This window comes from Oncorhynchus mykiss, chromosome 12 (genome assembly GCF_013265735.2).
Source record: "Oncorhynchus mykiss isolate Arlee chromosome 12, USDA_OmykA_1.1, whole genome shotgun sequence".
NCBI classification, from domain to species: domain Eukaryota; kingdom Metazoa; phylum Chordata; class Actinopteri; order Salmoniformes; family Salmonidae; genus Oncorhynchus; species Oncorhynchus mykiss.
Window position 1 is genome coordinate 81826810 of NC_048576.1, and position 288358 is coordinate 82115167.

At 42.8% G+C, this 288358-nt stretch overlaps 19 protein-coding genes and 2 long non-coding RNA genes across 80 annotated transcripts in view; 7 read left to right on the forward strand and 14 right to left on the reverse strand.

Annotated features, from left to right (window-relative positions):
* LOC110538995 (SH3 and multiple ankyrin repeat domains protein 1-like) overlaps positions 1-14261 on the reverse strand; it is a 108139-nt gene extending 93878 nt beyond the window's left edge. The window contains exon 1 of the mRNA XM_036939541.1: positions 13955-14261. The gene's annotated coding sequence lies outside the window, so the exon portion shown is untranslated. The remainder of the gene's footprint in view (positions 1-13954) is intronic.
* A 13445-nt stretch (positions 14262-27706) lies between these two features.
* Positions 27707-40213, reverse strand: LOC110538619. Of its 2 annotated transcripts, XM_021625556.2 has the most exons (10): positions 39884-40213; positions 39383-39515; positions 38972-39137; positions 38606-38715; positions 38325-38488; positions 37948-37967; positions 37580-37716; positions 35889-36055; positions 34347-35627; positions 27707-29981 (listed from the first exon to the last, which is right to left on the reverse strand). In XM_021625556.2, the coding sequence occupies exons 2-10, from the start codon at positions 39493-39495 to the stop codon at positions 29785-29787; spliced, it is 2355 nt and encodes a 784-aa protein (XP_021481231.1). In that variant the 5' UTR covers positions 39496-39515; positions 39884-40213; the 3' UTR covers positions 27707-29784. The 2 variants fall into 2 exon arrangements, with proteins under 2 accessions (XP_021481231.1, XP_021481229.2); XM_021625554.2 differs by having other exon boundaries at positions 27707-35627; positions 39884-40212.
* Positions 40214-43321: 3108 nt separating this feature from the next.
* ppp1caa (protein phosphatase 1, catalytic subunit, alpha isozyme a) lies at positions 43322-57943 on the reverse strand. 2 transcript variants are annotated; one of them, XM_021625557.2, is made up of 8 exons: positions 57785-57943; positions 57396-57506; positions 48353-48484; positions 47853-48083; positions 47647-47751; positions 47141-47364; positions 46404-46538; positions 43322-46217 (listed from the first exon to the last, which is right to left on the reverse strand). In XM_021625557.2, exons 2-8 carry the CDS (start codon positions 57448-57450, stop codon positions 46101-46103), a joined length of 999 nt encoding a protein of 332 aa, XP_021481232.1. In that variant the 5' UTR covers positions 57451-57506; positions 57785-57943; the 3' UTR covers positions 43322-46100. The 2 variants fall into 2 exon arrangements, with proteins under 2 accessions (XP_021481232.1, XP_021481233.1); XM_021625558.2 differs by having other exon boundaries at positions 57396-57503; positions 57785-57937.
* A 7363-nt stretch (positions 57944-65306) lies between these two features.
* Positions 65307-68570, forward strand: LOC110538622 (claudin-4). Its single transcript, XM_021625561.2, has 3 exons — positions 65307-65473; positions 66917-67049; positions 67246-68570. Exons 2-3 carry the CDS (start codon positions 66918-66920, stop codon positions 67747-67749), a joined length of 636 nt encoding a protein of 211 aa, XP_021481236.2. The 5' UTR covers positions 65307-65473; position 66917; the 3' UTR covers positions 67750-68570.
* An 87-nt stretch (positions 68571-68657) lies between these two features.
* LOC110538621 (coronin-1A) lies at positions 68658-77544 on the reverse strand. Its single transcript, XM_036938724.1, has 11 exons — positions 77397-77544; positions 74917-75120; positions 71380-71502; positions 71066-71195; positions 70761-70942; positions 70404-70523; positions 70212-70316; positions 69735-69880; positions 69569-69626; positions 69273-69488; positions 68658-69029 (listed from the first exon to the last, which is right to left on the reverse strand). The coding sequence occupies exons 2-11, from the start codon at positions 75112-75114 to the stop codon at positions 68937-68939; spliced, it is 1371 nt and encodes a 456-aa protein (XP_036794619.1). The 5' UTR covers positions 75115-75120; positions 77397-77544; the 3' UTR covers positions 68658-68936.
* A 1809-nt stretch (positions 77545-79353) lies between these two features.
* On the reverse strand, positions 79354-83259 carry LOC110486663. The gene is made up of 2 exons (XR_005035154.1): positions 81668-83259; positions 79354-80260 (listed from the first exon to the last, which is right to left on the reverse strand). It is a non-coding gene; the product is annotated as an uncharacterized LOC110486663 (long non-coding RNA).
* Positions 83260-83268: 9 nt separating this feature from the next.
* Positions 83269-93625, reverse strand: paqr4a (progestin and adipoQ receptor family member IVa). The gene is made up of 3 exons (XM_021625562.2): positions 92438-93625; positions 85285-85503; positions 83269-84550 (listed from the first exon to the last, which is right to left on the reverse strand). The coding sequence occupies exons 1-3, from the start codon at positions 92709-92711 to the stop codon at positions 84117-84119; spliced, it is 927 nt and encodes a 308-aa protein (XP_021481237.1). The 5' UTR covers positions 92712-93625; the 3' UTR covers positions 83269-84116.
* A 4435-nt stretch (positions 93626-98060) lies between these two features.
* Positions 98061-101269, forward strand: prf1 (perforin). The gene is given in 5 exon segments (NM_001134847.1): positions 98061-98205; positions 98822-99409; positions 99617-99755; positions 99914-100131; positions 100299-101269. Coding segments are annotated over 4 exon segments (1770 nt in total). The 5' UTR covers positions 98061-98205; positions 98822-98876; the 3' UTR covers positions 101179-101269.
* An 886-nt stretch (positions 101270-102155) lies between these two features.
* Positions 102156-132081, reverse strand: LOC110538997 (glycine-rich cell wall structural protein 1.8). 50 transcript variants are annotated; one of them, XM_036938728.1, is made up of 38 exons: positions 131890-132081; positions 130012-130056; positions 129386-129451; positions 129245-129283; positions 128564-128632; positions 128276-128362; positions 128150-128182; positions 127805-127846; positions 127119-127169; positions 126642-126692; positions 126099-126158; positions 124327-124377; positions 122097-122147; positions 119326-119376; positions 119142-119186; positions 118940-118990; positions 118213-118263; positions 117994-118038; positions 117696-117740; positions 117357-117407; positions 117081-117125; positions 116824-116868; positions 112158-112214; positions 110500-110556; positions 110243-110277; positions 109657-109944; positions 109366-109426; positions 109076-109138; positions 108716-108754; positions 108393-108443; positions 108205-108276; positions 104748-104807; positions 104477-104554; positions 104175-104261; positions 103950-103982; positions 103674-103724; positions 102752-102823; positions 102156-102575 (listed from the first exon to the last, which is right to left on the reverse strand). In XM_036938728.1, the coding sequence occupies exons 1-38, from the start codon at positions 131954-131956 to the stop codon at positions 102571-102573; spliced, it is 2250 nt and encodes a 749-aa protein (XP_036794623.1). In that variant the 5' UTR covers positions 131957-132081; the 3' UTR covers positions 102156-102570. The 50 variants fall into 50 exon arrangements, with proteins under 50 accessions (XP_036794623.1, XP_036794621.1, XP_036794620.1 ...); XM_036938726.1 differs by having other exon boundaries at positions 104477-104551; positions 109366-109443; positions 109632-109944; XM_036938725.1 differs by having other exon boundaries at positions 109366-109443; positions 109632-109944.
* An 18844-nt stretch (positions 132082-150925) lies between these two features.
* LOC100335037 (cytochrome c oxidase subunit VIa) lies at positions 150926-153479 on the forward strand. The gene is given in 4 exon segments (NM_001171897.1): positions 150926-150960; positions 152423-152500; positions 152908-153050; positions 153207-153479. Coding segments are annotated over 3 exon segments (309 nt in total). The 5' UTR covers positions 150926-150960; positions 152423-152424; the 3' UTR covers positions 153297-153479.
* Positions 153480-153809: 330 nt separating this feature from the next.
* LOC110538625 (armadillo repeat-containing protein 5) lies at positions 153810-163814 on the reverse strand. 4 transcript variants are annotated; one of them, XM_036938779.1, is made up of 8 exons: positions 163508-163814; positions 162783-163286; positions 162621-162651; positions 162423-162533; positions 157356-158250; positions 156279-157249; positions 156053-156185; positions 153810-155959 (listed from the first exon to the last, which is right to left on the reverse strand). In XM_036938779.1, the coding sequence occupies exons 2-8, from the start codon at positions 163188-163190 to the stop codon at positions 154468-154470; spliced, it is 4041 nt and encodes a 1346-aa protein (XP_036794674.1). In that variant the 5' UTR covers positions 163191-163286; positions 163508-163814; the 3' UTR covers positions 153810-154467. The 4 variants fall into 4 exon arrangements, with proteins under 4 accessions (XP_036794674.1, XP_036794672.1, XP_036794673.1 ...); XM_036938777.1 differs by having other exon boundaries at positions 163495-163814; XM_036938778.1 differs by having other exon boundaries at positions 163470-163814.
* A 255-nt stretch (positions 163815-164069) lies between these two features.
* On the forward strand, positions 164070-165586 carry LOC110538628. Its single transcript, XM_021625566.2, has 2 exons — positions 164070-164311; positions 164565-165586. Exons 1-2 carry the CDS (start codon positions 164221-164223, stop codon positions 165164-165166), a joined length of 693 nt encoding a protein of 230 aa, XP_021481241.1. The 5' UTR covers positions 164070-164220; the 3' UTR covers positions 165167-165586.
* LOC110538627 lies at positions 165319-167834 on the reverse strand. The gene is made up of 3 exons (XM_021625565.2): positions 167088-167834; positions 166706-166946; positions 165319-166292 (listed from the first exon to the last, which is right to left on the reverse strand). The coding sequence occupies exons 1-3, from the start codon at positions 167397-167399 to the stop codon at positions 165571-165573; spliced, it is 1275 nt and encodes a 424-aa protein (XP_021481240.2). The 5' UTR covers positions 167400-167834; the 3' UTR covers positions 165319-165570.
* A 1227-nt stretch (positions 167835-169061) lies between these two features.
* On the reverse strand, positions 169062-172950 carry elob (elongin B). Of its 2 annotated transcripts, none has more exons than XM_021625567.2 (4): positions 172794-172950; positions 171395-171529; positions 171013-171121; positions 169062-170764 (listed from the first exon to the last, which is right to left on the reverse strand). In XM_021625567.2, the coding sequence occupies exons 1-4, from the start codon at positions 172794-172796 to the stop codon at positions 170652-170654; spliced, it is 360 nt and encodes a 119-aa protein (XP_021481242.1). In that variant the 5' UTR covers positions 172797-172950; the 3' UTR covers positions 169062-170651. The 2 variants fall into 2 exon arrangements, with proteins under 2 accessions (XP_021481242.1, XP_036794676.1); XM_036938781.1 differs by lacking the exon at positions 172794-172950 and adding an exon at positions 172617-172727.
* Positions 172951-174089: 1139 nt separating this feature from the next.
* Positions 174090-180781, reverse strand: LOC110538626. Its single transcript, XM_021625564.2, has 12 exons — positions 180506-180781; positions 179908-180109; positions 179740-179772; positions 179403-179521; positions 179156-179264; positions 178998-179036; positions 178356-178409; positions 177951-178184; positions 176113-176219; positions 175867-176032; positions 175689-175767; positions 174090-175168 (listed from the first exon to the last, which is right to left on the reverse strand). The coding sequence occupies exons 1-12, from the start codon at positions 180571-180573 to the stop codon at positions 174819-174821; spliced, it is 1560 nt and encodes a 519-aa protein (XP_021481239.2). The 5' UTR covers positions 180574-180781; the 3' UTR covers positions 174090-174818.
* A 41905-nt stretch (positions 180782-222686) lies between these two features.
* On the forward strand, positions 222687-225669 carry LOC110538634. The gene is made up of 3 exons (XR_002475789.2): positions 222687-223069; positions 224242-224477; positions 224655-225669. It is a non-coding gene; the product is annotated as an uncharacterized LOC110538634 (long non-coding RNA).
* On the reverse strand, positions 225274-238290 carry LOC110538631. The gene is made up of 10 exons (XM_021625569.2): positions 238132-238290; positions 237255-237424; positions 236973-237108; positions 236805-236876; positions 234893-234936; positions 228076-231399; positions 227838-227985; positions 227581-227693; positions 227388-227456; positions 225274-227263 (listed from the first exon to the last, which is right to left on the reverse strand). The coding sequence occupies exons 2-10, from the start codon at positions 237350-237352 to the stop codon at positions 226939-226941; spliced, it is 4329 nt and encodes a 1442-aa protein (XP_021481244.2). The 5' UTR covers positions 237353-237424; positions 238132-238290; the 3' UTR covers positions 225274-226938.
* Positions 238291-238668: 378 nt separating this feature from the next.
* On the reverse strand, positions 238669-241635 carry LOC110538632 (CD2 antigen cytoplasmic tail-binding protein 2). Of its 2 annotated transcripts, none has more exons than XM_021625570.2 (7): positions 241506-241635; positions 240937-241012; positions 240615-240747; positions 240108-240265; positions 239443-240022; positions 239241-239326; positions 238669-238994 (listed from the first exon to the last, which is right to left on the reverse strand). In XM_021625570.2, exons 2-7 carry the CDS (start codon positions 241009-241011, stop codon positions 238884-238886), a joined length of 1143 nt encoding a protein of 380 aa, XP_021481245.1. In that variant the 5' UTR covers position 241012; positions 241506-241635; the 3' UTR covers positions 238669-238883. The 2 variants fall into 2 exon arrangements, with proteins under 2 accessions (XP_021481245.1, XP_021481246.1); XM_021625571.2 differs by having other exon boundaries at positions 241241-241552.
* An 83-nt stretch (positions 241636-241718) lies between these two features.
* On the forward strand, positions 241719-247033 carry zgc:153733 (PH_Ses domain-containing protein). Of its 3 annotated transcripts, XM_036938783.1 has the most exons (5): positions 241736-241838; positions 242437-242552; positions 242808-242916; positions 243370-243676; positions 243785-247028. In XM_036938783.1, the coding sequence occupies exons 3-5, from the start codon at positions 242836-242838 to the stop codon at positions 244222-244224; spliced, it is 828 nt and encodes a 275-aa protein (XP_036794678.1). In that variant the 5' UTR covers positions 241736-241838; positions 242437-242552; positions 242808-242835; the 3' UTR covers positions 244225-247028. The 3 variants fall into 3 exon arrangements, with proteins under 3 accessions (XP_036794679.1, XP_036794677.1, XP_036794678.1); XM_036938784.1 differs by lacking the exon at positions 242437-242552 and having other exon boundaries at positions 241719-241838; positions 243911-247033; XM_036938782.1 differs by lacking the exon at positions 242437-242552 and having other exon boundaries at positions 241719-241838; positions 243785-247029.
* Positions 247034-252072: 5039 nt separating this feature from the next.
* LOC118936245 (myosin regulatory light chain 2, skeletal muscle isoform type 2-like) lies at positions 252073-257094 on the forward strand. Its single transcript, XM_036938785.1, has 7 exons — positions 252073-252285; positions 252996-253094; positions 255221-255296; positions 255479-255583; positions 255800-255878; positions 255985-256033; positions 256130-257094. The coding sequence occupies exons 1-7, from the start codon at positions 252283-252285 to the stop codon at positions 256229-256231; spliced, it is 513 nt and encodes a 170-aa protein (XP_036794680.1). The 5' UTR covers positions 252073-252282; the 3' UTR covers positions 256232-257094.
* A 304-nt stretch (positions 257095-257398) lies between these two features.
* On the reverse strand, positions 257399-273030 carry LOC110538635 (TBC1 domain family member 10B). 2 transcript variants are annotated; one of them, XM_021625575.2, is made up of 10 exons: positions 272560-273030; positions 270142-271338; positions 263680-263779; positions 263477-263584; positions 262559-262665; positions 262312-262426; positions 262102-262167; positions 261842-262031; positions 261616-261770; positions 257399-261465 (listed from the first exon to the last, which is right to left on the reverse strand). In XM_021625575.2, exons 2-10 carry the CDS (start codon positions 271317-271319, stop codon positions 260569-260571), a joined length of 2916 nt encoding a protein of 971 aa, XP_021481250.2. In that variant the 5' UTR covers positions 271320-271338; positions 272560-273030; the 3' UTR covers positions 257399-260568. The 2 variants fall into 2 exon arrangements, with proteins under 2 accessions (XP_021481250.2, XP_021481249.2); XM_021625574.2 differs by having other exon boundaries at positions 270133-271338.
* Positions 273031-288358: the final 15328 nt, after the last annotated feature.

Here is a 288358-nt window from a genome sequence, read left to right on the forward strand (position 1 = left end):
CAACGCACAGCCCCTCCACTGTTACTATAAATACTGTCACCACACAGCCCCTCTACTGTTACTATAAATACTGCCACAGCACATCCCCTCCACTGTTACTATAAATACTGCCACAGCACAGCCCTTCCACTGCTACTATAAATACTGCCACAGCACATCCCCTCCACTGTTACTATAAATACTGCCACAGAACAGCCCATCCACTGTTACTATAAATACTGCCACAGCACATCCCCTCCACTGTTACTATAAATACTGCCACAGCACAGCCCTTCCACTGCTACTATAAATACTGCCACAGCACAGCCCCTACACTGTTACTATAAATACTGCCACAGAACAGCCCTTCCACTGCTACTATAAATACTGTCACAGCACAGCCCCTACACTGTTACTATAAATACTGCCACAGCACAGCCCCTCCACTGTTACTATAAATACTGCCACAGCACAGCCCCTCCACTGTTACTATAAATACTGCCACAGCACAGCCCCTCCACTGTTACTATAAATACTGCCGCAGCACAGCCCTTCCACTGTTATTATAAATACTGCCACAGCAAAGCCCCTACACTGTTACTATAAATACTGCCACAGAACAGCCCTTCCACTGCTACTATAAATACTGTCACTGCACAGCCCCTCCACTGTTACTATAAATACTGCCACAGCACATCCCCTCCACTGTTACTATAAATACTGCCACAGCACAGCCCTTCCACTGCTACTATAAATACTGCCACAGCACAGCTCTTCCACTGTTACTATAAATACTGCTACAGCACATCCCCTCCACTGTTAATATAAATACTGCCACAGCACAGCCCCTCCACTGTTACTATAACTACTGCTACAGCACATCCCCTCCACTGTTACTATAAATACTGCCACAGCACATCCCCTCCACTGTTACTATAAATACTGCCACAGCACAGCCCCTCCACTGTTACTATAAATACTGCCACAGAACAGCCCTTCCACTGTTACTATAAATAATGCCACAGCACAGCCCCTCCACTGTTACTATAAATACTGCCGCAGCACAGCCCTTCCACTGTTATTATAAATACTGCCACAGCACAGCCCCTCCACTGTTACTATAAATACTGCCACAGCACAGCCCTTCCACTGTTACTATAAATACTGCATCAGAACAGCCCTTCCACTGCTACTATAAATACTGCCACAGCACAGCTCTTCCACTGTTACTATAAATACTGCCACAGCACAGCCCTTCCACTGTTATTATAAATACTGCCACAGCACAGCCCCTCCACTGTTACTATAAATACTGCCACAGCACAGCCCCTCCACTGTTACTATAAATACTGCCACCACACAGCCCTTCCACTGTTACTATAAATACTGCCACCACACAGCCCTTCCACTGTTACTATAAATACTGCCACAGCACAGCCCTTCCACTGCTACTATAAATACTGCCACAGCACAGCTCTTCCACTGTTACTATAAATACTGCTACAGCACATCCCCTCCACTGTTAATATAAATACTGCCACAGCACAGCCCCTCCACTGTTACTATAACTACTGCTACAGCACATCCCCTCCACTGTTACTATAAATACTGCCACAGCACATCCCCTCCACTGTTACTATAAATACTGCCACAGCACAGCCCCTCCACTGTTACTATAAATACTGCCACAGAACAGCCCTTCCACTGTTATTATAAATTCTGCCACAGCACAGCCCCTCCACTGTTACTATAAATACTGCCACAGCACAGCCCTTCCACTGTTATTATAAATACTGTCACTGCACAGCCCCTCCACTGTTACTATAAATACTGCCACAGCACATCCCCTCCACTGTTACTATAAATACTGCCACAGCACAGCCCCTCCACTGTTACTATAAATACTGCCACAGCACAGCCCCTCCACTGTTACTATAAATACTGCCGCAGCACAGCCCTTCCACTGTTATTATAAATACTGCCACAGCAAAGCCCCTACACTGTTACTATAAATACTGCCACAGAACAGCCCTTCCACTGCTACTATAAATACTGTCACTGCACAGCCCCTCCACTGTTACTATAAATACTGCCACAGCACATCCCCTCCACTGTTACTATAAATACTGCCACAGCACAGCCCTTCCACTGCTACTATAAATACTGCCACAGCACAGCTCTTCCACTGTTACTATAAATACTGCTACAGCACATCCCCTCCACTGTTAATATAAATACTGCCACAGCACAGCCCCTCCACTGTTACTATAACTACTGCTACAGCACATCCCCTCCACTGTTACTATAAATACTGCCACAGCACATCCCCTCCACTGTTACTATAAATACTGCCACAGCACAGCCCCTCCACTGTTACTATAAATACTGCCACAGAACAGCCCTTCCACTGTTACTATAAATAATGCCACAGCACAGCCCCTCCACTGTTACTATAAATACTGCCGCAGCACAGCCCTTCCACTGTTATTATAAATACTGCCACAGCACAGCCCCTCCACTGTTACTATAAATACTGCCACAGCACAGCCCTTCCACTGCTACTATAAATACTGCATCAGAACAGCCCTTCCACTGCTACTATAAATACTGCCACAGCACAGCTCTTCCACTGTTACTATAAATACTGCCACAGCACAGCCCTTCCACTGTTATTATAAATACTGCCACAGCACAGCCCCTCCACTGTTACTATAAATACTGCCACAGCACAGCCCCTCCACTGTTACTATAAATACTGCCACCACACAGCCCTTCCACTGTTACTATAAATACTGCCACCACACAGCCCTTCCACTGTTACTATAAATACTGCCACAGCACAGCCCTTCCACTGCTACTATAAATACTGCCACAGCACAGCTCTTCCACTGTTACTATAAATACTGCTACAGCACATCCCCTCCACTGTTAATATAAATACTGCCACAGCACAGCCCCTCCACTGTTACTATAACTACTGCTACAGCACATCCCCTCCACTGTTACTATAAATACTGCCACAGCACATCCCCTCCACTGTTACTATAAATACTGCCACAGCACAGCCCCTCCACTGTTACTATAAATACTGCCACAGAACAGCCCTTCCACTGTTATTATAAATTCTGCCACAGCACAGCCCCTCCACTGTTACTATAAATACTGCCACAGCACAGCCCTTCCACTGTTATTATAAATACTGCCACAGCACAGCCCCTCCACTGTTACTATAAATACAGCCACAGCACAGCCCCTCCACTGTAACTATAAATACTGCCACAGCACAGCCCTTCCACTGTTACTATAAATACTGTCACCGCACAGCCCCTCCACTGTTATTATAAATACTGCCACAGAACAGCCCTTCCACTGTTACTATAAATACTGCCACAGAACAGCCCTTCCACTGTTACTATAAATACTGCCACAGCACAGCCCTTCCACTGTTACTATAAATACTGCCACAGAACAGCCCTTCCACTGTTACTATAAATACTGCCACAGTACAGCCCTTCCACTGTTATTATAAATACTGCCACAGCACAGCCCCTCCACTGTTACTATAAATACTGCCACCACACAGCCCTTCCACTGTTACTATAAATACTGCCACCACACAGCCCTTCCACTGTTACTATAAATACTGCTACAGCACAGCCCCTCCCTCCACTGTTACTATAAATACTGCCACCACACAGCCCTTCCACTGTTACTATAAATACTGCCACCACACAGCCCCTCCACTGTTACTATAAATACTGCCACCACACAGCCCCTCCACTGTTACTATAAATACTGCCACCACACAGCCCTTCCACTGTTACTATAAATACTGCCACAGCACAGCCCCTCCACTGTTACTATAAATACTGCTACAGCACAGCCCCTCCACTGTTACTATAAATACTGCTACAGCACAGCCCCTCCACTGTTACTATAAATACTGTCACCGCACAGCCCCTCGACTGTTACTATAAATACTACCTATAAATACTGCCACAGCACATCCCCTCCACTGTAACTATAAATACTGCCACAGCACAGCCCTTCCACTGTTACTATAAATACTGCCGCAGCACAGCCCCTCCACTGTTACTATAAATACTGCCACCGCACAGCCCCTCCACTGTTACTATAAATACTGCCACCACACAGCCCTTCCACTGTTACTATAAATACTGCTACAGCACAGCCCCTCCACTGTAACTATAAATACTGCCACAGCACAGCCCTTCCACTGTTACTATAACAACTGCCACCGCACAGCCCCTCCACTGTTACTATAAATACTGCCACCACACAGCCCCTCCACTGTTACTATAAATACTGCCACCACACAGCCCTTCCACTGTTACTATAAATACTGCCACCACACAGCCCCTACACTGTTACTATAAATACTGTCACCACACAGCCCCTCCACTGTTACTATAAATACTGCCACCACACAGCCCCTCCACTGTTACTATAAATACTGCCACCACACAGCCCTTCCACTATTACTATAAATACTGCCACCACACAGCCCTTCCACTGTTACTATAAATACTGCTACAGCACAGCCCCTCCACTGTTACTATAAATACTGCCACCACACAGCCCTTCCACTGTTACTATAAATACTGCCACCACACAGCCCCTCCACTGTTACTATAAATACTGCCACCGCACAGCCCCTCCACTGTTACTATAAATACTGCCACCACACAGCCCTTCCACTGTTACTATAAATACTGCTACAGCACAGCCCCTCCACTGTTACTATAAATACTGCAAAATAAATACTGCCACAGCACAGCCCTTCCACTGTTACTATAAATAGTGCCAAATAAATACTGCCACAGCACAGCCCCTCCACTGTTACTATAAATACTGCCACCACACAGCCCTTCCACTGTTACTATAAATACTGCTACAGCACAGCCCCTCCACTATTACTATAAATAGTGCCAAATAAATACTGCCACAGCACAGCCCCTCCACTGTTACTATAAATACTGCCACCACACAGCCCTTCCACTGTTACTATAAATACTGCTACAGCACAGCCCCTCCACTATTACTATAAATAGTGCCAAATAAATACTGCCACAGCACAGCCCCTCCACTGTTACTATAAATACTGCCACCACACAGCCCTTCCACTGTTACTATAAATACTGCTACAGCACAGCCCCTCCACTATTACTATAAATAGTGCCAAATAAATACTGCCACAGCACAGCCCCTCCACTGTTACTATAAATACTGCCACCACACAGCCCTTCCACTGTTACTATAAATACTGCTACAGCACAGCCCCTCCACTGTTACTATAAATACTGCCACAGCACAGCTCCACCACTGTTACTATAAATACTGCCACAGCACAGCTCCACCACTGTTACTATAAATACTGCTACAGCACAGCCCCTCCACTGTTACTATAAATACTGCCACAGCACAGCTCTACCACTGTTACTATAAATACTGCCACAGCACAGCTCCACCACTGTTACTATAAATACTGCCACAGCACAGCCCCTACACTGTTACTATAAATACTGCCACAGCACAGCTCCACCACTGTTACTATAAATACTGTCAGCTGCGCGTCTATTATTAATACACATTGCCGCCCCAACCAATCCGGCCCTCACACCACAAACTTTATAAGCCTCCGCCACAACTAGTTCTTAACCCACGGCCGCACAAACACACACACACACGGTCACGCACAGTCACGGTCACACACACACTGACACTAGCAGCTCCAAGGACAAGAGTTCCCTGATGATGAGGCGGTGGGAAAGCCAATAGATTTAATGACTAACTAAATGATGACGTCATTTCCTCAACTGAACATATGTCAGTCAGGAAGCTCCACTATAAGGTCTGACAGAAGTTCTAGCATGGTGTGACAATGGGGGCACCCCCTGTAGTCTGACAGAAGCTATGCTGACACGTCGGTTCATCGCTGTAAAGTGTAAGTGCTGACACACACAGAGTGTACTGACTGTATGGGAAGTAGCCTAGTAGCATCGCTAGCTCCACCACAGACCTCTATCAACTTACCTGGTCAAATAAGGGTACGCATTAAACAGGAAGAATCAAGCTGTCCTCATTGTAATGATCCATAGGGGCTGCTGATGCTGCTGTTACTGCTCTTTACGGCCCTCCGCCCCCCTGCCTTAGGCTGTGATCATTGTCCCGGGCTGGGCCAGCTTCTCCACCAAGCATCTGCTTCTATAAATAGCTCCACTTTGATGATGCAGTGGTGACTGCTGGGAAAACTCGCATCGCGCTCTTTCCCACCCTGCCTCCCAATGGCACAATTAGCACTAATAAACTCCCAGCCAATCCTGGCTGCATGGGAGACTCTGGCCAATGCCTCCCTCTAATTGCTATGAATGGGATCATTGCAATGCACCAGACGGGTGGCTGAGATAGGGTGGCTGGTATGAGTAGTTATAACTGCACCACGAGGGAGGGAGGGAGGGAGGGAGGGAGGGAGGGAGGGAGGGAGAGAGAGAGAGAGAGAGAGAGAGAGATGCAGGCGGGAGGTGAGGGGTTCCCCAGGGAGAAACAGGCTGGTTTAGCTTGGCCCTACACTGGAAGTGACACAGACACAGGTGTGAAGCAACTAAACCCATGTCCACTCTTCCATTAACAGAGTGGCAGAAGACAAACACCATGGTGTTATTTCTGAACATAACCACCCCAGTGCTAGACAGACAGTAGTACTCATGGGTCATTTATCTTTGTGTCCGTCCCCTCTCGCATTTCCCAGATAATACATTTTCTCTGTGAACAGGTGGCAAATTGTCTGCAGCTAAATCTGGCTTGAGTAAGGTATGCTGGTCTGTGTGCTCAGGGATGACAGCTTTTGGCCTGAAAACATCTAGTCTTTCAGGTATCTGACATTTCCACTCTCTCAATGACTTCTCAAGTTGAAGTGTCTTAAACACCCCAACAAGCAAAACCACAGATGGAAATGGGTAAAAGCACAGAGAGAGAGAGGAGGTATCAGGAATCATGAGGAGAGAGAGGAGGTATCAGGAGTCAGGAGAAGAGAGAGAGGAGGTATCAGGAATCAGGAGGAGAGAGAGGAGGTATCAGGAATCAGGAAGAGAGAGTGGTATCAGGAATTAGGAGGAGAGAGAGGAGGTATCAGGAATCAGGAGGAGAGAGAGAGTAGGTATCAGGAATCAGGAAGAGAGGAGGTATCATGAATCAGGAGGAGAGAGAGGAGGTATCATGAATCAGGAGGAGAGAGAGGAGGTATCAGGAATCAGGAAGAGAGAGTGGTATCAGGAATCAGGAGGAGACAGAGAGGAGGTATCAGGAATCAGGAGGAGAGAGAGGAGGTATCAGGAATCAGGAAGAGAGGAGGTATTAGAATTCAGGAGGAGAGAGAGGAGGTATCAGGAATCATGAGGAGAGAGAGGAGGTATCAGGAGTCAGGAGAAGAGAGAGAGGAGGTATCAGAAATCAGGAGGAGAGAGAGGAGGTATCAGGAATCAGGAGGAGAGAGAGGAGGTATCAGGAATCAGGAGGAGAGAGAGGAGGTATCAGGAATCAGGAGGAGAGAGAGAGGAGGTATCAGGAATCAGGAGGAGAGAGAGGAGGTATCGGAAATCAGGAGGAGAGAGATGAGGTATCAGGAATCAGGAAGAGAGAGAAGTATCAGGAATCAGGAAGAGAGAGAGGAAGAGAGGAAGAGAGAAAGGACGATACTGAAGTAGGACAGAGCACAAGGGAGGCCGTCTGTCCCAGATCAGTCGTTTACCGCGGGCAGGAGGAGAAGAGAGGAAGAGAGAGAGAGAGTAAACGAGTGGGCTAAATCTGGAGTTATGAACTATCCCCCCAGAGCAACATAGCAAATACTGAAGAGGAAGTCCTCCTGCATTCTCTGCACTTGAACAAACACACCAGGAGGAGAGAGAGGCAGGAGGGCAACACGGAACAATGTCTTATTGAGTGTGAGAGGCCATGAAAGGAGGGACAGACAGAACAGAGATGAAGGAAAGGAAGACCAGATGTAGTAAGCATCATGTTTCTCCTCGAAAAGACATCTGAAATAGCATTACCTGCATTGATCTGTCTAAACAACATGGACTACAGTAAAGTAACTCAAAACCTCCTTGTTCAAGGCAGGTAAGCAGATGCCTGTAGAGAGTGAACGTAAACATTACATAAGCAAAATTACATTCAAACTAATTTTTGAGAGATATTGAAACATCTGGCATCTTTAATCCATGTAAAGAGGTATAATCCTCAGTGGATGTGTTAACCATGTGTTGCCGCTGTGTCAAGTCTGACACATTTCAGAACAGAGTTCAATGATTGGTATTTCCCTGCCAACGCAGGCTGAATATTAAGTCAGTGACTCAGAAAAACAGTAGCTCATCAGAAGCCTTTACAGGATCTCCACTGCCTTCATGGGAAACAGAAATAGACATGAAAGCCATGTCCATTAGCTGCTTGGTTACTCAGTGAATTCATCAGTCTATTGATTGCCATCTCTACATCAGCTGTTGGTCCCACTGGAGTCACTTTGGCTACCATTCAGCTCCCAAGGTAAACCCTTACCTACCAGCCTGGTGCTGAGCCTGTCCTGCCCTGCCTCGAGTCCTGAGGTGCCTCTCCTACTCTGCCTCCCTGCCTCCAGTCCTGAGGTGCCTATCCTACTCTGCCTCCCTGCCTCGAGTCCTGAGGTGCCTCTCCTACTCTGCCTCCCTGCCTCCAGTCCTGAGGTGCCTCTTCTATCCTGTCTCCAGTCCTGAGGTGCCTATCCTACCCTGATTCCAGTCCTGAGGTGCCTATTCTAACCTGTCTCCTGTCCTGAGGTGCCTCTCCTACTCTGCCTCCCTGCCTCCAGTCCTGAGGTGTCTCTCCTACCCTGTTTCCAGTCCTGAGGTGCCTATCCTATCCTGTCTCCAGTCCTGAGGTGCCTATCCTACCCTGTCTCCTGTCCTGAGGTGCCTCTCCTACTCTGCCTCCCTGCCTCCAGTCCTGAGGTGCCTCCCCTACCCTGTCTCCTGTCCTGAGGTGCCTCTCCTACTCTGCCTCCAGTCCTGAGGTGCCTATCATACTCTGTCTCCTGTCCTGAGGTGCCTCTCCTACTCTGTCTCCAGTCCTGAGGTGCCTATCCTACCCTGTATCCTGTCCTGAGGTGCCTCTCCTACCCTGTCTCCTGTCCTGAGGTGCCTCTCCTACTCTGCCTCCAGTCCTGAGGTGCCTCTCCTATTCTGTCTCCTGTCCTGTATGCTGCCTCTGAACCAGCCTTGTCTTTCTCTACCCTTACCCTGGCCTTCCCAGTGATATTCCAGGCTCTGCCAGACTTTGATAGCCTTTTATGGTCATAATCTACTCAAAACCTCAACGCAGCCAACCAGAAGAGGGTGGACTCCCCTCTAGAGCCTCCATCCTCTCAAGGGTTCTTCCTAGATGTTTGACTTGGCTACTATCGACCTGGCTTTCTCAATTGCTTGATAATTAATGGTCAGTTTCTCAAACAATCAGGTTGCAGATGAGTGAAGTCCTGGTCTGTGTGTGACTTGATCAGTATAAGCATGATGTTTGACAGTCATTGAGTCACTGTTCGTCACAATATAAACGGCTCACTTTGTCTGCCAATCAATATGAGTGTGTGTAGCTGTGTGTATAATTAATCTAGTGCTGAGTAGTGGTGTGTAGGTGGTAAGTACAGCCACACTCCTACCTGATAAGAGTATTTCAGCTCAGCGTATTGACGTCATGGCATGAGAGGACCACTTGAGGAACAAAGACATTGTCAGGACGGTATTCCCACATACTGAAACACAGTCAACAGGGAGCAGCACCGACACTGGGCTCTACGTCAGCAACACTGACACACAGTCAGCAGGGAGCAGCACTAACACTGGGCTCTACATCAGGAACACTGACACACAGTCAGCAGGGAGCAGCACCAACACTGGGCTCTACGTCAGGAACACTGACACACAGTCAGCAGGGAGCAGCACCAACACTGGGCTCTACGTCAGGAACACTGACACACAGTCAGCAGGGAGCAGCACCAACACTGGGCTCTACGTCAGGAACACTGACACACAGTCAGCAGGGAGCAGCACCAACACTGGGCTCTACGTCAGCAACACTGACACACAGTCAGCAGGGAGCAGCACCAACACTGGGCTCTACGTCAGGAACACTGACACACAGTCAGCAGGGAGCAACACCGACACTGGGCTCTACGTCAGGAACACTGACACACAGTCAGCAGGGAGCAGCACCAACACTGGGCTCTACGTCAGGAACACTGACACACAGTCAGCAGGGAGCAGCACTAACACTGGGCTCTACGTCAGGAACACTGACACACAGTCAGCAGGGAGCAGCACCAACACTGGGCTCTACGTCAGCAACACTGACACACAGTCAGCAGGGAGCAGCACCAACACTGGGCTCTACGTCAGCAACACTGACACACAGTCAGCAGGGAGCAACACCGACACTGGGCTCTACGTCAGGAACACTGACACACAGTCAGCAGGGAGCAGCACCAACACTGGGCTCTACGTCAGGAACACTGACACACAGTCAGCAGGGAGCAGCACCAACACTGGGCTCTACGTCAGGAACACTGACACACAGTCAGCAGGGAGCAGCACCAACACTGGGCTCTACGTCAGGAACACTGACACACAGTCAGCAGGGAGCAGCACCAACACTGGGCTCTACGTCAGGAACACTGACACACAGTCAGCAGGGAGCAGCACCAACACTGGGCTCTACATCAGGAACACTGACACACAGTCAGCAGGGAGCAGCACCGACACTGGGCTCTACGTCAGCAACACTGACACACAGTCAGCAGGGAGCAGCACCAACACTGGGCTCTACGTCAGCAACACTGACACACAGTCAGCAGGGAGCAGCACCGGCACTGGGCTCTACGTCAGGAACACTGACACACAGTCAGCAGGGAGCAGCACCAACACTGGGCTCTACATCAGGAACACTGACACACAGTCAGCAGGGAGCAGCACCAACACTGGGCTCTACGTCAGGAACACTGACACACAGTCAGCAGGGAGCAGCACCAACACTGGGCTCTACGTCAGGAACACTGACACACAGTCAGCAGGGAGCAGCACTAACACTGGGCTCTACGTCAGGAACACTGACACACAGTCAGCAGGGAGCAGCACTAACACTGGGCTCTACGTCAGGAACACTGACACACAGTCAGCAGGGAGCAGCACCGACACTGGGCTCTACGTCAGGAACACTGACACACAGTCAGCAGGGAGCAGCACCAACACTGGGCTCTACGTCAGGAACACTGACACACAGTCAGCAGGGAGCAGCACCAACACTGGGCTCTACGTCAGGAACACTGACACACAGTCAGCAGGGAGCAGCACCAACACTGGGCTCTACGTCAGGAACACTGACACACAGTCAGCAGGGAGCAGCACCAACACTGGGCTCTACGTCAGGAACACTGACACACAGTCAGCAGGGAGCAGCACCAACACTGGGCTCTACGTCAGGAACACTGAAGAAATGCTCTGGAACTTTGGCGACTAAGTATTTTTAAACCTCCTGCTTTGGGCTGGATGTGTCATCACATGCATAATCTATGAGCATAATTACTGTACGAAATGCCTAGTTTGAAAGCAACAGTTTAACTGGAAACAGTGCTGTGCCATTTCCCCTACGTGGGCCGGCCCCCTAGCAATTCCAGTTCAACCAACGAGCTTCAGCCCCTCGCCATATGAGTGACAGCTAGCAAGATGCACATGATGCACCCACAGCAGAGAGAGAGAGAGCTATGACGTGGTGCACATATCTGCACATATGTGATGTAGTACGCAATTTTAGGGGACCACTTTTTGCTCGTGAGTGCTACTTTCAGAACTACTGGCTAAAAAGTTTACAAAAGTACAGGAGTACCCTTTAACATTTCCATGTTAGTCATTTAGCAGATGCCCGTATCCAGAGCGACTTACAGGAGTAATTCGGTTTAAGTGACTTGCTAAAGGGCACATTGACTGATTTTTCTCCTAGTCACCTCGGGGATTCGAACCAGTGACCTTTCGGTTACTGGCCCAACATTCTTCACTGCTAGGCTACCCAGCAATACATCCTTGTATCAAACACACACTCAGAAATACACACACATACTGTACAGTAGTGGGAGTTGAGAGAGAAAGGCAGAGGAGAAGTTTCTACATGTTGGGCAAAGGAATGTCAGTGTCATTCCAGTGTTGTAATTTGTCAATCGCTCTCACCATTGAGGCTAATTTTAGATCTCCCTTTGTGTGCCTCTATCTGATTATCCACTCTGTCATCCTCTCATCTCTCCCGCCACCCGCCCGCAGCTAATGTGCACATATAAAACACCAACAGAGTGTGTGTGTGTGTGCGTGTGTGCGTGTGTGTGTGCGTGCGTGCGTGCGTGTGTGTGCCTGCGCAATGTACTGTTTCCAAATATCCTCCCTAAATCTGGTCCCTATCAATAGTTGAATCAACAGTGTAACTTTCTCTTCTGCTTTATGAGGTACAGGCTCCCTCCCTCCCTCCCTTTCTCTCAGCCTCTTGCTGCATCATCAAGGCTTGTGTGTAATTAAATGTGCAATACAATGACCCATCAACACCCAGTGATCAGTGTTTCCTCCAATGGCTGATATGATGGAGGAAGAACATCAGAGACAAAGACATCTATAGAAAGACTCAGATAATGACAGGGACAGAGCAGACCAACCATGTGCTTCCATCTGAAGAAGGTCCTTATAATACAACCTCATAATAATCCTTATAACACAGCCTTATAATAATACAGCCTTATAATAACACCGCCTTATAATAATAATCCTTATAATAATACAGCCTTATAATAACACAGCCTTATAATAACACAGCCTTATAACATCTCACTACGTCACACTTCTTCCATATTCAGCTCTACAAACCCTTCCCACAAGGACCCAGGTAAACCACCTGTGTATGTGTGTGTGTGTGTGTGGGGGGGGGGGGGGGGGGGGGGGTATATATGGGTATATGCAGGTCCATTCAAATGAAAGTAGATGTGGATATATACAGTAAGTGTTTGAAGTCACAGGTGCAAACGCCTTTGGATGCACAGCAAAGTGCACAATCGTGTATGTGCATATAGATGTATGGATGTATTTAAATGTCTACATGCATGATGGAATACATGGACAGGTGTCTCTGTGTGGCAGATCATACGTGGTAGTTCTACCCATGCAGTGTTCCCCTGGCATCATGACATCATGACTGCCACTGTGTGATTGACTACGTGGTTTCAAATGGTTGTGTCTTCTGAAGTGAGTACCAATCACATTCACCAGCTGCCTTGACTGTGCAGCAGTCCATCCCTGCATGGGTACAACAGCCTTCAGTAGACTAATGCATGCCAATGGATGTGGGTGGGTGTGTAAATAACACCTCGCTGATGCCTTGTACTGAACACCACTTCCAGTGGGACTGCCTACACAAATTGCCATCTCAAGCCAATCCTACCTTCGAGTCCTTCACTGAACTACATCTAGAAAAGGTCCCACTTTCTCTTTCCGTCCCTTTTTCCATCTGAGAATGTGTGATATCTGTCCTGCTATCAGAGAGTATTCTGCTGCCAAAATGTCAATGTTGCCCAACTCTCCCTTATGTCTTCTGCCTTCTCACCACCTCCTTTATCTCTCTGTCATCTTGTTCTGTCATTTATCTTCTCTCTGCACGGTATTTGCCTGTGTATCTTCCTCTACAGTCACAGTATTGATGTGACTCTCTGTCAACCCACGTGACCAATGAATTAGACACATTTACATCAACGCTGTAACTTGAATAAACAACCCGCAACCGCAACTCCCTCTGACCCTCTCCATTCTTTCCTGAGACAATCCCTGCTCTCGTCTGCTGGCCTTGCAATATTCCCCCATGCACCTCTCTCTGTCTCCCTCGGATGCAGAAAAAGCGCTTCACTTACTGTTCTTCTTCAGTTGCACTTGATTCACAGATCCCTCCTTTGGAAATGGAGAGAGTGACAGAAGTGGTGGAGGGAGGGAGGGGGGATCCACACACAGAAATAAGGAGAGAGGAGGCAGCGCAAAATAAAAATTAAAAAAGGAATGGGAGAAGTGAAAAAATCACCGCTGATAGTGAGGCCTTTGAAAATCACATTTTACGTGGTGTTCGGTGTCTGGTGTCCGGTGTCTGTGTGTGCTGTGGGGCGATGCATATTCTCCATGTCGGTCTTCTAGCGCCAGACAGCACAACCCAGTAGTAACACTTCTATTTCCTCAGTCCCTCTCGCTCTCCCTCTCTCTCTCTCTCTTCCCCTCTGGCACGTTCAAACAGCCCAATCTCTCTCTCACTTTCATCTGGTTGGTTTATTTCCCTCTATCCCCCTCCCATACCTGTGTCTCTCTCGCTTTCTAGCGCTCTCGCCCCTCCCCCTCATCCTCTCCTCCCAGTCTCCCTCTCTCGCCTACACCAGCACCCAGATACAGGGCACACCCCTCCCTCTCTCTCTCTCTTCCCTCATCTCCCATTCTCGCTCTCTCTCCCTCTCTTTGATGTTTTGAAGAGTTCTTCACTCTTAGTTGGGAATACATTTTAAAAAATCGACAGAACTGAAGACACTACAGAACACAGACAGTGGGAACCACTCAACACCACAGACTTCACAGGGAAACAGACCCAAACTGTCAAATTAACACGTCACACAATATCGACAGCACAAATACAATGGATAATAAAATTATCCAATTATTTTCATCATCTCAATGATTGTTTTTCCTAATCAAATGATCCCAACAGACACAGTCTGAGCAGATGCAGCAGGACTGCCGAGCGACACACATAATGAAATATAAATTAAGAATGAAAAGGATGTGTATAAGAGGATAAGGGGGGCCACTGCAGCAATGCTGATTTCCATACACAGAGACAGTAGGGGAGAGACTGTATGTGTGTGTGGGGAGGGGTAACAGTGGGGAGAGACTGTATGTGTGTGTGGGGAGGGGTAACAGTGGGGAGAGACTGTATGTGTGTGTGGGGAGGGGTAACAGTGGGGAGAGACTGTATGTGTGTGTGTGGGGAGGGGTAACAGTGGGGAGAGACTGTATGTGTGTGTGGGGAGGGGTAACAGTGGGGAGAGACTGTATGTGTGTGTGGGGAGGGGTAACAGTGGGGAGAGACTGTATGTGTGTGTGGGGAGGGGTAACAGTGGGGAGAGACTGCATGTGTGTGTGTGGGGAGGGGTAACAGTGGGGAGAGACTGTATGTGTGTGTGGGGAGGGGTAACAGTGGGGAGAGACTGTATGTGTGTGTGGGGAGGGGTAACAGTGGGGAGAGACTGTATGTGTGTGTGGGGAGGAGTAACAGTGGGGAGAGACTGTATGTGTGTGTGGGGAGGGGTAACAGTGGGGAGAGACTGTATGTGTGTGTGGGGAGGGGTAACAGTGGGGAGAGACTGTATGTGTGTGTGGGGAGGAGTAACAGTGGGGAGAGACTGTATGTGTGTGTGGGGAGGAGTAACAGTGGGGAGAGACTGTATGTGTGTGGGGGGAGGGAGGGAGGGGTAACAGTGGGGAGAGATTGTATGTGTGTGTGGGGAGGGAGGGGTAACAGTGGGGGAGAGACTGTATGTGTGTGTGGGGAGGGAGGGGTAACAGTGGGGAGAGACTGTATGTGTGTGTGGGGAGGGGTAACAGTGGGGGAGAGACTGTATGTGTGTGTGGGGAGGGGTAACAGTGGGGAGAGACTGTATGTGTGTGTGTGGGGAGGGGTAACAGTGGGGAGAGACTGTATGTGTGTGTGGGGAGGGGTAACAGTGGGGAGAGACTGTATGTGTGTGTGGGGAGGAGTAACAGTGGGGAGAGACTGTATGTGTGTGTGGGGAGGGGTAACAGTGGGGAGAGACTGTATGTGTGTGTGGGGAGGGGTAACAGTGGGGAGAGACTGTATGTGTGTGTGGGGAGGAGTAACAGTGGGGAGAGACTGTATGTGTGTGTGGGGAGGGGTAACAGTGGGGAGAGACTGTATGTGTGTGTGTGGGGAGGGGTAACAGTGGGGAGAGACTGTATGTGTGTGTGTGGGGAGGGGTAACAGTGGGGAGAGACTGTATGTGTGTGTGGGGAGGGGTAACAGTGGGGAGAGACTGTATGTGTGTGTGGGGAGGAGTAACAGTGGGGAGAGACTGTATGTGTGTGTGGGGAGGGGTAACAGTGGGGAGAGACTGTATGTGTGTGTGGGGAGGGGTAACAGTGGGGAGAGACTGTATGTGTGTGTGGGGAGGAGTAACAGTGGGGAGAGACTGTATGTGTGTGTGGGGAGGAGTAACAGTGGGGAGAGACTGTATGTGTGTGGGGGGAGGGAGGGAGGGGTAACAGTGGGGAGAGATTGTATGTGTGTGTGGGGAGGGGTAACAGTGGGGAGAGACTGTATGTGTGTGTGGGGAGGGAGGGAGGGGTAACAGTGGGGAGAGGCTGTATGTGTGTGTGGGGAGGGGTAACAGTGGGGAGAGACTGTATGTGTGTGTGTGTGGGGAGGAGTAACAGTGGGGAGAGACTATATGTGTGTGTGGGGAGGGGTAACAGTGGGGAGAGACTGTATGTGTGTGTGGGGAGGGGTAACAGTGGGGAGAGACTGTATGTGTGTGTGGGGAGGGGTAACAGTGGGGAGAGACTGTATGTGTGTGTGGGGAGGGAGGGGTAACAGTGGGGAGAGACTGTATGTGTGTATGGGGAGTGGTAACAGTGGGGAGAGACTGTATGTGTGTGTGGGGAGGGAGGGGTAACAGTGGGGAGAGACTGTATGTGTGTGTGGGGAGGGGTAACAGTGGGGAGAGACTGTATGTGTGTGTGGGGAGGGAGGGGTAACAGTGGGGAGAGACTGTATGTGTGTGTGGGGAGGGAGGGACGAGTAACAGTGGGGAGAGACTGTATGTGTGTGTGGGGAGGGAGGAGTAACAGTGGGGAGAGACTGTATGTGTGTGTGGGGAGGGAGGGAGGGGTAACAGTGGGGAGAGACTGTATGTGTGTGTGGGGAGGGGTAACAGTGGGGAGAGGCTGTATGTGTGTGTGGGGAGGGGTAACAGTGGGGAGAGACTGTATGTGTGTGTGGGGAGGGGTAACAGTGGGGAGAGACTGTAAGTGTGTGTGGGGAGGGAGGGAGGGGTAACAGTGGGGAGAGGCTGTATGTGTGTGTGGGGAGGGGTAACAGTGGGGAGAGGCTGTATGTGTGTGTGGGGAGGGGTAACAGTGGGGAGAGACTGTATGTGTGTGTGGGAGGGGTAACAGTGGGGAGAGACTGTATGTGTGTGTGGGGAGGGGTAACAGTAGGGAGAGACTGTATGTGTGTGTGGGGAGGAGTAACAGTGGGGAGAGACTGTATGTGTGTGTGGGGAGGGAGGGAGGGGTAACAGTGGGGAGAGGCTGTATGTGTGTGTGGGGAGGAGTAACAGTGGGGAGAGACTGTATGTGTGTGGGGGGAGGGAGGGAGGGGTAACAGTGGGGAGAGACTGTATGTGTGTGTGGGGAGGGGTAACAGTGGGGAGAGACTGTATGTGTGTGTGGGGAGGGGTAACAGTGGGGAGAGACTTTATGTGTGTGTGGGGAGGGGTAACAGTGGGGAGAGACTGTATGTGTGTGTGGGGAGGGAGGGGTAACAGTGGGGAGAGACTGTATGTGTGTGTGGGGAGGGGTAACAGTGGGGAGAGGCTGTATGTGTGTGTGGGGAGGGGTAACAGTGGGGAGAGAATGTATGTGTGTATGGGGAGGGGTAACAGTGGGGAGAGACTGTATGTGTGTGTGGGGAGGGGTAACAGTGGGGAGAGACTGTATGTGTGTGTGGGGAGGGGTAACAGTGGGTGGAGAGACTGTATGTGTGTGTGGGGAGGGGTAACAGTGGGGAGATACTGTATCTGTGGGGAGGGGTAACAATGGGTGGAGATGGAGCCTTCCAACTGACTAACTGAAATGAATATCAAGTAGAAATCCCTTTGACATGAGTGAGGCATGTCAAAGCTGCTAGGGGGGCTCTGATAGCAGACACGCCCCTTTCATGGCTCAAACACACTACCCTCAGAGGGAATCAGTCAGCATGGATGCCTGTGGATGTGTTCAGAAATATACATGGAGATGAAGTCCTACCTCCTAACACTCTGATATTAATATGAGTTGTGTGTGTTGGCTTGGTTAGTATCTGGATGGACAAGCACAAGAAAGAGCTGTCAGTCATTCCTATGTATCCCAGGACTATCCCAGTGCCCCAGCGGTGTGCCCATCAAAGCCATCTATCAAAACCACTGGCTGAAATATAATAAATATAAAAGTGACATATCAAAGTGTGGATAAACTCTGTACTTAGTAAAAACACTGAGAGCCAAGTTCAATCAAATCTGCATCAAAATGTTTCTCCTGTGGGAAATGTCCACAGTTACCTCATATCAAGCACAATGTGCCTCTTGTTTTAGTTTCTGTCTGTAGGCAGGGATCAACAAAATGGAGTCGTGGTCAGCTTTTCCGAAAGGGGGGCGGGGCAGGGCCTTATATGCGTCGCGGAAGTTAGAGTAACAATGATCCAAGGTCTTTCCTCCCCTGGTTGCGCAATCAATATGCTGATAAAATTTTGGGAGTCTTGTTTTCAGATTAGCCTTGTTAAAATCCCCAGCTACAATGAATGCAGCCTCCGGATAAATCGTTTCCAGTTTGCAAAGAGTTAAATAAAGTTCGTTCAGAGCCATCGATGTGTCTGCTTGGGGGGGGATATATACGGCTGTGATTATAATCGAAGAGAATTCTCTTGGTAGATAATGCGGTCTACATTTGATTGTGAGGAATTCTAAATCAGGTGAACAGAAGGATTTGAGTTCCTGTATGTTTCTTTCATCACACCATGTCACGTTGGCCATGAGGCATACGCCCCCGCCCCTCTTCTTACCAGAAAGATGTTTGTTTCTGTCAGCGCGATGTGTGGAGAAACCCGTTGGCTGCACCGCTTCGGATAGAGTATCTCCAGTGAGCCATGTTTCAGTGAAGCAAAGGACGTTACAGTCTCTGATGTCCCTCTGGAATGCTACCCTTGCTCGGATTTCATCAACCTTGTTGTCAAGAGACTGGACATTGGCAAGAAGAATGCTAGGGAGTGGTGCGCGCTGTGCCCGTCTCCGGAGTCTGACCAGAAGACCGCCTCGTTTCCCTCTCTTTCGGAGTCGTTTTTTTTGGGTCGCTGCATAGGATCCACTCCGTTGTCCTGTTTGTAAGGCAGAACACAGGGTCCGCGTCGCGAAAAACATATTCTTGGTCGTACTGATGGTGAGTTGACGCTGATCTTATATTCAGTAGTTCTTCTCGACTGTATGTAATGAAACCTAAGATGACCTGGGGTACTAATGTAAGAAATAACACGTAAAAAAACAAAAAACTGCATAGTTTCCTAGGAACGCGAAGCGAGGCGGCCATCTCTGTCGGCGCCGGAAACAACACGGCCTGCAACGAAAACATGCGGTCTCTCCTTCACTGCAGCCGAGGTGAGTAAGACATTTAAACGTGTTAACCCTCGCAAGGCTGCAGGCCCAGACGGCATCCCCAGCCGCGCCCTCAGAGCATGCGCAGACCAGCTGGCCGGTGTGTTTACGGACATATTCAATCAATCCCTATACCAGTCTGCTGTTCCCACATGCTTCAAGAGGGCCACCATTGTTCCTGTTCCCAAGAAAGCTAAGGTAACTGAGCTAAACGACTACCGCCCCGTAGCACTCACTTCCGTCATCATGAAGTGCTTTGAGAGACTAGTCAAGGACCATATCACCTCCACCCTACCTGACACCCTAGACCCACTCCAATTTGCTTACCGCCCAAATAGGTCCACAGACGATGCAATCTCAACCACACTGCACACTGCCCTAACCCATCTGGACAAGAGGAATACCTATGTGAGAATGCTGTTCATTGACTACAGCTCGGCATTCAACACCATAGTACCCTCCAAGCTCGTCATCAAGCTCGAGACCCTGGGTCTCGACCCCGCCCTGTGCAACTGGGTACTGGACTTCCTGACGGGCCGCCCCCAGGTGGTGAGGGTAGGCAACAACATCTCCTCCCCGCTGATCCTCAACACTGGGGCCCCACAAGGGTGCGTTCTGAGCCCTCTCCTGTACTCCCTGTTCACCCACGACTGCGTGGCCACGCACGCCTCCAACTCAATCATCAAGTTTGCGGACGACACAACAGTGGTAGGCTTGATTACCAACAACGACGAGACGGCCTACAGGGAGGAGGTGAGGGCCCTCGGAGTGTGGTGTCAGGAAAATAACCTCACACTCAACGTCAACAAAACTAAGGAGATGATTGTGGACTTCAGGAAACAGCAGAGGGAACACCCCCCTATCCACATCGATGGAACAGTAGTGGAGAGGGTAGCAAGTTTTAAGTTCCTCGGCATACACATCACAGACAAACTGAATTGGTCCACTCACACAGACAGCATCGTGAAGAAGGCGCAGCAGCGCCTCTTCAACCTCAGGAGGCTGAAGAAATTCGGCTCGTCACCAAAAGCACTCACAAACTTCTACAGATGCACAATCGAGAGCATCCTGGCGGGCTGTATCACCGCCTGGTATGGCAACTGCACCGCCCTCAACCGTAAGGCTCTCCAGAGGGTGGTGAGGTCTGCACAACGCATCACCGGGGGCAAACTACCTGCCCTCCAGGACACCTACACCACCCGATGTCACAGGAAGGCCATAAAGATCATCAAGGACATCAACCACCCGAGCCACTGCCTGTTCACCCCGCTATCATCCAGAAGGCGAGGTCAGTACAGGTGCATCAAAGCTGGGACCGAGAGACTGAAAAACAGCTTCTATCTCAAGGCCATCAGACTGTTAAACAGCCACCACTAACACTGAGTGGCTGCTGCCAACACACACACTGACACTGACTCAACTCCAGCCACTTTAATAATGGGAATTGATGGGAAATGATGTAAATATATCACTAGCCACTTTAAACAATGCTACCTTATATAATATATTATATAACATTATTCATCTCATATGCATACGTATATACTGTACTCTATATCATCGACTGTATCCTTATGTAATACATGTATCACTAGCCACTTTAAACTATGCCACTTTGTTTACATACTCATCTCATTTATACATACTGTACCCGATACCATCTACTGTATCTTGCCTATGCTGCTCTGTACCATCACTCATTCATATATCCTTATGTACATATTCTTTATCCCCTTACACTGTGTACAAGACAGTAGTTTTGGATTGTTAATTGTTAGTTAGATTACTTGTTATTACTGCATTGTCGGAACTAGAAGCACAAGCATTTCGCTACACTCGCATTAACATCTGCTAACCATGTGTATGTGACAAATAAAAATTTGATTTTATTTGATTTGATGTAAATGTGATCCATCATCATTGTCACTAAATTGAGATTGCATTGATTTGTGTGTGTGCGCACTGCCGTTGAATAATTTTCTTTCCCCCTGCGTGATTGGGTGAGTCTGTGTGATTACACAGGCAGACCAATTCTGATCTTTTTTCCACTAATTGGTCAAACCCATCATATCTTTTCACATCAGATATTTTTCAGAGCTGATCAGATTGGTCAAAAGACCAATTCGTGGAAAAAATATCAGAATTAGGCTGCCTGTCCAAACGCAGCCCCTGTCTGTGTCTATCTGTGAGAGTCTGTGTGTGGTTAGCTGAATTTAGTATACAATGAGTAGCTTTGCAAAGGGTCGGAAACTTTCCGGGAAATTTCCATGGGAAGTCAAGCCTGGGAATTTAGCTTAAATTCATCAAAAAAGTTAGCTTATAACAGTGAACCTTTTTTGTGGGATACACATACGTCTAGGTCTTGTGGCATATTTTGGTTAAACTATCCCTAATTCAATGGAATCGCAACCCTCTGCATGCACAGTGCATTTTTCCATCACAGGTACAGCTGATTCTCAAGATCTTGCACACTAATGAGATGCTACTGAGCCCATACTACTACACTGTCTGAGCTCTGAGTTTTGATTATAATACTGGGTGGGGTGAATATATTCTATATGACATACATGATTTTTTGTAAACTAGTAAATAGTAGCCTACAGCAAAGTGTGTTTAAATCATTTCTAACTTGTTAACAATTTTTGCTAGTTAGTTTTTGCTACAGTGTGGGTTTTAGCTTGCTTAAGCCTGCTAACTGAGGAGTGTTAATTCACCTGTTTCCATACATGTTTCATTTTAAAACATTTATCTTTCAAATGAGTTGTTTAATCTAACTGCTTAACTATTTATCTGTACATGGAATTGTATTATAATTATTTTTTTACAATTTATTTTACAATCTTTAAAGAAAAATGCCACGGGGCATTATCTGATGTGTGGAGACATTTCACTGCAGGAAAAGCTGTGTACATTTGCAAATAATGTGCCAAATCATATGTGAAGAATCCAACAAAGACGCAGAATCATCTGGTCAAGTGCATAAAGTTCCCTCAGCGCTCACAACAAGCAACCTCTGACAAAAGTCCCTCTACTTCTATTCAAGGTGAAAATGATGAATCAGACACCTTATCGATAGCAACAGCTAATGGTCCTGGAATCAGAAGTTTTTTTGATTCAATGGAGGAACATAGTCAGAGAAATGCTGATGAATGTCTTGCTCGAGCTGTGTATGCAACTGGTTCACATCTGAAGCTCACAGGCAACGTGTATTGGAAGAGATTTCTGAATGTTCTTCGCCCAGCATACACCCCTCCAACCAGACATGCTTTATCTACTCATTTGCTGGATGCAGAGTTCAACAGAGTTCAAGTGAAGGTCAAGCAAATCATAGAGAAAGCAGACTTTATTGCAATCATCTCTGATGGTTGGTCTAATGTTCGTGGGCAAGGAATAATTAACGACATCATCTCCACCCCTCAACCAGTATTCTACAAGAGCACAGACACAAGGGACAACAGACCCACCGGTCTCTACATTGCAGATGAGCTGAAGGCAGTCATCAATGACCTTGGACCACAGAAGGTATTTGCACTGGTGACAGACAATTCTGCGAACATGAAGGCTGCTTGGTCTAAAGTGGATGAGTCCTAGCCTCACATCACACCCATTGGCTGTGCTGCTCATGCATTGAATCTGCTCCTCAAGGACATCATGGTACTGAAAACAATCTACAAGAGAGCCAAGGAAATGCTTAGGTATGTGAAGGGTCATCAACTTATAGCAAAAATCTACCTCACCAAGCAAAGTGAGAAGAATAAGAGCACCACATTGAAGCTGCCCAGCAACACCCGTTGGGATGGTGTTGTCATCATGTTTGTCTCCTGGAGGGGAAGGAATCTCTCCAAGAAATGGCCATATCACAGTCTGCCAATATGGACAACCCCATCAAGAGGATCCTCCTGGATGATGTATTTTGGGAGATAGTGGTAAGCAACCTGAAACTCCTGAAACCTATAGCAGTAGCCATTGCATAGATTGAGGGAGACAATGCCATCCTGTCTGATGTTCAGACTCTGCTTGCAGATGTAAGAGAAGAAATCCGTACTGCCCTTCCCACTTCACTGTTGCTCCAAGCAGAGGAAACTTCTGCCTGAAGCCCATACATGCCGCAGCGTACGTTGGACCCCAAATATGCTGTCAAGAGCACCCTGTCTGGTGCAGAGATCAACCAGGCCTATGGTGTCATCACTACTGTGTCTCGCCACCTTGGCCTGGATGAGGGCAAGGTTCAACGATGTCGCTCTTGCTGCGGGTGATTCCCTGATCCACCTTTCCACAGACGACACCATTCTGTATACATCTGGCCCTTCTTTGGACACTGTGTTAACTAACCTCCAAACGAGCTTCAATGCCATACAATACTCCTTCTGTGGCCTCCAACTGCTCTTAAACGCTAGCAAAACCAAATGCATGCTTTTCAACCGATCGTTGCCCGCACCCGCCCACCCGACTAGCATCACTACTCTGGACGGTTCTGACCTAGAATACGTGGACAACTACAAATACCTAGGTGTCTGGCTAGACTGTAAACTATCCTTCTAGACTCACATCAAACATCTCCAATCCAAAATCAAATCTAGAATCAGCTTTCTATTTCGCAACAAAACCTCCTTCACGCACACCGCCAAACTTACTCTAGTAAAACTGACTATCCTACCGATCCTCGACTTCGGCATTGTCATCTACAAAATAGCTTCCAATACTCTACTCAGCAAATTGGATGTAGTCTATCACAGTGCAATCCGTTTTGTTACCAAAGAGCCTTATACCACCCACCACTGCGACCTGTATGCTCTAGTCGGCTGGCCCTCGCTACATATTCATCGCCAGACCCACTGGCTCCAGGTCATCTATAAGTAAGTCTATGCAAGGTAAAGCTCCGCCTTATCTCAGCTCACTGGTCACGATAACAACACCCACCCGTAGCACGCGCTCCAGCAGGTATATCTCACTGGTCATCCCCAAAGCAAACACCTCCTTTGGCCATCTTTCCTTCTAGTTCTCTACTGCCAGTTACTGGAACGAATTGCAAAAATCGCTGAAGCTGGAGACTTACATTTCCTTCACTAACTTGAAACATCAGCTATCTGAGCAGCTAACCGCTCGCTGCAGCTGTACATAGTCCATCAGTAAATAGCCCACCCAATCTACCTACCTCATCCCCATATTGTTTTTATTAACTTCGCTGCTCTTTTGCACACCAATATCACTACTTACACAGCACCATCTGCTAAATTGTAATTACTTTGCTACTATGGCCTATTTATTGCCTTACCTCCTCATGCCATTTGCACACACTGTGTGTTATTGACTGTACGCTTGTTTATTCCATGTGTAACTCTGTGTTGTTGTTTCTGTTGCACTGCTTTGCTTTATCTTGGCCAGGTCGCAGTTGTAAATGAGAACTTAGTTCTCAACTAGCTTACCTGGTTAAATAAAGTAAAAAAATATATATATATATAACTAAATTGTTTTTTAAAATTTCTATTGGAAAGATTTAATAATTTGCAAATATGTCCCAATACTTTTGGTCCTCTAAAATGGGGGGACTATTTACAAAAAGTGTTGTAATTTCTTAACGGTTCACCCGATATGCATGAAAATAACCTAAAATTAAAGCTGACAGTCTGCACTTCAACATCATAGTCATTGCATCATTTCGAATCCAAAGTGCTGGAGTACAGAGTCAAAACAACAAAATGATTGTCACTGTCCAATATGTTTGGAGCTACCTTTATATCAATTAACTCAATCTAACAAAATAGTTGAAACCCCAAGCTCTAAAGAGCAAAGAGTCTGAAATTAAACTACTAACAGGAACTGTCAGAAAGAAAGATGTTCATAATAACGATAAAAGCCATATCCCTGGCCGTGGAGCTGACATATTTATTCAGTCCTCTCTCTCCTCCACAATTGTCCAAGCCATAATTTACACTAATGCCCTGACACCACCAGCACTGGACACTCATTTGGAGCTTCAGCCTCCTGTCACCTGGGAAATAATGTCCTGCTACACAACCTCCTTCTAAGCCCTCTCTAAGTCCTCTGCTTTCTCTCTCCTCTCCTCCATCTCTGCCCTGCTCTCAAAATCTAGCTCTTTTCTCTGTCTGCTCTTCTCTCCTCCATCTCTCTTTTCTCTCTCTCTCTCTCCTCTCCAGCTGAGCTCATTTTTCAGGGTTACAAATGGGGGTGTTCTCTCTGTCTCTCCGCTCCACTGGCAGAGTGACTGAGCTGTACTCCTACTGTACTGTCTACCGCTGGTCTCCTCTAGACTCCAACACCAAGTCCACTCAGTCCGTCTCAGCCATCTCTAAGACTACACCACTACACTACACATGGCTACAGCTACTCTCTGCCCCTCTGACAGCCTGTAATCACCAGAGGGTGTTAAACATGGGGGCAGAGGAGCTCATGCTGCTACATACACTATATATACAAAAGTATGTGGACCCCCCTTCAAATTACTGGATTTGGCAATTTCAGCCACACCAGTTGTTGAAAATAGAGCACACAGCCATGCAATCTCCATATACAAACATTGACAGAAGAATGGCCTTACTGAAGAGCTTAGTGACTTTCAATGTGGCACCGTCATAGGATGTCACCTTTCCAACAAGTCAGAGCTGCCCCGTAAGTGCTGTTATTGTGAAGTTTAGGAGCAAAACGGCTCAGCTGCAAAGTGGTAGGCCACACAAGCTCACAGATCGTGACTGGTGAGTTTTTAAGCGCAATGAGCTTAAAAATCATATGTTCTCAGTAACAACACTCACTACCAAGTTCCAAACTGCCTCTAGAAGCAACATCAGCACAATAACTGTTTGTCGGGAGCTTCATGAAATTGGTTTCCATAGCCAAGCAGCCACACACAAGCCTAAGATCACAATGCGCAATGCCAAGCGTTGGCTGGAGTGGTGTAAAGCTCACCGCCATTGGACTCTGGAGCAGTGGAAATGCATTCTCTGGAATGATGAATCACCAAGACATGTGGTGAAGTAGTCCTGTCCCCTTAGCAGAAAAACACCCCCAAAGCATAATGTTTCCACCTCCATGTTTGACGGTGGGGATGGTGTTCTTGGGGTCATAGGCAGCATTCCTCCTCCTCCAAACACGGCGAGTTGAGTTGATGCCAAAGAGCTCCATTTTGGTCTCATCTGACCACAACACTTCCACCCAGTTGTCCTCTGAATGACGGGCATGTATATGTGCTTTCTTGAGCAGCGGGACCTTGCGGGCGCTGCAGGATTTCAGTCATTCACGGCGTAGTGTTACCAATTGTATAAAAGACACCTGGGAGCCAGAAATCTTTCTGATTGAGAGGGGGTAAAATACTTATTTCCCTCATTAAAATGCAAATCAATTTATAACATTTTTGACATCCGTTTTTCTGGATTTTTTTGTTGTTATTCTGTCTCTCAGTGTTCAAATTAACCTACCATTAATATTATAGACTGATTATTCTTTGTCAGTGGGCAAACGTACAAAATCAGCAGGGGATCAAATACTTTTTTCCCTCATTGTACATGTGTCAGCAGGTACTAGCATTGATATCACTGATTTGATGTACATGTAGGTGTCAGCAGGTGTTAGCATTGATACTAAGGTCTGTAGGATCATTCAGTGGTTGGTGAAACACCTCAAAGGATCCAGTCTCTTAGCACACTCTCACACCTCTCTGCTGCCTGCTTCTCTGCTCTGCTTGTCCTCATTATGGAAAAGCTGTTCCACTTGGCATCACATTTAACCCCTCACTTTCCACTGAGATAAGCAAAGTGGGTCACAGGATCTGAAGTGCTAAACATGCCAATGGGAAGTACATGCTGCTAGAAACAAGACTGAAAACTGAGTGATGGAGAAGATGGGAAACAGACAGGAAGAGGCTTAGTGACAAGACGTAAATGACAGTCATATACTGTATGGATAGAGAGAAAGACATTACTGACTGGAGAGGGACACACATCCAGTCAAGAAAGGAATATGAAAGCTTGTATAAATATGTTGAGTAAATAAGGAAGTAGTTGCCTGATGGAAGCTTTCATTCAAACCTACAATCAAACCAGCATATTGTTTTTCCACCCTAAACATATACACTGTTAGAAGTTTGGTATTGTCATAAACTACAGTATAACAAAATGGCTGAATGAACAAATAAGTCAAAATAGAGTTTACAGCATTTTCTGTGGACTACAATGATGGTTGCAACCAAACAAATTCAGTCAAATAATATAATTACTGTATTTAATTAAGCAAAATGATTAACTAGCTAGGCACTGTAAGCTAACATTACAAGTTCAACATAGCATGCTTCAGACGATCCACAAATCTATAAATGAATCATGGTTCATAATACAGTTTCATGCCACACGACACAAGGGGGTTTGTTGAACCAATAAATACATGTCATACCACGAATAAATTGTGAAGACACATCCAAAGATTAATTCAAAAAAAGAATGCATTTTTCTTTAATGATTTACATTTTACAATTCTACAGCAGACCATTAGAATGTTTACCTCTTCAGAAGGCTGATTATATATCACCACCTGAATCAACTCTAAATCTTGGTCCAGGGGAAACGTTGGGGAACCATAAATGAAATGTTAGATTTAAAAAAAAGTAAATAAACAATATGTTCTATCATGTAATATAAACAAACCTTTCTTATCTGGAACAATCAATATTATATGTAAAATATTAAATTACAATAAAGCACCATTTTCAATAATAATAATAATAATAATAATAATAATAATACAGACAGACATGACTGCTTCATGGTTTTACATAAGATGATGTAGTACCTCTGTTGGATTGCTACTGGAACGATGTCTAGATGACGAAAGTGGAATGCTCAAATGACATTACAAATGTGTAAGAGCAACGTCCATTTCAAAAATGTGAATCTCATTCATGGATGTAAAAATAATACATGCAACCACGTGACTGACTACACATTTCTCAGATAACATTTCATTGTGATCACCATCTACACAACTAGCCTAACCAGTGTGATCCAATTAAGTAATGAGCGAGACAAGACTAAAAGCAAGATTATCAAGTAACAAGTCACTGTCCTTGTTCTAACTCACAACAGATTGCTTTGAAGTTGCTTCATAATAATGCCATAAGCACCAAGTATTCTCAGTGTGGATACAGAGGGGAAAGAAGGGAGGGAACACAAAATGTACCCACTTAGTCCAAGTTGCCACACTAATACAGTATCATCTACCCCTTGACCTACACCAGACCAAAGATAAAACCTCATTCTGCAGAAAACATTGCAGTCAGTCTCCCACCCACCCGGTCTCCCTCCCTCGTATACTGTGGGTGCTCTGGACAGCGTCTGCAGAGCTGCAGTTCATGTCATGCACGCCACCCCTCAGTGGAGTTGTCCTGGAATTTACAGGCCTGGAAGTCATTCTACAGTACACACACTGTTGATGCACTGTGCATTTCTTAATGCACCATTGACTGCTAATCTTCACTCAAATTGGCAAGGCAGTGCACAAACATACCATGTACAGAAAAGCATGGTACCTAAAATTCCTCCACACTCCCACACACACTTGCAAGTCTATGTACTTAGAGAAACAGAGAGCAGATCCAATAAAACTGTACATTTTAGAGCTCGTAGACAGTACTTAAACCGACTGGAATCAAAGCCCTACTGCCCAAAATCACAGAAACATGATAGAGACACACTTGTTTTAAAACTTAAAAACACATTTTTATGTCAAAGTAATCATGTTGTAGAATGTGCAAACGGTTTGTGTAGGCCTATCTTCCTGACATGTCAACTTCAGAGAACAACCCATTCAACTATGTTACAGTACAATAAGAAGGCCTCCACATACTACTAACTAGAGAGTTCAATGTGCCCACCTTGAGGCTAACCTCTGCTATGACAGACTATGAAAGGACGTCATGCCAGAAAAGCATTATGGAGATCTATTCACTACATATTTTCCTCTTGCAAATCACTGAACTGACACATAAGATGGTTGTATTCACAAAATAAATAGAAGTAAAACTGTTAAGCATAAGCATTACTCGATCCACACAGATGTCAATAAAACCTCCTCTGAGACATTCATATCATAACAGTATCCAAGAGAGGGATTAGAACAAACACCAGTAACCATTAAACAAACATAATGATAGGTAGACTGTGTAAATTTCTGTTTAAAAAAACATCAGGGCAGAGATATGCTCCTCATGAACAATTCTGTACAATAATGTTGATATATTACAAGCTGCATCAAAGTCAGATGAGAAGAACAGGTATAAATCAGTCTGTATACTGGAGGTCCAGATCCACTAGCCCATCAGTAACCACTAGCCTCAGTCTTTTGGGCTTACGGTCTGAGACCGGGGTACTCAAGGAGTGGGAGGATGTGGGAGCATGGTGGGATGTTGGTGGGTGGTCTATGGGCTGGCACTGCTGTTGCGTGTCCCTCTTGCAGTGGTCATCCTGGCCTTTAAGCCCTGAAAAGCCCCCCACAGAGAAAGATGGTGAGTGTGAGAGTTGGGGTCCACATGGCTCCAGAACCAGCCTCCCCTGGGTGCCCGAAGGCTCCATGAGGCAGCGGTACGTATAGTTGGTGGGTGGTGACCCTGGGTAATCTCCCAGGCCCATGGTGACTGAGTGGTCACCAGTAAAGTTGACCACATAAGGTGGACCTTGGTGACCATAAGAGTAGGAGAAGGAGGAGGAGGGGGGCTGCTGTTTGTTTGCTGGTGTCTGTGATCCAGAGGGAGAGCTGTGTGCTACTTGGGGGCTATTGTGCTGAGACATAGAGGGAGAGAGCGAGGTGGAAAAGGTCAAGTCTGAGGAATCGTAACACAGTTTGTCAGGTGACGCCGATGTGGCATAGGAAGAGTGAGGGTTCTGGGAGTGAACAGCACCACAGGGCTTGTCCTGATTCAAACGTTTGCCATGAGGAGACCCATAACTCTGAGGTGCTTGGCTGGGGAAAAAGAAAGGCCTTGGGAGAGTGGAGAAGTTTTTGCTGCCAAAGCTGGTTTCAGTGTATTGAGGTTTGTCAGAGGGCAGCTTCTCCAAAGCTGTCGTACTTTTACTGGATGTCTGGAAATAATCTGGATGGACTTTGTCATTGGGAAGATTTGACTTGATGGGGTAGTTTGATGCATTGAGACGAACTGGATCTTTTCCTGAAATTATGCTATAACTGGGCATGCTACCTTTATGGCCGCCAGTGCTAAAACCTGAACATTTGTTACTCTGGTGGACCTTGTCAGTGTCACTGTACCTAGATTTGGCAATATGAGGTTTGGCCGCAATTTTAGGGTTGCCAGCGACAATATTAACTTTAGAAGGGGCACTATTCAAATTCTGACTTGGTTTCCCTCCTTGAAACTTAAGCACACTCTGGATCACACTGGAGCTTTTGTCATACGTGTTGCGAAAAGCATCTCCTACATTAGGATTTAATTGTGAGCCAAACTTGCTAGAAACCACTTGAGGTGAATGGACGGACTTGACTGAGTAATTCTGGGGCCCAGTTTTGAAGGAACTTGGCACTGGCTGAGAGGTGGAAAAAGATTGAGATTTGTTGGAAGAGCTCATCAGGTGGAAGGGACCCGGAGTTTTGACTTGAGGCTGGACCTTAGAAAAATTGGAATGAGCAGAACTAGCCTTAGTACCATTGGTGCTCTGATGGTGAACATTGACTGGGGTATTGTGGGAATGGGAACCGATGGATGGAGTATTTGTATTAAACATGAATGATTCTTTCTGAGAGTAGTGGGTTTTGGCTGCTGAAGATAAGGCATGTGTCTTAGAATCTTCTTTTGACAATTTCATCCCAGGATTTTTCATCAAAAAACGATCCATGAAAGTCCCCTCAGCGCTGCTCAGGGGTGTAAAACCAAAATTTGCATTGAGCTGTCCTCTGTCTTTGGAAGTATCCTTAACTCCACAATCCAAAGGGAGAGACTCATTTTTGGAGCACACAAGACCATTAAGAAATTGCTGATCCTCTGCATTGAAGATACTTCCTGGGCTTGGAGGGCCAAGGTATGGGGTTTCTGGGTTCCAAGCATCCGAGGGGCTATGAGAGAGGGGACTACTAAAGGGCCCGCTGGGTGGATCCATTGGACAGAGGTCTATTGGAGAGGTTTGGAGGATGTTCTGTGGATGATAGAACCCTTCAAGATTGAGACACTGGAAGTCGAGGAGATCTTCACAGCAATTAGCAAAGCTGGATTCTGTGGAAAGCATCCTTTCTGGGAAACTGAACGGTGGAGACTGAGACTGGGATGGAATCTTTGAGGTGGAAGCAGTGTAATCAGAAGGTATGTTTTTTTCTAAGGATTGTGACTGACATAACCCTTCTGAGAGTTTAGAAAGACTGTTGTCTATCTGTAGCAGGTTATGACTAAGACAAGAAGCTCCCATCTCTCCAGTTGCAACCTTACGAGCAGTCTCTGTTTTCTGTCTTTCTTTCCGTCCCCTTCCCCTTCCCCTTCCTCCCCTATTAGTGATTTTTGGCATGGCCCTATCCTTCATTGTTTCAGGAGCATAGGCCATCACATCAGAACCCACAGGTTGGGGTGAGTTAAGGGTCAAGGGTGAGAGAGATAAAGTGAGGGGGGGAGGTTCTTTTTTCAGAAGAACAGCAGAGGAATCTTTTAAAGTGTTGCACTTCATTGCACTGTTGAGTTTCTGGCAGGTGGGAGGTTGAGAAGGGCACTCTTCTTTTGGCTTAACGCATGTCATTTCCTTCTTCTCTTTTACAGACTCTGCTTCAATCTGCTCCAACACCTGGCTGTCCACCTCCCATACACCCTGTATTTTTCTCCGCAGTTTGATCCGTGGTAAGGGTTGGTCTTCATCCTTTACTTTGTGTTCATGCAGTGCCCCACTGTTAACCAAAGTACTCTCTACTCCAATACAAGTATTGACTTGTTCTCCGTCTTCAGCCAAGGATGGAATATCTTTCTCTTTTTCACAGATTCTAACAGGACTTGGTGTGACTTGATAGTCACATTGCAGTCCCCCCACTCCGACAGACATACCCTCACTAGAAATTGTATGGCCCTTTTCTCCTGGCAGTTGCTTTACTCCATAAATAACCTCGTCTAGCACCTCATTTATCTCTACCTCGCTGAGCTCCCCCTGTTCCTTTTTTTTCTCTTTCGAGTCTACAGCGACAACCTCACTCTGCCTGTTCATCAAAATGGGACCTCTATCTTTCAAACTCCCCAATCTGTCTCGTCTAACTTTACGTCTCTTCCAAAATCGTACGTCATGAGTCTCCTTCCCATCTGCCTGGGCACCCTTCTCCATTTCTAAGTTTAAGATTGACACAGAATCTAAAATGGCCCTATAAGGCTCCAATTGTTGTGAATCAATAGACTTCTCTGCTTCAATAATCAAATCCTCTCCTCCTGCAGGTCTGTCCAACTCCCACACTTTGCCCCTCTTTCTCTTAAAACGAATTTTGAAGTTGAGGCTCTGCCCTTTCCCGTTCTCTTCCTTGCATGTTTGTGAGGTGAGTGAATTCAGTAACTCAGTATGTGATTCTGGCTTCTTCCCTACTTCATTTACATGTTCTTTTTTAGAATCCAGTGAGATTTCACCATGTCCTGCTTTGTGTTTGTCCTCATCAGATTCATTCTCCAGTACCTCTGAGTCTCGGGTCCCTCTTTTATACTTTCCTGCACTCCTCCGTGGCCGGTCTTGTTCCAGTTGATTGACTCTGGGACGCAGCATTCTGGGCGTTGCATTTTGTTTTGCTGTCCTCTTGAAGGTCTGTGTCCGAGATTGGACCCCAAACTCTGAAACGGTAGACTTAGGGTCCCTATTAGACCGCAACCCACCTCTACCGCTGTCCTCCAACATTTTGATAGCTTTAGTTTCTCTTCCTGAACACAGAGTAAGATTCTGCCTCAGCTCTGTGGAGGGTTTGAGGTCCTTGGAGGATGGCTCTGACACAGGAGAGTTGATGCTCTGCTCAGAGTCAGTCTCCACCGAATTACGGAACATCCGTTTCTTCAGAGGAATGTTGGCCTGGGTGTGTGTCTGAAGATATTCTGAAGAAGGAGGGGGAGACTTGGAAAGCCTATCTTTCGCTGGGATTAAATCATCATTACTTTGTGGCGAGTGAATATGAAAGTCTTGACCTGGACCCTCAAGTTTCATCTTATTAGCCCTTCCTTTCCCCCGTTTGGAAGTTATCCCACTTTGTGTTGTTGCATGAGGCAAACTATTTGTCTGTGCATCAGATATTTGTTCCCTAACCGCTTTCCCTCCATCATTATTTGCCTCTCTGCCATCTTCCATTTGTTTATGGTTGGAGGAAATTAGATCTTTCTTTCCTGTGTTCCCACTTCCTGAGCCCCCAACCTTCTGATCCCACTCTTTTCTTAGAATATCAGAAAGCAGAACCCTCACCTGTTTGATGACAACACCCTTCTTGTCCATAGTTATACTACTCCCCATTTCAGACACCCTCTCATTCTTACCTCCATCCTTTCTGACAATGCTGTCACAACTTTTGCTATTTTGTCCTCCTGCTTTTCCATTACTCTGTTCTTCTGCATCATTTCGCCCTCTAAGCACCCTCTTATCACAGCCAACAACTTGAGATTGTACACTTTTACTATTTAGCTTTGCCCCTCTATCAATGTCTTTTACACTCCCCCTATGCCCCTTCCCAGCCACACTAACCTTTCCCCCCCCACCAGCAGCTTCTATTTCAATGACCTTCTCACCTGCCACTTTCTCACCATGTAATAAATCGACCTTCACCACAGCAGTCTGTTCCCTTCCTACATCAACTTTGTTAATCTTAGCCTTGAAATACATTTCCCTCACCCCTTTCTTACCTTCAGCGTCTGACAACTCCCTGCCTGCTTCCTCCATGGACTTCTGCTGGGACCTGGACACTCTGGTGTCTGCCTCTCCTCCCTGTGTAGCTGATCTAGCCATCTGTTCTGCTTGCACTGGTACGCTGCTCTCTCTTCTCACAATGCCCTTTCCCTCCAATCCTGGACAGGCCCTTTCTTCTGCTACACTTCCCGGCACAGACACTCTTATCAAGCTAACTGTGACTTGCTTCAGTCCTGACATTACCGGAACATGGTCAAGTGAGGGGGAAGAGAGGGAAATGGTGCTAGGGGTGGTAGTGACAAGGGGAGTACTAATGGGTTTCTGGTGATTCCCAGGCTTCTTGGCTTTGTCCAAAGCACTTTGGCAAACTTCAACTCTTTTACCAGAGGGTTTGTTCGCCACAAGTGTCCCATCAGTCCCCGATTCTCCAATGGTTTTGATTTCCACTTTCAGACCCACTGGTTTCTGATCTGCATCCTGAGCCTTGCTGCCTTTGGGCCCGCCTCCACCAGTGTATGTTCTGTTGCTGATGTATGCCACATCATTGTTGTTGCTGCTGGTGTTATTTTCGATGGTTATGCAATTGGTTCCATGAATATCTTTGATAACATTGTGCGTGGCATCTTTTCCACTACAGCTATCCAAGTGTTTCTGAGGACTTGCGCTGTTGCTTTTTCTGCAAATGGGTTTGGTGAGTTCAATGCGCTTGCAAATTATTTTGTTGTTCTTCTTGGCTCTGGAAACAGACTGGCGTGTGTGACAGTTTCTGATCATGCTCCTTGTTCTGGAAGAGATCCTTGTCTGGACAGATACTTTTTCCACCACTCGAAGGGGCTTTCCACCCAGTATCTGTCCACAAACTGCTGGTCCAGCATTCTGTTGAGAAGACAAGGAAGGGTGCAGAGTGAAAGGCTTCAGGTTTAACTCACAAGTATTGCTGCTCTTCTCTATTTTGTCATTCTCTTTGGTTGTACAGCAGAGAGCAGCTTGTTCCTTCCTCCACTTGTCTTTTGTCTCCACATGTTCAAGCTGGTGCAGCAAGGCCCTCTCTTTGCTGGTGGGGTCCTTGCAGCTCAACAAGAAGTTGAACGTGTGGCGCCGTACTCGGACCCGAAGGTCCCTCAACACCACCTCTGATAGGGATGGCATTATCAGCCGTTGCTGCTTCATTCCCGATATCCTCCTTTGCCCCTCCTGTTTCAACCTTTTGGTCTTCCTGCTCATCATCAGAGCATTTCTCTTCATCTGCTGGGTAAATGAATTCCTTGAAGGGATAGCTAAGACAGGAATACAAAGAACTAAGAAATTCAGGCAAAACCAATAGCATAACAAATAAATGCATACTGCACCTAACATTACATTCTAGTTGCATACTGTCACTAACTGTCTTATCTGCAATACATTTAGCAATAGACAGTTTATTGCTCAATGACCAATACGTAGTACCACTTGTATCTTCCTAGAATGAGAATTTCGGGCATTGTTAAAAGACATGAACATCGTTAGCTTAATGTTTGAAACGAGAGACACAAACTTACCTGAATTTGAAAATGTAAATGTAGGCCGAAATGTAGGAGGACAGGGTGCTTTCCCTCTGTTAAGACGAAGGTCTGTGTCTCTGAGGCGGTACTTCTGGCCAGACAGGTCATTAGAGTCATCACAACCAGGCTGCCTCTCTCTGTGTCGGAAGTGACCCTCTCCTTTTCTAAATAATAAAGAAATGGTATAATGTTACACGTACCAGTCAAAAGTTTGGACACACATTCAAGGGTTTTCTTTATTTTTTACTATTTTCTACATTGTAAAATAATAGTGAAGACATCAAAACTATGAAATAACACATATGGAATCATATAGTCAGCCAAAAAAGTGTTAAACAAATCAAAATATATTTAATATTTGAGATTCTTCAAATAGCCACTCTTTGCCTTGATGACAGCTTTGCACACTCTTGGCATTCTCTCAACCAGCTTCATGAGGTATTCACCTGGAATGCATTTCAATTAACAGGTGTGCCTTGTTAAAATGTAATTTGTGGAATTTCTTTCCTTCTTAAGGCGTTTGAGCCAATCAGTTGTGTTGTGACAAGGTAGGGGTAGTATACAGAAGATATACTTATTTGGTAAAAGACCAAATCCATATTATGGCAAGAACAGCTCTAATAAGCAAAGAGAAACGACAGTCCATCATTACTTTAGGACATGAAGGTCAGTCAATGCGGAAAATGTCAAGATCTTTGAAAGTTTCTTCAAGTGCAGTCACAAAAACCATCAAGCGATATGATGAAACTGTCTCTCATGAGGACCGGCACAGGAATGGAAGACCCAGAGTTACCTCTGCTGCAGAGGATACGTTTATTAGTTACCAGCCTCAGAAATTGCAGCCCAAATAAATGCTTCACTAAGGGTTCAAGTAACAGACACATCTCAACATCAACTGTTCAGAGGAGACTGTGTGAATCAGGCCTTTGTGGTCAAATTGCTACAAAGAAACAACGACTAAAAGACACCAATAAGAAGAAGAGGGTTGCTTGGGCCAAGAAACACAAGCAATGAACATTTGACCAGTCAAAATTTGTCCTTTGGTCTGGAGTCCAAATTTGAGATTTTTGGTTCCAACAACTGTGGCTTTGTGAGACGCTGTGTGGGTGAACGGATGATCTCCGCATGTGTATTTCCCACCATAAAGCATGGAGGAGGTGGTGTTATGGTGCTTTGCTGGTGACACGGTCAGTGATTTATTTAGAATTCAAGGCACACTTAACCACCATGGCTACCACAGCATTCTGCAGTGATGCACCATCCCACCTGGTTTGGGCTTAGTGGGACTATCATTTGTTTTTCAACAGGACAATGACCCAACACACCTCCAGGCTGTGTAAGGGCTATTTGACCAATAAGGAAAGTGATGGAGTACTGCATCAGATGACCTGGCCTCCACAAACCCGACTTCAACCTAATTGAGATTGTGAAGGAAAAGCAGCTAACAAGTGCGCAGCATAAGTGGAAACTCCTTCAAGACGGTTGGAAAAGCATTGGTTGGAAAAGCTGGTTGAGAGAATGCCAAGAGTGTGCAAAGCTGTCATCAAGGCAAAGGGTGGCTACTTTGAAGAATCTGAAATATATATTTTTTTATCTGTTTAACAATGTACAATGTAGAAAATAGTATGTATGTATGTATGTTAAGCTAGTCATTGAGACAATGAGCAGATATGTCTCAATCCGCTCACCTCTCACAGGTGCAGCATTCACACATTTCATTGTCTTCTCCAAAAAAGCTGTCGCCATAGTAACAGGTGATCTCCTCCCCAGGTGCGATGGGCCTCACCACTTTTACACAGCCTCCATTCTTATCGCCAGGAACAAACTGGAGAGAAGGAAGAAACAAGGTGACATCGCTAGCCCTGGGGATGTAACACTTCAAACAATAAAACCATAATAGTACAAACAAAAGACACAGACGAGGAGGATAATAACAATAATCATGTATAACAACACTTCTATAAAAAGGGAACAATGCTTAACGTGAACAAACACACAGAGCGATTAAAAATATAGAAGAGTAACATGACTAATAATATATAACATTGTTGATTACCTTACAGTTTGGTCTGCAGTCTTCACCCAGGAAACAGAAACAAACGTATGGTTACAATACAGATATAACAACTTAAAAACACTGGAAATTATGCCATGCGTCTGTATAATAAAAGTATTGACCATTAGCAAATCCTGTGAAGCTCTGCTGTAGGGGAGCACATTAAATAACAGGATTAGATTAGTGCATTTGATTTGATCACTCTAGATCTAATGTATGACTTGTTAGGATTGCCTAATTAAGAGAAATCCCATAAGCAGATGCTCTGTCTGTGTGTTCTGTGATAGTGTATGGACAGTGGGTTTCTGTTTTAGTGTGTGTACAGTGCCTGTACAGTGTGGCAGACAGTAACTGGAGTTGATTCTTGAAAAACTCACCGTGGTTGATGAAAGCCGCAGGCCCAAGCCAGAGTTGTGCACAGCGCTTACGAGTAGAGTACATCACACTAAAGTCATTCACCCCTGCTCTCAGAACAGCACTGTCTGCTGGACTCAGCTCGGCTATACAACCCAACAGAACCTCCATCCGCTCACCTACAAACCTGCAGCATTCAGCATCACAGTTAAACATGATATATAAAAACACAGACTAGATTTATCTAATCTGCAGAGTTACACATGACTATTGAATGCAACTGTTAAAAGAAGTTGATCCTTACCAGTGCTTGGTAGAGGTTATCTTTGCTCCGTTGGTTTCTGAAGAGTATCGGTCACATGACTCAATCTGGACACCACTATCCAACAGGAAGGCACAGAGGTAGCGATAAACCTGAAGAAATAATAGCTGTCAAGACCATGCATATAGCCAAGCATGTTCATGCACACAATCATGAATACCCACAAGTGAAAATAGGTCATATTAGCTAACTACCCAAACTAATAAGAAAAAAATGACAGAGGCAATAAAAATAAATTAACAAATGAAATAAATTACACTGACTAAAGAAAGGAAGGGGCAATCAAAAACGTACTTCTAGTGCACACTGATATAACAGGGTTAATTAATCCTGCAAACACACACTTACATGCTGTTTCAGTAGTTCCAGACGGTGTGTTCCCAGTCCAGTGAAGTAGTCACAGGCCCAGTCTCCCACTGTGAGGGCCTCAAAGGTGGCCTGCAAGTCATGTGTGCGTTGGAAGCGTAGCAGAGTCTCTTTGAGGTAGCCCCAACGACGGACCTCTGGGGGGGGACTGCAGGGCGACAAGGATTAGGTGTGTGCTGTTCTTCGCATTTGTGAATTAACTTTTCCACTTCTCTTTGAAGAACGCTGAAGTTGTGCCTTAACTGCCTGATGAAGACTGATTACTAGACGCATAGAGGAACCATCAAGACCAAGCACAAGAAAAATGGTACAATGCATACGTCTATGGCAAAAGTTTGTCATTTCACACACTTTTGTCAAATATAATGTAATGGATAGGTGTAACGAGATTACCTGACGTTCATTTTATGGGTGCTGAACCCCAGCAAGGGGTCCAGCACCAAGCTGGTGGCCAGATCATCCGTCTCACACAGCTCCATCACACTCATTTTACTGCATCCGTCCATCGCCTCCCACCATCAGCATGCTGAAGGGACAGGGGTCGGGGTCAATGGACAGGGCGATGCGACTGACAACCACCCACAACTGAGTCAAGTTGCCCTCGTATCCCCATACAAGCTAACGTTAGCCTTTATGTACGGCTTCGATAAGCTAGTTCTAGCTCAAACATCAATAACGTTATGTTAGAAACTAGCAAACTGACCAGCTGACTAGCCTTCTGATTTTGATGTCTAACTTAGCATCATAGCTAGCAGCTAGCTACCGCAGTACATAGCGTTAAGCTGAAAGTCTAGCTAGTTAGCGTCTGACTCAGGCATAAGCAAACATGATAAATATAACTAGCTATATTGATTTATATAAGTTAGTCTGCAGATATATTTAGCATAACATTACCTGGGAGTATTTGATAACGAAAGCCGTTAGCTAGATTGTATCCGTAGTGGTTGCTAGCTAGCCGCTAGCTGGCTATGTCAGATGTCGAGTCAGCTAACGTTACGTAGCTAGCTGATCCGCCGAAACACAGCAGTTTCTTGGTGTTGCCTCGTTGATTCAACGCTGCAAATGTAATCAAATTAGCTAATCAGCTAGTTTCCACAGCAAAACGACTGACCCGAGGGAAGGAATATATATTTTTTTATGTTTGTTATTCTCGTATCAGAAGTTGGGCGAACAACCACTGAGGTATGCGAGTAACACTGCTGCAGTGAAACCGAACTAGGGCCATATCCGTTGTTTTTCATTGGCTAGTGCCAAGGTCAATTTTACGCCAGTTACGAAATCTCTCACAGGCCATTTGTCAATAGGGAGAGGATGTACTTCAGTTCTGGTAATACTGTTGGTTGTACCTGGTCATAGTAGGTTGGGTTTCAGTTGCTTGAATGGACAGTCGTTATTTATAAATCAGTTTAACATAACTTTCACGTTACACAAATTGATAACCCTCTCAAAAATAACACTGTTACATCGACTGAATCCATGGCTAAAGGTCTCAGCCATCTACTACATTGGTGTAAGCCGTGGGCTCATGTCAGTGGTCCTTCATGGTCTTTGAAGTGTGCCCTTACACACACACGCATGCTGGGGGTCTTGCACGGGACACGGAGGGGATAACGCATCAGTGGAAGCTGTAACTACCCAGGCTTGAGGTACAAATCATTGTAGATCGAGCCCATGCCAACTACACTGAAGTTTTGGGCCAGTTTTCCAGACCTTGATTAAGCCTATACGCTTACGACAGGGTTAAATACAAAGCCAATATTACGATGTTGGCCTAATAAAATATACACAGGCAGACCAATTCTGATTTTTCTTCCTAACAATGGGTCAGCTCTGAAATGTGATTGGGCAAACGACAATAGAACACTTAGCAAATGTCTAGGACTAGATTGAAGAAGCCAGAAAACTGAGGATTGATCAAGGACAGTGGATACACCCCCCCCCCTATGAACAATATTAAAATCTATGGCACCACTGAATAAGGAAGACATGCAAAGTCCCCCTATACCAGCAAGGGCCTAATTTTGGCCCCAGGTGGTACCCACTACAATCAGACAGATCACACATTTACTTAGCCAGACATTTAACTTGCCAAGGAAATGGTAATGTCACTGGAATTCACATTAGTGCTCACTAAAAAGCAAGGAGACGGTTTCACATGATTGAAGACAGCCAAAATTGGAGATTCAATTTATTACAATGCTCATGTTGTTCAACCGGGATAATGTCATGTGCACGGGTAGAGGACATGGAGTGTCATGTGTCAAGCCCTCACTGACAGCAGCTTGTGTCGCACGTCTTGCACACACAACCAGAGGCGCACTTGCTGCATCCAGTTGGGCAGCAGGAACAACAACCTGGAGGAATGATAGAAGAGATTAGTACTGATTAATGACCCTGACTGGTTTTCCAACTAGACCTGTGGCTGCTATATAACAGGCCTGAAGGCATTTTATCTGGGCTAAAAGTTCAGCTGAATGTTAGACATGCCACTAGTGGCAACATCCAGAGTTTGACAGTGAATATTCAATTTTTTTAATTATTTGGGCATGGCACTAAATGCTTACAATGTAAGGAAAGATATGCAACTAATTTCAGGTGAAGGATTCCTTTAAAGCAGGTTTTTCAAACTTGGATCTTGGGCCCCATGTTTAGATTATTCCCCAAGCACTACACAGCTGATTCAAATAATCAAAGTTGATTATTTGAATCCACTGTAGTGTTTGGGCGAAAAAAAAATATCAACGCGTGCACCCAGGACCGAGTCTGGGAACCCATGCTTTTAAGGGACACTAGGGTAGTCAATTTCGATCTTAAATCTCAATGGTGGGTTGCGCGTTGACACTGGGCGGATTTGATTATGCCGAGCAGCGGGGCACAGTTTATGGCTCTTGATGTGAATGGGCAAAGGTGGTGCGGGAGGACGCGGTTCGCAAATCGAACAGTCATTAATCTGCACCGCACCGAATTTGCAAACTAGTTGTGTTCATAGGGAAGGCAAAATATAGATATTACTATTGCACGTGAAGGCAATCCTACTCATTACTCCACGCGCATAATTACGTCACTTTGAGCCGACTTTGCCGTGCGCGTCTCCGGGCACCTGGCTAACGAACGCAAATCTCTTTTCGAATCCTTAGTTTGGGATGTCCAGTCTGTCGAAGACGTGGCTACCAATTGTTCACAACTAAACTGTAAAGTAAAAAAAATAAGCAATCTGCACTTGTTATAGCCATTGACAAATTCGACATGTACCCATTGATTCGTTAAGAATTTAACTTAAACTAAGGGCATTATGCATTTAACTGTCGTACGCATATTCCATCAGAAACCAACATAAAATGTTTAAAATATTGGAGTATAACTACATATTCATGGATAGTCAGTCATTTACAACCCATAGCGCAGTCAATGTGTACATTTCTCCAGCTCCATCAGTTAGCCTTGCTTTCCTTCGACGGATTGCACTTGATCAAGTTTTATAGATCACACATTTAGCAGAAGTTACTGTGGGTGAAACAATTCTTGTTCCGAGCTCAAACGGATCAACACATACTTACTTTTCGTGGCACATCCGCAATTTGTAGACTTGCAGAGTCCACCGCAACTGCAGCGTCCAGCTGTAAACAAAACACGTCAACTACTAAATTAATAAGGGTCACCTGCATTGCAAATCTATATAAAATCCATTGTACCCGTTCAGGTCAATTCAGAATTTAGAGATCAATTCCATTAGGCAAACTTACTTTTTGAGCAATCACAAGGATCCATTTTCAGTTTGAATTATATCTTAGCTCAAACAACTCAACAAGGCTGACCTGACTCCGTTCCAGTTGCGCTTTGTCTGCTATTGATTTGAGATTTGGTTCAGCTGTTTTATATGATCAGAATTGATAGGGCAATGTGCAAAATAGAAACGTGCATTCATGCTCCGCCTATTTCTCCCTATAATATAATTTTACTGTAAATGATTTCCTATAGATGAACTGCATACGTTGTTGTATACACTAGATGGCGCCCATTTAAATGTAATCTCAAACATACAATATGTAGTATGTATCACAATATGGGTAATTCAACATTAGTGGCCTATAGCGTCAATTTATTTTACATTATACACAAACCATGGCTCATTTAAAGTTCCATTATGGAATATTGGCCGTTTCTTGAGACAAAAATGTAATATTGTCCAGAAAGTACTTCTTCAGAAGGGGGTCCAACCTCCCCACACCCATGAGCAAAAGGTTATGTTGCACATCATGCATACAAACCTTACAGCCAACACTCGAGCAAAACTTCCATATTGTATCATCTTCAAGACAAAAACAGACAAAGTACAAATTCACTATTTTTTATTTTCTACCCGGTAACAGAGACAGGATTTGTGATTGGTTGGAAAACAAATTACATAAAAATAAAACATCATTTTATTTTTATTTAACGTTTTTGATTCATTTATATTTGAGCTTTTCTAGCCTGGGGCGCGTTCAGCAGGACTTAACGTTTTGATACGTTCGGATAGAAATAGGCTATGTAGAACAAACGCCTCTGACATATAGAATACGAACGCATCAGCTCTATTCATGGCATTTCTATCTGCAACGTTCGACAACGTTTGGCAACTGAACGTGGCCTTGTATTGCCTCCAGCGACAGTGCATTAAGGAAAAACGTCCCTGATTGGTTAAAATAAAATAAAAACGTTTTACATTATCACAATATCTATATTGCCCTAGTCCTTGAAATAAAAGTTCAAAAGAAATAAGATTGATATCGATAGTTACAGTAGATTGTTGGTGATGTCTTAATGATTTTAGCAAATTAATGATCTGACCAACATTACAAGCAGAACGTTTACCCTGCTATGAACAGAGTAGGGTCGGGTGAAATTGGAAGTATCATTCAGAACAGCAATACAAAGACCTGCAATGATCCCCAAAACAATTTATCTTCAAGTTGAGGCATTGCTCTACCCTACTGCCTAAAGCATGTAAGCAAAGCTTGTTTCCAAAATGCATATTTTCAAAAAATTGCAGATGATCTACATTACAGCTCTGAATCATTATCTTAAAGCCTTGCCAGAAAACAAGCCATTGACAGTTCCGACAACTTGAAACAAACTGTTATTTGATCAGCAAAAAAGTTTTCCAACCCAAAATGTTCTCTAATATTACAGCTCTTTTAAAAACAAGCGTATTACCTTTCCATGTAACATATTGTATATCAAGCATTCAATATCCTTATCTAACAGCAAATAACACTTCCTCTGGTCAATAGATCATAACATGTCATTAAAACCAACACTCCTTGGTCTCACAATATGATCACTTTTCTTTATAAACTACAAAGCCAAAAAACCTTGAGCCATGTGCTCTTTAAAAAACATACTGCCGCCTATGCACCATGAATGCACTCAGCACTGTTGGGGTCGCATTGAATGTACAGTACTCCTGATCCCGTCTTCAGTGAGATGACGCAATGGTGAGTGTTGTATGAAATGCACCACCTAGTGGAGAGGAGAGAGCACTAGAAGCCGATATGAGCTAGCTACTAAAATGTGAGAAAGAACCCAGCACAGGAAATGAGCATTAATGCTGTCTGGCAAGTTGTTACACACCTTTAAATATAAAAGAGAAGAGAAAAACATGAGCTGAGTAAGGGGTGGGGGCCAGATGCAAAGTGGGGTGAGAATTGAGGTATGACATTCTTTGACTACTCAGAACCCAGAGGGAAACTACTGAGCAAAATGGGAGACAGAATATGGAAGATGGGGGGGGTGAGAACCAGAGAGATGAACATTGACCGTGTTTAAAGGATAGGGGCAAGGAGAACACACTTTAAGGAAAGGGGATGATAGAAAATGGCTAAGCAAAAGCCCCCAAAATGCTGTGTATTTCTTAGAGCCAGCAACTTATGCCAACATCCCACTCTGAACAAAGCGTTCGATACCGTTCAGACAAGAGAAGAGCAAGTGGGAATGACAAAGGGGGTAGAGCAGAGGTGTCAAACTCATTGAATGGAGGGCCAAATGTAACTAGGCAAGTCAGTTAAGAACAAATTCTTTACAATGACGTCCTACCCCGGCCAAACACTAACCCAGACGACACTGGGCCAATTGTGCGCCGCCCTATGGGACTCCCACTCACGGCTGGTTGTGATACAGCCTGGAATCGGACCAGGGACTGTAGTGACTCCTCTAGCACCGAGATGCAGTGCCTTAGACTGCACCACTCGGGATCCCTGAAATTCATTACTATTTAGTGACCTTAATTCATCCACCAAGTACAAGGGTGGAGCAAAAACCCATGGAAATGCAACCCTTTGTGGAATGAGTTCGACATGTGGGTTAGAGGAATTTAATATATAAACAAATATCAAAGCAATGGTGAGGTGAGCATAATGAACAGTGTGATGGGATATTTTAAATAAATGGTTCTTTATTAATCATCGGCTTCCAAATAAACTAAAACTCAAGGATTCAAACCTTTTTTTATGCATCTACAAAAAAACAACAAAAAAAACAGAAAAGCCAAACTATTTCACATCCATGATTGCGTTTTCAAATCATTGGTTTTTGGGAGAGAAAAAAAATAAACGTGTCCGCTTCTTGATCTTTGTGAATCCATAAACTAAAAGGGTCCATCTGCACATATCCACCTGTGCTCTCAGTGTGTGGTGTGTGCCGTTGTTACCATTTGACCATGCAGATTGACCCCATTCCATACACACCTCTCTAACAGGATGTACAAAAGCTTGTGTTGAGCATCAAAACAGTGCAGGGCCCTAACAAACAGTAAAGGCTCCTTTCCCCTCCTCCCCCCCAGGTGTGCATTTACATCACTGAAAGGAAGGACCAATTTCATCTACAAAGTGACAGGAGAACAGAGCAGGGGAAAGGAAGGACATACAAACAGAATACAATAAACCTCTCTTTCAGACACACGGACATACATACACTCAAACAGTTAAAAACAGTATCAGAGAAAAAGAGGACCGAACCCTAGGTACTGTCTGCTTTGTTGCTGTTTGGTGATGAGGGGAAAAGTAGGGAGGTAGAGAAAGAGTATGGGGGGGGGGGGGGTGCTTGGTTCAGGGAGGGGGGTGTCCAGTGGGTGTTATTTCTTGGCCTTTCCGCCTTTGGCGGAATTCCGTGGTGGGGTGACGGGGCGTCCAGATCCCATTCCTCCACCTCCACCATAAGAGTAGAGCTTCTTATCCGCTGGCTTGAGAATCTGAGGAATAGAGAGGCTTTTTTTAGACAGCTATAAATATACATATACTCCTACAGACTGAACACTGCAGCACGTAACAGGTAAGACAGGGGACTGGCAGAGCTTAAAAATCTAGACTGACGGACAGGAACACCCAGACTGAAGGAGAGAGAAAAGGAGCAGAGAGAAAAGCAGAGGAGTACACACCTGAAAGGAACACATGAGGGTCTCATCCACACTCATCATGGCACCGGCATTATCAAACTCTCCACAGTAGTTAGGGGCAGAGAACAGAGTAACAAGCTGTCTCTTTGCAAAGAACTCGTAACCGTCTTCTACCACCTGAGGACAGGAATGAAAGAGGTAAGAACGCAATGAAAAATAAAACAGGAAAAATACCAGGAGTGGATAACCAACAACTGCAGGGCCATCAGTACATTTCAAACAGAGGAGTTACCATCTTAAATGAACACAACCGCCATCGCCAGTAAAAACACAAAATGACACGCTTTAAAGATGGAATCCGCATCAGGGGAAACAGAGCCACTGTTCACCCCAGCACCTTTGTTGTTGTTTGTGTTGTGAAACGGAGTCGTCGTCTTCGGCAGCATGGACCAAAAGAATTGCAGTACATATTCTTCTGTTCTATCCAGCGTGCAATGATGTCAGAGAGGAAAAGTAGGGTTTGTTGTTTACAACTTCTTTGTTGTTGTAATATCCCAAACAGACATGGCAGTGTTACCAATTAAAGATTCCAGCTTTAAAAAAGTGCTTCAATATTTTATGTAGGTGCAATGACCCTTGATCATCTGATTTCCCTGATTAATAACAAAATCCCTCTATTCTTCCAAACCTACCATTCGTCTGACAGTGTCCTGCAAAATACTCTCTTCCCAGCCCCCAACCCCCATCCAAAACTCTAAACCACTGAGCTAAGCCATTACCTGATGTGCCCTGCATATAAGGTCCATGTCGTGTTTGTGCAGAAATTTGGCCACCACGTCTGCCCCGAATGTGAAAGAGACCCCGCGGTCATTCTCGCCCCAGCCCAGGACATCTTTGTCTGGGTCGGCCCAAAGCAGGTCACACAGCAGGCCCTGGTCAGGCACATCTGTGGGTCGCATCACTCTGCGCACCTGCTCCATGGACTGGAGGTCTGGAGAGAGGCCTGGACAGAGCATAGCACACAGAAACATTACATCACCATACAAATGAATGCTGACTGCCATGATACTGTCTTCTACCACCAAGAACAGGAAGTTCTGAAATCACACCTTGATAACTACCACCTCTTATCAAATGTATAATGTATACACTTGAGTCATCTTCCACTACAAACACTTAAGGGGAGTGGTTAATCCAAACAATCATGGGGCCACCAAGTGCTTATTGATAAGGCCCACAGGGGAAAGACCCACACACACAGATCATGCAAGCATACACCACCCACCTCCATGGCAGCAGAAGATCTTCTCATCTACAATGGCAGCCACGGGTAAACAGTTGAAGCAGTCTGTGAACGTCTTCCACAGCTTGATGTTATACCGTCTCTTACCTAAAGAGGAGCAAGGGGCATTACTAAATGGTTAATACTCTGTGTGTGTTCCGGTCTCCTGTTGTTAAGCATGTGTTCCAGCTTCTCGTCTCGGCACTTACACTCGTCATAAAAGCCATAGATACGGTTAATGGAGGCACACTCGTGGTTGCCGCGCAGCAAGAAGAAGTTCTCTGGGTATTTGACCTTGTAGGCCAGAAGCAAGCAGATGGTCTCCAGGGACTGCTTCCCCCGGTCCACGTAGTCCCCTAGGAACAGGTAGTTGCTCTCCGGGGGGAAACCTCCGTACTCAAACAGCCGCAGCAGGTCGTAGTACTGACCATGGACGTCACCTGCAGGGGGCAGCACAGAGGTGGCCAGTCAGTCACTACCACACCCTCCCCGACTACATTAGATCTATGTGTGTATACAGGCCGTTGGACTGAGATAGCAAAGGCAATTAGAGATTAGAATTCTACAGTAAATCAGACAATCAGTCGTGTTATGAAACCTTGGAGCTTTCACTATCAGTTGTGTCAGGGAGGCGCAGCTGCTTTGCTACACTGACATTAATTACTATGAAACCAATTTCAGCCATCATAACTTATCCAATATGACTCACCGCAGATCTTGAGTGGTGCCTCAAGCTCGAGCAGGATTGGCTGGCTGAGGAAGATTTCGCGAGACTTGAGGCAAAGGCCACGGATCTCGTTCTCTGTCAGCTGAACGTTCTTGCCTGGCCGAGAGCCCTTAACTGGAAGGGAGAGAAAGACAGAGCAAACAGAGTGAGGACTGACGTTGCGCTTGTTGGAACAAACATGCTAGGCCAAGACCATGGAAACAACACATACACAAATAGCACAGCCACAGATCTAACACACAGCGCACCAGAGCAGAGAAACCAATCAATATCACGGGCCCCGCTGACAGCACAACCCTGAGCATACTGCAGAGCCAAGGTGAATCTGCTCACACAGCATAAGCCAGGAGGATGAACTATTTGATGTGAGAATCTCAAGGTTACAGAGCGTGAAACCTAAATGAAAAGGGTGTTGGGGTCTTTGTTTCTGAGCACTCAAGACTAGGGGATGATGATGGCAGTGTTGAACTGAGTACCAGCAGAAGGTACAGGCCTGGCTATGTGTCTGAACAAATGTGTGCAGTGTGCACCCAGCCCCAGAAGCACGTATGAACACACCACCTGCCTGTCTGCTGATGTAACCAGGACAGAGAGGCTGCAATGGAAAGGGGCATAAGCAGCGAATCTCACACTGTACGACTCAAACAAGGATCAAATACACAGCCCTTCAAATCAAAGTAGGCCTAAATCACAATTAAATAAACATATCATTTATGGCCAACTTCAGAGCTCTCTGGTTACAAGTACACCGCATGCAGTCTGGTAGCATAGAGCCTGTGAACTGACAGCAAACGTTGCTAGGCCGCCTCTGACCACACGGCAGAGCTAAGCAGGCTGGTCTGAGATGTGGTCATCTCACAAGGGACACATGCACAGTGCTGAGCTGAGCATCTTCCTGAGGCAGGCTGTCCCCTAACTCTGCTCTGGATCTCAAGAATCTTACGTGTTTGTTGAGTACAGTAGCTAGTTATGACATTCACACATATTCTACCAGGAAAAGGAAAACCCACCCTGTGGCTGTGTAAGTGTTACATGTGTGTTACATGTTCATCAAGCAGAGGTGCAAATCCACAGTGTAACTGATATGAGTGTTCAATGATCAACACAGACAGGTGATCAGCTCTACTGGAGCCACAAATTGGTAAAATGTTTAATGTTATCGCACCATTGTAGCCCTGGAGCAGCAAATACTCTTAAGTATGTTGGCATGATTTGCAGGGCAGCTTGAGGCTTTTGTGGCGCTGCAGGTCAAGTACAGGTTTAATATGATCAGCTGGATGAGGCTCCTACTTCAATCTCAATACTCCTTCCAAACTAGAACCTTCACTATAGCTGCAAGGGATCACTACAACAGCACATCTAGTCAAACAAATACAACAGTAGGACTGTATTATTCAGAAATCCTGTTTGCATGACAAGCTCCAGGCAAGGATATAACGGAGCATGTAGTAAGTGTATTCCAGTGACTCATGATGTATGGGGGACTTGTGCAAGAATGCGCATCAGGGTTGTTTGTGTCACATAATCAATTCCACCCCCTTTCCTGCACGTTCTGCTGTCTTCCCTAGGTGCAGGTGAAAAGTCCAATGCCAGCGCTCTATAAACCATCACAGGAGAACTAGGCAATGACAAACAAGCATCAACAGAAAACCTTCTAATATTCAACCATAGACACTTGTTGTGCTCTATCATGCACCTGGTACTGTATTTGCTGAAGATAAATGGGTTAGACACACTTAAGAGAGCAGAACAATAAAATTGCCTGAAACCCTTCAGTGACATTCTGCTTTACAAGCTGGGTGCAGACAGTGTTCTTTACAAAAACACACACCGGGGTTAATTGAACACTTGTCAAAACTCTAACAGCTCAAACTGAACGTTGCTGACCTTGCCAAATACCAAACTAGAGAACATGCAGTTATCACACAACACAATGCCACAGATGTCTCAAGTTGAGGGAGAGGGCAATCGACTGCAGGAATGTCCACCAGAGCTGTTGCCAGAGAATGTCATGTTCATTTCTCTACCATAAGCCGCCTCCAACATTGTTTTAGAAAATTTGAGGCCAGTTGGACGTACTGACAACTGCATACCACGTTGTATAAGCGAGCATTTTGTTGATGTCAATGTTACGGTATGGGCTGGCATTAGATACGAACAACAAACATTTGCATTGTAATCGATGGCAATTTGAATGCACAGAGAAACCGTGACGAGCTCGTAAGGCTCATTGTCGTGTCATTCATCCGCCGACATCACCTCATGTTTCATAATAATGGACGGCCCCTTGTCGCAAGGATCTGTGCACAATTCCTGGAAGCTGAAAATGTCCCAGTTCTTCCACGACCTGCATACTCAGACATGTCACCCAACAAGCATGGGATGCTCTAGATCGACGTGTACGACAGCGTGTTCCAGTTCCCGCTAAAATCCAGCAACTTCACACAGCCATTGAAGAGTTGTGGGACAACATTCGGCTTGGGGATTCGAACCAGCAACCTTTCAGTTACTGGCCCAACGCTCTAACCACTGAGCTACCTGCCGCCCAACTATGTGAAGGAGATGTCACAAGATACTGACTGGTTTTCTGATCCATGCCCCTACCTTTTTTGTAAGGTATTTGTGACCAACAGATGCATGTGTATTCCTAATCATTTGAAACCCATAGATTAGGGCATAATGAATTTCCTTATTTGAGCTGTAACTGTCAAATCTTAGAAATTGTTACATGTTGCATTAATATTTTTGTTCAGTGTAGTGCTCTCACAAAAATATATTCTGCCCTAATAAAATCACAGGCAGTGGGAGAGGGGCACACACATTTGTTCTGAAAACGGAGGATGGAAACGGACGAGGACTTCCAGGTAGGACCTCAGCAATAGATCTAAATGAGCAGTGTCATGCTAGGGCAGTAACACAGGCCTTGGCCCTAAAGAGTGAAATGTGGGTATAAATAGGGTAGTGCTGCTTGTCACTTTAAACCTGGATTAGGGTCGGCTAAGCCATGACAGAGCTTACTCTAAAGTTAGCCACATGGCCAATGGCAACAGTGAGCTTAGAGAAGGGGAGTGGGGGATGGGGAGGGGGTCAGACAAAGGGATTTCTGCTTTGCTGGTCACGGGATAGAAAAGAAAAAGTTGGACAAGCACAATAGGAAAGCCGTTGGGAATCAACAGTTGGCTGGCTTCAGATTCCCCTCCTGATATGTCCATGGATGATATGGACATCCTCATAGATGATGACAGGAGGTGGTAGTAGCGGCCTGGACTGACCGTTCAGATGTACAGGCCAGGAGGCTGATGGTTAATCCCATTGAAACTAGTCACACCGTCACCACATTTAACTGGTTTGCAAACATTGTCACCAGGCTGGCCCGTGTGTTACGGTGTACATGGTGCAGCTAAAGGTCGATGGTAGTCAGTCACCATTCTCTGTCAAAAGAGTGATTAAGCAACCAGAAGGCAGTTACCTTGGCCTGTCTCTACATCATAGAAATACAGCAGGATTGGATGGACAAAAAGACACAGGTGATGGTTTATGGACTGGCCAAGACTTCAAAACTAATTTAGAAAATGCCATACATGACGTGTTAGGCTAATTATGACAACTCTCACAACAGAGGCAAACACTCTGCCTTGTAATGAATGAGTTGCTACACCGCAAGAGAAAAAAAGGTCCTCTATATACTGCCATATACTACAGCTGTTTTTTTATTATTTTGCTGAACTTGTCAGACAACCTTATCATGGACAGAGTAGAACACGATTTCCACAACACTTCCAGCCATCAAGAGCCACAGTCAAAGTCAGAAGGGTGCTAGGGCTGAGCGATATATCTAATTCATTTGAATGTGCATTTTAAAGCGAAATTCCAAACACATGCATCTCAAGAATAACGTTCTCCCGTTTTTATGAGCTTTTATGTCTGCTTGTCTTTTTACTCCAGTGCTGTGTGCACCTTCCCATTCACACACACCAGGCCCCTCCCCCTAACAACAAAGTTGATAGATTACCTTTCTCCATGACAACAAGCAGTTTCAACTGGCTATTTGCATTTGAGGTTTGGTACAACAGAATCATTCATATGGACACCAATTTTTTTTATTCACCTTTATTTAACCAGGTAAGCTAGTTGAGAAAAAGTTCTCATTTACAACTGCGACCTGGCCAAGATAGAGCATTGACCTCCACGCAAAAACACCTCAGTCGACGAGCGAAAAATATAAAAACACCATCTGCTGGAGAAGACAGATTTTGGGCCCAGCTATCACTCTCGCTTCACCTCTTCCTCTCTGGTGTGACTCACAAATTTCAGTTAATTACTATAGCTCCTGCCTTGGGCCAATCAGTGTCATCATTCACCCAAGTTTCAACAAACTCAGGCCAGTGCTGTCTGAGATGGCGTTTTTACTAACGTACGAACAGAGACCGATCCACAGTCCCCATACCTGATTTCATTGTGGGAAACAAAGTGGACAGGCTAGTATGTTATTCAAACAGTTGGAGACAGACAACATGGTAGAGCCAAAGATTTTGTATAACTAACCCAAGATAGACCACAGCCTGGCGTTTCCATCGGGAACAAATGAGTCATAGTGGGCAGAACAAGCAAGGAGTGGGCAGAGCCAAGCAAGAGCTAGAGAGGTCCTATTGGCGCGTTCTAGCATGTATCTGCATATTTCCGTTAAGGAACACCTACTCTGAAGTGTGTGTGCAATAATTCAATTTGCCCTTGCACTCCTTCTAAACAAAATTTTAATTGTTTTACTATGACAACGGGTAAAATCTCCCAAACTTAGTCCACTCTTCATAACGGATTCTAGCTTTGAGAACAGAAAACTGTGTTGAGGTCATATGTTTCATCAAGGAGAAAATTATCACGATGTCTGCAAAAATCCATCTCGTTCCATCTTGTCTCACTGCCGGCCACTGGACGCTCTCTCATCACCATATTAGGTAGCTTCATCGGATGCTTCACACTTACACATCCGATGAAATGTCTGGATTATTGTTCCATCTGTGGTGGAGCCCTACAACATGATGCACCGCTATTACCATGATGTAGAGGAGCGATAACACTGAGAAAACAGACATGGGAAAATGTCTAGGTTAACTGCAGTACCATTAGAGTCAATAATTGTCAAAAAAGAAATAAGTGATAGCCTATAAATTGATAAAGTAATAATCTGTATACATCTAGATCAATAGATTTCAAAATGGGAAGAACAAAACAGCAGATCCAGGGGTTTGAACACCTGACGTGACTTTTAAACCAGTTAGACCAGACTTGGAGAGAGACATTTTTAAAATCTAACTAGACAAGTTCCAAAAGCAGCAGAATGCCCCACTTCCTGTTTTCTGAACTGTTCCCAGGCCAGCAGAAGCTCATGTCTGGCTCAGCCACTGTGCTCATTACAGCAGAAGGCCCTTGCAGATTTAGTAGCTGAGGGGTTTATGATGGTCTGACAGCCTCAGGTCTCCCAATACGCAACATTTATCATACAGATCATAAGATTGCTTCTGCCCCCCAAAGTCTCATATCTTACTATAGAAGCCATCATAAATCTAAGGAGTGGCCAGGACTGAGGGCAAACCTGTGTGAGGGCAAACCTGTGTGGTATAGACAGCTTCTCCCATGCACCAAACACTAACACCTACAGTGGGGCAAAAAAGTATTTTGTCAGCCACCAATTGTGCAAGCAATCCCACTTAAAAAGATGAGGCTTGTAATGTTCATCATAGGTACACTTCAACTATGACAGACAAAATGAGGGGAAAAAAATCCAGAAAATCACATTGTAGGATTTTTAATGAATTTATTTGCAAATTATGGTGGAAAATAAGTATTTGGTCAATAAAAAGTTTCTCAATACTTTGTTATATACCCTTTGTTGGCAATGACTGAGGTCAAACGTTTTCTGTAAGTCTTCACAAGGTTTTCACACACTGTTGCTGGTATTTTGGCCCATTCCTCCATGCAGATCTCCTCTAGAGCAGTGATGTTTTGGGGCTGTTGCTGGGCAACACAGACTTTCAACTCCCTCCAAAGATTTTCTATGGGGTTGAGATCTGGAGTCTGGCTAGGCCACTCCAGGACTTTGAAATGCTTCTTACGAAGCCACTCCTTCGTTGCCCGGGCAGTGTGTTTGGGATCATTGTCATGCTGAAAGACCCAGCCACGTTTCATCTTCAATGCCCTTGCTGATGGAAGGAGGTTTTCACTCAAAATCTCACGATACATGGCCCCATTCATTCTTTCCTTTACACGGATCAGTCATCCTGGTCCCTTTGCAGAAAAACAGCCCCAAAGCATGATGTTTCCACCCCTCATGCTTCACAGTAGGTATGGTGTTCTTTGGATGCAACTCTGCATTCTTTGTCCTCAACACGACGAGTTGAGTTTTTACCAAAAAGTTATATTTTGGTTTCATCTGACCATATGACTTTCTCCCAATCTTCTTCTGGATCATCCAAATGCTCTCTAGCAAACTTCAGACGGACCTGGACATGTACTGGCTTATGCAGGGGGACACGTTTGGCACTGCAGGATTTGAGTCCCTGGCGGCGTAGTGTGTTACTGATGGTAGGCTTTGTTACTTTGGTCCCAGCTCTCTGCAGGTCATTCACTAGGTCCCCCCATGTGGTTCTGGGATTTTTGCTCACCGTTCTTGTGATCATTTTGACCCCACGGGGTGAGATCTTGCGTGGAGCCCCAGATCGAGGGAGATTATCAGTGGTCTTGTATGTCTTCCATTTCCTAATAATCGCTCCCTCAGTTGATTTCTTCAAACCAAGCTGCTTACCTATTGCAGATTCAGTCTTCCCAGCCTGGTGCAGATCTACAATTTTGTTTCTGGTGTCCTTTCACAGCTCTTTGGTCTTGGCCATAGTGGAGTTTGGAGTGTGACTGTTTGAGGTTGTGGACAGGTGTCTTTTATACTGATACCAAGTTCAAACAGGAGCCATTAATACAGGTAACGAGTGGAGGACTGAGGAGCCTCTTAAAGAAGAAGTTACAGGTCTGTGAGAGCCAGAAATCTTGCTTGTTTGTAGGTGACCAAATACTTATTTTCCACCATAATTTGCAAATAAATTCATTAAAAATCCTACAATGTGATTTTCTGGAAAATGTTTTCTCATTTTGTCTGTCATAGTTGAAGTGTACCATGATGAAAATTACAGGCCTCTCATCTTTTTAAGTGGGAGAACTGGTGGCTGACTAAATACTTTTTTGCCCCAATGTCCATATATATTATTCAACAGTCATTAACCTCCACAATACTCCAAGAGTGGTGTGGTGGTCACAATCAGAAGCACGGTTAGCGGAATCGTTTTAATTCATCAATACATCCATAAACTCCCCACAACAAAAGACGTGCTCAGAGTAAAAACCCAAGAGAAAGCGAGACATTAGGCCTGCTACTTGCAAACAACACTGTCCCTCTCATTCCCCAAGACAGCCCATATTTCTACTATTCATGCTTCTGTAGCCGATATGAAATATCTAGCTAGTTAGCTAGTAGTGTTCAATTACTACTAGCCAGCACCGCTAACTAGTGCTGGCTCAGAGCTTGAAGTAGTTGTTTCCCTAGCACTTAAAGGGACACTGCTGTTGTGGAGCTATATGTAATGATGCTTCTTGGGTGACAGTTGGCTGTGTTCAGAGGGTCCTTGGGGCAAGGAGAGGGACGGAAGCAACACTTCATTACAAATCTACTAAGATCGCAGAGAATGTAATGTGCCATAATGTTTCCACCTCTAGTGTTCACAGTATGCACAACTTTCAGTCCTGCTATAAGCTACTTGGCCAATGAAAAACAAACCAAAATCTGGATATTCCCTTTAAAACCAGGGCACTGATGTTTCCTGTCCATGGAATTTGGAGTATCACAGTAGTACGTTATCATGGTGGAAACAATTGCACCGAATGAAAGCCAGTGTGACCCATTGGGGCCCTCCACTCTGTGTAACCAACCACTAATGATATGGCTAAACCCACTGTAGCTTGCATTTAAACAATAAAAGCAAGTTATTACTTCAGCCAGCACGCTTTCAGCACATGATAATTGCATTCGCAGCCCTGAAAAACATGCTTAAGTATGCTTCTCCCTCATCCTGGCATGAATTATAATGGGCCTACTCCTACATACAGCATCCTCCATTCAGGCTGCAAATGCATCAAACTGAAAATATGCATACTTTCTTCATGAAACTATTTGTCTTTTCGGACAATTTTGGATATTGCACATTCTTGGTTGAACATGGTGTGCAACATAGTAGATCGTCCAAACATATAAAAAATTGTGTTTCAAAAATAAAGTAAGCATATTTCCCTTGAATGGGGGATGTTTAATGTACAAGCCGATCCATAGGGGGACACCAGCGTAATACCGGGAATGCACATCCAACCTAGACGATAGTACATGGGCGCTAGATCTGTACCATCGTCTGCCTAGGCTACAGTATAGCCGATGTGTGCTAGACATAGCTAGCTAAATACTGGCAAACAAAAAAATGACATTATGGAAAGATTGGCTGCAGGAAACAGTAATAAATGGTACACAAAACCTACTAACCGACGTTACTGGCTAGCTTTGCATTCATTTTTATAACAGCATACACTAGACAGGACACGGAACATATTTAACGTTACAGTAGCTAGCTAGAGGGATCATCGTAAAATAGCGGTGTTTGTCATCTTAATAATGATTTGCCATTAATACTAATAATAGAACAAAATGGGCACTTCAGGACGAGTGATAACGATTGAAGCAGCAAACCAGCCATCTCTCATTTGCCCTACTAGTTCGTAGACCTAGTAGGTAACGTTATCTCGCGCTCTAACCCGGACAAGTCGTTTTCAAAGAGAACAGCTAACTTGACGTTAAGCCTGCTAACTACGCTAACATACACCAGACATCGTTAGAATTCCGACGCTTCTTTGAAAATACAAAAATCCAAATAGCAAATGATTCGTAATTAATCAAATTAAGTGGCTTGATTCCTAGTTAAGTGCAAATCCTCACCTTCCAGAAGACGCTGTATTATGGAGTCGATGTTTAATTTGTCCGGCTCCGCCATTTTACTTATTTTTTTGTCGTGGTTCAGGCAGTCAAGACCTTCGTTTCGTGTTGCTTCTTCGATGAGACAAAAACAAGTACCGATCAAGTTAAACAAACAACTAGGCAGCTTATTTCAGCTTATATTTTGTTATGTCAAATTGAGGGGAAAAAAATGTAATTTGGCTTTACTTTCTCTTCCGTGTTGTAGCTAGCTGGCTAAATGGGTTAGCTAGCTAGTTAGTTCAAGCTAGCTAGCCGATGTTAGTTCGCTAACAAACCAAGCTACTACCCGCTTTAGTTATAGCTAGCCAATAATGAATGATGCAAATACGAAATGTTAACATATAATCAACCTTTGATTTGACAATAGTCTTCCCGTGTAGAAGACAGGGCCCTTTCAGGTCTCTTTAGTGTCTTTTTGTCTTCGTATTTCAGATTCCCCCTTTCTCTTCCCCCACTGAACTTAAAAAGGGCCGTGTTGTTCAGGGGAAGCGAGAAGACAGGGGGTTGATACTAAGGCGAGTTTTAGATTTACTCAATGATGATTGGGTCACTGCTTGATTTTGAACCCATGTTGTCGTTTTCCATTGGATACATTGTACATCCGTCACACAGTGGTGCCCCACCCAGCTGTTTTACGGATGACATCAACGGTCGTCACTAGTTACCACTACTGAGGTATAAAGAACTACCACAGCTACAAAGTCAGAAACTCCGCCTATTTCTACAATGTATCTTCTTAAAATGTGATTTTAGACCTAGCCTTTACCATAACCACACTGCTAACCGTATACGCAACCCTAACCCCAAATTAAGACCAAAAAGCATGTTTTCAAGAATTTTTACGGTATAGTCCATTTCTACTTTGTGACTGTGCTACCTAGTGGAAACCGACGTCAACGGGGTTGGTACCGGCAAGGACTGCCACCGTGTGTTAGAAGTTAAAAGTGTAAGGCATATTTTGCATTAGGGTAGAGTCCAGGGTTTCCCAAACTCAGTCTTGGTTTTTGCCCTATCACTACACAGATTATTCAAATAATGTAGTAGTTTAGTGTGTCGTGTGTATAACTTTGTGGGAAGGTAATATGTGGATGTTGTGCAACCCTAATTCATCTCTTTCCCGACATTCCTAATTCCTTCCCATAATCTCCACAAATTCACGTTCCTCCATTACAGGTCACTATTACACAATCCTCCTCCTTACTTGTTCTTTACCGGTTTCCAAATCCATCCCTCACCTCACTGTGTTCCTATTCGTCAGACAGTTTCGACAGAGGTATGGGCAAAACTTTTCCTTGGGGGTGTGGGGCATGCGGTGGGACATTGTGAGTTCTGTGCCTTATGATATAGGTAGGGTTAGGGGAGGGGGTGACTTTGACTGAATTCACGGTGAATCATAGGCTACATGTTTACTATGAATCAGAGCCTAAACGTGTGAACTCCAAATGATTCATGGTTTCATGATGGTATTGAGAGACCTCTGCAGTTATTGTTGTTCATGTCTTCAGTCTATACAACCAAAAATAAACAATTTATCTTTCACTCACATATCCTTTGTTTTCATTTTTTCATGTAGTGGGTAGTGGGTAACACTTTATAGTCCATCTGTAGATGTTCTTCAGACTATCCGTAACATCTCAACTATCTACTAGGCCTAGCCCTAACCCCAAACTGAATCCTTATCCTAACCCTAAACTTAATAACCCTATCCCAAGCCCTAACCCTTACCCTAACTCTTATTCTAAACCTAACTCTAACCTTAGCAAGCAGTTTCTTATCAACAGATAGTTTGTTGTCAGTATGACTATCCAGACTATCCAAATAAAGTATGACAGGGTAGTGAACCTAATTTTGCAGTAGCTTGTAGGTAGTTGAACTCAATTTGATTCTAGGTAGTGTTTTCAGTATTGAATAACTTTTTTGAAATGTAGCGGTGTAGCTAATTACTGGAAGTACGCACTACTTTTTTACAAAAATATCATATGGATGAAGTGGGCAATCATTTCCTTTCTTTTTCAGCATAATTCTCACTTGAAACAGTTATGTTTTATTGTTTTTATTCATTTATTTGGATCCCATTAGCTCTTGCTGTAACGATCTTCTTCATCTGATGATGAAGTGTAAATCAGCTAGAAAGATGTGTCGGCATTGAGTAATTGTCTCTGGCCCCCTCCCAGTTAGAGGGAGTGATGAGCTCTACAGCAGAGTCTCACAACTCAATCGCTGGTTGAAAACTGTTTTCTGCCCCTCCCAAAATATAGAATTTGTAGATAATTGGCCCTCTTTCTGGGACTCACCCACAAACAGGACCAAGCCTGACCTGCTGAGGAGTGACGGACTCCATCCTAGCTGGAGGGGTGCTCTCATCTTATCTACCAACATAGACAGGGCTCTAACTCCTCTAGCACCACAATGAAATAGGGTGCAGGCCAGGCAGCAGGCTGTTAGCCAGCCTGCCAGCAAAGTGGAGTCTGTCACTAGCACAGTCAGTGTAGTCAGCTCAGCTATCACCATTGAGACCGTGTCTGTGCCTCGACCTAGGTTGGGCAAAACTAAACATGGCGGTGTTCGCCTTAGCAATCTCACCAGGATAAAGACCTCCTCCATTCCTGTCATTATTGAAAGAGATCATGATACCCCACATCTCAAAATAGGGCTACTTAATGTTAGATCCCTTACTTCAAAGGCAATTATAGTCAATGAACTAATCACTGATCATAATCTTGATGTGATTGGCCTGACTGAAGCATGGCTTAAGCCTGATGAATTTACTGTGTTAAATGAGGCCTCACCTCCTGGCTACACTAGTGACCATATCCCTCGTGCATCCCGCAAAGGCGGAGGTGTTGCTAACATTTACGATAGCAAATTTCAATTGACAAAAAAAAAAATGAAGTTTTCGTCTTTTGAGCTTCTAGTCATGAAATCTATGCAGCCTACTCAATCACTTTTTATAGCTACTGTTTACAGGCCTGCTGGGCCATATACAGCATTCCTCATTGAGTTCCCTGAATTCCTATCGGACCTTGCAGTCATAGCAGATAATATTCTAATCTTTGGTGACTTTAATATTCACATGGAAAAGTCCACAGACCCACTCCAAAAGGCTTTCGGAGCCATCATCGACTCAGTGGGTTTTGTCCAACATGTCTCTGGACCCACTCACTGTCACAGTCATACTCTGGACCTAGTTTTGTCCCATGGAATAAATGTTGTGGATCTTAATGTTTTTCCTCATAATCCTGGACTATCGGACCACCATTTTATTACGTTTGCAATTGCAACAAATAAACTGCTCAGACCCCAACCAAGGAACATCAAAAGTCGTGCTATAAATTCACAGACAACACAAAGATTCCTTGATGTCCTTCCAGATTCCCTCTGTCTACCCAAGGACGCCAGAGGACAAAAATCAGTTAACCACCTAACTGAGGAACTCAATTTAACCTTGTGCAATACCCTAGATGCAGTTGCACCCCTAAAAACTAAAAACATTTCTCATAAGAAACTAGCTCCCTGGTACACAGAAAATACCCGAGCTCTGAAGCAAGCTTCCAGAAAATTGGAACGGAAATGGCGCCACACCAAACTGGAAGTCTTCCGACTAGCTTGGAAAGACAGTACCGTGCAGTACCGAAGAGCCCTTACTGCTGCTCGATCATCCTATTTTTCTAACTTAATTGAGGAAAATAAGATCAATCCGAAATTCCTTTTTGATACTGTCGCAAAGTTAACTAAAAAGCAGCATTCCCCAAGAGAGGATGGCTTTCACTTTAGCAGTGATAAATTCATGAACTTCTTTGAGGAAAAGATCATGATTATTAGAAAGCAAATTACGCACTCCTCTTTAAATCTGCATATTCCTTCAAAGCTCAGTTGTCCTGAGTCTGCACAACTCTGCCAGGACCTAGGATCAAGAGAGACGCTCAAGTGTTTTAGTACTATATCTCTTGACACAATGATGAAAATAATCATGGCCTCTAAACCTTCAAGCTGCATACTGGACCCTATTCCAACTAAACTACTGAAAGAGCTGCTTCCTGTGCTTGGCCCTCCTATGTTGAACATAATAAACGGCTCTCTATCCACCGGATGTGTACCAAACTCACTAAAAGTGGCAGTAATAAAGCCTCTCTTGAAAAAGCCGAACCTTGACCCAGAAAATATAAAAAACTATCGGCCTATATCAAATCTTCCATTCCTCTCAACATTTTTAGAAAAGCTACTCGCTGCCTTCCTGAAGACAAACAATGCATACGAAATGCTTCAGTCTGGTTTTAGACCCCATCATAGCACTGAGACTGCACTTGTGAAGGTGGTAAATTACCTTTTAATGGCATCAGACCGAGGCTCTGCTTCTGTTCTCGTGCTCCTAGACCTTAGTGCTGCTTTTGATACCATCGATCACCACATTCTTTTGGAGAGATTGGAAACCCACATTGGTCTACACGGACAAGTTCTGGCCTGGTTTAGATCTTATCTGTCGGAAAGATATCAGTTTGTCTCTGTGAATGGTTTGTCCTCTGACAAATCAACTGCAAATTTCGGTGTTCCTCAAGGTTCCGTTTTAGGACCACCATTGTTTTCACTATATATTTTACCTCTTGGGGATGTCATTCGAAAACATAATGTTAACTTTCACTGCTATGCGGATGACACACAGCTGTACATTTCAATGAAACATGGTGAAGCCCCAAAATTGCCCTCGTTAGAAGCATGTGTTTCAGACATAAGGAAGTGGATGGCTGCAAACTTTCTACTTTTAAACTCGGACAAAACAGAGATGCTTGTTCTAGGTCCCAAGAAACAAAGAGATCTTCTGTTGAATCTGACAATTAATCTTAATGGTTGTACAGTCGTCTCAAATTAAACTGTGAAGGACCTCGGCGTTACTCTGGACCCTGATCTCTCTTTTGAAGAACATATCAAGACCATTTCATTTTTTTTAAAGGCATTAAATGAACTGTTTCACTGCCAGACGAGGCTCCGCTGATAGCAAGGTGTAGCAGTCGTATAGTGCAATTTATGTATTGTTTAGTGTTGTGGCTTTGCTGGCATACATACCACTTTTTTGGGTTTTTGCCACACCAAGATTTACATGCTAAAATCGCCACTGGCCATATTATAATTTCTGACATTTGGTAGGTCATCTGTTTATCAACTATAGTTTGATACATGCAGCTTCTCTTCTGTCATAAGTTGCTGCCCCAGAAAATTCAATAAAGTAGTGCTTACCAGAATAATGTCTTACATCCATAGAATGAATGCATTAGTAATGTTGTTAATACCAGTAAAGTTGTCTGTTTTGTTTAGGGACCGGGGACAAAACGCAATAACTCCAAAACAACAGAAAGATTGGTCCTGTGCAAAATGTTTGACCAGTTTTAAGGAAATGAAAGGCTGAGAAAACATGTTTCTGATAAGATTTCAGTTTGTCTTGGGTGCATATTTTATGTGGTTGAAACACTGTGCTTGCATAACAGTGTGAAAGATAACACATTACATGGGCATTTGCATTTTCTCAAGAGATCCTGAAAGAAAGAAATCCTAGTTCTCCACTCCTGTTCCCAAGACAAAATTAGAATTTGTTGTATGATTTCACTGCAAGAAATGCATAATTCTGCAGGAGTTAATATTATGTTATGCTACACGTGAGAGGTTGTAGGCCTACAGTCAGTGTCCATTTGGCTTATACCTATAAAGACCTTAAGCGGGATATGAGCTACTATCCGGATTACTGTGCGCATATTAATGTGGTCAATGTTATGGTCACTACAGCCAATGGGAACTGATATTGCTCTGGAGCAAAGCTCTGCAGTATTAGTGAAGAGATGATCAATACAAGTCGATGTAACAGATCCAACACTATTTGTATGCACTGTAGTTGGTTGAGTGATAACCTGGGTCGTATTACAGGCATTAGTCACAGTTAGAAGCTTCCTTTTGAGAGAAAATAGACTTCTCTGTTAATATCACACACAATATCGAGCATTGCACACATATGATCACATATGATCCAAATACTGAGTGTTAGCACTTCGTGGCGAAATGTAGCACCCCAAAGGGGCTGAATACTTATTGACTCAAGACATTTCAGATTTTCATTTTTAAATAATTTGTAAAAAAATATATATATATAGAAAAACATAATTTCACATTATGGGGTTCAGGCTGTAACAACAAAATGTGGAAAAAGTCAAGGGGTGTGAATACTTTCTGAAGGCACTGTATGGGCTGTTCTTAGCCTTTTCCTTGGTAGCTTATCAGAGATAGATATGTGGAGAAGAAAAAATTCAATAAAAACATTGTTTAGCTAATAGAGTCAGTCAATCAGGCACTTGTGTCAGTTGTTGTGTGTGTGGTGTTGGGCCGAAGCTACTGACCCAGAAGCTTGGCTCTCTCACTCCTCCCAGGCTTTTGGGAGGGAGGGTGGACAATGAGCTTGTAGTAGGCGATATAAGCAATGTTCCCATTGTCACGACTTCCGCCGAAGTCAGTCCCTCTCCTTGTTCGGCCTTCTAGCTATCGCCGATCCACTTTTCATCTTCCATTTGTTTTGTCTTTGTCTTACACACCTGGTTTCAATTCCCCAATTACTTGTTCATTATTTAACCCTCTGTTCCCCCATGTTTGTTTGTGAGTAATTGTTTATTGTATTGCGGTCCGTATTTGTGGCCTTATATTTATACAACATGTATTGTTGTATTATTTGAGTAAAATTGCTTTCATTACTTATATCTGCTGTCCTGCGCCTGACTCATCTCACCAGCTTCACACAGACGCATTACACCCATGCTCTCTGGCAGCTTTCATAGCTGGGATAAGTTCTTTCCACCTCTGGCACACAGGTTCAGAGAAGTCCCTCGTTGAGGAAGATGATTCCTCTCAAGTTTTTGTCTCTCTCCAAAACAGCCATCTTGTCCTTGAACCTTAGGAACTTGACCACTATCGGCCTGGGTCTGTCACCTGAGCTGGTTACAGGGTTTCCAGACCTATTGGCGCGCTCCACCGCAATCTTCCTATGATCCATCTGCTGCTTTTCAGTAAAAAAATTGCTAATTTTCTCCTCAGACTATATTCAGGTCAGATGTGGAGACTCTGGTATGCCATCTACGGCAATGTTATTCCTCCTGGATTGTCCTTCTAGTCTGTTTTCCCAGTCATTTGTAATCATGATTCACAGACATAGACTTAGAGTTTGTTGTCAACTTGCTGCAAGTCTCTTTCAGGGCATCCACCTCTCTCTGGGAGAACTGCAAACTGTTCTTAAGGTCCTGGACCTCTCTGGTCAGATCGTCCATTCTTTTGTTGGCTGAGTCTACCAATATTTGGACAAAGTTCTTGAAGCTATTTTCCTGTTGCTGTAACAATTGCTTGTAGACATATTTTTGTTGATTTAAAAGATCATGAACTTGCGATAGCAAAACACTGTCCTCTCCATTACTCCCACCTTCTTTAGCTTTGGGCAGCATGATGGTAGCGTTACACATTCTGGTAACAAAGTGTTATGTTGCAATTTTATAGTCTATGACATTTCAGATTTACATATGATAATTTTTCACAAAGTAGTTTGGATGTAGTGAACTCGTTTTTCAAAGTAACTTTAGTTCAGTAAACTATATTTTGTCTTAAGGGGAGCTTTAATGTAGCTTAACTTCTTCCAGTGTGAAGTAATTGGTAGGTTGGTAAACTATTTTCAGAGTAGCTTCCCCAACACTGTTAAAAAGTTGTGACTAAACCTGGAATGTCAACACTGGAAACAAATGAAAGCTGGAAAAAGAGTGGGAAAGAGAGGCATGAGACAAGTCCAGTCTGGTTGTGAGGTACATCCCTCTCTCTCCTGTTCTTCCCAGCCCCACCCTACACCTCACAGTTCACTACAAAACCCTTTACATCACACCAGCTACATAACAGACCACCGCTTTACACAAATCAACACCTGAATTAAGAGAGTAGAATTTCCTTTTTAAGGAGAAGGAAAACCCTTGACAAAGAACTTTACTTTTCAAATTTCCAATCAAGACAAGAGGACACATCATAAGGTATTAGTTCAACTTTTCAACTTGTATCTCTGATTTTGTGCTATTTCAAATTTGAAACATACCAGCTCCATAATGCATTATAACTGCATTTTAATTTGTTATAACTCTTAGTGGAGTAACCAATCCAATCAAGTTTAAATAAATGAATATTGATGGTATGTTTAGGGGGCAGACACATGCATGTGTCCTTATACCTTCATGAATGTCACTTAATTCAAACAGACTAAGGTATGTATGATTCAGGCCAAATGCAAAGTACAAACAAATAAACTTTTTTTTTGCTCTCTATCGATTAAAAAATAATACGTTCTGAGGAACATTTCCACCCAAACTTTTACTTTTGACATGAATCTATTGTGAAACACTCTATGGTTAATCCAAAATACGCTACTTTTTCAATATGGTATAAGAAATGTATTCATACTCTATTCCATTGATGAACCAAACATAACGCCTTCATGTTATGCTCAGGATTCAGTGATTCACCAGGATCTATAAGTAGCAACAATTACTATTAGTAATTTTGTTCTTACCACTCACCCCCATCCTCTCGACCTCCTCCTGTTCCTCTTACCCTCACCTCTATGGGTCCTTGTGAGAAGAGAAGACACATTTATGTCTTAGTTTTACTAGTCTGCCTGGTCTTGTCCAGTTGAATATAAGGAGAAGGGTCCAAGTAAGCACTATTGCATGTTTTCTTAATTCAATGAGAGTAGCATACCATCAAGGGGCGGCAGGTAACCTAGTGGTTAAAGTGTTGGGCCAGTCACCGAAAGGTTTCTAGATCGAACTACCCAGCGGACAAGATACAAATCTGTAGTTTTGCCCCTGAACAAGGCAGTTGTTCCTAGTCCGTCATTGTGACAAAAGCATTTGTTCTAAACTGACATGCCTAGTTAAATAAATAAAACAATTGCTTAGATGGAATAAATAATATGATCCAGTGGAGAAAATAAAGGGATGACATTTTACAAGGCTACTGACTGTTGGGGTGGAAGAAAACCTCTTTTGGCTTGATTTAGTAAAGTTGTACTCAGCTAAAGGGATGACATTTGCTGGACTTTTTCGCAGGGCTAGGTGAGATTGAGTGGATCCAGGTGAGGAGAGGTTGAAGTCTCAGTGTGACTAGGAGTGGCAGCATGCCTCTGAGCTGGCTGAGGTAGACCGGGCCTGTCACAACACGACTTAGTCCCAGGGCTGTGCTTTCTGAGACTTTGTTTTTAAATGCACCTCTGAGCTACACAATCCTGACTTGTACAGGCCTGTCATAGGGAATGAGTCTGTGTGTGTAAGTATGTGTGTGTAGGTGTTTGTGGGGTACTCTGCTGTGTGATGATCACAGAAATGACCATGTAATTCTATATCTACGTTTAAAGAAACCACATTCCTTTAATACCAGAATGGGAACTGTTTTGTATCCCCCCCCCCCCCTCTCTCTTCCAGGATGGGATCTGCTGGGGTACAGATTGTATGTGTGGCCCTTGGGGTCCTGGGCCTGATCGGGGGCATTGTGTGCTGTGCCATCCCTAGGTGGAAAGTGTCATCATTTACAGGACAGAACATCGTAACTGCACAGGTACTGAGCAGATCAAGTGTTTTATTAGCCCTATGTGGTTTTCATTTTGAACTTCTAAATACTTTCTAACATTGTATTGACTCTAATGACTCTAATAACTCGGAAAATGTAGAATGAATGCAATATGCTGAAGTCAAATAAGCTGTAATGAATGAATGGCGTGTGTATTACTGTAACTATTTGTCTCTGTGTGTAGGAAACTGAAGAGGGCCTGTGGATGACCTGTGTGGTGCAGAGTACTGGCCAGCAGCAGTGTAAGAGCTATGAGTCCCTGCTGGTCCTGCCATCTAACCTGCAGGCGGCCCGCGCCATGACCATCATCAGCTGCATGGTCACCTCCCTGGCCATCCTCATCTTGTTCGCCGGCGCCGACTTCACCACCTGCGTGGAGAATGAGGACATCAAGCCCAAGATCAGCATTGTGGCCGGGATCGCTCTGTTGGTGTCTGGCCTCCTCCTCATCATCCCTGTCAGCTGGTCCGCCCACAACGTCATCAGCAACTTCTACAACCCCCTTGTGGCCCAGAAGATGGAGCTGGGAACCTGTATCTTTGTTGGCTGGGCTGCTGGGGTGCTGCTGATTCTGGCCGGAGGCCTGCTCATGTGTTTCAGCAGAGCCAAATCTGGCAGCTCGGGAGGAACCGCCAAGTACTACGGCAACAGCGCTTCAGCCCCCGCTGCCAACAAGAACTACGTCTAGTGCATGTATTACACCTCTGTATGTTTGTATGTGTGTAGAGAGATAGTTTGATGTACTACACCTCTGTATGTTTGTATGTGTGTAGAGAGATAGTTTGATGGAAAGGAAATGGGTCAGACAGAATGAAAACAAGAAAGGGGAGGGGTTTAATCTTGAGGATAAAGAAGGGACATTATGAGCGGAAATAATGGTTGTAAATATTGAATACTTCAAAATGGTAAGACTGGTTTAGTTGTAGTTAATCCAAGGGTCCAATATGGTGGTTCAATTTAAAATACAAATATATGTTTCTTTTTTGGGGGGGGGACTAACTCAATATACTATAATATACTACAAATCAAAACTGTGTAGGGATGATGATGTACCTACATTCATACAGTTTCTTAACTGTGTCCAACTCACTAAGAATCACCTACATGAAGGTTAGACAGTCAAGGAGCACCGGAAATTGCAAAAACGATGGATAGAGGAAATTATTTTACAAATTGTGACGGCGAGGAAATATAACCAATTTTCAGTGTGGATCTCCGGACCTCGTTGAAGTCCAAATGCAGCCCCCGGGGCAGAAGGAGTTTGACACCCTTGTTGTAATGTGTTATCTCGGTGAGTTTTTTAATGCTGGGTGGCATGCTTCTATAATGCCATGAATGAACAACAGAGAGCAAAGTGAGGGACTCAGTGGTCATGCATCTCAAAATACAGGTATAGTTAAATGACTGTATATATCATTTACATCCATGAGATCACAACTTTTTAACTTATGTAAATCAGCTTGTCTTATACTTTTGTTTATCAAATAATAAATACATGTTTTTATTTTATTCTGTTGCAATACAAATGATTGTCATCTCCTTCAGGTGTGCCATCCTTTGGTTTGGAAATGTTAACAAAAGCAAAACAAGTTGAAATATTTTGGATAATATTAAGGACTTTTATTTCCAACTATGTAAGAGCATATATTAAAAACAAGTCTCTATAAATGGGAAAACTGACACCAACAAAACAAATTCAAGCTTCCAGACCCAAAAATATTTGGCTGCTGATATTGATGGATCCTGTCTCCAACTCTCCCTTTAAACATCCCCAACTATTTATAACTATTTTACTTTCATCTCCTCTTTATCTTCTCCTCTTTACACCTCCTTCTCTCTCTCCATCAGCTCCATCTCGAACCCAATGGCTCTGTTTCAATTCTTGCTCTCCAGTTTGCTCACGCGCTTGGTCAGCTCCTCTACTGTTTCCTTCAGAGCCTTCACCTCCTTCTGCAAGGCATGCACCTCCTGAGAGAGAGAGAGAGAGAGAGAGAGAGAGAGAGAGAGAGAGAGAGAGAGAAATAAATAAATAAAGAAAGAAAGATAGATAGATAGAGACAAAAAAGAGAAAGAAAACAGAGAGAGAGAGAGAGAGAGAGAAGGAGAGGGGAGATTCCTGGTGAAATGTGCAAAAGAGGAAGCCATATCTAAAATACAGTATCTATTCACAGATATATCAAAGCATGTAGGTAGATGCAGCCATGTCCTTACCCCAGTGTTATCGTGCTGATGCCCCATGGCTGCTGATGTGGTCTTCAGAAGACTTTTGTGAACTTTGAACTCTTTGGATTTGGTGGTTGTCGCAAAACCGTCCTTCAAGGAGATCAGGATAGGTTGGCCCTCTTTGCCTTCAAACCACTCATTGGCCTCCACAGACGGCTCTGGACCCATGGTGTCTGGGTACAAATCCTCCTGAAACAGGTCAGACTGAAGAGAGAGAGAGAGAAAGTGAGATATTTAAGAATCACATGCTTTGAGTTATAGTCATTTTTTAAAAGTGAATTTACCTTGCGGGGCACCGTCATGACAATGGGCTCGCACTTCCTCTCATGGAGCTTGTAAAACCTGGTGGAGGACGAATAAAACAATATACATTCCCATTTTACAAACAGCGCTTGTGTGTATGTGTGTGTATACTGGCGAGTGACAATGTCCATGACTCTGTGTGGTTACCTGGCGATTTCACACTTGTTGACCTCCAGGCCCCTCTTGGGCATGTAGCCCATGCCCTTCTGACTCTCCTTACTGCTGTACATGGACAGGTAGTGAACATAGGGAGCCTCATCCGTCACCTCAAAGTACCGGATACTGCTGTCACCCTGAGACACGAAAATTAATGGTTAGTAAACCATAGTGTGTGTGTGTCAAAGGAGGTTGGTGGCATCTTATTTGGGGAGAAAGGGCTCATGGTAATAGCTGGAGCGGAATAGGTGGAATGGTATCGAATATATAAAACACATGGTTTCAATGTGTTTGATGCCATTCCATTTGCTTCGTTCTGGCCATTATTTTGAGCTGTTCTCAAAAAACATTTGAGCCTCCTGTGTGTGTGTGTGTGTGTGTGTGTGTGTGTGTGTGTGTGTGTGTGTGTGTGTGTGTGTGTGTGTGTGTGTGTGTGTGTGTGTGTGTGTGTGTGTTTTTAAATCTAACCTTGCCACAGAGGTAGACGATGCCAGTGTCAGGGTCAAAGAAGGGCAATAGGACACCACTGCTGGTGTCCAACTCCTGCAGGGTGAGTGGCTCCCCAAAGCTCTTCTGTCAAACACATACAGGTCATGTCAGGTCTTAAGACACGATTCATAAGGCTTTATAAGAAGTTCATAATGGTCTCATAACACTCACCGGGTCCCAAAGTGCCACCTGCCTCTCACTCATGCGACTGAAGCCGGTGCTCAGGATCTTCCCTTCGGACACAAACACAGCCTTGACAGGCCTGGAGCCTTCGTGTGTCTTCTCCTTCTCCTGAGAGAGACAGAAAGGCAGAGAGAGAGAGATTGTAGATTCAGGGAAAGACAGACACTCAACAAAGGAGGTTCATCTATCAAAGACACGTGAAGGGAACTATATGAACTCATCCCTGACTGTGATTCTATTGAGATCTATGACATTAAACCTGGTAGCTAGGTGCATCTGACTGTCCAGGGTTAGAGTGGCTGGTTCTCCTGTGGTATTGATGGGGGCAGGGAGGGGGGCACTCACGGCAATGACTGTGCCCTTGCGGGGGTCCAGCACACGTATGGTCTTGTCCTTACAGGAGGTGAGGATCTGGGAGCCGTCCCTGTTCCAGCAGGCACTGTAGATGAGGTCAGGGTGGACCGAGTCGATCCTCACCATGGCCTCTCCACACGCCACGTTCCACAGGATCACCACGTTGTCACAGCCTGGAAGCCAGGGGAGAGAGAGACGGAGGAACAGGCATTTAGGCCATGCAGTGCTACTCCACTTATGTTAACAGTTGAAGAGGCACTTGTATTCTGAGGCGATGCATCACAGCAGTGCTATACCTGCGCTCATGAGCACATTGTGGGCAGTGGGGTGCCAACTGAGGATGCCCACGCGTTTGGAGTGCCCCTCCAGCTTCACCACGGGGTCATTCAAGGGCGTGACCAGGCCACCCTCCGGGATCTCCCAAATCTGAACGATGGAGAGGTAGAGGAAGAGGAGGGTATGCCATTACACTGAGTTAACACAGTACATAGATACAGAACACTGATCAACTGGATCACACAGGGACATATGTCCTAAAGTGCGTCCATTATATAATTCTACTTAACAAGCTCAACATTGTGGCCAGTGAAAAGTTGTGACCTCTACTTACCATGACACTGCAGTCCTCTGAACCACTGGCAATGATGTTGTCGTTGTGGGGACAGAACTCAATATCCAGCACTGGGCCTGTGTGTCCACAGACTGTGGGCTGGGACATGTCAATACGACCCGTCTACAGGGAGACACAAAGGAAAAAGATGGGTTACTATGACACAAATAAACACACACACACACAAGCTGATGGCTCAAACAGGAGATAAATACTACAGTATGCAGTAAGAACACATGGAGATGTAGAGTGTTGCTACCACTGTGGTCTTGGCAACAGAGAGACCTAGAGAGGGTTCAGAGGAGAGGAACTCAGTCAGCTGATGACAATTGTATAGCTATGCCTGAAATCAGCCTTAGAGAGCAGAGAACTCTACTGGGAGAGCACTAGCAGTCTGCAGGGTTCCCATGGCCCTGGTGGAACACACATAGGATCTGGACTGTTGGCCCTGGAGGAACACACACAGGATCTGGACTGTTGGCCCTGGTGGAACACACACAGGATCTGGACTGTTGGTCCTGGTGGAACACAAACAGGATCTGGACTGTTGGCCCTGGTGGAACACAAACAGGATCTGGACTGTTTGCCCTGGTGGAATACAAACAGGAACTGGACTGTTGGAACACACACAGGATCTGGACTATTGGCCCTGGTGGAACACACACAGGATCTGGACTGTTGGCCCTGGTGGAACACACATAGGATCTGGACTGTTGGTCCTGGTGGAACACACACAGGATCTGGACTGTTGGTCCTGGTGGAACACACACAGAATCTGGACTGTTGGCCCTGGTGGAACACACACAGTATCTGGACTGTTGGCCCTGGTGGAACACACACAGGATCTGGACTGTTGGCCCTGGTGGAACACACATAGGATCTGGACTGTTGGTCCTGGTGGAACACACACAGGATCTGGACTGTTGGTCCTGGTGGAACACACACAGGATCTGGACTGTTGGCCCTGGTGGAACACACACAGTATCTGGACTGTTGGCCCTGGTGGAACACACACAGAATCTGGACTGTTGGTCCTGGTGGAACACACACAGGATCTGGACTGTTGGCCCTGGTGGAACACACACAGGATCTGGACTGTTGGCCCTGGTGGAACACACACAGGATCTGGACTGTTGGTTCTGGTGGAACACACACAGGATCTGGACTGTTGGCCCTGGTGGAACACACACAGGATCTGGACTGTTGGCCCTGGTGGAACACACACAGGATCTGGACTGTTGGCCCTGGTGGAACACACACAGGATCTGGACTGTTGGCCCTGTTGGAACACACACAGGATCTGGACTGTTGGCCCTGTTGGAACACACACAGGATCTGGACTGTTGGCCCTGGTGGAACACACACAGGATCTGGACTGTTGGCCCTGGTGGAACACACACAGGATCTGGACTGTTGGCCCTGGTGGAACACACACAGGATCTGGACTGTTGGCCCTGGTGGAACACACACAGGATCTGGACTGTTGGCCCTGGTGGAACACACACAGTATCTGGACTGTTGGCCCTGGTGGAACACACACAGGATCTGGACTGTTGGCCCTGGTGGAACACACACAGGATCTGGACTGTTGGCCCTGGTGGAACACACACATGATCTGGACTGTTGGTCCTCTCTGTCACGTTGGCCCTCGCCCATCATTCACAGTACCAAAACAAAGCCATCTACATTCAATAATGTACTAAGGATGTACAGTACATGCCTTATTTTGAATATGAAGTGGCATAATGTTTTTTTTTCATACTTTATTCAAATGTTTCTCCTAAAGTTCCTGCCTTCATTGTAGATGAACAATCAGCTGCCATCCTAAAACCTCTTAGTCACCGTCTCAATAATAGTGATCACATATGGGTTATATGGCTGTAGTAATATCTACAGAGTAGTTAAGTGACAGAAAAATGTACTTCTCCAACATTTAAATCAAGGTAGAATCAGCGATATGACGTAGATGCAGAAAGTAAACAGCATAGTGGGTCAATTTCCACAACAACTAAGAACGTTGAAGCACGAGACTCAACTTCTCAGCGTTTTTGGTCCCGTGGCTCCCACACTGTAAGAGAGTGAAGCGAACCCGTGCACATGCGCAGATACTTTGTGTGACTGTGTGAAATCGTGCATTTCGCTCATCTCAATATCTGCAGTCATTTCGCTGTCTACCTTTAAATCAAATTATCGTTCACTTGGGAACAATGGCTTCCTTTGACCAAATCATTAGGCCTTAAATTCACTGTGAATTTTGGTTGAGAGGGCTACTATTCATCCCTGTTACAGGGAAGTCCAAACAGTGATGCAATGGTCTCTACCCATGACGTTGAGACAGTGTATATCTTTGGGTAAAAAAAAATCTGTTATATCTACATATCTGTTCTATATATGAATATGCATACACTTAATGTCAAAGTCTTTCAATTACACCTTTATGCTTCAATATCACATAACGCATTCAAAATCAATCTAGATATTGACTACTATAAGACCATTACATACACTATATATACAGTACAAAAGAATGTGGACACCCCTTCAAATGAATGCATTTGGCTATTTCAGCCCCACCCGTTGCTGACAGGTATATAAAATAGAGCACACAGCCATGCAACTCCATTAACTGGCAATAGAATGGCTTTACTGAAGAGCTCAGTGACTTTCAATGTGGCACTGTCATAGGATGCCACCTTTCCAACAAGTCAGTTTGTCAAATTTCTGCCCTGCAAGAGCTTCCCCGGTCAACTGTATGTGCTCTTATTGTGAAGTGGAAACGTCTAGGAGAAGAGATAGGCCACACAAGCTCACAGAACGGGACTGCCCAGTGCTGAAGCACTGATATTGTTGTTGCTGATATTGCAGCATATTCGTCCCATGCTGATACTGTACCTGCATCCCACATATGCTTCTGTTTTTCAATGTCAAACCCACCACTGGTATGCATGACCAAAGAGCTATATTTTCATGTTATCTGACCCTAGCCCCGGTTCCAATTCATGTGCCAATGCCATTGATCAAACTCCAGGCGGTGCTATAGTCAGATGGCACGAAAATATAACTCTAGCTCAGTAAATAGCTCAGTATATATATATTTTATACAGTCTTTTTTTCTCATCTTTATCAAGTGTGTTAAGAATTTTGGACCTGACTGTATATGCAGCTGCACTATACTGCGCCCTAGCCACATCCTGTCAAGACTGTGTTGCACTGAACCGCTCCAAATATGGTGAAAAACTAGCAACAACACAGAGAGAGCCAGTGACGTGTAGAACCGAAACACTGCCCCAAACTTCCTTATTCAGCACAATGTGTGATGCCGCCTTGCAATATTCAAAATTAAAATGAACACTGTACAAACGACACGCCAATGAGCATTTTCATCAAAATTGTAGCGTAGTTGGGAAAATCTGGGCATGAATGAAAGTGACATTTTGAAACTTCAAGATTTGAGACTGAGACCACTTCTGAGACCTGAAAACGTCTAACTTCACTTAAGGCATTCACTTTGACCTCTGTCTCTCTGCTCAGGCCCACCTTGTTCAGAGGCAGCACTAGGAAGGCCCCTCCTCCGCTGGCATCCACAATCATGGCCACGAACTTGGGGTTGACAGAGCAGAAGTTGCTGTCCCAGGTCATCTGGGAGATGCGGATGTCATCATAGCACTGGTCAGCCTTCACCCCCTGGCCGAAGACATGACGGAACTTACTGGCCCTGACTACCTTCCTGGACATGGTGACCTGATAGGGGAGAGAGATGAGGATGGGGAGAGGAAGGGGGGGTGGGTGGAGCGGTAGTAGGAGAGATGAGGATGGGGAGAGGAGAGGGGGGTGGGTGGTAGTAGGAGAGATGACGACGGGGAGAGGAGAGAGTGGGGGGATGGGGCGGTAGTAGGAGAGATGAGGACAGGGAGAGGAGAGAGTGGGGGGGGGGGGTCGGTAGTAGGAGAGATGAGGACGGGGAGAGGAGAGAGTGGGGGGATGGGGCGGTAGTAGGAGAGATGAGGACAAGGAGAGGAGAGAGTGGGGGGATGGGTCGGTAGTAGGAGAGATGAGGACAAGGAGAGGAGAGAGTGGGGGGATGGGGCGGTAGTAGGAGAGATGAGGACAAGGAGAGGAGAGAGTGGGGGGATGGGTCGGTAGTGGGAGAGATGAGGACAAGGAGAGGAGAGAGTGGGGGGATGGTAGTAGGAGAGATGAGGACAAGGAGAGGACAGAGTGGGGGGATGGTAGTAGGAGAGATGGGGGACAAGGAGAGGAGAGAGTGGGGGGATGGTAGTAGGAGAGATGAGGACAAGGAGAGGAGAGAGTGGGGGGATGGTAGTAGGAGAGATGGGGGACAAGGAGAGGAGAGAGTGGGGGGATGGTAGTAGGAGAGATGAGGACAAGGCGAGGAGAGAGTGGGGGGATGGTAGTAGGAGAGATGAGGACAAGGAGAGGAGAGAGGGGGGGATGGTAGTAGGAGAGATGAGGACAAGGAGAGGAGAGGGGGTTAGTGTGAGAATTAAGAGGAGATATAAGAAGAAAAGGGAAGAGGGGCAGAGTTGTTAATGCACAGCAGTAGACTAATCAAGTGGTTATTGTATTTAAGAATATGCAGACTGCTACTGTAGCCAGTGAGGTGTCACCAGGCACCTTTACAACATTTACATAGACAGACAGAGAGAGAGAGAGAGAGAGAGAGAGAGAGAGAGAGAGAGAGAGAGAGAGAGAGAGAGAGAGAGAGAGAGAGAGAGAGAAAAAGAGAGGGAGTGAGAGAGATGTATAGAAGAAAAGCAGTAATCTGTGAAATAAATGTAACTGTTTTCATTTGCATAAATAATACACAAATGCAAGTATAAACATTTTACAGGATATGAAGAGCAATTTTTGAATACTGTGACCTTAGATGCCACAAAATGTCTTAAGAACATGAGCATCACTGACTCACTCCCTAGTTAGACCACAAGACAAGCACATAGTGAGGACACAAACATACAGACACAAAGCTACAGGAAGGAAGGACAATACAGGAAAAGCAGAGAAAAGGGGAAGAAAGTACTTGCACAACTACTTCCTCCAGTCTGCAACTGTTTCTTTTTGTCTTTATTATTCGAGGTACACTTGTGGCTCTGTGCAATGCTTTAACTCACATCTAGTCGTAGGGATGAACCCGCACAGAGAGAGAAAACATGGAGAATTGAAGGAAATAGGAGCATATGGGACTACAGAGGCAAACTGAAAGGCATACTCCACTGCTGTTTGGAAATCATGTGAACCAGGAACCTACAGCAACAGTTAGACCACATCCTACAGAACAAACAACAGAACCACAAAACTATCGTTCTTTCCGTTTCATTCACACACATGCTCTCTTTGTCCCTCTCTAATGCTCCTTTTTCACACATTAAACAGTTGGCAGATATATATATGATATAATTTTTTTACGAGCTATAACCAAAGAGAATGCAACTGGTTGAAATATTGTCGTCCAATTTAGGGTTTGTAGGGTTTGTAATGCATTACTGTCAGTAGATAGTCCTCATGTTCAATGCATAGGCTACATTTCACAAGTTTCAGATTTATCAATAAGAATATTAGTGCACACAATGACTCAGTCCTGACCTACAGCCCATACATTTATGCTGTAAAACGACAACTCTAAAAGAGTGAGCAGAGAATTTACCTCCATTTGCAGACCTTACTTCCTCAAATCTGAAGCTGCGCTGACTCTGAATCCCTTGGCTAAAGACTTAGGCCTCACTGTTCTTGTAGCATTTGTGCATCACAAGACCTCTTTGGTAGACATTCATCTAATGCAATAATCCTTTGCAGAGTGTGCCTTAATGTTATAAAGGACCAGGACCGGAGTACATGTCAATAATGGTGTGTGTGTGTGTGTGTGTGTGTGTGTGTGTGTGTGTGTGTGTGTGTGTGTGTGTAGGCCTACAGCATAATCATATAGAGTGACAGCAATTATGGACTATCAGTCACATGGTTTGTGATTACTAGGAGAAGGATGCTGAAAGCAGGCCTACCTGTTTTAGTGATGGGGAAATGTTCTGCTCAGTCAGGCTCCCTGCTTGGTTCTGCTGTGTCGCCAGAGAGGAGTAGGAGACGGTTGTCTAGGGTAGGTCTCTTTATGTGATGGAGGAAGTGAGAGTTTTAGATGAAGGTGGAAATGGGAGGTGTCTCATTCTGTCTTCTTACTTGCTGGGGTTGAAACATTTAAATGACAGATCTCAAGAAGAGATTAGATGAAGTTGTTGATATGCAGACCAAAGTGAGCCTAATTAATTAGACTAATCAAATCATCAAGTCTGTATTACTTTGATTTGATTACATTTCATTTAAATTAATATATATATATATATATATATATATGAAGATAAACATTGTAATGTCACTGTAACAGAGTCTCCAGAGTGCTCTAAAGCTTTGGGCCTCCCGAGTGGCGCAGCGGTCTAAGGCACTGCATCGCAGTGCTAGAGGTGTCACTACAGACCAGGTTTGATCCCGGGCTGTATCACAACCGGCTGTGATTGGGAGGCCCATAGGGCGGCGCAAATTTGTCCAGTGTCGTCTGGGTTAGGGGAGGGTTTGGCCGAGGGGGCTCAAAAGTAGGCTGTCATTGTAAATAAGAATTTGTTCCGAACTGACTTGCCTAGTTAAATAATTAAAGAACAATGAATTATAGGGTTAGGTCATCCCAAGGATCCCACTTAGCATCTACCATACTGTAGTTGCCTACTTGCAGTGGGGACTGTTGACTGTGGGATATAAATATGTGCAAAGAGGGTGCTGCTGTGTACAGGACAACCGTCTACAAAAATCACAATTTAACCTCTGTGCACAATGTATGGATAACAGGATGAAGTCAAACAGAGAATGCCATGGTACAGCTAGGCTCTGTTTAAAGACACATGTATGGATAACAGGATGAAGTCAAACAGAGAATGCCATGGTACAGCTAGGCTCTGTTTAAAGACACATGTATGGATAACAGGATGAAGTCAAACAGAGAATGCCATGGTACAGCTAGGCTCTGTTTAAAGACACATGTATGGATAACAGGATGAAGTCAAACAGAGAATGCCATGGTACAGCTAGGCTCTGTTTAAAGACACATGTATGGATAACAGGATGAAGTCAAACAGAGAATGCCATGGCACAGCTAGGCTCTGTTTAAAGACACATGTATGGATAACAGGATGAAGTCAAACAGAGAATGCCATGGTACAGCTAGGCTCTGTTTAAAGACACATGTATGGATAACAGGATGAAGTCAAACAGAGAATGTCATGGTACAGCTAGGCTCTGTTTAAAGACACATGTATGGATAACAGGATGAAGTCAAACAGAGAATGCCATGGCACAGCTAGGCTCTGTTTAAAGACACATGTATGGATAACAGGATGAAGTCAAACAGAGAATGCCATGGCACAGCTAGGCTCTGTTTAAAGACACATGTATGGATAACAGGATGAAGTCAAACAGAGAATGCCATGGCACAGCTAGGCTCTGTTTAAAGACACATGTATGGATAACAGGATGAAGTCAAACAGAGAATGCCATGGTACAGCTAGGCTCTGTTTAAAGACACATGTATGGATAACAGGATGAAGTCAAACAGAGAATGCCATGGCACAGCTAGGCTCTGTTTAAAGACACATGTATGGATAACAGGATGAAGTCAAACAGAGAATGCCATGGTACAGCTAGGCTCTGTTTAAAGACACATGTATGGATAACAGGATGAAGTCAAACAGAGAATGCCATGGCACAGCTAGGCTCTGTTTAAAGACACATGTATGGATAACAGGATGAAGTCAAACAGAGAATGCCATGGTACAGCTAGGCTCTGTTTAAAGACACATGTATGCATCCTTTAACCAGACCCTGCTCCCTCAACCCCCCTGAAAACATCTCCATTAAAACAAGCAAGAGAACAGAACAGGAGAGACCAAAAAGACAGAATGGAAGGCCAGAGACAGGTTTAAAAATATAGACTTCAGTTTATTGCACAATCGTTGCTGGAGACTGAGGAGTGGGAGGGCCTGTCTGTATAATGCAAGACACTACAGATGGACACGTAGAGAAACTAGACACAGATACAAGATGGCCATAAATTAACAGAAGCGTTGGTGAGAAGAACACAGGCGGGTCGATGAGGCACAGTAGGATGCAACTTGCACCCAGACATGGAGCAGGACAGACAAAACACATTAAAACACAGATTTCACACATGAAGTGTGAGATCTTAAAACAGCTCATATATTCAAACATACAGGGTCCATAATATACATTCATAACTGGTTTGTGCAACTCTGAACATGCAGGGTTTGGTCACTCCTAGCATGTTAACACTGTTGAGTAGTAAGTATGTCAGTCCGTCACATTGCCTGTGTAAAAACAACCTGTCTAACTCTGGTATTTGTTTTCCACCAATGGTCCTTTGACTAATCACATCAGGTCTTTTCACATCAGATCTTTTTCAGAGTTGATTGGTCAAAAGATCAATTAGTGAAAATATCAGAACTGGGCTTCCTCACAGAACGGTTGGCGGTGAGCCTTTATACGATACAATATGATGCCTGCAATAGACTGCAACGTTACAGAGTAATGTCCACCAGATGGGGCCAAATAAACAGCCATTCAATTCATTTACAAAAACCAAGAGAGACCGAAGACAAGGACAAACAGAGAAACAGACAGACCCTCAAGAAAGCTCCCTTCGTCAAGAGGAAAAGGGCATTTCATTATCAGTACAGACAGTATCATAATTAGTACCAACCCTCCACAGAGTAATTGTATCAATAATAATAAGTATCATCATCATCATCGTATAACAATAGTGGACAGTTAATCCTTTATAAATAGTCAGAAACAGGCTAGCTGGCACCTGTGTACAAAAAAAACAAACATTACATTTTGTTAGTGTTTCATATATCATGTAATCATTATCATCATAGAATAGCAGAATATACAGACTAAAACAATGACCATTGGCTGGCCTGGTTCCATCTCTGAAAAATGGTACTGTTGGTGGGCCTGGTTCCATCTCTGAAAAATGGTTTTCAGTTCTTTCTCCCACCACTCTTCCCTCCCCTCCCATCTTCCCGTTTCCACAGTCTTACTCTTTTCTCAACCGCTCTTTAAATACATTTCACCTCGTTTTATCAGATCCCACCCCAAGAATCCCTACTTCTACTACTACTGCTGACTCTTACCTTCCCTCGGACCCCTACCCAGTTCAGGAGTCCCTCACAGTGGCCTCTGTGGTGTGTGGCTCTAAAAGCCATGTTTCAGAGAGGAACCCCCTGGCCTCAACGTAACAGCTACGGCTATAGCACCCTGAGAAGTGGAAAACCCAGGGTGGTGGAGTCCCTTTGAGTAGAGAACTGACCCTTTTTGTTTTTGTGACAGTTGAGAAACACCACTTGAACACACATCCACTTCAGACAGTGTAAATGTATTTGTATCTGATAATGCATAGATATCCAGTTGTAATCAGAGGTATTCATACATGCCCCCCACCCCCCCCCCCCCTGAATCTTCCCCATCTTTTATTTTTATGAGGTTATATTTAATCGAGCAAAAGCATTCTTAAACCCTGGGTCTCTCAAAAACCCACACGGTTACCCATCTCTACAACAGAACTGAAAAGAATCCGTTTTATCTGGGTTCACATATTTGAGTAAATAGGTTGGATGTGGTTGATATTAAATACACAGTAGTACCACCCCTCAGGTCCCTTTTCCCTCGGACACAGAGCATTGTCTGAGGTGACGTACAGATTGAATTCCAGGTTCTGCTTTCTTTCCTTTAATTACATGTATAAAAGTATCAGCGTTATATACTGTTTGCACTGTATGTATATATAATCTACATACATACATGTATTTACATGGACTTTAAATAAGTTTCATTACTGGTATTCACTTTGATCCAAAGCCCTTTTGAAAATAAATAAACAGTGCAGTTTATTTGATATAGTTGTATTGCCTCTGTTCTAGTCCCTCATATTCCTGTATTAGTATATACTGTATGTAGTATGTTCCTCTCTTAACACTCATGGTCCACTGCCCTGACAGCATGTAAAAGCTCTTAGCTGGAGTGACTGACACATGACGTGTCATATGTTACAATGCACAAGCATTTGGCTAATACTAAGTTAAAGTCCTCGTATGAGACAATGACTTTCCGTTTGAGAGCTACTAACATGCATTAATAATCAGTTTCATTCAGTGCGCTGTAATACAATTTCAGCTTATGACGTTACAAGGGGCCATGGCTGTAATGTACTCACCATGACAGGGGTGGTTTCATACGGGGGCTGAGAAACGGTTTAACACTAGTCAGGGTCGGGTTGCAGTCTGAGGCCTGTGTGGGAGAGGCTGGGACATTCTCCCTCACCCTTGACTCAATGTGAGCAAAGTATGTGCTACAACGGAGGCCCTCGACACATCATTTGGCAACTCGTGAGTGAAGTGGTTATTAGTGTGGGTATGTGTGAGTGTGTGCACTAGGTTACAAAAGTGCAATGTTACATAGAAACATGCAAACTTAACTAGTCCATGGGCCGACTAGGTTAAAGGTCCCTCAGAACAAAGCAGATTAATAAAACAAACCGCTTGGTCTCAACCTTCCACATACAGTCAATCGTTGAACAAAATCTATAAAACACAAAAGTAATCCAAAAAGTAAACATTGTACTGTTCCTCAGAGCATAAACACAAATGCCAGTGCAGAAACTAGTGGCAACAATTTGGACTTTAAAACTGAGTAACCAGAAATAGTTTGCTCAGGGTTACTGGTTGTGAAAATTGTGAGAGGGTTAGGGGTTCATTCATGCTTGGTTGCAGTTGTCTAATGAAATACTATACGGCACAGGTCAGCTTGGTACTACAGTACTGTACCTCTCTAAGGGTAACAAAGTGCAAAGAGTCAAACTGGGCTATGTTATGTAGTAATAATGTCCAGCTTTGGCATAGAATGCAGTGCCTCATACCAAATCATTATCTGGCCTCGGACAGTTAAAAGCCTAGAAAGTAGCCTAGCTGTCGGCCATTTCCACCCTCCCAGGGGAACCTACTGGTTTCTAGTAGTCAAATAATAATAGTGCATTCTAATTTAAAAAACCCTCATCACAAACTCTCTCTCTAATACTGTAGAGTAATAAACATTTGGTATCTGTTTGGTGGCAGAACTTCCCTTTTCAGTCAACAAGATCCATCTTGCAGTCTTGTAACTATTGTTCAGGTATTATAAAGAGAGACATCCAGTCTGTTTTAGGCATCTTCATTTAAGACGTTATGTGCCCTTTTCATTGACTACAGTATGTGCCAAACATGATTACAATAATCAACAACAAAATATATATTTTTAACTTAATAGTCATGAACTAATTCTAATAATCCGGATTCAAAACCAAATCAAATTCCTCAGTTAAATGTGAGGAATTGTCACTTTAAATATATATATTGATGAATAAATAAAAAGCACTGTCTCACAAGATTCATTGGTTAACCAATAATAAAGAGTAACTTCATGTAACTCAACAATAGCAATTGTAAACGTAAATAATCTGTCATGATTCCCTATTCAAAATGGTTGTATTTTCAATGGCACAAAGCATCCAAGTTCAGTCTAGCATTTAGGCTATGTGGACTGCACTAAAAGGGAGGTAAACTTCAAACAAAATGAGCACTCACAAGCCAAGGAATGAACCCTTTCACCCATACCCAGTTACCCATACCCTTCACCCAGTTACCCATACCCAGTTACCCTTCACCCAGTTACCCATACCCAGTTACCCATACCCTTCACCCAGTTACCCTTCACCCAGTTACCCATTCCCTTCACCCATACCCAGTTACCCTTCACCCATACCCTTCACCCAGTTACCCATACCCTTCACCCAGTTACCCATACCCTTCACCCATACCCAGTTAGCCATACCCAGTTACCCATACCCTTCACCCATACCTGACCACAGAGAGACAGACAAAGCCAGAGAGAAGGGAGAAAGACAAACAAACATGGAAGAAATAATGAGAGGGAGAATATCCTCTCTAATACACAGTAACTCAAGTAGTTCCATAGGACTCTGTGACGGGTCTGGGAGTGCTTTGTGCATTACTAGCATGTATGCATGCTACGCTGTGAGTGTGTACGGTGTGTGTGTTTGTTCTGAAGTTTATATGCTATGTGCTGCATAGGTTGCAATAGAATGACATCTGAAAAATACTTCAGAAAGAATGAATGCATCATTGAAGGATCCACTTTGATAAAAGACATAGGTTGAAATGGTAATTAACACATGAGGATAAGTCAACAGCAAATCAACTATTGCTCAAGTGTAACTTCACTTGCATATCATGATTTTTTTTGTAGACATTTCTATGTGTATTTCTGATATCAAATCCTTAATCTCCTTTGTGTGTAATCTTCACAGATCCTCTGCTGTGTGTGTGTGTGTGTGTGTGTGTGTGTGTGTTGACCAGTGAGCCAATATTCCCTAATATAAATAGCAACGCATGTATAATGGCAAGGTGGACACAGATACAGTATGAACATTCTTGCACATGTGTCAAAGCCTGCATCAATCCCTATTATGTAAAACACTTTATCTGGTCTTCCATGCACGTCTTCATGAACACCTCCCATCTTCCCTTCCCAAGCATTACCTATTGAAACAGCCCCCCAGAGGTCCTAAACCCTGTTCCCCGCTGGTCCCCCTCCAGGCAGGGTGGGGCTCAGTCTGAGGGACAGTGGTGGCTGTTGATCCAGAGCAGGTCGTCCAGCACACCCCAGTGCAGGTAGAGGATGGAGCCCACCACCAGCACGTGCATGATCTGGTGGCTGTTGCACCAGTAGTCAAAGAGGCCCGGGCGGAAGCGCTCTGGGATGCGCGAGATGTTGATGATCCCGCCCAGTACAGCCAGCGCGTCCATGGTGAGGAAGTGTTGCAGCGAGGTGGGGCTGCCGCCGCCCACGCCCACCCAGCGCAGCAGGAAGAAGGAGAAGCGGAACAGGGCCTGCCAGGCAAAGGAGCGCAGGCGCCGCACGCTACTCCGCGCCGTGATGGCCGAGTAGATAGCGTAGCTGGACAACAGGATGTAGACGAGCAGAGCCACTGTGCGGGTGAATGGGTAGCACAGCAGGGTGCTGTAGACGATGGGCAGCGCTCCTGAGGCAAACACAACACACAAAGTCAGAGGCAGTTAGTCATTGAACTACACCACAACAAATATTCCCATCCCAGAGAATCATGCACACAAAGCTGCCATCAAGGCAAAGGGTGGCTACTTTGAAGAATCTCAAATAGAAAATATATTTTGATTTGTTTAACACTTTTTTGGTTACTACATGATTCCATATGTGTTATTTCATAGTTTTGATGTCTTCACTATTATTCTACAATGTAGAAAATAGTAAAAATAAAAGCCCTGGAATGAGTACGTGTGTCCAAACTTTTGACTGGTACTGTATATATAGATGACTTGCCTGTCAAAATAAAGGTTTAATAATAATAATAATAATAATAATAATACTTTATTTGGCACTTAATAGGTACTTACTATAGTCATTATTTATGAGATGGGAAAATGTTTTTATTTTTATTAGGTTATACATGTGCTCTTTATGACAAAGTGTGAAATCAAACTTTTTCCCCCCTACCAAGTTACACATCTTGAAAGGCACCAAATTGCTAGAACGACCCACTGGTTATTGGATACTCAAGATGATTTGCATATATGTAAATTAAAAATGGATTGCACAAAAAGAGTGCGCCAAAGAGTGTACACAGAAAACAAAAGGCCGGAAGAGAAAGAAAGGAGAGAAGGAGATAAAAAGGTAGAGAGAATGAAAGAAAGAATGAGAGAGAGCTTTTAGTTGCTACCCAGAAGCCCCTCTGCTTACCCAGCGTGTTGATCATACAGATGCCACACATGTCGAGGGTGAGAAGAGTGTGGTAGACAGGCTCTCCTCCCTCGTGGTTCATGAAGAGGTGGTAGAGCACAGAGCCCAGCTGGGGGGACAGGCAGGCCAGGAAGTGGACCACACCCAGCCATGTCACACTGATCTGGGACCAGGGGAAGTTGAGCGGGATGAGGAACAGGAAGCAGAGCAGAGGGATACCTGTCAGGAAGGGGTGAAGGGGATGATCAGGGTTCGGTCAAATAGGCCTAAATCTTGCTGACAACTAGCACCAGGTTTACCAATACAAAACGCTTGCAATTTGCACTACTGTACTGGATAGTTTATTTTCACCTGTTAATCTATTCCAATGAAATGACAGAAAATGTCAAATGTGTTATGAATTTCCAATCACATTAGCAATACGGCATAGCGCTACTGCATAGACACCTTTTTTCACCTTCCACAAGCTCTTGTTTAGCTTCAGCAACAATTACTGCTGCACTACAGGGCAATCCCACGGTAACAGAATTACACAGAGACTGTACGGCAAGCAAAAAACAACTATGTACAATGACTACTTTGACCAACTTACACACCAGGGTTCTCCCCAGGATATTTTAACAAGGAGGTGCTGCAGAGTACAGCCAAGATTTATGAACACCTGTAACTGCAATTTCCTGCAATCTAGAGCAAACAATGGCCTTATATGATAACAAATTAAGTAATAAAAAATGTTTTTTTAAATGGTTTGGTCCTACAGACAGTGAGTCATATGGCAGGCAAACAGGCATCCAGTTACTGTTTGATTGAACGCTAGGATGACATAAGTGACTTTGAGCGTGGTACGATTGTCCAGTATCTCAGAAATGGCCGGCCTCCTGGGATTTTTACGCATGACAGTGTCTAGGGTTTACTGAGAATGGTGCGACAAACAAAAAGCATTCATCCAGCGTAGCCCTGTGGGCGAAAACAGCTTGTTGATGAGAGAGGTCAAAAGGAGAATGGCAAGAATCGTGCAAGCTAACAGACAGGCCACAAACAGGAAAATAACGGAGCAGTACAACGGCATCTCGGAACGCACACGGATGGGCTATTGCAGCAGACGACCACACCGGGTTCCACTCCTATCAGCTAAAAACAAGAAGAGGAGGTTCCAATGGGAACGTGATCACCAACACTGAACAACTGAGGAATGGAAAAACTTTTCCTGGTCCAACTAATCACGGTTGCTGTTATGTCATGCTGATGGCAGAGTCAGGACTTGGCCTAAGCTGCATGAGTCCATGGCTCCATCCTTCCTGCTGTCAATGGTACAGGCTGGTGGCAGTGGTGTAATGGTGTGGGGAATGTTTTCCTGGCACATGTTAAGTCCCTTGCTACCAATTGAGCCATGTTTGAACACCAACCACACCTTGTAGAATCCATGTACTGAAGAATTCAGGCTGTTCTGGAAGCAAGAGGGGGGACTGACCCGGTACTAGATGGATGTACCTAATAAACTGGCCACTGAGTGTAAGTGCCTTTAGAAAGTATCCATACCCCTTCACTTATTCCACATTTTGTTGTTACAGAGGGAATTCTAAATTGATTAAATAGATGTATTTTCTCACCCATCTGCACACAATACCCTATAACGACAAAGTAAAAATGTTGTATTTAAAATGAAATACAGAAATATCTCATTTACATAAGTATTCACACTCTTTTGCTTTGACACTCCAAATTGTCTTCCGGTTCATCCAATTTCCTTGGATCATCCTTCAGATGTCACTACAACTTCCTTGAAGTCCACCTGTTGCCAATTAAATTTTTGGGGCATTTTGAAAAGAACACACCTGTCTATATATGTCAGAGCTGCAACTATCCCATGAAGTCCAAGAAATTAGTACATCTCCAAGATTGTGATGAGACATATATCTGGGGAAGGGTATAAAACAACTTGTAGAGTGTTCAAAGTTTCCAAGAGCACAGTGATCTCCATCATTGGGAAATAAATAAAATATGGAACTATCCAGACTATGCCTAGAGTTAGCCTTCTGACCAAATGGAGCAACCGGGCAAGAAGGACCTTGGTCAGGGAGGTGACCAAGAACCCAATGAACACTGACAGAACTACAGAGTTCCTTGGCTGAGATGGGAAAACCTGCCAGAAGGACAACAGTCTCTACAGCACTTTAAGGGAAAGTGTCCAGACAGATGCCACTTCTGAGAAAAAGCCACGACAGCATGCCTGGAGTTAGCAAAAATGCAGGTGAAAGACTGATAGCATCAGGCAAAATATTCTGTCGTCTGATGAGACAAATTTGACTATTTGGCCTGAATGCAAAGCGCTATGTCTGGAGAAAACCAGGCACAGAACATCAACCGTCTAACACCATCCCTACTGTGCAGCATGGTGCTGGCAGCATGATACTATGGACATGCTTTTCAGCTGCAGGGATTGGGAGACTGATAGAGGGAACAATGAATGGAGTCAAATACAGGCAAATCCTTGATGAGAACCTGCTTCAGAGTGCAAACGACCTTAGACTGGGGAGAAGATTTATGTCCCAACAGGACAATGACCTCAAACATACAGCCAAAGCAACACTGGAATGCTTTCCAGCGTTGGAATGCTGTTCACCACCACTGCCCATCTAACTTCGCAGAACTTGAGAAAAAAAACAAATTCAGATGTGCAAAGCTCATACAGACATACCCCAGATGACTCTCAACTGTAATCACCGCCAAAGGTGCTTCTGCAAAGTATTGACTCATGGGTGTGAATACTTAAATGAGATATTTCTGCATTTAATTTTCAATACATTTGCAAAAAATTTAAAATGTGTTTTCACTTTGTCATTATGGGGTATTGTGTGTATGAGGATGTATGTGGATGAGATAAAACATTTTTAAATCAATTTTGAATTTAGGCTGTAACAAAAAAAAAGAGGTATGTCCGGGGGTACGAATACTTTCTGAAGGCACTGTTTTTTTTTTCTCTTACGTTCTTTGGGAGATCCCTGCACAGTAAATACAATTAAAACATTTACTGGAAAACAGTGCAGATGCAAAGATTACAGTTCTTTCCTGTGAAAAATCACAGCGTAATTCCGTTACCATGGAATTACCCTTAAACTACAGAGATGTGTTGTAGGTTGCTTCACTTAGGCTATTGGGATGTGCTTGGAGAGCAAAATCAGGTCCTTGAAATTTGATACACATATATCACTCTCCTCCACATCCTGCCTTCTTCCCGATCTTTCGCTCACTCTGCTTTTCCGACTGTAAAATCATTTGTCCTGGCCAGGTGATACAGCCAATGCAATCCAACATCAGAGGAGGCTGGTGGGAGTAGCTATAGGAGGACAGGCTCATTGTATTGGCTGGAATGGTATAAATGGAATGGAGTCAAACATGTGATTTCCATGTTTGATAATGTTCCATTTATTCCATTCAAGCCATTACAATAAGCCCGTCCTCCTATAGCTTCTCACACCAGCCTCCTGTCTAACATCTATTTTGAGTTTGATCTCTTCTGCACCCCTCCCTCCATACCCTCCCTCAGCACGACTGAACAGTACAACTGGACAGGCTCTCTAAGGCTGCATTTACACAGGCAACCCAATTCTGGGGGGTTTCCATTAATTGGTCTTTTGACCAATCACATCAGATATTTTTCAGAGCTGATCTGATTAGCCAAAAAAACAATTAGTGTAAAAAATATAATTGGATTGCCTGTGTAAACACAGCCTAAGCGGTCCAAAGTATGATTGCTACTCTTTAGACAGGAGTTGCGTGTTTCTATCCAAAAGTACTCCAAAAGCTGTTGAACCTATTGTGCAAATGTAGCATGTGGACTCCATTTGTGTGATCTTATTTGGATTTCAGGTGCCATATATTACCAAAAATGGGACCTGTGTGACTTCACCAACTATATATAAATATATACCATTTAGCAGAAGCTTTTACCCAATGAGTCATACATCCGTATTTATGTAGCCTATTTTCTGAATGCTATTATGCTGCAAGAATATTGCAATAACCTTTTTCTCTGAATGACAAACCTTTTTCTCTGAATGACAAACCTTTTTCTCTGAACATCCTTTTTCTTTTAATTACTTTCTCTGAATGACAAATTGCATAGTAAGGGAGAGGCTAAGCTGCCTGCCAATCAATCAATCATTCCTGGTCTTAATAAAGGATTCCTCTTCCTTTCAGGAATAAATTCCCCCCTGCCCTGGTGATCACTAATCCTGTCTGGTTCAATGACTGTTGGCAGGTGTGCTGTAAGTAAAATGGAAGGAGTTGGCTGACACTAAAACTCAACACTCCATTGGTACACAAGCATCCTTTATACCGTAGCAAGTTGACTTCACTTGAGGTCATCAAGAATCCTATGCTAGAGACAATGGTTTCATATGCAATCTTGGTCACTTCAATCTGAAAATTAAGAGGATTTTTAGAGACACAGAGAGCCTTCTCCTTCTCTACCCAACACATATACTGAAATTATAAGAGTATGTGGGCAAATTCATTGTGAAGATCTCAAACTTGTTACCATACTCTCTGACATAATTACCACGTTATTACCAGTTTATTCTGTGCTGTAATGTACTACCAAGTGCAACCAAAACTTTACATAAAGCTTATTATATTAGTCATCAGCTGGTGATGAGATGTGTCTTTGGTTTTGCCTTTGGCAACTTACTGTGATTCAACTAACTACAATAGCAAGCTGCTTGCTAGTTAGCTAGCCAGCTAACACTTCCCATGGCTGCTGTCACTGGTCACAGTATGGAGCGACTTCAGTGCCAACAGAAAATGTATTTGAATTCAACATTTTTTGAATTTGTAATGCACAAATTGAATAAATAACTTGTATTGATTGATTGAAAACTGAATTGAATTAATAGTTTTAATGTTTAATTTCAATTTAATTAAATATATTTTCAAATTCAGTTCTCTAAATTCAGATTCAAAACCAGAGGCAACATCCTGGTACTTTGTCAGCAAGGAATGGTAGAAGTTAACAGATTGAATCAAACGTTCTACAGGTTGAACAGGGTTCCGGAGGTTTCTGAAGCCAATGTGGCATGTTTAATGAATTTTTTTCCGATTAATTTGGCTCTAATATGTGTACCATTTTGGCTATAAGCTATTATGACCCCATTCCTGAATGGGACTCTCTAAGACTCTCTTGAATATTGTTGTTCCTTCTGTTCCCCGCTATGATGCACACAGGACACGCAATAGAGTGTGACAAAAATAAATGCAATTTGGCCCCCATAAGAATATAGTTGAATTGCCCTGTCATAGCCCTTCTGAGGATAGCTTTTCCACTCCCTATTTAATCTTGCACTTGTGACCTACTGGGTTCAAACCGGGTCTCCAGCATGTCATAGACTGTGTTAGCCCACTTAGCTAAATCGCATATGGATGAGTTCAGGAAGCTAACAAGTCTTCAAGTCTCCAGCAAGGGCTCCTGAGTGGCGCAGGGGCCTAAGGCACAGCATCTCAGTACAAGAGGCACCACTACAATCCCTGGTTCAAATCCAGGCTGAATCACCTCCGGCCGTGATTGGGAGTCCCATAGGGCGGTGCACAATTGGCCCAGTATTGTAAAAAATTGAATTTGTTCTTAACTGACTAAAGGTTCAATAAAAAAATAAAGGTTACTCATTAAAAGACTGTGGATCTTGGTTACATTTCACCCACCTTTGACCTCATACTCACGGCACCAATATAACTGACTGGGTTTGAACTCAGGCCTACTGGAGAACAACACTTTCTGTGGCAAACAAAAGCACAAGCAAGGTTGTTCATCACATGCATGGATCACCAAACCACCGCTGTTTACCACATTTAATGAGAGCACAACAGCGGTGGTTTGGTGATCCATGCATGTGATGAACAACCTTGCTTGAGACCGGAAGATATGATTAGGTTCTAACCCAGGTCTCCTGTGTGCCAGACAATGCAACTTTTCAGGTCTCAGAGTAGTCATCATGCAAGCATGGTCCATGAACCACCTGTTACACAACCCCTTTGACCTCCTCCTCGAAGAGACCCATCCAAGTCACAGAACCAATGCCTAGCCTTTAGCTCAGCAGGTTAACAAAGTCTTCACCCAGTCAGTCACATTATAATGAGTACCCTTGCCGGAGACTTGAAACTAATATGTCTAACATGTCAAACTAACACGTCTTCAAATTTCAGGCAAGGTTCTCATCACATAAACATGGTCACAGAAACCACATCCGTGTTCCAAGTTTTAGCTTTCAGCAAAGGGGTCATAATAGCTTGTAGCCCAAAGAGTTCAAACGCTAGAGCCAAATTCATTGGAAGAAGATAAATTCAACATGACACATTGGCGTTAGAAAACACCTGAAACCTGTATAACACAGAGCGCATGGTTCTCCCCAATGTAAGTGCGGTGCTGCGCCACCTTGTAGACTGGCTGCACCACTATGTAAAAAACATATTTTTTTGTTAGCATTTAATAGAGTATTTTTTGCTCTAGATTGGAGGAAATGGCACTTACACGTGTTAAAAATAAAACAAATCCAAAGGGGGTCACTGCCCTGCTCCAGGCCTCCCCTCAGCTGTATTCTGCTGCACCACCTTGTTAAAATATCCTGGAGTGAACCCTGGAGCGTGTGATTCTATCTGTTATTTTTTTACCATTCCTTGCTAGCAAAGTACCAGGATGATGTCTCTAGTTTTGAATCTGAATTTAAAGAACTGAATTTGAAAAGTGAATCTGAATCCATCTGAGAAGTTGAATATATGAAACTTTGCTAATCTTGAAATTATATTTTGTAAACTTAATACACAGACAATGAAAGCAATATATACCATATTTAAACTGAATATATACATATTGTATTTGAATATTTTATGCAATTGAAATTGAATTTGAAAACGGAATGAAATATTCATTCAATTCAGTTTCAAATCATGAACTACAAGTGCAATTCATGAATTCAATTACTCAATTTGTGCATTACAAATCGAAAAATATAGAATTCAAATTCAATATCTTAATACAAAAATATTGAATTCAAATCGTTTCTGTTTGCACTGAAATCGCTCCATAGCAAAGCCTGCACTGCTCTGTTGCTAGCTAGCAAACCCCAGCAAGTTATCTTCATCTCAAAATATTTAAACTCACCATGTGTGTATATGTTTCCCAGTTCGTTGTGCATGTAAAAAAGGCTTCTTATACAGTCTTGGACAGAAGATATTGGTCGGTATCCAGTCAGGACGTATTTGTTGAATTGAAGATGAGGAGGTGAATTCGCCCAGTCTAATAGTCTGGGTCCATTTAAAAATGCCATAGCAACCAAAATAGTTAAAACGACGCCGCCAAAAAAGTAAAATAATGACTGTACACCTATATACACATATAATAGAATTATTGCGAATAAAAATTTATTAGACACCATTGATAAAATCTGAGGGGGTTAGCTAGCTATAATGTGCTGCTAGCTATATAGCTAGCTAGCTCCCATAGCTACAGTACTGTAGCGAGCTAGCGACAGAAAATATGTTCTTTCTTTTCAGCACCACTACCCGGTGACAGCGTTTTTATCCCGCTGTTTGCTTTTAAAAACCGATACATGTGTCAACCACAGGGGTTGACAAGGACGAGGCCAACCACATACATGGTGTAAGCCCGTGGTATACATTACATATTACATTTGAATGCCGACATAACACCCAACATCTGTCGGAGGTTAGCTAACACAATATAATTCATGGTAGCTGCTAGCTAGTTACTCAATATTTCGCTAGCTAGCGTACGACATTCCACGGCACATAGCATTAGCCATAGTTAGTTTAACTACACCGGTTCACAAGTCCAGTGGCTTTAGCTTAGCTACTTCCATCCGTCACCTTGATACCACTGACTACAGAGGAATGGGTTTAGCGGTCAGATTTCCAATACAGGACTAACGTTAACAGGTCATAACGTAAAAGCAGCTAAACGCTCGAGCACAATCATCTCTATTGTCTTTACAAAAATATCCATATTCTGGTTACAGCTAACTAACGGTAGCTAGTTTGTCACCGACCAACAACTGCAGATGTAGTGCGATGGAACGCGTTAGCGTGCTACTGCTGTGATTTGCACCGGGAGATTTCAAACAAATATGGATAAGGAAGATGTTAACCCGACACCAAAAAATACAGATTTTCGTGTCCAAATCTTCTCTCGTATTGGTACCCCCATTTCCCATAAAGATTCCGTCCAAACTCTTGTTAAATGTGACTCGTTTATTCACCGGCGTCGAGTCCCTCGCATCGGATGATTGATGCCCTGTACCGGACAGTGACGCTCTAATCCAATGTGGGTATAGAGCGGTACTGAAGAGAATTATTGCGGGCGATTGACACTGGGTTTTTATGAGAAAACAGCACAAGGGAGACAGGGATACATACCTCACCAGTCACTGTTTGGTATTATTTTGGAATAATGTTTAATAATGGCTGCACCAATAATTAGGTGATCCTCTCTAGAATTTAGGAAATATGAAGAAGAAACAGTTATTTGTACTTTAATCTTACATCTTCTTCTATGCATTTTTCTAATTACTTTCACGTAGTTAACAAATATAGACCTACAACAGCAAAGTTTACTTTAAAATACACAAAAATGCACATTGGATAAGAAGGTGAAAGGTTGACTGTAGTGCCAGCCAGGGTGGCGGGAGCCATGTCAATCAACCAGCCCTTGCAGCTTGCGCTCCAAGTTCACTCTTCATTAGCCAATAGGAAAGCCTATAACATGAACACGCCATTACTAAACCAATTGGAGCGCAGAATTGTGTTCATGGGTGTGTTCATGTAACATATTAGTATATGGGTGCGTTTCTATCTGATATGACTCTGTGGTTGTGAGAGGGCAAAGCATAGAGAAAATATATTGTCCCTATATTGTTGGAGGTATGCTTAATCATTCTAATTGACTGTATAGATTGTGATTCAATAACAAAATCAATTGTTTACCAAAAAGTAATAACTTAGTTATTAGGAGCATATGAATGTTTCTCTAAATATGAATCTAAAATGTTGTTTCCACACTCACTCTCTTTCTCTCTCTCTCTCAATTCAATTCAAGGGTATTTATTGGCATGGGAAACATATGTTTACATTGCCAAAACAAGTGAAGTGGATAAAACAAAAGTGAAATAAACAATATAAAGTTAACAGTAAATATTACACTCAAGTTCCAAAAGAATAAATGTGATATTATGTGTATTGTAACAATGTGAAATAGTTCAAGTACAAAAGGGGAAATAAATAAATATGGGTTATATTTACAATAGTGTTTGTTCTTCACTGGTTGCCCTTTTCTTGTGGCAACAGGTCACACATCTAGCTGCTGTGACACACTGTGGTATTTCATCCAATAGATATGAGAGTTTATCAAAATTGGATTTGTTTTCAAATTCTTTGTGGGTCTGTGTAATCTGAGGGAAATATGTGTCTCTAATATGGTCATACATTTGGCAGGAGGTTAGGAAGTGCAGCTTAGTTTCCACCTTTTCTTGAGAGCCAGGTCTGCTTACGGCGACCTTTCTCAATAGGAAGGCTATGCTCACTGAATCTGTACATAGTCAAAGCTTTCCTTAAATTTGGGTGCGTCACAGTGGTCAGTTATTCTGTCACGGGTGTCGTTGGAAGTGGACCAAAGTGCAGCGTGGTGAGCGTACATTTTCCTTTTATTTAAAAATTTCGCAAACAAAAGAACAAACGAAAGAAACAACCGTGACGCTTACAGGGATAAGTGCCACAAACAAAGTTAACTACCCACACTGAATGAGGGTGAAAGGGCTACCTAAGTATGGTTCCCAATCAGAGACAACGATAGACAGCTGTCCCTGATTGAGAACCATACCCTGCCAAAACATAGAAATAAAGAAACATAGAAAACGAAACATAGAATTCCCACCCAAATCACACCCGACCAAACCGGAATAGATACATAAAAAGGCTCTCTCAGGTCAGGGTGGGACATATTCTGCCACTGTGTACTCTCTGTTTAGGGCCAAATAACGTTCTAATTTGCTCTGTTTTTTTGTTAATTCTTTCCAATGTGTCAAGTAATTATCTTTTTGTTTTCTCATGATTTGGTTGGGTCTAATTGTATTGCTGTCCTGGGGCTCTGTGGGGTCTGTTTGTGTTTGTGAACAGAGACCCAGAACCAGCATGCTTAGGGGACTCTTCTCCAGGTTCATCTCTCTGTAGGTGATTGCTTTGTCATAAAATGTTTGGGAATCGCTTCCTTTTAGGTGGTTGTAGAATTTAACGTCTCTTTTCTGGATTTTGATAATTACTGGGTATCGGCCTAATTCTGCTCTGCATGCATTATTTAGTGTTTTACATTGTACACAGAGGATATTTTTGCACTCTCTCTCTCTTTCTTTTTCTCCCTCCCGCTCTTTCACTCCCTCTCTCTCTCTAGATGAGTGTCATTTCATATCTATACTTGAATAACATTATGAGTCTCCCAGTCGGCCAGTCTCAACATTTCAATAGTTGTCCTACGAGGTGACCCTATGGGTGTTACATGCCATAAATATCAGTCTCTTTGTATGAGAGACTTGATGCCATTGTATCTATTTTGATAGTTCTGATTGACACATCAAAATTAAGCTTGGAGCACATTTGGAAATGATCAGCCTGCAGAATGCTGTGGTAGCCATGCTGGTTAAGTGTGCCTTCAATTCTAAATAAATCACTGACAGTGTCACCAGCAAAGCACCCCTACACCATTACACCTCCTCCTCTCATGCCTCACGGTGGGAATCAAAAATGTGGAGACCATCCGTTCACCTACCTACCACAGCAGTTGGAACCACAACTCTCAAACCTGGACTCAGACTAAAGGACAGATTTCCACTGGTCTAATGTCCATTACCTCTGTTTCTTGGTCCAAACAAGTCTCTTCTTATTATTGGTGTCCTTTAGCAGTGATTTCTTTGCAGCAATTCAACCATGAAGGCCTTATTCAAGCAGTCTCCTGTGAAGCATTTATTTAGGCTGCAATTTCTTAGGCTGGTAACTCTAATTAACTTATCCTCTATAGCAGAGATAACTCTGGGTCTTCCTTTCCTGTGTTGGTCCTCATGAGAGCCAGTTTCATCATTAGCTTGATGGTTTTGCGACTGCACTTGAAGAAACGCTCAAAATTCTTGATATTTTCCGTGTTGACTGACCTTCATGTCTTAAAGTAATGATGGACTGTCGTTTCTCTTTGCTTATTTGAGCTGTTCTTGCCATACTATGGATTTGGTCTTTTACAAAATAAGGCTATCTTCTGTATACCACCCCTACCTTGTCACAACACAACTGATTGGCTCAAATGCCTTAAGAAGGAAAGAAATTCCACAAATTAACTTTTAACAAGGCACACCTGATAATTGAAATGCATTCCAGGTGACTACCTCATGAAGCTGGTTGAGAGAATACCAAGAGTGTGCAAAGCTGTCATCAAGGCAAAGGGTGGCTGGCTACTTTGGATAATCTCAAATAGAAAATATATTTTGATTTGTTTAACACTTTTTTGGTTACTACATAATTCCATATATGTTATTTCATAGTTTTGATATCTTCACTATTATTCTACAATGTAGAAAATAGTACAAATTAGGAAAAACCCTTAAATGAGTAGGTGTGTACAAACTTTTGCCTGGTACTGTATGCTTGAAGGGTGCTTTCTTTCTTTCTTTTTCGGACCTGAGCCCTATGACCATGTCTCAGGACTACCTGGCCTGATGACTCCTTGCTGTCTCCAGTCCACCTGGTCATGCTGCTGCTCCAGTTTCAACTGTTCTGCCTGTGGCTATGGAACACTGACCTGTTCACTGGAAGTGCTATCTTGTCCCAGACTTGCTGTTTTCAACTCTCTAGAGACAGCAGGAGTGGTAGAGATACTCTGAATGATTGGCTATGAAAAGCGAACTGACATTTACCCCTGTGGTGCTGACCTGTTGCACCCTCTACAACCACTGTGATTATTATTATTTGACTCTGCTGGTCATCTATGAACATTTGAACATCTTGGCCATGTTCTGTTATAATCTTCACCCGGCACAGCCAGAAGGGACTGGCCATCCCCCCCATAGTCTGGTTCCTCTCTAGGTTTCTTCCTAGGTTCCGGCCTTTCTCGGGAGTTTTTCCTAGCCACCGTGCTTCTACACCTGCATTGCTTGTGGTTTTAGGCTGGGTTTCTGTACAGCACTTTGTGACTGATGAAAGAAGGGCTTTATACATCAATTTGATTGATTGATTGCTGTCTTGTTTTCTGTCTTGTTGTGTCTTATGTGTTTGTTGTTATTAGTGTAATGGTGTAATGTCATATTGAAAATTTAAAAAGCTTTATTGACAAAATAAAAACCATTCTTCCTTCAGTTATCTATGGCCAACTCATATTGCTCTGCCTCTTTAATCATAACAAACTGATTATATTTGATCATTTCAGAACATACATGTAGCTTGTTATATTGAATGAGAAGGTAAATTCCTGCCTATATCACATTACCCTAGACCTAGTAGGCTATCATTATCTTCTCAACAGTTTCATTTTATCAACCCACACCACCACTTCAGAGAAATGACAAAGTAAATGGTCTGTCAGATGAAGGCATTTAACTGAAAGACCACTGTCGTATTTTTCCACTGAGCAGCACACCAGACCACCACCCCAACCCCTCTTCCGCTCAATTCTCGCTCTCTGAAACCACAGAATGTTCTATTCTGTGGCAGACACTCTTTTGCGTCGTCTATACTGAGACCAACATCCCCTCAACCTTCCATTTGCTCGTCCCGTTTGAGTACGAACACACCTTTTCCTATATCAAAAAGGAACTTAATTACGGTACATTATTGCCCCAGCCTCTCACATCCATCACATAGTGGACAGACTGGTCAAAGGTGAGTTTTAATGCTGTGTATTTAGTTTTGCTTTGCACCAATTTTATAGAAAGGAAACATACACAAGTAGTTATGTGAATATGGACAAAAATATTATTTTTGAGTACTAATAATTGGATTTGACTTTGATAGTAGGCTGCGGTAACACATTTACTACCACATTAGATAACAAAAGTAAGAGAAATTGAACAAAAAATGAACCAAAAAAACTGTACCGTCAATAAGAGAGTGGCCTTTGAAATGGATAACTAACTAACAAGTGGGATGAAATCGAACAAGATTGAATTTATGCAAGTGTTATGCTTATACCCTATTATGTATTTCCTAGTTGAGGGTCAAGATTCATTTCCATTGAGGATTCAATTCAGGGAATGAATATGATGACGGAACTAGAATTCAACAATAACCATTATGTAAATTGGGAATATTTTTGTAGAAGTTCCATGTAGACCAGCACCAAGTTTTCATATGTTTGTGTAAAATATGGTAAACATTGTTAGCTTATGATCTAGCCTATAGGTTACTTTTGCATGCTGACTTGGTTATATCTTGGTTATCAATAATTGTTTACTTCATTATAATAATTACCCTCTGAAATAACGTTTATTTTTTTCAGCATGAAACAGTGACTTGTAGCTGCCCGTCGCAAACATCTTCTCACCTCATCCAGGATGTCCTTATTGATAGTGTGCCTCTGGGCAGGGCTTATGTTGTCCATTCCTCGTCCCAGTTGCCAATCATGCACCATCGGCTCAGCCAATGAGTGCAAAGAGGCAGAATTTGCTCCTGGAACCAACCTAGCAGGGGAAGGCTTTGACATCACCAAAATGAAACGCAAAGGAGCCTTTGTCATTGACATGAACGTGTGGAAACGCAAAGACAAGACCTGCACCCTCTGTAAGAATCCCTATCTGGAAGGGAAACAACAGAGGCTTCCTTTGGCAGTGGTGGATTGGAGACCAAACCACCAGTGTAGTATGAAAGTGTCCAGTAAACTCCATCGCTCCAGCGAGTCTCTCGTCAGCTCCAGTGGCTCTTCTGTGGAGAATAACTGGCAGGTCAATCTAGAGTTAGAGAAGGGATCAAAAAGTGGGAAGATTATGCTCGCTGGAACCAACTCCAAATTGGCTGAGTACTCCATGGAGAAAACCAAGAGTGACAAGTTCAGTTTCACAAGCCACAGTGTATCCTGCGGGTATTACAGGTAAACATCAGGTGGCCCACACAGCATGAGCTCATTTTACCCATGTGTCTCTGGGTAACCTCATCTCAGTTTCCTTTGGGGATTGTAAATACAAGTGTGTTTTTGCATGTTTATGTCTGGTATATTTCTGTGATCATTTCATTTTATGAGTGTTTGTCTGTATCCATACAATGTTAACCCCCCTCTCTCTTTTCTCTCCACAAATAGCTATCGAGTATCTGGCCAGCCCAAGTTACACCGAGAATTCAAGACAGCAGTGAAGAATCTCCCCAAAATATATCAACAAGAAAACAAACAACGTTATTACAAGCTTATTGATAACTTTGGCACGCATTACATTACCAAGGTGAGGGAGAGAGATGGTCAACATCAATGTTGTAAATCATCAAGGCAATAGGCACACAAACTAAATAGCAAAATTAGGGATGTTTGCCCCTAGATGTGCAGTTTACTGGCATCTCTCTGGGAACCTTCATTACTTTCTACCTCTCATCCTGTGTGTAGGTGAGCCTGGGTGGAACGGTGCAGTCTGTGACCAGTATCAAGCAGTGCCAGGCCAGCCTGCAGGGTCTCAGTGCGGAGGAGGTGAAGATGTGTCTGGATGTGGAGGCGTCTGCCAGTGTGGGTGACAGCAACAGCTTGAAGACTGAGTTCAAGCACTGTCAGGAGGATAAGTCTAAGACAGAGAGCAAGGCCAGCTTCTCCAGTGTCTTCAATGATAGGTGGGGAATTATAGTCTGCTGCTTTTTCACATATAGATTCTCCCTCACACAATTTCTTTATTTCTGTCTCTCTCTCTCTTCACACTTCCCTAATCAATACATACTCTCCCTTGCTGAAATGTGTATTGCCCCTCACAAAAACCTTTTCCCCCTCTGACACCCTACAGGTTCACAGAGGTGAAAGGTGGCCACACCACAGAACCAGAGCTCCTCTTCTCTGCTGAAAAAGATCCCGCCTCCTACAAGGCATGGCTGGACTCCCTACCACACTATCCGGACATTGTCTCCTATTCGTTGGAATCTCTCCATGAGTTGCTGCCCACCACCAACCCAGCTCGGAAGCACCTGCGCAAGGCCATCAGCGACTACATCCTGGAGAAGGCCTTGTGGAAGAACTGTTCTGAACCCTGTCAAACTGGCATCAAAAGTGACCACAGAGACTCCTGCGTCTGCAGCTGCCACAACAACCCCGGGGTGAGCGCCGACTGCTGCCCCACCCGCAAGGGCCTGGCGCGGGTGGTCATCACTGTTCAGAGAGGGGCCAACCTGTGGGGAGACCACACCACTGCCACTGACGGCTACGTGAAGGTGGCTTTCGCAGGCCAGACAATCGGACGCACTACAGTTATCTACAACAACAACAACCCCAGCTGGGCAATGAGCTATGACCTGGGAACCGTGGATCTGTCAACCAGTAAGAAGCTGAGATTTGAGGTGTGGGACGAGGACGACAAGTGGAACGACGACCTGTTAGGAGAATGTGAGAAGGAGCTGACAGCCGGGGTGAAGGAGGATCTCTGCAACCTCCAGCATGGCCAAATGTTCTACAAGTGGGAGGCGGTGTGTGCCCCCAGTCTAGGTGGCTCCGCCTGTATGGACTATGTGCCCTCCCCTATGAATCCCCACCTGGAGAAGGTTTATGTGTCTCGCCACTCCCGTCTCATTCCAAAGGACATGCTGGTGAGTATGGGAGTGTTGGTGGACAGACCCAATCTCCATGGCAACAAGAGCCTCAGTCCAGGGAACAGAGAGTGTGGTCGATTTTAGAGGTATGCATGGTGAACCATGTCAAAACCCCAGATCTTTTTTCAGGTAGATTTCTCCAACCTAAAATAATAAAATAAATGTTTTGGTAAAATGTGTTTTGCTTTCTATACTGTATCTTTGAATTCAAGAGTGGCACAGCGGTCTTAGGCACTGCATCTCTGTGCAAGAAGCGTCACTACAGTCCCTGGTTCAAATCCAGGCTGTATCACATCTGGCCATTATTGAGAGTCCCATAGGGTGGTGCACAATTGGCCCAGCATTGTCTGGGTTTGGCCGGGGTAGAGCGTCGTTGTAAATAAGAATTTGTTCTTAACTGACATGCCTAGTTAAATAAAGGTTACATTTAAAGTTGCTTGTTTTGTACTTGTTTGTGTTTATTTACAAGGTAGCTTGCATTCAGTTTCAGATTGTTGAATGATTGGGTTACTTTATGCATAATAAAATGCTTATAGCACACACAGGGAGATCTCGTTTATGTCTCAAATGCAAAGTTCTCTGAAGTTAACAATCAGGCAATATGTACATGTTGATGCAAGATGAGCACGTGCATAGCTGTCATTTCTTTTTCTGTCAGGTGTTGTATTGTTACGTTATGTTGCATTTGGTTTCATTTACTGTATGTGAGATATCAGTTGTTTGAAGGCACAGTTGCATTACTTGAGAGAGGAAGGGCTATGGTTTCCTGTGCACGGATAAAGTTTAGGGGACGCCATGCAAAAGACGAATGAAACGAACTGCCGTGTTGAGATAACGACAAAACTATTTCCATTGTGGAACATGATAAAGGTCTTTGGGGATACATTGTCAGTAATATCAATACAGTAACATAAGAAGTACTATGTCATGAACAAACACCACTGGCATACTGAGGTATTAAGGAATAGTTTTTCATACACATGACATCTTCTGTATTGAAAATCCATCACAATATCCCAGAGAATATCTCTCTTTATAATGACCTCAGAAGAACTCAGGTGTCAGGTTTTGGGAACAGGTCTTTGAATTTTATTTTATTTGGTGTTGATTTAAACTCATAGAGCTTCAGTCTTAAAACTCAACCCCCACATCACATATACAGTACATGTACAATACTGGTGCCAAGGTTAAAAGAATGAGGAGACTGACAGACATTATACGGTTGCTTTCTGCCCTTTAGTGTGAAATGGATATGAACACAAACACACTGGCAACACAATCTCCAAAACCAGTAGAGGAAGAGAGGGGACAGACACACAACAACACAAAAGACAAGGACCATGAACAAAAAACCAGACAAATACAGAACGAAAATGGAATAGCTAAATGTAACAACAGACCAAACAACAAACATCACCATGAACACATGACGGAACGGAACAAATATTCACTTCAAGAAGGCCTCAGCTGATTGACTTAACCTGGACAGAGAAGGAGAGAGAGAGATAAGAAATGTTGTTAAGTGAAGCAGCTGGTTAAAGAGGACAATAAAACAAGGTAGATCATGAAGCTCTGATCTAAATGACTAGTAAGGTGACTTCATGTGCTCAGTCACAGAGACAAGCATAAATGAGCAACAAACACTCATCCCACCCACCTTTGTACCCTCCATTTCCAAAGAATCCAGTCAGTCCACCACCACCATATTTGCTTTCCTTCCCTCCTGCTCCTGAAGGAGACACACAGTCAGAGGTTTAGGTTTTGTTAATTCAGCAGACAACAAAACAACCAAATGACAAAACAAACAAAAATGCAACAGTGTTAATGGACATCCCTGGTTAGATGTAGGAACCAGTGGAGGCTGGTGAGGGGAGGATGGTTTACAGTAATGGCTGGAATGGAGTCAATGAAATGGAATGCAACACATTTCATTCCATTCCATCCACTCCATTCCAATCAATAATCTCCCTCTCTATACGATAATTACTATAACAGCTGGAATGTATCTACTCCATTCCATCTACTCCATTCCAATCAATAATCTCCCTCTCTATACTATAATTACTATAATGATCTACTCCATTCTAATCAATAATCTCCCTCTCTATACTATAATTACTATAATGATCTACTCCATTCCAATCAATAATCTCCCTCTCTATACTATAATTACTATAATGATCTACTCCATTCTAATCAATAATCTCCCTCTCTATACTATAATTACTATAATGATCTACTCCATTCCAATCAATAATCTCCCTCTCTATACTATAATTACTATAATGATCTACTCCATTCTAATCAATAATCTCCCTCTCTATACTATAATTACTATAATGATCTACTCCATTCTAATCAATAATCTCCCTCTCTATACTATAATTACTATAATGATCTACTCCATTCTAACCAATAATCTCCCTCTCTATACTATAATTACTATAATGATCTACTCCATTCCAGCCATCACTATGGGCCGTTCTCCCCTTACCAGCCTCCACTGATAGTAACTAATATGGTTATTCTGACAGAAGAGAGCAGGACTTTCAGTCAGGGAATGTGACTTTATAACTCACCGTTACTGTAGGGGGCACTCTGACCTGCACCCAGCTGTCCTTGACCATAGCCTAAGCAGTGACAAGATGAGTCGTAACAATATTTACCACAAACAGGACACACAGAGACACAAGGGACATTTACAAGACACGCACAGAACACTCACAACAGACTAACACTGAAAAATGTGTGCTCTTCCTCACCCACATGCATTCACACCTTAAGCAGTTACCACACACATCATTTCCTGAGGCAAGCAGTGTAGGGGATGTGGTTGTGAGTGTGAGTTTAATCACCTGCTGGCTGTGCTCCAAAGCCCCCTCCGTTTCCTGAAACGACAAAAGACAAGTACCCACATGTAAATAGGAGGAACAACGACAAACACATTCAGACATACTACAGAAAACACACAACATCATATATAGCACATGAGCAGACGGACGTGCAGACACACAAACGCATACATATAGCGACAGACGACACGATATAGGACAAACGGACGTGTACATAAAGACATATACCATTTTTGCAAGGTGGTTTCCCACCACCAGTCGCAGGTCCATAAGGCTGTGCACCCTGTTGTGCACCCTGTGGCAATCCACCGTTGCCTTTAGAGAGAAAGTCAGAGACAGCAGAAGCAAGACAGGTTTAGAGAGAAATTACCACACAAACAAGCACATTGTACAAACACAATCTCCGTCTCTCTTTCCCTTTCTCTTTCTCTCTCTCTCACACACACACACACACACACACACACACACACACACACACACACACACACACACACACACACACACACACACACACACACTACCAGTCTCACCATATTTGCCAGAGGATTTGCCTCCATCACCACCAAGGCCCAGTTGCTGAGCACCATAAGGGAAGCTTCCATCACCTGCTGGGAGAGTTTATTACAACAAGTGTATTTAATTGTGTCTAATACTGTTACAACAAGACCTCACATAAACATTCACAACCACACACACAAACAGTTTTTTTTCTTCCTCACACATCCACACTGTATAAGCAGGGTCACAAGTCACAGCAAAGAATTGTAATACAAAAGATTCCTTGGGTCACAATGCTCTTACCATCCAGTCCAGCAGTATTGACTGGGGCTCCATTGTAAGGAAGCTGACTGACTCCTCCCCCTGTGGAACACCACAAGGGTCGGTTATAGAGTCTCATCATCTCTCCTCCCACCCCACAGACCACATCAATGCATGGAAAACATATGACTCAATTATGGCATCAACTGTATGCAAATGTGTAAAATGACAATGATTATTGGCTTTCCTGTGACAGCAGTGACCTTTGAGTTTTTGACAGTGACCTTTGAGTCCCTCTGTTGCTGCTTCAGTGTTCATCACTGACTTGCTTTTTTCTTTGTCTAATCCTTCTCTTCTCTCCATCTCTACTTTTCACCCTTTCTCTACCTCTTTATTTTTCCTGACCACTCAGTTTTTTCAGTCCTTTTTCTGCCTCTATTTTCTCTTGTTCTTCCTTTGTTCACCCTCCCCTCTCTTTAGAGTGTATTTACCCAGGCCAGTATCATGCCCCAGCCCCATAGGCTATGCAAACCCGTAGGGCTCTGGGCCGTACCCGCCCAACTTCCCACCATCAGGCCACAGCCCAGCAGGGACCACAGGCTGGCCCCCATAAGACAGAGCACCACCAGGACCAGAGCCAGCACTCCCTACAGACACACACAGGGTACTGCATGAAGGAGGAGGCATGTGAGTTAAACAGAGATGGATTACACAGATTACACAGTGTTGATCAGAGTGAGCATAGAGATTATGTCAGATGAGAAGTGAAACACAGAATGTGTGTATGATTGTGTGAAGGTAATCATAAAATGTAGGGACTTCAATTTGTTTCGCTATGTGTCCTTTAGAATGAAGATATGTGTAGATGTCATCATCCAGATGATGTCATGAATGATGTGCTGAACATGCATATTTTGATGAGCTGGCATTCCTGAAACAGATGTTTTTCAAACATAATTGTCTGGTTAAAGGGGTCATCCATATGGTGCACGTTTATGGATTATCACATGATTATGGATTATCACAGGATTATGGATGAATTGATCAGGTATGCTTCAGATGGTCATTCCTGATGGTAATTCGGAGTGTTTAGGATGAGTGATTAGGTATTACACCGTGACATGTCCAGGGAGCGTTTCATTGCTTTCGTTAGCATGCATGTTTTGGAGTGTGATGTTATTAGTGACATCAATTAGGGTGAAAGTTATTCTCCTTCCATGTGTACGTCCTGCTTGTTAGCAGAGGAATAAAACAAATGATGAAACCCTGGGCGGTAACTCTGTGGTTAGATAGAGGTCCCCTAAAGTGATGAAGAAAATCCCACATAAGACAACTAGGAGATATTGACAAGACATGGTTGGCAGAACATTGGCACGGTTCAGAGTTATTTCCATATGGGAGACAATTGCTACACCTAGCGTCCACACTGTTACATTACACTTAGTGTCCACAATGTTACATTACACCTAGCGTCCACACTGTTATGTTACATCTAGCGTCCACACCGTTACATTACACCTAGCGTCCACACTGTTACATTACACATAGCGTCCACAATGTTACATTACACCTGGTGTCCACACTGTTACATTACAACTAGCGTCCACACTGTTACATTACACCTGGCATCCACACTGTTATATTACACCTAGTGTCCACAATGTTACATTACACCTGGTGTCCATACTGTTACATTACACTTAGCGTCCACACTGTTACATTACACCTAGTGTCCACAATGTTACATTACACCTGGCATCCACACTGTTACATTACACCTGGCATCCACACTGTTACATTACACCTGGCATCCACACTGTTACATTACACCTGGCATCCACACTGTTACATTACACCTGGCGTCCACACTGTTACATTACACCTGGCGTCCACACCGTTACATTACACCTGGCATTCACACTGTTACATTACACCTAGCGTCCACACTGTTACATTACACCTAGCGTCCACACTGTTACATTACACCTAGTGTCAACACTGTTACATGACACATGGCATGTTATATGATTATGACATGACAAAATACTTTCCTCTTACCTCTCTCAATGCAGACTTTGAATGGTTGTTATTTGTTTTGAGTAGGCCTAAGTAAATTATGATGTTATAACTACTTATGAGTTGTTATGACAGCTTAGTTTTATAATGCACTATAATGCCTTATTTGAATATATGCCTCATAGAAAGTGTTACTGACCTTCCTCATCTTACTGAGAGCGAGTCAAGTTCCCATAGAATAGAGTAGTTACCAGATTGAGATATTATTGAGTTATTATTTATACTGCTGGTGATTCCCTGATCCACCTCTACGCAGACGACACCATTCTGTATACATCTGGCCCTTCTTTGGACACCATGCTAACAAACCTCCAGATGAGCTTCAATGCAATACAACACTCCTTCCGTGGTCTCCAACTGCTCTTAAATGCAAGCAAAACTAAATGCATGCTCTTCAACCGATCGCTGCCCGCACCAGCCCGCCTGTCCAGCATCACTACCCTGGATGGTTCTGACCTAGAATATGTGGACAACTACAAATACCTAGGTGTCTGGTTAGACTGTAAACTTTCCTTCTAGACTCACATTAAGCATCTCCAATCCAAAATTAAATCTCGAATCGGCTTCCTATTTCGCAATGGCATTCCTTCACTCATGCTGCCAAACATACCCTCGTAAAAAAGACTATCCTACCGATCCTTGACTTCGGCGATGTCATTTACAAAATAGCCTCTAACACTCTACTCAGCAAATTGGATGTAGTCTATCACAGTGTCATCCGTTTTGTCACCAAAGCCCCATATACTACCCACCACTGCGACCTGTATGCTCTCTTTGGCTGGCACTCGCTTCATATTCGTCGCCAAACCCACTGGCTCCAGGTCATCTATAAGTCTTTGCTAGATAAAGCCCGCCTTATCTCAGCTCACTGGTCACCATAGCAGCACCCACCCTTAGTACGCGCTCTAGCAGGTATATTTCACTGGTCACCCCCAAAGCCAACTCCTCTTTGGCCGTCTTTCCTTCCAGTTCTCTGCTGCCAATGACTGGAACGAATTGCAAAAATCACTGAAGCTGTACATAGCCCATCTGTAAATAGCCCACCCAACTACCTCTTTCCCATATTGTTCTTTTTTCTTCTGCTCCTTTGCACCCCAGTCTACTTGCACATTCATCTTCTGCACATCTATCACTCCAGTGTTCAATTGCTAAATTGTAATTATTATGCCACTATGGCCTATTTATTGCCTGACCTGCCTAATCTTACTACATTTGCACACACTGTATATAGACTTTTCTATTGTGTTATTGACTGTACGCTTGTTTATCCCATGTGTAACTCTGTGTTGCTTGTGTCGCACTGCTTTGCTTTATCTTGGCCAGGTCGCAGATGTAAATGAGAACTTGTTCTCAACTGGCCACCTGGTTATATAAAGGTGAAATAAAAAAAATAATGAGTTGTTACTGGTTTATGAATGGTTACCTCCTGCTCCCTTCCCTGCCTTGCCTCCCAGCCCAGCAGCACCATCCGCTAACACTGTTGGGTACCCAATCCCTGAAACATAATTATAATCATCAATCAATTATAATTATGTCTATATGTGAGTGGGTCAGTTAGTTGGTCAGCCACCCACAGATGTTAGTTGGTTGGCTATAGATGATGAGACCTACCGGCTCCATAACCATTGCCTCCAGTACTAGCACCGTAGCCATTGCCATAGCCTGTGGAGAAGAGGGGACATGTTAAAAACCTTGACAAGAAAGCAGACATTTAGTCTAAAACAAAGTCCCCAAACAACACTGCATGCAGCTTTCCAGCTCCTCTAGCTTTAGCGTGGGCTTGTTAAATGTTGTGGCAGAAGTTTTCCACAACAGTACTTCCTGTACAGGGGATAGAAAGGTTAACAGATAAGGACAGGTGCATGCCATGTACAGACAGACAGACAGACAGACAGACAGACAGACAGACAGAGACACATGCCGGCGCCAAATACCTGCAGGCACTGCATTTGTCCCCCCAGCTGGGCCTCCACCTGCATTAGAACAAAAGAAGTCAAGGTCCCTTCCTGGTGGTACAGACCCCAAGGATCTGTCTTCTCTCATTTAAGATCACTTCTCAGTGACAACTTTGGTGCAGTTGTCTTCCGTCTCTAGAGAGGCAGCTATGTTTCACACTGCTACTGTAATCCTCAGTCATTCCCAACATATCTATTGAATCTCGTATTTCATCGTCAATGCCTCAGCTCTTTACTTCAGTCTACAGTGTCCTCTAACTGTAGTTATATTTTAAGGCATTTGACCTTAATAAAGGAATTTGACCTCAGCATTTGACAAGAGGAAGCATGCTGACTCACCATTCCCATAGCCGTTGCCCGCTCCAGCCCCGGGGTATGCTCCTCCCATTTGATCACCATAACCTGTGAGGACAACCAAAAAACATTAGAGCACAGCACATCATTCATAGAGAGAGTACTATATGGGATATTTCAATAAAGAGAAAAGAGGAGATTGAAGAAGAGTGAAGATGGCAAATGGAAATGAGAGAGAAAATTAAAGGGAGAGATAATAAGAGAGCAAGAGAAACAGAGAAAGATAGAAAATTAGAACTAGAGAGTGCAAAAGTGTGATATTTAATAGGCCTTACCCGCTGATTTGCCTGCTCCACCCTGGGGGTATCCTCCTGCTCCACCCTGGGGATATCCTCCCTGTCCCAGATTGGCACCTGAGAGAAAGAGAGAGAGAGAGAGAGAGAGAGAGAGAGAGAGAGAGAGAGAGAGAGAGGGAGAAAGAGAGAGAGAGGAAGAGGGCAAATGAGAGTGAAAGAGAAAAAAGAGAATAGAAAGAGAGAGAGCGAGTAGAAAGAAAGAGAGAAATAAAGAGAAAAACATGGCGACAAAGTAAAAGACTCACCACCGCCAGCTTTGCCTGGTTTTCCTGCTCCACCCTGGGGGTATCCACCTGCTCCACCCTGGGGGTATCCACCTGCTCCACCCTGGGGGTATCCTCCTGCTCCACCCTGGGGGTATACACCTGCTCCACCCTGGGGATATACACCTGCTCCACCCTGGGGGTATACACCTGCTCCACCCTGTGGGTATCCACCTACTCCACCCTGGGGGTATCCACCTGCTCCACCCTGGGGGTATCCACCTGCTCCACCCTGGGGGTATCCACCTGCTCCACCCTGGGGGTATCCACCTGCTCCACCCTGGGGGTATCCTCCCTGTCCCAGACTGGCACCTGAGATAGAAAGCAAGAGCGAGAAAGAGTGAAAAATTGATTAAGATAGAAAAAAATAGAAATACAAAGATATATAAAGAGAGACAGAAATAGAAAGACAAAGATATATAAAGAGACAGAAATAGAAAGACAAAGATAAATAAAGAGAGACAGAAATAGAAAGACAAAGATAAATAAAGAGACAGAAATAGAAAGACAAAGATAAATAAAGAGACAGAAATAGAAAGACAAAGATATATAAAGAGAGACAGAAATAGAAAGACAAAGCGAAAAGCTTTGCCTGCTCCATTCTGGGGGTATCCTCCTTGTCCAAGACCTGTAGCATAGGTGCATTCATTACTCAAGCGATCATCTACTTTTAAAATAATTTCAATTACATCACCTAACATGCATTAGAATGTACTGTGAAGAGGTAACATGGAACCTGTGGCAGGTTTGGTTTCCAATGACTTTCTTTATGCCACAGAATAGTGAGCCATCCATTGAAAGGAGAGAAGATGTTGGTTAGGTTTCGGTCTGTCAGTGTCAGTTCCATTACCTGCTCCATAGCCGTTGTTTCCTGCCCCAGGGTAGCTGCCTGCTCCGGCACCGTAGCCTGTGGAATAAGTCAACAAAGCTCAGCACAAAACCCTGTGATTGACTTGAGATTGAGCGACACGATCCCTAAACTCATCGCATTGTGATTGACCCTGTTACCTGTGAAGGAAAACATACAGCGAGCACTCATCACATAATGCTGCCATTGGCTCCAAGCCTGCAGAGCACAACATCCATGCACATTACATATCACTGGGATTAGGCCGTAGCTTGTGACACTCAACATCCATGCACATTACATGTCACTGTGATTAGGCCGTAGCTTGTGACACTCAACATCCATGCTTACCACATAACTGTGACCAATCAGAAAGATATGTTTACACAAATTCAAGCCACAGTGAAAATAAGACAAACCTGCAACTCAGGTCAAATGTCAAGTCAACCATCCCTAAAGCAATTCATCAAAAGCTTCCAGTGTGCTTCTAGAACACAAACATAGAGCCAACAAGACCGGTGCATCATTCATAGAGGGTGTTATCATATACAGTGCCTTCGGAAAGTATTTAGACCCCTTGACTTTTCCCACATTTTGTTACCTCACAGACTTATTCTAAACTTAATTAAATAATGTTTTTCCCCTCCTCAATCTACACACAATACTGCACAATGACAAAGCAAAAACAGGTTTTTAGACATTTTTGCTAATTTATAAAAAATAAAAATGGAAATATCACATTTACATAAGTATTCAGAACCTTTACTCAGTACTTTGTTAAAGCAGCTTTGGCAGCGATTACAGCATTGCCTCTTCTTGGGTATGATGCTATAAGCTTGGCACACCTGTATTTGGAGAGATTCTCCCATTCTTCCCTGCAGATCTTCTCCAACTCTGTCAGGTTGGATGGGGAGCGTTGCTGCACACCTATTTTCAGGTCTCTCCAGAGATGTTCGATCGTGTTCACGTCCAGGCTCTGGCTGGGCCGCTCAAGGACATTCAGAGACTTGTCCCGAAGCCACTCCTATGTTGTCTTGGCTGTGTGCTTATGGCCGTTATCCTGTTGTAAGGTGAACATTTGCCCCAGTTTGAGGTCCTGAGCACTCTGGAGCAGGTTTTCATCAAGGATCTCTCTGACTTTGCTCTGTTCATCTTTACCTCAATCCTGACTAGTCTCCCAGTCACTGCACAGTCATGTGCCTTTTACTGAGGCGTGGCTTTAGTCTTGCCACTCTACTATAAAGGCCTGATTGGAGGAGTGCTGCAGAGATGGTTGTCCTTCTGGAAGGTTCTCCCAGGCAGCTCTAGGAAGAGTCAAGGTTGTTCCAAACTTCTTCCATTTAAGAATGATGGAGGCCATTGTGTTCTTGGGGACCTTCAATGCTGCAGACATTTTTTGGTACCTTTCCCCAGATCTGTGTCTAAAAACCTGTTCTCAGTTTGTCATTATTGGGTATTGTGTGTAGATTGATGAGGATTTTTTATTTATTTAATCCATTTTAGAACAAGGCTGTAATGTAACAAAATGTGGAAAAAGTCAAGGGGTCTGAATACTTTCCTAGGGCACTTTAGCCATTCACACAAAGTGATCGCTACAAATGACAGTTAATGGCACATGCAGGTGGATATAACACACAGACTGCTAGATTGTATGGGGTTACCAGTTTTGGTTGCTTTAGCACCCTGTCCATTGGGCTCTCCCACTCCTGGACCATATCCTAGAGACCACAACAAATGTTACTCGACACTGCTACCTTCACAATATTACAGACACAAAGGAAAATAGAAAAAAGGGACAGACACAGAGGTTTACCATTGCCTTTGGCTCCCTGATCCCTGGGAACTCCAGCTCCTGGACCATATCCTGGAGACCACTAAACAAGTTAGCTCTGTAGCTTATAATAACAGAAACAGCGTCCCTCTGTTATAGCGCTTGCAACACTAAGGGTTGTGGGTTCGATTCCCGCTGGGGCCAACCATTTATAAAATGTATGCATGCGTGACTTAAAGTCGCTTTGGTTAACAGTGTCTGCTAAATGGCATATATTATCATATATTATGTGTCCGGCTCGAAGGACCATGAAAAACACCACCACCCAGAGAGTGGTTTAAAATAAGAAACATATCGCCCTGTCTCCTTCTACTGTGTCATTGTCCAAACAGGGGACCCACTTTAAACAGTACCTCTCCCTGTGTCCAACCCTCACTGGATGGTGCTCAGACACAGTGACGTTACAGAGACTGAGAAAGAGGTTTACCATTGCTTTTAGCACCATTGAGAACTCCAGCTCCTGGACCATATCCTAGAGACCACAACAAGTGTTACAACTAGAGGTCAACCGATTAATCGGAATGGCCGATTAATTAGGGCCAATTTCAAGTTTTCATAACAATCGGGGTTTTTTGGACACCGATCACGGCTGATTACTTTGCACTCCACGAGGAGACCGCGTGGCAGGCTGACTACCTGTTATGCGAGTGCAGCAAGGAGCCAAGGTAAGGTGCTAGCTAGCATTAAACGTATCTTATGAAAAACAATCATTCTTAACATAATCACTAGTTAACTACACATGGTTGATGATATTACTAGTTTATCTAGCTTGTCCTGCGTTGCATATAATCGATGCGGTGCCTGTTAATTTATCATTGAATCATAGCCTACTTCACCAAATGGTTATTTAACAAGTGCATTCGCGAAAAAAGCACCTTCGTTGCACCAATGTGTACCTAACCATAAACATCAACGCCTTTCTTAAAATCAATACACAAGTATATATTTTTAAACCTGCATATTTAGATAATATTGCCTGCTAACATGAATTTCTTTTAACTAGGGAAATTGTGTCACTTCTCTTGCGTTCTGTGCAACAGAGTCAGGGTATATGCAGCAGTTTGGGCCGCCTGGCTCGTTGCGAACTGTGTGAAGACCAACTTCACCAAACAGGGGATGACTTAACAAAAGCGCATTTGCGAAAAAAGCACAATCGTTGCACAAATGTACCTAATCATAAACATCACTGCCTTTCTTAAAATCTGGTGGCGTAACTTGTTGTTCCCCTTGCTCTGCAAGGGCCGCGGCTTTTGTAGAGCGATGGGTAACGATGCCCTCAATGGTGGCTGTTGTTGATGTGTTCCTGGTTCGAGCACAGGTAGGGGCGAGGAGAGGGACGGAAGCTATACTGTTACACTGGCAATATTAAAGTGCCTATAAGAACATCCAATAGTCAAAGGTATATGAAATACAAATGGTATAGAGAGTAATAGTCTGATAATAACTACAACCTAAAACTTCTTACTTGGGAATATTGAAGACTCATGTTGAAAAGAACCACCACATATGTTCTCATATTCTGAGCAAGGAACTTAAACGTTAGCTTTTTTACATGGCACATATTGCACTTTTCCTTTCTTCTCCAACACTTGGTTTTTGCATTATTTAAACCAAATTGAATATGTTTCATTATTTATTTGAGGCTAAATTGATTTTATTGATGTATTATATTAAATTAAAATAAAAGTGTTCATTCAGTATTGTTGTAATTATCATTATTGCAAATACCTTTTAAAAAATTGTCCGATTAATCGGTATCGGCTTTTTTTGGTCCTCCAATAATCGGTATCGGCGTTGAAAAATCATGATCGGTCGACCTCTAGTTACAACCACTGATTATTCAAAACCATTTGCATTCCCACAACACACTGCTCTTTATCCTAGTAATTCAAAACATAGATTCTTAGCCATGCGCAAAAAAAAAACTAGCTGAGACTAGCTGACTAGCATTTGGGAGGCTATCAGCAAATTTCATGTCACCAAAAACATATTTTTTAAGATAGTTCTAAATATACAGCTCCACTTCAATACAGAAAGAGACAGAGACAGACTGTGACACAGATAGGGTATCAAAGGTTTACCATTGCTTTCAGCACCGCTGGGTTGCTGAACTCCTGGACCATATCCTAGACCACACTAGTGATTACTTTACACTATTTGCTCAACACTGTTTACAATTGACCATTGGAAAGCTCGGTTACATCCTTTCCAGAACAGTTATAGGCATTCAATAAGTCTGTCGGGTTAACTTTACTAGGGTAGGGGGCAGCATTCTGAATTTTGGATGAAAAGCGTGCCCAAATTAAACTGCCTGCTACTCAGTTCCAGAAGATAGGATATGCATATAATTAGTAGATTTGGATAGAAAACACTCTAAAGTTTCCAAAACTGTTAAAATAAGTCTGTGAGTATAACAGAACTGATACGGCAGGTGAAAACCCGAGGAAAATCCAACCAGGTAGTACTATTATTTTGAAATGCTGTTTTTCCATTGAAAGCCTATCCACCATACAAAGACTTAGGACCCAGTTCATGAACTCTGCTTTCCTCTACATGTGACCAGTCTTTAGGCATTGTTTCAGGCTTTTACTCTTAAAAATGAAGGAGATACAGCACTTTCAATTAGTGGCCAGTGGAAATGTCCATTCATCAGCCATGCGCCCTGATAGTGAATGTGCCTTTCTTGTTTCTCCTTTCCTATTGACAAAGCTTTTGTCCGGTTGAAATATTATTGATTATTTATGACAAAAACAACCGGAGGATTGATTTTAAATATTTTTTTTGTTCATAAAGAGGGACATTATCGAACAAAACAAACATTTATTGTCTAACATGGAGACCTGTGAGTGCCACCAGATGAAGATCATCATAGGTAAGTGATTAATTTGAATGCTTTTTCTGACTTTTGTGACACATCTTCTTGTTTGGAAAATGGCTGTATGGGTTTCTGTGGCTAGGAGCTACCCTAACATGATCGCAAAGCATTTTTTAAATCTGACTCAGCGGTTGCATTAAGGAGAAGTTTATCTATAATTCCATGCTTAACACTTGTATCGTTTATCAATATTTATGATGAGTATTTCTGTTATTTGATGTGGCTCTCAGCACTTTCACCGGATGTTTGTTTGAGACAATGCATTTCTGACCATAACGTGCCAATGTTTGGTTGGTTGATTTTTGGATATAAATATGAACTTTATCGAAGAAAACATACATTTATTGTGTAACATGAAGTCCTATGAGTGCCATCTGATGAAGATCATCAAAGGTTAGTGATTCATTTTATCTCTATTTCTGCTTTTTGTGACTCCTCTCTTTGGCTGGAAAAATGGCTGTGTTTTTCTGTGACTAGATACTGACTTAACATAATCGTTTGGTGTGCTTTCGCAGTAAAGCCTTTTTAAATCGGACACTGTGGTTGGATTTACAAGAAGTTTATCTTTAAAATGGTGGATAATACTTGTATGTTTGAGGAATTTTAATTATGAGATTTCTGTTGTTTTGAATTTGGCGCCGTGCAATTTCACTGGCTGTTGTCGAGGTGGGACGCTAGTGGTACCACTGGTACCAGAGAGGTTAAAGCGAGACTTATTCCAATATGGTCTTAACTGTAAAGCTGACAAAGATATAATTGTTGCAGTGGCAGTGCCATCCAGCATGCAGAACAATGTGCAGATCACCACTGATGAAGACCAGCCAGAGAAACAGAAACAACCCAGTAGCAGAAGTCTACAATTTTTAGCACTAAGCCCCGTAGACACTCCAGCTCCTGAACAATATCCTGGAGACCACAACTACTGATACTGATCACTGGTTACTCAACAAGCCAAGTAAGACTTATAGTCACAGGTTCTGTAGCTTATCATACGAGAGTGACAGAGAAGAGAGATTGAGAGACTGTAACACTCAGATTGAGCTTTACCATAGCTTTTACCACCGTTGAGGGCTCCAACTCCTGGACCATATCCTAGAGACCACAACAACTATTACTTAACACTGGGTCAAAGCAAGTTAGTGCTGTAGAATTTATTATCAAAAGTTTTGTAGGTTATGATAATGAGTGCCATCCAGTTATTTAAACTCAGAGATTTAAACTGGCATTACAATTGCTTTTAGCCCCACCATTGGGAACTTCAGCTCCTGGACCATATCCTGAAGACCACAACAACTGTTATTCAACACTGCTTATAGAAAATCAAAACCACTTGCATAAACACAACACATGTTGTCTTTGACACAGACAGACAAGATGCACAAAGACAGACAGAGACACACAGACAGGGTATCAAAGGTTTACCATTGCCTTTGGCTCCCTGATCACTGGGAACTCCAGCTCCTGGACCATATCCTGAAGACCACAACAACTATTGTAGAACACTTGTTACTCAACACAAGTTAGCTGTGTAGATCTGATCATCAGAGGTTCTGTAGCTAAACATAGGAGAGTGTCAGATGAATAGAGATTGAGAGACTGTAACACTCTGAAAGAGGTTTACCATTGATTTTACCACCATTGGGAACTCCAGCTCCTGGACCATATCCTGGAGACCACAACAACGGTTACTCAACACTGCTTATAGACAATTGATCAAAACCACTTGCACAACACATTTTGCCCTTGATCCTAGTATTTCATCACATAGCTTATAGCCGTGCACAAATATCTAGCAAACACCAGCTGGATGTGTTCAGGCGCTTATCGGCAATACTCTTCTAAAGATAGAGTACCATACAGCATGCATCAGAGGTTTACCATTGCTTTTAGCGCCGTAAGGTGCTCCAGCTCCTGGACCATATCCTGGAACCACAACAACTCTTACTCAACACTGTTCTACAATTGACCAGGCCAGCATCCATGGATCGGTCAAATTCTACAAAATGCTCAATGAACTGGCAACAGGCATGCACAAATATGGTACAAACTGTAACATTATCACACAGCATGCAGCATCCTGCTCGACCTCAACTTTGACATGGACGACAAACATTGAAGACAGACGTAGACACAGACAGGGCAGCAGATGTTTACCATTGGGTTTAGCACCCTGACCATTGGGAACTCCTGCTCCTGCACCATATCCTGAAGACCACAACAACTGTTACTCAATACATGTTACTCAACATAAGTCTCTGGAGAGCTTATCATCCGAGATTCTATACCTTATTTATAATAAGAGATGCTATAGCATTTCACTGTAATAACATGTCTATTTGGCCTGATGGAATGGTTCAGAGTACTTAAATGTCTGGCTCGAAGGACCAGGAAAAAGAGCGTCACCCAGTGATTGGTGGACTAAGAGAAAGGTGCCAGTTTACCTCTAAAGTGACAGAGAAATATAGACTGATGAAGACACAGAAAGAGGTTTACCATTTCCTTTACCACCGTTGGGTGCTCCAACTCCTGGGCCATATCCTGGAGACCACAACAACTGTTACGCAACACTGTCAACACTGACTTATTGTAAATAATCACTTGCATGAGCACAAAACATGCTGCCCTGGGACCTTTCCCCTCTGGCCATGCACAAATATATTAATCCTTCTCAACGTTCAGGAGTCACATCGCACCAACGTTTGTAGTACTTATCATGCAACATACAGTCAAAGAAGCTCCACTTTAATACAGAGAGACAGAGTGTGACACAGACATGTTATCAGAGGTTTACCATTGGCTTTGGCTCCCTGATCATTTGGAACTCCTGGGCCATATCCTAAAACCAACAGCTCTTATTCAAAACTGTTCTAAAAATGACCAGACCATGCAAGCATGCTACAAACGTTGGCATTACCACACAGCATGCACCGTTCAGCTCAACCTCAATTTTGAGATAGAAAGACACACATTGAATAGGGCCATAAACACAGACAAAGTAGCCATGGTTTACCATTGGGTTTAGCACCCTGACCATTGGGAATGCCAGCTCCTGGACCATATCCTGAAGACCACAACAACTGTTATTCAATACAAGTTAGCTCTGTAGATCTCGTCAATGACCATTGGGTTCTGTCTGAAGTCATGAAAGATACAGAAATAGAGATACAGACTCTGACATTTAGTGATGGTAACAGAGGTTTACCACCATTAGGTTTAGCACCACTGGGTATAGCACCACTGGGTTTAGCACCACTGGGTTTAGCACCACTGGGTATAGCACCACTGGGTATAGCACCACTGGATATATCACCACTGGGTATATCACCACTGGGTTTAGCACCACTGGGTATAGCACCACTGGGTTTATCACCACTGGGATTAGCACCTCTGGGATTAGCACCACTGGGTATAGCACCACTGGGTATAGCACCACTGGGATTAGCACCACTGGGATTAGCACCACTGGGTATAGCACCACTGGGTATAGCACCACTGGGATTAGCACCACTTAGTGCTGCAGCTCCTGGACCAAATCCTGGAACCAACTACAACTCTTACTCAACCCTGTTCTACAACAGACCAAACCAGCATCAACATTTAGTGTTATCACACTGGCTTGGGCATACTCAATCTGTCAAAGGCCTCAATATGCTAATTCTAACAAACAGTTGAGGTTACAGACATGCAGCAATGCATCACAAAGGCAGAGACAAACAGACAGGGTATCAGAGGTTTACCATTGCCTTTGGCTCCCTGATCACTGGGAACTCCAGCTCCTGGACCATATCCTGAAGACCACAACAACTATTATTGAACACTTGTTACTCAATTCATCTTGGCTCTGTACTTACTATAAGCAGAAGTGATGTATCTTATCATAAGAGAGCAACAAGGAAACAGAGATGGAGATAGACCTGTAACACTCAGAAAGAGGTTTACCATTGCTTTTAGCACTGTTGGTGGCTCCAGCTCCTGGACCATATCCTGGAACCAACAACAGTTATTACAAGAGCAAAACATAAATCAAAAGCATTTGCAAACACAATGCATGCTGCCCTTGACACAGACAGACAAGTTGCACAAAGACTGACAGAGACATACTGACAGGGTATCAGAGGTTTACCATTGCCTTTGGCTCCCTGATCACTTGGAACTCCAGCTCCTGGACCATATCCTAGGACCACTACAACTGTTACTTAGCGCTACCTTCTCAAATCTATTCAAATGGTCTTGACACATAAACTGACAAAGACCTACTCATATTGGTATCACCAAACATGCAATACAGTGAGAGTGTGCAGATCACCTCTGACACAGGGAAATAAACATAGAAACAGAAACAACTACAGGGTAGCAAAAGTTTAACATTTTTAGCACCAGATACAGTAGGAACTCCAGCTCCTGGACTATACCCTGGAGACCACAACAACTGTTACTCAACACTGCTTATAGACAATTGATAAATACCACCTGCACAGCACATTCTGCCCTTGATCATAGTATTTCATCGCATAGGTTAAAGCCATGCACAAATATCTAGCAAACACCGACCTTAAGGCACTACAGAGGGTAATGCGTACGGCCCAGTACATCACTGGGGCTGAGCTCCCTGCCATCCAGGACCTCTATACCAGGCTGTGTCAGAGGAAGGCCATAAAAATGGTCAAAGACTCCAGCCACCCTAGTCATAGACTGTTCTCTCTGCTACAGCATGGCAATCGGTACCGATGCAACAAGTCCGGAACCAACAGGAACCTGAACAGCTTCTACCCCCAAGCCCTAAGACTGATAAATAGTTAGTTAAATAGTCAGTCTGGGTAGCTTTGGGTTATCTGTATTCACCCTTTTTCCACCAACTCGTTTGACTCATCACATACAGTGGGGCAAAAAAGTATTTAGTCAGCCACAAATTGTGCAAGTACTCCCACTTAAAAAGATGAGAGAGGCCTGTAATTTTCATCATAGGTACACTTCAACTATGACAGACAAAATGAAAAAAAATCCAGAAAATCACATTGTATGATTTTTAATGAATTTATTTGCAAATTATGATGGAAAATAAGTATTTGGTCAATAACAAAAGTTTATCTCAATACTTTGTTATATACCCTTTGTTGGCAATGACAGAGATCAAATGTTTTCTTTAAGTCTTCACAAGGTTTTCACACACTGTTGCTGGTATTTTGGCCCATTCATCCATGCAGATCTCCTCTAGAGCAGTGATGTTTTGGGGCTGTTGCTGGGCAACACAGACTTTCAACTCCCTCTAAAGATTTTCTATGGGGTTGAGATCTGGAGACTGGCTAGGCCACTCCAGGACCTTGAAATGCTTCTTACGAAGCCACTCCTTCGTTGCCCGGGCGGTGTGTTTGGGATCATTGTCATTCTGAAAGACCCATCCACGTTTCATCTTCAATGCCCTTGCTGATGGAAGGAGGTTTTCACTCAAAATCTCACGATACATGGCCCCATTCATTTTTCCTTTACACGGATCAGTCGTCCTGGTCCCCTTGCAGAAAAACAGCCCAAAAGCATGATGTTTCCACCCCCATGCTTCACAGTAGGTATGGTGTTCTTTGGATGCAACTCAGCATTCTTTGTCCTCCAAACACGACGAGTTGAGTTTTTACCAAAAAGTTATATTTTGGTTTCATCTGACCATATGACATTCTCCCAATCTTCTTCTGGATCATCCAAATGCTCTCTAGCAAACTTCAGATGGGCCTGGACATGTACTGGCTTAATTAACAGGGGGACACGTCTGGCACTGCATGATTTGAGTCCCTGGCGGCGTAGTGTGTTACTGATAGTAGGCTTTGTTACTTTGGTCCCAGCTCTCTGCAGGTCATTCACTAGGTCCCCCAGTGTGGTTCTGGGATTTTTGCTCACCGTTCTTGTGATCATTTTGACCCCACGGGTGAGATCTTGCGTGGAGCCCCAGATCGAGGGAGATTATCAGTGGTCTTGTATGTCTTCCATTTCCTAATAATTGCTCCCACAGTTATTTTCTTCAAACCAAGCTGCTTACCTATTGCAGATTCAGTCTTCCCAGCCTGGTGCAGGTCTACAATTTTGTTTCTGGTGTCCTTTGACAGCTCTTTGGTCTTGGCCATAGTGGAGTTTGGAGTGTGACTGTTTGAGGTTGTGGACAGGTGTCTTTTATACTGATAACAAGTTCAAACAGGTGCCATTAATACAGGTAATGAGTGGAGGACAGAGGAGCCTCTTAAAGAAGAAGTTACAGGTCTGTGAGAGCCAGAAATCTTGCTTGTTTGTAGGTGACCAAATACTTATTTTCCACCATAATTTTCTAATTAAATCCTACAATGTGATTTTCAGGATTTTTTTTTCTCATTTTGTCTGTCATAGTTGAAGTGTACCTATGATGAAAATTACAGGCCTCACTCATCTTTTTAAGTGGGAGAACTTGCACAATTGGTGTCTGACTAAATACTTTTTTGCCCCACTGTATGCTTCCATTACCGTTTATTATCTGTTCTGTCGCCTAGTCACCCCGGACACCTGCACATCAACTCTGTACTGGTACCCTGTGTATATAGCCAAGTTATCGTTACTCGCAGTGTTTTTAATCCTTGTTTTATTATTTTTCTATTTTTCTCTCTCTGCATTGTTGGGAAGGGCCCGTAAGTAAGCATTTCATCCCTAGTCTACACCTCTAGTTTATGAAGCACGTGACAAATACAATTTTGATTTGAACACTAGCTGCTTGTGTTCTAAAGATAGAGTACCATACAACACAGACATGCATGCATAATATGCTACAAACTTTGGAATTACCACACAACATGCACCAGAAAGCTCAACCTCAACTTTGAGATAGAAAGACTAACAGTGAAGACGGACGTAGACACATACAAGGTATCAGAGGTTTACCATTGCCTTTGGCTCCCTGACCTTTGGGAACTCCAGCTCCTGGACCATATCCTGGAGACCACAACAACTGTTACTCAACACTGATTACGCAACAATGGTTATCTCTGTAGATATTATCAATGACCATTGAGTTCTGTCACAAGTAATGAAAGATACAGCAATAGAGAAATAGAGATACAGACTCTGACATTTAGTAATGGTATCAGAGGTTTACCACTAGGTTTAGCACCACTGGATTTAGCACCACTGGGTATAGCACCACTGGGTTTAGCACCACTGGGTATAGCACCACTGGGTTTAGCACCACTGGGTATAGCACCACTGGGATTAACACCACTGGGTAGAGCACCACTGGGTTTAGCACCACTGGGTATAGCACCACTGGGATTAACACCACTGGGTATAGCACCACTGGGTATAGCACCACTGGGTTTAGCACCACTGGGTTTAGCACCACTGGGTTTAGCACCACTGGGTATAGCACCACTGGGTATAGCACCACTGGGTTTAGCACCACTGGGTTTAGCACCACTGGGTTAACACCACTGGGTTTAGCACCACTGGGTATAGCACCACTGGGATTAACACCACTGGGTATAGCACCACTGGGTTTAGCACCACTGGGTTTAGCACCACTGGGTTTAGCACCACTGGGTATAGCACCACTGGGATCAACACCACTGGGTAGAGCACCACTGGGTTTAGCACCACTGGGTATAGCACCACTGGGATTAACACCACTGGGTATAGCACCACTGGGTATAGCACCACTGGGTTTAGCACCACTGGGTTTAGCACCACTGGGTTTAGCACCACTGGGTATAGCACCACTGGGTATAGCACCACTGGGTTTAGCACCACTGGGTTTAGCACCACTGGGTTAACACCACTGGGTTTAGCACCACTGGGTATAGCACCACAGGGTATAGCACCACTGGGTATAGCACCACTGGGATTAACACCACTGGGTATAGCACCACTGGGTTTAGCACCACTGGGTTTAGCACCACTGGGATTAACACCACTGGGTATAGCACCACTGGGTTTAGCACCACTGGGTTTAGCACCACTGGGTTAACACCACTGGGTTTAGCACCACTGGGTTTAGCACCACTGGGTATAGCACCACTGGGATTAACACCACTGGGTATAGCACCACTGGGTTTAGCACCACTGGGTTTACCACCACTGGGATTAGCACCACTGGGTATAGCACCACTGGGATTAACACCACTGGGTATAGCACCACTGGGATTAACACCACTGGGATTAACACCACTGGGTATAGCACCACTGGGATTAACACCACTGGGTTTAGCACCACTGGGATTAACACCACTGGGTATAGCACCACTGGGATTAACACCACTGGGTTTAGCACCACTGGGATTAACACCACTGGGTTTAGCACCACTGGGATTAACACCACTGGGTTTAGCACCACTGGGTTTAGCACCACTGGGTTTAGCACCACTGGGTTTAGCACCACTGGGTATAACACCACTGGGTTTAGCACCATTAGGAACACCAGCAACTGGACCATATCCTGAAAACCACAACACTGGTTAGTAACCACCACATACCGTTTAAAGAATGCATGTCTGAGCACTGCGTAAAACTGCATCAAATACCACAATAGCAACAATAGGGAAGTTAGGCATCCAGTCAAAATGTACAGCAACAGTGTACTTAAAAATCCCTAACAGATCATAGCAGGTCACCAGCTGATATTCACACACTAGACAGTGATATTTGTCAGAAGGGCAATATCATCCAGAAATACCAGCGTCATGCAATACTGTATGTAGCAGACAGACAGAGAAACAACAGACAGAGAAACAACAGACAGAGTAACAACAGACAGAGTAACAACAGACCGAAAAACAACAGACCGAGAAACAACAGACAGAGTAACAACAGACAGAGAAACAACAGACAGAGAAACAACAGACAGAGTAACAACAGACAGAGTAACAACAGACAGAGAAACAACAGACAGAGTAGCAGAGGTTTAACATGGGGTTTAGGTTTAGCACCCTGACCATTGGGCACTCCACATCCTGGACCACTTCCTAGAGACCATAATACTGGTTATTCAACACAACCTAAAACAGGGTATTCAGCAGCTCTCTGATTGTAATATATTTACTGTAACGTCATATCTTCCTGCTGTTAGAGTTCAAACTTTTGACAGAGACAGACACATAGAAATAGAGTAGCAGATGTTTACCATTGGGCTTAGCACCCTGTCCATTGGGCACTCCAGCTCCTGCACCATATCCTGAAGACCACAACAATGACTCATTAGGTACAAAAATATATAAAAACAGACCAAACACGTGACATAAAAGCTAACATATTGACAAGTTGTTGAATCGGTACGTTAGTCATGGGCATGCAGTCTTAGCGACACTTGTACTGCAACTAATATGAACCATACATATACTTCAGGAACCCAATATGACACAGCATATTGAACACCCCAGCACGCAACAAGCAGTGTTCACTATTAAACTGTGACACTCACTCTAAACGAAAGCTAAACTGAAGATGTAGCAGAGACTCTATATTTGGACCATCAGAGTCAGGGGGATGAATTCGGATTAGCATGTAAGTCAGAGTTTTGAATGAACCAAGCCGTCCTCTGTGGCGCAACACTGATACATAGAACAGACACCAGGGCACAGACACAGACAGGATCACACAGACGGGACGACAGGCAAACAAACGGTTGCCTTTAGCACCCTGTTCAATAGGTTGCTCTGCTCCACCATCACCAGTCCCTAAACAACCAGTACACATTTTATGCAACCGGTGGGTCTAATCCTGAATGCTGATTGGTTAAAAGTTCATTCCAGCCGGTGTCTGTTCCACAATTTCCACCTGCTAAATCTATACACATTTTACCACACACTCACATAGCTTCACTACACACATCAACATGTTCAGCTAAGAAGTCAAGTAAATGTTAATTGAAGGTCACTTCAAGTTTTTTGTCACAACTGAATGAAATGCTTTCCTAATCTGGATATATTAAATCAAGAACTACCGATAAATCAATGCTGTTAATGTAAATGAGAACTCAATTGAGGCAGGCGTAAGTGAAGACATTGGATGACAAAGACGCTGGAGAGACAACATAGATAACATGTTAAAATAACACTTGAAAAAAACACCATATCAAATTCATTAGCAACCTCAGACAGCTGATATGCACATACTAAAGAGAGGTTTCTATGAACACCTGGAGTTAGTCACTGATTGAGATACATTTTAAGATATAATGTATTGTAATTAGATGAAGAGCAACATTCACAAACACTTTTGGAAGGAAACCATAGACAAACAACAGGAAGATGATACGCATCCCAGTTGACAACTAACAATGAAAACAAACAATAGCAGGTGAAAAGTCTCTAGCGAGCCTCAGTCCAGCTGGTATTGTAGGTCTATAGTTTTTGTCTCCCTGTCCAGCTGGTATCGTAGGTCTATAGTTTTTGTCTCCCTGTCCAGCTGGTATTGTAGGTCTATAGTTTTTGTCTCCCTGTCCAGCTGGTATTGTAGGTCTATAGTGTTTGGCTCCCTGTCCATCTGGTAGTGGTTAGATCATTGGACTAGTAACCGGAAGGTTGCAAGATCAAATCCCCGAGCTGACAAAGTAAAAATCTGTCGTTCTGCCCCTGAACAAGGCAGTTAACCCACTGTTCCTAGGCCGTCCCGTCATTGAAAATAAGAATTTGTTCTTAACTGACTTGCCTAGTTAAATAAAGGTAAAGACTCACAAAACATCCACATGTCAAACCGTAAGCCCATTGGATATACCAGCGGCTCGAGCACTGACGCTGAAACCTTGAAAGCACTTAGTAAGTATAGAGAACCAGATCAGAGACTTAGAACCAGATCAGAGAAGAAGGAAAGGCCACCAGGTGCACGTATGAAACGTTAAGTTCTAGACTAATTATTAGAAAGAGATGACATGAAAACAAGGAAAGCGAGGTTTACCCTGTTTGGATGGTTTAGCACCCTGTCCAGTGGGAACTCCTCCAGCTCCTGCAGCATACCCTGGAGACCACAACAGTGGTTATTCAAAAAGATCAACCCATAAACCAACCAATAAAAAGACTGGCGTCTGAACACCAAAATGAAGCTAGAATTCTATATGACAATGTGATTTCAAATATCAAATTGAAAATAGAATACTTTGATCATCGTTAGGAGTCACTTTCTAGTGATTGGTCAAGAAGACCCAGGACAAACCCATGCTGTTAGAAAAACCCAAATCCCTGTACAAAGAACAAAACCCACAACCACGACATGCCGACAGGGGCTGTGATCCACACATGGCAATAGATATTGGCGTCTCAATAGCATTCAAACAAAACTATGACTGAAAATGATACCTACACCATATGTAGACAGTATGTGAACTTACACAATCAATATCATGATTGTGGCATAATGTGTCTACATGCAACATGCACCTTTACAGAAACTGGGACAAAGACACACATAGACAGACAAACCCACAGGGTAGCAGATGTTTACCATTGGGTTTAGCACCCTGTCCATTGGGCACTCCAGCTCCTGCACCATATCCTGAAGACCACAATAGTGATTACTCAACACTGGCGACTATAGGACGGACTCATGCAGATACGATGCTCTGATCCACGAACATAACCATACACAGACACACCCACTTATATACTTTACTACTAACACAATTCCAATCACACCACAACAAAATATATATGGCTGCCCATTTGAAAGAATATGGCAACTGAAAAATAAAGACAACCATTGATGGTAAGTAGCTAGACACCTGTTAATGCACTGAGAAAACAACATGCATTTACACCATGTCTGACTGAATCAGCGAAAGGCATAAATACTGATTACACAGAAGAGATTGAAAACGGCAACACGAAGAGCAGACATGAAGGCAGAAACTGAAAAACGCAGGTAAAAACAAACAAACATGAATGCGGACACAGACGGACACAGCAGGATTGGAAAGTTTACCCGGTTTTGGTCCCTTAGATCCCTGTCCATTGGGATACCCAGCTCCAGCACCTAATGTTTGCAAAGGGGCACTGTCAATTGGAATTATCAAACTCCACATGCAGTGTATGAGGTATAGAGGCTTTGCAGCAATCAACCACTTTGCTTGTACAGATGTAGGATCTTAATTTCAGCCAGAAAATAATCCTGCTGTGACAAGAAATGTGAATTATTATGTGGATTAGAATTCATTTTTAAGAGTAAATTGACACACCTGTGCATCAATCTAAGTAACATTATAAAAAGATCCCCAACAAAACCAGCCAGTTTAATGGATATTTATGTAGGGGTTAATACATTTTTCATTAGGGCAAATTAAGTCTGAAATTTCAAAGTGGAAAATATTTTTAAAACTCACATTCTTCAAATGAAGATCCTACATCTGTAAAGCCAGTTTACAGATGCTTGGTGTCTATGTAGGACCCAGCTGGCTAACGTACACTGTACAGTGTACAGTGTGCAGATGACAATTTGTAAGATGCGTAATATGGAAATCCCCACTGATTTATTGATTGGGATTGACAGTTTGTTCAATGAATTAAGTGCTTGAGGTGTGAGCTGTAAAAGATATGAACCCTGGCTTGTAAAATACTAGACTATAGTATTGGCCTTTAGATGGTTCAGGCCAGCAGGGATTGGCTGCTTACCTGGTCGTGGATAGCCTCTGGCTCCAGCTCCAGCCCCGTAACCTAGCAACAAGACAAGTAGCAAGGTCAAAGGACATGCAACACATAACTCTTTACATCATGTCATTAACCACATAACCACAAACAGAAAGCTTAAATCTCCACCCCTGGAGTTATTATTATTTTATTCCAAGATCACATTCTGGTTTATTAGATGAGAACCAATCTGCACTCACAGACAATGTCACAAATTCAACTTAACTATGATTAGATCCAACAGACAGAGAGTAGAGGAGACGGACTTGAGGATCTTAAATATTGTGTGTTCTATACAAACAAATACCAGGTAACAGAACAAGCACGTACCTGGCTGTGTGCCATAGCCATTACCACCGTATCCTGACAAACACAGACAAACAGACAGATGATGTTTACTCGGCATTAGTACAAACTTTGGAATAAAACATCTCTTGTCCTGAATGTCACACTCACCTCCACCTCCATGTGGTTTCCCACCCTGTGAGCCCAGTCCGGCTCCCGTCCCCATTCCTTGGCCATTTCCTGCTCCCAGACCAGCACCTCCAATCAGACAAATGGGAAGAAGTCATATAATGTAGACATTTATTAAAATAAATGAGTGAATATTTAAATCAACAAGGAAAACTGCTGCAAGAGTTAGACATTTTTGGCATATAACCATTGTGGATTTCATTTAAACCTAAGTTACTAAGACATTTCATCTTAACAAGCCTGTTTGTTAAGTAAAGTAGTAGACATTACCATAGCCTCCCTGGCCTCCGTTACCATATCCTCCCCTACCCCCGGCCCCTCCTGGGCCTCTGTATCCCCCTTTGGGAAAGACAGTGGAGACATGTCACATATTGATACACACAAATAACACATTGAACAGAGTAGATAGACACAAGCTGAATCAAACAGAGAATACTTACAGTGAGAATACAAAACATTAAGAACACCTGACACAGCCTTTACCTGGATTCACCTGGTCAGTTTATGATCCCTTAGGGATGTCACTTGTTAAAGTCACTTCAATCAGTGTAGATGAAGGTTAAATAATGGTTTTTAAGCCTTGAGACATGGATTGTGTATGTGTGCCTTTCAGAGGGTGAATGGGCAAGACAAAAGATTGAAGTGCCTTTGAACAGGGTAGTAGTAGGTGCCAGGCACACCGATTTGTGTCAAGAACGGCAACGCTGCTGGGTTTTTCATGCTCAACAGTTTGCCGTGTTTATCAAGAATGGTCCACCACCCAAAAGACATCCAGCCAACTTGACACAACTGTAGGAAACATTGGAGTCAACATGGGCCAGCATCCCTGTGGAACACTTTGAACACCTTGTAGAGTCCATGTCCAGGTGAATTTAGGGCGGGGGGGGGTTCCTAATGTTTGGTACAGTAGACTCAGTGTACGTGGTTTAGCTCTATCTTTGAGAAACTCACCTCCTCCAAGCTGCTGAGCCCCCCCTGGATAACGACCACCTGTGATTCATTAGAAAGACAGGTCATGATGGTACATAAATTAAATCACAAATGATGATTGGCAGCACTAAAAATATAAATATGGCAATCAATCAATATTACCCCCAGCTCCTCCGGTTTTGGCGGGCTTGGCTCCATAGCCTCCCTGTATCCCAAGAGCACCAGCCCCTGGAAGACCACAAGACACCACAGGGAGATGTGAGACGTCAGTGATCAGTGATGCACCATAGTGGAGCATGTTTCTCTATGGTGGGAAAAAAATCTAAACGTTGTATCACGAGTCTATATTAAATCATTAATATGGAGGATGAGCATTGCAAGACAGAATCTAAGTCAGATTTCTCACCACTTTCCGTTTATAATTAATTCTAAAAATGCCAGACAACTTAAGCAGAAGCTATATTTAGTTGAGCAAATGAGTTTAGACCATGCTCAAGACGGGTCAATTGAGTGCAGTCCTGAGATAAGACAGAATCTGTTAGGGGCTGATTGTTGGTGGAAGTTCCACAGGGAGATGTGAGACATCAGTGATCAGTGAGCACCATAGCACAGCAGTGTAAGGAGAGAGGAGAGAGGAGAGAGAGAGAGAGAGAGAGAGAGAGAGAGAGAGAGAGAGATGTGGGGTGGGGGAGAAAGACAGACAGACAGACATACAGAGAGAGAGAGAGAGAGATGTGGGGTGGGGGAGACAGACAGACAGACATACAGAGACTAATAATTGCACTTACCCCTGGGTAGCATTTTTCCCATACCGCCACTTTGAGGTTTCACTCCTAATAGAGATGAAAAACAGAATTGCAAATCACTCTATGAAGTATGCTATGCTGCTATGCTGTGGTTTGGAGAGAGATGAAGGCCTTCATCGTTTCCTGTTGGCCAGTGCCAGTGTTACACCATCCATAACGTAAGCATTTGAAACACTACAGCTGATTAAATATTAAATGATGTCATCGGATGATGAGTAGTGAACATCTCACTCCCATCCCATGCAAACTCAGCTCCAACTGGGCAGCTTGAGGGAAGAGAAACAGACATTCCCATTGATGGAGTGGAGAGACAGACAAAAAGGAGGGACTGTGTGCAGGTTGTAAAGGCTTCTTTCACAACAGGTTGTCAAATTTGGACCGCTGCTGCCACCTCACCTTCCCATGCTTTGATTCAAAGCAATCAGAAGAGATGAAACTACAGAGGCTTAACGGGGTCACCAGACTTGGAGCAGGTCTGTTTCACTGAGATCCAGGCAGCAAGGACCACGTAGGCCCATTTTTCCCCTGATCTGACACGGACATTGGAAATTTGACACATAAATGTCAGTTGGGCGGTTTTGCAGAGATATCTGAGCATAATACCCAAGTTGATTCCTGATAGTTTAGCAACATGTCTACAGCTATCTGTCACTCAGCTGTACAGGTGTAGGATCTTAATAATTGGATCCCCATGTTGCAGGAGAAATGTCCTGCAATGCATAAAATGTGAAACTTGTAGTGTATTTGAGGTTTGTAATTTTCACTTTGAAAATTCAGACTGGATTTTCCCAGGAAAATATCAATTAATTATAATCCACATAATAATTCACATTTCCTGTTGTTGCAGGATTATTTTTCTGCTGTAGCAAACTGGCTCAAATAAAAATCCTACATCTGTATGTTGACAGGCCTTCCAGACCTCTCAGATAAAGTCACCAGAAACATGAAATGCATGTTGTCAGGGTTTAAAACAAAGTAGTTACTCTGAATTGTTCAAATGTTCCATACAATTTTTAATTGTTTTCATGGCAATTATTTGCTGATTTTCTCTGTGAATTTTAGAACTTCTTTGACTACATGTGTCACAGGAATTTCACAACTAGGGAATTAATGTTATATTAAACATATCTTATAATTCAAATGTTATTTCAATTTAATTTGGACAATTCAAATTGGCAAGTTTTTTTTATGGAAGTTGCAAGTTGTGCGTAATATGTAACTAAACGTGGACCACAATGCAACACATCCAACAACAAAAATAGTTCACGTTTCATATATGAATATAATATGAATATTATCATTCATAACTGTTTAAGTAATCAAACTACAATTGTTAAATATTCTTTCTTTAAAAAAAAAATCTAAGTTGAGAAACAAGCAAATCCATAATTTGCAGAACAATAAAATATCTTCGGAAACTACAATAAACTAATAAATAATTGACATTTAAAGTCCAATTTACACTGCTGTGCACACAGCAAGCACCCGTGAAGATTTAAGGTGGTAACAAGCAGTCCTGTGCTGACACCTACTGTACAGTGTCTCACAACACAACGTAACGTGTCTGAATGCTATTATAAAAGACAGTCGTGAAACTACTCCAACATTAATTAAAAATACCATTTCTGATGTACCAACTCTACAAATTAACAAATGATGGTGGCATGTCTCAATCTCTCTTTCTATCCTTCCCAATCCTTACTTCTTCTCTCTCTTCTCTCACCTGTGATCTACATCCTTTAGACAACGTTCTCACTTTCTCTCATATTCTGTCATATTCCCTCACATCCACATTCCTCTCATCACTCTTCCATCAGCCATTCTATCATCCACACAGATAGTCTTGGTTATGTCTCTTACCTCCTTGTAGTGTGTGCTGTGCCAGCCATAGGACCAGCGAGGTCTGAAGGAGAGCTTTTACCAGCATGGTGGAGGAGACCTGGTCCGGCAGAGAGAAAAACAGGCAGACAGACAGAAAGACAAGGAGAGAGAGAGAGAAACTGGCCGACTGGACAGGGGCACAGCACAAGTAGACATCTCCAGTGTTTGCCCACGCCTTAAATACAATTCTGGTTTTGATACCCTCCCCCTGACCAGCCCTGCCCTCTACCCTGCAATTGGCCGTTGCTGCACCGAAGCACCTGCCCCATTTCTCCCTCTCTCTCTGGACAGGCAGTCAGGCCCACCTCTGCCCATCCAACGACAGTCCACATCAGGTTGCTGATCAGCTGGATTGCTGCCAGCCAGTATATTAACATGGCAATGTGATTTGTGTGTGATGAGCGGGATAAGACAATGCTTCAAAGAGGGGATAAGTGTGAGATCACGGTTTAGATCAGGGATCATCAACTAGATTCAGCCGTGGACCGATGTTTTCTTGAGCAGATGGTCGGGGGACTGGGACATAATTACAAATCATTTGTAAACTGCAAGCCCAAACAGATATATTTGACTAAAACATCATTTAAAACCTTGCTTACATTTGTATATGATCACGTGTCTCTCTATTATTCATGGAAATCACTTGGAGCTGATTTTCTGGTGTTGGGGGGGGGGGGGGGGGGGGGGATTGTGGGCCTTCAGTTGAGGAAGCCTGGTTTAGAAGGTAAGGAAGGGGCAGTAGGACAGAAGGGCTGTTTCAGTATGACAGTGTTTTTTTTTAAAGTATTGTTTATTTAACCTTTATTTACCTAGGCAAGTCTATGTGTGTTTTGCAGAGGGGAAGGATGGGAATGTGTATGCATTCAAGGTGGCCTTGGAAATCCACTTCTTTGGACTGGCTGTATGATATTATTACATGACCCTATTACATAATTACATCAAATTTATAACATTTCTGAACAGGAACTTATTATATTTATCAAAACACATATACTTAAACAAGTACATAGACCATACACCCAGAAACAGAAACACCCAATAAGCTGAAATTCCTTCTCCAAGAGAACATGTATACATACATCAGGTCTTTGTCCCTGTTGTTCAGTTCTACTCTGTAACCCCTCCCGTCTTTAAATCACATCCTGACCATAAGGAAAGAACCCTCAATGGCCCTCTGCCTCTAACAACCCCTTCAGACCCCTCCTACCATCTCCCCACCCCTCCTTAGACTTAGTGAACCCTTCAGACCCCTCCTACCCCCTCCCCACCCCTCCTTAGACTTAGTGACCCCTTCAGACCACTCCTACCCCCTCTCAGAGCCTCACGGTCACGCCAGCCCAGCATGAGCTCACAGCGGCAATTTACAGTGACAAAACAGTGCATGAATCACTATTCTGGCTGGAAGCAGCAAGAAAATCCTAAGAAAATGTAGAAGACTGATAACATTCAAGTTGCAATCCAATCAAAACCAATAAACAGACAACCCGGTTACAAATTTTTGAGTACAATGGTTTTTTGAGTGATATTGTTAGTATGTTCCTGTCAAGCCAAAGGCAAAGGGAAGTTGTTTTAGGTCTACCTCAGGTTAGTGGAGACCAGTGGAGGTTGGTGGGGGGAGCTATAGGAGGACAGTCTGATTGTAATAGCTGGAATGGAATCAATGGATTGGAGTCAAACGTGGTTTCCATATGTTTGATGTGTTTGCTACCGTTCCATTTATTCCATTTCGGCCATTACAATGAGCCCATCCTCCTATAGCTCCTCCCACCAGCCTTCACTGGTGGAGACATATTAGATGGACACAGACAGACAAAAAGCAAATTCTTGTCAGTGATGAGAGCCAATGAAGATGCTGCCCAGAGAAAACACACTCAGAGTATCTGATGTCATGTCCACATACTGCACTGTTTACAGAGAGAGGGCTGGAACAGGCACACACACATATTTCAAACTTTATTATTTATCAGATGCAGTTATCCAGAGCAACTTACAGTAGTGAGTACCATCACCTTCATGCAGGTCCCCCGTGGGAACTGAACCCATAACTGTGGCGTTGCAAGCGCCATGCTCTACCAACTGAGCCACAGTGGAGTGAAGTACCTAAGTAAAAATACTTTAAACTACTACTTATGTTGTTTATTGGGGTATCTGTACTTTACTATTTACATTTTTACTACTTTTACTTCAATACATTCCTAATGAAAATGATGTACCTTTTTTTCCCCCTGACACTCAAAAGTATTTTGAATGGTTAGCAGGACAGAAAAATGGTCCAATTCACAAACTTATCAAGAGAAAATCCCAGGTCATCCCTACTGCCTCTGATCTGGCAGACTCACTAAACAGAGAACATCCCTGGTCATCTACGCCTCTGATCTGGCAGACTCACTAAACAGAGAACATCCCTGGTCATCTACGCCTCTGATCTGGCAGACTCACTAAACAGAGAACATCCCTGGTCATCTACGCCTCTGATCTGGCAGACTCACTAAACAGAGAACATCCCTGGTCATCTACGCCTCTGATCTGGCAGACTCACTAAACAGAGAACATCCCTGGTCATCTACGCCTCTGATCTGGCAGACACACTAAACAGAGAACATCCCTGGTCATCCCTACTGCCTCTGATCTGGAGGACTCACTAAACAGAGAACATCCCTGGTCATCTACGCCTCTGATCTGGCAGACTCACTAAACAGAGAACATCCCTGGTCATCTACGCCTCTGATCTGGCAGACACACTAAACAGAGAACATCCCTGGTCATCCCTACTGCCTCTGATCTGGAGGACTCACTAAACAGAGAACATCCCTGGTCATCCCTACTGCCTCTGATCTGGCAGACTCACTAAACAGAGAACATCCCTGGTCATCCCTACTGCCTCTGATCTGGCAGACTCACTAAACAGAGAACATCCCTGGTCATCTACGCCTCTGATCTGGCAGACTCACTAAACAGAGAACATCCCTGGTCATCCCTACTGCCTCTGATCTGGAGGACTCACTAAATGCATCCTTCATTTGTAAATGATGTCTGAGTGTTGGAGCGTGCCCCTGGCTATCCGTCAATTAAACAAATCTAAGAAAATGGTGCAGTCTGGTTTGTTTTACATAAGGAATTTTAAAAGAGTTATACTTTTCCTTTTGAGACTTAAGTATATTTGAGCAATTACATTTACTTTTGATACTTAAGTATATTTAAAACCAAACACTTTGAGACTTTTACTCAAGTAGTATTTTACTGGGTGACTCACTTTTACTTCAGTCACTTTCTATGAAACTATCTTTACTTTTACTCAAGTATGACAATTGGGTATTTCTTCCACCACTGCTGTGCCACACGGGAATACATATATATGTAGAAAACATACTCGGGCAAACTAACACAAAACCTCTATAAACAACAGTCCAGTCCACTGACAGGTGTAATATAAATGGATAGGGCTGTTGCTCTGGGGAGAGAGATGATGATGATGAAGAGTGGTAGAGAGAGCTTTCACAGTCAGGTGTTCCAAACAAGACCCATTAGGTTAATTAATGACCGTCTTGTTTTTACTAAACAGGTGTGACTGTACGCCTCCTAAAAAATAAGGGAAGGGGAAAAGAATGAGAACACGCAAACAGAATGTCTGAAATGTACACAAACAGCCCAGAAAAAGGCCCAGTAAATTGCAGGATAAATATGACATCATTCTAGAGTAGTTTGTTTCTGCCAGGCACTGTAAGGCTCAGTGAAAAGCATGTTGGTATAAATGTTTCATTTGGAAACCTGTGCAACCAGGTTGAAATATTCCTCAATGCCACCTCCTCTCTTAAAAGATGAAAAGGGATTTTTCCATAATTATTCTACAGTGAGACGTTGTAAAAATGTTCCTTCAAAATAACCTGTCTAAAACCTTTTATTACACTGTTTGTACTCTTAGTTTTCACCTCAGTTCGTAAACAAGAGGCATTGGTCCATACATGGGATTGTGGTCCCTCATTTACTCACACATGATCTACGGTCTTCTCCACTTCCTCTGTGCTGTGTGAGGGCTGCTACCACTAACACACACTGTCCACCTACACCTCCATGACTGCCGAATATATGAGGATATAAAACATTAAAATAGTCTATATGGCACAACGCTGATATCCAAAACCTTACACAATATACAATAATTTAATGAGTGGAATTCAAAGAACTCTGGTTATTTTCATGATTGTATAGAACTGAAAGCACACCTGCATATTGTTTCTCATAGTGGTGCTCTGAATAGAAACCCTAACTTCTTAGACATAAATGATTCAAATGACTCCCTCACCCACGTTTGACCTCTGCATGTATATTTTCTGGTCATTTCAATCATGGGGATCTTTTTGAAGACATTGTCCAAACCCACAGCTTCTGTGTGGTCAGTGCACTGCACAATTAATGTCAACACAATACCTTGATGAGAGGATCCAAAGAACACTGGTTATTTTCAGAGAAAAAAAGAGGCAGAAAGAGGGAAGAAAGAGAGTAGAAAGAGAGGGAAGAAAGAGAGAGGCAGAATGAGGGAAGAAAGAGGGAAGAGAGGCAGAAAGAGGGAAGAAATAGGGAAGGAAGACGAAATAGGAAAGAAAGAAGGAAGAAAAAGACAGAGAAGAGGAAAGAGAGGCAGAAAGAAGGAAGAAAGTGGGAAGAAAGAGGGAAGAAAGAGAGGCAGAAAGAGGGAAGAAGGAAGCAGAAAGAGGGAAGAAAGTGGGCAGAAAGAGGGAAGAAAGAAGCAGAAAGAGGGAAGAAAGATACAGAAAGAGGGAAGAAAGTGGGAAGAAATAGGGAAGAGAGAGGGCAGAAAGAGGTGGTATAGACAGTGTTGGCTCTTTGAGGAAGTGAGAAGAACAGGCTATGCAATGTGTGGATGGACATCTGGACGGCTATTTATGTGTGGTCAGTCAAACTGAAAATACCGTGCCTCACTGAACACACAGACTGAAACAGAGACAGGAAAAACACACCATACCATAGAGACAACCTCATAGTTGGTAAGGAGGAGGGGGCTGAACAGGTAGTTCCTGCAAACACAACACACGATGAATGCATACACACTGGGACGTCGCAAGACAGTGTGCCACGGCAGCACAGGCATACATACATAACAATCAGTCAATTCTTAGTTTCTGACAGGTTCTCACATGCCTGTGCGAAGGTGTGTGCATTCAAATGATTTGCAATCATGTTTTTCATCTCTTAGGATTGAGGTAAATGCCATTATTAGTGTGTGTGTCTGAGATAAACCTGTGCCCACTACATCTGTCCCAGGGCCTCATTCATCCTCTGAATATCAATAACCCATCTCTTCAGACACATGTTTCAAACCCAGACAAATATGGTGCTGGACACATTACATCATTATTTGTCATGTATTTTTTTAATTGCTTACCGCAATTTAGCCCTGAGGTTCCAGAGTGTTAGGCCTACGTGGTTTTATGCTCTTCGGGCATTATGCTGCTTCAGTCTCGTAAGTTGCTCTGGCCACACCTCGGGGTTCTAAATATTAGTGTTCAACTCTGTGTAGCATATCAAAACTGAGTTAAGAGAACACAAAGAACCACAGAAAGGTCTGAAAAGCATGCTCACCTCCCTAGCTGTGCAGGTGCAACGGACATACCAGAGGATGTGGCTGAACCAACAGGTGGGGGTTGTGTCTGATGACAAATCTGTTTGCAATAAAATATCCCTCTGACAGACCACCATGCACCCTCTCACAGATGGACAACTCAAACAGTCAATATTTGCAGTCAAATTCAATCACTGCAGTAGTAATGGATATAAAAACCTTGACAACAGTAGCGGAACAGAGAGATGCAAGGGAAGCTTTTGAGTAGATACACGACTCAGGTTGCCTGAGCTGGATCCTCCAGGACACACAAATCAAAGACAAAAAGCTGACCAGCAGCAGGGATATGGACAGGGGGAGTATGGAATTCAACATGAGCTGCGCTATTACCTAAACTGTTAGAAAAAAAGGGTTTGAAACGGGTTCTTCGGCTATCGCCATAGAAACCTTTTGAGTTCCATGTAGAACCCTCTGTAAAAAACAAAACAATTATTTCAGTGTAAACTCAAACAACTGAAACCAAATATCAAATATGTAGAAAAAAATAATAGACCTATATATGTTTTTATTATATAATCTTTGAGAACTAACAATCACCAATATAAAAGCGAAACATTCAGGGGAATAGAAAAATCCAAAAACAATGCATTTAACAGTATTGATGTTGTTAATACATTTTAGAAAAAGAACCAGCCATGGCAAAATGCATAGAATTGCAGGAATGTATCTTTAAACTGCTAAATGTTCTCTCAGCTACATGGCAGAATATGTATAATCTAGTGGAGGCTGCTGAGGGGAGGACGGCACATAATGGTTGGAACGCAGCAAATGGAATGGCATCAAACACATAGAAACCATGTGTTTGATGTATTTGATACCATTCCACTCAATTACGCTGCAGCCATTACCACGAGGCCGTCCTCCCCAATTAAGGTGCCACCAACCTCCTGTGGTAGAATTGCTTAAAAAACTGCATCTATATCTTTCAACTCCATGGCAAAATGTGTAGAAATGCAGGAAATGTACTTTGAAACTGCCAAAATGCATCTCGGCTCCACGGAGAAATTCTAAGAATTGCAGGAAATTGGCTTTAAAAAATGCAGGCCGGGAGCAGCAGGAGCAGGGGTGCCAGGAGGAGAAGGTGGTGAGTGGGGCTGTTTAAACAGTCCTATAGAATCCAGACTGATGAAACAGACAGGAGAGGGAGAGGGTCACATACAGACGGGCCGGCCTGTCAAAACATCATGACTCTGCCAAGCTCTCAGTGAGAGAGAATGGCCAAGAGACTAGCTGCCGGCCCAGTTGGGTGATCTACAGTTTCCTGCCCCATAGGCCAGGCACGCAGTAATGGACAGCTCCATTAACACTGTAATAATTACTGCCTCTTATTCAGACTGAGATAACCCACTGGGCACACTACGTCATTGCAACATGGATAATTGGGTAATATTTGGTTGAGACATTGACCAATGAGGTTACAACCTATATTCACCCACTCAAAAAGACAGACAAAAGTTAGTTGGATTTGCATTGTGTTATTACTATGCTTTCAAACGTCTAAAAGCACAACCAAATTCCCATGGAAAAACTATGTCTGAGTTTTGGTTTAGTTGTCACCCAAATGTCTATCACTGCACTTTCAAGCATTTAAAAGCACAGCACAGTTCAAATGTCAGATATTTATTTATACAAAAGTGGAATGTGATATCACTGTGTTTCATCTAATAGCACAACCACATGACCTGGATTGCAGTTGAGATTACATTAAAATTACATGGCGCAAGTGATCAATGTCGTTCGAGATTCTGCACAGATTATTACAGCAATTGTGAAGATCTCCACAGACCTGCGATGACCTATGCATGCTGTCTTGATCATGCACTCTTTATGATTACATAGGAAGAAATACATAGTTACAGTAACCTCAAACTGTGGCCATGGATCTATTACTAATTTTAAACAGCTTTAACTTTAGGCTATTTAAGAAATTACAAAAGTAAATTTGGTTGACAACACAACCAAATATCAACATTTAAAGGATACGTATGTACTGCTTGGGTAGTTCCACCTGAGCTACTGGCTTATCCCATTCTTTAACTTTTATTTTTGGTTGAGTTGAAGACATGAATCCAACATATCATTTGCTAACTTGGGCTTAGTTAATAGGCTATGTATTGTATTTCAAAAGTGATATTGAATTGTGTTTGGTTGTCAACACAAATAATATTTTAAGGAGATTTCTCTTCTGATTGGATAGTTCCATCTGTGCAACTGACTCAGTCTGTCTACAAATTAATAATTGATATGTTGGACTCACGTCTCCATCTCAACCAAAAATCAAAGTTATAGAATAGGACAAAATCAAATCGAACTTTAAATAAAGTTTGATTTAATTTAGTCCTATTCTTTAAATGTCATTTTTGGTTGAGCTGGAGACGTTTGGATATCCTTCAAATGTTGATATTTGGTTGCGTTGACAACCAGACACAATTCAATATAACTAAATATCATTACATTTTAAATCAACCAGAGCTTGAAACCATAGGACTATTTTATTTTTTATTTTTTATTATGAGTTGAATTGAAACAATTGCTGTTGATTACTTTGCAGGCCTAAATAGCATCATTAATGATTGATAAAGTATGGCCACATTTCATTTGCTCTGTTAAACCTACACTTTGGAATGACTTCCATAGTGACACAGAATATATTTTTGATTTTAAGTGGAGATCTCTTAATAATAATTCTCACGATAGCACATTGGTAACAGTTGGTGACACATTTCGTGGCTAAGTAGGGCTTACTTAAAACCTTGTGATGGGCGACCAAAGAGTAACTGTAAATGGATAAAATCTCCAGTAGGAGGTGCTGCCGAGCCTATTGTTTTGTTTTTCTGACAGTTCCTTCAGAAAGTATTCATACCCCTTGTCTTTTTCTACATTTTGTTGTGTTACCGCCTGAATTTAAAATGTATTATATTGAGATGTTTTGTCACTGGCCTACACATAATACCCCATAATGTCAAAGTGGAATTATGTTTTTCGAAATTGTCCCAAATGTATTAAAAATGAACAGCTGAAAAGTATTGAGTCAATAGGTATTCAACCGCTTTGTTATGGCAAGCCTAAATAAGTTCAGGAGTAAAAATCTGCTTAACATGTCACACAATAAGTTGCATGGATTCACTCTGTGTGCAATAATAGTGTTTAACAGGATTTTTGAATGACTACCTCATCTCTGTACCTCACACAAACAATTATCAGTATGGTCCCTCAGTCGAGCAGTGAATTTCAAACAGATTCAACCACTAATATGAAGGAGATTTCCCAATGCCTCACAAAGAAGGCACCTATTGGTAAAAAAGCAGACATTGAATATCCCTTTGTCACTATAAAGATACAGGCATCCTTCTTAACTCAGTTGTAGGACAGGAAGGGAACTGCTCAGGAATTTCTATGTAAGATCAAAGGTGATAAAAAAAAAAAACGTTACAGAGTTTAATGGCTGTAATAGGAGAAAACGGAGGATGGATCAACAACATTGTAGTTACTCCACAATACTATCCTAGAATACATAGTGAAAATAAGGAAACCTGTACAGAATACAAATATTCCAAAATCTGCATCCTGTTTGCAACAAGGCACTCAAGTAATACTTTAAAAAATGTGGCAAAGCAATTCACTTTTTGTCCTGAATAGAAATGGTTTTGTTTGAGGCAAATCCCACACAGCACACCACTGAGTACCACTCTCCATATTTTCAAGCACAGTGGTAGCTGCATCATGTTATGGGTATGCTTGTAATCGATAAGGACTGGGGAGTTTTTTAGGATGTAAAAAATAAACAAAATGGTGCTAAGCACAGGCAAAATCCTACAGGAAAACCTGGTTCATGCTGCTTTCCACCAGACACTGGAAGATGAACTCTCCTTTCAGCAGGACAATAACCAAAAACACAAGGCCAAATTAACACTGGAGTTGCTTACCAAGAAGACAGTGAATGTTTCTGAGTGGCCGAGTTACAGTTCTGTCTGAAATCTATCTGAAAATCTATAGCAAGACCTGAAAATGGTTGTCTAGCAATGATCAATAACCAATTTTGACAGAGCTTGAAGAATTTTGAAATAATAATGGGCAAATGTTGCACAATCCAGGTGTGGAAAGCTCTTAGAGACTTACCTAGAAAGACTCAAAGCTGTAATCGCTGCCAAAGTTGCTCTACATAAACAGCTACGTAAATGTGATATGCCTGTATTTCATTTTTCAATACATTTTCAAAACTTCCTCAAAGCATGTTTTCACTTTGTCATTATGGGGTATTGTGTGTAGTAAAATACATTTAATCAATTTTGAATGAAGGCTGTAACACAACAAAATGTGGAATAAGCCAAGGGCTGTAACGTAACGAACACTGTAACGTTGAAAATTACATTTTTTTATTGGTACAAATTCAACATATTTTATACAAGGTTTGCCTATGTTGAAACTTGGTTGCCATAATGACATAATATATTGAGACAAGGGCCAAGGGGGTTAGCCTATATACTGTTGCATTTAGATTAGTCTGTTGGCAACTTGGCATGCTAAAATCCTCTCATAATGAACACTTGTCAGCCCCTACATATCCATAAAATGATCAGTCCAATCAGTCCAATGATGGTAGAACTCACTGTTTCCCAGCTATTTAACCACTGGTTACAATAACTGATTGGTTACATCATTTGACACCTTAAGACCGAACTGAAGCCCACCATACTGGATTTTGAGACCATAATTGAATTTTAGTCTTGCTCCTGACGTTCAGTTATCAAGATTATCAAGCTCTGTCAGATGAATTCACTCAATGTGAAAGAAAGATCATACAATTGACACTTAACCGCCTTTCTGTCCACAGACACCTCAATTTCCCTGTTGACTCTCAGTGACGGCATATGGAAGATTCCACTATAAAGCCCTCACATCGCTCCCCGTCTCCGTCTCCATTCCAAATCCCCTGCTGACTGAGTCAGACAGTGACAATATTGATGGTGTATTCTCAGTATTAAAGGTTTGTTTTAGTGTCTACAGCCAGGGTTATCCCACCAAAACAGACAGGCAGGGTCTCTGTCCAGCCACTTAGAAAACAGAGTGAGATAGTCTGATGGATACGTGTCTATGCTTTAGCAACTCTATGCATTTTTCTTTCTTTATTATTTCTCATGTTTTTTTGTATATACTATTTTGATATTGACTACTGCACTGTTGGGAAGAGCTTGCAAGTTAAGCATTTCACTGTACTCGAGTCAAATAAAACTTGAAACTTGCATCCTTTTGCATCAGCTGGTAGTGCATTGTCCTTATTTTGTGTTTTGAATTACACTGAACAAAAATATAAATGCAACATGTAGTGTCGGTAACATGTTTCATGAGCTGAATTAAAAGTCCCCAGAATTTTTCAATATGCACAAAAACCTTATTTCGCTCAAATTTTGTGCACAAATATGTTTACATCTCTGTTAGGAAGCATTTCTCCTTTGCCAAAATTATTCATCCACCTCACAAGTGTGGCATATTAAGAAGCTGATTAAAAAGCATGATCATAACACAGGTGCACCTTGTGCTGGGGACAATAAAAGGCCACTCTAAAATGTGCAGTTTTGTCACACAACACAATGCAACAGATGTCTCAAGTTTTGAAGGAGTGTGCAATTGGCATACTAACTGCAGAAATGTCCACCAGAGCTGTTGCCAGATAATTGAATGTTAATTTCTCTACCATAGAGAGATATTTAGCAGTACATCCAACCGGCCTCACAACCACAAACCACGTGTAACCAAACCAGTCCAGGACTTCCACATCCGGGCTTTTCACCTGCGGGATGGTCTGAGACCAGTTGATGAAACTGTGTGTTTGCACAACAAAGAATTTCTGCACAAAATGTCAGAAACCGTCTCAGGGAAGTTCATCTACGTGCTTGTTGTCCTCACCAGAGTCTTGACCTGACTGCAGTTCATTGTCATAACTGACTTCAGTGGGCAAACGCTCACCTTTGATGGTCACTGGCACAATGGAGAAGTGTGCTCTTCACAGATAAATCCTGGTTTTAACAGTACCGGGCAGATGGTAGACAGCGTGTATGGCGTCATGTGGGCGAGCGGTTTGCTGATGTCAACACTGTGAACTGAGTGCCCCATGGTGGCACTGGGGTTATGGTATGGGTAGGCATAAGCTACGGACAACAAACACAATTGCATTTTATCAATGGCAATTTGAATGTAGAGAAATAGTGTGAGGAGATCCTGAGGCCCATTGTCGTGACATTCATCCGCCGCCATCACCTCATGTTTCAGCATGATAATGCACAGTACCATGCCACAAGCATCTGTAAAGGATTCCTGGAAGCTGAAAATGTCCCAGTTCTTCCATGGTCTGCACAACCATTGAAGAGGAGTGGGACAACATTCCACAGGCCCCAATCAACAGCCTGATCAACTCTATGCGAAGAAGATGTGTCGCGCTGCATGAGGCAAATGGTGGTCACACTAGATACTGACTGATCCACGCCCCTTCCATTTTTTGAAGGTATCTGACCAACAGATGTATATCTGTATTCCCAGTCATGTGAAATCCATAAATTAAGGCCTAATCAAATCAAATCAAATCAAATGTATTTATATAGCCCTTCGTACATCAGCTGATATCTCAAAGTGCTGTACAGAAACCCAGCCTAAAACCCCAAACAGCAAGAAATGCAGGTGTAGAAGCACGGTGGCTAGGAAAAACTCCCTAGAAAGGCCAAAACCTAGGAAGAAACCTAGAGAGGAACCAGGCTATGTGGGGTGGCCAGTCCTCTTCTGGCTGTGCCGGGTGGAGATTATAACAGAACATGGCCAAGATGTTCAAATGTTCATAAATGACCAGCATGGTCGAATAATAATAAGGCAGAACAGTTGAAACTGGAGCAGCAGCACGGCCAGGTGGACTGGGGACAGCAAGGAGTCATCATGTCAGGTAGTCCTGAGGCATGGTCCTAGGGCTCAGGTCCTCCGAGAGAGAGAAAGAGAGAATTAGAGAGAGCACACTTAAATTCACACAGGACACCGAATAGGACAGGAGAAGTACTCCAGATATAACAAACTGATCCTAACCCCCCGACACATAAACTACGGCAGCATAAATACTGGAGGCTGAGATAGGAGGGGTCAGGAGACACTGTGGCCCCATCCGAGGACACACCCGGACAGGGCCAAACAGGAAGGATATAACCCCACCCACTTTGCCAAAGCACAGCCCCCACACCACTAGAGGGATATCTTCAACCACCAACTTACCAACCTGAGTATAGCCCACAAAGATCTCCGCCACGGCACAACTATCTCTCCACATCCAAGGCTAATGAATTTACTTCAATTGACTGATTTCCTTATATGAACTGTAACTCTGTCAAATCTTTGAAATTGTTGCATGTTGCGTTTATAGTTTTGTTCAGTGTATAAGTAAACACAGTACTGTTGGGTGCACATGTTTGCATTAGTGAACATAGTGAGAGATTGACTGTCCCCACAGGGAATTAAACCTCTGAACTTTTTGCCCTGTGTCTTGACCAGACCCCTCCCACTTTACACTCACTCCTAAGCACCCTCTCGCTGACCCCTCTGCGTCAGTATCTCTACTGCCCATCTCATTCCCCTGATAGCTGTTTCTACATGTCCTCTAACTCTCAATATTCACTTTCTCCCTGCATCTCTATCTCTCCACATCCAAGGCAGTATATCTACCCTGTCTATGCTGTTTGCAATTTCCACTTTCATAGAATTTCACATGAAGGTGTGTCCTTACAGAGCTTCTTTATCTTCCATCCCTCACCTCTTCCCTCTCTTCCTACTGAACGACAGTCAAAACCTCTAAAGGAAATATTCAAGCCCTTCGTGCAATCGGCAGAGCTGAAAAGCTTTCCAACGACGTAATAGTCACAGGTCTTGATTTGAAACGTTTCTACTTCATCTGATCATGACTTGCCTAGTCCCAACCTCATTTGCTACCCACCAGACAGTGTGTGAAAAAAACAAATGAGCCCTGGTACTGTCCCAGACAGTGATGCAGAACAATGTTTAAATTCAGTTCAGGGTCATAAAAAATACAGACACGAATTGATGGACTAGCTGTTCGAGGCGCCCTCATCAAATGCTCAGTATACTATGTTTTCAGGACCCATGTTGTAATGTTTGGATATGCAACTCTGTACCACTGCAAAATGACTTTAAACAACAATGGATCACCCTTCACAATACATCTGATACAGACAACATGGATGTGACCATGGTTGACCATGTCATTTCTGTGACTAAACCAAGACAAAGAAAGAAAATAACTAGAAAGAATTTGGTTGAGTTCTTTTTGACTGGTGTAAGCGTGAAGGGACTTTATTGGGGCAGGAGTACTAAATGGTCTATATCAGACCCAGGAGCCCCTCTGGAGCTGGCATGGCCTGATTCGACTCGTCTAACAGGGCACATGCTCTCAACTTATTGTCAACGCTATGCCAGGGTGGCACTCACCGCTCAAGCCATCTCAATCTTTATCTTGGCATTTTGAAACCATACAGTCAAAGTGTGCGAGCTTTGCATGTGTATGTGTGTGTGTACACTTGAACATTGTTGAGTCTAGGTGTCTCAACGCAGAGGTGTGTGCCAGGTTCACATACACAGGTGTATGTGGTAAGAGAGAGCTGGAAAGAGTGGAAACATGGGAATGTGTGAGACTGATTGTGTGCTTGAGTGAACAATTCAAACAAGTGTGTGTGTGTGTGTGTGTGTGTGTGTGTGTGTGTGTGTGTGTGTGTGTGTGTGTGTGTGTGTGTGTGTGTGTGTGTGTGTGTGTGTGTGTGTGTGTGTGTGTGTGTGTGTGTGTGTGTGTGTGTGTGTGTGTATCAATGTAAGCCTTGATGAGTACGTATGCACGCGCACAGTAAAACATAACATGTGCCTACAATAACACAGGGCCAGACGACCAGACTGCTTGCCTGCATGACTAGCTAACCCTAACCCTGACAGGCTGACTTCACGCCTGGCTCTCACTGCTGTTTGCATTGGAGCTGGAAGCTCCTCAGAGACGGGAACACTCAACAAATAGTGTGAAAATAAAGGATTCACACTTATAAAAGGACAGGCTGGCTCACACACAGACACAGGGGAAACTCACATGGTTACACACATCATATACACACAGACACAGAGGAAACTCACATGGCTGCACACATCATACACACAGACACAGAGGAAACTCACATGGTTACACACATCACACACAGACGAAACGGACATGGCTACACACATCACACACAGACACAGAAGAAAGTCACAAGGTTACACACACATCATAAACACACAAAAAGACAGTCTTGTAGGCTGAAGAGGAGTTGAACTGATTTCAGGGAACTAATAGCCTACTGAAAGTAGGTTCAAAAATATTTGGGAAAATACAGTAAGGCATCATTTTCTCTAAAATACTTTTAAACTGGAAGAACTTGTCCCGATTGGTATTTTTAAATCACTGATGAATGATCTTGAGACTGATTCCCTGACCTGTCAATGTTTTTAATTTGCTGTTTTTGATTTTGTTATACTCTTATGAATTCTATGGTTTTTACTAGATTACTTGTAGTTTTTCATGTTGTTTGTCTGTAATTTTTGTAATGACTTGGTGCCGCCTATCTTGGCGAGGACGCTCTTGAAAAAAATATTTTAAATCTCAATGAGCCCTTCCTGGTTAAATAAAGGTTAAATATTTTTATTTTATTTTAAATATGGATGTTGAGGGAGAAGTAATAGGCATCTAGGCAAGTTAGAGAAACACCAAACAGGAGGGTGAAAATCTTTGTAAATTGGATATCCTGCCATAGCCACACAATGCCCCATCTGGTGGTCAGTAAAAATACTGTACCCAGACTGTAAAAAAAACATTGAGTTGGTTGGTTGGTTCACTATCAGTGGTGTGCATTCATGGATGCCAAGAGAGGCCAGGCTTCCCCACAAAATTCACCAAGAAAAAAATATTTTAAAAACATTATATAATGTATCTTTTGTGTTTAATCCTTTTCCTTCAAATCACAAGAGGCTAGAGGCTGGATGTACAGTCGTGGCCAAAAGTTTTCAGAATGACACAAATATTAATTTTCCCAAAGTCTGCTGCCTGAGTTTGTATGATGGCAATTTGCATATAGTCCAGAATGTTATGAAGAGTGATCAGATGAATTGCAATCAATTGCAAAATCCCTCTTTTCCATACAAATGAACTGAATCCCCCCAAAAACATTTCCACTGCATTTCAGCCCTGCCACAAAAGGACCAGCTGACATCATGTCAGTGATTCTCTCGTCAACACAGGTGTGAGTGTTGATGAGGACAAGGCTGGAGATCCCTCAGTCATGCTGATTGAGTTCGAATAACAGACTGGAAGCTTCAAAAGGAGGGAATCATTGTTCTTCCTCTGTCAACCATGGTTACCTACAAGGAAACATGTGCCGTCATCATTGCTTTGCACAAAAAGGGCTTCACAGGCAAGGATATTGCTGCCAGTAAGATTGCACCTAAATCAACCATTTATCAGATCATCAAGAACTTCAGGGAGAGCGGTTCAATTGTTGTGAAGAAGGCTTCAGGGCACCAAGAAAGTCCAGCAAGCGCCAGGACCGTCTCCTAAAGTTGATTCAGCTGCGGGATCGGGGCACCACCAGTACAGAGCTTGCTCAGGAATGGCAGCAGGCAAGTGTGAGTGCATCTGCACGCAGTGGGGCAAAGATTTTTGGAGGATGGCCTGGTGTCAAGAAGGGCAGCAAAGAAGCCACTTCTCTCCAGGAAAAACATCAGGGACAGACTGATATTCTGCAAAAGGTACAGGGATTGAACTGCTGAGGACTGGGGTAAAGTCATTTTCTCTGATGAATCCCCTTTCTGATTGTTTAGGGCATCTGGAAAAAAGCTTGTCCGGAGAAGACAAGGTGAGCACTACCATCAGTCCTGTGTCATGCCAACAGTAAAGCATCCTGAGACCATTCATGTGTAGGGTTGCTTCTCAGCCAAGGGAGTGGGCTCACTCACAATTTTGCCTAAGAACACAGCCATGAATGAAGAATGGTACCAACACATCCTCCGAGAGCAACTTCTCCCAACCATCCAGGAACAGTTTGGTGACGAACAATGCCTTTTCCAGTATGACAGAGCACCTTGCCATAAGGTAAAAGTGATAACTAACTGGCTTGGGGAACAAAACATCGATATTTTGGATCCATGACCAGGAAACTCCCCAGACCTTAATCCCATTGAGAATTTATGGTCAATCCTCAAGAGGCAGGTGACAAACAAAACCCCCCAAATTCTGACAAACTCCAAACATTGATTATACAAGAATGGGCTGCCATCAGTCAGGATATGGCCCAGAAGTTAATTGACAGCATGCCAGGGCAGATTGCAGAGGTCTTGAAAAAGAAGGGTCAACACTGCAAATATTGACTCTTTGCATCAACTTCATGTAATTGTCAATAAAAGCCTTTGACACGTATGAAATGCTTGTAATTATACTTCAGTATTCCATAGTAACATCTGACAAACATATCTAAAGACACTGAGGCAGCAGACTTTGAGAAAATTAATATTTGTGTCATTCTCAAAACTTTTGGGCACAACTGTACTGTATCTCACCAGAGAAAGCATCCGAACAAGTGAAACAGCGCCCCTCTGTCACTGTGTGTGTAGTTCCAAAAGAGTATGACATTGTAGCCACCTGTAGCATTGAATGCAAAGGAAGCCAGCGAGCATTTGACCTCCCATGATGAAACAATTATAAAATAATAGCCAATCAGCGTTGAGCTAAACTGAGTGAGCTAAACTGTGAATGTTCCTAGCGCACCAAAACAAAGTGTAAAGGGAAGCCAACTTGGATTTGGTGTGAATAGTGGAGCTCCTGTTTTCTTAGCGACTTGCGGTAACTCACAGTGCTTCTAAATCCATAGTTGTTTAGTGGGCCGAAAATGTCGGAAACAGTAACTTGCTTGATCATGCTGTAGGTCATGTAACTGTTTGTTACATGCAATATGATTTGTGGACTTCACTGGACAGAGGTTGCTTGTCGCTTTTGTGATGAAACAAAGCTGTAGTTCAATTTATTCTGCCACTGTGTCCTCTTGTTGTCTCAGCCTTTGGGTCTATATATCACGGCCACAAGGCACATGAACTAACAGGTTATAGAGCAAACAACGAGATTATTACAACACATAGGTTGTACTATGGCTTTTCTTACCCACGAACCGCTACTGTTCTGATATGATAATTATCTATAGTGAAGTAATACTACACTTATAGACCTATTTGCTATCTCGTCTTTGAATGTCAATATTAAGTATATAATTTCAAACCCAAATGTGCAGCATTAAACCTATGGTTCTGTCAGCTTCAATAAGATAGGCCTACACCACGGACACTATTATCTGACATGCACGCAGGCGCACACACACGCGTCCCGCCCAACTATGAGAGAGATAGCTCAACATTAAGCAATACAAAGTTCAGTCTGCAGTCTGTAGGTATAGAATGCTCACTGCCTAGGAAGAGGTATGGGTGCTGCACTGTGACTGCCACTGACTAACCGCAGATCAGGGCATACTGTTACCCTGTGACACACAGTGGGAGCTATTCCTGAACTTGTACAAGTTCCAGCTGGACCAGATTCAAGTCAGACGTCAGTAAATTAAAGGGACAGGTCAGCTGCACCATGATTAGCAGACACACCTATCAGTCATATTCACTATTTCCGATTGTACAGGCGGACACGGACCATACTCTATGTCACTGAAGTATAGTTGATGAAAATACATTTATCTACAAATGCCAACCCTATGAAATTAGGCGTGCAGAATTGCTTGACACATTAGCCTTCTTGTGAACTCTTAAACAAAACATAAAGGAAATACAGACCATCTATTTCAAAGCTTCATCAGATGCTATTTTCCCACTTCAGACCCTTTCCCGCCATCTGATCAACATGTGATGTCGTTCATGGTAATCTATCAATCTCAAGTGCATGTGGTCATGCGCAGAATTAGATTGAACAAAACTGGGACCTACTACTATTAGTAGGATCTTAATTTTAGCCGGTTTTAGTGTAAATTTCTAGCATATCAAGTTTATATTTGGTCAAGTGCAAAAGTGTCTAGCACTTACACAGCAGGAAATCTCATGTGCAGTTTACAAAGAGACAAAAACACAACAGACAATGTCAAACACCCATCCCATTCCGTCTTCCTCTCTATCACAGATCCTCCGGCCTGCCTTTTGCACTTGACCAAATATAAACTTGATATTTCTTGGCAGACGGTCAGGTTGCAACGGGGAGGAGTCTCACAGTTCTGTTCAGTCCAGGACAGGCTGAAGGACAAACAGACACAAAGGTGCAGAAAGAGAAAGGGACAAAAGACTGACCAACCAAATTAAAGGTGAGTTAAACTTTTTGGATAAAGAACAGAACGTTTTTACAGATGTTATGGTATTTGTTTAATTTTTGCTTCCCAAGTGTTTCCCATTTCAGATCACCAGTAATATCAACAGGCCTATGGCATGGCTTCTGTCTGTTTTGAAACTTTACTTTTAATTTAGGTATTTAAAACCCAATATTTATAAAAATGTATTTGACTTCATTTGAAAATGACTAGGTTAGACATTTACTGTCAGTTAACATGTATTGTGAGCCATTTTAATGGGGTATCTTATCTATGAAGGTTTATTGAGAGCTTCAGCTTGACCTACTTACTGTAAGTGAAGTTGCTGGGGTAGAGGAGCCACAATACAAACCTTTAACATGGATAACGTGTGGGCCTAGACCTGGATGATTTCATCTAGTCTATAGGGTGTAATAAATGACCTATAAATATAATAGCACTTTTCTAAAGGAATAAATCAATCAATCAATCAATCAAATTTATTTTATATAGCCCTTCGTACATCAGCTGATATCTCAAAGTGCTGTACAGAAACCCAGCCTAAAACCCCAAACAGCAAGCAATGCAGGTGAAGAAGCACGGTGGCTAGGAAAAACTCCCTAGAAAGGCCAAAACCTAGGAAGAAACCTAGAGAGGAACCAGGCTATGTGGGGTGGCCAGTCCTCTTCTGGCTGTGCCGGGTGGAGATTATAACAAAACATGGTCAAGATGTTCAAATGTTCATAAATGACCAGCATGGTCGAATAATAATAAGGCAGAATAGTTGAAACTGGAGCAGCAGCACAGTCAGGTGGACTGGGGACAGCAAGGAGTCATCATGTCAGGTATTCCTGGGGCATGGTCCTAGGGCTCAGGTCCTCCGAGAGAGAGAAAGAAAGAGAGAATTAGAGAGAGCATATGTGGGATGGCCAGTCCTCTTCTGGCTGTGCCGGGTGGAGATTATAACAGAACATGGCCAAGATGTTCAAATGTTCATAAATGATCAGCATGGTCGAATAATAATAAGGCAGAACAGTTGAAACTGGAGCAGCAGCACAGCCAGGTGGACTGGGGACAGCAAGGAGTCATCATGTCAGGTAGTCCTGGGGCATGGTCCTAGGGCTCAGGTCCTCCGAGAGAGAGAAAGAGAGAAGGAGAGAATTAGAGAACGCACACTTAGATTCACACAGGACACCGAATAGGACAGGAGAAGTACTCCAGATATAACAAACTGACCCTAGCCCCCCGACACATAAACTACTGCAGCATAAATACTGGAGGCTGAGACAGGAGGGGTCAGGAGACACTGTGGCCCACTCCGAGGACACCCCCGGACAGGGCCAAACAGGAAGGATATAACCCCATAAATCTACACATCTGAACATAGCCTACTGCCTCTCTGTCTACACAAACATAGAAACGAATTACCAGTTCTATCCTCTGTCCATTGGTTTAAGAGTTGTCTGTCTGCACTCCACAGGAATGGCGTCTCCTGCATCGATGGCGGCCCGCAGGGTATTATCTGCTGCATCACACGCAGGCCATGAGGGAGGATCAGGTGTGTGTAAAGTACTTAACTCTTCTCATATTGTTATATTCTCTCTCTGCTCTACTGCCTGCACCTTTTGTGTTGAGTTGGGCTTCTGGGTTTAATATTAACAGAGGTTTGTGGAAAGTTGGCAGTCTTCCTCTTACATTCATTAAATGTTTGTGCTCTGCTGTATTTAGGCCTGTCAGGTGACTTACAAATGTATCATATTGTAATTGAGGCGCTTCTGTCCTGCATGTCAGAGCCTGAGACAAGGAACCAAGGCTGAGTCACTGAAATCTGAACTGGATCATCAGTGTTTTGGAGCTGCTCTGTTACTTAGTTATGCTGGTGTTGTGATGTACCCAAGCCTTGATAACTCAGGGTCACACAGAACCGTTGAGTCTGATCTAGCGGAAATGGTTTGACCTCCACAGCTAGGACCTGGAAGATCCTGTCGTTTGTGTTGGCCCTACCTGGTGTGGCCGTCTGCATCGCCAACGCCTACATGAAGATGCAACAGCACTCCCATGAACCCCCTGAGTTTGTGGCCTACTCACACCTTCGCATCCGCACCAAGGTGATACAGGAGGCACTCTGATAACCAACAGACTAACTTCACTCACAGTTCATCATCTACATGTTAGGATTGGTAGTAGTAGTGGGATGTCTTTCTGAACATAGGTCTAGTTTTATCCAATCTATCCTGAATGATGAAAACAACTTTCTCTTTCAGAAATGGCCCTGGGGTGATGGCAACCACTCTCTCTTCCACAACCCTCATGAAAATGCTCTTCCTGAGGGCTATGAGGGCCCCCGTCACTAAGGAAACCTAACTCTATGCTGATCATCCACCTTCCCTGATTGCTACATGCTGAATATCTGTAATCTATAGCTCTAATGAACCTGGCATTATGCTACTGACCAAGGGGCCAATTAGCAACACTACTGACTGTGGTGCTCCCAGTCAGATAGAAATAAAAAATATAAAAGTTTTACTGTAATCACACACACTGAGTGACTTCTCATTTGTTTACGTCCAACTGTCTGATATTATGTGTAAGATGAATGGAACTAGTATGTAACCATACATATATTCCAGTTCTGAACACCAAACATACATTGAGGACAAGACAGACCAACACAGACGATGGATGTGCGTAGTGGGTGTGGCCTTGCTCTGACCACAGAACATTGGCTGTCATTTTCTGTTCATTTCCCGACAATTCTACATGTTGAATCACCACTGAGCAGGTGATCTACTGCGCATAGCCAACATTCGTGTTGATCCGTCTTGTCCTTTAGATACAGTATGCCTTTTCAGACAGGACAAAAGAGAAAGACATCTAAACAGATTTATTGAGGAGCGTGGATTCACATGAGGCGAGTGAAAGCTGATCTCTGTTATCGTCACCTTGCAGCTACTCCTAAAGTTCACTTTATTTACAGCATATACAACATGGCACCCAGTCCCACCTGATTATTAGTCATCCAAGTCAATACAGGACATTTACAGGACAGCTGTGTATATTTCAAAATCAAACTGAAAATATAAAAAAAGTTAACATTTACATGCAACAAAAGTATTTAGCATATTACATTATGCTAATGTTTTCATTATAATACAACTTAATTTACAGTGCACCATGAGATAATTATTTTCCTCATGATTCACTGTCTGAGAACCCATCCCTTTAAATGGCAGCATTTAAATATAAATGTAATATTCTGAAGAAAATCATTCAAACTTCAATTACTTTGTAAACACCAATATTGGAATATAAAAGGTTATTTGTTGTGAGACAAAGACAGATATTCACAAGGAAGGAAGGCTAATCATGTTGTGAAGACTTTTCACAATGACAAACGTTAATTTCAGTGTCATTGGAGAGACAATCACATGGTCTCATACCATCCCTAATAATCTATTTGATCCTCTGTATCTCCTCATCTCCATCCCCACCCAACACCCCTCTTTCCTCCTAGCCCTCCCCCTCTCAGCTCAGGGCCATGGTGGCCAGACTCACTAGGTCACGTTTCAGAGTCTCTGTACAGTCTGCCTCTCTGGCCAGTCTGCGCAGGCAGTCTGCAGCCAGGGAAGAAGGGCGGGGCTGGGAGAAGCCCTGAGAGCCCAGCAGTAGGGACAGGCAGGCCCTGCCCAGTCCAGGATAGCTGTACCGTTGGGAAAACCAATACACCTGTGGTAGAAGGGCCCATCTACCAGGACCAACTTTAGAGTCCTGTACAGAATCCTCAACCTTCTGTGTGTTTGAAACACTCCGCAGTTTAGAACGTCTTTTGCAGCACTTTGAGGCAGAACTTGATTTCAGCGGATTGACACAAGTCTCCAGTCCTGAGGTTGTCTTTGGTGCACTAATGCCCTTCTGGCCTGGTCCAGGGGCAGAGTGCCGTCTACCCTCTGTCTGCTGACAGGGTTGGAGTCCAGAGCCATGTAGTGACTCAGCCTGGCCTGCTGTCACTGTGGGGGCCAAGGAGTCTGTCTGGGCCTCAGAACCACTCAACTCTAGTCCAGATGTGCGGTTTGCCAGGCTCTCGTCAGCAGACTCTCCCTCGGACCCATATTGGTCCATGTTAGATGGAGGCTTTTTGGCAACGTCTGCAATTCGACCAGCATTCTTGGCAGAGCAGGACAGCAAAGACACACACAGATCCTCCACCTCCCTCTGCAACTCTGTCACCAAAAACCTACAGGCCCCCATCATCGTCTCAGCTAGGGGGGTCTTCTGGAAGCCCTGTGCCTCTGGTGAGGGTTCTTCTGCCCCGTCTCTCCAGACACCCAGCCCCTCAGAGGCCAAGGATCCCAAAATCTGACACTCTCCTCTGCCTTCTCTCTCCGTCTCATCCCCCTGTTCCTCTGCAGTCTCTCCATCCTTGTTCAGGCGACAGCCATGCAGATAGTGCAGTACAGGTAGCAGCATGCCTTGGCTCACATCCCTGATGGGGATGGCCTCCCCGGTTCTCCCTTGTGCCTCTCCAAAGCCCCCCCTCAACAGGGCCCTGAAGTACTCTGACCCCACCACCTCAGTTCCCTCCGCCCCAGCCACTGCTTCCCTATTGGCTGACACCTGGCTCCCATCGTCCAGCAGGAAGAGGAGGTCAAAGGTTGAGTCATTGTAGGGACAGATATTGACCAGACGAGGCTTTTTTAAGGGAGGGGGTGAAGCTTCACCGGTTTGTGAGACTGACAGGGGTTTGATAGGACTGAGTACCCTGCACCTTCTTTTAGCCAGTACTGTTTTGGGGCAACCCATCAGACTAGAGAGGCATCCAATCAGCAGGGAGAAATACAGAGAGTGCAGCTGGGGGGCGGAGACATGTTGCGGTGAGTTGAGACAATCTGAGAGGAGTCGTCGGCATTCACTGGTGTGATGGTCTTCCTCTTCCTCGTCCTCATTACATCCAAGGGGCTCCAGAGCCAAGAGTAGACCACCGTTGTCTAGAAGAAGTTTCTTCAAGAGAACCTTGTTACTGTTAGGGAACACAAGTTGATGTCAGATTACAGTTGGTATACATTTCTTAACATTCCACCAGTGCCATTTCACACAAGACAATTTGACTTACCCATTTACTAGTGGTAGAGACAGAGCACAGTTCAGTTTGTCTGACTCTGAGCCTGACAGCATCACATGGCTCAGGACTCCAGAACCAAATCCAGATTCACACTGAACACGTAGATTACTAAGCAGAGCAAGACCTAAAAAAAAAAAAATTATACCCAAAACTTTACAGCAGCACTATTACAAACTAAAAACCAAACTTTATGATCAAGTACATCAATTAAACTTACCAAGCTGTTTCACTTTGGACTTGACCCTATCAGTCTGCCTCTCTCCAGCTCCCCAACTCTCAGGGTCACTCCCTCTCTGGACCAGGTGATGGCGGATCAGAGCCACTGAGCCAGTCCTGACCAGCGCCTGCAGACAGTTGGGGTTGCAGCTCAGCCGGCACAGCATGCGGAAGCACCTGCCGCTGGGGTCCTGATGCTGGCTGAGGTAGAACAGTAGGCCAGAGATGATGCCTGAGTTGACCAGAGCAGCGCTGGGGTCCGTGGCGTGAGAGAAGCGTGAGAGCAGCAGCAGGATGGGAGACTCTGGAGCCCAAGGCTCAGGGTGGTAGGGGTGGTGGTAAGCCTGGGGTCGGAACACTGTGGGAGGGGTGTCGAGGGACACCACACTGGAGCGGGTGGTTGAGGGGACACGTGGCCTTTTCCGTGGAGGGGAGGAGAACTTGGATGGGGAGAGGGAAGTGAGGGGTGGAATAGTGGGGGAAGGGAGAGAAGAGGTAGAGGAGCCAGGCTGGGCTTGGGGGGTGGAGATAGAGGAGCTGGGCTGGGCTTGGGGGGTGGAGATAGAAGAGCTGGGCAGGGCTCGGGGGGTGGAGGTAGAGGAGCTGGGCTGGGCTTGGGGGGTGGAGGTAGAGAAGCTGAGCTGGGCTTGGGGGGTGGAGGTAGAGAAGGGCAGAGGGACACAGGGAGGCAGATCAGCAGTTTTTGAGGGAGATGACATGTGGACCTGAGCTGGAGAACTCGTTGAGGTAGAGGGGGTGGATTGACTCTGAGATTTGGGTGCGGATAAGGGAGTGGAGGAAGGTAGTGAGCGGGTAGGAGATAAGCATTTTAAAGGGGAATGACAGTCAGTGGAAGATGTTTGGGGAGAAGAAGAGGGGATATGAAGACTCCCCCAATCTCCCTCCGTGCCTCCAGGAGAGTCAAGAAGATCCCCCTCAGAGGAGATCAAACCTTCAGACACCAACCAGGACCTGGATGAGTAGCAATAGGACAGGTCAGATATCCATTTTTACAAAACTCAAATAAATCACAGGTGCACAAACCCAGAGGGGGGCAAAGGTGAGTCTGTTCACTCACCTCAGGCTAAGAAAGCTGGATGACCCAAGGACATGCTCCTTCCCCATCTCCTCTTTCCTGTTCCCCTCTGGGGGAGGGAAGTCAAATGAGTCGAAACATGACGTAGACAGCAGCTCTGAAGCAAACATGGTAGAGGTGAGGCTCACATCCATCTTCCCAGCAGATGGCTCCTCACCTTTAGCCAGCTCCACTAACCGAGCAACTAGCAGGGGGACTATTCCCAATTCTTGTAACTGTTCCAGGGCAGCTTCGTCATAGACAAAGTCAACACAAGCCAGAATGACCAATCGGTCGAGGGGGTGGCTCCGATGAACACCAAGGAAGCCAATCAACACCTCCAGACCGCCACTCTCCTTCACTTTGGCCCGGTTCACTGCCTCTTTGCAGCATAAGCAGAGAGCCTTGAGGAACACTCCAGACTTCAGGCCGTCCTTCTTGACCTCCTCCGTAAACTTCTGGATTACCCCCAGGGAACCCACCAGAGGACGTAAGCAGCCTTGAGTGCACATGTTGGCCAGGGTTTTCAACGCAAGCTCCTCAAAAGGTTTAGCGGCCTCTCCCGAAGCCATGACACCTAGCTGAGCTAGAACCCCAGATCGGGACACCTCTCTAGCACACTCTACACCACAGCTCCTGGTGAGCTCATGGAGGGTCCGGAGTGCTGCTCTCCTCAGCCCCAGAGGGTACTCTGGAGCAATGAGCGGGGCGAGAGCAGTCAGAGTACCCTGGGTGAGCAGTAAAAGGCGGTTTGAGGGGGTGTCTGCAAGGTAGAGGAGGGCACGGGCAGCCGACTGAGCACACTCTAGTTTAGAGGAAGGGGCTTCCAGTGGGTCATCAGAGGGAGGGGATGGGGCGGATGCAAGAGAGACGCAGAGGAGCAGGAGTGGAACACCACCTGTGTCGAAAACAGAAAAGCAATTATTTTTCAGGGACAAAATCTAATGTTCAACTTATACAGTACCAGTACTCATTCAAGGGTTTCTTTATTTTTACTATATTGTAGAATAATAGTGAAGACATCAAAACTATGAAAGAACACATATGGAATCATGTAGTAACCATAAAAGTGTTAAACAAATCAAAATACATTTTATATTTGAGATTCTTCAAAATAGCCACCCTTTGCCAAGTGTGTGCAAAGCTGTCAAGGCATTCTCTCAACCAGCTTCATGAGGTAGTCACCTGGAATGCATTTAAATGAACAGCGTTGTTAAAGTTTATTTGTGGAATTTATTTCCTTCTTAATGTGTTTGAGCCAATCAGTTGTGTTGTGACAAAGTAGGGGTGTATGCAGAAGATACCCCTATTTGGTAAAAACAAAAAAAAAGTCCATATATGGCAAGAACAGCTCAAATAAGCAAAGAGAAATGACAGTCTTTAATAGAACTTTAAGACATGAAGGTCAGTCAATCCAGAACATTTCAAGAACTTTAAAAGTTTCTTCAAGTGCAGTCACAAAAACCATCAAGCGCTATGATGAAACTGGCTCTCATGAGGACCACCACAGGAAACGGAGACCCAGAGTTACCTCTGCTGCAGAGAATAAGTTCATTAACTTCTTGGTGACAGGGGGCAGTATTTTCACGTTCGGATGAAATGAATGCCCAAATTCAACTGCCCGCTACTCATCCCCTGAAGATAAGATATGCATATTATTAGTAGATTTGGTTAGACTCTGGGAATCCAGATTTCTAAGGGACCTTCTTGCAGTTCCTAGCGCTTCCACTGGATGTCAACAATCTTTAGAAATTGGTTGAGGTTTTTCCTTTGTAATGAAGAAGTACAGCCATCTTGAACGAGGGTCACTTGAAGTGTACTGTTACGATAGAGGCGCATGACCAGAAAGCTACAGTTTGTTTTCCTCCCGTCTTCAATTTTATCGATTATTTACTTTTAAAAATACCCAAAGTTGTATTACAAAAGTAGTTTAAAATGTTTTGGCAAAGTTTACAGGTAACTTTTGAGATCTTTTGTAGTCACGTTGCGCAAGTTGGAACCAGTGTTTTTCTGGATCAAACGCGCCAAATAAATGGACATTTTGGATATATTGACGGAATTAATCGAACAAAAGGACCATTTGTGATGTTTATGGGACATATTGGAGTGCCAACAAAAGAAGCTCGTCCAAGGTAAGGCATGAATTATATTTTTATTTCTGCGTTTTGTGTCGCGCCTGCAGGGTTGAAATATGCTTCTCTCTCCGTTTACGGAGGTGCTATCCTCAGATAATAGCATCATTTGCTTTCACCGAAAAGCCTTATTGAAATCTGACATGTTGGCTGGATTCACAAATGTAGCTTTAATTTGCTATCTTGCATGTGTGATTTAATGAAAGTTAGATTTTTATAGTAATTAATTTGAATTTGGTGCTCTGCATTTTGCCTGGCTTTTGGCCAGGTGGGACGCTAGCATCCCACATATCCCAGAGAGGTTAAGAGTCACCATCCTCAGAAATTGCAGCCCAAATAAGTGCTTCAGAGTACAAGTAAGACATCTCAACATTAACTGTTCAGAGGAGACTGCATGAAATCAGGCCTTCATGGTCAAATTGCTGCAAAGAAACCACTACTAAAGGGCCACTAAGATGAGACTTGGGCAAAGAAACACGAGCAATGGACTTCGAAAGGTCTTCAAAAGCCAAGTTAACAAACAGATAACCGACCATTTCAAATCCCACCGTACCTTCTCCGCTATGCAATCTGGTTTCAGAGCTGGTCATGGGTGCACCTCAGCCACGCTCAAGGTTCTAAACAACATCATAACCGCCATCGATAAGAGACATTACTGTGCAGCCGTATTCATCGACCTGGCCAAGGCTTTCGACTCTGTCAATCACCACATTCTTATTGGCAGACTCGACAGCCTTGGTTTCTCAAATGATTGCCTCGCCTGGTTTACCAACTACTTCTCAGACGGAGTTCAGTGTGTCAAATCGGAGGGCCTGTTGTCCGGACCTCTGGCTGTCTCTATGGGGGTGCCACAGGGTTCAATCCTCGGGTCGACTCTCTTCTCTGTATATATCAATGATGTTGCTCTTGGTGCTGGTAATTCTCTGATCCACCTCTACGCAGACGACACCATTCTGTATACTTCTGGCCCTTCTTTGGACACTTAACTAACCTCCAGGTGAGCTTCAATGCCATACAACTCTCCTTCCGTGGCCTCCAACTGCTCTTAAAACGCAGGGAAAACTAAATGCATGCTATTCAACCGGTCATTGCCCGCACCTGCTCGCCCGTCCAGCATCACCACTCTGAACGGCTCTGACTTAGAATACGTGGACAACTACAAATACCTAGGTGTCTGGTTAGACTGTAAACTCTCCTTCCAGACTCACATTAAGCATCTCCAATCCAAAATGAAATCTAGAACTGGCTTCCTATATCGCAACAAAGCATCCTTCACTCATGCTGCCAAACATACCCTCGTAAAACTGACCATCCTACCGATCCTCGACTTCAGTGATGTCATCTATAAAATAGCCTCCAAAACGCTACTCAACAAACTGGATGCAGTCTATCACAGTGCCATCTGTTTTGTCACCAAAGCCCCATACACTACCTACCATTGCGACCTGTACGCTCTCGTTGGTTGGCACTCACTTCATACTCATCGCCAAACCCACTGGCTACAGGTTATCTACAAGTTTCTGCTAGGTAAAGCCCCGCCTTATCTCAGCTCACTGGTTACCATAGCAGCACCCACTCGTGGCACGCGCTCCAGCAGGTATATCTCACTGGTCACTCCCAAAGCCAATTCCTCCTTTGGTCGTCTTTCCTTCCAGTTCTCTGCTGCCAATGACGGGAACGAACTGCAAAAATCTCTGAAGCTAATGACGGGAATGAACTACAAAAATCACTGAAGCTGGAGACTCAGATCTCCCTCACTAGCTTTAAGCACCAGCTGTCAGAGCAGCTCACAGATCACTACACCTGTACATTGCCCATCTATCTACCTACCTCATCCCCATACAGTATATATTTATTTATCTTGCTCCTTTGCACCCCAGTATCTCTACTTGCACATTCATCTTCTGCACATCTACCATTCCAGTGTTTAATTGCTATATTGTAATTACTTCGCCAACATGGCCTACTTATTGCCTTAACTCCCTCGTCTTACCTCATTTGCACTCACTGTATATATACTTGTTTTATTTTGTTTTACTGTATTATTGACTGTTTTGTTTATTCCATGTGTAACTCTGTGTTGTTGTATGTGTTGAATTGCTATGCTTTATCTTGGCCAGGTGGCAGTTGTAAATGAGAACTTATTCTCAACTTGCCTACCTGGTTACATAAAGGTGAAAAAACAACAACAAAAAACATTAGGCCGGTGGAAATCTGTCCTTTGGCCTGATGAGTCCAAATGTGAGATTTTTGGTTCCAACCGCTGTGTCTTTGTGAGACGCAAAGTAGGTGAACAGATGATATCCGCATGTGTGGTTCTCACTGTGAAGCATGGAGGAGGAGGTGTGATGGTGCTTTGCTGGTGACACGGTCAGTGATTTATTTAGAATTCAAGGCGCACTTAACCACCATGGCTACCACAGCATTCTGCAGCAATACACCATCCCATATGAATCTCCCTTCAAAAGCAATAAGAACACCACTATAGCGAAGCATAGTTTTTTGGCTAGTCATCCATGTCTCCGCTAAATATACAACACTGACTGACAAAAAGTACCAGTTAGTGTGGTAGCCTTCTGTTGCCTATTGTTAGTGGGACAATCCTTTGTTTATCAACAGGACAGGTGAAGCTGGTTGAGAGAATGCCAAGAGTGTGCAAAACTGTCATTAAGGCGGCTACTTTGAAGAATAAAAAATACAAAATATATTTTGATTTGTTTAACACTTTTATGGTAACTCAGTGATTCCATATGTCTTATTACATAGTTTGATGTCTTCCCCTCTTATTCTACAATGTAGATAATAGTACAAATAAAGAGAAACCCTGTTTCCAAACTTTTGACTGGTACTGTACTACAAAACAAAAATACTCATCAGAAAGTTATGTACAGACAAGACACAGGCAGCCAAAATCATTATTACATTTTTTTTAACTTACCGGCAGAGTGGACAAGTGTGGAACTCTCTGGGTCCATGGCCAAGTTCCCCAAGGCCCGGGCTGCTCTGTTCTGGATTGTCTCCATGGCTACATTCTTCTTCAAAATACCCACTAAGAAAGGAAGAACAAACTTACATTTCTGAAATCCTCACCATCATGTGAAATGAATGATTTAAACTTATTGTGATAGTCACTTGCCCACAATAGATATTCCATCAAGCTTCCTAACCTTTAGAGGGGAGAAAAACATTAAATATCATAATGTAAGTCACCACTGTCCAACTTTTCATACTAAACATTCATATTCAATCAATGTAAATGTGTAGCAGCCCTGATTTGTCCTACACCCTTCTGTCTCACCTCAACTCGTGTCTGTCTCTCAGTGCAGCAGTTAGCCAGGATGCTGAGAGCCAGGTCCAGAGTCTTCCTGGAACACTCAGGGTGCTTTAGCAGGTCCAGGAGAGTGCGCAGTCCACCCTGGCCTCGGAATCGAGCTATCCCACTGCTTCCTCCTTTAATGTGCTGTGTGCGGATGGCCACCAGTGCTCGCCACTGCCCAGCTTTGACCCTCTTGTCCAGCTGTCTGTGTCCACTGATGTCCTGCCCTGCAGTGCCTGGCTTGTGGTCCTCGGCTGCTGCTCTCCCAGGTTTAGAGAGCTGTGACAGGCACCAGGTCAGAGAGGTCTCTGGGGAGGCTGAGGACACTTCTCTGGGGTTGCCTGCCCATGTCCCTCGTTTCTGGATCCCTGGCACTGGCTTTGACGCCATGATGCCACTAATTGTCTCCAACCCACCTGCTCTTCTGCTTATCCTCACTAACAAGTCACTTCACAGAAAGTGATGACATGGATGATGACAGGGGGACTGAGGGGCAGAAATGTGGATCATTATTTTTGTGCATTTTACTTTTCAATTTTCTTTGGCTACATCAAAGTTATACAGTATTAAACATGGTTAACAAATTATCTCCTCTAGTGTATTTTCATCTTAATCAATTTCCAAAGTTTGTCAAAAAATTCTGGAAAATAACAAAAATACTACAAATACCGGCATGACAAGTGGAAGAAATTACCCTTTGACCTCACTTCTTAGCAATGCTGCTGGGAGTTGAAGTTTGTAAACCTCTTGTCCACTCCCTAAAAAAACAGGCCTCTGTATGCGAGAAGGCCCAACAAACAATCACGGTGCGTTATTGTGCGAACACAAGTGCTGTAATCTATGTTTTTAAGTCCCATCTCAAGAGTAATAAAGTATTTGCAATGACTAATTATTCCCACCGACATAATTAATTCAATCAAACGAAGAATAATCGTTTTAGCTAGCCGCTAACGCCATCTTTTAGCTGGACGATAAACAGGAGGCGCCACGAAAAGGGGGGAGGGATGTGTGAAGGGGTGGGTCGTTCTATTTAATCATGGGCCTTGTAGTCTCAGCTGTTTTACAACTATCAGAATTAAGTAATATTTCTCTAGGAAAAATAGCATTTCCCAAAATATTTATAAATAACTCTTTGTTTCAAGCCATATCTATAGCAACCGGTGATTGTTGTTAAGTAAGCTAAATAAATCTTGTTTCGTTAGAACTGTAAAAACTACATTTTCCATATTGCTCTACGATGCAATGGCTACGCTCACTGGGAGGTGCTGTGGAAACAAGTATGGGGTTGTTGTTATATTCATCGTTTTAGTTGATGCGGGGGAAAAAATAATCGCATGCCATAGCACAGTTGTTAAATTATTGGTTTGAATTGCTTGTCATATCCTACTTCAAACAAATTTTATTGTCACTGAGTAACACAATGGATATTATTGAGACGGTTGTAACAGAGAGTATTGAAGTAGATGAAACTCCAACGGCGTCCAGTTTGGCTCCAGATAAATCGAAAGCAGGTCAGTGCAACTTGTCAGCAGATTGCATTCATCGTTATTTGCGAGGAGCTCGATGAGTTTGTGGTTTATCACTGATATTTATCAGAATAATTTGAATTGCCTCTCAAAGTTTCTCAATAGGGCACGTTTCTGTAAACACACGGGCTACGAGGAAAACAGATGACAAATTAATAAACAAAATTTAACAAAACATGTCATTTATTTGTATCTCATTGTTTTTATATATACACATTTATCAACTTCCCTTCTCCAGAGTTTGTATGGACTTTACAAGCCACATGGCAACTTGTCCAAACCCGCCTCGAAATGGACCAGGATTTTGACCAGCCAGTGTGCAAGAAAAAGAAACTGTGGGAGACAGTGGCTGAGAGAGTGACTGCCAAGCTAAGAGCAGCTGGGAGCACAGATGTCACAGTCAAGGCCTATGAGTGTGATCTGAAGTGGCGTAACATGTTGGCCACATACAGGAAAAATGCTGAGAGGTCCAAGAGACTGGGGGCCCAGAGTGTCCACTGGGAGTTCTTCAAGGCCATGCATGAGGTCCTGGGGAAGAGTCGGGAGGAGATCGAGGCACAGCGCAGGTCCAAACTCAATGGGACCAAGCTGGGCAAGGCTATTGCCAGCAAGCGGTTTACCCCCATCCTTCCTACACCCTCCCTGACAGCTGCCCCCTTTGCTTCCAGGCCCCCCCAGGATGTCCTGCAGCTGTACATGGAGCTGCAAGAGAGGAAGATGAACATGTGGGCCCAGCAGAAGGCCCTGGAGGAGAGGAAGATAGAGGCCATCAATAATCTAGCCCGTGCAATCTCCAGTTTGTCTCACAGTCAAAACAACAGTTTCCAGCTGCCAGAGTAGCAGTACAGCACACCCGAGCAAAGGAGTTCTCACTGAACTAAAAACTTGTGGATTTTGTGTAATATATAGAAGCTTGTGCATAGAATGAAAGACTGCATCATGCAAATGTTTCTTAAGCGTTCAACCATTCAGCTACTTTGTGTTGTCATGACTTGTCATTGTATTTGTTTTTATTATGCTGTAATAACACCATTTGACAAAGGAGTTCACTGCAGGAATTCCCTGTAATACCTGTGAATGAGAAGGCGGCTACACAGGGCATATTGTACATAGATCTGCCATAGGATACAAATAATCCTACATATGTATAAAATACAAGATATTGCTGTGATACTCTTCCCTTTAACAGCATTTATATTGTATATTTTATTATCTCAATACAAACACAAAAATTATAAATCACTTTATGTACTTCCAGAATCCAACTCTTTGTACAGCAAATCTGCGATGGCTTCCCTTCTCCTCACACCCTCCTCATCACACTCCCCCTCTCCCTCCTGTGTCCCTGCCTCCCTCTCAACCTGTCCGTTGACCACTTTCCCCATGTCCAGAAATACATTGTGGAGTATGCAAGCAGTGAGGACAACTGCTTTGGCTCTTTCATAGTTCCCCATGTCCAAATACCTGAGCCTTTCAAATCTGGCTTTCAGGTCAGCCACAGCCTGGTCCAGGAGGTAAAAATGGGCTTCCAGTGACCTATTGTAAAGATTTCCCCTGGGGCCACGACCCACTACATACGGGGTCAATATCTGGGCAGAGGCTGGATATCCAACTCGAGCCACTAGGCAGGTCCCCGGGGGCATCATCTCAGGGAGCTGTTTGAGTTTGTCCCTCAGAGCACTGGCTCTATCCAGGTCTGAACCCTTGCTGATTCTGCAGTGTATCAACCTGCCTGTATGGTTACACACCAGCTCCAGGTTCAGCCAGGAGTCGGGATGGGCCTCCTTCTTCATCCTCTTTACCTCTGGCACCATGCTCTCCACATCCTGTTTGCCAATGGGCAGGCGGATGGGGATGCGGGTGTGCCCCAAGACTCCCAAGACCCTGGGGACGCCCTTCTCTTCTAAGCCCTTGGCTTTCCCCAGCAGGCTGGAGAGCGGGGAGAGGTTTTCAACAGCCTCAATGCCTGGAGGAGAGAAGGACCAGAAACAAACACAGGTGTTTGTCAGGATATTGTAATTCAGTGATATTCTACGGGGGGGGGGGGGGGGGCTGCAGTGAGGTCGCCCCCCCCCCCCAAAAAAAAAATGTATGGGACAATATACAAATGTTTTTGTAAAAGATAATTGGAAAACATTTCTTGAGTAAATGTATTGATACCTTTTCATTTTGAAGTTAATGCAATTAATTGAAGGTTATTTGTTGATGTAAAAATCTAAATGGACTGATTTTAAGGTTGTGTCATCCGATTTGGGGTGGCAAGAAATTATTGGGGGGGAAATGGGGTCCCCAGAAATACTGGCGGATAAAATGGGGTCCCTGCTGAAAACGTTTGTATAACAATTGTAATTGATCCACATTGAACAGCAGTCTACATACCAGTCGGCCATCTAATTTGTTGGTCCTCAAGTGTGTTCACACGCTCACAAAAGGAAAAGAAGATCCTATGAATATTTCCTTTTTCCAGGCGGAAACTGGTAGACACAGAGCGATAGCTGAGGCGCTTGGAGAGGAGGGTGAGGGACAGGAGAACAGTGTGGGACAGGGATAAGCGGGCACGTCCTGCCATACGGCTCTGATTGTATCTTGAGTTTGAATTCTGGAGGAGATCTGTAATGTACTGAGAGATGAAAATAAACATAAATCAGATCTGTGCATAGCAAATGAACCAAATGGTGTCATCTCAAATCTGCATTAGTGTGGGGATGGAAAAATAGATCAAGCCACAACAATGAAGAAAAGTAGGCCTACTGAAGGCTACCTGAACTGCAGCGTTTTCCTCAGCATCAGTTAACTGTTGAGATTCAGACTCCTCTTCTACATGAGAAAGTGTTGTAAGTTCTGTTGTTGACCGAATTTGGTTTTGCTGTTGAGGTTCTTCCACCAGCTGAGACAGTTGTAGGTAGATTGGTCCAGGCTGGTCCTGAACCTTTGCTAGGAGGTCAGCTTCCAGAATTTCTTCCACTGTTCGGTCCAATCGTTGCTCCAGTTCGTCTTGAGAAAGAGGCTCCCATTCACGCTGCATCATTTCGAGCACAGCTCGACCAGCCGACTCAACATAATTATTATCCATGCGTGTGCGTGGTGCTGAGCGCAGTGGAAAAAGTTTGATAGAGGACCACCGAAACGGTAACGTTATCCTGAATAGCGTGTTTAATAATTTATTTGTTTTGCTGATTCACTCCTTTAAATAGTTTATGGATAATGCCATGATTGTTCAGAACTTGGTCTGCCAACACTAAATTACAGGCTAGCTAGCGATCTAAAATGTATAATAGTGTAACTTATCACAGATACTGGTAACTAAACTAGCTAATTTAGTAAATTACGTTATATCTAACTAGCTTGCTAATCCACTATGTCCTCAGTTATTGTGTAGATTGCTAGTTAGATACCCGACAGCTGAGTTGCAAATAAATTAGATAGCTAAATATTTGTTCTGTCTAGCTAGCTAGCTCTCATCCATCCTGCTAAAAACAAAAATAGAATCTTCTTCTTTAAAGTATTATGGCAGACTACACCTATTGGTGTATTGCCGCCATCTACTGTACGGGGTCGTCTTCGATATTATTGCAGCACGAACTATTGCGGTGGTGGAAAAGTACTAAATTGTCATACTTAAGTAAAAGTAAAGATATCTTAATAGAAAATGACTAAAAGTCATCCAGTAAAATACTACACAAGTATTTGGTTTTAAATATACTTAAGTATCAAAAGTAAATGGAATTGCTAAAATGTACTTAAGTATCATAAGTACAAGTATCAATTATTTAAACTTACTTATATTAACAAAACCAGATGACACGATTTTTATTGGCAGATAGTCAGGGGCACACTCCAACACACAATTTACAAACGAATCATTTGTGTTTTAGTGAGTCTGCCAGATCAAAGGCAGTAGGAATGACCAGGGATGTTCCCTTGATAAGTGTGTGAATTGGACCATTTTCCCATCAACACTTTTGGGTGTCAGGGAAAATGTATGGAGTAAAAAGTACATTATTTTGATTTAGTAATGTAGCAAAGTAAAAGTTGCCAAAAATGTAAATAGTAAAGTACAGATACCCCCCCCAAAAAAACTACTTAAGTAGCACTTTCAAGTATTTTTACCTAAGTACTTGACACCACTGGGTACGAAGAAAAATGCTATAGGTGCATGCTGCCACCTACTGTTTTGGCTGTATCAGCACAAATAATTAAAATAAACTAAACTCAACGAACTCCTTTTTCGGACTCAACTGCCAATGCCCATCCCTACAGGCGCTGGGAAATATATTCTGCTGTAGCTAGCGTAATACAGTAAAAAAGTGCAGGACATCACACTCTTTTGGCGGTAGTATAATACACTATCATAAAATCCTGAACATTTCCTAATTTTACTGCTGAACAGATTTTATTTCACCATATGAATGACAAAGTGAATGGCACAAAAGCATTTCACAGAATAGTTTGCATTAACGAAAGCAATAACAATATACCACACAAGGGCTGACAAATGTATTGTTTGTCAACAAAAGGACTTTGTGGTTGTCCTGTTTTTAAAAGAGCATGTTGGCGAACTATTTCCATCATATTTTAAGAGAATGACAACCACAGATTGTTGACTCTGAGACAGTAATTTGTACCTTTGTTTATCACGAAAGATGAGCGGACCACCGAAACGATCGAGGACCACCGAAAATATGCTAAATTCCGTATTTACTGATGTTTAGTTAATTCATTAAAATATAGTTGATGCAAAAGGCCATGCTTGTTCAGCCAACACACTAAATTACAAAGTACAGGCTAGCTAGCCATCTAAACATTTTACCAAGGTAATTTATTAACAAATATTAAGGTCACTAATGAATGGGCTATTATTGTTATAGCTAACTCGCTAATCCACTTCATCCTCAATTGTGTAGATTAATAAAGTTACCTACCTGACCCTTTATCCAAATAAATGAGCTAGCTACATTTTTGACTGGCTCTCATCCAGCCTGCTACAAACACATTCTTCTCCTGCTGTAGCTAGTTTAATAGATTAAGCAAGTGCTCACCTCTTTCTGGCTGTAGTATAACACTACACTATCATACAATCTTGGCAATTTCAAATTTCGCTGATTTTATTTCACCATATGAATGATAAATACCAAGTAAAGTGAATGGCACAAAAGCATTTCACAGAGTCCATTAACAATATACCACACAGGAGGTGACAAAGAAAATGTTTTTTTTTTATGTCAACTCAAGACAATTACACGTGTTGCTTGTTTCATAAAGTCCTGTTTTAAAAGAGCTCGTTGGTGAACCATTTCCATCATATCTTAAAAAAGGGCATGACAACCACCCCAAAGTCAGGTTGATGAATCAAATTGAGACAGTTTACACCTATTTCAGTTCAACAACAGTAATTTGTACCTTCTTGCTTGTTTATCACAAAAGATTAGTGATTCCTGTCTCTTTCCACTGAAGGTTTTCCATTTACACTTCAGACCCCCCCCCCCCCCCCACCGGTGTAATTTGGGGGATAGGGGTCAAATTGGTACAGTTTTGTATAGACTCAAGGAGAAACAAAATTACACAGGAACTCCAGTGCAAAGGTTCAAAAGTAAAGAAACAAGCAAACAAAAACCAGAGTGGGGAAAGCTTAATACCTTCACACCGAAATAAAAACTGATGATTGTAAATCTTCACACCATTCTCTGTGTGTGTGTGCGCGTGTCCATCCGTGTGTGCGTGTGCAAGTACATGTGTTCTGCTATACATTTTATGTCATGGCATCAACATGTTTGTGTGTTTATTTCAGATCCATTCATGCATATGTTATCTAGATAAGCTAATAACTCACAAACCCTTTGTTGCGCCACATACTACCACCCCAAGGAGTAATTAAAAAACGCTAAATTGTAATATTAATATTGAAGAAAGAAAAATAATGCAATCAGCAAGAGGGCATTCTAAAAATGTAATAGCCACTCCCTTCGCAAATCCCCACCATAGCCAAAAGACAGGCTACACCCTCCCCAAAAGACTAGTATGAATTAAATGAGGTATGAATCATTTTTCAATTTTTCCCAACCCCCTTACTGACAGTGGCCTGACAAATTAGACATGTTTGTTGAGGGATCTTATGGGTGAATCTAAACATGCGTGAGCCTAGTTCAGGAATAACATGAAAATACTCCTGTGTGAGAGGGAATTCATGTTCTTCCTGCAAAGTTAAAGATCTCACAGGTACACTCACATGTTACCCTAAAGCAGTCTGTAAAGCCGGCCTACCTAATCCAAAGCACCACTTCCCAGATCCCCCCCCCCCATGTCCCTCCCTTCCTCCTTCCTTCCTTCACTGCACGGCCTGCTCATTGGCTGTGCTGCCAGAGTCCTGAGGCTTCATGACGTCAGGAAGCTCTGGGGGGCTGGAGAAGGGCTCAACCCTCAGCTGCTCAAATGCATCATCTGAAAGAGAGGGAGAGATTTGTTTGATAAGGAGAGAGTAAAGAGTATCAAAGGGAAACAGAGGAAGCAAGAGGCATTATTAGAGGGATAAACTTAGGGGTGAAAGGATGTTGCAATTTGTTTCTGTTAAACTATCAAACTATTTCACAGCCATTCTGACATATCTTGCAGCTCAACATCAGAATAAAACAGAGTGAATGTTTTGAAACATGGGACAGATACTACGTAACAGAAAAATTAACACTCACCACCGAGACGGAAAGCTAATCCAACAGTCCCTGGGGCTTGAGGTCTGGCTGTCTGATTTGTGAAGCCACAGTCTCCAAGAGTCTTACTATCCTCCAGCAACATGTCATCCTGATACAAGAGAGATGTCAGAGCCGAGGGTAGATATGTAACACCACAATTTTGTCAATATGCACACACATACCACAAATGAGGGCAGGAGAGAGAAAGAGAAGAATAGACTTTGGGGGACTGTTTGGGTTTAATAAAATCAACTTCCTCTTAAACTTGGGGAGTTCCTACATCAGAAGAAAAAAAATAGAACAAATGACTTTCATTGGCCTGGCCATATCTTACTCCCCCATTTTGTAATTGTCCTCCACAAGGGGTATGCACTGTATATACCTTGTACAGCCTCTGTTCCTCCGGTGCCCTCTTTAGGATACCCTCCACTATGCGCTTCAGCTCGTAGACCGTAGTGGACTCTTTGGCATCAGTGAAGATGGTCGTCTTGTGACGCCGGATCATCAGAAACACATCCTATGACAACAGCAAGTTAGGGAGATAAGACATAATAGAAATAATTTCACAAACTTTTAGTACCAGGGACCACTATGCCGTTTCTCTCTGTTTGCTGGCTAACTAACAGACCAGTGAACAATAAACACTGGAATAGGACTGTGAAACGTGCTGCAGCCTTTGACATTTCATTCACTGTCTAGTAGTCAATTGCCTATGATTTGTATATGCGGAAGCCTTTCTTGAACCAATGCACCCGTTTGAGGGGAAAACTGAGCAAACAGCAGCCAAATCTGCCACCATAGGCTTCAGCCGGGTGACAGCCCCACATGTGCTCGTTCATCGTTCGAAGTGCTAGAGAGCCATCTTTCTAATTAAAGGCCTCAAGCCTGGGCCGGACCCAATAATGTCGACATGTAGGGCTGGAGGATCGTGGGTAAAGTACAGTTAAATTATGGGTTTCAATATTTGGGAGAAACAGGGTTTCATCATTTAAGGTTGGGGGAATCATGCAAAGTAAATTGGCAAAGACCGCACCACCAACTATAAATCCCAGTTCCACCCATGTTTGAAAAGACTAGGCTTAACTTGAAGAGGAAAATGCTAACTGTTAGCTAGCTACATAACGATGCTGGATACACAATGTCCAAATGACTTTAGTTACCAAGCTGGCAACTGTATAACGTTAGCTTGCTAACTAATTAAATAACAAATAGGATGTTTGTGTAGCTAACTAGTCAGCAAAAAAAAAACTAGGTAATATTGCATTACTTGTTCAGTTTGCTAACAGTAGTAGATGCCAGCCAACGTTAGCTAGCTAGCCCATTCACTCAATGCTTCAGTGACGTGTGGTAATATACGCTTGACACCAAACGAATAGCAAGCCATCTGGGCAGTAGCTAACGTTACCTAGCTAGCTAACGTAAAAGTATGTTCGAGTGCCACCAGGGATAGATAACTAGCTAAATGAGACAGATCTAGGATAAGTTTCCTAGTTTCCTTCCTTTTAACAAGTCAGACAGTGAACGTTTAGCTAGAATTAGCTCGTCAAGTTAGACAAACAAAACGCTGATTGCAGTTAAACAGTTACTGTGGACTTGCTAGTTACCGTTAGCTTAATATGCTGCGAAACAAAAGGAGTCCATATCAAGCGTTTCCCACCATGTCTTAATGGAGGGAATGAACGGTTTCTACATGTCAACATTTACTTTACCATAGTAGCAAAACGCCATAAGAATGTCAAGTCACAGTTTTAAAATATATTATTTATCTCTTCCTCACTCACCATTTCTCTCGGTCGGTTGCGCCTCCGCGATCCCACACTGCACTGCGAGAATCACAAAACGCTCTCATCCAACAGTGGTGTATGACACCAGAGATACTTTTTATGAGCTAGGAAACACCATTGAAATCGTATTAACGACCATTGTGTACGTTGCCCATGCTACGTCAATGGACAGCGCGGTGCCTTCTGGGCGATTCTTGGACAAGGAGAGCTCTCCTTCAAGGAGTGAATGGGAGTCAATTGGCCGCTAACTAAAAACTCAACATTAGCTTGCATTTTGTTAACAAGAAGTACAACATTACAAATATTTTCCGATATGTGCGATAATTAACTTGCTATCTGTAATGTATACCTTTGGAATCGTGACACCACGTTCTTTGGAGAAAAAAAGGCACGTTTCTCTACTCATACCCTGATTTTGGGATGGGATTTCGTGACGATTGTTTCAGCGACGAAGCAAGACAACGTCAACGCGATTGGTCAACAGTCTACTGGGTGGGTCTTTATACGTGCCTCACTCACTGCACAATAGGATTCCTATCTCCTTCATCTAATATCTCTGATCATACCCATACCACAGCGGAGGGTATTCAGAGAACTGGTAATGGCGTATTTTTGTAGGCATGAACTCACTCCACAGGCAGAAGGGGAGAAGATGGTTAGCTTTGCGAACTCCGCCATGGTTCGTTAGCCAAAGCCTATGGGGAATTAATGGCGGTTTTGAATAAACGCCGATAATAAGGTCTGTGGTTAACACAGGTTTTGGAAATCTAACGTTTTGTTCTGAGAATCTTCAACAGTTTGTCACTTTCTGTGAATTTATGAAAAATAAAGCACAACGCTTCATAATTCATAAAGGTCATGTTAACTGACTTATCTCATATTACAAAATATATAAGACCTCCTCAGACCTTATTTTAGGCAGTTATTCCAAACCCCTATTATTTCCCCAACTAGAGGTAACTCATAACCGGGTTTTAGAACTACAAGTTGGCGAGATGTTTACCATTTAAGAACCAAAACAAGAGTTTATTGGCCATATTCAGGCAAATTCTATTGGAAAATTGAGGTCTATTCTGTTTCGTTTAAAAAACGTTTTGCAACAGAATCGGCGGACTGAATAGACCCCAGCTGTCCGAAAGCACTGCCTGTGCAGTGAAGTGAAAACTCAAGCTTTGTTTTGAGAATATTTCATAATTGTACATTTGTCCAACACCGGCATGCTCTACAATGAAGGGACCCATAATAAATGCATGCTTCATAATGTATCTTTGTATAAACAAATTGTTCAGTCTATTCAAGGCATAAAAACAACATTCCTTTAATAATCCTGCGTTCATAACCAATTGGAGAAGGTAGTATTTACCAGCTGGGATGTCGTAAATACCAGTTCGATACATTCACAAGCTTTGAACTCGCCGATTGGCCAATGGCCAACAAACTGCGTCAACCATAAAATGTACAGCTACCATGATTGTAAACAAATAAGTGTTAAAAAACAAGATGGCTTTTTATAAACAATGTTCTGTTGCATTTAACTGACAAATGCTGTTATGGAAGTAATTTTCTTAGTACGTGACGTCAAAGGTCAGCATGTGGGAGAAGTCAGAGCTCAGGGATGATCGATACGTTTCCAACTACTAATTACCAGTTGGGGGAGCATTCAAGTGGATTTTTCCAAGATCAAGTAAGGTGAAAATATCTACAGTATATGCTACAATAATGTAATGTGAAAATGTCTATACTACAATAATGTACTACAATAACGCATGTTTGGATTCATTTACTGGGGGAAAAAAATAAATTGCTTTTAGGATAAGCATATCACTATTCCATCATCTATGCTGCTATGCATGATGTTTGGACTGATTTTGAATTGATCCAGTTGGTTCATAAACTCCTATCATCCTCCTGTGTAACAATCATGACGCAGTACACCAGCCAAACAACCATAAAAGACAAGTGTTTCTAAACAAAATGATAAAATAACTACACCCCCGATAAAGCGCACATCCAATAAATTATTCAGTTTTCCATGGCATGATGTTCTTCAGAGGATCGCTCACTGTTGGTGTTACGGTTGTTGTTGGGGTTACCGTCGGGGTTAGCGTCCGTGCTACCGTCGGGGTTAGCGTCCGTGCTACCGTCGGGGTTAGCGTCCGTGCTACCGTCGGGGTTAGCGTCCGTGCTACCGTCGGGGTTAGCGTCCGTGCTACCGTCGGGGCTACCGTCCGGGTCACCGTCCGTGAGACGGTCGGGGTGACCATATGTGTTACCGTCAGTGTTGTTACTCTCAGTGTTGCTCCTTAAAAAGGAGACCCTGGTAATAGTGCTCTTTCCAGCTGTTTCCTTTCCAGACTCAATGCCAACCATGTCTGTAATAACAGATAAACACAATATGATCAACAAATTACGATTATGTTAGTAACATAACACAAGACAATTAAAATTTAGAACAGTTAACACACTAAATACTCACTTGAACAATAGATATGTTGACAAAGTTATTCTCAAACCTCTTTAGGAAAGTGAACAGCTGGTAAGTAAGTCTCGAGGTTCTGCTCGCCCGAGTTATGCCTCACGATAAGCTGTAGACCATACTATTTACCAAGAGTGTTTACCTGTATAATACATATTATATTACCTCAACTACCTTGTACCCCTGCACATTGATTCATTACTTGTACTCATTGTTTTTAATCGCATTACAATTTCCTTTTTTACTTAGCATTGGCTCACAAAACTGCCTCTAACTTCCTTCATACTGGACACAGAGACATACAAATTATATCCAGAAGTTTATCTGACACAGGGGAAGTTCCCAAAACCCTGAAGTATCCCTTTAACCATCACCACAGTGTGTGATATGTCGTATTGTACAGGGATTGTGCTCACCTTGCGGATCAGTGTCATGCCCACCCTCTTGATTTGACTCGATTGCAAAGGAACTCTCTCTGAGCTCTGCAGGACTGAACTGTAGGAAATATAAAAAGGACAGGCAGAAACACACCCATTCAATTGAAATGCAATCCATTATGATAAGAGTTCAGCTATAACTAAAAAGTAAACTTACAGACAGATCCCTAGGGGTGGTGACCGGCTGTGGTCCTTTGCAGCACAGCAGAGAGAAAGGTCTCTGCTTGGTCTTGGGGTGCTCCTTGAAACACAGGCTGAACACCTTTGCAGGGAGGCAGACATCCCAGTTGTATGGATGGTCCTTCACAAGATCAGACACCATCCTGTTGGGGTGAAGGCAACCATGGTCAAAGTTGAGTATGAAATTAAAAACCATATAAAGGAATGAGTCTAAAACACAAACCTGCTGATCAAGGTTTGTGTGGCCAGATCCAGTGATCCAACTTGCCGATGACGGTATAAGAGAGAGAACCCCCTCAGCTTCAGATGACTGTTTAATGCAAGGTTGATCTAAAACATGAATACATGTAAAAACACCTTGTACAGTGGGGCAAAAAAAGTATTTAGTCAGCCACCAATTGTGCAAGTTCTCCCACTTAAAAAGATGAGGCCTGTAATTTTCATCATAGGTACACTTCAACTATGACAGACAAAATTAGAAAAAAAATCCAGAAAATCACATTGTAGGATTTTTTATGAATTTATTTGCAAATTATGGTGGATAATAAGTATTTTGTCAATAACAAAAGTTTCTCAATACTTTGTTATATACCCTTTGTTGGCAATGACAGAGGTCAAACGTTTTCTGTAAGTCTTCACACACTGTTTCTGGTATTTTGGCCCATCGATGCAGATCTCCTCTAGAGCAGTGATGTTTTGGGGCTGTTGCTGGGCAACACGGACTTTCAACTCTCTCTAAAGATTTTCTATGGGGTTGAGATCTGGGGACTGGCTAGGCCACTCCAGGACCTTGAAATGCTTCTTACGAAGCCACTCCTTCGTTGCCCGGGCAGTGTGTTTGGGATCATTGTCATGCTGAAAGACCCATCCACGTTTCATCTTCAATGCCCTTGCTGATGGAAGGTTTTCACTCAAAATCTCACGATACATGGCCCCATTTTATTCTTTCCTTTACATGGATCAGTCGTCCTGGTCCCTTTGCAGAAAAACAGCCCAAAAGCATGATGTTTCCACCCGCATGCTTCACAGTAGGTAGGGTGTTCTTTGGATACAACTCAGCATTCTTTGTCCTCCAAACATGACAAGTTGAGTTACCACCAAAAAGTTATATTTTGGTTTCATCTGACCATATGACATTCTCCCAATCTTCTTCTGGATCATCCAAATGCTCTCTAGCAAACTTCAGACGGGCCTGGACATGTACTGGCTTAAGCAGGGGGACACGTCTGGCACTGCAGGATTTGAGTCCCTGGCGGCGTAGTGTTTTACTGATAGTAGGCTTTGTTACTTTGGTCCCAGCTCTTTGCAGGTCATTCACTAGGTCCCCCCGTGTGGTTCTGGGATTTTTGCTCACCGTTCTTGTGATCATTTTGACCCCACGGGGTGAGATCTTGCGTGGAGCCCCAGATCGAGGGAGATTATCAGTGGTCTTGTATGTCTTCCATTTCCTAATTATTGCCCCCACAGTTGAATTCTTCAAACCAAGCTGCTTACCTATTGCAGATTCAGTCTTCCCAGCATGGTGCAGGTCTACAATTTTGTTTCTGGTGTCCTTTGACAGCTCTTTGGTCTTGGCCATAGTGGAGTTTGGAGTGTGACTGTTTGAGGTTGTGGACAGGTGTCTTTTATACTGATTACAAGTTCAAACAGGTGCCATTAATACAGGTAACGAGTGGAGGACAGAGGAGCCTCTTAAAGAAGAAGTTACAGGTCTGTGAGAGCCAGAAATCTTGCTTGTTTGTAGGTGACCAAATACTTATTATCCACCATAATTTGCAAATGAATTAATTAAAAATCCTACAGTGATTTTCTGGATTTTTTTTTCTAATTTTGTCTGTCATAGTTGAAGTGTACCTATTATGAAAATTACAGGCCTCTCATCTTTTTAAGTGGGAGAACTTGCACAATTGGTGGCTGACTAAATACTTTTTTGCCCCACTGTACGATTCTCTAATGAACCACTCTGGACCTATTGACCGCTAGTGCATATATGAACCAACCTCAAGATTGTTGCAAGGTATGTGTAACAGTAAGTATGTGACAAAATATATTTTGCCTCACCTTACTGGTAAACTTCCTCTTTAGTCGAACAAGGATTCCAAAAGGGAAGCCAAAGTGAGAGATGACTTCAGCGACATGCTGCGCTACCTCAGTAGAGCTACAACCTCTCAGGGGGAAGGCCTCCACCCATTTGGAATAGAAGTCTGTCAAGGTCAGAACGTACTGGTGTCCGTTCGGTGTTAGGGGCAGTGGCCCTCTAATGTCCATACCCAGCCACTCCCATGCCTCTGTGATCTGGGTAAGAATGGGAGACAATGTATAGTACTGTTTTAATGACACTCTTATTGGTTTTCGATCCAGAGTGAGACATATTAGAAAAAGACAGACCATTGAATCAATGATCAACTTGGAGGCTCTATCCCTAACCCTGTATTAGAGACTGAAAGTTTACACATCCTTCATTACCTCTATTATGTGCTTGAGGGGTGGAAGTTGGAACTCCATGTTCTCACATGCCACCTGAAAATAAAGTGCATTGTTTTTTTTATTATTATTTTTTACCCCTTTTTCTCCCCAATTTCATGGTATCCAATTGTTGTAGTAGCTACTATCTTGTCTCATTGCTACAACTCCCGTACGGGCTCGGGAGAGACGAAGGCTGAATGTCATGCGTCCTCCGATACACAACCCAACCAGCCATACTGCTTCTTAACACAGCGCGCATCCAACCCGGAAGCCAGCCGCACCAATGTGTCGGAGGCTACACCGTGCACCTGGCAACCTTGGCTAGCGCGCACTGTGCCCGGCCCGCCACAGGAGTCGCTGGTGCGCGATGAGACAAGGAGATCCCTACCGACCAATCCCTCCCTAACCCGGACGACGCTAGGCCAATTGTGCGTCGCCCCACGGACCTCCCGGTCGCGGCCGGTTACGACAGAGCCTGGGCGCGAACCCAGGGACTCTGATGGCACAGCTGGCACTGCAGTACAGCGCCCTTAACCACTGCGCCACCCGGGAGGCCCAAAGTGCATTGTTTATCAAATTCTTAGCATAAGCTATTGGTATATAGCATAAGCTACAGGTTATTCCAGTGAGCAAACAACGTACCTTCGGGGCAACATCATCTTTGAATCCCCAGCGAATACTCTGCAAAGATCAATATGAGGAAAATGTTATTAAATATCTACATAATGCAAAAAAACAGTAAATAATTCCTGTATATCTGGCAAAGCAACAGTCCAATCAGACCACATAGAGCCACTCACGTGTGGTAGACAGTAATCACTGTGGAAGAAACCTGGGAGGGATTCAGCCATTTGGATTTCTTCATCTACATGGATATACCAACTTGAAGAGGTAACTTTTTCTGGAGCTCTGATCCGTCAAAATATAAGTTGACAATTGAAAAAGCAAGAACTAGAACACAGGTAGAAACCATTCTGCTCTACAGTGACGTTGTGCATTCCAAAAAGAGCAAATTTAACTTTCACTTAAATTCACAAGGTTATTTACTTAGTATTGTCTTTAGCCAGCTTGCTCGTCTCTGATGTGATGGTGGGGCTTGGTGTTGTGACCGGTTCAGCCACTGTAACAGCATGGGCAGCAGTATACTTCTCTGGCAACCCATCACTCTGCATGCCAAAAACAAAGATAATGACCACCATTACTGCGTGGACGCATGTACTTTAAACATACCGTGTGTAGGCTATGCATTTACATATCAATGCTTCACTTAGCAAGTGAAAACATAGCTGAGTTACATCAAATGCAATACCAAGATGGACACTAATGTGCAATGTGGGATGCCAAATACAGCCAAGGAGTTTATTCGCCTCTTCCAGTACCTTACCCTGGCTCTTCTACTCTGTGGGTGGATGGATGCCTGTAGAAGGAACACATTTAATTTAAATCACACGTTAAAATATTGTACATCTAGTAATCATAAACCGTATTATTTGTGTAGTTAGTTCTGACTTTGGGATGTATCTCGCTAGATACATTTTTTGTTTCAGTGTACCTTCTTCTTTTGAAAGTTCTCTGGGAAGTCAAAAATGGTCGGGACTGCGTCTGGCGTGAGACGTTGACGTTTGTCCATCCGGCAAATGTACTTGTCTTCAAAGTGAATGGAGCACACACGGTGGTGGTGTTGCGGATTCCAGTCTTTCCACTTCATATTAATAATCCATCGCTTGCGTCTTTCAGGGTCATTTTTGGGGAAACTGTTACCAGAAACATTACCAGCAAATTGGTATCACAAAAGTATCAAATTATGAATAGTAAATCCATAAATGATGTATGTAGATTTATAAGAGAACAGTATCGCAACAGAACATATCATCTAGCTAATTAAGCTTTTTTGTCATTGGTTTTTTCTTGCACACTAACGTTATTTGTACAAGCTAGCTATAACTTTTACTTTAGCTAACAATACCATAGCTATCTACCGTACCCCGTATTAAGGCATCACAGTTATGACCAAATACTTGTTATTGTTTTCATTACGTTGGTAACCAGTTTATAATATCAATAAGGCACCTCTGGGGTATGTGGTATATAGCCGATATACCACGGCTAATAAAGTTAACGTGTCTCTCGAGCAAGACGGTATAACGTACCTAAAAAATCCTACATCAGCTTTGGGACCGCGATTTTTGCAGTTGTATGCTGAACACAGTGTTGGCATTTTTGTCGTTGTGTGAAATGAACAAAAATAAAATACGAGGCACAACTAGCTAACTAAACGTTCTCAGAGGTGATGATGCCGCCGGATGTTAATGTTTTTTACACGGGTTGTTCTTCTTAGTGTAGTTTTCTGGCAGACTACACACTTTTGTTGCGTATTGCTGCCTTTCACAGGTCGGAGTGTGAATTGCAAATGTTCTTCACAAAATGGGCAAATATAAAATGCTCTTCATAAACGCCACTATTCACGGTTGCCAGGTATTCAAAACCCGCACACAACTAGCCCAACATGTTTTTTTTTTCTGCAGCAAGGGAAGTTGCCACATTTAGCCCCCAAAAAACTTTTGCGTAACATTATCGAGCAAATTAAGAAGGAATTATCAACGTAAATTGTAACGACGTAAGAAGAACAATTCGGGTTGCCATGAAAATGATTGAGAGTTAAAGTGACTAATAAAGGAATTTAAATTACAAGAGCAATTATAATTCGCCCTCATTAAAATCGACAGATAATTTTCCATCAATGGATGACGATTTAACTAATTTGACTGCTATGATTAAACAATACGGCCCGGGGAGGTGAGGTAGGCTATATGGCGAATATACCACGGCTAAATGCTGTTCTTTAGGCACGACACACCGTGGAGTGCCTGGATACAGCAATTAGCCGTGGTATATCGGCAATATACAACAACCCCCAGAGGTGCCTTATTGATATTATAAATGGGTTACCAACGCAATTAGAACAGTAACAATTATTTGGTCATACCTGTAGTATATGGTCTGATATGCCACACGTTCAGCCAATCAGCATTCAGGGCTTGAACCACCAATGTGCATAACTATAGATAAATCCAACAGGAGAGTTTGAGGGATGAAAGTTGGACAGAGGATCTCGAAATCTCTATGCTAGAAACACTCGGATTAATTAATAATTGTAATGTTTGGCAATTGTGACATTATGTGCCAGATGTTAAGACTAAAAACCGTTATAAATGGTCTATTTGGGAGATTGACTCATCATTTCAATAGGCATAGGCTAGACCTATTAACTAAAATATGGGTTTATGATTGTAATTCAACTTTGTCATAGTTTGGTTAGCTAGATGCAGATAGACTACAGCACATGATATGCCTACATCCTAATTTCAGATCGCCTACAGTAACCTAGGCAATATGTAAAATGAACGATTTAGCAGCTTGCTAAATTCAAATTGTCAGACTAATTTATTCAACATGAATAGGGAGGTGATTTCGATGTAGGAACTGTTTCCCTTCTGGAATAGGCTACTGAGGATGGGGTTATAATTTCAATCACTGAATCGAATATTAATAACATGGATATGAATTGAATAGGCCTATGCTTTTTAAAACAATATATAAAAACCACTGACTGTTGTTATCTGTAACCTAATCTGACAGACTATTACCCTCAATCTAATGCATTCTAATAACAGCTGATCAGCAATTGCGATAGAACTGTGACGATGACACACAATTGATGACTTCCATTTTCCTTAACCAAACATGGACATTAATAATACAAGGCTACAACAACAATAAACTTGAGTTTTGGCTATTTATTAAATCAGTTTGCCAGCTCCAGGTAGACTACACAAGTGGCACAAATTGATTTGCAATGACTCCAGTGATATCATTTCAACATATTTCTTGTATAAATGGTAGGCTACAGTAGCTTACATAGGCATAGAAATTAATAGGCTACTTGATTTATTTAACTAGGCAAGTCAGTTAAAACAAATTCCTATTTACAATAACGGCAAACAGTGGTGCTGTTTCCCCAACTGCGGATTCGATAATTCAACCGAAACTAAACCAAAATGCCTGAATCAAACCAAAGTAACCCTTCTCCCACTAACAACAATAAACCTATCCCAACAAGCCTATCATAACAATTCATCATGGAAGCTAGTCAGACTCTCTGCCCAAACCTGACCTAGTAACCTCCTCTCAACCTGGTTTTGCCCTCAGTTTCACAAATGGGAAACACAGCCTCATGTGTCACATTTGTTACACTACACCTGATCTTCCTGAACCGCAAAAGGTACTAGTTATTATACTGTATCACAGGCTAGCCCCAATGTGCCGATGCTATTCCTTGCTTGGACAGCATTGTCCCGCATTTTCCCATTGACGAAAAACTACACAGAGCCTTCAGAAAGTATTCACACCCCTTGACTTTTTCCACATTTTGTGTTACAGCCTGAATTTTCAATTGATGAAATTGAGATGTTACTGGCCTACACACGCACAATACCCCAAAATGTCAAAGTGGAATTATGCTTTCAGAAATGTTTACAAATTCATAAAAAATGAAAAGTTGAAATGTCTGGAGTCAATAAGTATTAAACCCCTTTGTTATGGCAAGCCTAAATAAGTTCTGGAGTAAAAATCAGCTTAACACGTCATAATAAATTGCATAGACTCACTCTGTGTTCAATAATAGTGTTTAATATCAATCTTGAATGACTACCTCTGTACCCCACACATACAGATAATTGTAAGGTCCCTCAGTTGAAAAGTGCATTTTATGAGGATTCTGTGTTATGCAATATAGCCCGTTACCATATATGTGATTGAATATTATCTGCTGTTGGCTTGTGTGGATGTATGTATGTGTTATGCAACATAGCTGACTTGAAACATTGTTAACAGTTTCAGGGCCATGGGCCTTTCTCATGATGGAAAAATACAGAATAACATGAAGACAGCAACTGTGCAATGAGTTGGGGGAGGCACATTCAGAACGTAGTGTTTGCAAGAACAAACGGTCTTTTGTTAGATAACAGGAGTCAGGTGCCTGATAACTGTATATTCTACACAGCTACAACGACTGACCGCTGAAGCGCTTAGGGGGCTGGGACCAGCCTCTGTGTCAACAATAAACGATAGGCTCGGTGAGTCTAAACCACGCCCAGTCTCTACTCTGACAGGCCGGCTCGGAAGCAGGAACTACTTCTGTCATCAGAGTATATTATAATATCTTTGTCAGGAACAAGTCAGTTCTCTGTTTGCCCTGCGAGTTGGGACAGAGAACCCGTATATACAAAAATTGCATTTACCACTTATTGCTTAGCTAATAAAAAATACATAGCATACAATCGGTGACTCATTGTCATATATGATACCAGATTCGAATTGACGCAACCCTGACAATTTCAAAACACAGATTCAACCACAAAGACCAGGGAGGTTTTCTAATACCTCGCGAAGAAGGGCACCAATCCAATATGTCAGATGTCTTTGTCATGTCCCGTGTATATATATATTTTTTTTCTTCATATATATTTTGTATATATTTTTTATATTTTTAACCTCCATTTCAACATACTCTCCTGCAACCCTCCTCACGCAATGTGGTATTTTCTATACTTTAGAACCGGAACCCCCAACAGAAGCTAGCCAGCTAACTAGCTACAAGCTAGTAGTCAGTTAGCCATTGCTAGTGGTCATCAGCTAACCTTAGCCTGGTCAACTCCTGCCAGGCTGCACAGCGAGATTCAACCCAGAGCATATCGGACTGCTTTTTCTCCACCACATCTCCGGATTCCTACCGCAAGCTCTGAACATTTTCACCTGGATCATCGCAGCTAGCTAGCTGCTATCCGAGTGGCTACTCCCGGCTAACGTCTCTGTTCCGAAGCAAGCACCAGTTAGCCTGAAGCTAGCCTCATGCTAGGTCTATCTCCCGGCTAGTTAAAGAGGTCCATCAGCCACTCCTTGGGCTACAATACCTATTTTGCTAATTGACCTGGACCCGTTTTACTGCCGACACGGAGCCCTGCCGATCCATCACGACTGGTCTACCGACGTAATCCGCCCGGGGGGGTTTCAACAGGCTCCTCCATTGCGATGTCCCCTGAAGGGCCATCTACTAGCCTGCTAGCTGCGGCCCGCTAGCTGTCTAGAGCATATCGGACTGTTTTTGTTTTTCCTCTACCACATCTCCGTATTCCTACCGCAAGCTCTGAACCTTTACACCGGATCATCGCAGCTAGCTAGCTGCTATCCGAGTGGCTACTCCTGGCTAACATCTCTGTCCCGAAGCAAGCACCAGTTAGCCAGGCCCACTAGGCCCACCTCCTGGCTAGCTGAAGAGGTCCATCAGCCAATTTCTTGGGCTACAATACCTATTCTGCCAATTGGCCTGGACCCATTTACTGCCTACACGGAGCCCTGCCATTTCATCACGACTGGTCTGCCGACGTAACCGTCCGAGGGGGCTAAAAAACCTATTCTATCGCGACATCCCCCTAAGGCCCTTCTGCTAGCCTGCTAGCCCCGGCCCGCAATCTGTCTGAATCGCTGTGTCTCCAGCTCGCCTAGCTACTTCCTGGACCCTATGATCACTCGGCTATGCATGCCTCTCACTAATGTCAATATGCCTTGTCCATTGCTGTTTTGGTTAGTGATGGTATTATTTCACTGTAGAGCCTCCAACCCTGCTCAATATGCCTGAGCTAGCCCTTTTGTTCCACCTCCCACACATGCAGTGACCTCACCTGGTTTAAATGGTGTTTCTAGAGACAACATCTTTCTCATCGTCACTCAATGTCTCGGTTTACCTCCACTGTATTCACATCCTACCATACCATTTTCTGTACATTATGCCTTCAATCTATTCTTCCGTGCCCAGAAACCTGCTCCTTTTACTCTCTGTTCCGAACGCATTAGACAACCAGTTCTTATAGCCTTTAGCCGTACCCTTATCCTACTCCTCTGTTGATGTAGATGTTAATCCAGACCCTGCAGCACCTCATTCCACTCCCGTTCCCCAGGCGCTCTCATTTGTTGACTTCTGCAACGGTAAAAGTCTTGGTTTCATGCATGTTAACATTAGAAGCCTCCTCCCTAAGTTTGTTTTATTCACTACTTAAGCATACTCTGCCAACCCGGATGTCCAAGCCATGTCTGAATCCTGGCTTAGGAAGGCCACCAAAAAAACTGTAATTTCCATCCCTAACTATAAAATATTCGGACAAGATAGAATTGCCAAAGGGGGCGGAGTTGCAATCTACTGCAGAGATAGCCTGCAGAGTTCTGTCATGCTATCCAGGTCTGTACCCAAACAATTTGAGCTTCTACTTTTAAAAATCCACCTTTCCAGAAACAAGTCTCTCACCGTTGCCGCTTGTTATAGACCACCCTCAGCCCCCAGCTGTGCCCTGGACACCATGTATGAATTGATTGCCCCCCATCCATATTCAGTTCATACTGTTAGGTGACCTAAACTGGGACATACTTAACACCCTGGCCATCCTACAATCTAAGCTAGATGCCCTCAATCGCACACAAATGATCAATGAACCTACCAGGTGCAACCCCAAATCTGTAAACACGGGCACCCTCATAGATATCATCCTGACCAACCTTCCTTCTAAATACACCTCTGCTGTCTTCAAACAGGATCTCGGCGATCACTGCCTCATTGCCTGCGTCCGTAATGGGTCTGCGGTCACCATCCCTCATCACTGTCAAACTCTCCCTACAACACTTCAGCGAGCAGGCCTTTCTAATCGACCTGGCCTGGGTATCCTGTATGGATATTGACCTCATTCCGTGAGTAGAGGATGCCTGGTTATTCTTTAAAAGTGCTTTCCTTACCATCTGAAATAAGATTGCCCCATTCAAAACATTTAGAACCAGGAACAGATATAGCCCTTGGTTCACTCCAGACCTGACTGCCCTCGACCAACACAAAAACATCCCGTGGCATACTACATTAGCATCGAATAGCCCCCGCGATATGTAACTTTTCAGGGAAGTTAGGAACCTATATACACCGGCAGTTAGGAAAGCAAAGGCTAGCTTTTTCAAACAGAAATTTGCATCCTGTAGCACAGACTCCAAAAAGTTATGGGACACTGTAAAGTCCATGGAGAATAAGAGCACCTCCTCCCAGCTGCCCAGCTCACTGAGGTTAGGAAACACTGTCACCACCGATAAATCCACAATAATTGAGAATTTCAATAAGCAATTTTCTACTGCTGGCCATGCTTTCCATCTGGCTACCCCTACCCCTGTCAACAGCTCTGCACCCCCCACAGCAACTTGCCCAAGCCTTCCCATTTCTCCTTCACCCAAATCCTGATAGCTGATGTTCTGAAAGAGCTGCAAAATCTGGACGCATACAAATCAGCTGGGCTAGACAATCTGGACCCTCTCTTTCTACAATTATCCGCCACAATTGTTGCAACCCCTATTACTAGCCTGTTCAACCTCTTTCGTATCGTCTGAGATCCCCAAAGATTGGAAAGCTGCCGCGGTCATCCCCCTCTTCAAAGGGGGAGACAATCTAGACCCAAACTGTTACAGACCTACATCTATCCTACCCTGGCTTTCTAAGGTCTTTGAAAGCCAAGTTAACAAACAGATCACCGATCATTTCGAAACCCACCGTACCTTCTCCGCTATGCAATCTGGTTTCCGAGCAGGTCATAGGTGCACCTCAGGCACGCTCAAGGTCCTAACGATATCATAACTGCAATCGATAAGAGACAATACTGTGCAGCTGTATTCATCGATCTGGCCAAGGCTTTCGACTCTGTCAATCACCAGATTCTTATCGGCAGACTCAACAGCCTTGGTTTCTCAAATGACTGCCTCGCCTGGTTCACCAACTACTTCTCAGACGGAGTTCAGTGTGTCAAATCGGAGGGCCTGTGGTCCGGACCTCTGGCAGTGTCTTTGGGGATGCCACAGGGCTCAATTCTCAGGCCGACTCTTTTCTCTGTATACATCAATGATGTCACTCTTGCTGCTGGTGATTCTCTGATCCACTTCTACGCACCATTCTGTATACTTATGGCCCTTCTTTGGACACTGTGTTAAGTAACCTCCAGATGAGTTTCAATGCCATATAACTCTCCTTCCGTGGCCTCCAACTGCTCTTAAATGCAAGTAAAACTAAATGCATGCTCTTCAACCGATCGCTGCCCGCACCTGCCTGCCCGTCCAGCATCACGGCTCTGGACGGTTCGGACTTAGTTATTTGTAGTTGTCCACATATTCTAGGTGTCTGGTTAGACTGTAAACTCTCCTTCCAGACTCACATTAAGCATATCCAATCCAAAATTACATCTGGAATGGGCTTCCTATTTCGCAACAAAGCATCCTTCACTCATACTTCCAAACATACCCTATTAAAATTGACTATCCTACCGATCCTTGACTTCGGCGATGTCATTTACAAAATAGCCTCCAACATTTTACTCAGCAAATTGGATGCAGTCTGTCATAGTGCCATCCGTTTTGTCACCAAAGCCCCATATACTACCCACCACTGCGACCTGTATGCTCTCGTTGGCTGGCCTTCGCTTCATATTCGTCGGCAAACCCATGGCTCCAGGTCATCTGTAAGTTTTTGCTAGTTAAAATCCGCCTTATCTCAGCTCACTGGTCACCATAGCAGCACCCACCCGTAACACGCGCTCAAGCAGGTATATTTCACTGGTCTCCCCAAAGCCAATTCCTCCTTTGGCCGCCTTTCCTTCCAGTTCTCTGCTGCCAATTACTGGAACGAATTGCAAAAATCACTGAAGCTGGTGACTCATATCTCCCTCACTAACTTTAAGCATCAGCTATCAGAGCAGCTTACAGATCACTGCACTTGTACATAGCCCATCTGTAACTAGCCCATCCAACTATCTCATCCCCATATTGTTATTCATTATTATTGTACTTTTTTGCTCCTTTGCACCCCAGTATCTCTACTTGCACATTAATCTTCTGCAAATCTGTCACTCCAGTGTTTAGTTGCTAAATTGTAATTACTTCGCCACTACGGCCTATTTATAGCTGTACCTCCCTAATCTTACCTCATTTGCACACACTATATAGACTTTTCTATTGTGTTATTGACTGTATGTTTGTTTATTGCATGTGTAACTCTGTGTTGTTGTTTGTGTCGCACTGATTTGCTTTATCTTGGCCAGGTCGCAGTTGTAAATTAGAACTTGTTCTCAACTGGCCTACCTGGTTAAAAAAAGTAAAAATTTTTTTTTAAAAAGTGGTAGATGGGTAAAAATACTAAAAGCAGACATTGAATATCCCTTTGAGCATAGTGAAATTATTAATTCCACTTTGGATAGTGTATAAATACACCCAGTCAATACAAAGCACAGGAGGTTCGTGGCACCTTAATTGGGGAAGAAGGGGATCGTGGTAATGACTGGTGCAGAATGTTATCAAATACATCAAACAAATTTTCCAAGTGTTTGATACCCTTCCATTTGCTCCGTTCCATTGTTATGAGCCATTCTCCCCTCAGCAACCTCCACTGCTACAAAGGTACAGATGTCCTTCCGAACTCAGTTGCCGGAGAGGAAGGGAACCGCTCAGGAATTTCACTATGAGATCAAAGGTGATTTTAAAAAACAGTTACAGAGTTTAATGGCTGTAATAGGAGAAAACTGAGGATGGCTCAACAACATAGTTACTCCACAATACTATCCTAGATGACACTGAAAAGGAAGCCTGTACAGAATACAAATATTCCAAAACATGCATCCTGTTTGCAACAAGGCACTCAAGTAATACTGCAAAAAAATGGCAAAGCAATTAGCACTTTGTATTCAGGACAAAAGGTTATGTTTGGGGAAAATTATTGAGTACCATTCTCCATATTTTCAAGCATAGTGGTGGCTGCATCATGTAATGGGTGTGCTTGTAATTGTTAAGGACTTGGGGGGGAGGGGGGGTTAGGGTAAAAAAAAAGCAAATAGAGCTAAGCACTGGAAAAATTCTAGAGGACCTGGTTCAGCCTACTTTCCACCAGACACTGGGAGATGAATTCACATTTCAGCAGGACAATAACCTAAAACACAAGGCCAAATCTACACTAGAGTTGCTTACCAAGAAGACGGTGAGTGGCCAAGTTAGTTTACTTAAAAATCTACTTGAAATTCTAGGGCAAGACCTGAAAATGGTTGTCTAGCAATGTTCAAAAAACAATTTGAGAGCTAGAAGAATGTTGAAAAGAATAAATAGGCAAATGTTGCACAATCCAGGTGTGGAAAGCTTTTAGAGACCTACCCAGAAAGACTCACAGCGGTCTACTGTAGACCCACTTCTTCTCAACTTCGCCTCATGTCAAAATGTGTGTGCCAGAAGCGCCACATCTCTGGAGTCCTTCCATCTTCATCTGAACAGATTTATCCCAGTTTTGTCTAATAAAATGTTAATTACATTGACATTATTATAACCACATTCAGATTGAGTTTTTGTGTGGATACTTATATTAAAGAGTTTACGTATAGGAACCAGTGCCCAACAAACTCCATTTCCAGCTCTACCTCCTCAAAGGACAGCCAGTGGAACAAATTATTTGTGCCTTATGTAAAGTTTTGAATGTTCTAAATATACATTTCCTTCCAGGAGAGCTCATAGGTATTCAGTACCTGTAAAACCAGACCGGCCAGCCCTTCCATAATATGCATGCAGAGGCAGCCAATAAGATGCTGGAGCACATCACTCGAAGAAGATGAGGACTTCAGGGATGGAAGAGAGGATGAACTGTTGGTGCTCTGCGGCTCTCTGATATCCCGGAGATAGTATCTGATGACATCACAGCAGAGATGCTTGAGTCCATCCCTGGTGACACTACAGAAGTCCCTGGTGAGGTAGTTGGAAATGCTAGTTCACCATTTCAGGGGTTGTGTTGTTAAACCGGGTTGAAGACATGATTAACATTTTATCACAGCACTTAAAACTTATGTAATTACAGGCTGTGGATCAGGATGGCTTCACTGGCATGGCCAACAATAACAAGCTGGCAGAGTACCTGGTAGAGCCACATAGTTCTTCTGGCCCCACTCGGTCAAACCAGCCAGCTTTCACTATAAAATCCTTGTGGAAGTAGCTGAGCCAGCGTGACAAGAACCAGATAGTTTATGCTGCCCCTCACCAAGACAGGCTGGTGATTGATTGCATCCGGTCACAAAAAAACAATACCTGTATCCCTGGAGTGGAGATCACAAGGAGATGCACTCAGGGAAGCGGGGGTTAATCTGCCCAGTGGGCTGACCGCTGCCATGTGGTATTGTCACGAGAATGTTCAATCCCAATGATGATAGCTAAACAATTCTTTAAGCTTTGACCAATCCCCGAGGTTTGTAAGAACCTGGGTTTAATAATAATAATTAGGCAAAGATTCAACTTCTGCAAAAGGTCCATAAGGTTTATTCAGAGAATGTTCTAAAGTCCAAAATGCAAAAACATGTCATTTTATAACTCTCACCCCCACCTACTTACACACACACACACACACACAGTTTATCCCTTTTCTACCCGCCTTGGCAGTTTCTCTCCGTTCCTTTCCTCCCCAGATAAGAGGGACCTTGGAAGGAGCCTCTTTCCTGTTGTTCTTTGTTCTCTCAACTCTCACACCACTACACAGCAACACAATGATCTAGTCACACATATTATGGAATTATGACTACTAACACATTTCAATGATTTCAGGGTGGAATCCTTTAGTCATTACTTTAAACAAATTCCCTTATCAGGTAGAGACCGTGTTCACCTGACTGTGTCTACCCTAGTCCTCAGAAGATGGGGAAGGCAGCTCGGACAAGGTGGACCCTCATTCCGCGGGACTACAAGAAGATCAGACAGCGAGCGGGTGGTGACAAATAGCACACTGCAGTTGTATGAAGTGAACCAGAACACCTGAGTGCAGTGGCACAACAGCAGGTAGAAGACTCAGGATGTGTCAGTGCTCCTCCAGGGCATTCAGCTCCCTCACCCATGCCCACAAGCCACAGAGCCCCTGCAGCCTGCAAAAACCTGCCCTGCTGCCCCTCAGTACAACCAAGAAGAGCATGTATAACAGCTACCTCCAAAACACAGCAGGGCAGGCCAAAACTACTTCCAATCATGCACAGAAGCAGCTATTCACCGAAGCGCCAGCTGTCTGTAGCACCGAATGTCTGTGGCACCAGTAGTGGTGGACTGGTCCAGTCCTGAACTGCCCTGGACAGTGCTTTGTGCCATGTTTCCCAAGTGACGTTCCAGACAACACCGGCACCCACAGCAGCTTCATCCGTAACCCTACTCCCCACACAAAACAAGCTTACAAAAGGACTTAGAGGCAATATATATATATATATATATATATATATATATATAAAAATGGGCAGTTCAATAACAAGCAGACAGGCACTGCCTTTATAAAGTACTCAACAATATAGTACTCTCAACAATTCCATACATGTTTTAACTATTATGTTGGCCATGGCATGAGTTTGTTTATTGTAGCTTTTTGCTGGGTTTTTAAACTTCCCTTGTTTTGAGAATATTTCTTAAATTGTACATTTGGTTAAAACTCCACCTGCATGCTCCACAATAACAAGAAACACCCATAATAAATACATTATAAAGCATACAAGTCTTTGCATTTAACAAATAACTCAATTCCATGTGGTTCGTATTCCAGCCTTTGATGAGAGCCATGAGAGAAATATTTGCAAGTGGGTAAAAATATTTGAAGTCGATCACTTTTTTAAAGCATCCCTTTTGATTCATACAAAAACTTTCCTACATGTTTGATCATGGAATAAGTAGTAAGAAAGTTCATTTTTGGACCTGAATGCCAAGGAGATCAAAGTTGACCCAAAGTGTACATGTTAAATAATACACTGAACAAAAATATGAAAATGCAACATGTAAAGTTTTGGTCCCATTTTTCATGAGCTGAAATAAAATATCCTAGAATTGTTTGCAATTTTGTCATACAACACAATGCCACAGATGTCTCAAGTTGAGGGAGCGTGCAATTGGCACGCTTGACTGCAGGAATGTCCACCAGAGCGGTTTCCAGATAATTGAAAGTACATTACTCTACCATATGCTGATCCTAACGTTGTTTTAGATATTTTGGCACTACGTCCAACTGGCCTTACAACTGTAGACCATGTGTAAACAGTATGTCTGTAATAAAGGCCTTTTGTGGGTAAAAATTCATTCTGACCCATGGCTGCACCCCTGCCCAGTCAAGTGGAGTGAAATTCATAGATTAGGGCCTAAATAATTTATTTAAAAATTGATTGATTTCCTTATATTAACTGTAACTCAGTAAAATCTTTGAAATTGTTGTATGCTGCGTTTATATTTTGGTTCAGTATGCATATGTGAGGTTTTGTTCAAATCAAAAGAGTTGCTGTTAAAAAGTGATTAAATTCAAATGGATTTACCCATGTCAGACATCAGTGACCATGCTCCCACCAGCATGGCAGCTCCCATGCCCCCAACTGGAATTATAGTATGGCCTCAAGAGTGCTTAGTATGGAACATATGATTAAAATAGCTAGAAATGCATTTGTCTTCATGTCCTTTGTAATCAAGATCAAGTAAGGTCTGAACACCGATGATGAGACAGCCTACAGGAAGGTCAGAGACCTGGCAGTGTGGTGCCAGGAAAACCTCTCCCTCAACGCCAGCAAGACAAAATTAGATGATAGTGGACTACAGGAAACAGTGGGCTGAGCACACCCCCATTCACATCTAGAGGAGCAGGTCGAGAGCTACTAGTTCTTCGTTGTACACATCACTAAGGACCTATCACGATCCAAAGACATCGCAGTTGTGAAGAGAGCATGATAACGCCTCTCCCCCCGCAGGAGGCTTGGCATGGGCGCTCAGATCTTTAAAAAGTTCTACAGCTGCACCATTGAGAGCATCTTGACTGGCTGCATCAGCTCTTGGTATGGCAACTACTTGGCATCCGACCACAAGGCGCTACAGAGGGTAGTGTGTACAGCTCAGTACATCACTGGGGCCAAGATCCCTGCTACACAGAACCTCTACACCAGATGGTGTAAGAGGAAGGCCTTAAAAATGGTCAAAGACTTCAGCCACCCAAGTCATAGACTTCCCTCTGCTACCGCGTGGCAAGCGTGACCGGAGCGACAAGCCTGGGACCAAAAAGCAACTTAACAGCTTCTACCCCCAAACCATAAGACTGCTGAACAACTAATCAAATTGCTACCCCAAATATTTACATTGACCCCCCTTTTTTGCACTGGCTCTATGCACTCACTGGACTCTACCCACACATTGACACATACTACACTGACACTCCAACACACACACCACAGCTGACACTCTGTTAATGATCTATCCTTATTGCCTAGTCATTTTTACCCCTACATATTACCTCAACTACCACGTACCCTACACATTGAACTCCGTACTGTTCCCCCTTGTATAGATCCTGGTTGTTGTTACTTTATTGTTACCGTTTCCTTTCTTAAGTAAGCATTTCACAATACACCCTACACCTGTTGAATTCAGCACTTGACAAATACAATTTGATTTCAAAATAAAGCAATTGCTTTTAGGGATCACCTTATCATTAATCAATCATCTATGCATGATGTTTTGGCTGATTGAATTGATGCAGGTGGTACATAAATTCCTGACCCACACTGATGTCTCTGCTAACAATCTTGAAACAGTGCACCAGCCAAACATTGAACCAAAGTCTTTTTCAACAAAATGATCACACCTTAGAAAACCAAAATAACCTATTCCCCCAAAAATATGGCAACATGACTGATAGAGCACTGATCCAATAAATGATTCAGGTTTCCATGGCATGATGATCGTCAGAGGATGGTTCACTGTTGGGGTTTCCGTCTGTGTTACTCTCTGTGTTGCTCCTAAAAAAGGAGACCCTTGTAACTGTGCTCTTTCCAGCCGTTTCCTTCCCAGATTCAATGCCAACCATGCCTGTAATAACAAATGCACATAAACGCAATATGACCAACAAATTGCAACGTAACAATTAAAATAAAATGTAGAACAGTTAACACGCTATGTAATACACTAAGTATTCACTTAATTCAAAAGATATGTTGAGACCAAGTTATTCACAATCATCTTTCGAAAAGTCTGAAGAGGTAAAACTGTAGCTAGTGAACTGAAGGGATAGCTGGGAACGGCACAAACTCAAACTTGGCTGGGAACCATACCATTCTACCTATTCTACCGACGCAAGACTTCTGGATCACAAGGCGCTTAGTGGCATTTTTAAAGGCATATAAATCAATTTCCTGCAATCCTAAAGAATTTAGCCATGGCTAATGCAGTGCTAAATTAATTGTTTTGGGCATTTTCAATTCTCCCATTAGTTCAAAAATATATAAACTAAAAAATAAAGAAACGTTCTCACTATCAACCATGTTTATTTTCAGCAAACTTAACATATGTAAAGATTTGTATTAACAAGATTCAACGACTAAGAAACTGAACAAGTTCCACAGACGTGATTAACAGAAATGGAATGTGTCCCTGAATAGAGGGGGGGGGGGGGGGGGGGGGGGGTGGTGTGTGTCAAAAATCGAAAGTAACAGTCAGTATCTGGTGTGGCCACCAGCTGCATTAAGTACTGCAGTGCATCTCCTCCTCATGTACTGCACCAGATTTGCCAGTTCTTGCTGTGAGATGTTACCCCACTCTTCCACCAAGGACACCGCAAGTTCCCAGATATTATTACGGGGAATGGCCCTAGCCCTCACCCTCCGATCCAACAGGTCCCAGACATACTCAATGGGATTGAGAGCCGGGCTATTCGCTGGCCATGGCAGAACACTGACATTCCCGTCTTGCAGGAAATCACACACAGAACGAGCAGTATGGCTGGTGGCATTGTCATACTGGAGGGTCATGTCAGGATGAGCCTGCAGGAAGGGTACCACATGAGGGAGGAGGATGTCTTCCCTGGAACGCACAGCGTTGCCTGCAATGACAACAAGCTCAGTCCGATGATGCTGTGACACACCGACCCCAGACCATGACGGACCCTCCACCTCCAAATCAATCCCTCTCCAGAGTACAGGCCTCGGTGTAACGCTCATTCCTTCAACGATAAAAGCAAATCCGACCATCGCCCCTGGAGACACAAAACAACGACTCGTCAGTGAAGAGCACTTTTTGCCAGTCCTGTCTGGTCCAGCGACGGTGGGTTTGTGCCCATAGGCGACGTTGTTGCTGGTGATGTCTGGTGAGGACCTGCCTTACAACAGCCCCCTGCCTACAAAAGCCCTCAGTCCAGCCTCTCAGCCTATTGCGGACAGTCTGAGCCCTGATGGAGGGATTGTGCGTTCCTGGTGTAACTCAGGCAGTTGTTGCCATCCTGTACCTGTCCCGCAGGTGTGATGTTCGGATGTACCGGTCCTGTGCAGGTGTTGTTACACGTGATCTGCCACTGTGAGGACGATCAGCTGTCCATCCTGTCTCCCTGTAGTGCTATCCTAGGTGTCTCACAGTACGGACATTGCAACTTATTGCCCTGGCCACATCTACAGTCCTCATGCCTCCTTGCAGCATGCCTAAGGCACGTTCACTCAGATGAGCAGGGACCCTGGGCATATTTATTTGGGTGTCTCTCAGAGTTAGTAGAAAGGCCTCTTCAGTGTCCGAAGATTTCATAACTGCGACCTTAATTGCCTACCATCTGTAAGCTGTTAGTGTCTTAATGAACATGCACCTGTGGAACGGTTTCACTGAACAAGCATGGGAAACAGTGTTTAAACACTTCACAATTAATATCTGTGAAGTTTTAGATTTTCACAAATTCTTTGAATGACAGTTTCCTGAAAAAGGGACCTTTCTTTTTTTGCTGAGTTTATATAAATAATATTTTCTACATTCTTTGAATCTGGTTTTAGAGTCGTTTAAGTTAAAACAGAAAACGTTTTCAAACACACAAAAAATCTGTGTTAAAAATAATTGTAAAAAGGCCCTATCTTGGCAATGTAGATATTTCTTAAAAATATATAGATAGATAGATATAGATATATACAGATATATACACACACACACACACACACACACACACACATATATACACACACACACACTGTACCAGTCAAAAGTTTGGACACACCTACTCATTCAAGGGTTTTTCTTTATTTTTACTACTTTCTAGAGTAATAGTGAAGACATCAAAACTATGAAATAACACATGGAATCATGTAGTAACCAACAAAAAGAGTTAAGCAAATCAAAATTAAATTTTATATTTGAGATTCTTCAAAGTAGCCACCCTTTGCCTTGATGACAGCTTTGCACAATCTTGGCATTTTCTCAACCAGCTTCATGAGGTGACTTGGAATGCATTTCAATTAACAGGTGTGCCTTGTTAAAATGTAATTTGTGGAATTTCCTTCTTAATGAGTTTGAGCCAATCAGTTTTAGGGGTGGTAAACAGAAGATTCTGTAAAATACAAAGTCCATATTATGACAAGAATAACTCAAATAAGCTAAGAGAAACGACAGTCCATCATTACTTTAAGACATGGTCAGTCAATCTGTAAAATGTCAAGAACTTTGAAAGTTTCTTCAAGTGCAGTCGCAAAAACCATCAAGCTCTATGATGAAACTGGCTCTCATGAGGACCGCCACAGGAAAGGACGACCCAGAGTTACCTCTGCTGCAGAGGATAAGTTCATTAAGTGTTACCAGCCTCAGAGATTGCAGCCCAAATAAATGCTTCAGAGTTCAAGTAACAGACACATCTCAACATCAACTGTTCAGAGGAGACTGCGTTAAGCAGGACTTCAAGGTCGAATTGCTGTGGAGAAACTACTACTAAAAGGACACCAATAAGAAGAGACTTGCTTGGGCCAAGAAACACGAGCAATTAGACCGGTGGAAATCTGTCCTTTGGTTTGATGTGTCCAAATTTGAGATTTTATTTTCCAACCACCATGTCTGTGAGACGCAGAGTAGGTGAATGGATGATATCTGCATGTGTGGTTCCCAATGTGAAGCATGGAGGAGGTGTGATGGTGTGGGGTGCTTTGCTGGTAACACTGTCAGTGATATATTTAGAATTCAAGGCACACTTAACCAGCATGGCTACCACAGCACTCTGCAGTGATATGCCATCCCATCTGGTTTTAACTTGGTGGGACTATCATTTGTTTTTCAACAGGACAATGACCCAAAACACACCTCCAGGCAATCACCCAACCTCAATCCAATTGAGATGTTTTGGGATGAGTTGTTCTGCTGAGTGAAAGAAAGTCTGCAAAGCTGTCAAAGGCAAAGTGTAGTTACTTTGAAGAATCTAAAATAGAACATGTATTTTGATTTGTTTAACACTTCTTTGGTTACTACATGACTCCATATGTTTTATTTCATCATTTTAATGTCTTCACTATTATTCTACAATGTAGGAAATAAAAATAAATAAACTCTTGAATGAGTAGGTGTCCAAACTTTTGACTGGCACTGTATAAATACATTTCTTACCGTTTGGACTTAAGTGACCTGATAAAGTATTACAATGGCATAAAAATCCCTGCTATGGTACAGGAATTGCACTCACCTTGCGGATCAGTGTCATGCCCACCCTCTTGATTTGACTGGATTGCAAAGGAACTCTCTCTGAGCTCTGCAGGGCTGAACTGTAGGAAATATAAAAAGGACAGGCAGAAACACACCCATTCAATTGAAATGCAATCCATTATGATAAGAGTTCAGCTATAACTAAAAAGTAAACTTACAGACAGATCCCTAGGGGTGGTGACCGGCTGTGGTCCTTTGCAGCACAGCAGAGAGAAAGGTCTCTGCTTGGTCTTGGGGTGCTCCTTGAAACACAGGCTGAACACCTTTGCAGGGAGGCAGACATCCCAGTTGTATGGATGGTCATTCACAAGATCAGACACCATCCTGTTGGTATTAAGGTCACCATGGTCAAATATGAAATTAAACACCATATTTAAAAATATATATATATAATTTGACCTTTTTTAACTAGCCAAGTCATAGAAATAAGTGTCTAAAACACAAACCTGCTGATCAAGGTTTGTGTGGCCAGATCCAGTGATCCAACTTGCCGATGACGGTATAAGAGAGAGAACCCACTCAGCTTCAGAAGACTCTTCAAAGCAACGTTGATCTGAAACACGAATAAATGGAAACAGCTCATGGTTGTTTAATGAACCACTTCTGACCTATTGACCTCTACCGCATATATGAACCAACATCAAAGTTGTACTTCTGCAAGGTACACTACATGACCAACAGTATGTAGACACCAGCTCGTCAAATATTTCCTTCCAAAATCATGGGCATTAATATGGAGTTGATCCCCCTTTGCTGCTATAACAGCCTCCACTCTTTGCACTGATCTCAAAAAAACATTTATGTATGGACCTTGCTTTGTGCATGGGGGCATTGTCATGCTGAAACAGGAAAGGGCCTTCCCCAAACTGTTGCCACGAAGTTGGAAGCACAGAATCGTACAGAACGTCATTGTATGCTGTAGCAATAAGATTTCCCTTCGGAAACTAAGGGACCGAGCCAGAAGCATAAAAAATAAATAATAAAAAACAGGCCAAGACCATTATTCCTCCTCCATCACCAAACTTCACAGTTGGCACTATGCATTGGGGCATAGTGCCAATGCCCCAATGCATCTCAAACTGTTTGTCATGAAGCTCCTGACAAACAGTTCTTGTGCTGATGAGTTGATCGGGGCAGCTCTAGCGGGGGAGAAATTTGATGAACTGATGTTGGAAAGGTGGCATCTTATGACAGTGCCACATTGAAAGTCACTGAGCTCTTCAGTAAGGCCATGTCTGTGTGTTCGATTTTACACACCTGTCAGCAACGGGAATGCCCGAAATAGCCAAATCCACTAATTTGAAGGGGTGTCCACATACAGTGCCTTGCGAAAGTATTCGGCCCCCTTGAACTTTGCGACCTTTTGCCACATTTCAGGCTTCAAACATAAAGATATAAAACTGTATTTTTTTGTGAAGAATCAACAACAAGTGGGACACAATCATGAAGTGGAATGACATTTATTGGATATTTCAAACTTTTTTAACAAAACAAAAACTGAAAAATTGGGCGTGCAAAATTATTCAGCCCCTTTACTTTCAGTGCAGCAAACTCTCTCCAGAAGTTCAGTGAGGATCTCTGAATGATCCAATGTTGACCTAAATGACTAATGATGATAAATACAATCCACCTGTGTGTAATCAAGTCTCCGTATAAATGCACCTGCACTGTGATAGTCTCAGAGGTCCGTTAAAAGCGCAGAGAGCATCATGAAGAACAAGGTACACACCAGACAGGTCCGAGATACTGTTGTGAAGAAGTTTAAAGCCGGATTTGGATACAAAAATATTTCCCAAGCTTTAAACATCCCAAGGAGCACTGTGCAAGCGATAATATTGAAATGGAAGGAGTATCAGACCACTGCAAATCTACCAAGACCTGGCCGTCCCTCTAAACTTTCAGCTCATACAAGGAGAAGACTGATCAGAGATGCAGCCAAGAGGCCCATGATCACTCTGGATGAACTGCAGAGATCTACAGCTGAAGTGGGAGACTCTGTCCATAGGACAACAATCAGTCGTATATTGCACAAATCTGGCCTTTATGGAAGAGTGGCAAGAAGAAAGCCATTTCTTAAAGATATCCATAAAAAGTGTCGTTTAAAGTTTGCCACAAGCCACCTGGGAGACACACCAAACATGTGGAAGAAGGTGCTCTGGTCAGATGAAACCAAAATTGAACTTTTTGGCAACAATGCAAAACTTTATGTTTGGCGTAAAAGCAACACAGCTGAACACACCATCCCCACTGTCAAACATGGTGGTGGCAGCATCATGGTTTGGGCCTGCTTTTCTTCAGCAGGGACAGGGAAGATGGTTCAAATTGATGGGAAGATGGATGGAGCCAAATACAGGACCATTCTGGAAGAACCTGATGGAGTCTGCAAAAGACCTGAGACTGGGACGGAGATTTGTCTTCCAACAAGACAATGATCCAAAACATAAAGCAAAATCTACAATGGAATGGTTCAAAAATAAACATATCCAGGTGTTAGAATGGCCAAGTCAAAGTCCAGACCTGAATCCAATCAAGAATCTGTGGAAAGAACTGAAAACTGCTGTTCACAAATGCTCTCCATCCAACCTCACGGAGCTCGAGCTGTTTTGCAAGGAGGAATGGGAAAACATTTCAGTCTCTCGATGTGCAAAACTGATAGAGACATACCCCAAGCGACTTACAGCTGTAATCGCAGCAAAAGGTGGCGCTACAAAGTATTAACTTAAGGGGGCTGAATAATTTTGCACGCCCAATTTTTCAGTTTTTGTTTTGTTAAAAAAGTTTGAAATATCCAATAAATGTCATTCCACTTCATGATTGTGTCCCACTTGTTGTTGATTCTTCACAAAAAAAATACAGTTTTATATCTTTATGTTTGAAGCCTGAAATGTGGCAAAAGGTCGCAAAGTTCAAGGGGGCCGAATACTTTCGCAAGGCACTGTACCTGTTACACATACACTATATACACTGCTCAAAAAAATAGAGGGAACACTAAAATAACACATCCTAGATCTGAATGAATGAAATATTCTTATTAAATACTTTTTTCTTTACATAGTTGAATGTCCTGACAACAAAATCACACAAAAATGATCAATGGAAATCAAATTTATCAGCCCATGGAGGTCTGGATTTGGAGTCACACTCAAAATTGAAGTGGAAAACCACACTACAGGCTGATCCAACTTTGATGTAATGTCCTTAAAACAAGTCAAAATGAGGCTCAGTAGTGTGTGTGGCCTCAACGTGCCTGTATGACCTCCCTACAACGCCTGGGCATGCTCCTGATGAGGTGGCAGATGGTCTCCTGAGGGATCTCCTCCCAGACCTGGACTAAAGCATCCGCCAACTCCTGGACAGTCTGTGGTGCAACGTGGCGTTGGTGGATGGAGCGAGACACGATGTCCCAGATGTGCTCAATTGGATTCAGGTCTGGGGAACAGGCGGGCCAGTCCATAGCATCAATGCCTCCCTCTTGCAGGAACTGCTGACACACTCCAGCCACATGAGGTCTAGCATTGTCTTGCATTAGGAGGAACCCAGGGCCAACCGCACCAGCATATGGTCTCACAAGGGGTCTGAGGATCTCATCTCGGTACCTAATGGCAGTCAGGCTACCTCTGGCGAGCACATGGAGGGCTGTGCGGCCCCCCCAAAGAAATGCCATCCCACACCATGACTAACCCACCGCCAAACCGGTCATGCTGGAGGATGTTGCAGGCAGCAGAACGTTCTCCACGGCGTCTCCAGACTCTGTCACATGTGCTCAGTGTGAACCTGCTTTCATCTGTGAAGAGCACAGGGCGCCAGTGGCAAATTTGCCAATCTTGGTGTTCTCTGGCAAATGCCAAACGTCCTGCACGGTGTTGGGCTGTAAGCACAACCCCCACCTGTGGACTTCGGGCCCTCATACCACCCTCATGGAGTCTGTTTCTGACCATTTGAGCAGACACATGCACAAGTGGCCTGCTGGAGGTCATTTTGCAGGGCTCTGGCAGTGCTCCTCCTGCTCCTCCTTGCACAAAGGCAGAGGTAGCGGTCCTGCTGCTGGGTTGTTGCCCTCCTACGGCCTCCTCCACGTCTCCTGATGTACTGGCCTGTCTCCTGGTAGCGCCTCCATGCTCTGGACACTACGCTGACAGACACAGCAAACCTTCTTGCCACAGCTCGCATTGATGTCCCATCCTGGATGAGCTGAACTACCTGAGCCAAAGCCAAAAAGTGACCAAAACAGGAAGCATAGGAACTGAGAAGTGGTCTGGTCACCACCTGCAGAACCACTCCTTTATTGGGGGTGTCTTGCTAATTGCCTATAATTTCCACCTGTTTTCTATTCCATTTGCACAACAGCATGTGCAATTTATTGTCAATCAGTGTTGCTTCCTAAGTGGACAGTTTGATTTCCCAGAAGTGTGATTGACTTGGAGTTACATTGTGTTGTTTAAGTGTTCCCTTTATTTTTTTGAGCAGTGTATATACAAAAGCATGATGTGACAAAATATCTCTCACCTTACTGGTAAAGTTCTTCTTCAGTCGAACAAGGATTCCAAAAGGGAAGCCAAAGTGAGAGATGACTTCTGCTACATGTTGTGCTACCTCAGTAGAGCTACAACCTCTCAGGGGGAAGGCCTCCACCCATTTGGAGTAGAAGTCTGTCAAGCTCAGAACGTACTGGTGTCCGTTCAATGTCAAGGGTAGCGGCCCTCTGATGTCTATAACCAGCCACTCCCATGCGTCTTTGATCTGGGTAAGAATGGGAGACAATGTATAGTACTGTTTTAATGACACTTATAAACATGTTCCTCAGACCTTTCTTGGTTTTAGATCCAGAGGTTGACTGTCACAATCGCATTAGAAAAAGACATGCCAATGAATCAATGATCAACTTGGAGGCTCTATCCCTAACCCTGTATTAGAGACTGAATGTTTACACATCCTTCATTACCTCTATTATGTGCTTGAGGGGTGGAAGTTGGAACTCCATGTTCTCACATGCCACCTGAAAATGAAGTGTATCATTGATTTTTTTTTTGTTGCATAAATTACTGGCATATAGCATAAGCTTTTGGTTGTTCTTGCGAGTAAACAACTTACCTTCGGGGAAACATCTTTGACTGCCCAGGTAATACTCTGTAATGATCAATATGGTGAAAATATGAAAAAGTCTGCTTCAGGAAACTCCAGGAAATAATCCCTGTACATCTGGCAAAGCAATAGCGTTGCTCAACTTAGCGCCAATGAACATGTGCCAATTGAACCTCAGTTTGCGTAGTACATCAAGGCCGAGTTGAGCAACTAATGAGGAAAAAGTCAGAGGTTGTATTAAAAAGTACCTTCTTTTGAAAGTTTTTTGGATAGTCGAATATAGTCGGGACTGCGTCTGGCGTGAGGCGTTGACGTATGTCCCTCCCGCAAATATACTTGTCTTCAAAGTGAACAGAGCACACACGGTGGTTTTGTTGCGGATTCCACCCTTTACACTTCATATTAATAATCCATTGTTTGCGTCTTTCAGGATCATTTTTGGGGAATCTGTTACCAAAACATTCATACGTCAAATTGGCATCACAATTACAGCTATCAAATGAAGAGTAAATCCATGAATGGTTTATGCAACAGATTTCTAAGAGAACAGCATTGCCAAAGCGCAGTTTTCGTACAACTATCAAACTAGCTGACGTCAGCTAGCTAAATTCTCCTGCAAACCATTTGTACTAGCTAGCTGAACCAGACCTCTAACACTCAGAAAGCTCAGATTCAAACTCTACAAGCGTTATGTCAATATACATTAGTTTATCATCAAAGAGTTTTGCTGAGCAATTTTCTTCATTTAATTCCGTTACGGCCGGTGTGTACTTCCAAAAAAGTTCTAAATAAAAATGTACAAGCAACCAAAAAAGCACCTCCAATGTAAATCACTCCTTACCGGCACGCACAGGTCGAAAGTCTACAACAACTCAATTTGTTTTCCCTTAGGATATTGGTTAATACATTCAGAGTTCTCTCATCAATACCTATTTGACGGAAGGTCCTAGGATGACATATTTAGAATCAGATGACGATAGAGGCCAAGGTACAGCCTTATATATATATATGATTTAACGTATTTTATTTAAAAATATGAGCTCAAACATACAAATAATTAATGTTTAATGGCTTCCAATCCACATGCTAAAGATCGATAGTCAAGTGTGGTGTTCCCTGACCTCTATTAATCCACATAAAGAAAACATTTTCAATAGCTTCCAGTCCACATGACATACACATCTAAAACCACTCAATAATAGGTCACTGATCTCTCCTCCATAGGAGGGAAATTTAAATGTTCCATTTCACTGATTTTACATGAATATTTCCTCTGGTAGGTCTAATTTTCAATAGCTCACTGTCCATATGAGCTATAGATCTCTAAAGACAAGTGTGGTGGGTTCTTTGACCTGTCTTATAACATGTTTTATTATTATTCCTCCCCTTTGTTTTACTACAAATATTTATCTTATTACAAATGTGGTTATTTCACATACAGATCTATTTTTTTCTCCCCAATTTCGTGGTATCCTAATTGGTAGTTACAGTCTTGTCTCATCGCTGCAACTCCCCTACGCACTGCTTCTTGACATACTACTCGCTTAATCCGGAACACCAAGCACAGATCAAAATCCACAAATAAATTGTAATTTGACCACAAATCAATATTTTGCAATGGCCATCTCAGTCTCCGGACTTGAACCCTATGGCTTGAACCCTATGGCACGAACCCTATGGCACGCCATATTAGAAGTCGACTAATTAAATCGGAATGGCCGATTAATTATGGTCAATTTCAAGTTTTCATAACAATCGGTAATCAGCATTTTTGGACACCGATCACGGCAGATTAAATTGCACTCTACGAGGAGACTGCGTGGCAGCCTGTTATGCGAGTGCAGCAAGGAGCCACGGTAAGGTGCTAGCTAGCATTAAACGTATCTTATTAAAAAAATACATCTTAACTCTACATGGTTGATATTACTAGTTTATCGAGCTTGTCCTGTGTTGCATATAATCGATGCGGTGCCTGTTAATTTATCATTGAATCATAGCCTACTTCGCCAAACGGGTGATTTAACAAGCGCATTCGCGAAAAAAAAGCGCTGTTGTTGCACCAATATGTACCTAACCATAAACATCTGACGCCTTTCTTAAAATCAATACACAAGTATATATTTTTAAACCTGCATATTTAGTTAATATTGCCTGCTAACATTAATTTATTTTAACTAGGGAAATTGTGTCACTTCTCTTGTGTTCTGTGCAACAGAGTCAGGGTATATGCAGCAGTTTGGGCCGCCTGGCTCGTTGAGAACTGTGAAGACTATTTCTTCCTAACAAAAGACAGCCAACTTCGCCAAACGGGGGATGATTTAACAAAAGCTTATTTGCGAAAAAAGCACAATCGTTGCACGAATGTACCTAACCATAAACATCAATGCCAGGAAGTATTTATTTTTAAACCTGCATCTTTAGTTAAGAAATTAGTGTTAGCAGGTAAAATGAAACTAGGGAAATTGTGTCACTTCTCTTGCGTTCATTGCACGCAGTCAGGGTATATGCAACAGTTTGGGCCGCCTGGCTCATTGCGAACTAATTTGCCAGAAGTTTACGTAATTATGACACAACATTGAAGGTTGTGCAATGTAACAGGAATATATAGACTTATGGATGCCACCCGTTAGATAAAATAAGGAACGGTTCTGTATTTCACTGAAAGAATAAACTTTTTATTTTCTAAATGATAGTTTCCGGATTACCATATTAATGACCTAAGCCTCTTATTTCTGTGTGTTATGTTATAATTAAGTCTATGATTTGATATTTGATAGAGCAGTTAGACTGAGCGGTGGTAGGCAGCTGCAGGCTCGTAAGCATTCAGTCAAACAGCACTTTCGTGTGTTTGCCAGCAGCTCTTCGCAATGCTTCAAGTATTGCACTGTTTATGACTTCAAGTCTATCAACTACCGAGATTAGGCTGGTGTAACCGATGTGAAATGGCTAGCTAGTTAGCGGGGTGCGCGCAAATAGCTTTTCAAAGGTCACTCACTCAGACTTGGGAGTAGTTGTTCCCCTTGCTCTGCAAGGGTTCACGACTTTTGTGGAGCGATGGGTAACGATGCTTCGAGGGTGGATGTTGTCGATGTGTTCATGGTTCGAGCCCAAGTAGGGGCGAGGAAGCTATACTGTTACACTGGCAATACTAAAGTGCCTATAAGAACATCCAATAGTAAAAGGTATAATAAATACAAATGGTATAGAGAGAAATAGTCCTATAATAACTACAACCTAAAACATCTTACCTGGGAATATTGAAGACTCATGTTAAAAGGAACCACCAGCTTTCATATGTTCTGAGCAAGGAACTTAAACGTTAGCTTTTTTACATGGCACATATTGCACTTTTAATTTCTTCTCCAACACTTTGTTTTTGCATTATTTAAACCAAATTGAACATGATTCATTATTTATTTGAGCCTAAATTGATTTTAATAATGTATTATAAAGTTAAAATAAGTGTTCATTCAGTATTGTTGTAATTGTCATTATTACAAATAAATAAAAATTGGCCGATTAATCGGTATCGGCTTTTTTTGGTCCTCCAATAATCGGTATCGGCTTTGAAAAATCATACTCGGTCGACCTCTACTCCATATGCACAGAATTAAGAATAAAGGATCTAGAAAGATTCTGTATGGAGACAAGGTCTAAGACTCCTCCCAACGTGTTCTCCAATCTCATAAATCATCTTATAAAAAGGCTAAGTGTAGAGTACAGTGTGTCTGTAGAAAATCAAAGGCGAGGAATTTTGAAAATAAAAAGGTGTACCTTTGATAAGAGGCAACAAAGCCACCGCAATGGTCTGTAGGTCTGTAGTGCATATGGAAAGTGAGCTATTGAAAATTAGACCCATCATGGGAACTATTCATGTAAAATCAGTGAAATAAAAAATAAAAGAAGCAATTCTAAGTGGTGTAGCCTACTATGGACAACGAGGAAGGTCAGAGACTTACAGTACCAGTCAAAAGTTTGGACACCTACTCATTCATGGGTTTCTTTATTTTTACTACTTTCAAGGGTAATAGCGAAGACATCAAAACTATGAAATAACACATATCATGTAACAACCAAAAAAAAAAGTGTTAAATAAAAAAATATTCAAAGTAGCCACCCTTTGGGGGCGGCAGGTAGCGTTGGGCCAGTAACTGAACGGAGTCCAACTTATCCCAAACCACCTCAATTGGGTTCAGGTGATTGTGGAGGCCAGGTCATCTGATGCAGCACTCACTCACTCTCCTTCTTGGTAAAATAGCCCTTACACAGCCTGGAGGTGTGTTTGGTCATTGTTCTGTTGAAAGACAAATGATAGTCCCACTAAGTGCAAACCTGAATGCTGTGGTAGCCATGCTGGTTAAGTGTGCCTTGAATTCTAAATAAATCCCTGACAAGTGTCACCAGCAAAGCAGCCCCACACGCTTCACAATGGGAACCACACATACGGAGATCTTCCTTTCACCTACTCTGCATCTCACAAAGACATGCTGGTTGGGAACCAAAAATCTCAAATTTGCATTTCCACCTGTCTAATGTCTATTGCTCGTGTTTCTTGGCCCAAGCAAGCATCTTATTATTATTGGTGTCCTTTAGTAATGGGTTCTTTGCAGCAATTCAACCATGAAGGCCTGATTCTCGCAGTCTCCTCTGAACAGTTGATGTTGAGATGTGCATGTTACTTGAACTCTGAAGCATTTATTTGGGCTGCAATCTGAGGAACTGGGAACTCTAATAAACATATCCTCTGCAGCAGAGGTAACTAACTCTTCCTTTCCTGTGGCAATCCTCATGAGAGCCAGTTTCATCATGGAGCTTGATGGTTTTTGCGACTGCACTATAAGAAACTTTCAAAGTTCTTCAAGTTGTCCAGATTGACTGACCTTCAATGTCTTAAAGTAATGGACTGTTTTTTTCTCTTTGCTTATTTGAGCAGTTCTTGCCATAATATGGACTTGGTATTTTACCAAATAGGGCTATCAAAGGGGAGGAACAAAAAAGTTTAACTTTGATAAGAGAATTGAAGGAAACCACCACCCTTTGTCTGTAGACCATATGGATAGGAAGGTATTGAAATATGCCAATAAAATCTGATCAGTGGTAAACTGAAATTCTATTGAATGTAGCATGGATGGTGGGGGGGGGGGTCAGTGACTTCACATTGTCGTTTTACATCTCCATTTCACCTGGATGTGAAGGGTTTGAAAAGTACCCTTGTAAATTGGTCAAATATAGCATAGTAGTTAGACGTAACTAATAGAAATGTTGGGCGATTTGGCAACTGGAGTCCCTATGCAGTGTGTGTAATCTTCATATTATGGCAAGAACCTCCTGGACGGGAATGCAAACATTGTTTCGCTTACACGCAATCACCGGCATTGCACTTTTACAACAGTCCTACACCAGCTGAGCACCAGAAAACAGCATATTGCCTCCTTTTCTTTTCGGCTCTGTTAAGAGTAGAGTTCTACCACAGAACAACGAGACAGATATTTCACAGAATGTATAAATGTGAAGCATCCGGTTGGCGTTTCCACTCGCTAGAAAATATGGTGATGTTAGATATTACTGCACTGTTGAAGCTAGAAACCCAAGCATTTTGTTACACCCACAATAACATCTGCCTAACATCTATGTATGTATGTATGTATGTATGTATGTATGTATGTATGTATATGTATATATATATATATATATATATATATATGGCTTTTGTCAGACATTAGGCAAATTTTGTCATTTGCTGAAGAAAAAAAAATCTGTCAAACAGAGTCGACTACATTTTCTAGACTTTACCCTTCGCCAAAGTTGATAAAAATGGCATTATTTTGGGGTGCAAGGGCGAATTGAGTTATTGCACAGGTCAGAGTAGGCGTTCCCTAAAATAAATATGCAAATAAATGCTAGACCGTGCCAAAATAATTTCACTCGCTCGTGTTTGGCTCTGCCCCCCTCCTTGCTCGTTCTGCCTACTATGATTAAGTTACCCACATTGGAAACGACAGGCTTTGGACCATCTTGGGTTAGTTATACAAATCTTTGGTTCGACTATTGGTAAAAACAAAGGGTGCACCTTGCTCTCTACCGTCATATGATACTAGATATATCACTCGTCCTAGGGACCTTCCGTCAGAGACCTAACTTGTTTTTACTTTAGGATATTCGGGGGTTAACTGCGGTTATTATATACGGTTCATATAATCATATTATAACGCTTGCAGACATTGTGAATCGGAGCTTTCTGTTTCACGAGCTACAACAGCTGGTTAGAACTTTAGCATGCGTTTGCCTAAGCTAGCTGCCGTAGTAATTTAGTTAGCTAGGCATCAAACGTGGCTCTCGGGGTAGTTTTAACAGTAGACTAATACTTACCTAAAAAATCCCACACCAGCTTTGGGGCTGCGGTTTTTGCAGTTGTATGCTGAACACAGTGACAGTGTTGGCATTCTTGTCGCTGTGTGACAGGAACAAATATTAACCACGCAGGACTACTAACTAGCTAACCACTCTCTGAGGTGTTGCCAATTATATTTCAGTGAGAATTCTTCTTTGTTGGGGTTTTACGAAGCACTACTTCCAAAACGCTGTATTGCCGCCACCTACTGTGCGGGATGAAAACGTTTTTTTTTTTTTTTTTTTTATTAAAATAAAAAAGATCCCACTGCCCGCCACTGGGCTTCCTTTCATCACCATATTTGGTAATGAGTTGAAACGCTAACCGGATGCTTCAAATGTATGCATCTCCTGAAATATCTGGCTCATTGTTCTATCTGCGCACATACTGTACTGTCTTTGACCCAGCCTTTTGCAAGCCTCTTTTTTTATTTTATTAACAACAAATCAATACATAAAGCACATGAGGGAACACAAGCATACATAGATTACAAATAATAGACAATCGAGCTAGGGGGTACAATATCACATTACAATTACACAAGGACCTTAAGGGACATGCATATGCTTACAATTCTAACAGCTTTTTTGTTAGTAGAGCATTTAACCGTCTTAAAATACAGTTCAATTTCTTTTTGTAGGGTACGAAAATGTGGTTTTCTGTTTGTAAATTTACATTTGTGTATATGAAATTTGGCCAAAAGAATAATGAAATGAATTAAATAAAAATGTTTCCGCTTATTTCTATTGTATGTAAAGAATCCAAACAGTACATCTCTCCACAATAGTGTAAAATCTTCATAAATGTGTTCAATTATAAACCTACTGATGTCTTCCCACAGTTTTCTTACATGCATACAATGCCAAAAAAGATGCAAAACTGTTTCTGGGTGGTCATTACAAAAGGAGCAATTTGAGTTGATGTTTTCCTTAAACTTCCTTAATTTTGTTAACAAGTAGGTATGTGTGTGGCAACATCCAAACTTTTTTCCAACAGATATTATCAATAAATGCATTCCAATAAGGCATGACATAAGGTATACATCATCCTGCTGAAACAAGGTTCGTATCGCTCTGTTGTTGAATGGACCAAAAGAGAAACAAATCTTTCCTACTGATAAGTCAACAGGGGCAATAGAAGGTAGGCTCTGAGGGTCAGGTCACCTGAGGGAATGGCATCTAAAACAATTGCAAAATCTTTAGGTGTTCACAGGACCTTGTAAAGTGATAATAATTCTTTATAACTGAGTAAAAGACCCTCTGCATTTACCAGTTGGCTCACCAATAGGATATTATTTCGGAACCAATATTCTAAAAACAGAGAGGTATTTTTATACAATATATCCCGATTATTCCATATATAATATCTGTGTGGAGAAAAATTGTGTTTATAAATTAAGGACCATGACAAGAAAACCTGCCGATGAAAAGCAGAAAGTTCCACTGGAACTTTGTCGATATTATAATTGCAAAACAACATGAAGTTAAGGCCACCAAAAGTAGAGACGACATGATGAGGAAAAAAATTCCAGATAGAAGTGGGTCTTCTTAGGAATTGTTTTATCCCATTGATCTTAAAAGTATTATTTAAAGTAGTAAAGTCCAGAAAATTCAGTCCACCATTCTCATAAGTGTTCATTACAACAGTTTTCCTAATGTAATGGGTACGGTTTCTCCAAAGAAAGTTGAAAAGCATCTGGTCTATCTCCTTGCTTATTTTACTGTCAAGATATAAAGATAGAGCACCATATGTTAGTCTAGAGATACCTTCAGCCTTGGTTATTAGGACTCTACCTTTTAAAGATAAGTCCCTCTAGCCATTGATTTAGTTTCTTCTGGGTTTTTTTAATAAGAGGGTTCAAATTTAGTAAGCCTCTAGACTTCTGATCCTTTGTAATGGTTATGCCTAAATATGTAAGTTCTTCTTTTACTGGAATACCATAATATGAAGGTGTCACACAATCTTTGACAGCTATGAGGTCACATTTATTAATGTTAAGATATAGACCAGACGCTTTGGAAAAGGATTGTATCACATTGATCGATATGGGAATTTGGTTAGCGTCTTTCAGAAAAAGTGTAGTATCGTCAGCCAGCTGGCTTATAATAATTTCTTTACCAGCTATGGAAATACCTTGTACAGGACTATTATTTAAAGAATTTGCAAGAAGTTGGGTGATTAATAAAAACAGGTACGGAGAGATAGGACAACCTTGCCTAATTCCTCTCTTTAACTCAAATCTAGGTGAGGTGCCATATTTCAATTTGATAGAGCTGTTACCATTTGCATAGAGAGTCTTAATAGCCTTACAGAACAAATCCCCAAAGCCAAGTCTCTCAAGGGAGTGGAAGAGAAACTGATGCTCTACTGTGTCAAATGCTTTATAAAAATCTAAAAATAATATGAAGCTATCCTCAGTTATTAGGTCTGAGTAGTCAAGTACGTCTAATACTGGTCTGACATTGTTAGAAATATGTCTGTTCCTCATGAAGCCAGACTGTGTTTCATCAATGATTGCATCCAGGACTTCTTTAATTATTTTTGCAAGTAGTAAGGCTAATATCTTATAGTCATTATTAAGAAGACAAATTGGACACCAGTTATCGATGAGCAGCACTTCTTTTTTAGGCTTAGGTATCAGTGTTATTAACCCCTGACTCATTGTAGGAGGGAGAAGATTGTTTTTAATACTCTCTAAAAACACTTCAAATAGGATTGTTCAGAAAATAATTTGTAAAATTCTGATGTAATTCCATCAACACCTGGTGATTTATTGTTCTTTAGATGTTTGATAGACTATAATCTCTTCAACTTTGATGGGTTCATCACACTGTTTAGATTCTATATCACTGATAGAGTGAACATTATTCAGTGAGTTAAAAAATATCTGTGGATTCCTGACAGTACGTTGAGCTATACAAGTTTCTGTAAAAATTGCTACAGTATTTAGCGATTAATGTTTGGTCATCTGTAATAACACCATCAATGTTTAACTTATGGATAGTGTTATTTTTAGAGTGAAATTTCTCAAGTCTAAAGAAATAGGATGACTTCTGTTCTCCCTCCTCAATCCATTTTTTCCTAGATCTAATAAAGGCTCCTTCTGCTTTTAATTTAAATATATTATCCAGTTTATTTTGTAACTCAATTAGTTCCATCTTCTCCTTCCCCGAGAGGTCGGCTGGGGACCTCTGAGAAAGGGAAGTTATCTTAATGATCATCTTTTCCTCCTCAGCTCTTCTGGTCTTAGCAAGATTACTACCATATTTTCAAATTTAAAGAGCTCCCAGTTCTTGCAATAAGATTTTTCTTCACACGCCCTTTCCCAAAAGTGTGAGAGCAGATCTTTAACCTCAAATTTAACTATATCATTATTTAATAATGAGCTATTTAGCTTCCAGTAGGATGCTCTACCAAGGTTCGTATCAGGGGTAAATATTTTGATATCAATGTAAATAGCCTTATGGTCTGTGAGGGGAGTAGTACAAATATTTGTAGTAACACACTCACCATCAATACATTTGGATATAAGCCAAAAATCTATTCTGGATTGTCTGGAACCTGTTTTGTTACTCCAAGTGAATGATCTTTCGGCCGGAAACCTCTCTCTCCGTATATCATCAGTAAGATCAAACTTTTCCATAAAAAGTATTAAACCCAAATTCTGATTGGTTGGCCTACCTGGGGGCCATCTATCAGTTGAATTATCTATAGTAATGTTAAAGTCCCCTCCTATCAATAATAACGAATTGGGAAATTTAGATAACCAATGAAGTATATGTTTCTCTATAGATTCAAGCAACTCATCATTCTCATGTTTGGTGTTGAACCCGTAGAAGTTGACAGTAATGAGCGTAATGTCATTGTAACTGATCATTCTCATGTTTGGTGTTGTACCCGTAGAAGTTTACAGTAATGAGCGTAATGTCATTGTAACTGATCATTCTCATGTTTGGTGTTGAACCGTAGAAGTTTACAGTAATGAGCGTAATGTCATTGTAACCGATCATTCCCATGTTTGGTGTTGTACCCGTAGAAGTTTACAGTAATGAGTGTAATGTCATTGTAACTGATCATTCTCATGTTTGGTGTTGAACCCGTAGAAGTTTACAGTAATGAGCGTAATGTCATTGTAACTGATCATTCTCATGTTTGGTGTTGTACCCGTAGAAGTGTACAGTAATGAGCGTAATGTCATTGTAACTGATCATTCTCATGTTTGGTGTTGTACCCGTAGAAGTTTACAGTAATGAGTGTAATGTCATTGTAACTGATCATTCTCATGTTTGGTGTTGTACCCGTAGAAGTTTACAGTAATGAGTGTAATGTCATTGTAACTGATCATTCTCATGTTTGGTGTTGTACCCGTAGAAGTTTACAGTAATGAGTGTAATGTCATTGTAACTGATCACAAGACAAATAAAGTGACCAAAGGGGTCACATTCCGAGTGTAGAATATTACCACCAAAGGTATTTTTCATTGTAGTGAAAGCTTCGTACGAACATCCTGATCGCACGCACTTACATGATGTTTCGCGACACAGAATGTAAGCTCGCGAGATAAGGATGGTTCGTATGAGGCTAACCTTCTGCTACTCACTTAAGATTAGCTATCTAGTATAAGGGATTCCATTCCAAGCATGGAGGAGTTATTCTATTTGATAGGCTTGTACGGAAACTAACAACGTTGCACTATCTTTCTAATAGTAATATATCATATTCTTGATCTTCAACAGATGCTCAGCCTTTGGCAGGAAAAAAGTCTCACATTCAATGGTGTTCCCTTTCAAATTGTGTGCACGAAGATGTATGAATGCCACCAGGGGGAAAGACAGCTTAACAAAATAAAAAAATGCTTCTGAAATGAACAGAAAGGCAGGAAGTTCAAAGACAGATCACTGTAATTTATACCATACAGTATATTGTACCAATTTACAACAATTTCCTTTTAATAATGTGGAAGTGCTAAAGAACAATGTAATGTTCCTCAATAAAATTGAAGAAGATGGGACTTAAACGGGTGTCCCAACTGTGTGGTCACTCCCATGGCACTTATCGCAAAAGTATGTGAGTGGGGTTAGGGTGGTGAGTTTTCCCTTACAATGTAAAGTGCTTTGGGTGTCTAGAAAAGTGCTCTGTAAGTCCAATCAATTATTATTATTATTATTAAATGTTTTGTCATCTCCCATAGCTTTAAGACCATGCATTTGTACAGAGACGGAAACTGGTACAAAATACCTGGGAGGAGGAAAGTGTGCGGGTTGTTCCACCAATTGAGTACCTTTTGTGTAGTGTAACTCTTATTTCACCTAATTTTAACATTCAGTCATGAAGAGTTCAACATAATAAAAACATGTTCTCATTTCAAGATGTTAAATAAATTACTATAGTAAAAAAAAATAGACATTTCTGTGAACATTTCTGTGAAACTGTGTACGTTTTACTTGTGGATTAGTTGTGGATTTTGAAAATAAAACTCTAAAATCAATGTGTCAATTTGTTTGTCTTCATGCCATTTTAAAAACAATGCTTGTAGTAAACCTATTTTGGGTCAAGAAAAGTATGAGTAAGGGCAAACATAATGTTAAGCTTGCAAGCTGAGTTTGTATAAGACATCCGATTACCACTTTGCATTTAAAAACGGTTGGTTTTATTATAGCTAATAATGAACCAAATCATTGATGGATCACTAGATAAAAGAAAACATAGAAACCTTCGGTGTGAAAACTCCCCAAATGCAGACTGAAAAGTAACTGAATTTGTCGATAGACCCTTTTACCAATAAAGTCACTGAAGGGTTCTGAAAATTCGTAAAAATATAGTGACAAAGTCCCTATATTGGCAAGACTGGATGCCACCAGATGGAAGTATCAGACTCTCACCATACATAAACACACACATAATCAAACCAGAGATATGATATAATGACAATGGGATTCGTTGCTCCTGCTTATTTCTCTTTGGATTTGTGGAATCATCTTGTTATTTGAATAATCATTTTGAATATTTTATGAGGAGTGTTGATGTCAACCATGTGTATTCAATGGAAAGTGAGATGCTTAGACCATCTTGAAGTTCAACAGGGACTCCGATATAAAGTGTTTTTTTAATCAAAAGTTGACAGGATTTTACTTGCATCACACTTATATCACTACACTCGTAACAACCTAATCATTACGAAACTTCTATTAGAACAGATAAGACTCACTTATCAAAATAGCAATTCATGTTTATCTTGACTATATTTGACACTCATTGCCCCCCATACAAAAACTCCCTGCCTGTTAATAATTAAGGATCTGCTTAACGTGGACAGATTTCAATTAGATTTCACTCACTATTAATTCAAATCAGTTAGGACATCTACTTTGTGCATGACACAAGCTATTTTTCCAACAATTGTTTACAGACAGATTATTTAACTTATAATTCACTGTATCACAATTCCAGTGGGTCAGAAGTTTACATACACTAAGTTGACTGTTCCGTTAAACAGCTTGGAAAATTCCAGAAAAATTATGTAATGGCGTTAGAAGCATCTAATAGGCTAATTGACATCATTTGAGTCAATTGGAGGTGTACCTGTGGATGTATTTCAAGGCCTACCTTCAAACTCAGTGCCTCTTTGCTTGACATCATGTGAAAATTAAAAGAAATCAGCCAAGACCTCAGAAAAAACATTGTAGACCTCCACAAGCCTGGTTCATCCTTGGGAGCAATTTCCAAACTCCTGAAGGTACCACGTTCATCTGTACAAACAATAGTACGCAAGTATAAACACCATGGGACCACGCATCCATCATGCCGCTCAGGAAGGAGACGCGTTCTGTCTCCTAGAGATGAACGTACTTTGGTGCGAAAAGTGCAAATCAATCCCAGAACAACAGCAAAGGACCTTGTGAAGATGCTGGAGGAAACCGGTACAAAAATATGCACAGTAAAACGAGTCCTATATATCGACGTAACCTGAAAGGCCGCTCAGCAAGGAAGAAGACACTGCTCCAAAACTGCCATAAAAGATCTAGATTACAGTTTGCAACTGCACATGGGGACAAAGATCATACTTTTTGGAGAAATGTCCTCTGGTCTGATGAAACAAAAATAGAACTGTTTGGCCATCATGACCATCGTTATGTTTGGAGGAAAAAGGCTTGCAAGCCAAAGAACACCATCCCAACCGTGAAGCACGGGGGTGGCAGCATCATGTTGTGGGGGTGGCAGCATCATGTTGTGGGGGTGCTTTGCTGCAGGAGGGACTGGTGCACATCACAAAATAGATGGCATCATGAGGTAGGAAAAGTTAAAGCTTGGTCGCAAATGGGTCTTCCAAATGGACAATGACCCCAAGCATACTTACAAAGTTGTGGCAAAATGGCTTAAGGACAACAAAGTCAAGGTATTGGAGTGGCCATCACAAAGCCCTGACCTCAATCCTATAGAAAATGTGTGGGCAGAACTGAAAAAGCGTGTGTGAGCAAAGAGGCCTCCAAACCTGACTCAGTTGCACCAGCTCTGTCAGGAGGAATGGGCCAGAATTCACCCAACTTATTGTGGGAAGCTTGTGGAAGGCTACCCGACACATTTGACCCAACAATTTAAAGGCAATGCTACCAAATACTAATTGAGTGTACAGTATGTAAACTTCTGACCCACTGGGAATGTGATGAAATAAATAAAAGCTGAAATAAATCATTCTCTCTACTATTATTCTGACATTTCACATTCTTAAAATAAAGTGGTGATCCTAACTGACCTAAGACAGAATTTTTACTTGGGTTAAATGTCAGGAATTGTGAAAAACTTAATTTAAATGTATTTGTATTCTATCGAATCTTCCATTCCTCTCAAAAATTTTAGAAAAGGCTGTCGCGCAGCAACTCACTGCCTTCCTGAAGACAAACAATGTAGCACTGAGACGGCACTTGTGAAGGTGGTAAATTACATTAATGGCATCGGACTGAGGCTCTGCATCTGTCCTCGTGCTCCTAGACCTTAGTACTGCTTTTGATACCATCGATCACCACATTCTTTTGGAGAGACTGGAAACCCAAATTGGTCTACACGGACAAGTTCTGGCCTGGTTTAGATCTTATCTGTCGGAAAGATATCAGTTTGTCTCTGTGAATGGTTTGTCCTCTGACAAATCAACTGCAAATTTCGGTGTTCCTCAAGGTTCCGTTTTAGGACCACTATTGTTTTCACTATATATTTTACCTCTTGGGGATGTTATTCGAAAACATAATGTTAACTTTCACTGCTATGCGGATGACACACAGCTGTACATTTCAATGAAACATGGTGAAGCCCCAAAATTGCCCTTGCTAGAAGCATGTGTTTCAGACATAAGGAAGTGGATGGCTGCAAACTTTCTACTTCTAAACTCGGACAAAACAGAGATGCTTGTTCTAGGTCCCAAGAAACAAAGAGATCTTCTGTTGAATCTGACAATTCATCTTAATGGCTGTACAGTCGTCTCAAATAAAACTGTGAAGGACCTCGGCGTTACTCTGGACCCTGATCTCTCTTTTGAAGAACATATCAAGACCATTTCAAGGACCGCTTTTTTCCATCTACGTAACATTGCAAAAATCAGAAACTTTCTGTCCAAAAATGATGCAGAAAAATTCATCCATGCTTTTGTCACTTCTAGGTTAGACTACTGCAATGCTCTACTTTCCGGCTACCCGGATAAAGCACTAAATAAACTTCAGTTAGTGCTAAATACGGCTGCTAGAATCCTGACTAGAACCCAAAAAATTATCATATTACTCCAGTGCTAGCCTCCCTACACTGGCTTCCTGTCAAAGCAAGGGCTGATTTCAAGGTTTTACTGCTAACCTACAAAGCATTACATGGGCTTGCTCCTACCTATCTCTCTGATTTGGTCCTGCCGTACATACCTACACGTACGCTACGGTCACAAGACGCAGGCCTCCTAATTGTCCCTAGAACTTCTAAGCAAACAGCTGGAGGCAGGGCTTTCTCCTATAGAGCTCCATTTTTATGGAACGGTCTGCCTACCCATGTCAGAGACGCAAACTCGGTCTCAACCTTTAAGTTTTTACTGAAGTTGGAGACTTTTATCTCCCTCACCAACTTTAAACATCTACTATCTGAGCAGCTAACCAATCGCTGCAGCTGTACATAGTCCATAGGTAAATAGCCCACCCAATTTACCTACCTCATTCCCATACTGTTTTATTTATTTACTTTTCTGCTATTTTGCACACCAGTATCTCTACCTGCACATGACCATCTGATCATTTATCACTCCAGTGTTCATCTGCTAAATTGTAATTATTTGCCTACCTCCTCATGCCTTTTGCACACAATGTATATAGACTCTCTTTTTTTTCTCTTTTTTTTCTACTGTGTTATTGACTTGTTAATTGTTTACTCCATGTGTAACTCTGTGTTGTTGTCTGTTCACACTGCTATGCTTTATCTTGGCCAGGTCGCAGTTGTAAATGAGAACTTATTCTCAACTAGCCTACCTGGTTAAATAAAGGTGAAATAAATTAAATTAAATAAATAAATTATAATCCTCGCTGTCTATGATTTTGCAAAACTTGAAATACATATAGCCTATCTATATACAAGGCCACTTGGTCCAATTAAATGAGAGATGTGGATGGTAATTTGTTGTATGGCTCCTTTGAGAATATGAACCCATCACAGCCAGAAAAAGTGAGGAATATATTCTGCAAATATATTCCCTAAAAAAGGGAAAAAGATTCCTATGTCTAATTATAAGATTTCTATGTCTAATTATTTTCGATTCTACATATAAAACACATATATTTTAATTATTCTCACTAATGGTAAATGGTTGAATTCTTGTTCATATGTTTTCCTGTTTTTAGTTTCTTTTCATCATATCCCCCATTTGCACAAAATACTTACTTGCGGTGGCGACCCGTCATTCAGGGTAGGTGGGGTTCAGTTTTGAGACAAAAAAAAAAAAGTTGACAATCTACTGGCAAATGCTTTTTAATCCTTGTCATATGAAGATAAATTATAGATAAAACGTATTGGTGCTCATCGGCCATTGGACATAAAGATTACACAACAAGTTGGAAATAGCAAATTCACCAATGAGTTGTTTAGAAGGATTCAGTGGCTAAATGCAAGCACTGCAAAGCAACCACTAACATTAGCCTTCTATTCAATGGAGTGGCTGTGTGTTTTTTTCAGAGTTCCCACCATAAATCCAGAGAATGGAAGACTTTGATGACAAAGTTTGTTGACAAAATGTGCCCACAAAGGACCGCCGCACCACCTTCACAAGGTGAGTCCAAAAATGTATTGTATGCTGCTGCATAAATGATGTAATATGCCAGGGAGATATGTATACTGTAACTAAGAATGTAATACTAAGTGTATGTTGTGTAGTAAGCTGTTAGTAGCCCATGTCGTTCGTGGCCGGTGTGTGCTTGTTTGCCAACTTATTTTGTACAGCTTTGACAGTGCTACTGATAGCAGTGGTGGTCCCTGGGTTGCACGTGCAAATTCAGCACACACAACATTCTACAATAGAATTCTGTTATTTGACATGTCAAATTAAAAGCTTATTTAATGCATCGAATAGTGTTATGACGTGCATCTTTTTTGACACGCAAAGACCCAAACAGCGTTCAATGTGCCTCACCCAAATAATTTGGTCTGTTTTCATCCCTTAATTTCACCTACTGTTCTAACTTGGTGGTGCACATGTAGCCTATAACCTGTTTTAGAGAAATGTAATCATTGAGTATTGCAAGAGCTTTCATTGTGTTTATATGTCCCCTTTATTTATCCTACGGTTCTGACTTGTTGTACAGGGAGTTCACTGTAAGAACGGCCCGTGTTCTGAATTCTGTCGCTGTACATTTCAAAAGTGCTGAAAAGATAGTTATATTGACTACGTCCGTTGTCGCTCGCTCATTAATGTCTTAATCGAAATGGCAGATTTCCTCTTATCGTCCCCTTATGCCATATTTTGTACATCTCAATTGTCAGTATTAACTACATTTGTTGAAGCAAGTCAGCCATATCAGCTATGTTTTTTATAGGGCAGTAAATGAGGCTGAATGAACTGTTTCGCTGCCAGACAAGGCTCTGCTGAAAGCCAGGTGTAACAGTGGTAAGATGGGACAGCTGTATGTAGGCCCTAACAGTTTGTGGGTACCATTTGTCCCCGTTATAGTGCAATTAATGGATTGTTTAGTGTTGTGTTGTGTTGTGGCTTTGCTGGCATGCATCCCACATTTTTGTTTTTGCCCCACCAAGATTGACATGCTAAAATCACCACTGCTTACTTGCAATACATTATTTCAATCACTAGCAGATGTGCGTACACATGGTCTAAAGTTTGCGGAGAGGTGAGAACATTCTCACAGTCACACTTAACTTTTTTAAAGTAAACTTTTGCGGGAAAAGTGTCACAAGCACATTTTGGGGTATTATTTTGTACTTATGAAAGGTTTATAAATTAGGCCCCTGGTCTGTCCCAAGGAGTGAGGGTAAACGGTTGGCATGTTCCCTGCTATCCACTTTATGTTTAATTATTATTTTGGATATACATGAGGGTCACTTTTTTTTCAAGCGTTCAGGGAGGGTTTAGGAAAAATCTATTTTGCTGAAGAGAGGTCCAACCATTTTCATTTCAGAGATGTCCGATTTTCTCCATGTAACCCTTATTATAAATAACGTTCACTCCCTTAGCAGTTATGAGACAAAATTCAGTGAGCCTTTATCAAAATTCATTATAATGTAAAAAAAAAAATCTCACTTTGAACACGCCAATGATGGTTTTTCCAGTCGTCCCACCGTTGCCCCCTTCTCTTTCTCTCTCCATTACTCCATCCTTCAACTGATATTTCCATGACTCGAGGGAGCCATATCTCTCCGTTGCCACCACTGGCATTTTCTCCTTCTCAATTTAATGAAACACCACCTGCACGGTTAGACAGATGTTTGTAAATAATATATTTAGTTGTGAATTTTATGCAATAGTACTTTCTGCTGCAAGTTTTCACTTACCAAAGCTTTACTTCCGTGTTTTCAGAATCCACGTCAGCTGTACAAATTCTGTATTTTCTATTGGCTAAGGACTGAAACTGTCCCTGCAGTTTAGACCAATCCCGCGATTGCTTTGGGACAGCTTGATCCAGAAGTCACAGATAATTTTCCACAGACATGTGTATTTAGCTTGTTTGTAAGTATTTGTGTGTGTGCGTCTGTGTGTGTCAAATAAAATCAATCAAATTGTATTTGTCACATGTTTCGTAAAAAACAGATGTAGACTAACAGTGAAAGGCTTACTTACCGGCAATTTTCAAACAATGCAGAGTAAAAGATACAGAAATGGAAAAGTAAAATAATAACAATAATGAGTAAAATAACATGGCTGTATACAGGAAGTACCAGTATCGGGTCGATGTGCAGGGGCACGAGATAATTGAGGTAGCTACAGTATGTACATATTGATAGGTGTAAAGTAACTAGGCAACATGATAGATAATAGACAGTAGCAGCAGTGTGTGCAAAAGTGTGGGAGTGTGTGGTGTCAGAATGCACGTGTGCGAGTGTTATGTGTCTCTGCTTGAGTGACAGCACTGTTGAAGAATGCAGTCTGGTTGTCCCCAAGTACTGAAATAAACATTCCTTACCTCTGGGTCAGAGAACAGAGAGTAGTTTGGCAGAAGTATTGAAATAGGGTGTGCACGTTAACTTAGACTAGACAGCAAAACAGTTTGCTGTCTAGATATAGATAACAGAGACCTTGAGAGAGTGGGCATGTCTCAACACATAGTTATCCAATTACCTAAAGCATTCTCACTTACGATGGACCAAAAATATTGGGAATTGTATGTGTGTGAATGAAACAAAAGCGTGCATGAAAGGTGTGAGTTTAAAAGAGGGATACAGGGGGAGACAGACATGAATACAGTGTCATAAAGATATTATTAACATGTACAGAGGGGGATAAGGAAGGACAGAGTACATGAAACCAAGCTGTTTGTTTTCCCTCAAGGCAAGGCATGTTTTGACTCACCTATGCAAGTTTTCAGGAATTTTGCACAGAGAGAGCAAGAGAGAGAGAGAGAGAGAGAGAGAGAAGAGGAGCTAAGAGGCACTGTATTCCATAACATCATGATTGATAGAATAATAGAATGTGGAGAACCAACAAGTATGGTTGAAGTGGAGGTAGAGTGTAGTTAGATATAGATAAAGGTAGGGCCTGAGAGTGTGGGACGTCAGAGGAGGTTAAAGTGTGAACAGTAAAGGGGCGTGGAGGTTTCACACAAGAAATAGTTATAATCCACTCCCAGCCTTCTCCTTTTTCAGACACCACTAACTTTCATGGTGACCACAACCAAAACTGAGACTGCAAAAGTAAGACAGACAGATTGCTCAAGAAAATATTATAAACAAGAAATATCTGGATAACATTTGGATATGTTAAATCAAGTCTTCACGAACCTGAAGCCACAACCAACTAGCAGCTGTGATCATTAACTAAATCCAGGAAGGAAAATAAATCAAAGAAAATATCAGCTTTCTTCTTCACACCTCTGTCAGCCGTCATAAGTGAGGATTTCAGTTTGACTGGAGAGTAGACAGAGGCATACAGAGCTGTACTTTCCCAATCAAGATCAAGCCTGGACTAGTAAGCCAATTATTATCTGTGCAATTTTTATGGTGTGTCATATACTATTATTTCATTTCAGATACTGTGTGCTTTGTTAATCCACAAAAATGGTGTTATGTTGTTCCGTATGTAATTCCCTTTGAGAAGTTATTTCCCTAAAATACTTCTCCTTTATGATCAGTTGATGAGGAGAGGTCAAGAAAAGCCCCCAATAATGTTCTGAAGGGAGACGATTACAATGTAACTATTCTTCATTCATTGATATGATCTTTGCCGTAAGAATACAAATCAAGTTACTGGAATTCACCAGGTCAAGACTGAAACTGGGACAGGAAAAGGTTTCTCATGTTAACATTACAGCAGTAAGATAATGTTGATGGTATCTAATGACATCTAACACACTTAAATGTGATATACACTGGGTAAAACATTAAGAACACCTGTTCTTTCCATGACATAGACTGAACAGGTGAATCCAGGTGATCCTTTATTGATGTCACTTCAAACAGTGTAGATGAATGAAGGGGAGGACATGGTAAAAAAAAAGAAGCCTTGAGACAATTGAGACATGGATTGGGTGTGTGCTATTCAGAGGGTGAATAGGCAAGACAAAATATTGAAGTGCCTTTGAACGGGGTATGGTAGTAGGTTTGTGTCAAGAACTGCTACGCTGCTGGGTTTTTCACGCTCGAACAGTTTCCCGTGTGTATCAAGAATGGTCCACCGTCCAAAGGACATCCAGCCAACTTGTTGGGGTGCAACTCAATATAGAAGGTGTTTGTAATGTTTGGTATACTCAGTGGACATACAATCATAACATTTCCCTCTTGCTGTTTTCTTTCTCCATGGCTAATGATTTAACTCTGGCATATATTCACTTGCACACTGCACAGTGCAATCATTCCAGTTCTTCAGGCTCCTGTTTGATAGATAGCAATGCATATCTCACAGTGTTTTGTCTGTAGGAAGTACCCTGGCAGAGAATCAGCATCTCAAACCATTTTTGTTGGCATGTCAGTGAAAGACTATTACGAACAAACTAATTTAGTTTCAGTAAACTAATATCCTATATCCTTTATGACAATGTCACAACTGCAAGTAATACAGTACTATCAGACTTGAATAATTGTATTCCCTTGTTCTGCATTTGATCTATCCTCTGAACTCTGCTGCATCTATTTTCTCCTCAGAAATGTCTTCCCAATCAGCAACAATGGAGGACATTCCACTGACTGCTGTCCCAGGTACAGGTGAAACGACAGATGCCCAAAATGACACCACCTGCCTTCAAGTGATCACCTGCTGTGGTCGTGACCATACTGTTCCCTCCTGTGCCAAGGACAGGGACTATAGGAGACTGGCCATTAGCAGCATCATCTGTGGACTCTCCTGCATTGGCATTTTAGCTTTGGTCAACTCAGTCAAGGTAATTTCAAGCTTATTTTAAAAAAAAAACAGTTTTTGTAAATATTCTGTAATGTAATAAAAGGTGTTGCCCCTTTAGGGACCATCTTGGTTCTCAAAATGTGCACATCTACACTTAGTCTATATCTTAGATATGAGTCATATCAAAATATAATGTACTCTTCTATCCCTATGACAGGCTCGAGAGGCAAGGAAGACGACTCCAGAGAAGGCTAAACAATACTCCCAACGGGCAAAAACGTTTGGGATCATTTCTATTGTGGTGTGGGTGGTGATTCTGGTACTCAGCCCACTACTATTGGGACTGGTGTCATACATACTCACTCTGATAGACTGACCAATTCCCAGGAACCACCAAGGTCGGATGTACTGTACCATAAGGATGGCTACAAGACAGCGGTCCAACTTCTTTAGTGTTGATCTTGGACTGCTGTGACACTGTGAGGTGGGAACAGATGGAAAAGCACCTCCGGTGACTCAGGGAGACCCCACTGTATACAGCCTCCCTGAGTATCATTCTGATAAGGCTGTCTTGCTGATAAGGATTTACAAAGGCACCTTTAACTTTATTTTGTGTCACTCTGGAATTTATCGCTGGAAGACTGGTTTATAGTTAACATTCAAGTGATACCACAGCTATAAATAAGTCATAAATATTAAGATATTTCGACATTTATCAGTAGCCCAACCAGACTTTTAGCACTTAGAGTAAGGACTGTAGTTAAACTACCATCTTCCTGAATAAGAGGTTGGTTCGGAGATGAGAGATGAGCAAGGGGACACAAAATAAGCACTTGTTTTTGAGATAGCATTTAATGGACACGGTTTATTTGCTGACATACATGAGTCCAAGACTGTATGAGTATAAAACAGCAGATTTTAAAAAATCCTGTATAAATTCAAAACAAACTGTGAGCCACTATACAGGGGCCTGACTCCAAAACACTCCCATGTCCACTATCTGTCTCAACCTTGACATTTCACTTTGACCATTTATGAAATGCAACATGAACTTTATTTTTGAACAATGTTATATTTTTATTTAGCAGTGAAATCAATGATTTGTATATGTCAGGAACTAACTAGAAATGTCTACCATTTCTACATGTACTGTATTCGTGTTATTGCCTTTGTATTTTATATTTATACATAGCATGTTTTAAAGGATTTTGTAATTAAATGAAAATACATTTACAACAATTTGATCTGAATTAAGTTCCTTTTCAGGCTATTTGCCTCATTTACATTAAGTTAATATAGCTACAAATACCTTTTACTTAATATAAAGTCACTCTCTAGCTGTAACAAAAAAATGCATACAAACCACACAGTAAAGACAAATATTTTCAGAAATATAATTACAAAAAATGTGATGTAATAGAAAAGTAATTTGTATATACTAGCAATTTTCAATTAAATATTGCTATCAAAACAAATATTACAATCCACAATGATACAAAACATTAAACTGCATTGATGAAAGTATTCATGTTAATGTTTCCATAGAAATACTCATTGGAGTGTCATGATGTTTACGTTCAATTTTACACAAGTAACAATTCAACATAGAATTTTTTACAAAAATGTATAAAATGGACAATATACATTTTATTTGCTATAGTTATGATCCGGAGGTGAAGAAAACAATACAATGTAATGTGTATACAAGGCAAGAATTGGCAGGAATAGTCAGGCAACAATTAAAGGACGGTTCTAAAAGAAAATATGAAGTCTGATTGTCAGAACCAGAAACATTTTCTTACAGCTGTAATTTGGCCAAAAACAGAATTCAACATTCAATATATCTTGAAAGTAGCTGCCATTTGATGCTAGTTGCCAATAACAGGTTTGCACCTACAGCTAAATTGAGAATTATCATCTGGAAATTGTTTGGCTAGTAAGAATCCTTACTTGAGAAGTATGTGCATACAATAACTGCTGTGTAAATATACATTGATGTCAATGGATAATATCCCCAAAGATTTGAGTTGCATGTGAGCTTCCAAATGTAGGATTCAGTAGCAAGTGATTAATAAAGCAGAACGTGTTTAATAATGATTAAAAGGCTGAGGCTTTGGCATATTAAGAATACAGATTATCAACAAAACTGAGTGCAGAAATAGTAGCAGTTTTAAATACAAACACTTATGCACTCCCTGACCTAAACCAATGATATAAAATGCATTACATCCATAGATAATCAAATATTACAATAACAGTATATTCCATATCGTTATCTACAAATAGTACACAATGAAAATACAAACATTCTTCAATTATCATTTTAAACGACTCAATGGAAGGTAAATAATACACCCCCACAAAAGAAAAACATTGTAAACAATTACAGAAGATGAGGACGAGCTTGATGTTGGATGGAAGGCAACGGGCTGGGCAATTTGTAATAACAATATTTTCGAAAATGTAAATGTGCTATTGTGTACCCCTTTGATTGGCATTGGTCAACAGATATTCTGGTCAAAAGCTAACCAGGAATCCAGCTGGTCAAGCTTGGAGCAAAGAAGTGAATCAAGCTCCTGCAGATTGAGGGTGGGGTGATCTTTAGAAGAGAGGCAACCCCCGCGCTTGGGCCTTCCAAAAGGAGAGCCAACCCCAGCTTTCCTGGGTAAACCACCCCCTGCCCCAGCACCAACAAGTGGCTTCCTTGGCTTTCTGGCCACACCAACCTCTGGGAACTCCACAAAACGTTTCATGCGCTTCTGACCAAGGAGGGAATGAGACCCATCGCGTCGACTGAGTGGCACCTCAAATATGGTCTCCAGACGTCTGGGACGAAAAAACAAACACAGAGCAAGGAAGTTGTTAATGAAAGGAAAGTTACAGTCAGTCATTACAATGATGATTACATGTACTGTAGGATGAACAATAAGATGCATGAGTGAACAGTAACCTTTCAGGGGGCTTGGTGAAGTTTTTATTAGTGTAGATTTCCTCCAAACTGAACTCCTTCTTCTTCACCCTGTTGGAACACACAACAGATTAGTTGGGGTTTTTGTCATCCATGTCATAACATTTTACGAATACAGGTAGCAAGTTTACCATATACACACAGGCACACCATCACACACTTCAAATACACATACCTGATAGGCTTGGGCAGGCCCATGGGTGTGAGGTTGTGGAGGGGTTTGGGTAAGGATTTACGAATTCGAATGGATGACACTTTCCTTCGTTCCTCATATTTGCCGGTTTCCAACTGTGCAAACACCACCACAGTGTTACCATGGTGAAGGTGGGTTAAAGCCAGACTCACTTATCTACTCATCTTCGTAACTAATCACATGCTGTATGTCATATGTAAATGACATAGTTCACATTAAATATTACGTGGTGAGTGTACCTTAATTTCAGAATCTGACAATGCTTTTTCCTCTCTCATCCCTATGGCTTCGAACTCATTCCTGAAACGGTTTCTGTCCTCCACATTCTCCCCATCCTCCTCATGCTGCTGGCTTGTCTCATTCTCCAAGGGAATCTTTGACAATGCACTGGAAACATGGTGGAATGAATCATTTTTAACTACTGTAATCAAAAAGGAAAATATGTATTTTTGAACAAAGGACAAAGTGGTGTTTTACCTGCAAAAGGAGGAGACTGAAGCAGAGGATGATGTCAGGTCACAGGGGTCGGAACTGGAGAACAGGTGACGTACAGAAGAGCAGGATGGTGAAATGGAAGAGGAGGAAGGGGAGGTATCATGACTGCAAGCACTACTAGTGGCAGCTAGACTTCCTTTTTGCAATTTCCTGGAGAGGAAGGCCAGGGGGCTTGACAGGAAGCAGGAGGCCCAGACAGAGATGGAAGTGGAGAGTGGCACACCGGGTAACAGGTGGTAGGACGGGTTGCCCAATGAATAGGACCTTTTTGAGGGGAACACCTCTTTACGCAGGCATAACGGAGCTATCTCCCGCTCAATTTCCACACTAGAGACAGTATGACGGCGTGGACGTCTGGACGGTGCGGGAGGAGTGGGGACAGGAGGAAAGAGGGCGGGGTGGAGCCGGGGTACGGAGAGGATCCTGCCATGCAGAGAGGTGGTCCAGTGGCTGTCATGGTGGAGGAGAGCAGGGATCTCTGGGCAGGAGTAGCTGCGCAACAGACGCTTGTTAAGGGTGGTGTTGTTATCTGATGAAAAGTCCATCTGCTCACCAATCACGGTATTTCTCTCCTCTTCTTCCCGCCCCCTCTTCCTAGTCACAGGCCTGTGCTTCCTACATTGATTAGCTGCTTTCTTTGGCTTCTTTTTTTGCCCCCTCCCCCTGAGCCTCGTCTCAGAGGGTACAGGCAGTTCGGAACACTCATCCTCCTTCCCCTGCTCCTCCTCCATCACCTGGTCAACAGTCTTGTTCTGGCCAAGGTTAGTTGGTTCAGAGGCAGTGGAAAACACTTCTACATCAGAGTCCATTGCCACATAATTTCCTTGCAAAGCCATAGAATGTTTCACCATATTTTTGTTCAGCTTGATTGAACATTTGGGATAAGTTCGCACAGGCCAAGGCACAGTTCTCTTTTTTTCTTCAACTGTTATTTGATTAAGTTGCAGGGACTGAGTTGTCTCGGCATTGTCCTCTGTGGACGGACCTCCCCTGACTCTCTTACGTCCACCAAGGGGTTCCACAAACCTCTTATCCACCAGTAACGCATCACTGACAGACATTTTATTAGATCCATTCTGACTCTTCTTTGGGCTCTTGCTAGAGTCAGACCCACTCATTTCTGCTCCCCAACCTGCGTCTTTGTGGACAGCCACCACTGCGGTCGTCTGTAATGTCTGTTGTGTAACGTCTGAAGATCTAGAAGCTACATGGACATTGTCATCTTTGCTGGGCTTCAAAGAGTGCAAGTGATCGGCACCAACACCAGTCAGCCCTGAAAAAGTGCCAAGCTGTTGGGTTGAGCTTGAGTTATGAGACCTCCTGGATTTATTTTGTTTCGGTGGTTTCAGTGGATCTTCTGAAGCGATCTCATTCAACTTCAGACACTTTTGTTGATTTTGAGATGACTCGACTTCAACCACTGGGGAAATCTTCCTCTTCTTACAGATGTATTTTTGCTGATTTTTGGATGCCGTTTGAGGCCACTTCCCCTTGATTTCCAAGTGCTGATCAGAGACGGGCAGTTCATGATTTTCTTTCATCAAAGCGGTTGTCATGGTAGTTACCATTTCCATATTACATGCTGAACTAGAGTCAGTGTCACCATAACTCAAGGCACTGGTCATACCCCTACTATTGCTGGCTGCTATGCTGTTGTCACACAAACTGTCATTACTGTGCTCTAGCACACTCCCATTACTTGAAGTGGCCATTACTGTGAGAGACTTATTTTTCTTAAAACGCCCACTTCGACCTCTACCTTTGTCCTTCGTCACCTCCATCAGAGGTACATGTGTTCCAGAGGGTTTTTGAGTGGTTTCAATGTATACGGTAGAACTCTGGCTAACCCGAAGCAGCACCCTACTTTTAAGAGACTGAGATTTAGAAGTTGCACACGGTTTTGATCCAACCCCCGGCTGGACAAGTTCTACATCACTTGTGTGCTCTACCGATGTTAATGTGTAACTTTCTAAATCAACAGCTACCGTTTCTTCTTTTCTAACCTCTTCACATCGCTCTCTTTTCGTCAGTTTCACTCTTTTCTTTTTCTCTGCGTCTCTCTTAATCGCAGTAAAAGGAGTTGCTCTGCATCTCCTCTTGACTTCCTTTGCTGAGCCTGCCATATAGCCTTGCTTTCCTTCACACTCATCTATCTGCTTTTGAAGACACTGACTGACTGAGGCACAGTTGTTCAGTGTTGTGTTTACAGGTTTTCTGGGACTTTTCCGGATAGATATATGTGACTGGGAACCACACACCAACATGTTTCGGTCTTGAGGCAGACCAACAGCTTTTATGCTGTCATCATCTGCCTGGCATAGACTCTTAGAATGGGTATTGTAGATAGAGGATGATAATGGACTAGATGTTTCACTGTCAATACAGTCCCAGATTTTGTACTCTACATACGATTTTGTGGCAAGCCGTTTAGCCTTGGGCTCACAGATTCCTACTTCAGCTGGCAAACTAGAGATGCGGTCTGCTTCAGATGCGTTAATTGCAGCAGAGGGACTGCTCTGTGATGCAGCTTCATTTAGAAAAACACATTTTCGACGCAATGGTCTCCGGTGAGCTCCTGTCAAATCCACCTGCTCCTCCATTTGAACAATGAGAGACAGCTTGGACCCATTTGAGGAACTTGAGGGGTCAGGGGGTTGAAAGGACATGGAAGAGCATGAGTTGAACTGGGACTCCGTTGATACAGAATCACACTTGATACTGCTTCTGAGTAGAGGACTACGCTGCATACAAGGTAATGAATCATTATTATTGGTCTCCTTTTCTGAGCTGTTTGACATACAGGTGTCCCTTTGCACATCTCCAGGTGGCATTATATTTTGTTTCCCCTCAAGAGAAAACTCATCCTCTTCTGGAGTGCCGTGGGTTTTTAGATCCATGCTGAACTTTAAGTGTTTATGAGAGGCAGGGTCATTTCCTCCTCTTCCAGCTTCCAAGTGTTGCACTGTGCCAGAGGTTAGCTCATACCCAGGTCCTTGTTGGTGAGAACTATGAGAGGCAGAGGAGATGTCTACATCTGGTTCAGGTGGGGAGCCATTGGGTTTGAAAAGTCGGACGGGACTCATGACAATCTGTGTGAAACTGGCCATCTTGGATTTAAATGACTGAAACAATGGGCCAATCACCCATCGCTTGACAGAGCTCGGGCTTCCAGGGGACTTTCCACAGCCAACCTCCATGCCTGATTGGTTGAAATCATGTTCAGTCTTGCCAGTAGTATTTACATCTAAAGTTAACGTGGAAGAGGATGGAATCGCTTTGTTATTTGAGCCTTTTGTGTCTTTGTTCCTACAATGGGGAAAAAAAAAAAAAAAACACATGAACAGAGAAAAACAACACTACTGTACAAAATACAGGTATGTTTAACAAACTACAATTAGGTGGAATGGTATTATTCATCCAAACTAAGGCTAGGCACTACCAGCTTGTTTTTATGAATACTTATGAATGAATCTTAACCAAATAATTCTGACTAGTACCCCTACCTTAAACTACAGTTGGGGATATGAAGAAGTTGAACGTAATCAGACAAGCCTTCCACTAATCTGAAATGTTAACTCCATCCATTTCACTTCATCTATTTTTCCTCCATCCTTTTTCATCCCAAAAGAGATCAACCTGGCCAACTGAGCAACACCATCCATGATCACTGATCTCACTAGGCAGGTTTCCATTGACCCAGGTTTATTTGACAAAAGCAATGCCGCAAAACAACAACAACGTGTAATCAAAAACAGCAGCTATAGGAGAACGTTTCTAAAGATCGACAACATTTGTATCCATTCGACCGGGGGAGGATTTTTCTTCATCTTTATTGCAACAAACAGAAATATTTTTTTTCTGAATAAGTTATTACTGAATAATTTAAGGTACGGAGCACGTGATGTTATCACCCAACTATAAAGCTCCACTCAACATTTCATTCTAAATGCCTACTGTTTTCTAAATGTATTATTCAACTATGAAAATAATGTTTCTTTGCAGGATAAGATTGGTCTTGACTTTCAAGAAAGCCTGAATTGCTTTGCCTTGCTTTTCTGGTTGGCTGGATGCAAGTTTCACCATCCAATTATTTCAGATCTACAGGAGTGCAGCTTTCATAGTGGCACATGAGAATTATACAGTGCCTTGCGAAAGTATTCGGCCCCCTTGAACTTTGCGACCTTTTGCCACATTTCAGGTTTCAAACATAAACATATAAAACTGTATTTTTTTGTGAAGAATCAACAACAAGTGGGACACAATCATGAAGTGGAACGACATTTATTGGATATTTCAAACTTTTTTAACAAATCAAAAACTGAAAAATTGGGCGTGCAAAATTATTCAGCCCCTTTACTTTCAGTGCAGCAAACTCTCTCCAGAAGTTCCGTGAGGATCTTTGAATGATCCAATGTTGACCTAAATGACTAATGATGATAAATACAATCCACCTGTGTGTAATCAAGTCTCTGTATAAATGCACCTGCACTGTGATAGTCTCAGAGGTCCGTTAAAAGCGCAGAGAGCATCATGAAGAACAAGGAACACACCAGGCAGGTCCGGGATACTGTTGTGAAGAAGTTTAAAGCCGGATTTGGATACAAAAATATTTCCCAAGCTTTAAACATCCCAAGGAGCACTGTGCAAGCGATAATATTGAAATGGAAGGAGTATCAGACCACTGCAAATCTACCAAGACCTGGCCGTCCCTCTAAACCTTCAGCTCATACAAGGAGAAGACTGATCAGAGATGCCGCCAAGAGGCCCATGATCACTCTGGATGACCTGCAGCGATCTACAGCTGAGGTGGGAGACTCTGTCCATAGGACAACAATCAGTCGTATATTGCACAAATCTGGCCTTTATGGAAGAGTGGCAAGAAGAAAGCCATTTCTTAAAGATATCCATAAAAAGTGTCGTTTAATGTTTGCCACAAGCCACCTGGGAGACACACCAAACATGTGGAAGAAGGTGCTCTGGTCAGATGAAACCAAAATTGAACTTTTTGGCAACAATGCAAAACGTTATGTTTGGCGTAAAAGCAACACAGCTGAACACACCATCCCCACTGTCAAACATGGTGGTGGCAGAATCATGGTTTGGGCCTGCTTTTCTTCAGCAGGGACAGGGAAGATGGTTAAAATTGATGGGGAGATGGATGGAGCCAAATACAGGACCAGTCTGGAAGAAAACCTGATGGAGTCTGCAAAAGACCTGAGACTGGGACGGAGATTTGTCTTCCAACAAGACAATGATCCAAAACATAAAGCAAAATCTACAATGGAATGGTTCAAAAATAAACATATCCAGGTGTTAGAATGGCCAAGTCAAAGTCCAGACCTGAATCCAATCGAGAATCTGTGGAAAGAACTGAAAACTGCTGTTCACAAATGCTCTCCATCCAACCTCACTGAGCTCGAGCTGTTTTGCAAGGAGGAATGGGAAAAAATGTCAGTCTCTCGATGTGCAAAACTGATAGAGACATACCCCAAGCGACTTACAGCTGTAATCGCAGCAAAAGGTGGCGCTACAAAGTATTAACTTAAGGGGGCTGAATAATTTTGCACGCCCAATTTTTCAGTTTTTGATTTGTTAAAAAAGTTTGAAATATCCAATAAATGTCGTTCCACTTCATGATTGTGTCCCACTTGTTGTTGATTCATCACAAAAAAATACAGTTGTATATCTTTATGTTTGAAGCCTGAAATGTGGCAAAAGGTCGCAAAGTTCAAGGGGGCCGAATACTTTCGCAAGGCACTGTATGAGAGGTTCCCTAACTTTTGGGGGGAGGGACCCCACCATGTAAATAAAGTGATAGAATCAACGGCCAATGTTCACTTTCTTCATTGGGACTATGACAGTCTATTACAAATCTGTCCGACAGTGCTTTTGATATTATTTAAATCTGAAGGAAGTATGGTTTGAAGTGACTGAAATGCACCAGAAAGGTATTGGGAAGTTCAAAAGATCAGCAATCATTTCGTATGATCTTTTCTGTAGAAAATACTATCGTTGGTTTTGTTCTTTTCCTCCCAGTCTTATTTAGTGCCTGGTCTTGTCCACTCTGTTCTAATGAGTCCTGTGCGGCTTGTGGGCATTGTAGAGGGAAACAAAGTTGCATCTTTCAGTGATGGGGTCATAATATGTTGTTGCTTAAACAGTTCAAAAGATCAAAATTTGCAAAAAAAAAATACAGAAATCACTGTTTATTACAACTGCATCTAGCAGCTATCGGAGGTTACTGATGTAACCTCAATTCTATGAACCAAGAGCAATTTCATTTATTTTTATCCCATTTTCAAATCAGGTGACCTCACATGGGGTCGCGACCCCTAGTTTGGGGAACACTGTATTAGAATGTGGCAAATATTAGTCAATTATTGCATTCTATACATGCTGGCTTTTGAAGGCCAAACAAAACATGAAACAGATGGGTAGGAGGGCATACAGGCAGTAACCAATTTATTAATGCGCAATTTGCCTAAATGGTTCATGGAAAGACTTCAACCACTTCATTTAAAAAATATATATGTTTAGGTGTGACGGCATTATGTCCAGCTGTTTTTAAATCGACACAAGATAGTTAATTGGAAACGCACCGTAGCAGGCAAATGTTGCATCTATTTTCTATGCAAACTTGCTAAATGTTGACAAAAATCACTTGATAGGTTAATGGAAACAGCCACTGACTCAATCAATTTCTCTACCCATGGTAAAACACAAGTTTCTAGACATTTGAACAAATCAAGTCATATGCACACAAAAAACATTGAACTTCTATGCAAGTCATCATACTCACTTAGACATTTGACATTCTGATGCAACATTGAGATCCAAACCGCTCTGCAAAATAAGTAAATATTTACATCATAAACATATCCACATAGTGTAATCACTTTGCCAATAATTGCCTCTGCCTTTCTCACGCATAGTGACCATGAAAAATAAATAGGTTATTAAAGAATTTGTGCAAAAAAAAAATATGTGTTTGTTTTTTGGTTGCAAAATGGCTTTTATAGAGACAGCGTCAATCTGCAACAAAACTGATTGTTAATGTAAACATCACTGAGGATGTCTGGCTATCGGCTAGTTAGGTCAGTCATGTTTGCAGACACTAATTATTGCTCCTTGCTGTATATCTCTAAGATGCAGCAGACCATGTAAGAGGATTAATTTACATCTTTCTACCGTTTACACCACAGCATTGTGTAGGGCACTGTACAACCAAAACACAGTGCACTAGGGTTGGGCCATGTCTGGAATAACACATGGTCCTGTCCAAACGTTGTTGATATACGATCGTATCGTCTATTTTCTCTCTCAGGAAGGGGGGGTTGCAGAATGATTTACAAATTGGTAAGGCTATGTTTCTCATGTACATAAAAAAACTCAGATATCAGTTATATTAATTAGCCTGCTGTGAACCATCCGGAGGTGTGGGGGTAAATGGGAGTCGGGGGGGGGGACGCACTCAGGGAATCCCTGCCGACGTCACAGGATTCTCCGATCACATAACTTATTGCCGGCGCAGGCGAAGGCACAGAGACAATTACGCACAGGGGGAATAAAGAGAACAGTGGGAAACGCGGGAGGAGAGGAAGGAACGGACAAAGAAATAAGGAGAAATATAGAACGAAGAAACCAGAAACGGACATCGAAAGACAAAGAACGGATTAAAAGATGAAGAACGTGCGTGGGTGATTCCCGTAAACGCAAGCCATTGCCAAGCTAAGCCACAAAAGAGACTATTTAATTTGTTGATTATCAAAAGGCTCATTGGTGTGTAAGTAAAGTGCTCTGAACCAAGCTAGGATTTTGTTTCCTTTCTTGAACCGGTCAAGTGCCATTCTGTGAACATTAAATACATCAGTTGTTTTTGCAACTTAAAAACCCGACTCTTCCTCGGTTTACGCCAACCCTTGCTACCGCATAGATCGGAACCCCTCTGGACTGATCACACTACCTTTTAAAAAAACTAATATTATAGCCGGTCCAATCGTAGGCTATTGTTATTTCATCTTGATCACCTGGGCAAGCACATTTGCGACATTCTTCCATTAGGCTACATTCCAACAGCAGACCACAAGCAAAGGGAAAAGGTGAGAGGAGAGTGCGTAGATGGAAGGAGAAGGAATTATACATGGAGCAAATTGATGATGCTGTTTGTATGTGGCTGCTATGAAAGTGAACCGTGTGTGCGGGTGATCCTGGGTGTATTCATTCCGCCGACTCTGTTGAGAAACTTTTGTTAAACGGAAGCAAATGGAGCGAAACAGGTGTAAACCTACCTGAATTTGTCCAATTGAAACTCTCGTTTGCAATTGTTTGGACTAATGATTACACCAAGATCAGCTAGATGCCAGGCAAGTGTGCAAGGAGGTATTTAATGTGTTACTGTCTGTCACCTTGATAACTCCAATTTGTTGAGCAGCCTGTGCGCCTACATTATAAACTTTAGTTCGTAGGCTACGTTGTATCAACCTCATGATGGGTATAGGGAAAATCATGTGGAAGTATCATGTAATAGCCTAAACCTATCGATGTTACATTGAGCTGGATAAATGGAATAAGGCCATGCTCATAAAAATGTAATTTAAAAAATTGTCCACCCTAATCTTAACCAGCACCGACCACCACTGATGTACAGACAGATTATCTAGAGTGGATACAGTAGAAAGCGGCCCATGCACAAATAGACATTTATTGCATACCTTTTTTAGCGGTTGTTTGCCGAGGGGATCAACTCTCATTAGCTTAACTGACAGGGACTGAGACACTTGCATCTAAGGATCAGAAAGGAGTGAACTGATTACCAAACAAGACCCTTTTAAGTAGCCTATAATATCTAAGAAACCATTAAGACTTAAACATGAAACTACCACACTGCTCTCCCTCTTGGCAGGGGATGTATTTTGTCTGGACTCCGCCACTGTGTCTTTGGGCTCCTGCTTCTTCGGTGTCTTCTGAATGCGCCCACTCCTCCTCCTGTCACCAGGCTTTTTGCCATCTTCACAGCTGTGGGAGATGAACAGTTATGGTTTGGACTCTTCACCAGTAGCTCTCAGTAATTGCGATGGTGGTTAAAAACATGGGTTTCAAACAAGCAAGAATATAAATACAATAGGGGAAGAGGAAAGCAAAAGGTGCCAGGGGAACTATACCTGGGGGTGATGGAGGAAAGAGGGAGAAGGTGGGGTGGAGGTTCGCTGTGAGGGGGATTACAGAAAGGGGTTGGGGGAACCTTGGCATCTCCCTCCATTGGACAGACTATTTAGGGGAGCAAGTCAGGGAACTAGATCAACATCCTCACTCTCCCCCTGTCTGTCTTTCTCTGTAAAGACAACAGAAATAAACATGCTTTTATCTCATTTTCAAAATAGGTAGGAACTGGCTTGCTTGGTTATGGTATATGTTCAACAATTGCACAGTAAACATTTGTGCAAAATGTACACAAATGGAAAGTGTTAGCTAGCTTGTGCTTTTATTTTCATCCAGCTAACACATATACAGATCACCTTCTAGTTCAACCTTTCCAGAATTAACAATAAAACGTGATTTGATCAGTTTTACTTCGTCAGCTAACAAATACGTGAATAAGCCACTAATTGCTACCCGTATTTGATCAAATGCATAATTTTTGCCTCCTATTGACAATATCATTTTCATGCACTCTTTTGAACAAAGCACATTATTTGTGTTGTCATGGGGATGGTATACCGGTGGAGGCCACTTCTACAAGAGCTCGTTATTCGTTAACTCGCAGTAGATCTGTGTTGTGCATATCGTGAACTTCAATGCAATAGCCAGCTAAGGTCTATGTGGTAGTCAGCTAGCTAAGTTAGCTTGGTAAAGTCGGAGAATTCAATCATTTCAAGGAGGATAACGTAAAATGAAGGTAGGGTGAGTATTAGTAGCTAGCTAGCGTTAGCAAATATGCTAACGTTCGCAGCCAGCCAATGCACTGCTGAGATAACGTTATAGTCATAAACATTAAAAATATGCATATTTTATGAAGCCAACTTAAAGTAGTAAACTTACCGCACCCCCCCCCAAATTATTTAGTAAGAAAAATATGAAGTTTTGTTATAATATAATTGTGTAGACATCTTTAACGTAAACACGACGCAGGACGGCGCCCAAGTTTAACCATTTCACAAATGTCAGTTCATCATCAAAAGTTCCACTGGCACGCCGACCAAGAAACCAATCAGAGGGAAGCGTTCACATGGAAGAAATCCCTCCAGAAAATCTAACCAATGAAGGAAAGCTATAAACGTCTCTCAACCAACTGCATTCTAGTGAAGGGATCTTGTTAGGTAAGGACGGCCAATACAAGTCAGAAAGCAGTCTTTGTCCTCGAGTGATGTATATTAAAACCAATCAGAAAGCCGGAAAGTAGCTGGTTCAGAAGCCAGTGTAATACAAAATATTTTTATCAAATTGGTCTAACTGCTCTTAAAACCAATGTTGTAACTGTGCACTATATAGAAACCCAACACATATTTAGTAAAATGCATTTAGCAATATTTCAAGACCTTGCTTGTAGGCTTAGCAGCAGACAAGAAATAGACAATATAAAATACCAATTTGTTTATTTTAAAACAGGAAGGCTACATACAATAAGAGATCAGATAACAGAGAATGTGGATGTGTGTGTGGGTGTGAGCGAGAGACTATCATTGGTATTTATTAGGGTCCCCATTAGCCACTGCAAACACAGCAGCTACTCTTCCTGGGGTCCACATGAAACAGCATAATACATCAAATTATTAGTCAATAACTGATCATGGTCATGTGTAAAGATCAAAGTCTAGTCTCTTGGAATTGTAGAACTGAGCGCTTCCCTGTTCAATCCTCCTGCAGTAAACACCATCTTTGAAATAGCCCTCATCCACCCAGCCCTGAAAGAGACAGAAAATAGGGATTACTGGACAGAACCGGCCTGGCCTAATCCAGTATAACCAGGTACAGGATCATAAGGGAAGAAGGAAAATAAACTGTGACCACCAGGAAAACAGACCAGGAGCAGAATGGCAGGTACTGTTGATGTTCCTACCCCTAGGACAGTTACTAGAGCAGAAGTGCAGATACTGCTGCCCTTAATTTATTGTCCAATATACTGTAATAGAAAATTAGATAATTCAAACCTGCATCTGCTGACTGCTGAAGGGGCCGTAGAGTTCAGAATTCTCCTCTGTGTCCCATTTATACTCCCACATCACCTGATCACTCACTTAAAGACAAACAAAATATGTTTACACATCTCAAAAGTCAACAAAAATTGCACCTGTAATAATAGTGTAAATGGTTTGGAACCAGCTGACCGCACACCAATTTACTCTCACTAACCTGTCTCATCATCCTGATCCTCTTTGTCCGGAGCTTTGACACTGTGCTTCTCGTCAATTTTGTCAGCAAACATGTCAAGCTCATCTTCTTCCTCCTCCCCATTTAAACTCCTCCCCACCGATTGCTGCTGGCTCTTCCCTTTCAGTGTGTAGGCCAGCTTTTCATATGTCTGCTGGTATATTTCAAACACTCCACTCCCAACCAGTCTGTCTGCAAGTGCCGTGAGCCTGTCCAGTTTTTCGGTATCCCTATTTGTTTCTTCTGCTTTTCCGTTCTCTTCTCTCTGCTTTCCCTTCTTACGCCCACCTAGGCCTCCAAGCCGGCGAAGCCCTGTGGCAACAGTCTCCCCAGGTAATAGCAGCTCCAACACAGCCTCTGTGAGCTGATGCTGGCTGAAGGATGCCAGGGGGTCTTCAACTGGCTCCTTTTCCTCTTCCATGTCTTCCTCTTCGTCACTATCTGCCTGCTTCTCCTCTCGCTGTTTCTCTTCTTCTGCCTCATCTTCATCCCCCACTCTCCTCCTCCTCTTGGCTGCCAGACCTTTCTTCTTTCGTTTAGTAGGTTGCTCTCTTATTTTCACCTAAAGAGCGAGACAAATACATTACTTCACTGTGTGTGACATTTCTGCAGTGAACAACTAATCAAATAACTAAAGACACAGTTACCCAGTCAATGTTGTCAAGCCAGTTGTCCCTGATCTCCTCATCCTTTTTGACGTAGTAGTTTCCTTCAGAGTCAAAGTGCCCTTCTTGCATCTCCTCATCCAGGTTAAAGGGTGTGATGGGAACTCCCTCGTCACAGTCAATTGTTGCCCCCTCCTGACCTAAAACAAAACATGCACTTTTAGACATTAACAGGTAGACTCAGCGATATGTCAGATGCAAAAACTAAACAGCATAGTGGATCAATTTGCCTAACAGCTAAGTGTGTTGAAGCGCGATGCTCAACTTCTCTGCTGATTTGGTCCTGTGGCTACCACGTTGCAATGGGTAAGGCGAACCCATGCACATGTGCAGATACTGTGTGTGACGATGTCAGAGGGAAGTCTTGCATCTCACTCATCCCAATATCTGTGGCGCTGCTTGTGGCAATGCCATTTCTCAGAGTCTACCTTTAAATAACTGTAGGGGCCAGGTCTCAGTTATGAAGACAATCAAATTGGTAAGACAAACCTTCCACATCGTCACTGGCCAATATGTTGTATTTGCTGCTCTTATCTCCATCTTCTTCCTCGTCCTCCTCGTCACTGTCCAGAGAATGTTTCCCCTTGAACCTGGAGCCCGGCCCAACCACGTCCTCACATAACTGGCGAGATCCCAGGTGAGATAAAGCAAACTGGTCAGTATAGAAAACCCTCAAACAAATGCCTCTGGCTAACACAAGTAACAAAGATTATTACATCAAAAAGCATATGTAATTATCATGTCCCACTCTATGCTGTTAAAATTGAATGTAGCACTGTACTGATCTGAGAACAAGTGTTTGTGGCAGCACCTTTTTCTTTGGAACGTCCTCATCCAACAACTCTCCACCATCGCCGTCCCCAAACGTGACTTTTCTTTTTGACATTCTGTTGATGACAGAAGAGAAAACAAATCTAAATGTTTGTAGTATACATGTCTACATATTACTGTACTATAATGAATCAAACGGAAGCAATCTAATTAGCAAACGTTAGCTAACTACTGCGCTAGCTAACGTTAACTAATGTTAGTTAGCTAACCATTTACTGAAGCTTTTGAATAAGTATGTTATCGATATTTAAGCGACTACACTATTCCACGTGACGTTAACTTACGTGATACGATTATCTCCACAATAGTGTGACTACTACAGCTATAGCTAGCTAAATTTGTTTTGTTTTGCTAGCTGACTAACGTTAAGATACTAGCAGGTACCAAGAAAATAACGACACATGCAGAGTTAGTAAGTAACGTTAAAGGGACGTAAGTTAGCTAGCTTCACAACACTTTGCGTGCATCTGAGTATGGATAAGGATAATTAAAAATACCAAAAATACAACATGTATCTAAATGCAGATAGCTAAGGAAAACAAAAACTACCTCGCTAGCTACTAGCTATCGATACGAAAAGTCTGCAAGCGCCATTCAACTAAACAGGAAGTGATGTCGAACTTGATGCGTACAGTTCTGCGGCATGTTCAAGAGGTGTCACGGTCTCAAAAAGTTCTCTAAACAATTCAAAACGTTCAGCACCAGAACGGGGTGTATTCAGAGTGTGTTAATTTCGAAGTGTTTAAATGTATCTATCTCCATGTTAGGGCATTTCATGGGTGTTGGGTGGGGGGGGGGTGTATTTGCCTCTAGACACCAATTTATTGAAGGCCAATGACACTCCTCCTTTTCTTAGGAGCCTTGTGTTGTTACTATGTTCAGGTAAGCCACATAGTATTTTTATAATCTTTGGGCTTCTATGATTTCAGTGCCAGCACAAGTTTTCCCTTGGTCGAGGTCAGATAACTGTTATTGTTCTGTAGTCCTTTTTTGTTTTTATTGTTTATTTATTAAGTTAAATAGGTTAAAAACTGCATTGATAAAGCTATGTTTATGTGGCTCTGGCCCTCATAACCACTCATGTTAATGTAGTGGTGCTATAGGGTCCAACTAGGCCTTAATGAGAGGATTAATTCTTGGTTATGAATCGATCACCAGAGGAAGTTTAAATTTAATCAACTTCAAGAACACATTTAATACAATTTGATATAGTAAGACTTTTTTCTAAAGCATCACTGAGGAAATTATCTTAACATTTTACACAGAACAGGGAAGTGAGGAAGAACACCCCCTCAATGTATACTATCTGGGTAGTAGGTGTGGACTTAAGCGTAGAGGGGAAAGAGAATATTGTGTGTCAGGGTTTTGTTTCCAGGAAGTGGGTTGAGTTATTTATATTTCAACACTTGTCCTCTAGTACCCATGGGAGGACCTGTGTTCGTAACCTGAAACTTTATATTTAAACAATGTCTTATTCTAGATGTGTTGCAGTGAACACAAACTACTGTGGAAATTAGACTGAGAGGAACAAGTGAAGGTTTATGGCAGAAAATCTAAAACATATACAATTGGATGGATAGAGAGTGACCCTGAGAGGTAAGCTTGGATAACACATTACTCCTCCGCTAGACTGGCAAGAGATAGAGGTGGAAATTGTGTGTAGATTTAAGATCATTGTCATAAAGAATGGACTAGTTGAATACAAGATGATGGCAACTGGTTACTGGCAATGTTGCTTTACTGGTGAAAAAGAAAGGCGGTATTATGACAGACAAACAAGGCTCAAATGTTATGTGTCTGTACTACTGGTGCTGGATTGATATTATCAAGGATGCCTTTCATCCTCTAAAGGATCCTCTCTTTGTTGGAGAACGTTGTAATGAAGATCCATGAGAAGATTTTAACCCATTACCTATCCTGCACCTCACCGATAGATAAAGAAGGATATCTCTACAAAAAGGTATTGTAAAACTTGACAGACACAAGCAAGAGCCAAATTACATTATCAATATGCTGTGAGATTCTGTTATAGCACAGTCTCCTCTTGGCCTTTTGCATTTCCCTGCCTAATAATAATTATATCTCATTTGATATTTTAAGCTACTTTATTATTATCAATGTCACCCCCCTCCCCCTCTCTATTTATTATTATCAATGTCACCCCCCCCCCCCCCCTCTATTTATATATCACTGACATAAATAGAACATTGAAATGGAGGGATTTGATTTGATTTGAAATGGAGGGCTTGTATAATGGCACTCATTTGGGTAAAATTATCTCTGTATTTATCTCCGTATCTATTCTCTCACTCTTTATAACTTCCCTTCATCAAAAATATTGTAACTTACTCCTCCCTATCTCCATCTTTCACCCCACCACCCTGGCATCCTCCTCTTACACATACCACATCAGAAAGAGAGGACTTCCTCCTACCAGAGGCGCTGGTTTGTCCTGAAAGCCAATCTCCTGTTCTACCAGGAGCGTCCGGCAGATCGACACCTGCTGGGGGTTATTGTCCTAGAGGGCTGTGCTGTCCAGCGCTGTGAGTCTGAGGGAGGACTGTTTGCCTTCTCCATGGTGTTCAGAGGTTCAGGGCTGAAAACCTACGGGCTTGCTGCTGAGGACCAGCTGGGCCAGGAGAGCTGGGTCAAAGCCCTGCTCACAGCCAGCCACTGCTACCTTTCACTGCTGGTCAGAGACCTGGGGAAGCAGTACGAAGGTGAGTGTGGGGAGAAAGTGTGGTGTGTGTGTGTATTGTTGTATTCATGCTTCAAAAATATGTGTTCCTTTCCTGCCTCTCAACCTGTATTCTTTTGTCACTAAGCAGAGGCTAAACGCCAAGCTGGCCCTGCTGAATCCCATCAACGAACCACTGTGACTGGTCCAGGCTCAATGTGCCTTACCCAATCCATGACTTACCTGAACTCATGCTCCTCCTCCTTCCTCATGCCAGGACCAGCGAGGAGAGAAGGGGGAAGCCACAGTGCCAGTAATGTATTACAAGCCCCTCCAATCCCCAGCAAAGTCATCAATAAGAGGTCCCCTAAGCATTGGCCCAAGAGAAACGCACACGTCACACCTATAAATGGACCAGCACCACCATATGGGGAATGGCCACAAGTGGACTTTGATCCTCTAGAGGATTTCACCAAGCTACATGATTACTATGGAGAGGAGGTGAAGCAGCTGAGAGCTGATTGGCTGAGGAGGAGGCAGGAGGAAGAGGAGCACCTTGAGGAGGATCTCATTGACCTGAGTGAACACTGACCCACAGAAATCAGACAGTCACCACTCTGGTTATTTTGATGAGGACTTTGGTGTGAATGCCAGTAATCTGAAATAAGAAAGTGCCTTTATAATTTGAGGAACTAGAGCATTAAAGAAGAACTAGTCACCTGTGTATACATCATGATGGGATTAAAGTCCTATGAGGTTGATGGTGAGCCTAAAAATGTCTTGTCACAAAGCAGAGACTCATCTTCAAACTCATAAGACTATCACCCATAGTGGTGTTGCAAACAACCGGATGCATCTGGTTGTCAGGGATACAGCCCTGATGTGGGAACTCTGCTTGGGTGTTTCTTTTGCACCTGCTACGTTAGGTTATAGGACTATAATCAGCTCATGCTGTATATACAGGTGACTGGTTCCTCTTAAACACTCTAGTTCCTCAAATGATAGTCACTTTCTTATTTCAGAGTACTGCCACTCCTACTGGTTTGTCTGTTACTGTTTGTAAATTATCATTAAAATCACTGGTCTATTTTCTAGGTAATATTGATGTTAAGTGTGAAGCTTAACTTTCTGTCAGCAATCAGGGTAGTTATGCAATATTGAAGCAAAGAGCTTCCAGTCGAAGCTCGCATCTACTACAAGACCATGGTGCTTACCTACGGAATAGCAAGATAAACTGCCCCACTCTACCTTCAGGCTATGCTCAAAACCTACACCCCAACCCGAGCACTCCGTTCTGCCACCTCAGGTCTCATGGCCCTCCCACCCCTACAGGAGGGCAGCTCCCGATCAGCCCTGTCCATGCTCTTCTCTGTCCTGGCACCTTCTCTGTCCTGGCACTCTGTCCTGGTGGGGGAAGCTAGGACAGCAGAGTCCCTGCCCATTCTCCAAAAACATCTGAAACCCTCTTAAACAGTAACTTAAATAAACAGTATCCTCACCTCGACCCCCCCCCCCCCCTAAAAAAAACAACAACACAGCAACACTTCATCAGTGCTTGACCCCCCTTCCAGCTCTGCTTCTACCGATAGCTATGTTATTGAGGAAATATGTACTTTATATGCCTGTGATTATGTGGTTGTCCCACCTTGCTATCTTAAGATGAATGTACTGACTGTAAGTAGCTCTGGATAAGAGTGTCTGCTGAATGACTCAAATGTAAAACGTAAAACATCCTTGTGATGTGTTAAACTTCATATATATTGATGTGTTGTTACACACTGTCAAGTAAAGGCTTCACATCCCCGTTTAATAAGTTACAGTGCAGCACTATATAATTAGGTGTATATCCTTCATGTTAAATGTATCCATTATTTTTAAGCAACTTTAATGCGCTAAAGGTTGATGCAGCTCAGCCATGCTGTACCACCAGAGGGTGCTACAAACACTAGCTGTGAATTAAACCATTAATGTCCACTGATTAAAAAGTGTGACAAGACTCAGTTTAATTCAATCATCATATTGTTATAGAGAGGGACATAAGTATCAAAGAGCCCTCTCTGGTATTGTCCTGATGGGACATCCATTCACCAGCCAACATGTAACACATTCAGTTGAAAAACCAAGAGATGAAAGTGAGCTAATATTAACAGGATCAATGTAGTCTCTCATGACAGATGTGAGATTTGGATCTGAGTTCTGAGACAAGGATATATGAGGATTAATATAATGTACACTAGTGAGACACCAGTGGTAAAATAAACAAGTTCCGTATTTAAGAATATCAGATCAACGGATCAAACTGAAGTTCACACACGGTGGCAGGTATCCTAGCGGTAAAGAGCATTGGGCTGGGTCGAATCCCTGAGCTGACTAGGTGAAAAATCTGTGAATGTGCCCTTGAGCAAGGTTCACATCCATATATGCTCTGGATCAGCTAAAAGTTTAAACTTTAACCTTTTAAGTTGAAGTGTGAAAGTGGTTTTCTATGTGCGTCTCAAAGATGAGACTTTGGCTTCACCACATAGCAGAAATTCATACCAATCATCTAGAATGTGATAGATTTGTCCAGGGGAGCATGGAAGTGTGTCACCTTACACAAAGCACATACATCTGTATATTAACACCTCCTCACACTGTGACAGGATATAAACAGGCCAAAGGTGTAACCCAGGGCTGTTCAATTCCCTTCCTGGAGGGCCAAAACACTTTGTTTCTACCTGGTAGTTAATCGCACTCACCTGGTGTCCCAGGTCTGAATTATTCCCTTATTAGAAGGAGAGGATGAAAGCCAGAAGTATTTTGTCCCTCCAGGACCGACATTAAACAGCCCTAGTAATCTGTCTTATAATACAGTAGGCTATGTGCACTCTATATAAGGAAGTATGGGGTCCTGTTACAGAACTGTGTGTAGATAATGTATGGTACACCATATGACCAAGCATCCTGGAATGTAACTTCCCTGGTTAAATAAACTAAAGGATCATTAAAAATGACTTTACTTTACACTTTACCATGGCAATAACAAGGCAGATCAGAGGTCATAGAACAACACAGACAACCGGCGGCAGGTTACAGGCCCTACCCTAGTCTCCCGAAGCTTCTCACCTGTCTGGCGGCACTTTGGGTTTAAGTTGTTTAAAATAAAATAAAAGACACCAGACTGGGATATATAAAAATAACTAGATGAGTGGATGAACTATGGATGGACAGTTTTAAAATTGATGATGTGTGTGTGTGTGTGTGTGGGTGGGGACAAGTTTCCTTTGCTATTTTGGTCTTTCTCAGCTGTCCCTCATATATATTCTCCTCAGAGCTCCTCCTGCACCCTCAGTCCCCCTCCCTGTGATCCCCTCCAACATGGCATTAGGAGTGAAGCACTTGAGGAAGGAGAGAGAGCACAGTGTGTGTGTGTGTGTGTGTGTGTGTGTGTGTGTGTGTGTGTGTGTGTGTGTGTGTGTGTGTGTGTGTGTGTGTGTGTGTGTGTGACTATCCTTCTGAGTCCTCAAGGAAAAATGCTATTTTAGGCTTACAGGTTAGGTTTTGGGTTACAATTGGGGTTAGGGTTACAATTAAGGTTAGGAGTTACGGTTTGATATAGGTTTAAGATTAGGGGTTTAGGAATAAAGTTAGGGTTACGGTTAGGTTCAAGGTTAGGGTAAATCGTTTTTAGGATGGGAATAAATTCTTTGGTCACCACAAGGATAGCAATATAAAACTGTGTGTTTGTGTGTGTGTGTGTGTGGGGGGGGGGGCTGTCTGACTTTGTGTATGGCACTATGAAAACAAATAAAAGTGTGTGCATCACTAAAGTAGGATCTCTAATAAAACCTAGGAGAAAAAAGGGCATTGGTCAGAAGTTAACAGTGCCTCAAGTTTCTTGGGTTTTTGCCAAAGGTTAACAACCTGAGGTTGGTTTTAGGGAGTATAGTTTCTTTAGCACTCCTGCCACTGATGGTAAAACCTCTTAACGGGACCCTTGTGCTAATCAAATTAGCAAAATAAAAAAAATCCCCATAAAAATCTGTCTGTTTAAGCTTGATATATCTGAATTGTTTTGGGATGGGCTGCGTCTCCAATCCATCGCATTCGCCGATGTCGGCCTTCTGCATCTGCAGTGGAAAGTGACGGAGCCACAGCGGTGTTTGTCAGTCTTCTTGCAAAAATGTCTGTAGCATCCAATTAATATTACCCCGCCATTGAAAGCTGTGACTCTCATGAACACCTACAAATTGTTGTTTGGCTCTACGACACCCACAAGCCTTTATTTATTTCCCCTTTATTTAACCAGGTAGGCAAGTTGAGAACAAGTTATATTTTCAATTGCGACCTGGCCAAGATAAAGCAAAGCAGTTCGACACATACAACAACACAGAGTTACACATGGAGTAAAACAAACATACAGTCAATAATACAGTAGAAAAATAAGTCTATATACAATGTGAGCAAATGAGGTGCGATAAGGGAGGTAAAGGCAAAAAAAGGCCATAGTGGCGAAGTAAATACAATATAGCAAACACTGGAATGGTAGATTTGCAGTGGAAGAATGTGCTAAGTAGAAATATAAATAATGGGGTGCAAAGGAGCCAAATAAATAAATACAGTAGGGGAAGAGGTAGTTATTTGGGCTAAATTATAGATGGGCTATGTACAGGTGCAGTAATCTGTGAGCTGCTCTGACTGCTGGTGCTTAAAGCTAGTGAGGGAGACATGAGTCTCCAGTTTCAGAGATTTTTGTAGGTCGTTCCAGTTAATGGCAGCAGAGAACTGAAAGGAGAGGCGGCCAAAGGAGGAATTGGTTTTGGGGGTGACCAGAGAAATATACCTGCTGGAGCGCGTGCTACAGGTGGGAGATGCTATGGTGACCAGCGAGCTGAGATAAGGGGTGACTTTACCTAGCAGGGTCTTGTAGATGACCTGGAGACAGTGGGTTTGGCGACGAGTATGAAGCGAGGGCCAGCCAGCGAGAGCATATAGGTCGCAGTGGTGGGTAGTATATGGGGCTTTGGTGACAAAAAGGATGGCACTGTGATAGACTGCATACAATTTATTGAGTAGGGTATTGGAGGCTATTTTGTAAATGACATCGCCGAAGTCGAGGATCGGTAGGATGGTCAGTTTTACAAGGGTATGTTTGGCATTATGAGTGAAGGATGCTTTGTTGCGAAATAGGAAGCCAATTCTAGATTTAACTTTGGATTGGAGATGTTTGATGTGGGTCTGGAAGGAGAGTTTAGTCTAACCAGACACCTAGGTATTTGTAGTTGTCCACGTATTCTAAGTCAGAGCTGTCCAGAGTAGTGATGCTGGACGGGCGGGCAGGTGCGGGCAGTGATCGGTTGGAAAGCATGCATTTAGTTTTATTTGTGTTTGATGCCCTTCCATTCGTGCCCTTCAATTCGATACAAGAAAGCTCAGGAAATTACAAGACTCATTTAAAATTAATTTCCTGAGCTTTCTTGCATCTCTCAGATATAGGACAGAAACTTTTAAAACATACTTCCTTTTTTTGCCATGTATGAATATCATTCAATGCGTTTCTATGGGCTAATAGCAAAAGGCCAAATTCAATGTTCCATCAAATAATAAAATACTGTATATATACACACACACACACACACACACACACACATTACACAGGAGGCTGCGGAGGGGTGGATGGCTCGTAATAATGGCTGGAACGGTTATGAATGGAAGGGCATCAAACACATGGAAACCATGCGTTTGATACCATTCCATTTAATCCGCTCCAGCCATTACCACAAGCCAGTCCCCCCCAAATTAAGGTGCCACCAACCAACTGTGAAATATATACACATACTGTAACTGGTCAAAAGTTTGGACACGCCTACTCATTCAAGGGTTTTTCCTTTATTTTCTACATAATAATATATAAAATGCCTAGAGAGTGCAAAAGTGTCATCAAGGCAAAGGGTGGCTACTTTGAAGAATCACAAACATAAAATATATTTTGATTTGTTTAACACTTTTTTGGTTACTACATGATTTCATATGTGTTATTTCATAGTGTTTTCTTCACTATTATTCTACAATGTAGAATATATAAAAAAATAAAGAATAACACTGGAATGAGTAGGTGTGTCCAAACTTCTGACTGGTACTCGATATACAGTGCATTCAGAAAGTATTCAGACCCCTTGACTTTTTCCACATTCTGTTACATTACAGCCTTACTCTAAAATGTTTTTTTTTTTAAACTATATCCTCAATCTACACACAATACCCCATAATGAAAAAGCAAAAACAGATTCTTAGAAATGTTTTCAAATTTATTCCAAATAAAAAACTGAAATATAACATTTACTTAAGTATTCTGACCCCTACTTAGCACTTTGTTGAAGCACCTTTGGCAGCGATTACAGCTTCGAGTCTTCTTGGGTATGACCCAACAAGCTTGGCACACCTGTATTTGGAGTTTCCCCATTCTTCACTGCAGATGCTCTCAAGCTCTGTCAGGATGGATGGGGAGCGTCGCTGCACAGCTATTTTCAGGTCTCTCCAGAGATGTTTGATTGGGTTCAAGTCCGGGCTCTGGCTGGGCCACTCAAGGACATTCAGAGACTTGTCCCGAAGCCACTCCTGCGTTGTCTTGGCTGTGTGCTTAGGGTTGTTGTCCTGTTGGATGGTGAACCTTCACCCCAGTCTGAGGTCCTGAGTGCTCTGGAGCAGGTTTTCCTCAAGGATCTCTATTTTTCTTCGTTCATCTTTCCTTCAAATCATGACTAGTCTCCCAGTCCCTGCTACTGAAAAATATCCCCACAGCATGATGCTACCACCACCATGCTTCAACGTAGGGATGGTGCCAGGTTTCCTCCAGACGTGACGCTTGGCATTCAGGCCAAAGAGTTCAATCTTGGTTTCATCAGACCAGAGAATCTTGTTTCTCATGGTCTGAGTGTCTTTAGGTGCCTTGTGGCAAACTCCAAGCGGGTTGTCATGTGCCTTTTACTGAGGAGTGTCTTCCGTCTGGCCACTCTACCATAAAGGCCTGATTGGTGGAGTGCTGCAGAGATAGTTGTCCTTCTGGAAAGTTCTCCCATCTCAACAGAGGAATTCTGGAGCTCTGTCAGAGGGACCATCGGGTTCTTGGTCATCTCCCTGACCAAGGCCCTTCTCCCCCGATTGCTCATTGGCAGGGCAGCTAGCTCTAGAAAGAGTCTTGGTGGTTCCAAACTTCTCCATTTAAGAATAAAGGAGGCCACTGTGTTCTTGGGGACCTTCAATGCTGCAGAATTTGCAGTGCCTCGACTCAGTCCTGTCTCTGAGCTCTACGGACGGTTCCTTCAACCTCATGGCTTGGTTTTTGCTCTGACATGCACTTTCCACTGTGGGAACTTATATAGACAGGTGTGTGGCTTTCCAAATCATGTCCAATCAATTGAATTTACCACAGGGGGACTCCAATCAAGTTGTAGAAACATCTCAAGGATGACCAATGGAAACAGGATGCATCTGAGCTCCATTTTGAGTCTCATAGCAAAGGGTCTGAACACTTATAAGATATTTAAACAAAAAGTTTAATACATTTGCTAAAATTTCAACATCTACTTTTTTTATTCTCTTTGTCATTATGGGGTATTGTGTGTAGATTGACGAGGGGAAAAAATGTATGTAATCCATTTTAGAATAAAACTGTCAAGGGGTTTGAATACTTTTTTTGGAATACTTTTCGAATGCACTGTATATGCACTGTATATATATATATATATATAAATATGATTTGTTTTATTATTATTATTATTTAATGAAACATTAAATTTGGCCTTTTCCTATTAACTCAGATATATACCACTAGAGGTCCTTAAATTCAAAATCAAACAGCCGAATGGTCCTTGGTATAACCATCTTACAACTTCATATGTTAGCCTAATAGAAACCCAGGCTCGGGCCCTTAGACTCTAAAGGGATTATGGGAGACCTCACTACCGACACCAATTAACACGGTCTAGTATACACAAACACTGTACCAGAGTACACATGCATGCTGGACAGTGCAGTGCCATGCAAAATGTGAGAAGGCCGTTTCAATTGCCTGTGGAAATCGCTGGACATATGAACATAGAAAGTGTAGACAGATAAATATATCTACCCATGCATGCACATGCATAAACATTTACATTTCAAGTCGCTGAGAGCACAAAATGTGTTTATTTAAGCCTTTAATATTGTAATGTAAAAACTAAAGTCAATGATAGGTTGATGTGCCACACTGAAGGGTGATGGTGATGGAGACTATGGAGGGGTGGGACGGTGCCAAGATGTGTCCAGCCAGCCAGCAGTCCATCAAGCCTTTTACGTCCTGAATGTCCATATTAGTCCACGTGGGACACTAAACGTATGGCCTGGTCCCTGTTGTATCGGGTTCCCTTCATTCCAAGACTCCTGGGTCTATTTCTGATCTCCTGTAAGGTGATAGCTTGTCCCTCATTCTGCCTGTCGCTTAACTTTTGCTTCAAACTCATCCCTCCCTCTCTCCCTCTCTCTGCCTCTACAAATCCAAACTTGAGGCTGTGGCTAAAGTTAGCGCGGTCTACAGAGGTATATAAGCCCCCGAGGATAGGGGTTTAATGCGGCTTCACATCAGTCTCTTCTCTTGTTGACCATCCAAACCTCCATACATACCGTCTCGAGATGGTGAGTAACACCGGTCCTCACTTTCTGACTGCTTACCTGTCCACTACTCTGTGTGCTGTCGATGGGAACCTCCAGGAATAACACAGCATTCCCAGATTTTCTTGTTTTTCTATTTTAAGCTTTTTTGCTAGATTGAAAAATAAATTTTGGAACTTTTTAAAACTCAACTGTACTTTGGACATTTTTGGGTGGTGACATTTTTAGACATTTTGTGTAAAGCTGTTCCTGGATATACAATATCATTCACAGGATCTATACATTTTATAACACTTTAATAACAACATTTATATAGAAGATGCTGTAAACGGTTAGCTACCTGAGGATAATTAATGTTTTAATACATCCACATTCAAAAACACTGTCCTCTGTCCTGAGCCAGAGAAAGATTGTACCTGAACTGTTCTGAGAACATTTCAAGAGCTAGGTAGTAAGGGATGTTAAACTACATTTAAGACATAGTGGCAGGATTTAATGGTGGACCACACATATTCACCCCACATCACACTGTCAGATCAAAGACTGTAACACTAGATGGCGGACGGAATAGTGTACTGGACCTACACACAAGGACATCCTTTCACCTGTCGCTGACCAGGAACAGCTTGACACTGAAGTCAAAGGTCACTAATTGGCCTTCTGAGGGCTACAGCTGCAGGATGAACAGACCTAGAAGGTCCCATTGTTAAGCAGTTGATGTGTTTGTCCTTCAGGCACCCAAGAAGGCCAAGAGGAGGGGAGCAGCAGCAGAGGGCGGTTCCTCCAACGTGTTCTCCATGTTTGAGCAGAGCCAGATCCAGGAGTACAAGGAGGTGAGGATTTCTTAACACACTATGCAACACCTCATCACTTTTACACCTTAAAATGTCAATGGGATAGATTTCCTTTCAACTCCCTATCTGGGTTGAGAGTGAGTGACTCTAGTCTGGCCACCAGTCAGTTTCATTGTAACCTAATTCTGCTGTAGAGTGGCTGAAATAGTTGCTTACGCTGAAACAGACAGGCACAGCGGCTAAATTGATACTGTTATAAACATGAGTCAATCATGATGTACTGTTTTTCCTTGTTTCATTAAAGGAGCGAACCCTAAATTAGATTGTGGGGGCTGGCCTCTGATTGGTAAATTCTCAGTGCAGTTGCTATTTTGTCGTCCCCCCCCCCCACCTCTCTCCCATCTTAATAAAGCAAAGAATGTCATGAGGAGAAGCTCTGAAGCTTCTGTAACCTTTTGGAGCTCTCCAGGCCTCCCTCTCGTCTGAGCCTTCAGCTGTCACTCAACCTCTCATCTTAAGTCCTCTGCTGCTGAGGGCTGCATGTTTAAGTATGGCAGGACAACTGGGCCCTGGTTGGCCATGGGGGGGGGGGGGGGGGGGGGTGGACAGGGGGAGAACAGGTGGGGACAGAGTGAAACAGAAGGGGTGGGGGGCGGCACCTTCTTGAGCTTCTGATAAAGTCTAGAGTTTGGAAGGCAGGATAGTGTACCTGATTATGAGGAGAGGAAGGTTGGAGAGGTGAACGGTAAGGGGGTAGAAAGTGGAAGGAGTGTAGGGAAGGATACTGTATGTATGGAAGGATGGATAAGGTCAGGAAACAGGGATCTGGCAGTAGGTGGGAGATTGTATATGATAGTATGTGTTTTCAAAAGTGTTGTCAAGGGATATGGGCACAGACTTGATGGAGGGAATTCTTGCTGCTGTATGTGATACAGACTTCTTAAGTTTCACTTGGGGAATGTCTGATATCATCATTGGGACAGTCTTAACACTTTGTAAGGATGGGGGGAGTGTGTGTGCATGTGTGTGAGTCAGGAAGATGGATTACCAGCTGCTTTTTTAAGTTCAAGATCAACCATGGGGTTCCTCTTGGGTTTCATAGACGTGAGAGATGAGGTCCAGAGACAGGCTGGGACAGTGGAAGAAGGATTTAACAGGTGTAACTTAATGAGCTCTCCCTAAATGAACTTGTAAGAATTTACATTTCTTCTGTTCTTTTTAGTTCTCGCCTAACAAGGGTTACATAGCATTGTGCCATAAATAGGCAGCACCTGGCACTTAAATGACCATAGTTGACAGAGGTGTCTCTAAGTTGTATGGAGTGCACATGCTACCCACGTCCCACTACGCACAGGACTGAACCCCCCCTCCTCCATGTCCCACTACGCACAGGACTGAATCCCCCCTCCTCCATGTCCCACTACGCACAGGACTGAACCCCCCCTCCTCCATGTCCCACTACGCACAGGACTGAACCCCCCCTCCTCCATGTCCCACTACGCACAGGACTGAACCCCCCCTCCTCCATGTCCCACTATGCACAGGACTGAACCCCCCCTCCTCCATGTCCCACTACGCACAGGACTGAACCCCCCCTCCTCCATGTCCCACTACACACAGGACTGAACCCCCCCTCCTCCATGTCCCACTACGCACAGGACTGAACCCCCCCCTCCTCCATGTCCCACTACACACAGGACTGAACCCCCCCCTCCTCCATGTCCCACTACACACAGGACTGAACCCCCCCTCCTCCATGTCCCACTACACACAGGACTGAACCCCCCGTCCTCCATGTCCCACTACGCACAGGACTGAACACCCCTCCTCCATGTCCCACTACACACAGGACTGAACCCCCCGTCCTCCATGTCCCACTACGCACAGGACTGAACACCCCTTCTCCATGTCCCACTACGCACAGGACTGAACACCCCTCCTCCATGTCCCACTACACACAGGACTGAACCCCCCGTCCTCCATGTCCCACTACGCACAGGACTGAACACCCCTCCTCCATGTCCCACTACGCACAGGACTGAACACCCCTCCTCCATGTCCCACTGGGGATGACAACTTGGCAGACTCCGGTGACTGGTGTTCATGTCATGTCAGACATTCTCTGTCTTCCTCACTTCTTCCCTCCCTCCTTCTCACCTTCTCAGGCTTTCACAATCATTGACCAGAACAGAGACGGTATCATCAGCAAGGATGACTTGAGGGACGTGCTGGCCTCAATGGGTGAGCAAGGGTTACATTTAAGACCTTTTAAGATTCTGAGGACATATTATGTGACTGATTTGTCTTAAAAGTGTGCGTTAGTATGTCCACAATGTCCTATATGTACTGTATATGTGTGTGTGTGTGAGAGATAGAGATAGATAATGGTGCTAGCTAACCTACACTCCCTCCCTGCTCTGTAGGCCAGTTGAATGTGAAGAATGAGGAGCTGGAAGCTATGGTCAAGGAGGCCAGCGGCCCCATCAACTTTACCGTCTTCCTCACCATGTTCGGAGAGAAGCTCAAGGGTGGGTCTATAACTCACTGTACTTGCTTGCTCTATTTATGTTTCACAATCTCATTTCTTGGTTTGACTCTGTTAGGCTCACTGTCTAACTTGTTATAACCAGGTTATAATCGCTTCAAAGTGTTAGTGGCTTTCTAAGTACACTCCCATATCTGAGGACATTGCACGTGTCTTGCTGTCAGTGTAACATGCCTGACTGATGCTTTGTGTGTCTCAGGTGCTGATCCCGAGGATGTCATCGTTAGTGCTTTCAAGGTCCTGGACCCCGATGCTACCGGTTTCATCAAGAAGGACTTGTGAGAATATTTCCTTCCTTATTTTACAGTTGTAGTAATGAGTGCACTCCATAACAGAATCCACAGCTTCATGAATGTTTTTGACTTTGTCTCCCTCTCTCTCTAGCCTTCAGGAGCTCCTGACCACTCAGTGCGACAGGTTCTCTGCAGAGGAGGTGAATACATTTCTAATCATTCAGTTTGAATATCATCATGATCTCTCGTTGTCCCTTGACTTGGCGAGTGGCTGACCCTCCTTCTCCTCCCCTCAGATGAAGAACCTGTGGGCTGCCTTCCCCCCAGATGTGGCCGGCAACGTAGACTACAAGCAAATCTGCTACGTCATCACACACGGAGAGGAGAAGGAGGAGTAATGAAACAGACAGAAGAAAAGAAAACAGCCTCCCTTGTCATTCTACCTTCCTGCTCCTCTCTTCTTCCTTCTATTCTCTCATACCTTCCTTCTCTGTATGTGTACTCATGTGCTCTGTCTCTCACTCATACAAATTCTCTAAAAGACTTGTCTCCACTCAAGACATTTGTGTGAGAGCGGGTGCTCATGGGTTGTCTATGTTTGTTCGTGGGGATATGGGATTATTTTCAATAAAAATGATCTTTTAACATCTCCATCTCTTTCTCATCCACTTTCCCTTCCCTTAACCCTCTTCCTCCTTTTCATCTCTTACTCATATCTATCGTTGGTTGTTTCCCCAGTCTCTTTGTTAGAAGAAATGCACACAGCAAGTCGTATTCCACTGCTGTGGTATGGATGTGTAAACCCCAAGGTGAAACGGAGCACCAGTCTTTGCCTCGGCTGCAACAGCTCAGAGATTAGACCTGGAAGTCCTTTCACTCCCCCTTAATTTAACCCTCAGATGGGCAAATAAACCAAACAGAGGGATATCGTTCTATAAATATTGTAGATGTTATCTCTTGTAGATAAGATGGGAAAATAGGAGATATTCTAAGAAGGAATGAGGCTAGAGAAAAACATGGTCTCCTTAAAGTGACGGCTACGTTTTTCTCAAGAAGTGAAAGGCTGCTAGAGAGAAGAGAAAGGACCCAAAGAAAACACTCGTCTTCACCTCCTTTCCCTCCTCCCTTTCCTCCTTTACTTCTACCTCTGTTTTCTATAAGCTCCTTTGTTTTCTGCACCTGGACTAGCTTTAGTCTACCAGAAACTCCTCTGTAACGAATAAAAGGGACTAACTGTGAATAAAAGCTCTTATCTTTTGTACACTAGTGTCTCTGTTCATGAGTGGTTCTGATAGAGTGGGATTGAGAAACAACAGGGCTGGTGTGGGTCTATTTCCTGTGCTGTGTGCACTGGGGGAAGAAATACAAATTCTGAGACACCACCAAAATCTTATCAGCAGACTAGGCCCATTTGTAAAGACAGCAAAAATACACATTTACTGCCCCCTGCTGGACGACAGATTGTCTGAAATATGAAGTTTTTCCAGAATGGAATAAAATGTTCATGCACAGCTCATTGGGAGAATGTGGGCTATATCAATATGAAACAAGAATGCAAGGCAGAGCAGGATCTTTAATATATTATGGTTTATTATTCATCACAACTGTCATTATCATTATTAATTAAATACATCATGTGTAGATTTTCTGCAGGTAAGGAATGCATTTCATTATCTAGGATTTTATTTCCCACCAATAACAGTTCCATGTAAACTTAAAACAAAAGACACAGTTGGGGAGAAAGCAATGACAAAATAGAAAAACATAAAAGCAACAAACTTTTAAAAAATCTAATCAGTGGGACGCTCCCGATTAAAAGCAATCAAGCTCAAGGATTTCAGGACCAAAGCAGAAATGCACTCAGGACTAAGTGTCTCTGTTGACTCATCCTGGCCATTTCAGGCGTTGAGGACTGATTCCAGATCCAGATCAATTTGGAAGCAATGACTGTCATGACCTCTTGATTACTCAACACAGAATTGAGGACCTTAAGGAGCCTACCCAATTGGATGAGGCCAGGGCCTGCTTGGAGAAATATTGCTCTATCCTGATTGGTTCTGTAGCATTCTCAGGGTTCTCCAACTTCTAATTATTGCCATGAACACTACTGATCTCAGCAGTGGCATTGCTGGCCGTCAGTGCTGCTATTTGACAACATGCTTTGTGAACAGTAAGGTTTGCATAAACATGTTCAGGTCATCTTCGCCGACTCTACTCTGATCCAAGTGATTCTGAGAAGACGAAGCAAAATGTGGAGGAAAAAGGGGGAAAGCAGAGGCTTAAAAAAATAACACGAGTTGGGGAAAAAAAGAAATAGTGAACACAAAGGACATTTTGGCTACGATTACACTAAAGACCCTCCTCTCCTGCCCTACAAAAACAGTACAGAGAATCAGTGTTGAGAATCAACGGTTTCCACCAAGGAATGGTGTTACAGTAACTAACCGACACTATCCATCTAATGTACAGTATACATACGTTACATAACACTGTGTGAGTGGGTTAGGGAGTTATCAAAACATCATTATGGTGGTTGGTTACAACATACTGGCGTGACAAAGACAGACAACTTCAGATCTTCAATTACAACCCGTGTCAGAGTTGACTAAACGCCTCCCAGTATCTCATACAGAACTTTATGACCTTCGGCTCACTTAAACGTCATATCTGATATACTCATGTGAATCTTAGTTGATTGGTTGATGGTCATTCCCCTGTTCTTCAATCACTCTCAGGTTTAATACTGTAATAAGGTAAATGGAGAATTGTGGACCTAACATTACCCATAGCAACCACAGTAAACTTGAAATATGAAATTACATAAATAGGATTTATCTTAGAAGATGAAGACAAATGTGCAATAATGAAATCAAAACAGCCATACCAGTATCTATAAAAAAAAAAACAATACTTAACATTATCCTCAAACTGGGCTTCACATCGCCAGCCATCCTTCCAGTTAACCAGGTGTCCTTTACTCGCATAGAAAAATAGCAGTCAGATCCAAAATAAAGAATAATACATATATAATATCTGATTAAATTAACCAACTTTGTACATAAATACATCAGAGCTTGAAGGTCAGAGTTCAGAGGTTAATGCTACATTGGCACACCTGACCCGCCCAGCACAAAGTGACTTCCTATGGGTCCTAAAGGCGCAGGTGTAAGAGGTGAAACTATCCCATAGAGATGGAAAGAGGCCTCATCATTGTATCTGTGCCATTATAGCATCTGTGACAGCTTCATTGAGGCAATCTCCATTTCAAAGTAGTCAATTTTCTTCTTCCCGATTGGCTGATCCCCCCCTGATGACCTGGTTGCACGACTCCAGCAGGGTCACCAGTAGGGATCAGTCAATTAAGTTGGACGTCCCACCATGTTGACTACATTCAAATGGTGGAAGCCCTCATGGCCCTGCTCATGCTAAAACAGCCTTTTGGCCACTAGAGGCCTCTATCATTCTCTATGAACTATCCAGATGAGATTCAACACCCTACCTACCTACCAAACAGGAGTGGTCAACTTAAGTTTCTCAAATCACTCTAAATAGATCACATTCCAATGGGTTAATTTACTAAAAGCCTCACCCTTATTAACATTTGGCTAAATAAAATATATATTATTTCATTTACCACAAGCAAAAAAATAACAAATGGACATTTGGTCTGATGGGCAGATTCAGAGTTGTCATTGAATGTAGAAGGACCCTCCCTCGCTAAACTACCAGTATCTATCATCATCTCCCACTATAAATATACTCAAGAGAGACTTGAAAAGACACACAAAAATAATTGCATTCTAAAATTAAATCACTCCGTGTTGTTAGGAAGGTGCCATCCTGATCCATGCATGTCTGTCTGTCAAGGCTCAGAATGTCATGTTCATTTCTCCATATCGCAGTGTACATCTCTCCATTTACCTGTTGGGATTATATTCCTCTGTCACTGGTCAGAGGACTAAAGATCAATAGATGAGAGAAAGGGGGGAGAAAACAAGCAACTCAATAAAGAGGAAGACAAAGACATGAGAGAAAGAGCAGAGAAAATGGGTGGCAATATTGAACAGTAACTCAGCTCACTACGCTACTAAGGCACACACTCACACAACACTTAACACTACAATAAATAGGTCCTCCCAGACATCCAAATACCATAGTACTACCAGCAATCACAGTCCTCAGTGCCTGGGTTTGAGATATTTTTTCAATTGTTTACTTTTATCTGCAGGCATTCCAGTTGGACATCTGACCACAAACTGAACATGACAGGGCATTATGGGGAACGACTCAAGGGTCCTACATGGATTTAGGATGTTCCATTTACATCCAATTGCACCCAATCTATAACTCCCACCTACTCTATGTCCAACGGCTTGTCTGTCAGCTTTAGTCTGATAAAAACTAAATATAATAATAAACTAAATGAGAAAATGGTTGTGTGATGTTGGGAGATTCATTGTGAACCACACAGACAATTCTCCAGTTGCAAAAGGAAACGTGTCCCATCTTAATTATTCAAACTCATTGATGAAGAAAGCATGAGGGGGTTATATGAGGGGGCATGACCCCTGGGGTGCTAATAAAACCATGATCCAGATGTCTCCTGACTATATGTAGTCCACTATACAGGAGGCCTTCTCCTTTTCTCTCTCTCGTTCCTCTTCTGGGGGTCTTTTGTTTCCATGTCCTCTTTTTTTCCTTCTCCGTTTTCTTTCTGAAGGAATAACAGGAGAAACTAGGCTGAATCTCTTGGTGCTGTGGCTCCATTCTTCTCTTCTGCCTCTCCTCCCCCTCTGTCCTTTTTCTTCCCCCCTTTCTCCTTTTTCTTCTCTTTCTCTGCCCGCTCCTTCTCCTTCTTCTGGCTCTCCTTGTCTGCTTTGTCCTTCTTCTTCTCCTTTTCTTTCCTCTTCTCCTCCTCCTTCTCTTTCTTCTTGTCTTCCTTGCTCCTCTTCTTCTTCCTGTCATCCTCTCCTCCTGTAGCTGCTGCTGCTCCTCCTCCTCCACCTCTCCCTCCGTCTGGGAACGGGGGCAGAGGTGTGTTGTTAGCGGTGGGTGATGGGATGGTGGGTGTGATCTGCTCAGAAGTAACTTTGGGGGAGAGGGTGTTGGGTGGTGTATGGTGTACTGGGGCTGATGCACCAGGCTGGCTCTGTGCTGAGGTCTGGGCTGGGCCAGAAGAGGGGCCTGGACCAGACCCAACCAAAGGACTCTGAGAGGCAGGCGCCCTAGCTACAGAGCCACTTGACATGGGTGGTTTGTGGGTTGGCCCTCTGGGTGGGCTTGAAGCTGCCGCTGAGGGGTTCTGTCGCTGCATGGCCTCCATCCCAGAGGCCCCAGAGAAGGAGCCCTTCTTCTGAGAGAGGAAGGGAGTTTTGGACTTGCGGAAGCCAGGGAGGGAGAGCAGGCTGGAGGAGGCCCTGAGAGGCCCTGGAGGGGGGATGGACCCCAGGAAGGAGAAGCTACCCCCGGAGCTGATGGCGGAGGCCCGACGCTTGTGCTCGTGGATGTCCCGTGTCCCGTGGAGCCTTCGGACAGGCTGGTGGGTCAGTTCGCCCCTGGACTCCCTCCACTTCCTTACCTGAATACTGCACTCCCTCTCGATCAGAGCCTCGGTCACCGCTAGGGACACCACCTACACACAGACAGAGACATACAGAGGAAGTCATCAAACCAGATCTAGACACACAGACAGTGAAACGTCAGTTGACTCGTGTCAATGAGTCAGAGTAGGAGTATGTTTAGAACACGTGTATGTGTGTGTATACACTGTTTACAGTCTCACCTCCTGCACCAATAGGTCCTCTCTGACAGACTCAGGTGGGATGTTCCGGAGGCGCTCCATGGTTTCGTACATGCCCTGGACCTCCCGCAGTTTATCTACCGAGCCAAGCATCTGCTTGAGCAGCACCAGGCCCACACGGAACACTATCTTCACTCCTAGAAAACAGCACAGTTAGCTAATAGTTAGCCACAGCATCATGTGCACTGTGTGTGTGTGTGTGTCTTACCCTCACAGAAGAACATGTCCCACACACGTAGCACACAGGACCACGGCAGGGTGCGTGAGAAGACACACATGAACCACTCGGTCATGTAGAGAATGGGGTCTATCTTAAACTTCTTCAGGTGACGGTAGGCCATGGGACAGACACGACGTAGCAGAGAGAAGAAGATCTCTCCATCCAACTGGATTGCTTCCTAAAAGAATGATGAGTCGGCTCAGTGTACACCGAAGAAGAAGATACAGTGTGTGTGTTCGTTCACTCACCAATCCAGCGCTATAATATCCAGGCAGGTACGTCTCACAGATCTGCACCAGACACCAGAAGGCATGCTGCAAGTTGGGAATATACACATTATACCACATTATGAACACCTAGCCCCATCCCATTACTTCATCATTCTAGAACATTGTTCCCATTCCCAGTCTCCTCCACAGTCCCCCTCCCTCTCTCTGTGTCCCCCAGCAGCCCCTCACCTCGGCAGGCATGTGCATGAGCAGGACAGCAGCCACCGGGGCCTGGGCCTGGCAGTATCCCTCTTCAGGTCTGTACACTGTGTAGGCTTTCAGTACCCGGTACAGATCCTGCTGCCTGGAGGCCACACCAGAAGAGAACAGACAGTTAGCACACATGCACTCAAAGTACATTTTTATTGTACATGTCAGCGTGCTCTACATGGACTGAACAAATCCTATTATACGTCAGTAAAGCATGGTCACTTACCCGTGTCCACCGCGAGCAGCAAACATCTCATGGAAGGGGAACTGTCTATGCAGGTCCTTCTCTATAATGTCCAACCATTTAGGGTCTCCCTGCTCCCTCTCCAACTCCTACAGCGATTAAGAGAGAAAGAAATGTTCAGATCATATCTAATTGAGCAACTTTAAAGCAACATATCTAGTTGGAGCAGCATAATATGGAACAGGACTGAGTATAACTAGGCCTTTAACAAAGCATGTCTGTGTCAGAGTGAAAGCAGAGAAAGGGAAGGAAAAGGGTTTATCTGATATGATCTGTCCAGACCCCCAGGTCTGTGAAGGTAGACCCAGTCAGGCTGGATTATTGCCCAGGATAAGAGGCTTAAGAGCTGGGGAGGTCTCTGCGCCCCCTAATAAACACCCCTGGAGAGTTAGTCTGTCTACCTAGAGGTCACTGAAGAACTTCTGTATTCAAATACGTTCTTTGACTACAATGAGCCTAAATACAGTTGGACTACAATGAGCCTAAATACAGTTGGACTACAATGAGCCTAAATACAGTTGGACTACAATGAGCCTAAATACAGTTGGACTACAATGAGCCTAAATACAGTTGGACTACAATGAGCCTAAATACAGTTGGACTACAATGAGCCTAAATACAGTTGGACTACAATGAGCCTAAATACAGTTGGACTACAATGAGCCTAAATACAGTTGGACTACAATGAGCCTAAATACAGTTTGACTACAATGAGCCTAAATACAGTTTGACTACAATGAGCCTAAATAGAGGCTGTAGGAATGATGGCCTCGGATTTGAATGGGTGAAGAGTACATAGGCAGAGTTAGTCTTTTTTGAGTGTCTGCTTCACAATAGACATGTTTTGCATAGTGGAAGTGTGAGTATGAAGACAGAAAGGGCGTGGGTTAGTGGCAGTACCTCAAACTTGCCGGGGTTGGAGTCCAGGAGCTCCTTGCTGTTGGAGAGCAGCTGCCAGGCTTTAGCCCTGAGAGAAGAGGGGATCCCCTTCCTACAGCGCAACTTCACCTGGAACACACACATACACTTATGTTATACTCACATACAATGTATGTAATAGATAAACAATCTCATACCATACATAGACAGAAGTAGCTAAGTACCTTTTGGAAGCGTCTTGAGACCCATTTGTCCCAATTGTTGAACATGTCCAGCCATTTCAGCTCTCTCTGCCGTGCTACATCAACTCTGATGTCCTTATCACTGTAACACATGGAGAAAGAGTTAACAACATAAACACACATGCATGTCAACCACACTGGGCATGTAAGACAGTGTATTTATTGCTTTCCAGGGATTTTTCTGCCATTGAAATCCTTGGGTGGGGCACCTAATTATTATTTTGATATATAATATATTTTCAGGATGGAAAAACGCTTCCACTGTCAACGTAAACGATTTAAACCAGATTACTGAGACTGCCAATGTTTGTCCTCCATTGGGCAGCACTTACACTGGTGCTAAGTGTCTGGATTATTCCTTTCATCTGGATGATCAGAGAGTGTGGAGAGCACAGCAGAATGATGCCGCCATCATGGCGATCCACAAGTCTGTCTGAGGAAGACTTGAAGAGTCGCTTCAATTAGAAGTTCAGCATAATTCAGGATTAAGTGTATCGAAAAACTCCAAGAGGAGATGGAACACATAGCACCTATTACCACATCTTCATCCCCTCTACATTGACTGACCAAATGATCCAAGCTTATCATGCCAACCCCATGAGTGGCCATCTGAGTTTACAAGACCTAACGAAGATTACAAGAGGTGGATAACTGGCCAGGTTTACAGGTTGATACTTAGAAGTTTGTACAGCAGTGGGAAGTCTGCCAGAAATACAAACCATACATTGGTAGACATGCCTGGAAACTGGAGCAGACATGGTGAACCATCCCAATGAAGTGCTGGGAATTTACCTCATGGGACCTTTTCCTCCCAGCCGGGGGAACCGGGAATACATTTTTATTGGTGGTAGTGGACTACCACACACACTGGTTGGAGTCGTTTCCCCTCCGCAAAGCTACTGCATCTGCTATTGCTCTAATTCTGCGAAGGGGGGTCTTAACCAGACTCGGGATTCCAGACCAATTTCTCTCTGACCGAGGTCTGCAGCTCACATCAGGAATCTACAAAGAGCTCAGTACCTACTGGGGTGTAGCTGGCAAGCTAACCACGACCTACCATTCTCAGACCAACCTGACCGAGGGTAAACCGCACCTTGAAGGAGATGATTACTTCATTCGAGGGGGATCAGCACCCAAGGTGGGATCAGTATTTTCTGAGTTTCGCTTTGCACTGAAATCCGCAGTCCAGTAGATTTCTGGGGTCACTCCCGGCGAACTCCACCTGGGAAGACCACTAAAAGGTCAGATGGACAGAGTCTTGCAAAGTTTCAACGTTTCACCTGACTGCCCAGCATTTGATGCAGTCCAACAGCACCACACCTTGCTAGCCAGAGTGGAGGCCAGCAGAATCAAAGCCAAACAACGACAGGTCAGAAACTATGACAAACATAGATGAGCGTTTCCCACCCCAGTCTCATGTCTGGAGTCTCATGTCAGGATCCATTATCATCTGTCAAAGGCTTCCAAACAGTTCACTGCCAAGCTAGCTTCAAGATGGAAAGATCCATACCGCGTGGTGCATCAGTTGGGGCCGGTGAACTACTTGGTCTGTTTGGAGGACACTTGGGAAGATGTCAGGACGGTGCATGTTGTTGACCTAAAGCCCTGCTACCCTACTGCAGAGGAGGCAAAAACAACACCTGCAGGAACTCTTCTTGGAGGGGGACTTCCCTGGTTTAGTGTAGGAGAAATCTGAACCTGCATCCTCTCTGTTTCTACAGGCTTTGGAAAAATCATGCACGGAGCCTTCACCATGCCCTGCCACTTTAAGAGCGCATCAGCAGTCAGGAAGGAGGAAATAACGATAGCTCTTCCGGCTCTCTTTTAAGAGCTCTCAGTTGGCGCGTGAGTTTGACAGTGTGTGCAACTCGGCAGAAGTATTGTTCATTTTCAGCATGCTTAGTTGTAAGTGTTTAAGTCGATCACTGGTGTTACCGCTCTAGGTCGTGGCTGTAATCTTTTGGGACCGCTCCTGTCATTGTTCGCATGGAGTAGTAACAACATTGTTGCGAAGCTTTGAAAAACAAACTATCAGGTGTGTCAGACAGACAGACAGTGTAACCTGCAAGTCCCCTCGCCCTCTCATATTCCCTCTATCACTCCTGTGCTTTTTACTGCAGCAGACTCTTTTTATCCTAGATGCTCCTTGAGATGTTCAGTGTCGTTGGACTATTAGTCCCCTGCCAGTCATATTTGGTGTGACATTTTAGTTATTGTTTATTGTAGTTTGAACTGTATTGATTTTGTGTGGGACTATTTACATTTGGCCAAGAAGATTTTTTGACATTTTAAGGCCTTCTTTGTATTGTCTATGAACACACACTCCACACACCCATTCATACCGCCCCCCTCTGAGGTAATGCAGAATATTGCAGATCATCTAATGTTGATGACTGGGTTCTTTCTTGTCAATTGTTTCTATGAAGTTGCCTTTAAATTGCTCTGCCATTATTATTGGTTGGGTTACCCCTGTGCTGTGACGTGTTTTATATGGTGTCTTATCTTTTCTCTCCACTGGCTATCTGGAAAACAGGCTACACTCTAGGCAGTCTTCTGCTGATGTGCGTGGGTCTGGTAGAGGTACTCTATCTATCCTACTCTTTTCCTTTCAGCAGGGTTAATACCTGCCTGGTGCCCGAAATAAAATCTTTATCTTTACTAGAGGTCGATCGATAAATCGGAATGACCGATTAATTAGGGCCAATTTCAAGTTTTCATAACAATCTGTAATCAGCATTTTTGGACACCGATCATGGCCGATTACTTTGCACTCCTTGAGGAGACTGTGTGGCAGACTGACTACCTGTTATGCAAGTGCAGCAAGGAGCCACGGTAAGGTGCTAGCTAGCATTAACCGTATCTTAGAAAAAACAATCCATCTTAACATAATCACTAGTTAACTACACATAGTTGATGATATTACTAGTTTATCTAGCTTGTCCTGTGTTGCATATAATCGATGCAGTGCCTGCTCATTTATCATTGAATCATAGCCTACTTTGCCAAACGGGTAATTTAACAAGAGCATTCACGAAAAAAGCACTGTCGTTGCACCAATGTGTACCTAACCATAAACATCAACTCCTTTCTTAAAATCAATACACAACTATTTTTAAACCTGCATATTTAGTTAATATTGCCTGCTAACATTAATGTCTTTTAACTAGGGAAATTGTGTCACTTCTCTTGCATTCTGTGCAACAGAGTCACGGTATGTGCAGCAGTTTGGACCGCCTGGCTCGTTGCGAACTGTGTGAAGACTATTTATTCCTAACAAAGACAGCCAACTTCACTAAACGGGGGATGATTTAACAAAAGTGCATTTGCGAAAAAAGCACAATCGCTGCACGAATGTACCTAACCATAAACATCAACGCCTTTCTTAAAATCAATACACAGAAGTATATTTTACTAAACCTGCATATTTAGTTAAAAGAAATCCAGGTTAGCAGGCAATATTAAACTAGGGAAACTGTGTCACTTCTCTTACGTTCATGGCACACAGAGTCAGGGTATATGCAACAGTTTGGGCCGCCTGGCTCGCTAATTTGCCAGAATCTTACGTAATTATGACATAACATTGAAGGTTGTACAATGTAACAGGAATATTTAGACTTTCGGATGCCACCTGTATCTTATCTAACGGAACGGTTCCGTATTTCAAAAAGAATAAACGTTTTGTTTTTGAAATGATAGTTTCCGGATTTTACCATATTAATGACCTAAGGCTCATATTTGTGTGTTATTATGTTATAATTAAGTATATGATTTGATATTTGATAGAGCAGTCTGACTGAGCGGTGGTAGGCAGCAGCAGGCTCGTAAGCATTCATTCAAACAGCACTTTCGTTCGTTTGCCAGCAGCTCTTCGCTGTATTTCAAGCATTGAGCGGTTTATGACTTCAAGCCTATCAACTCCCGAGACTACGCTGGTGTAACCGATGTAAAATGGCTAGCTAGTTAGTGGTGGGCGCGCTAATAGCGTTTCAATCGGTGACGTCACTCGCTCTGAGACCTTGAAGTAGTTGTTCCCCTTGCTCTGCAAGGGCCGAGGCTTTTGTGGAGCGATGGGTAACGATGCTTCGTGGGTAACTTTTGTTGATGTGTTCCTGGTTCGAGCCCAGGTAGGGGCGAGGTGAGGGATGGAAGCTATACTGTTACACTGGCAATACTAAAGTGCCTATAAGAACATCCAATAGTCAAAGGTATATGAAATACAAATGGTAGAGAGAGAAATAGTCCTATAATTCCTATAATAACTACAACCTAAAATTTCTTACCTGGGAAAATTGAAGACTCATGTTAAGAGGAACCACCAGCTTTCCATATGTTCTCATGTTCTGAGCAAGGAACTTAAAACGTTAGCTTTTTTACATGGCACATATTGCATTTTTACTTTCTTCTCCAACACTTTCTTCTCCAACCAAATTGAACGTTTTATTATTTATTTGAGGCTAAATGGGATTTTATTGATGTATTATATTAAGTTAAGTTCAGTATTGTTGTAATTGTCATTATTACAAATAAATAAATGTAAAAAAATTAGGCCGATTAATCGGTATAGGCTTTTTTTGGTCCTCCAATAATCGGTATCGGCATTGAAAAATCATAATCAGCCGACCTCTAATCTTTACCCCTCTCTAACAATACCGCTACAAAGTACGTAGAAAAGATAATGGACCAACATATATTTTGAAAATTTATAATAGAATCTCTGAGAACTAACATCAGCAAAATAAAAGCTACAAAAATTACAAAAACAATTAACTGAACAGTATTAACTTTGTTATTATGTTTGAGCAAAAGAACAGCATTAGAAATGGCAAAATGCATAGAATTGCAGGTAATTCACCTTAAAAAACTGCAAAAATGTTCTCAGCTCCAAGTCAGAATATGTAGAAACGGAGGAAATTAGCACCATTTTCTCTCAGTTTCATGGCATAATATGAAGAATTGCTGGAAAGTAGATTTAAAACAGCAAAAATGTATCTCAGTGCCATGGAGAAATTTGGAGAATTGCAGGAAAGTGTCTTAAAAATATAAAAAATTGGGGGCCTCTAAAATGTAGCCCCACTGACGGGCTGACTGTGCCCCTTGTCACAACCCCTGCCATGCACACCACTTAAGCACATTTTTTTATCCAGAAAAAAACCCTGTTATCTAAATATGGATATCCTAAGATTGGATGCAGCCACAGGGTCATGTTCATTCAGTAGATTCCAAACAGGAGCGAGTTATTTTAAATGGAAGCTGTGCGACCTGAGATTCTTTAAAAGGAATACTCATCTACAGATTTATATTATACTTCATATTATATGCTCATTTACAATATTCTGTCCTACACTACTCTCTCTCACACAGACACCCTTTGATAACGACCCTGAAGGGGAACAGGCTTAATCAATACCAAACTAAATCAATAAAACAGAGGAGGAAGTGCACTTAGAGAGACTGTCCGAGGGGAGGGGCAAGATACGTTCTCCAGGAGGAGAGGGAGAGGGAAATGAGTGGCTGGGCGAGGCACAGTCAGTACATATTGTGTCACAAAAGCGCTCTCAGCACTATCTATCTGAGTCACACAAAGGAGAGATGAAGGACAGACCGATAAGTTTAAAGTGGATATAGGGAAGACTGGACAGAAAGGGTGGGGAGGGAGAGATCACTTAGGGCAAGCTGGGTGACTCGGAGAAGATGACCAAGCCAGGAAAGACGGTTGATTGTCAAAGACTCCAGCCACCCAAATCATAGAGTTCTCTCTGCTACCGCACGGCAAGCGGCACCAAAAGCTCCATAACAGTTTCTATCCCCAAGCCATAAGACTGCTTAACAGTTAATCAAATAGTTACCTGGAGTATTTGCATTGACCCCCTTTGTTAATGATACGTTTTTGCACCGACTCTCTTGCACAGACTCTATGTACACTCACAGGACTCTAACCACACACTCACACATACTACACTGACATTCCAACACACACACATGCATATTGACGCTACACATGCACATATACATTCACATTATGCTTCTGCTACTCTCTGTTTAGATCTATGCATAGTCACTTTACCCCTACCTTCATGTGCATATTACCTCAATGACCTCATACCCCTGCACATTGACTCGGTACCCTTTGTATATAACCTCATTATAGTTATTTTATTGTGTTACTATTTTTCCTTTAGTTTATTTAGCAAATGTTTTACTTTTTTTCTTATTTTTTTACTCTGCACTGTTGGTTAATTAAGGACTAGTAAGTAAGCATTTTACAGTAAGGTCTACTACACCAGTTGTAGTCGGCGCATGTGACAAATAGAATTTTCTTTAAGACAGAAAAAACAAACCAGTGTAATTGCCCATCTACAGTCAAGAGTGAAGACACATTAGATGTGTATTTTACATGGGGGGGGTGCATAGAGTGAGGGTGTGTTTTTGTTTTACCATGCCCACCTGCCCTCGCTGTACTGGGTCCCGCCGAGGAAGCCATATTTGTCAGTGCGTCTAACAGCCAGGCCGTTGATCTCCGAGTCTGACCCGATAGAGCTTCCATCCTCCCCCAGGCCAGACAGAGACTCCAGGGTCCCTGACATCATGCTGGCTGACTCTAGGTAGCTGAGGGTGTCTGGGGCTGGGGCTCTGGGGTAGGGCAGGGAGAAGGAGACAGGTTCCTGGATCACTGGAGGGCTTGGGTGCCCTGCTCTGGAGGGGGTGTTGGGTAGCTCTGCCATTCTGGGAGATTGGCTTGAGGTCTCAGGTATGGGAGACAGGCTGGGGGTGTCCAGTTTGGGAGGGGGTTGAGGGTTTGGGTGAGGGTTTTGGCTTTCTTTTGGTGGCTGAGGATTTTGTGCTTCAGGGGCTTCAGCTGCTGCTGTTTGGGTGGAGTCTGGAGGAGGGGGAGTGTAAGTGGGGGCAGGAGGAGGGGGAGTGTAAGTGGGGGCAGGAGGAGGGGGATATTCCACCATAGACTGAGGCTGAGCATAATCAGTAGCAGGATTAGTGTTCACAGTGACATGAACACTGGGGTAGAGATTAGGGGTGAGATTAAGACCAGAGGGGCTGGTAGGCTGCTGTGTTACCTCCTGTACCTCTTGTTCACTGTGGGCCTGTGTAAGGCCCTCTGAGGGGGCATTTAACAGCTCCTTGCCCCCTGGGTTACTCACTTCCTGCTTTACAGCCAACATTGGGCTGGCACCTGCCTCCATGTCTGTCTCCTTCACTCCCTCCCCCTGGCACAATGCTACATCTACAGGTGGGATGGCAGGAGTACCTAGGGCTATTACAGGTAAGGCAGCAGGTCTCTCTAGGGGTATTAGAGGTGGGGGCACTGGAGTCTCTGGAGTTAACGCTGATGAGACGCGTTTGGGGGGACTCGGTGGAGGTCCTCTCCCCCCTCTCTTGGGAGACTTGGGAGAAGGAGGGTGAGAAGGAAGCGTCTCTCCTGGTACAGTTAATGTCAGAGAAGCTTTGTCACCGTACAGAGAAGACTTGGGGATGGGGTTCTTCTTAGGGGGCTCTGGGGTGGTGCTGCTGGGAGGAGAGGGGGCAGTAGAGGGTATGGGGAAGGAGGGGGCAGCATGTGTGTCACCTATAGCTGGAGGTGAGGGGATTAGGGCGGAGATTTCGGCCATGGCGCCTCCTTATTTTCTCCTTGACAGATGGAAAGAGAAGACAGAAAGGTTTCATGAGAAACCAAAGTTAACAGAACTCATGATCACATGGAAACAACCTCTCCACATTTCCATAGTGTATTAGAGTAAATTATGTTGGACTGATGATAATAAATAATACTGAGGCCATCAGTCCCTGCCCCACTCTTTTCAGACAAGTTTTTCACAACAACAAAAAAGCCCTTGCTGCCACAACATTAAATGAAGAAGTTGGCTGTATATTTCAAAATCATGGACATTATTTGAGAGATAGGCTAATGCCCAAAGCTTTACTGGCTACTATATTGGTGAAATTGCAGTTTTGAACAGTGGGGAAGATTATAATAACAGACAATGAAAACAAGATAACATTTAACAAACACAGTTCCCTATATCTGAAAGAGGACATTCATTACACACCTACCCCCTACTCTATGTCTTCTATTTGATATTTAGTTAGTGGACATGGATTTGGATTTTTCGAATTATTGCCCATTGGGGTATTTTCAACAAGCACCATCTCCACAATACAGTAACAATAAAGTAATAGGTAGAATTATGCATGTCTATCTGAGGTTTCGCTTCATTTTGTTCAATATGATGATTTGACCTGTGTTATATACTATACCCAAACCCACCTCTCCATTTCTGCCCAATATCTCTCCAGTGTCATCGAACACTGAAAATCCACGGACAATCTACAGAGCTTGATGTTGACAATGACATGTCTACAATTCAAATACATTGTAGAATACATTCATTCAAAAGACTGCCTGGCCCTTACGATCAACTCAGGTGTGGCCACAAACAATATCAAGTGCATGCACTAACAAGCACAACAGTCAGACAAAATTACCTTCGCTAGCATCCACCGATACAGTAACGTATTTCTTCTACCAAGATTACGGACAATATTATATTTCGCTGTGATCTAAGCAGGTTGGTTTGCTAACTCGCGTCAGCCAACACGCTAACTACCTAGCTACTATATCTACCTAAAAACGAACGATTGTGTTTTCATATCCTCTCGATGCCTCATTCAAAGCGACACAACTTCCCGATTCAACCACAGGAAAATTATATTGTTGCCTAACAGGCATCTTAGTTTTCTAGTTAACTAATGGTCCACTACCCTCCCTGACGTCGGGGCCCTGCCTGACCATAGGGTCCACGGCCTTGCCCATCCGCTTCCCTCGCTCTAAACTCTCTCGTGTAAACTTACCCACGGCCCGCGTGTCTACGTGTTCCGTCCGCCTGGACGCCCAGGGTAGGGGGTTTGTCCGCGGGCCCCCCACAGCTCCGGTCCGCTAAGCTCCCCGTTCAATGAAAGCACGACAATGAGAAACTGGACTGTCCAGGCAACAAAAGGGAAATAAATAGACAACGGCTGAGCAGGTTAGGAGGCGCAATGTCCCCCAAAACTAGCTAGCTAGTTAGCCTAGCTTGCTGGATAATGATGTTAGAAGGGTGTTGTTAACCTAGCTGTCTGTTTGGGTTACTCTCTGGCATAACTGCAGAGAGATTAAATCTTACAGATGTATATCATTTTACGACCAAATGGTATTCCTTTCTCCCAAACTGTCCTTCACAATCAGTGTGGTCGTGCTGCTGTTAGACATTTAGCACAAATCGCCTGCATTTCCTACTGCTGACAGCCACGTGCGCGCTCCTGTTAGTGCGTCGGGCACTCACACGTATAGGCATAATCGGGACCATCTGTCAACACGAGTGCAGAACATGGCAAAGAAAATAATAATATCAGGTTAAACTAGAACTAAGTACATAGTATTTGTCTCAAATAATCTTTAATTTTCAAATATGTTGTTGAATCTGTATATGCACCATTTGATTGAACTAAACTATCTTCTGTTTTTTCACGGTAGCATACATTTGCCGGATTGTCGCTGTCTCTCAGTACTCTGCTTCCCTCTGCTGTTGGTATAAGGCCAAGACTTTTTAGAATTATACCGACATCTCTACAATTTAACAGCAGGTAGCACAAGACTTTAAGACCAGTATGAGACCAGTAGGTGGCATAAGATATTAACATTAACACGTTGTAAAACAAACTCAGTGTTGCCAATTGACTGACTTTTCAGTTCCAATCATTACCATGAACATAATGTACATTATCGATGAAGTATGCATTATGATACATCATTCTACAAATATATTGTCGTAATCCTGTAATATCCTGTTTCCCCGAATCGTGGCTGAACAAGGATATGGTAAATATACAGTACCAGTCAAATGTTTGTACACACCTACTCATTCCAGGGTTTGTCTTTATTTTTATTTTCTACATTGTAGAATAATAGTGGAGACATCAAAACGATTAAATAACACATATGGAATCATGTAGTAACCACAATATGTTATATTTGGGATTCTTCAAATTAGCCACCTTTTGCCTTGATGACAGCTTTGCACGCTATTGGCATGCTTACTTACAAGCCCTTAACCAACAATGCAGTACAATAAACATTTAGAAATATTTCCTAAATGTATTTCCTACCATTTTTATAAAAAGTAACACAGTAAAATTACATAACAATTACGAGGCTATATACAGGGGGCACCGGTACCAAGTCAATGTGCGGGGGTACAGGTTAGTCGAGGTAATTTGTACATGTAGGTAGGGGTAAAGTGATTATGCATGATAATAAACAGTGAGTAGCAGCAGTGTAAAAAACAATGGGGGGCCAATGTAAATAGTCCGGGTGGCCATTTTATTAATTGTTCAGCAGTCTTATGGCTCAGCAGTCTTTTGGTACCCTTTTGGTACCCAGATCTGTGCATCGACTTCGACCTCATGGCTTGGTTTTTGCTCTGACATGCGCTGTGAATTGTGGGACCTTATATTGACAGGTGTGTGCCTTTCCAAACCATGGCCAATCAATTTAATTTACCCCAGGTGGACTCCAATCAAGTTGTAGAACCATCTCAAGGATGATCAATGGAAATAGGATGCACCGTAGGTTTGAATACTTATGTAAATAAGGTATTTTTATTTTTAATAAATGTTCACAATATTCAAAACATCTGATTTTGCTTTGTCATTATGGGGTATTGTGTGTAGATTGATGAGGGGGGGAAATTATTTAATCAATTTTAGAATAAGGCTGTAACGTAACAAAATGTGGAAAAAGGGAAAGGATCTGAATACTTTCCAGATGCACTGTACATTTGACATCCACAGTAGTACCATGCACAACAGAGGAGGCTGGTGGGAAGAGTTATAGGAGGACAGGCTCGTAATAATAGCTGAAATGAAATGAATGGAACGGAGTTAAACACGTGGTTTCCATGCGTTTGATGTTCCTTTCATTCTATTGTGTACTTTGTAGGGTTTGGAAGTCAATAAGCGTTACTCAATTGTTATTGTCATTGATCCAACCCAGCCACTTACAACTCTGAGTAAAGCTCAACTAGCACAGGTCTTATTTATTTATTTAATTGATTTTTTCACCTTTATTTATCCAGGTAGACCAGTTGAGAACAAGTTCTCATTTACAACTGCAACCTGGCCAAGATAAAGCAAAGCAGTGCGACACAAACAACAACACAGAGTTACACATGGAATAAGCAAGTGTACAGTCAATAACACAATAGAAAAAAAGTCTATATACAGTGTGTGCAAATGACATGAGGAGGTAAGGCAATAAATAGGCCATAGTATTTGCATGTGTAAATATTTAGAAGATTGCTATGGAGAAACCAATCCAACGGGGGACACCCAGACATGTCATAGAGTAGGATGGAATCCCTGACTGTTTACAAGGGAACTCCCTGGTTACTGGGTAGCCTCTCCTTCTTTCATAAGTCTTCCCCTCATTCTTCCCTTTTAAGCTTATGTGGTTTAGAGCATTCTCTCTCTACACGACTGAAATTGTATAAAGAAGAGGCTACACCGCTGTTGTGACATAACACATTGTTTTCTGTAATGTCCCTCTGGCTCTCAACCCTCACAGTGTTCGGTTCCACCTCTAGAGCTGGAAGTATTTACTTTGATTCTGGAGTCTGACAAAATGTTTCCATAATAACAACATGGTTGCATAGTTCTGCATTGAAAAACAACATCTGTATAATCTCCATGGTAACTTCACATTTTTGGCTCTGGCTTGTAACTAGGACACACCATTGACATAATGAGGTTAGAGAGAACGTAAAGGATGTGCAATTAATGTTTTAAACCTTGTGTTCCATGTGTTCCTCCATTTTGTTTCTCTTGCCGTTTCCGAGGTCACCATAGTCACTATGTGTTCCTGGACCTAGGCAGTTTCCAGGGAAGAGCTTGTGTAGTGTATTTTAAATTCTTGCTTGAGAAATAGTTTTTGCTATAAAGCAATTTTATGGGAATATATTACAGTAAGGTACTTAATCATTACCCAGAAATTATTTGATAATGATATAAAAACGACTGCATTGGGCCTGAAAATCTGAAACAAACTGAGCAGGGCCAGACTAATGCATTTGGGGCCCCAAATATATGGGAAAACGGAAAGCTAGCTAAATATTGAATTTGAATATTCAATTAAATTGAAATTGAATTTTAAAATGGAATGCAATATTCATTCAATTCAGTTCATATTATGAATTCTATGAATACATTTGTGCATTACAAATTCTAAGATATAACATTAAAATATAATATCGTAATATAAGTTCAAAATTATTGAATTCAAATACAGTTTCTGTTGGCAGTGAAATTGCTCCATATCTATTAACCAATTTACCACCTGGTGATATCACCAGGCAAGCTGAAACTCCCGCCCATGCAAACCTGATGATTAGGTCCTATGTAGATTGTATTTTCAACCAGAAAGTATCAGGAAATAACACTGAACACATTTTTTCAATGTTTTCCACTGTTAGCTTCAACAGCTGTTGTACACAATGATTTATATATACACTAGATGAGTTATAGGGAGCGCTGTGTTGAAGCCACCTTGCCTCCATCTTGGCACTCCCTCACCTTTGTAAAAAATATTTACATTCGTTTTTGCCACATTTCTTTTATTACAGACACCTTATTCCATACTTCTAAATGATACTATGTGAGCTAAAAAATATAAATACACTACCTTGCCAACAGTAAGTGGACACCTCTTCAAATGAGTTGATTCAGATTTTTCAGCCACACATGTTACTGACAGGTGTATAAAATTCCGCACACAGCCATGCAATCTCCATAGACAAACAGTGGCAGTAGAATGGACCGTGTTGAAGAGCTCAGTTACTTTCAACGTGGCAACGTCATAGGCACCTTTCCAACAAGTCAGTTTGTCACATTTCTGCCCTGCTCAAGCTGCCCCGGTCAACTGTAACTGCTGTTATTGTGAAGTGGAAACATCTAGGAGCAACAACAGTTCAGCTGCAAAGTGATAGGCCACTCAAGCTCACAGAAGGGAACTGCCAAGTGCTGAAGCATGTAGCACGTAAAAACTTCTGTCCTCGAATGCAACACTCACTACCGAGTTCCAAACGGCCTCTGGAAGCAACATCAGCACAAGAACTGTTTGTTGGAAGTTCATGAAATGGGTTTCCATGGCCGAACAGCCGCACACAAGCCTAAGATTACCATACGTAATGCCAAGCGTTGTCTGAAGTGGTGTAGTGGAAACGCGTTCTCTGGAGCGATGAATCACGCTTCACCATCTGTCAGTCCAACAGACGAATCTGGGTTTGGCGAATACCAGGAGAACACTACCTGCCTGAATGCATAGTGCCAACTGTAAAGTTTGGTGGAGGAGGAATAATGGTCTGCGGCTGTTTTTCATAGTTCGGCTACACCCCTAAATTCCAGTGAAGTGAAATCTTAACGCTACAGCTTACACTGACATTCTAGATGATTTTGAGCTTCCAACTTTGTGGCACACAGAAATGGTTTGTTGAGATCGGTGTGGAAGAACTTGACTGGCCTGCACAGAGCCCTGACCTCAACCCCATTGAACACCTTTGGGCCGAATTGCAACGCCGATTTTGAGCCAGGCCTAATCACCCAACATCGGTGCCCGACCTTGCTAATGCTCTTGTGGCTGAATGGAAGCAAGTATCCGTAGCAATGTTCCAACATCTAGTGGAAAGCCTTTCCAAGAAGAGTGGAGGCTGTTATAACAGCCATGTGGGGACCAACTCCATTTTAATGCCCATGATTTTAGAATGAGATGTTCAACAAGCAGGTGTCCACATAGTTTTGATAATGTAGTGTATATATAAAAACAATTTCCTTGAAGTTACATTTTTTGAGATTTCTAATGTTACTGTCTCCATTACAACAACAAAAACTAAATATGTGTAATTTTGTCCTTGAAACAGTGAATGTAAATGCTGTACAAATGAATTCATCCCTTTGGAGAACTGCTCCTACTGGGGAGTGCCAATATGGCCAACCGGTGGCGTCAAAGTCTTTCAATGGCCAATACATAGCATCATCAATCCAGGGTTTACACCTCGAGGTCGGGCCCCCGTTCACATGCCCGGTGTGCCACTTTGGTCAACCCCCGGAAACTGTGGGTTGACACAATTGACAGACAGAGAGACAGACAGACTTACAGAAATACCTTTTTTGCATTCCAATCATAAGTATTAAAATAATGTACATTATCAATTAAATATGTATTGTGATACATCATTCTACAAATACATTGTAGTCAGTAATAATATATGTATTTGATACTCACAGTGGTACCATGTACAAATACTGTATATTTGGTAGGGTTTGGAAGTCATAAAGCCTTACTCAATTGTTATGGATTCAGCCAGGCTTTGCCAAAATAAAACGGTCATGGATCCAACCTCATGGACCCAGTTCCAGCACTGCTCTTACTGCATGTGTAAATATTTAGAAGATTGCTATGGAGAAACCAATCCAACCGGGGACTTCCAGATATGTCGTAGAGTAGGATGGAATCCCTGACTGTTTACAAGGGAACTCCCTTCTCTCTCTCTCTCTCTCTCTCTCTCTCTCTCTCTCTCTCTCTCTCTCTCTCTCTCTCTCTCTCTCTCTCTCTCTCTCTCTCTCTCTCTCTCTCTCTCTCTCTCTCTCTCTCTCTCTCTCTCTCTCTCTCTCTCTCTCTCTCTCTCTCTCTCTCTCTCTCTCTCTCTCTCTCTCTCTCTCTCTCTCTCTCTCTCTCTCTCTCTCTCTCTCTCTCTGTCTCTCACTCTCACCCACTCTCTCAATTAAATCCTTGGCATGTAAAGTGTTTAACACATTCACTGAGTGTACAAAACATTAGGAACACCTTCCTAATATTGAGTTGCAGTGGGGCAAAAAAGTATTTAGTCAGCCACCAATTGTGCAAGTTCTCCCACTTAAAAAGATTAGAGAGGCCTGTAATTTTCATCATAGGTACACTTCAACTATGACAGACAACATTAGGAAAGAAAATCCAGAAAATCACATTGTAGGATTTTTAATGAATTTATTTGCAAATTATGGTGGAAAACCTACAAACAAGCAAGATTTCTGGCTCTCACAGACCTGTAACTTCTTCTTTAAGAGGCTCCTCTGTCCTCCACTCGTTACCTGTAATAATGGCACCTGTTTGAACTTGTTATCAGTATTAAAGACACCTGTCCACAACCTCAAACAGTCACACTCCAAACTCCACTATGGCCAAGACCAAAGAGCTGTCAAAGGACACCAGAAACAAAAATTAGACCTGCACCAGGCTGGGAAGACTGGATCTGCAATAGGTAAGCAGCTTGGTTTGAAGAAATCAACTGTGGGAGCAATTATTAGGAAATGGAAGACATACAAGACCACTGATAAAGAACCACACAGGGGGACCTAGTGAATGACCTGCAGAGAGCTGGGACCAAAGTAACAAAGCCTACCATCAGTAACACACTATGCCGCCAGGGACTCAAATCCTGCAGTGCCAGACGTGTTCCCCTGCTTAAGCCAGTACATGTCCAGGCCCGTCTGAAGTTTGCTAGAGAGCATTTGGATGATCCAGAAGAAGATTGGGAGAATGTCATATGGGCAGATGAAACCAAAATATAACTTTTTGGTAAAAACTCAACTCGTCGTGTTTGGAGGACAAAGAATGCTGAGTTGCATCCAAAGAACACCATACCTACTGTGAAGCATGGGGGTGGAAACATCATGCTTTGGGGCTGTTTTTCTGCAAAGGGACCAGGACGACTGATCCGTGTAAAGGAAAGAATGAATGGGGCCATGTATCGTGAGATTTTGAGTGAAAACTTCCTTCCATCAGCAAGGGCATTGAATATGAAACGTGGCTGGGTCTTTCAGCATAACAATGATCCCAAACACACCGCCCGGGCAACGAAGGAGTGGCTTTGTAAGAAGCATTTCAAGGTCCTGGAGTGGCCTAGCCAGTCTCCAGATCTCAACCCCATAGAAAATCTTTGGAGGGAGTTGAAAGTCTGTGTTGCCCAGCAACAGCCCCAAAACATCACTGCTCTAGAGGAGATCTTCATGGAGGAATGGGCCATAATATCAGCAACAGTGTGTGAAAACCTTGTGAAGACTTACAGAAAACGTTTGACCTCTGTCATTGCCAACAAAGGGTATATAACAAAGTATTGAGATACACTTTTGTTATTGACCAAATACTTATTGTCCAACATAATTTGCAAATAAATTCATTAAAAATCCTACAATGTGATTTTCTGGATTTCTTTCCTAATTTTGTCTGTCATAGTTGAAGTGTACCTATGATGAAAATTACAGGCCTCTCTCATCTTTTTAAGTGGGAGAACTTGCACAATTGGTGGCTGACTAAATACATTTTTGCCCCACTGTATGTGTATGTGACCATTAGAATTTGATTTGATACACGTCTCAATTGTCTCAAGGCTTAACAATCCTTTCATCTTTCAGTCAGATGTTCCATAACAGATGTTAGATTAAGAGAGTCATATCGGGTCAAGATCTAGTTATGTTTTGGCCCCCAAGTTTTTTTAAATGAAAGCTCTGGATGAGATCTAGCTGGTTAGAAACACAATTTTAAACTGCATGATTGAAATGATAGACAAAATAGTAGACACCGCTGTTGTGACATAATACATTGTTTTGCTGTAACGTTCTTCTGGCTCTCAACCCTCACAGTGTTCAGTTCCACCTCTAGAGCTGGAAGTATTTACTTTGATTCTGGAGTATGACAAAATGTTTCCATAATAAAAACATGGTTTCATAGCCCTGCATTACAAACCAACATCTGTGTAATCTCCATGGTAACTTTGTTTTTTTCCCTCTACAATGACTCACTCTGGCTTGTAACTAGGAGACACCATTGACATAATGAGGAAGAAGTACCCAACTGTCATACTTGAGTAAAAGTATAGATATCTTAATAGAAAGTTACTCAAGTGAAAGTGAGTCACCCAGTAAAATACAACTTGAGTAAAAGTCTAAATGTATTTGGTTCTAAATATACCTAAGTATCAAAAGTAAATGTAATCCCTAAAATATACTCAACTATTAAACGTAAAAGTATAAATCCTTTCAAATTCCTTATATTAAGCAAAGCAGATGGCACCATTTTCTTGTTTTTAAAATGTACTAATAGCCAAGGATACACTCCAACATCATTTACAAACGATGCATTTGTATTTAGTGAGTCTGACAGATCAGAGGCAGTAGGGATGATGACAATGTGTTCTCTTGATAAGTGCGTCAGTTGGACCATTTTCCTATCCTGCTAAGCATTCATCATGTAATGAGTACTTTTGGGTAGCAGGGAAAATGTATGGAGTAAAAAGTACATAATTGTCTTTAGGAATGTAGTGAACTAAAAGTTAAAGTGGTCAAAAATATAAATAGTAAAGTCAAGTACAGATACCCAAAAAAACTACTTAAGAAGTACTTGAAAGTATTTTTGCTTAAGTACTTTACAGCACTGGAGAGAATAGTCCCAGTCGGTATTCACATAATAATAAGGAATTCCCCTTAACCACGCCAACAAATTGGAGAAACCAACATTCCTTCCAATTGACCCTCATTGTAAAAAACAAACTTCGTTGTCGAGAAATAATAAAAAAATCCAGAAAAGCTGCTGTGATGTTCAATGTACATGTAACCAGGTCAAATATTCTCACCTACAGTTCGCAATGCTAGAAGAGTCCTGTACTGTGGCTTCAAGCTATTGGGCGTGGGAGAGTGGGAAATGTGGGGACCTAGTGTCCAAGTAGGCTACATGTAGCTGTTGGTGGAAATCATTTAATCACAGGTAAGACAACATTTAACGTCTTTACACTGAACAAAAAATGTAAATGCAGCATGTAAAGTGTTCATCCCATGTTTCATAAGCTGAAATAAAAGATCCCAGAAATGTTCCATATGCACAAAAACCTTATTTCTATTAAATTTTGTGAACAAATGTGTTTACATCTCTGTTAATGAGCATTTCTCATTTGCCAAGATAATCCATCCACCTGACAGGTGTGGCATATCAAGAAGCTGATTAAACAGCATCAGCTATCGCTCTCTTTTTTCTTACCATCAACACACGCAGTACAAGACTAGAGACTCGGTTTGTTTTACTTTAACAACAAACTACTATGGTAAAAGTTTACAATAGTTTTCCTATTCATATCTGGATCCTGGGACACAGTTATCATTAACCCTGGAACCACTGATATATGTCCCGCGATCCTTGCTCAAAACCTGACCCAAGTTACGACATTACCAAACAGAACGTTCCGGTATCATCATCAACTTGTGTCGATCACATTTTTACTAACATGGCTGAACATTGTTCTGAAGCTGTATCAGTGGCACGAGGTTGCAGTGATTATAACTTGGTTGCATTCACTAGGAAAACTAAAGTACCAAAGGCTGGCCCGAAAGTAATCTACCAAAGGTCCTACAGAGGGTTCAATCAGGACTCACTCACTAGGAAAACTAAAGTACCAAAGGCTGGCCCGAAAGTAATCTACCAAAGGTCCTACAGAGGGTTCAATCAGGACTCAATCGTGGATGAGATTAAGAATGTGCAATGTTTAGAAGTGTGTAGTAAGGATGATCCTGAAATGTCACTAAGTTTGTTTAAGAAATGATTTATGAGTATAGCTGATAAGCATGCCCATTTAAGAAATGATTTATGAGTATAGCTGATAAGCATGCCCCTTTAAGAAATTATTTATGAGTATAGCTGATAAGCATACCCCTTTAAGAAATGATTTATGAGTATAGCTGATAAGCATACCCCTTTAAGAAATTATTTATGAGTATAGCTGATAAGCATGCCCCTTTAAGAAATGATTTATGAGTATAGCTGATAAGCATGCCCCTTTAAGAAATGATTTATGAGTATAGCTGATAAGCATACCCCTTTAAGAAATGATTTATGAGTATAGCTGATAAGCATGCCCCTTTAAGAAATGATTTATGAGTATAGCTGATAAGCATACCCCTTTAAGAAATGATTTATGAGTATAGCTGATAAGCATGCCCCTTTAAGAAATGATTTATGAGTATAGCTGATAAGCATACCCCTTTAAGAAATTATTTATGAGTATAGCTGATAAGCATGCCCCTTTAAGAAATGATTTATGAGTATAGCTGATAAGCATGCCCCTTTAAGAAATGATTTATGAGTATAGCTGATAAGCATACCCCTTTAAGAAATTATTTATGAGTATAGCTGATAAGCATGCCCCTTTAAGAAATGATTTATGAGTATAGCTGATAAGCATGCCCCTTTAAGAAATGATTTATGAGTATAGCTGATAAGCATACCCCTTTAAGAAATGATTTATGAGTATAGCTGATAAGCATGCCCCTTTAAGAAATTATTTATGAGTATAGCTGATAAGCATGCCCCTTTAAGAAAATGCACTGTGAGGTCAAACGGTGCCACATGGATTGATGATGAGCTGAGAAAGTTTATGATTCCAAAGAATAGCAGATAAATTGTGACCAAGCTAAACAAAGGAAAGAACAAGGGATTCTATCAGCACAACATTGATGAAGTAAAGGGTGATGGGAAAAAACTGTGGAGAATGTTGAACACTATTATGGGTAGGAATTTGAACATGTCCCCCTCTTTTGTTGAATCAGAGGGTATTTGTATTACAAAAACACATGACATCACAAACAAATGAATATTTTACAGGCAAAGTAGACAAGTTGAGGAATGCTATGATTCCAACTGATGGCTCTATGTCACATACCCTTATAAACGATTGTATCATGAAGGAGAGGCAGTGCATGTTTGAATTTCATCAAGTAAAAAGGGAATTGGTAGAAAGGATGCTGTTGTCTTTTTCGGATGACAAGTCATCTGGTACAGATAATCTTGACACCAAATTGCTTAGAGTTACAACTAACCAAATATCTACCCCAATCTCTGGGGTGTGCCCAGAAGTCTGGAAAGAGTCAAAGGTCATTCCACTACCTAAGGATAAAAAATCTGCATTCACTGGTCCTAATAGTCGTCCTATAAGCTTTCTGCCTGTGTTAAGTCAATTATTGGAAATAATTGTATCTGTACAAATCCAGCATTATTTATCATGTAATGATCTGATAATGGGTTTCCAGCATGCATACGAAGAAGGGCATTTCACGAGTACAGCGATATCACAAATGACGGATGATTGGTTAAAGAGTATGGATGACAGGAAGTTAGGTGGTGCAGTGTTGCTAGATTTCAGTGCTGCTTTTGGTGTACTTGATCATGAACTGTTACTTGTTCAACTCAAATGTTATGGTCTTAACATTCTGTATACTCTCTTTGTTGTAAGGGTAAAAAATGATAAAGCAGCTTAATTGAATTTTAAACCCCAAATCTATTCGCATGAAGAAACAACCTGTCATTCATTACAAACTTTTTGAAAATCTGGGTTTTCCCTCTTCACAATGCAGAAAAATCTAATTTAATCAGTGGACACCATTCGTTTTTTTTACAACACACCTGTCATAATTGTTTTCTTTACTAAATTAGAGGTTTATTATTATTATTGCTAAAGGTACTGCATAGGTGTAAACATACAGCAGAGGCTGCTGCGTGGGGGAGGCACTCCCTTCTTTGAATGTGTGAGGTTACAAGTGCCTTTCCCAGCTGCTCCAGGAACACCCTCCTCTTGTTCTGCTTATCAGGCATACAGGCAGGGTTGATCTTGTTCCATATCACGAAGGCATTGTATGAGGACACATCAATGATGTTATGGAAGATGACCAGGGGCCAGCGGGCAGTCATCCTCCTGCAGCTGTAAATTCCAGCTGTGGCTTCCTGTCCTCACGATCACTGATCTCAGCTGTTTTAAGAACTGTGCTCAGGAGGACCACATTCTTGTTGCTCTTTGGGAGGTAAGAAACTAGAGTGGTGGTGGGGGTGAAGGCAAACTTTGATGAGAAGGCCTCTCTCCCCCTTGTTGCGAGGAGTGCAGGGGGAGCTCAGGAATGTTCTTTGTAACTGTGCCAACCATGGTGATCTTCCTCTTCAGGAGCTGCTGGCTGAGTTCATAAGAGGTGAAGAAATTGTCACACGTGACATTGTGCCCCCTCAGTCCATCTGTCACATCAAGCACAACCCGCATCCCCTGGTTTTCTCCGGGCCTCCACCGGTCGGCTTCCCTGTGTAGACTTGCATCTTCCATGCGTAGCTGGATTGTGCATCACAGGCCACCCGTATCTTGATGCATACTTTGCTGGCTTGCTGGGCATATACTGCCGGAAAGGACAGCGAACTTTTGACAAAAGAGATCACTATCAGAAATGAGTATTAGTGTCACAGAAAACAGTCACATAAATCAATGATATTACAGAAAAACAATAATAAAATGAACAGTGAAAATCACTTACATTACAGATGAAAATAAAAATTTCCCTCTGAATGGAACCAGTTGCTCATCCACTGTTACTTCAGGCCGAGGGTTTTAGAGGTATGGCAGAAGCTCCACCCACTTCTCCCAGACCTCTTATGGCCGCCAGTTTGTCTCCCATACGTCTTGCAGGTCTTAACTCAGGGTTATCAAATCGTAGCATTCTTGAGAAAGTGTGAAAGACTTTCAGTGGCATCATGGCACGGAAAATCACCCATCCACTCCCTGCATCCCAGAGACTACATGTAGCCTCGCCTCGGGACCTATACACACCCGCTAAGATTAGCAGCCCTATGTAGGCATGCGGGTCAATCTCATCCATCCTTTTCCAGTTGTCTCCATATTTACAGAAACCCTCCAAATTTGTCATCTCCAGGATGATTTTGTCGATGGCTGGTGTGATGAACATGTAGAATGTTGAGGCAATGTCCTGGGCATGGGCAACTGCATGTGGGACCTGGGGTCATCCTTATGACATTTTGTGTTGCCATTTGGCCCTGGTTGTCATATGGTGACAAGGACCATGTTATTTTGCTGTTCTTTGACAAAAATGTCTCTCTTTCAGCTTGGGGGATTTCTTCTTCATCTGAAGATGATGCATCGTGCTCTGAGTTGTATTTTTCCACCTCTTCTTCAGATACCTCCTCATCTTCTAAATCATTGTTCTCTTGTTCCTCCTGGACATCTGATAAAAGATCAGATCTCTGACCTGTTGGGCACTGAAACGTGTACTCATGGTTCAGCAAAGAGAGAACTGGGGGGACTGTCATCTGCAGCACCTTTACAGCCTCTGACTGCATTCCCCATTAGTAAACAATGCTTTCAATAAATGTTTATTTTGTCAGAAATGTGTTTATTTTGTCTGAAATTGTTTATATTTTGTCTGTGAACTTGAGTCATATGTGGGGTCGTGCACATGGACAATAAAGTTTTAGTTTTGTCTGAGTTCAATCAGCATCACACATCATCTCCATTTCTCATTGTGTGTATGTGTGTCTTTGGTTTTTGTGGTGTGTAAATTATTTTAGAACTGCTGGGTCAAAAATTACCCTTAGACAATATTTGTACCCTGGTGGTGTAAAGCTTTCATGGAAATATGAACAAAGGCGATGTTTCACTTTTTCTAATGTTGGGGTTACTCTAGGAGAAGTCATCAAATTTAAAGTTGAAAAAATATAATTTAGGGGGTTTTCTCCGCTGTTAAACATAGTGGCGGGTCATTTTTGACCCTTAAGACAACACAAGGGCTAAGTCTGCAGTTCTATCCTGGATGGAAAGCTATCTATCCAGAAGGAAAAAATTGTTCTTTAATTAATGGTAGCTTTTCAAACAGTAAAGATATACACTGTGGTGTTCCTCAAGGAAGTTGCCTAAGCCCACTTCTCTACTCTATATTTACTAATGATTTACCTTCAGTAATGAACAAAGTAAGAGTGGTCATGTCTGTTGATGACTCTACAATGTATAGCACAGCATCCGAATGTAATGAACTAACATGTCCTGAGCAGTGAACTAAGAATGATGTCTGAAAGGGTTGATATGAACAAATTGGTATTGAATGTTTCTAAAACTAAATGTATTGTATTTGGTTCAATATATATGCTTCCTGATGACCCCCAATTTAATTTGTCGATGAATAGAATGTATGTAGAGCAAGTGAAAAAACAAAACTACTAGGCATCATGTTGGAAGCAGCTTCATCATGGTCAGAACACGTAGATAATATTGTTATTAAGATGGGTAAGGGAATTGCTGTTACAAGAAAATGTTCAGAGTATGTAACATCTAGCACACTGAATCAGGAGATTCAAGAGCAAGAACAAGAGCACCTCCTCTCAGCCGCCCACTGCTCTGAGGCTAAGTAACACGGTCACCACCGATAAATCCATGATAATTGAAAATGTCAATAAGCATTTCTCTACGGCTGGCCATGCTTTCCTCCTGGCCACCCCAGCCCCGGCCAACAGCTCCACCCCCCCACCCCCACCCCGCCCCCACGGCAGCTACTTGCCCGAGCAAAAAAAGTATTTAGTCAGCCACCAATTGTGCAAGTTCTCTCACTTAAAAAGATGAGAGAGGCCTGAAAGAGAGAGGCCTGAAAAAAGAGGCCTGAAAAAAAAATCCAGAAAATCACATTGTAGGATTTTTTATGAATTTATTTGCAAATGATGGTGGAAAATAAGTATTTCAGGTGAAATAAAATAAAAAATAAAATATATAGAAAACCTCCAAATCGTTCAAAACAGGGCTGCAAGATTAGCTCTCATTGCTCTATCTGTATGAATATTATTCAAAATGCATCAGAATCTCTCATGGCTTCACATTAAAAACAAATTACTATCCAGTCTTCTGATCTTCTTTAGGAATATTATATTTTTCAGAAAACCACAGTATTTTTCAGGCCAATTAGTACATACTAGCAACACGCTGTCATGTACTGTCATGTTGTGTCTTGTCTCTGTCCTTTCCCTTCACCCTGTCTCCCTCTGCTGGTCGTTGTTAGGTTACCTTTTCTCCCCCGCTTTCCCCCAGCTGTTCCTTGTCTCCTCTTGACTACCTCGTCACCCCTTCTCCCACCTGTTCCCCTTTTCCCTCTGATTAGTCCCCTATACCTCTCTCTGTTTTTGTTCCTGTCCTTGTCGGATTCTTGTTTGTTGTGTTTAATGCCTGAACCAGACTGTCGTCATGTTTGCTGTAACCTTGTCTTGTCCTGTCGGAATCTGCCGGTCCGTCTGAGCCTACCTATGTTTGGTAATTAAAGAAGCTCTGTTTAAGTTAATTCGCTTTTGGGTCCTCATTCACTCACCGTAACAGAAGAATCCGACCAAGAATGGACCCAGCGACTTCGGATCCTCTCCACTCAGCCGTCGGGATCCAGGGAGCGATGCTAGGCAGACACGAGCAGGAAGTGTCTGCTGCTCGACATGCCGTTGAGACCCTGGCCACCCAAGTCTCCAACCTCACAGAACAGGTTCACCATCTCCGCCTCGATCCACCGGCCACTTCCAGGGCTTTCGAATCTCCGGAGCCCAGAATCAATAACCCGCCGTGTTACTCTGGGGAGCCCACTGAATGCCGCTCGTTCCTCACCCAGTGTGATATTGTGTTTTCTCTCCAGCCCAACACTTACTCCAGGAGCACTGCTCGTGTCGCCTACGTCATATCTCTCCTTATTGGACGGGCTCGTGAGTGGGGCACGGCAATCTGGGAGGCAAGGGCTGAGTGTA

Excerpts from the sequence above, each read along its gene's own strand:
- LOC118936245 (XM_036938785.1), top strand. Across the intron at positions 253,095-255,220 it reads AGATCCAGGAGTACAAGGAG|GCTTTCACAATCATTGACCA; the intron begins GTGAGGATTTCT and ends TCACCTTCTCAG. Across the intron at positions 256,034-256,129 it reads ACAGGTTCTCTGCAGAGGAG|ATGAAGAACCTGTGGGCTGC; the intron begins GTGAATACATTT and ends TCCTCCCCTCAG.
- LOC110538997 (XM_036938725.1), bottom strand. The coding sequence starts at position 131,956 with ATGCTGGTAAAAGCTCTCCTTCAGACCTCGCTGGTCCTATGGCTGGCA. Across the intron at positions 108,444-108,715 it reads GACAAATGCAGTGCCTGCAG|GCTATGGCAATGGCTACGGT; the intron begins GTATTTGGCGCC and ends TCTTCTCCACAG. Across the intron at positions 103,983-104,174 it reads GAAACCACCTTGCAAAAATG|GAAACGGAGGGGGCTTTGGA; the intron begins GTATATGTCTTT and ends TTGTCGTTTCAG.
- LOC110538619 (XM_021625554.2), bottom strand. The coding sequence starts at position 39,495 with ATGGACGGATGCAGTAAAATGAGTGTGATGGAGCTGTGTGAGACGGAT. Across the intron at positions 39,138-39,382 it reads ACCCATAAAATGAACGTCAG|TCCCCCCCCAGAGGTCCGTC; the intron begins GTAATCTCGTTA and ends GTCGCCCTGCAG. Across the intron at positions 36,056-37,579 it reads GAATGCTGCACCTGTGAGAG|AAAAGGAGAGGGTCACTTCC; the intron begins GTGAGCGGATTG and ends TTTATTATTTAG.
- LOC110538627 (XM_021625565.2), bottom strand. The coding sequence starts at position 167,399 with ATGGATAATAATTATGTTGAGTCGGCTGGTCGAGCTGTGCTCGAAATG. Across the intron at positions 166,947-167,087 it reads AGGAAAACGCTGCAGTTCAG|TACATTACAGATCTCCTCCA; the intron begins GTAGCCTTCAGT and ends TTCATCTCTCAG. Across the intron at positions 166,293-166,705 it reads ACAAATTAGATGGCCGACTG|GCATTGAGGCTGTTGAAAAC; the intron begins GTATGTAGACTG and ends TCTCTCCTCCAG.
- paqr4a (XM_021625562.2), bottom strand. The coding sequence starts at position 92,711 with ATGGTGTCTAATAAATTTTTATTCGCAATAATTCTATTATATGTGTAT. Across the intron at positions 85,504-92,437 it reads GGGAAACATATACACACATG|GTATCCCTCTGCTCTGCTTC; the intron begins GTGAGTTTAAAT and ends CCTTCCTGACAG. Across the intron at positions 84,551-85,284 it reads CTGTATGATCAACACGCTGG|GAGCGCTGCCCATCGTCTAC; the intron begins GTAAGCAGAGGG and ends TGTTTGCCTCAG.
- LOC110538635 (XM_021625574.2), bottom strand. The coding sequence starts at position 271,319 with ATGGCCGAAATCTCCGCCCTAATCCCCTCACCTCCAGCTATAGGTGAC. Across the intron at positions 263,585-263,679 it reads TCTCAAGACGCTTCCAAAAG|GTGAAGTTGCGCTGTAGGAA; the intron begins GTACTTAGCTAC and ends TGTGTGTTCCAG. Across the intron at positions 262,032-262,101 it reads GATATTATAGCGCTGGATTG|GAAGCAATCCAGTTGGATGG; the intron begins GTGAGTGAACGA and ends TCATTCTTTTAG.
- ppp1caa (XM_021625557.2), bottom strand. The coding sequence starts at position 57,450 with ATGGCGGAGCCGGACAAATTAAACATCGACTCCATAATACAGCGTCTT. Across the intron at positions 48,485-57,395 it reads AATACAGCGTCTTCTGGAAG|TTAAGGGCTCTCGGCCAGGC; the intron begins GTGAGGATTTGC and ends TCTCCCTTCCAG. Across the intron at positions 46,539-47,140 it reads TTATATGCAGGGCACATCAG|GTGGTAGAAGACGGTTACGA; the intron begins GTAATGGCTTAG and ends TCCTGTCCTCAG.
- LOC110538631 (XM_021625569.2), bottom strand. The coding sequence starts at position 237,352 with ATGGAGGGAGATGCCAAGGTTCCCCCAACCCCTTTCTGTAATCCCCCT. Across the intron at positions 236,877-236,972 it reads CCAAGAGGGAGAGCAGTGTG|ATGCAAGTGTCTCAGTCCCT; the intron begins GTAGTTTCATGT and ends TCTGATCCTTAG. Across the intron at positions 227,986-228,075 it reads TCAGTCTCCTCCTTTTGCAG|TGCATTGTCAAAGATTCCCT; the intron begins GTAAAACACCAC and ends CCATGTTTCCAG.
- zgc:153733 (XM_036938782.1), top strand. Across the intron at positions 242,917-243,369 it reads AAGGATATCTCTACAAAAAG|AAAGAGAGGACTTCCTCCTA; the intron begins GTATTGTAAAAC and ends ATACCACATCAG. Across the intron at positions 243,677-243,784 it reads CCTGGGGAAGCAGTACGAAG|AGGCTAAACGCCAAGCTGGC; the intron begins GTGAGTGTGGGG and ends GTCACTAAGCAG.
- LOC110538622 (XM_021625561.2), top strand. The coding sequence starts at position 66,918 with ATGGGATCTGCTGGGGTACAGATTGTATGTGTGGCCCTTGGGGTCCTG. Across the intron at positions 67,050-67,245 it reads AGAACATCGTAACTGCACAG|GAAACTGAAGAGGGCCTGTG; the intron begins GTACTGAGCAGA and ends CTCTGTGTGTAG.
- LOC110538625 (XM_036938779.1), bottom strand. The coding sequence starts at position 163,190 with ATGGCGTCAAAGCCAGTGCCAGGGATCCAGAAACGAGGGACATGGGCA. Across the intron at positions 162,652-162,782 it reads AGAGACAGACACGAGTTGAG|GTTAGGAAGCTTGATGGAAT; the intron begins GTGAGACAGAAG and ends TCCCCTCTAAAG. Across the intron at positions 158,251-162,422 it reads CACACTTGTCCACTCTGCCG|GTGGTGTTCCACTCCTGCTC; the intron begins GTAAGTTAAAAA and ends TTTTCGACACAG.
- LOC110538632 (XM_021625570.2), bottom strand. The coding sequence starts at position 241,011 with ATGTCAAAAAGAAAAGTCACGTTTGGGGACGGCGATGGTGGAGAGTTG. Across the intron at positions 240,266-240,614 it reads GGCCAGTGACGATGTGGAAG|GTCAGGAGGGGGCAACAATT; the intron begins GTTTGTCTTACC and ends GTTTTGTTTTAG. Across the intron at positions 240,023-240,107 it reads GGCTTGACAACATTGACTGG|GTGAAAATAAGAGAGCAACC; the intron begins GTAACTGTGTCT and ends CTCGCTCTTTAG.
- LOC110538628 (XM_021625566.2), top strand. The coding sequence starts at position 164,221 with ATGGATATTATTGAGACGGTTGTAACAGAGAGTATTGAAGTAGATGAA. Across the intron at positions 164,312-164,564 it reads TCCAGATAAATCGAAAGCAG|AGTTTGTATGGACTTTACAA; the intron begins GTCAGTGCAACT and ends TCCCTTCTCCAG.
- LOC110538626 (XM_021625564.2), bottom strand. The coding sequence starts at position 180,573 with ATGCCAACACTGTGTTCAGCATACAACTGCAAAAATCGCGGTCCCAAA. Across the intron at positions 180,110-180,505 it reads GCTGATGTAGGATTTTTTAG|TTTCCCCAAAAATGACCCTG; the intron begins GTACGTTATACC and ends TTCTGGTAACAG. Across the intron at positions 179,773-179,907 it reads AGAACTTTCAAAAGAAGAAG|GCATCCATCCACCCACAGAG; the intron begins GTACACTGAAAC and ends TTCCTTCTACAG.
- elob (XM_036938781.1), bottom strand. The coding sequence starts at position 172,712 with ATGTTGACATGTAGAAACCGTTCATTCCCTCCATTAAGACATGGTGGG. Across the intron at positions 171,530-172,616 it reads CGCAGCATATTAAGCTAACG|GATGTGTTTCTGATGATCCG; the intron begins GTAACTAGCAAG and ends CTGTTGTCATAG. Across the intron at positions 171,122-171,394 it reads AGGAACAGAGGCTGTACAAG|GATGACATGTTGCTGGAGGA; the intron begins GTATATACAGTG and ends CTCTTGTATCAG.
- LOC110538621 (XM_036938724.1), bottom strand. The coding sequence starts at position 75,114 with ATGTCCAGGAAGGTAGTCAGGGCCAGTAAGTTCCGTCATGTCTTCGGC. Across the intron at positions 70,943-71,065 it reads CAATGTGCTCATGAGCGCAG|GCTGTGACAACGTGGTGATC; the intron begins GTATAGCACTGC and ends CCTGGCTTCCAG. Across the intron at positions 69,881-70,211 it reads TCGTCTACCTCTGTGGCAAG|GGTGACAGCAGTATCCGGTA; the intron begins GTTAGATTTAAA and ends TTCGTGTCTCAG.